This window comes from Ambystoma mexicanum, chromosome 8 (genome assembly GCF_040938575.1).
Source record: "Ambystoma mexicanum isolate Mex_15411 chromosome 8, UKY_AmexF1_1, whole genome shotgun sequence".
NCBI lineage: Eukaryota > Metazoa > Chordata > Amphibia > Caudata > Ambystomatidae > Ambystoma > Ambystoma mexicanum.
The window spans coordinates 134,909,742-135,198,099 of record NC_090929.1 but is presented as its reverse complement, the minus strand read 5'-3'; the positions used below and the strand labels follow the sequence as shown (position 1 = coordinate 135,198,099).

Here is a 288,358-nt window from a genome sequence, read left to right as displayed (position 1 = left end):
CGGTCATGTCCCGTGTCTCCCTTCTGTTGCCCCCCACCCCCGCTCATGCCCCGTGTCTCTCTGCTGTTATCCCCCACCCTCTCTCATGCCCCGTGTCTCCCTGCTGTTGCCCCCCACCCCCTGCTCATGCCCCGTGTCTCCCTGCTGTTGCCCCCCACCCCCCGCTCATGCCCTGTGTCTCCCCTGTTCCACCCCACCCCCCGCTCATGCCGTGTCTCCCTCCTTTTCTCCGCCACCCCCCGCTCATGTCCTGTGTTTTCCCTGTTCCCCCACCCCACGCTCATGCCCCGTGTCTCCCCTGTTCCCCCCCACCCCCCTCTCATGCCCCGTGTCTCCCTGCTGTTGCCCCCCGCTCATGCCCCGTGTCTCTCTCATGTTACCCCCCACCCCCGCTCATGCCTCGTGTCTCTCTCCTGTTGCCCCCCACCACCCGCTCATGCCCCGTGTCTCCTTCGTTTTCCCCCCGCCCCCGCTCATGCACCATGTCTCCCTGCTGTTGACCCCCACCCCCCGCTCATGCCCCATGTCTGTCTCCTGTTACCCCCCGCTCATGCCCCGTGTCTCTCTCCTGTTGGCCCCCACCCCCTGGTCATGTCCCGTGTCTCCCTTCTGTTACCCCCCACCCCCTCTCATGCCCCGTGTCTCCTTCGTTTTCCCCCCACCCCCGCTCATGCCCCGTGTCTCCCTGCTGTTACCCCCCACCCCCCGCTCATGCCCCGTGTCTGTCTCCTGTTACCCCCCACTCTCTGCTCATGCCCCGTGTCTCTCTCCTGTTGCCCCCCACCCCCCGGTCATGTCCCGTGTCTCCCTTCTGTTGCCCCCCACCCCCGCTCATGCCCCGTGTCTCTCTGCTGTTATCCCCCACCCTCTCTCATGCCCCGTGTCTCCCTGCTGTTGCCCCCCACCCCCTGCTCATGCCCCGTGTCTCCCTGCTGTTGCCCCCCACCCCCCGCTCATGCCCTGTGTCTCCCCTGTTCCACCCCACCCCCCGCTCATGCCGTGTCTCCCTCCTTTTCTCCGCCACCCCCCGCTCATGTCCTGTGTTTTCCCTGTTCCCCCACCCCACGCTCATGCCCCGTGTCTCCCCTGTTCCCCCCCACCCCTTGCTCATGCCCCGTGTCTCCCTGCTGTTGCCCTCACCCCCTCTCATGCCCCGTGTCTCTCTCCTGTTACCCCCCACCCCCGGTCATGCCCTGTGTCTCCCTGCTGTTGCCCCCCAGCCCCCACTCATGCCCCGTGTCTCTCTCCTGTTACCCCCACCCCCCAGTCATGCCCCGTGTCTCCCTGCTGTTACCCCCCACCCCCCACTCATGCCCGTGTCTCTCTCCTGTTCCCCCCACCCCCCGCTCATGCCCTGTGTGTCTCTCCTGTTGGCCCCCAGCCCCCGCTCATGCCCCGTGTCTCCCTGCTGTTGCCCCCCGCTCATGCCCTGTGTCTCCCTGCTGTTGCCCCCTACCCCCCGCTCATGCCCCGTGTCTCCCTGCTGTTGCCCCCCTACCCCCTCTCATGCCTCGTGTCTCTCTCCTGTTACCCCCACCCCCTCTCATGCCCCTTGTCTCTCCCCTGTTCTCCCCACCCCCCAGTCATGCCCCGTGTCTCCCTGCTGTTGCCCCCCGCTCATGCCCCTTGTCTCTCCCCTGTTCCCCCCACCCCCCAGTCATGCCCTGTGTCTCCCTGCTGTTGCCCCCCGCTCATGCCCCTTGTCTCTCTCCTGTTACCCCCCACCCCCCGCTCATGCCCTGTGTCTCCCTGCTGTTGCCCCCCACCCCCCGCTCATGCCCCATGTCTCTCTCCTGTTACCCCCACCCCCCTCTCATGCCCCGTGTCTCCCTGCTGTTGCCCCCCAGTCATGCCCTGTGTCTCTCTCCTGTTCCCCCCACCCCCGCTCATTCCCTGTGTCTCTCTCCTGTTGCCCCCCACACCCCGCTCATGCCCCGTGTCTCCCTGCTGTTGCCCCCCGCTCATGCCCCGTTTCTCCCTGCTGTTGCCCCCCACTCCCCTCTCATGCCCCGTGTCTCTCTCCTGTTGCACCCCACCCTCCGGTCATGCCCCGTGTCTCCCTGCTGTTGCCCCCCCACCCCCGCTCATGCCCCGTGTCTCCCTGCTGTTGCCCTCCAGCCCCTGCTCATGCCCCGCGTCTCTCTCTCCTGTCACCCCCCACCCCCCTCTCATGCCCCGTGTCTCTCTCCTGTTACCCCCCACCCCCTCTCATGTCCCGTGTCTCTCTCCTGTTGCCCCCCACCCCCGATCATGCCCAGTGTCTCCCTGCTGTTTCCCCTCACCCCCCGCTCATGCACCGTGTCTCTCTCCTGTTACGCCCACCCCCCCTCTCATGCCCCGTGTCTCTCTCCTGTTACCCCCACCCCCTCTCATGCCCCGTGTCTCCCTTGTGTTCCCCCCACCCCCGCTCATGCCCCGTGTCTCCCTGCTGTTGCCCCCCACCCCCCGCTCATGCCCCGTGTCTCTCTCCTGTTTCCCCCCACCCCCCGCTCATGCCCTGTTGTGTTCTCTTTATACACCCCGCCTTCCCTTTCCATGGTGGCCATCCGCAGGCGTCCCGGTTTGGGAAGAAAAATCTTTTTTTTACCACCTGGGGTTCCCACTTTGAGGACCTAAGATGCTAGTGGTCTTCATCTATTGAAAAGGATGTTATGGTGGCGTTGCACTAATAAAAACCTATGAAATGCAGTAAAAAAAAAATTGTGTTACAGGGACGTTATGGTTAAGTTGCACTAATAAAAACCTATGAAATTCAATGAAAAAACTTTGTTAAAGGGACGTTATGGTTAAGTTGCGCTACTAAAAACCTATGAAATTCAGTGAAAAAACTTTGTTAAAGGGACGTTATGGTTCCAAGTAAAACCGAAAAACCCTTGAAATTCGCCAGTTATGGTAAGCTAAGCAACCATAACTCGCGCCACCACCGTGCACTGCTAAGACTAACACCCACGACATCAAAGATGACATCACAAATGTCATTGATGACATCACTGATGACATCAAATGTCTGGCTCACTCTTTTTTCTTTTGCTGACATGTCTAGGCCACATGGTTTTCTTCAGTAACAGTCAGAAACTAAAACATTTATTTTATTTGTAGACGTATCCTTCAAGTAGGTTCTTACAGTAATTCCCTTAGAGTCCAGTCACATCATATGAAACATATACATAGGGGAAGACACAAGCTTGAAAGACAGCAATCCTTTTTGTGCATAAAGATAATCAATAGACTTATCAGCACTTTCTGATAGTTCTGTTGTTTTTTTATGGCTGTACTTTCCCTGTATATGGTCATATTTGTAAACATTGTACTCACACTACTTTCCTTAGGGTCCAATCACATCAAGTGATACATGTACATAGGGTAAATAGCAGCTTTGAAACAGCAATCATTTATTTGCATGAAAATAATCAGTTAGGTTATGAATTGTTTCTGCTACTACTTGTGCTTTTTTGCTAACTTCACTTTCCCTGTATGTACCCATATTGGTATGTGTTCTTGTCTCTTTGTGTTTTGTCTATAGTAATGCAATTATGTAATACATGGGTTTTATTAGCTGCTTATTACATATTTCACAGTACACAAAAATCTATTAAGAAAACAATTATCATTTCATTATTCAACATATTAACATTATGAATATTATACCTTCATCTTGTACGCTGCACACAATGCTATGTTTCTGCATGAGTAGCTTAGTATACTAGATAGAACCCCATAATAGAATGCTATTTATATCAATGCATTGTTCAATGCACTAATTAGGGTCTGATATTTATTGCAATGATCCTTGACACTTTTTTCGCAACATTATAATAAGAATCCCTTGTACACATATTTCATGAAAAGTACATACACATGTGATGTCATCAGTGATGTCATCAATTACATTTGTAATGTCATCTTTGATGTCGTGGGTGTTAGTCTTAGCAGTGCACGGTGGTGGCGCGTGTTATGGTTGCTTAGCTTACCATAACTGGCAAATTTCAAGGGTTTTTCGGTTTTACTTGGAATCATAACGTCCCTTTAACAAAGTTTTTTCACTGAATTTCATAGGTTTTTAGTAGTGCAACTTAACCATAACGTCCCTTTAACAAAGTTTTTTCACTGAATATATATATATATATATATACATTTTTTTTGGGGGGGTAGCAAGGGAGGCCACAGGGTAGCAAGGTAGAGCTCATGGGTCTGAAGGGGTGACCCCTGGCGACCCCCAAATGACGTCCCTATCCTCTAATACACAATTCGTTACAGGTATAAACACCTTAAAACACGTTCAAATAGCTTGACTGATTTGGGCGTCTTTTGTAGCTCTGAGCTGCATTCCCTCAAAATGTAAAGAAATCCAAATAACTGTGGATTTACCCTGGTTGACATTAACCCATTCATAAAGCTTAATCCCATACTTGTATTTCCTCTTTGGAATTGATTTCCTTGGCAGCACAGCATTTCACCTGTTCTATTAGGTTTTTAAAAAATGATTTTCATTCCATCAACAGAGTCCATCCCCGCCCTGCATGACTATAGCACTCTTTATGAAAAAGGGTAGCACCCAGGGGGCCTACGTGTGTACTTATACTAAAGTGAGTAGAGGGTGCTTTGTGTGTCACTGGAGATCAACATTTACTTTAGACCCACCAACTTCTCACTTCTGTGAGTGCAAAAAGGCAGCCTCTGCCTGTGGAGGTGGAACTGTGATACCAGAATCAACTGTAATAAGTTCTAACAGATGCCTTGAAACATCATTACTGTACATTTATTATATTATAAGAACTAATCGTATGCAAGTGGATTTTTTCAGTAAGTGATAAGGGCTTATCTCTCCATCTAGCAAAAACATTATTATTATGATGATGATGATTAAGAAGGAGAAGAAGAAGAATGTCAGGAATCAGTTCAGACTTTCGTGCAGATTGCGGACTCCACAGGCCTCAGTGCTCATTAGTGTCTGGAGTTCCTCCGCTCGTGCACAGCTCTCATCAAAAGACGCAGCCACCCTGCATAAACCGACATCTCCCAAAGCTGCCTCCCTGCCCACGCCCTTATCCCCATAACGTCATGTGACACTAATGTCTCTACGGCTGCTGTGATCCCAGCGAATGTCCTCATGCGAGGGAGCTCATTCCTCCCGACATGTTGTAACAAGTCCTCACGTTGCCCATCAAGTCTGGCCGGTCCCTCTCTACTGTTCCTCCACCAGTGTCGGCCAGACCACCAAACTTGGTGAGTGTGGTGATCTGCGGGCGAGCCAGAGCAGCCAGGCAGTGGGAGGGCTCTGGCCAAATCTGGACACTGATTCACACCTAACAGTGTTTCACTGTACAGCCATCTGTCCCAGCCATTCCTTCGTCTATGCTGCACACTTGAGGAAAGACACCCACTCCTGTCCAGATAATCCCAGCCTACTCACCTTCTTTATGCACTTTGCTAGTTATATATTTATTTATTCATAGCAGCACGCATAGGCCATAGGCATCTAGGTGCTAGTTACCATACAGAGGTTAAGAGCATGGAGAAAAATCAGTGCAGTCGTTAGTTGAAGAAGTATGTTTTAAGTTTCTTTTAGAACAAGGGGTAGGATGGTTGAGCCTGCAGATGGGGGGGTTGTTCCAGAGGCTAGCCACGCAGACTGGGAAACTGGAGCCTCCTGCTCTTTTGCAGTTGAATCTTGGTATAGTCAGGCAATGTTTGAACGCAGATCACTGATACCTCCTGGGGCTTGCATTTTCAGTTTCTGGGTGAGGTATGGCAGCGCATGGCTGGATAAGCAGCGGTGGGTGATGGAGAGAGTCTTGAATTTGATTCTCTTTGTGACCGGGAGCCAGTGAATGATCTCCTGGCTTCAGAAATGTGGGTGTGTTTACCCAGGTCCATAGCTGCCCGAAGAGCATTGTTCTGTGTAGTTTGTTTACGTTTTTTTCTGAGATGCCACAGAGTAGTGAGTTACAATAGTCCAGCTTCGAACTAATGAGTGCTCGGGCAAGAGTAAGGTGATTTTCCATGGAGAGGAAGGGTTTACTAGCATTGATGAGCTTTGAGGCAAAGGCTGAAGTTGAGGCAATGCGGTTGACCTGCCATGACATGTTAAGGGTGGCATCTAGGCAGACTCCCAGTGTTTTTACTGCGGGGGCAACGTGGATTTTGTGGCCATCAATGATGAAGAATTTCAACGTGTAACCAAGTTTGGCGAGGCAGGCAGGGGAGCCAATGAGCAGTAGCTCTGTCTTTTCGTCATTCAAACAAAGCCCATGCAGAGCCATCCATGAATGAACTTCGTAGATGGTGTTTACCTTGACTGTATCTTGGGTGTAGTCACCGGACAGGGGTATGAGAATTTGTATGGCATCTGCCTAGTTTGTGTATGAAGTGCTAAGGGATCAAGGAGGTCGAATAAGGGCTTTGTATAGATGTTGTAGAGGGTGGGCGAAACAAAGGAGACTTGGGGAATACAACAGGACATAGGTGTAGAGGAGGAGCCAAGTATCCCCTCTCCAACTGCCCCGCCTACATTACCTGAAAAGTATGAACCAAAGTATGTGACGTATACTGAACAATTAAACCAGCAAAGAGAAGAGCGTGGACTCTGTGCAGTACCCATAAGAATACCTATACCTAAGAGAATATGGGAGGTAAAGTACCCATTGAGGAAACCATACCTGCGTGCTGCTACACGTAGGTGGAAAAGTACTGACGGGGGTTGGGAGCGAACCAATTGTAGGGGACCACGTAGATCGAGGTGCTATATCTTGTGTAGCCAATGGGAAGCCGTACATTAAGTGACGTTCATAGTGGCCATTTTAAGGGGAGGGCTTAGTTGCCCCACCTGATGTTAATTATCCTACCACCTTCTTTTGTTACTCCATACAGATATAGAACTTATACTTAGAACTTCACTTAGACCCAATCACACCCTCAGTTAGGTTTGTGTAGTTTGCCACGTAGGATGACGTTGGTAATGACGCAGATCAAAACATCAATGATCACCAATTTTGGGTACAAAATCTTGTTTTTTATGAAGTAAGTAGAGTCAGCGTATCGAGCGATTGCTAATGTTCGTTGTATTCCCTGTTTTAGATACTTGACATTAAAACAGACGAACTTTGCCAAGCTATTTGTGTCGTCTTGATTATTGATGTATGAATAAAATCTGCATCCCCATCCATCTCCATGGTATTGCTACTCATCTTAACGGGCTGTCTGAGAGAACACCCAGCTCACTTAGTAGCAGAGTTGGATGGTTAGATAAGATAACCATTGGCCGTTGACATAAGTACTTTAGAGTCTCAGCAATATCGCACGACCTCTGCCATTCGGCTAACAGGACTTGAAGCTCCCCGTAGAAGTGGATAGAATAGAAAACTCCTTGCAAGGGACGGTTTGACAGGGCCTCTATTTTCAGATAGAAACCCCTCCCACATCTACGAGAAGTGGATCGAAAAGCAGCTTGAAGAGGCGGTAACGAAGGCGGTGATCCTGAGGGTCCGGAGAAGAAAAACATGTGAACGGTGAGTAAATAGACCAAAGAGTGTGGCAAAGGGATGCATGTAGAGTAAATAACGGAGAGTAACGGAGGGAGGTGGGATAAAATATAATGTAAGAGTGTAATATATATGTATATGGGAAACAAGATATTGGGCCTCATTACGAGATGCCCGCTAAAAACGGAGTCATTACTGGCATGGAGGTATTAGCGCGTCCGTGCACCCTTGACGCCGCTAGTAGCGGCCGATTATGAGTGCACAAGCACGCGTGAGCCCCCATGCTGGTAATGGATACACCGCCATGCCGCTAAAGGCCCTCCAACCCCCCGATAGCGCCATCACGGGACCCGCCGACACCGCCTCTGCCAAGGAGCAACCCCTTAATAACGACCCAGTAATAATAACATGCTAATACCGGGCTCGCAATACCGGACCCGGAAGTAACGTCATCGCGTCGGAACGGGAAATGCACCAGTGGCCATCCTTAAAAACACAATGCATTGCAATCCTCTCAATCCAGCAGTGATACAGAGGAGAGAGCAGGGCCATAGCATCCAGCTTGTCGAAGGCTACCTGCAAAACGACCCCCCGCCTGCGCAAGAAGCGCTTCTCCGATGAGGTGCTAAACATGCTGCCGATACCCTTGCAGCCCATGCAGAAGAGGTTTTTGCTAATAACCTCAAAAGGGAGGTCCAGCTGAGAAAGAAAGCAATCTGGGAGCAGGTTGCATGCAAGGTGTCAGCGGTTGGCACCACCCCCCGCACAGTCAAAGACTGTAAAAAAAGATGGGACGACCTCCGTCTCGGGGTCCGGAACATCCTGTCCAGCAATCGCAGGGAGGCCATGGCCACAGGCGGGGCTGCCCACTCACCAGTGAAACTGATGCGCTGGGAAGAAACCTGCAGCATGACCATCCAAATAGAGTCCATAGAGGGCTTTGGCGAAATGGAGACGGGTACCGCGACATAGGGAGATGGAGGTGAGTGACCCTGCAAACCCCTGTAGGCCAAACCATGAGGTAGTACAACTGATGTGAAAGTGAGCCAAGCCAGGCCAATGCATGGCCCATCATACACACATATACAGATCCATGTCCAGATGGAGGCCCAAACCCTGCCACAATGAAATGCATGCTGTGTGCCAATCCCATTACCAACAGACACCCAAAACACAGGGACCATTTGCATATCATACATCACAGAAACCTCAATACAATGACATGCCACCTGGTACGCAACAGAGCCGAATGGAGATGCTACGGCTTATGCCAATATGCCGCCCCCTTGAAACTACCCTGTGTGACACACCTATAAGATTGCAATGCATGAGAAATGAAATACTGTACAGCACCATCTCACGCATCTTGCATGTAACACCATCACTGATGCCCTGCATCTCTTCTTCCCCCACAGGGACTGATGCAGAAGGTGAAAGTCATTCCACCTCCGGGGCAGCACCGCGGCCCACAGTGCAACCCAGGGCACGTGCACAGGCCAGGCAGGGTCATGAGGAAACCACAGCAGCGGACAAGACTGCGACTACTGAGCTGCCAACAACAGCTGAAGGGGAGGCTGATGGCACCCAGTCTGCTGCCACAAGTTCAGTGGGTGAGGCAGCAGCCACAGCCCCACTCAGCAATGTGGAAGGGGAGGAGTACGAGGACCTTGATGGCACAATCAATGTGGAATGTTCCCACACCCCAAGCGCCTCATCCTCCTCCCAACACACCACTCAGGGCACACTGTCCAGCCCCATGATGGATTCTGTGGTTCAACTGCATAGTGCAGATCTCACAACCACCCCAGAGGCCAGCCCTGCAATGGCTCACCCAGCCGCAGCACCCTCTACCTCCACAGCCCTCACGGACATGGAGGCATGCCTGTCAAGGGTAGAGTCCCGGCAGGACTCGATGATCGAGCTGGTGCGCCAATATGTGGCTGAGGGCTGTGGAGGTAGAGGGTGCTGCGGCTGGGTGAGCCATTGCAAGACGAAACTAAGAATGACGAAGGGTTATACCTGTTAAGGGAACTTAAAGCAGCAACAGGATATAGCAATCCGTCATATGAGTCACCTATGCAAAGTAGTGACGAGGGCCCAGAGAAAGATACCAAGAAAAATACAATCTCCAAAGTCCTGAGAGAAAAGGAGAGATGCGATAAGGAGAGAAGTGATCGAGCAATACATCTCCAGATATAAGGAGAGAAATAAAGAGATGGAGAGGCGACAAGGATAAAACTGATGAGATAGCGCACTTACAGAACAAATGGATGGGAGGTCAGATTTTACTTAAACTCAATGGCAAAAGTATTGAAGATGGAAGACAAAGGGGAGATCAAGACGAACAAGAGAGAAAAGACAAAGAAAAGGAGGAACGATTGAAAGATGAGGGAGCGAAAAGAAAGGATAGACAAAGACGAGAACAGTTATATCAAGATAAACAAAAAAAGGGAACAGGAGAAAGCAGATGAGCAAAGAAAAAATGTGACAATAGCCAATGAACAGGAAAGGCTAGGAAGAAAAGGAATAAAAGATGAACAGGAAAATATAAGCAAAAAGAATACAGACGAAGGGATGAGGAGATACGAAGGGCATATGAACAAAGGGATATGAAATAGAAAGAGGAAGACAGAGTCAGACAAGAAGCAAGAACGCACAGAGAAGTCGATGATGACATGGAACGCAAAAGAAGGCAGAGAGCACGCAATCTCGATTATTTGGAAAGGGAAGTAAGAAATCCCAATCCACAGGTAGCATGGGAAGATATAGAGGATTTTTTTCCCGAATCAGAGTCATTACCAAGCCCGTCTAGAGTAAATCTAGAAGACGAGTTTGACTTGCAGAGTATTGGGGAAGCGATCGACAAAGTATACCATGAAATACAAGCCCAGAAAGAATCACAAGGGAAGGGAAAAAATGATCGTCTCGAGAGCACTCAGTTGCATGACAAAGAGGAAGCCTCCTGTAGTGTGGGACACAAGGAGCTGTCTTTAGACAGACTAACATTAAATAGAGATGATGATGAGAGAAGTCGCAAAAGTTGGGCACAAGAAGTATCAGACGAAGAAAGGGAAACCTTCCAAAGGGAAGAGAGAAGTAATGTAAATGGTCCAGAGGGATATTCACTTATGCATAATGGAGTAAGGTGGTCAGATTTAAAAATACCTATGTCTAAGGCACCAGAGCCACTGACACACTTAGACCGACATAAGGGGCAACCCCACGGTCAGAGGGGGGAGTCCCTGCCTTACGTAAGTAGGTTAAGTTACTGCCAGGTAGATGGCGATGTGGGAATATTACCCCAGCAGTAGATAGACAAATGATGAGAGATGAGAATGAGTTTGGGGTGTCACAATTCCCCTTGCTAGGAAAGGGAGGGACCAGGCTGCACTACATACCGTTGCCCTAAATGGACAGAGATAATTTAAAGTGGAAGCTCCTGAGTTTAACTTCCAGCGCTGGAAAATGGATACATCAGTTGGAAAAATGACCAGAGGGAACATATTAGCGGTAGGAGATATTGAAGGTCTTCTGATCGCCATACTTGGTGAGAGAGCTGATGACGAATGGACACGGGCAGGCTACCCTGGTGTGACTATAGTCAACACCGCGCATGATGGAGCACCATTTACTAACTGCAGAGCAGCAATTTGGAAAGCGCTACGAGTACTATATCCGGACACGTCCGATATGGGAGGTATATTGACAAAAAAGATGAAAGAAGGAGATGATCCGTTAGTTTACATTCAAAATTTCCAAGACGCCTGGATGCTCGAGACTAGGGAGGCTTGGGGGAAATCTATACCTGTATTTTATCATATATTATGCCAAAGGCTACCAGAACAAGTACAGAAGCAGCTCAAGAAATTAGTGGCTATAGAAGCCAAACCGTCGTCGGAAATCCAGTTAACCATTGCATATTACTGCAGATTCCTGCAGGAAAAGAATCACAAAAAAGACGATACACGAAAGGTGAGGAAGCAAAGTTGGTACAGTAAAAAACTGTCCAAGTACGCCATTGAAGGGGCAATGTTAACTAGCGTAGACGGATCAAATTAGCAGCAGGCAGTGAACATGCCACAAGTGAATAACCAAAGACAGTTTTATCAGACAAATAGTGGATATGCTCCACGAGGAAGGGGATATCGAGGAAGAAGTTGGCAAACAAGGGAATTGGCAGAATAGTCAAGGAGGTTTTCAGAATATGCAAAACGGTAATCAGAATATGCAATACAGGCAGATGGGGAGACCACCACCTACATGTTGGACATGCGGAATGATAGGGCACATGGCTTGTATGTATAGAAGCCAAGGGATGGTGCAGAATGATCTGTTTTCAAGACAGGGAATGCCAAATCCACCTGCATATTCGCAGCAGAGCAGAAATGGATTTGAGCAAAATCAAACAGTGCAGCAGAAAGCGCCGAGAGTGCAGCAAGGCTTGCAATCACAGCAAATAGCAGGTAACCAACCGCAAGGACAATCGCAGCAATCTCCTATGCAACTTCAGCAGAACACAAACACAGAATAGGAGGTGTCACTGTTGGTGGAAGAAATCCATTCACAAGTGATGGAGTGACACTGTACCCGCAATAGTACAGCTAACTGGGAGACCTGATGTGTTCAGTCCTATCTATAATGCCGAATCCTCATGAGGAACCGAGGATAGACATAAATATAGGCGGCAAAGCTTTTTCGTTCTTAGTGGACACAGGTGCAACGCTCTCATGTATACGGGAGGGCAAATGTTTAATGTCTGGCAATGAATACTCAGGGTTTCTCAGGAGCAATGAGTCAAGTTCCTTTCACAGAAGAATTACCAGTCTCCATAGGAGAATGCAATATGAAGGTGCCACTGCTTTATTCGAGGAAAACACCTCTCAACATATTCGAACGAGATTTGATAACAAAATTAAATATGACCATTTTGTTTCCAGACGAAGGCATAGTATGCTCAACAGCGGGAATGCATTATTCAAACGTGTGCAAAATGATCATGGCATCCGTGGGGCAGATAGCTCCTAGGGCGATACCGCTTGAACCCAAGGTGTTCCATTATGGGATACGTATTCTGTTAACATGGCTACCAGGTCTAGTAGGTAGAACCATGAGGATACCAGATGAGTTTCTATTTAGGCCTCAGATACCCATGGATGAAGAGGAGGGGCGAATATGTCTTTACTTGATGCAACTGATGATAAGGGTAGAAAATGGAGGACACTAATTGCCATCAAAGAAGGCTGGAGAGTGACAGATGTCACAGATGAGGAATTGTTTAGAGATTACCTATCTGAGGATTCTGTGATATTTCAAATGTGCATTACTTATTGGGTAAAGGCGATCAAGAGAGAAGTTCTGCAGAGAATGATGCTAGCACAGAAGCGTCCTGAATATTTTTATGAAGATATGACGAAAGTGCCAGTTTCATTATGGACCACTGGCCCCTATGACGTAGGCTTACTGAAAGGGGCTGAGGAGGTGAACATTTAATTGAAACCAGGAGCAATTTTACCTCAAGCACGTCAATATCCCATGTCTCGAGAGGCAGATGAAGGCATTTTCAAGACGATTTTCGCCATGATGGACCAAGGTATTTTAGTGACGTCAGAATCACCCTGTAATACATCAGTTTATCCTATCAATAAATATAAGGGAGGGCCGTGGCGTTTGATACAAGATTTGAGCCCAATAAACCAAATCGTAGAGGCTGAGTTCCCTCTAGTCCCAACCCTGTCTACAATTCTATGTAATATACTGGTTGACGCCCAATATTTCACAGTGATTGACTTAAGAAATGTGTTTTTCTCAATCCCATTGCACAAATACTCACACGATTTGATATTGTTTACTTTTAGACAAGTGTGATTAAAAAGCACAAGGTGGCCCCAGGGGTACTGTGAGTCTCCATCAATTTTCAACAGAATCCTCCAGATGGACTTGAGCAATATTGCTTTAGAAAGCGTTGTGCTGCAATACCTAGATGACATTTTAATTTGCAGCACCATAGAGGAAGAGTGCAGACGCGATTCTGTTCAGTTGATGATTATACTTGCTGACATAGGATATAATGTTGACAAAGAAAAGTTACAATATTGTCAACAAGAAGTGTTGTACATAGGTGAATTAATTTCACATGAGGGAAAGAAGGTCACCCCTGACAACTGAGGCCATTTTAAAAACAGCTAAACCACACACGATAAAACAGATGCAGAGTTTTCTGTGACTATGTAATTATGTCAGGGCATGGGTCTTTGACTACAGCTCGTATACATGGCCTCTCTTACAGGCCGTGAAGAAAGCGCAGGCAAGGCAAGAAGAAATCGTGTGGACTAAGGCAATGGAAGAAGGGTTTGATGATTGAAAAAAACAAGCCCCAGTTCTAGGGATCCCCAATTATGCAGAGGAATTATTTTTATTCTCGCATACAGATGGTACTTTTATGACAGCGGTATTCACACAGAGAACCACATTAGGGTACATGCCCCTTGCATATTACAGTGGAATCTTCAACCCAGTAAAGAGAGGTCACTTTCCATGCGCACAAAGTTTGGCTGCCGCCGCGTTCACCATAAAAAAGGCGACAAGCATAGTGATGGGATGTTCTATGACGTTATTTGTTGAACACACACTATTTGCCATTTTTGAAAAACCGAAAGACATGTTGACTTCTCAAAGGGCTTCTGCCTATGAGGTAGTCATATCGAATCCAGCGATTAAAATAGTTTGATGTAAAATAGTGAACCCAGCTATGTTTATAGCTGAGCCAATCACAGAAGGAACACGATTGTGCAAACTATGAAGAGTTCTGTGATGAGCTCCCCATATTAAAGGAGAATGCACTAGCAGAGGGAGAGATTGTTTACATTGACGGGTCTTCGAGAATCGATCAAAATGATGGACAATGATAGATAGGTGCTGCTATGGTGAAACATCTGGCAAATTGAGACTTTCGAGTGCTCGTTAGTACTCAATTGCCATCTCATTATTCAGCACAAGCTGCAGAATTAGTGGCGTTGATACTCGCGATCGAGAATCACACAGACCAGGAAGTAACAGTGCACAGCAATTCCGCTTATGTGACGTTGACGGTGCACGCAGGATTAGCGCACTGGAAAAGGAGGGGCTACCTCCGAGCGAACGGCATGCCAGTACAGCACGCAGCCTTATTGGACAGGCTTGTTAAGGCACTACAATTCCCAGTGGGCATAGCAGTCATTAAATGTGCAGCTCCCACGAAATTTTATCTCGCGTGGAAATCAAGGAGCAGACGCTGAAGCCAAGCGCATAGCAAATACAGATATAGAGATGATGAATGTTGAGACCCTTGATGTGAATGAAAGGATGAATGTAACGATGACTGTGGTTGAAGGATATAATCATATGCCTAAAACACAGATAATGGAGCTCCAAGGGGAGGCCCCGCAAGAGGAAAAGAATTTGTGGAAGCGAAGAGGGTGTTCTTTTAACCCCTCTGAAGCATTGTGGCAACAAAACAGCACTGGTAAACCAGTGATGCCTATAGCCATATTAAGGGTGGCGCTGGAACAGCTACACTACCCAGCACATAACTAGGGAGAATCTTGCTGTAACTATTGCTGAGTATTGGTTCGTGCTGAACCTAATGGAACATGTTGCATTTTTTATGGTAAATTGTATTGTTTGCCAACAATTCACGGCTGGGCATAGAGTGTGCATAGTGAGGGGAGTCATTCCAAGACCCAATGGCCCTTTTCAGCACTTGCATATCGACTATGTCGACATGATACAAGTATGCAATGGATATAGATACTTGCTTGTTGTATTGTGTCCTTTCTCAAGATGTATAGAGGCGGTCCATGCACACACCCAGACTCTACCTGTGCATCCAAATTTAGTGCGGGAAGTGTTTCCTAGATGGGGAGTGTGCGAGGTAATGAGATCAGATAATGGACCTCATTTTGTTAATACAGTTTTCAAGCAGATCAGCTTGTTGCTTGGTATAAAGCACAAGTTTTCTTCGGCTTATCACCCACAAGGAAATGGGATCAATGAGAAGCTCAATGAAGCTTACTTTGAAGAAAGGGTGGTTGCATTGCCTACCACTGGCTTTATATGCATTAAGGAACCAACCAGGTTCTGACCACCATCTTACGCCTACCGAAATCGTGACAGGAAGGCGAATGAGAACACCCCCAATGCCTCCACCCCGAGTTAGAAGTAATGCTCAGCAGATATCAAATGTTTTAGGATTGGAATTGCAAAACTATTTGAACTGTATGACTTCCAGTTTTTTCTGTAATTTCAGGACAGTTGCAGAGACAAGGGTGTAGGGAAGATACTTCAACAAGACAACCTCTGGAATTTCATCTTCCCCAACTTTACCCTGGAGATGCAGTCCTAGTTCGCAACCACACAAGGAAAAAGTGGGACAAGCCCCTTTTCAATGGTCCTTTTGTCGTTGAGGACGTAACGCCATCTGCTGTCAAATTGCAGGGTAGGCATACTTGGATCTTCTTGGGAGACAAAGATCTACTCTGGAGAAACCCCTCTGCCTACACCCCTCTGCGAAGAAGCTACAATCATCGGGGAAGAATCACAGCACATGCAGACGAGATCTATTACGAAGAAGAAGGACGCATAACCTGACAAGTGGAAAGTGTAAAGAACCCTTTAGTTGGACTGTGGCTTGATTTTGGGCCCTCCCTTTTGAGCTATAAATAAAAGGGTCAAAGGACATATTCGAACACTCTGTGCATCTTAGTTGCAGAGCTAAGGGAAGATCTGCATTCTTAAAGCCACAGTAGCTTATTGATTTCGGACTGAGGTATACCTAAAGCCTTGATAACAATAAGAGTATGCCAGATTCTGATCGTGAATCAGCAATTTGATCAGGGTACAATACCCCGATTCTTTCCACACTGACTTCTTGTTTGGATCCAGTCATGGTGTTAGCCAGTGATGACCTTTCCAGGAACATACTTACATATTTTGAGTTGGTGTTGCATTCTTTTCCGTCAATGGTGGGGAGAACTTGCAGCATTCCAGCTTTCATTTGAGATCCTGTAACGCTCACCTGATTCCCACGGAGGCGCAGGTCTGGCTTCGAGTGCTGATGCTTCTTCAATGGTGAAGCGCAGGACTCTGAAGATGGACAGGAAGGGCCCTCTTCTCTGGCTTCTCCGGCTCGCAGGAATATTCCCCTGTGCGTGAAAAGGGATTATTACCTACTGACTGAGTTATGATCAAGCCTCCCACTCTCTTCCAACCCTCCACGATACCCTTCCACGATTCCCCGTGAAGTCTCACCTTAGGGTCAGGAAGGATGAGCTCTCCATCCTGCTTCTGATGCAGGGGCGCGTTGAAACCCAGTTACTTCACTGGATTGAGGATTGATGGGAGTTCAGGTAAGCTTGACTATTCAGGTAAGGCTCTGTAAAAGTTCTGTTGCAAGTTCAAAAGTCCAAACTTAATAATAATGTTCATTGTCTTTTTGCAGCAAGCGCTAATGCTTATGTTTTTTTTCCCCTTAGGGGCCGGGGTTCGGAATGCCAGAGATATGGCACCGACCCGAAGTGAAACCTGCAGTTCCAGTTCCAGTAAATGGCAGGTTAGTTCTGGATGAGTGCTCGGGAACTGACTTTGCATACGCTCATTCAATGTCTTTGTCTTTTTTCCCCATAGGGGCCGGGGTCCGGAAAATGCCTGGAAGCGGCAAGACTCGAAATGAAATGAGGTAAGTCTTATTCCCTTCCTTCTCTCACCTCTTATTCTTGTCTTTTTCTCTAGGCTCTGGGAAGTGGCTGTGTATCCGGATGATCGCTGCTGAAGATGGAGGAACCCAGGAAAGGTGAGTGAAATGCAGCGCTGCAGCGATCGTAACGAAATGCTTTTTAAAAATAATGTCTTCCCTTTCAGGATCGTCGGTGATGTCTCCGTGGTGCAGATTAGCTGGTAAGGTCTCTTGTCTCCCTTTGCAGGTGACCCAGGATGCTGACAGGCGTGGCTGAAGTCCAGATGCAGGAGCTGACACGGTGAGCGTCCAGCTGCGAGGAGCAGAACAACGCGAAGCGTGAGTTGCTGATCGGGTGTGGTTTAAATAGCTTTGGAAGAAGTCCCAAGTGTGTATCCTTCCTCCGATCAGGTATGTATCCTTCCCCGACCACACCCGGGTGGAAAGTAGTCCCACAGGTAAAGTAGTTCCATTCAGGCCTCAAGAGGGCCTGGATGTGGCAGCATGGTCTGCATCAGGTAAGTGCACATGAAAACACTTGAACACATGTCTAGTTTTATGAGCCTGGCGCCTAAGGCGCCAGGACAGAGGTCCAACATGAGCCTGGCGCCTAAGGCGCCAGGACTGCGTCCAAAGGGCCCCAGCTTGGGCCCGCTGGCACTCCCCTGGGGGTAATGATGCCTGCCTCTGGGGTCGCTGGGTCGGACCTGGCTCCTTGGAGGTAGGCATCATGACAGATCCTGACAATGAGAAAATCATAAGAAGATTGCTTATAATCATCACTGAAGAATTCTTGAAGTTACCCGAGTACAGTGAAGAAAACACAAATGCCCTTATCAGCCGACGCAGCACACAGACTGGTCATTGTGATGTTCATTTGTCTAATTGAAGAATACCTGCATCTAGTTGGAAGATACACAGATGTGGTAACTTTTCTGAGAGATCCAAGAAACACTGCAAACTTGAATGTAATCTTGGAAGGTATCATCATCCAGGTGAGCATCTATTCTGAAAGAAATCAGAGCGGTGTAGAAACTTTCCTCCGAGGGACAGATCGAGGAAGTGAATAAAAGACAAAACCTTTTGTTCATGCTGACAGGGAAGCAACATGTCATCTGGACTGAAGCAGATTCGAGGCATCGATTGAGAGCTGATATGTGTAGCAGCAACTAGCAGAAATTTGCAGAGGTCATTTTTCTTCACAATAAAGGAACATTTGCATCCCAACTGGTGAAAAAACTGGTTCCAGAGAGAAAGATAAAGTCATTTATTAAATATCCAGAAAGTAGATAGTTGATCAAGGATGAATGCTGAATGAAGAAAACAGCTTTCAGAAAGCAATCTAAAAATGCAGAACTATTAAAATGTATTTTTCCTTCCTTAGCATCAAATGATCGAGATGGGGAATTTCAACAGTAATGTTGTGTTGCTCCATGAGGACAGACACACACATTGTCCAAGAAGCAGATGTTGCATAGTGGCATACCTTTGTGTCATCTACACATGCATTGTATTTATACTCATATTGCTTTCACTGACAGTGAGAACTGCATTTTATATAGGAGCACATGGGGCCAAAACTCCTGTATATGTTTCTGTGTAGAAAGAAAAGGTGAGTGTGGCAACTACAAGGCAGCATAGACCCTACATAGTTATTCCTGTCCCAAGAAAAGAGGGGAAGATACCGGAGCTTGAAATGGATGTTGTTACTAATATATCATACACAGCACTTGTTTCAGAAAATGCTTTTAAACGCCATAGACAGGGTCAGGGGATCAGGCAAAGTAAGGAGTTAATAAAGGTTGGGCCTACACAGATAATGCATGCAGACACATCTGGTCCAGTGACAAGAGATCCAAGCACAAGTCCCAAAGAAAAGTCACGCATAGAGATTATAACAGAATCTTTATGGCTGTCATTAGCTGGTGCTAGAAATGACGGATAGAGAAAGACTTGCTGAACTTTCTTCTACACAGGGAAACTGGATAGATGTTCCTGCAAACAAACCAACCAGAAGGAGCTATGTTGATACATTTAGAGACGTATTCATAGAAAACTACATGAAGAGTTTGAGAACCAAAAGAAGTACCCAAGAAGATAATTATGAACTGAATGATTATCTTGACAGCACAGCACACTTGGGAAACAATATATGGTACCAACACATGAAAGAAGTTGAAAAAAGGATGTCAGATGAAGAATGCTTCGTATGTGCACTCCTGCCATACAGCATGGGGAAGTCGAAGATCTTCATAGCTATTGAAATAGATATCCTAACTGCACACTGCATAGTGCACCTAGCTTTCTGTAGTACAAGAGACCAGTTCATGGGTCAAACAGCCTCTCTCAAAGGGGCAACTGAATGGACAGATCCAAATAAAGATGACTACGTTCAAGATATAAAGACAAGAAACAATGCCAAGACAAAGAATCTTGTGATCAGATACAAGAAACCTGGAGTTAAAGGAACTGGAATAAGAGGAGAATTAAATAAAAACCTGAAAGTTCCAGTACAATCTACAGAAGACAACCGTAGATGGAAAAACAGAGGCCAGATGCAGATTTAGGGAACTGTTCTATCACCAAATGGCTTGGAAGAAGGAGTAGTGATCTGCAGAGACTGTGGGTCAATACCAACCAACAATCAAGCATGCACAAATGTTGTGTAAACCATTATGGCCAAAACTTGCTAAATTACTGACATGGGTCGAAGACAGAGGAGGGCCCCCGCAGATAGTACCATTGGAGAGTTCTAAATTATGCTTCAGGAACAATGGTATAAAAAAAATGGGGGAGAATCAGAACTGTGGGTGAATCTTCGATGCACCAGGAATGAATATCGGAACAGCAGTAATCATGGATCATTATTGGGCTTGTGTATCCAAGGCCTACATCAGACGGCCAAAGATTGGGATGGAATCTGCACTTTGGTGACTGTCCATGTTCCTGCGTTGGTGATTCCTAAAGTTGACCTGAACATTAATAGTTTCCCGAAAGCAGATGCTCATCTGAGGAAGAAGAGATCTGTGGAGCTGATAAATCGAATAAAGAGACAGAACTACTTCTCTGCCAAATCAATAGAAGCCTTTGATGCTATTCCATATGAACACAGACTCTTCAGCCAGACTTCTTCAGTGTTCACTGTGATCTTCAGGCCAAGGATCCAGGTTGGAGCAAATACCAAGTGGCTTCAGATCATCAGATGGGAATTGCTGCAGATGATTAATACTACCATAAAGGGATACAATGCAATCAGAGAAGAGATGAGAGCCATATGACTGATGATTCTCCAGAACAGATGCGTCTTGGACATGATCACAGCTATGAATGGAGATGTTTGTGCCAAAATTGGAGAATCATGTTGCACATTTATACCATCTCATGATGACGAGAATGGAACCTTGACAGAGGCCATAGACATGCTGATGAAACTGCAAGGCAAGATGATAGAAGAGGTAGAAGGCATTGCTGATGACAGCTGGTTTGGATCACTCTTCTCGTGGGTTCCACAATGGATGGCAGATATGTTCAAATTTCTTGGAGCTTTGTTATTATTAGTGATGCTTGGATTCTGTGTGATCAGGATAATAATCTTACAGGGCAAGAAGACAGCAAAGAAAGCCATAGGGATGAAAATGATGATTGTTGTTAAACCAGGTTGGAAGCCTAAAGATCTGACTGATGAATAAATCAGAGACTTTGTAAAAGCCAGTATTCTTGCACCTGAGGGAACAAAGTTCCTGTATCCAAAGGACCATAAGAAGTATGCTGGAAGATGGATCTATCGCAGTCCAAGTGGGCAGTGTATGCTCATGACATGGAACAAGGATGAGCATGTGAAATCAGCTGGATGCTTGAAGGGAGTCATACAAATATGGATCCCTTAGAAGCATTTCTTCAGACCAGGATGTCTAAATGTAAAAGATGATGTGAGAGTGGTTAATAAATCGCCCAGAAGGGGGGAGTGTAGAGGAGGAGCCAAGTACCCCCACTCCAACTGCCCGTCTACATTAGCTGAAAAGTATGAACCAAAGTATGTGACGTATACTGAACAATTAAACTAGCAAAGAGAAGAGTGTGGACTCTGTGCAGTACCCATAAGAATACCTATACCCAGGAGAATATGGGAGGTAAAATACCCATTGAGGAAACCATACCTGCGTGCTGCTAGACATAGGTGGAAAAGTACTGACAGGGATTGGGAGCTAACCAATTGTAGGGGACCACATAGTTCGGGGTCCTATAGCTTGTGTAGCCAATGGGACGTCGTACATTTAGTGACGTTCATAGTGGCCATTTTAAGGGGAGGGCTTAGTTGCCCCACCTGATGTTAATTATCCTACCACCTTCTTGTGTTACTCCATACAGATATAGAGCTCTATACTTAGAACTTCACTTAGACCCAATCACACCCTCCGTTAGGTTTGTGTAGTTTGCCACGTAGGATGACGTTGGTAATGACGCAGGTCAAAACATCAATGATCACCAATTTTGGTTACAAAAGCTTTTTTTTTTATGAAGTAAGTAGAGTCAGTGTATCGAGCAATTGCTGATGTTCGTTGTACTCCCTGTTTTAGATACTTGATATTAAAACAGACAAACTTTGCCAAGCTATTTGTGTCGTCTTGATTATTGATGAATGAATAAAATCTGCATCCCCATCCATCTCCAGGGTATTGCTACTCATCTTAAAGGGCTGTCTGAGAGAACACCCAGCTCATAGGTATGGGGGCGGCTGCCGCATTGCTGGCGAAGACTTTGGCATCATTGGGAGAGAAGTGCACGAATGTCGTGAGGTGAAATCAAAGTGTGTAGTAGTCGACCAGGTGGAAGGCTGCTGAAAGATCAAGGGGAGAAAGATGGAGAGCTTTCCGGCATTAATTGTGTCATCCAACAGTTTTTTTCTCGGTCCAAAAGGCTGACTCAGTTCCATAGTTCCATGTCTGGGATGGAAGCCTGATTGTTAAGTGCCTAGACTGTGGTAGGATTCCAGGAAGTCCCAAATCTGTAATTAGGCCACACTGTCAATATTTTTGGGAGGAAGTGGACAATAGTTATAGGCTGGTAGTTGGTGGGTATCATTTGGTCTATGGAAGGTTTTTTGAGAAGAGTGGAGATCCAAGATTCCTTAAGGGCAGTTGGGACAGATCATGTAGCAAAGGATGAGTTGGCGAAGGTGGTGATTAGTAGAAGCAGGGGTTCAGCATAGTTTTTGACGAGGGATGCTGGGCAAATGTCACCTTTGCATCGGGATGGTTTGAGACCCTTGATTATGGTGGCCAAGTCCGGGACTGAAATGGGTTCGGAATTGGAAGAGGGGGTATTTGTGGACATTCATAGTTGAGGAGGCAGCGGCAAGGCTGCTATCATGCGGGAGCGCTTAGTGATAGTTTTGGCTTGGAGCTGTGTAATTTACCAGTGAGGTGTCTTGAACATTACAACACCAGGTGTTGTCTTTTACCACTAGAGATGGGGGAACGATATGGGTTTTTACCTCACGGAGGATAACAAATAGTTCTTGTGCACTGGACAGGGCGTTTGTGATTCTGTTGTTATAAGTGGTGGCTTTGGCTGTGTGAATACTTTGCTTGTACTTTGTGGCGATGTCTGAGACAGAGGTTTTGTTTGTAGTGGTAGGGTCCTTCTGCCAAGCAGCTTCAGCTGCCCTTTTTTTGTTTGTGTAGGGCACGAGGTCCATGGTGAACCGTGAGTTCCGGTGTCTGGCATGTTTGGCTTTGCAGGGTTTGAGGGGGGCCAGGGAATCAACTATGTTGCCTAAAACTGTGTTATAGTGATCCACCAAGACGGCAGTGTCCTAGACGGTGGGCATAGGATGGATGAGCAAGGGGAGGATGTGAGCAATGGTGAGGTTGCGGGTACTGCACGCAAGGAGAGTGGGGATAGGGGAGGGGACAATGTGTGTGCAGGTTTTGGGCCGGCTGTGAGGGATAGGGATCGTGTACATGATTATATGGTGGCATGACCATAGTCAGGAAACATTTGAGTGGACAGTTATGTTACACCCATGATAAGGCAGCCAGTCAAGAATACATCCTTGGGCATTCGTGGGGTTGAGGATGCATTGGGCACAGCCTAGAGCAGACGTGGATTTGATCAGGGATCAGGCTTCTATGTCGACAGGTCATTAAAGCCAAGGTTTAAGTCCCCCAGGGTAATGAACTGGGGAGCTGGCTTGAAGTTTGTGGGTATGAGTTGGGTGAAGCCATCTTCAAAGATTAGGATTGGGCCTGGCTGCGGTAGATAAGGTGAAAGTTGATAGTTGCGTTGGGCGAGCAGTTCAATTTCACAGAAATTGATTCACAATTTGGGAAATAGATGATGCTGACATGGAAGAGTGGGTGACTATCCTTATAGATGACGGCTACACCTTCACCTTTTTGCTAGTTCTGTCTCCGCATAGGATGATGTAACCTGTAGGGATTGCAATGGAGCGTGCTGGGCCGGCTGTTTACACAGAAGTGACATTCTCATATAGAGATGAGGTTTGGGATTATGTCAAGCCCTTCTCTCTTGCACACCAGTGACATTCTCATATGAAGGTGAGATTAGGCATTGGGCGATGCCCTCCTGCCTTTTACAGAAGGGACATTCTCATATTGAGGGACCATGCCCTTAAGCCTTGCACAGAAGCAACATTCCAATATAGAGGTGAGATGGGAATAGTTTCTTACCTGTAACTCCATTTCTCCAACATTGGTATCTTTCATGGATTCGCATGCTTAGAATATTCCCCGTCGTCAGACTGGGACCCCTCGGTACACATATAGAGCCTTTTCCTATAGGAAAACTTCCGACACTTTTGTGTCCTATCTACGTCCTTTTAGGACCCGCCTACGCATGCTCCGTAAGCCGTCCCAGTATAAGAGGCCCGCCCCCGCGGTTCCCCTTCAGATTTCGGCCCCTCCAAAGTAGGATGGGTTAAACTTATCAACCAAATACATTGCATTCCGGGGAGGTTAGCGGGCGCATGTGAATCCATGAAAGATACCAATGCTGGAGAAATGGAGTTACAGGTAAGAAACTATTCCCTTCTCCAGCATTGGATCTTTCATGGATTCACATGCTTAGAATAGATTGTATAGCAGTAACACTTGAGACGGCGGTGAGAATGTAATGTAATATACCCTCACCATACTACACAATGCATATGTACAGTAGGAATAAGTTAACTCATATAACCTTACCGACAGAAAGTATACTGTCATCAAAAAAGGTAGAAACAGATTCTCCACAGCGTGGAGCTTACCTTACTGAAACAGATGGCGCAGGACTGCTCTTCCCATCTGCACCTCGTCCGCATGCTGCCTGGCAAGGCAGTAGTGGCGGGTAAACGTGTGGGGCACTGACCATGCCGCAGCTTGGCATATGTCCGTCAGCCGAATTCCTGCCCATAAAGCTGCTGAGGAGGACATTGATCTTGTAGAATGGGCTCTAGGATGTCATTGCAGTGGCCTTCCGGCCTTGGAGCGACAAAACACAATCGTCGATGAGACCCATCGAGCCAATCCCTGTTTAGAGATTGCTTTTCCTCTCGTCGACGGACCATATGCGATGAACAGTTGTCGAGTAGACCTGAGTTCCTGTGTACGATGTATGTAAGATTTCAGAGCCCTCTTAACGTCCAGGGTATGAAGAGCTTTTTCTGCTGTCGATGATGGTGTGGCGAAGAAAGTAGAGAGAACAATGGACGAGTGTTTGTGATACACTGTCGGAACTTTTGGGACAAACGTAGGATTAGTTGCCAGGACCACTTTGTCCTTAAAGAATCTTAGGTATGGCGGGTCTACGACCAGCGCTTGCAGTTCCGAGATTCTCCTAACTGATGTGATAGCAATCAAGAATGCCAACTTCCACGAAATGAATTTTATGTCGGACGTGGCCATAGGCTCAAAAGGCGGTTTCATTAAGCCTGCCAACACTGTGTTGAGACTCCAAGTTGGGGGGAAACGTTTTACCGGGGGAAAACTCGAAATAAACCCCTCATGAGGTGTTTCACAAGTCTGTCGCTAAATAGAGGAGACGACTGCCTCTTCCTCGTGAACCTTGAGATGGCCGCCAGGTGCACCTTTATCGATGTGAAGGATAACCCCCTCTCCGCCAAGAGGAGCAGGTAAGGTAGAACTTGTTCCGGCGTCACCAACAACGGTTGTAGGCCTTGTTGTCCTCTACACCATTCACAGAACCTCCGCCACTTATAGGAGTAAGATTTGTTTGTAGAAGGGGCTGGAGCCGCCTGCAGAATTTTTTGACAATCCTCCGAAACGTCTAAAGCACCGAACTCTGAAAAGTCAGGAGCCAGGCTGCAAGGTTGAGACTGTCCGGGTCGTGATGCCACACCGTGCCTTTGTCCCGGGATAGTAGGTTCGGGACTCTCGGAAACGCTATGGGATGTTCCAGCGACAGGTGAAGCAGGTCGGAGAACCACGGTTGCCTTGGCCAGTATGGTGCCACTAGAATTACCCGGCAATTGTATCTGCGTATCCACTGTATCGTCCTCCGTATGAGGGGGAACGGGGGAAAAGCATAAAGGAACATGTCCGTCCATGGGAAGGAGAATGCCTCACCCATGGAACCCTCTTGGGGCCATCTGCTTGCGAATTGCTCGCATTTCTTGTTGTCTTTGGTCGCGAAGGCGTCCAGAGGGGGGTGACCCCATTTCTCGAACACTTTCATCAGGTGAACTGTGTCCGTTTCCCACTCGTGTATCTGGGCCATGTTTCTGCTGAGGCAGTCTGCTTGGGCGTTCCTCACTCCTGGGAGGTGGTGAGCCACGATGGAAATGTCGTGCTTTAATGCCCAATGCCATGTTTTCTGGGCTTCTATGGAAAGAGTTCTTGATCGCGTCCCTCCTTGTTTCCTCAGGTAAAACATGGCCGTTGTATTGTCGGTCAGTACTCGTACTCGCGAACCCTTGATGTGTGGTAGGAATGCCTTCAAGGCCCATCGTACTGCTCTGAGCTCTAACACGTTTATGTGTAGGAGTGACTCTGTTGGAGACCAGCGACCTTGCGTTTGGAGAGCACCCATGTGAGCTCCCCATCCGGTTAGGGACGCATCCGTGACTATGGTTCGCTGAAACTCCGGTTCCTTTAGGGGTACACCGTTGTTCAGATTGTGGAAACTCTGCCACCACTGAAGGGTCCGAAGCAGCTTGTCTTTGTCGATGGTTATCTTGTCTGACCACGATCCTTGAGCCTGCGTCCATCGGTCCGCGAGGAATTCCTGGACTGGCCTCATGAATAGGCAACAGTTTTCCACCAGATGGATGCAGGATGCCATGGCCCCTAGGACCAAAACGTATTTTCTCACCGAGAGCCTGGTGTTTCGCCGTAGTCGGCTCGCTTGCTGATTGAGTCTTGAGGTTCTGTCGAGAGACGGTTTCACTAGCCCTAACTGGGTCTCGAACTGTGCCCCCAGGAATACCAGCGTTCTCGATGGCCGCAGAGAGGATTTTTCGAAGTTTATGGCGAATCCCAGCTGTTGTAGAAGCTGCAGGGTGGCTTGTAAACTTGTGTTGGTCGACGCTGGGGAGGATCCCCTTACCAGCCAGTCGTCGAGGTATGGGTATACGTGGTGGCCTTGCTTCCTTAGATAGACCGCTACTGGAGCCAGGCATTTCGTGAACGTTCTGGGGGAGGTCTTGAGCCCAAAGGGAAGAACCCTGAACTGGTAGTGAGTCCTCCCTATTACAAATCTCAGGAATTTCCTGTGTTTCCGACACATTGGAATATGGAAGTACGCGTCCTGTAAATCCAGGGACGCTAGAAAATCCCCCTCTTGAATGGCGCGGATCACCTCCTGCAGAGTGAGCATCTTGAATTTTAGGCTCTTTAAAGACTTGTTGAGATCGCGTAAGTCTAAAATGGGACGCCATTTGCCGTTCGGCTTTTTTACGACGAAATATCTTGAGTAGACTCCTTGACCTCTCTGTGATGTTGGAACTAATTCTATCACGCCCTTTGCTAACATGAGTGTTACCTCTTGTTGCAGTATCTTCAGATGGGAATGAGCGGTGAACGCAGGTGGAATGTGCGGAGGGCTGTGTTTGAATTGTAGAGAGTGTCTGTTTCTTATAGTGTCCAGCACCCATTGATCTGTCGTTATTCGTTCCCATTCGTCGACATATGCTGACACTCTTCCCCCCAGAACGGTGCGTTGTATGTCACTGCTGATCTTTATTTTGCTTGTCTCTCGACGACGACAGATATGATGGTCTTTTCCTGGACGTCTGGAAGTTACGGCGTCGGTTTGCCATTTGGGAAGCACGTCTGTATCCCTGGGAGGGGTAAGCCGATCTGCCAAAGGATCTGTCTCCAGACGCAGAGAATCTGGAATTACCTGAAGCTCCTCTAAAGGGATGAAAAGACTTGTAGCTTCGGCCACTCTGGAGGGCACCCAATGAACGTGCCGTGTCCGAGTCCTCCTTCATTCCCTTTAGGGCTTCGTCCACCTTCTCACCGAAAAGAAGGTCTCCCTCAAAGGGCATATCTAAAACTTTGTATTGTACCTCTGGCCTGAAGTAGGTACACTTAAACCATGACTGTCGTCATAATACGACCCCATTATTGACTGCTTGAAGCCTGACTGAGCGAGGTCCACCGCGATGTTTATTGCGTGATTTGAGGCTTCCTCACCCTCTCGGACCAGTAACATCGCTGCTTTCCTATGCTCTTCCGGAAGATGATTAAGCAACGGAGCTAGCCTGTGCCACATCTCCCTGTCGTATCTGGCTACAATCGCCAGAGAGTTTGCGGCCTTTACTGTGGTTGCTCCCACGGATAGCACTTTTTTGCCAAAGGCATCCTGGCGTCTCGCTTCGTTTTCAGGTGGAGTCGTGCACTTGTGCTGGGCCTTCGCCTTCCTCGCCGCTGCCGCCGACACCACCGAGTCTGGCGTTGGTTGGGAGGATAAACACTTGGGGGTAGACTCTGGAGCCTTAAACTTTTTCTCGAGGCGTCCTTTCACTGCCGGCTCTGAAAAAGGGTGACGCATTGTCTGCAAACCCTCCCTCCACACGTGGTCTAGTATTGGTATTGAGAACACAGACCTCCTTCTCTTACCCATGTGGTCGAACAAAAAACAGTCCTTTTTCTGTTCTTCCTGGGACAAACCAAATTCTTTGCACGCCTTCTCTATCATAGAATGGAATGATGCAATGTCTTCCGGAGGGGACGGTGAGCTAAGCTTCTAGGGGTTTCCAACTCCACCTCTGACTCCCAGGTTGGATCCCTGGAGGGGGATGATGAGATATCCGACATGGCTCCCCTGTCAAACTCCGAATCTGGCAGCTCACCTTCCTCTTGTGCCAGTGCTGAGATTGGCATGCGTAGGTGCGTCGGTGGACGGGACGGGCCCGGCTCGTCGACAGGTGACTGTGGCGGGTTTGCCTGAGGTAGTCTCTGGTCCAACGACTGTAGCAAGGACTGAAGCGTGGACAGAATTTCCAACGACAAAACAGATTGAGGATTGAGAAGAGGGGTAGATACTGGTATACCGGATCCCCTCGTCGACGACTTGTCAGCCACTCGTAGCCCTAGGTCTGCTGAGCCAGCTATTCTCTCGTTCTCGTCTTCCGAGGACAGCGACACAGCCTGTTCCTGCAGTAAAGTATCCGGGGGGATCGGATCAAAAGCTTCAGGCCTCCAGGCCTCCTGTAGAACCCCCGTCGACGAGGTCATCGTCGCCGCCGTTGTCGGTGAGACAGTGGATGCCACCTGCGTTAGTGGCAGGGTGGAGGCCGATGACTGGACCGCCGTCGACGATGGTGACTTAGCAGGTGGTTTAGGCGGTCCCGCCTTTTCCACACTTGGCCTGCTTTTACTCGACTCTCGACTCGTGGTGGATCTATGATGATCGCCTGAGGAGGATTTCCTTTCCTTTTCATGCTTTTTTGATGAAGATGATTTCTTTGACGAGGAGTCTCTAACTGAGTGACTCCCAGATGACTCTTTTTCCGTCGGTCGAGATTTCTTCGCCGGTGGTTCCGACGAGGTAGCGCGGCGTGATGTTTTCGCCGATTGTGTGGAGCCTACCTCCGAAGGGGGGTATGCCCCCGCTCCATCATTCAGCCATGCCACCAGCCGTCGACTCCGGTCTTTGAGGGTTTTTTGAGAAAACCCTTTGCATATGTCGCAGTTATCCGCCGAATGATGAGGGTGGAGGCAATATATACAATCCATATGTCCGTCCCCCTCGTAAACTTTTTTCAAGCCGCACGTCGCGCATGGACGGAACAGCGCTTTTCCTGACACGGAGGACATTTTCTCCAACTCCAGGTATACAACCTTGTAAGTGCCGGAGTGCTTTTATGGGGCCTGCAGACGGGCCCATGGTCGTACTTTGGAGACGGTTGAAATCTGAAGGGGAACCGCGGGGGCGGGCCTCTTATACTGGGACGTCCTACGGAGCATGCGTAGGCGGGTCCTAAAAGGACGTAGATAGGACACAAAAGTGTCGGAAGTTTTCCTATAGGAAAAGGCTATATATGTGTACCGAGGGGTCCCAGTCTGACGACGGGGAATATTCTAAGCATGTGAATCCATGAAAGATCCAATGCTGGAGAATTAGAATTACATCGCCCTTTCGGCTTTGCACAGTCAGGGTATTCGCATATGAAGGTGAGATTTGAGATTGCACCATGCCCTACAGACTTGCACAGTGAGGACTTTCCTATATTGAGGTGAAATTTTGGATTATGTCAAGCCCTTTTCTCTAGCACAGTCAGAGCATTCCCATATAGAGGTGAAATATGGGATTGGGCAATGCCCTTCTGCTTTGTAGAGAAGCAGTGTTCTCATACTGAGGGACCATGCCTTGACGATTTGCACAGTCACGACATTCTCATATAGAGGTGAGATTTGGAATGACATCACACAATTCTCTGTTGCACAGCAGCAACAGTCTCATATGGAGCTGAGATTTTGGATTGTGCAGTGCCAAAAGTAATATTCTCATATTTAGGGACCATGCCCGTTCAGTCTTGTACAGTCGAGGCATACTCATGAAAAACTGAGATTTGGGATGTCTGCCTCCTTCGGCCTTGCACAGTCAGGACATTCCCATACAGAGGTGTCATGCTCTTCTCTCTTGTACAGCAGCACCATTCTCATATGGAGGTGAGATGTGGGATTGTGCCTTTTAAAGAAGCAACATTCTCATATCGAGGGACCATGCCATTTTGGTCTTGCACAGTCAGGACATTTTCATTTTGAGGTGAGATTTGGGATTATGTCATGCCCTTCTCTCTTGCATAGCAGTGAAATTCCCATATGGTGGTGAGATTTGGGATTTCGTCACGCCTTTCGGCCTTGCACAGTCTGGTAATTCCCATGTATAGGTGAGATTTGCAAATTCATCACACCCTTTGGCATTGCACAGTCAGGACATTCTCATATGGAGGTAATATTTGGGATCATGTCGTGCTCTTCTCTCTTGGACAACAGTGACATACCCATATGGTGGAGAGATTTGGGAATGCATCAAGCCCTTTGACCGTGCACAGTCAGGGTATTCCCAAACAGAGGTGAGATTTGCGATGATGCCATGCCCTTCTCTCTTGCACAGCAGCGCTATTCTCATATGGAGGTGAGCTTTAGGATTGGGCATTGCCCTTCTACCTTGTACAGAAGCGTCATTCTCAAATTGAGGGAGCATGCCCCTTCGGTCTTGCACAGTCGGGAAATTCTCATATAGAGGTAAAATGTGGGATTATGTCATGCCGGAGCTTCACAAGCTGGGTGGTAAAGGACAAAGCAAAGTATGTTGAAGTAACCACTACAGTGGGCTGCAACGCATCTGGATACATGCGATCACTAGGAGGGACGGCAATGTTGGCATCTCTGTGCTACGAAGTTCTGCCATGTTTAAATTTATAAGTGTTTAATAATTTGTGATGAATTCATTTCTTTTCAATGTTTGTATCATTTCAAATACATTTTGATACATCTTTATAAATATTTTTCTCTGGACATTCTTTCCGTTTGTTGGTGCAATATATAAGGGCATGACATTATCGCAAATCGTACCTTTATATGGGAATGTCCTGACTGTGCAAGGCAGATGGGCATGGTCCCGCAATATGAGAATGTCGCTTCCTTACAAGGCACAAGGGCATTGCACAATCCCAAATCTCACCACAATATGAGAATGTTGCTGCTGTGCAAGAGAGATTGGTATGACATAATCCCAAATCTCATTTCTATTTGGGAATGACATAACTGTGGAAGGCTGAATAGCATGGTCCCTCAACATGAGAATGTCGGTCTGTACAAGGCAGAAGGGCATGGCACAATCCCATTTCTCACATCCATATGAGAATGTCACTGCTGTGCAAGAGACAAGGGCATGACATAATTTCAAATCTCACATCTAGATCCCAACTGTGCGAGACTGAAGAGTCATGGTCCGTCAACATGAGAATGTCAGTCAGGGACAATGCCCGTCAGCCTTGCACAGCAGCAATATTCCCTTATAGAGATGAGATTTGGGATTGCATCACACCCTTCGGCCTTACACAGACAGGGCATTCTCATATAGAGGTAAGATTTGTGATAATGTCATACCCTTCTCTCTTTCTCTGCACAGAAGCGACATTCTCATATGGAGGTAAGTTTTGGGGATTGTGCAATGCCCTTCTCTCTTGCATAGCAGCAACATTCTCATATGCAGGTGAGATGTAGGATTGTGTAATGTCCTTCGCTCTTGCACAGCACCGACATTCTTATTTGGAGGTGAGATTTGGGATTGTGCATTGCCCTTCTGCATTATACAGAAGTGACCTTTTCATATTGAGAGGCCGTGTACCTCCAGTCTTGCACAGTCAGGACATTCCCATATAAAGGTACGATTTGCGATTAGGTCATGCCCTTCTCTCTTGCACAGCAGCAACATTCTCATAGCGAGGCGAGATTTTGGCTTGTGCAATGCTCTTCTCTCTTGCAATGTGACATTCTCATATGGAGGTGAGTTGTGAGATTGTGCAATGCCCTTCTCTCTTGCATAGCAGCGACATTCTCATATGAAGGTGATATTTACGATTATGCCATGCCCTTCTCTCCTGTACAGCAGCAACATTCCCATAGCGAGGCGAGATTTTGGCTTGTGAAATGCTCTTCTCTCTTGCAATGTGACATTCTCATATGGAGGTGAGTTGTGAGATTGTGCAATGCCCTTCTCTCTTGCACAGCAGCGACATTCTCATATGGAGGTGATATTTGTGATTATGTCATGCCCTTCTCTCTTGCACAGCAGCAACATTCTCATATGGAGGTGAGATTTGGGATTGTGCAATGCCCTACTGCGTTGTACAGACGCAAGACCCTCATATTGAGGGCCTATGCCCTTCAGCCTTGCACAACAGCGACATTTCCATAGAGAGGTGAGATTCGAGATGATGTCATGCCCTTCTCTCTTGCACAGCAGAAACATTCTCATGTGGAGGTGAGATTTGGGATTGTGCAATACCCTGCTGTATTGTACAGAAGCAAGATCCTCATATCGAGGTACCATGTTCCTCTTTTAGAGGTGATATTTGAGATTATGTTGTGCCTGTCCCATTTGCACAGCAGCAACATTCCCATTAAGAGGTGAGATCTGAGGTTATGCCATGCCCTTTTCTCTTGCACAACAGCACAATTCTCATATTGAGGGGCCACATTCTTCCAGTTTTACACAGTCAGGACATTCTCATATGAAGGTGATATTTACGATTATGTCATGCCCTTCTCTCTTGTACAGCAGCAACATTCTCATATAGAGATTTGGGATTGTGCAATGTCCTTCTTTCTTGCAATGTGGCATTCTCGTATGGAGGTGAGATGGGGATTGTGTAATACATTTCTCTCTTGCAATGTGAAATTCTCAGATGGAGGAGAGATTTGGGATTGTGGAATGCCCCTCTCTTGCAATGTGACATTCTCATATGGAGGAGAGATTTGGGATTGTGCAATGACCTTCTCTCTTGCAATGTTACATTCTCATATGGAGGTGAGATTTGGCATTGTGCAATGCCCTTCGCTCTTGCACAGCAGCAACATTCTCATATGGAGGTGAGATTTGGGATTGTGCAATGCCCTTCTGCCTGTACAGAAGCAGCATTCTCATATTAGGGGACCATACCCTGCAGATTTGCACAGTCAGGACATTCTCATGTGCAGGTGAGATTTGGGATTGTGCAATGCCCTTTTCTCTTGCACAGTCAGGACATTCCCATAGAGAGGTAACATTTGGGACTGTGCAATGCCCTTCTCTCTTGCACAGTCAGGACATTCTCATGTGGAGAGGAGATTTGGAATTGTGCAATACCCTTCTCTCTTACACAGCAGTTACATTGTCATATGGAGGTGAGATTTTGGATTGTGCAATGCCCTTCTCTCTTGCAATGTGACATCGGGAGGATAGATCAGGGGCAACGTGTTGGTCTTGGAAGCAAGACGACGCGGAGCAACACAGGTTCGATCCCAGGGTCTGTGCTTAGAAACCTCTGGGTATTAAGCGCGTTATAAATAAACAATTACAATAACATTCTCATATGGAGGCGAGATTTGGGATTGTGCAATGCCCTTCTGCCTTGTACAGAAGCAGCATTCTCATATTGAGGGAGCATGCCCTGCAGATTTGCACAATCAGGACATTCCCATATAGAGGTGAGATTTGGGATTGTGCAATGCCCTTCGCTCTTGCACAGCAGCAACATTCCCATATGGAGGTGAGATTTGGGATTGCGCAATGCCCTTCTCTCTCACACAGCAGTGACATTGCCATATGGAGGTGACATTTGGGATTGTGCAATGCCCTTCTTTCTTGCAATGTGACATTCTCATACAGAGGTGAGATTTGGGATTGTGCAATGCCCTTCTGTCTTGGATTCCAGGGCAATCTAGTGCACATAGCAACCATTCACTTGGACCATTTATTGCTTGTAAGTGCCGGAGTGCTTTTATGGGGCCTGCAGACGGGCCCATGGTCGCACTATCAGCATTTCCTGGTTCAAGATCGGTGGGGGGAGGTGAAGTTGGCAAGGAACAGAGAGCCCTCCAAAGGGAAGAAAGCGGAAGGAGGAAAGAAGGGGAAATCAGGGGAAAAGGGAAGCATGACAGGGGAAAAGATAAGTGGACACATCCTAAGAAAGGAGCCAATGCGAACAAGTGACAATGAAATGGAAAGAAATCGAGACGCATCCTAAAAAAAGAGCCAAAGCGGAAAGTCACAAGGAAACAGAAATGGAAAGAAATGCACTTAAATAGAAATATGAAAAGAATGAAAAATGAAAAAATGAAAATAAAATAAAATGGCCAAAGGGTAGAGAGGAACGGCTAAGGAGGGACGGGGCCCTCGACGGGTCCTCAAGGATCGGAAGGGGAGGGGGGGTTTGGGTTAGGCTGCTACTGCTCAGCGCAGAATCCTGAGGGAGCAGCAAAACGGAACACCTGTAAGATAACTCCTGACTTCATGTATGTTAATAAAGTTTGCTGTTGCCATTTTTCTCCCACTCACTCAACTGGTCATGCCTCTCATTGGTTGCAGTGGGGGTGGGAGGGGTGGCTCGAAGGAAGGAGGGAAGCGGGTAAGCAATAAGAATAAGAGGGGGTGTGAGCAGCTTAAGTAGACGTGCCCCCATTGAGACTGTCAGTGCTACGGCAGGCTCTGGCGCCATTCGGAGAATGGGCTTCGGCGGGGACCCCCCTTAGTGCCGACACCCCTCATTGGGGCACGGCGGGTGTAGGGGGGGGCGGGGCCATGGGCCAAGCATGGCTCCGCCCAGAGGAGAGGGTGGGTGACCTCATCGCAGGGTGCAGGCGACAGCCGGGGAGCCTATAAAAGAGGCCCTCGCACGTGGGTTTGGTCTCTTGCTTCCTGCCTCCTCTTTTATTGCCCTTCCACCCACCCTTTCATTTGTGTTTTATTCTTATGTTTCTCTTTCAGACACGCCCAGTGGATGTTACATGGTGTTCCCGTTAGAAAGTACTGGCGGATATGACAAGGGAACTGCACAGCCAGCAGTTTGTTATAAACGGTGCCCAGGAGTATTAGACTCCGGGGAGGCCCATGTTAAAGGGGAAGGTTAAGGGGCTTGGAAGACCTTCCAACTCCAAAGTGGGTGGGGGAACATGGGAAGCGCATCGATGGAAAAGAAAAAGGAGAGTAACAACGAATACAACAAGGGGAGGGGAAGGAACAAAATTATTTAGAGTAAACGGGGCTCTGGCAAATAGGAGGGAAAAGTGGGTGGAGGGGAACCTGGGGAAGGGGTCGGCTAGTCGGAGGCAGGAAGAGAACTGGGGCATTTTCAAGTGACAAGTTTAGGGAGAACTCAGGGTAATGCCTGGGAGGTGGGTCCATGGCCTACTGTGGGAAGAGGCCTAAGAGGAACAAGAGTGGGGAGCTGGGGAGGACCTTTTTAGGCTATGGGGAGTAGGATGGGAAAAGAATGCTTGGGCTGCGGGAAAGGTAGCTTTAGATGGGGCTCATGAGAACCGGAGAGCGTGAAGGGGAAGGAGGGGCCTCTGGGGGATGGGACAGCTAAGGCGGTGGGAGCTAGGGCAGCCCAGGGTCTCAACGGAAGTGGGGGGGAATCCATGGCATAACAGGCTAAGGGAAGATCGTTGGGGGGAGGTGAAGTTGGCAAGGAATAGAGATTCCTCCAAAAGGAAGAAAGGGGAAGGGGGGAAGAAGGGGAATTCAGGGGAAAAGGGAAGCATGACGGGGAAAAGATAAGTGGACGCATCCTAAGAAGGGAGCCAATGCGAACAAGTGACAATGAAATGGAAAGAAATCGAGACGCATCCTAAAAAAGTGGCCAAGCGGAAAGTCACAAGGAAACAGAAATGGAAAGAAATGCACTTAAATAGAAATGGGAAAAGAAAATGAAAAGAATGAAAAATGAAAAAATTAAAATAAAATAAAATGGCCAAAGGGTAGAGAGGGACGGCTAAGGAGGGACGGGGCCCTCAACGGATCCTCAAGGACTGGAAGGTGTGGGGGGGAAGGGGGGTTAGGCTGCTACTGCTCAGCGAAGAATCCTGAGGGAGCAGCAAAACGGAACACCTGTAAGATAACTCCTGACTTTATGTATTTGTTTGCTTGTTTTGTTTGTTTTATTCGTATTTATATAGCGCACAACAGCCCAAGGACATCGTGGCACTTGTTACAGTACAAAGCTTAGACAGCTAACATACATTAGTTATGTATGTTAATAAAGTTTGCTGTGGCAATTTTCCTCCCACTCAGTCAATTGGTCATGCCTCTCATTGGTTGCAGGGGGGTGGTGGGGGCGGCTCCAAAGGAGGAGGGTAGCGGGTAAGGAATAAGTATAAGGGGAGTGTGTGTGTGTGAGCAGCTTAAGTAGACGTGTCCCCACTGAGACTGTCGGCGCTTCGGGAGGCTCCCACGCCTTTCGGAGAATGGGCGTCGGCGGGGGCCCCCCTTAGTGCAGACACCCCTCATTGGGGCACGGCAGGTGTAGGGGGGTTGGGGCGATGGCCAAGCATGGCTCTGCTCAGAGGAGAGGGTGGGTGACCTCGTCGCGGGGCGCAGGCGACAGCCGAGAGCCTATAAAAGAGGCCCTCGCACGTGAGTTTGGTCTCTTGCTTCCTGCCTCCTGTTTTATTGCCCTCCCACCCACCATTTAATTTGTGTTTTATTCTTATGATTCTCTTTCAGACATGCCCAGCGGATGTTACATGGTGTTCCCGTTAGAAAGTACTGGCGGATACCACAAGGGAACTGAACAGCCAGCAGTTTATTATGAACGGTGCCCAGGAGTATTAGACTCAGGGGAGGCCCATGTTAAAGGGGAAGGTTAGGGGGCTTGGAAGACCTTCCAACTCCAACGTGGGCGGGGGAAAATGGGAAGCGCATTGATGGAAAAGAAAAAGGAGAGTAACAACAAATACAACAAGGGGAGGGGAAGGAACGAAATGATTAGGAGTAAACGACGCTCTGGCAAATAGGAGGGAAAAGTGGGTGGAGGGAAACTGGGACGAGGGGTCAGCTAGCGGGAGGCAGGTAGAGAAGTGGGGCATTTTCAAGTGACAAGCTTAGGGAGAACTCAGGGTAACACCTGGGAGGGGGGTCCTTGGCATACAATGGGAAGAGGCCTAAGAGAAACAAGGGGAGAGCTGGGGAGGACCTTTTTAGGCTATGGGGAGTAGGATGGAGAAGGAATGCTTGGGCTCCGGGGAAGGTAGCTTTAGATGGGGCTTGTGAGAATGGGAGAGTGTGAAAGGGAAGGAGGGGCCTCTGGGGGATGGGACAGCAAAGGCGGTGGGAGCTAGGGCAGCCCGGGGTCTTGACGGAAGGGGGGCGGAATCCATGGCATGACAGGCTTAGGGAAGATTGTTGGAGGGAGGTGAAGTTGGCAAGGAATAGAGAGTCCTCCAAAGGGAAAAAAGGGGAAGGGGGGAGGAAGGGGAATTCAGGGGAAAAGGGAAGCATGACGGGGAAAAGATAAGTGACGCATCCTAAGAAAGGAGCCAATGCGAACAAGTGACAATGAAATGGAAAGAAATCGAGACGCATCCTAAAAAAGTGGCCAAGCGGAAAGTCACAAGGAAACAGAAATGGAAAGAAATGCACTTAAATAGAAATGGGAAAAGAAAATGAAAAGAATGAAAAATGAAAAAATGAAAATAAACTAAAATGGCCAAAGGGTAGAGAGGGACGGCTAAGGAGGGACGAGGCCCTCGATGGGTCCTAAAGGACCGGAAGGGACGGGGTGGCAGGGGGTTAGGCTGCTGCTGCTCAGTGCAGAATCCTGAGGGAGCAGCAAAACGGAACACCTGTAAGAAAACTCCTGACTTTATGTATGTTAATAAAGTTTGCTGTGGCAATTTTTCTCCCACTCAGTCAACTGGTCATGCCTCTCATTGGTTGCAGGGGGGGGGGTGGCTCCATGGGAGGAGCGTAGTGGGTAAGGAATAAGGCTAAGGGGGGGTGTGTGAGCAGCTTAAGTAGACCTACCCCCACTGAGACTGTTGGCACTTTGACCTGTGCTCACACCCTCCACGTGAAGAAGAAAGCTCATGCCTCTTGCCATCCGCTGAACACAGGCGTGCCGGCAGCACTGCCCGTTCGCTTGTCTGAAACATTTGGCTGTTTTAAACTTCAGACCGATTTGGTTTCCGGACTTTCCAGGTAACTGCATATGATGCTCTTCTCTTTTCCTGGTCGTTAATGTTTGCGTTATTGTGGCTCTGTCCACATGTTGTGTACATTATCATGATTGCTTGCACTCCACTTTGCCATTAACCTGCGCCCCCCTCACGTTCTCTCCTCTTGCGCTTCTCCCTGCGAGCTGTAGATCGCATTAAAAAGCTCACTTTTCGACGCTTGTGTTACCTCCACTAATAACGCAGCCTCTCAGTAAAAAAAGCAGCATTCTCTATGTTGCTTTCATTGAGTGGGGGTCATGTACCACCCTCATCTTTATTGCACATAGGGGACGGGTCCATCATGCTCACTTTTGGGTACAAAGTCACATCCATGCAATGTTCCTCATTTTCACAAGGTGGTGGAAAAGCGAGGAGGAAAACGAATGTGAAATCAGTGATGCAAATGGACATTTACTGATGGATTGTCAGTGGTGTGGGCAGGACTGAGGGACAGAGCTAAGTGGCAAATAATTTGGGTGCCCTGAATATAGGATGCTGGCTGCTTTGCATAAATATAAAGTGCCTTTTGGGAACATAAAAATGGTCACCAATTTATCAAACATGTCTGTGTTAGTAATTGCGTGCATTCCTTCTGAACGTTTGATGCACACTTGGTATGATGCTCATTTAATCTGTCAAAATAGTCACACTGACAGTAAAATGTGTACAAAGCAGGCAGTATTTTTTTTTTATTGTTTAAAAAGAAATAAGATTTTTACAATACATCTGTCTCCTTATGTGTCCATAGCTTGCCTCTCGTACTTTAGTTTGTATCAACTGAGCTTGATGGCTGGACGACGTTCAATTTCTTTGAGTCATTATTTGTCTTTTAGTAGGTTGTTTACGATAAATTCCAGTAGTTTGGCTGTGATTATTTGCCAGCTGGTTTTGTCACCTCCAATAGGTCTGCACCACCATGTTTTTTCTTCCATCAGAGGGGCGTCTTTTGAAACATACGAGAAGTACCTTTTTCTCATTGAGCGTGTCGCAGGGCAGACCATCAGAAGATGTCGAATGGTTTCATGTGTTGGAGGCTCAGTGCTTTGACAGAATCGACAGTTAGCTGTTAGTGATAGGCCTCTAATGTGCAAAATTTCATTTGTTGGTAGATTTAACCGTGCTCTTAAAATCAGATTGCATGCCTGTTTGCTTGGAAATCTCTTTATGAAGTTTTGCAGTTCGTTTAATTTTCTTGTGTTGCCTGGAAGATGAGAGGTGAGCTTTAGGGTTGCGGCTAGTTCAGTCGTCTTTGCCCAGTCTGCTTCCTTCAGTTTTCGCAGGATTCTACATGGATTGTGGATGAGGCCGTCTTCGTTCGAGGCAATGGTGTCCAAAAGCAAGATGTTTTCTTTTTGCCATGTTGTTAGCATCTCGGATTTGCCTCTGTCCATCTCGCGTTTGATCATGCTGTAAATTTCATTGCCATCTACCATTCTGCACTTTCTAAAGAGCATTAATGTGTTGCAGTTTACCGTGCATTGGATGGACTGGAGGCTCAGTTTACGTCTTATCGCCACTCCTGAGGTAGAAGTCGGGAGCTTGAGCACTGCTTTCCAAAAGCAGTCAGTATTTGCAATGGATTTCAATGGAACCTAACAACGTGCACCATGTGGTAATTTCATGCTACCCTGCAAACAAATGCACCAAAATGAGGTCTATCTGTAAAAATATCGGTAATTACGTTTACCACCATTATTTCCGATCCCCTTCACCTGGATTATGACACCCCTCCTACAGTATTTTTTCAATATAAAACCTTGGAAGGCTCGCCAGATTAGGAGTAACACTGCAGATGTTTTGTCACAAACATTGTTGTTAGCTGCTAGTTGCAGTGTTAACATTTGTATTGTTCTTCCCTGTATGCTAACTCCTTTCATACAGATTAAAAAGTAAAGATACAAGGATGTGTACACCATCCTACTGCATCCCTCCCTCCATACCAAATTACTCATTCAATAGAGAAAATAACGGAGTCAGTAATGTCATCACTGATTATCACCAAAGTGTAAAGTTCTACTCCCGACTCTATCCATGCCCTGCAACACGCTGCAAAGATGTAATTGCAGGTGTAATCGCCCGTATGCCTTTGTTTTGTGCTTTGCCTTGCAAATAGGGTAAACGCCGCTTTTCATTTGTGTATTCGTGCATTTATGCATTTAGAATGGACTCCTTTGGAATCCACCTGGTTTTTGCTAGTACAAAAGCAGGCGGTTTTTTGAGGTGGAAGGAAAAGTGAGGCGGCAACCTAGCTCCTGGTCCGTGCACTCCTTCAAAAACTACAAAATACCCTGGAAAATAAATAAAGACATTAACACAGGCACAATACGTCTGCACCCGACTCAACACCTTTCTTTATACTCTGTGCACTGATATCTTTGGTAATATTTTCAGTGCACAAAGTAAAGTGACACTGAACACACACGTCAAAGGCATCAGAGAGTGAGTAGGTGTGTGCATGCCAACATGCTTCATTCCATTTCTGAGCAGTAATGGAGCCAGAGAGTGCTGTGGGTGGATGGCCCCTCCTCCATGCCCTGTTGTGGCCCTGTGACACCTGCTTGAATACTTGCTTTTTTTAAGTAAACATGCCTGACTTTAAGCTACAATCAGAAGGATGTGTGGGAGCTATGCTGTGTCAGAAAAGTGATGCTCACTACTGGACAAAGATTGCCTGGCTACAAAGCTATGTGTCCCACCTGTTTTCCTGAAATCAGTTGCCGCCGGCTATAAACAGACCAGTGCCTTAGCTTAAGCCTCTGTAGCCCCACTAGAGATGAGAGTGGAGGCAAAATCAGATGACCAAATGGAAATGTTTTTTTTTTTAGAAAAAGGGTTTAAAAAATGTTGTGCAGAGTGTGCGTGAAAGGGAGTGAGTCTGCATCTGTGTATGTGTGTGTGTGGCTGAGTGACTGTGTGTGTGTGAACAAGTGCAGTGTGTGTACACGTGCAGCATGCGTGTGTCCGGTGGCAGAGGCAGGACACATGGTCACACAGGCAGCATGAATGGTCCTTTTTCAGTGGCATGCTGGCTTATGTTGTGGCATCATCCTGTAACTGATTTACAGTGGCGATCCTGGCATTTATATGTGCATAGGCAACATGGCCAAGTGTTTTACTGGCATTTAATGCGGACAAAGGCATCATAAATATGTACTTTCCAGTGGCAGTGTTTGCATAGATGATGGGCAACATCATGAAAGTGTTCTACTGTTCACAGGGATCATGAAAGTGTTCTACAATGCTTCTGGGTACGGTTGATGACCAAGCATGGTACATATATATAATGTTTCCTTGTGTTACTCTGCAGAACAGATTACGAATTATAAGGCCTTTCATCCAGTTTGTCTCACAAAAAGTGCTGTAAAATGTAGCACATTAACCCATTTTGTAAAAATGTTCTGGGGGTGGGGGCGGGGCACACCAAACTGTCTTGCATTGCTTTGGGCTCCCTAACTATGCCCAGTTGGTCCCACTAATTGAGGGGAAATATTAAGACATCCCATGGGTAAAACCACCAGTCGCCATTGACTATGAATCCTTTATCTCCCCTGGGCACTACAATCTGCCTAGGTACTGTTTGGGAGGTGATGCTGCAGTCCCACTTCCTTTGTTTGCACTCTGGGGCTTCTTGCCCTGGATTTAGAATGGTTAAATCCAGGACTGCAAGTCCCAGAATGCAAACTAAAAAAACAGTACTGCACTTCCATCATCCAAATGGCATGGGGCGTGTCACCATCTGCATACAGGTACCCAAGCCTGAAGGTAGCGCACTTGTATTATTCTGTTTACATCACTGGAGTTGCAAAGCAGCAACATGAGGGGGTCGGTGGCTGCCTCGTTGCATACACTCACGAGGCCCATTCTTTATGCTAGTAATTGCCAGCATCAGTAAAGCCAGCAGGTGTTCGCTGTTATATGACAGGCATAGTACAGTCGTGAATGCTCCAATGTCGCCGACACATGCTTGTCATAGTAGCCACACGCAGGGGACATTATACGGCGAGGCTAGCACTTCTAATCAGAGATCTATCACACAACGCCTATTGCGACTGTAACTATGATCAAGGGACTTTTTTCCATATTGTGTGTCATTCCTTTGCCATAAATATACACAAGCGAACATTTTGCCGCAAATATATGGGGGGGAGATCCCCGCAGCCCCCGTACATCCCTATATTAATTATTCTCCTAAACCCACCCCCCACATATTTGCGGCAAAATCCGACGAAAATAATTCGACTGGATCTAATTCGACGAATTCTCCTGCGGCAAAACACCTATCCCCAGAATACCATATGCAGCAAGTAGATTCAGTAGAAAGTATTTGCAGCCGATCAGCTGGAAGTTCTACTGGCGGTTACTGGAGCCAGCACTATGGCCATTTCAGTAGGAGACCAGCTTTGATTTCAATGGATTTTCACAGAAGAGTACCCATAGCACCTGGACCCAGAAGACCAGAAATACAATCAGTATAAATTCACACCACATCATATAGCCCACTCCCATCCATAAACACAAGCTTCTGGTTCACCGATTGGCAGGACCTACTTGCCTTAAGGTTTGTGTGCTCGCATGTTTCGTTCAAATCGAGTTCAACCTGTAGTGCACTCTTCCTTCCCGCAGAACCTGTTTGGGAATTCCAGGCTTCATCCGCATTTCACTAGAATGCACAGGTGATTCGGTTGCCACCTCAAATAGCCGCGGGACAATGTGTGCCAGCTCCTTGCAAGTATAGCGATAGATCTGGCCTTTTGCTCAGTGTTTACCAAAGATTCCACAAAACAAAGACTCACCCACTGCACAGACGTAGGAGGAGTAGGAGGAATCGAAAACACCAGCACTTGCCATAAAACAAAAGACCGTTTTTGTGACAGAATAGATATGTATTTACTATATCAATTGTAATTGTTTATTTGTAAAGGGCTTATACACAAGTGAAGTGCTTTAAAGCGCTTTAAGGGGGGGAAGGGAACAAGGGAATACAGTCCTCATTCTTAGGCCTTGAAGTTAACAAAAATAACTACTGTACTAGGCGAGAGGTATTTCTCCTAGTGCAAGTGCATGACAGGAGAGAAAGAGGGAAAGGGGCAGGGGGAGAAGGAAAAGAGCATACAATCAATAAACTACTGTACTATGCCTTGTCAGATAGTGCAAGTGCATGACCGAGAGTGGGGAGAGAATGGTGGGGGAGAGGGAAAAGGACATACAGAACAATGAATTACTGTACTAGGCCTGGCTATGTTCAGCTTAATTGGTGGTTGGTCATCACTAACGCACCTGTGCACAAGTATTTCGGTCACAACCAAGCTAGGGAGGGGCGACAGAGGGAGGGCAGGACAATCTTGCTAGGCCTAGTACATTCAAGGACGTGCAAGTGCACAGACAGGAAGTGCGAGGGAGGAGGAGGGGGACAAGTACGCCCAGTCCAGAAGGGGCCTGGGTTAAGTGCAAAGTGGGTGCCTCTCTCATGGGACGTAGTCCGAGTGCAGTTGTGCCAAGCAGAGTGCAGAGACCCGGAGGCAAGTGCAGGACTGGAGGGGGAGCCTGGGACCTGTGAGGCTCTGGAGGTGCACCAGGCGACCAGTCAGCGAAACTGAGCAGAGTTGGGGATGATAAAATAGGAGGGAAGCAGGAGAAAAGAGAAAGGAGGTTAGCACGGGAGAGGGAGAGAGAAACAGAAGAAGAAGATCTTGAGTTGTTTCCGGAACTTAAGGAGATCCGGCTCAAGACGGAGAGAGGCAGGGAGGTTGTTCCAGAGGGAGGCACCTGCAGATGATAAGGATCTACACCAAAACCTATGCTTGGAAAAATGGCTCATCCGCAGCGAGGCGGAGGAGGCTGAGCGGATGGCTCCAGAAGTAGAGGATTTAGGAAGAACGCATTGTAGATAGTATCGCCCCAGCCCCAGAAAGCCTTGTGGAATATGCAGAGGGACTTGAAGTTGATCCTTGCAACCGCGGGGAGCCAGTGGAGGGATTTCAGCACCAGAGAGATGAGCTCCCTGGGCTTGAGGCCAAGAATAAATCTTGCAGTTCTGTTCTGGATAAATTGAAGAGATTGGAGGGTAGAAGTAGGAAGATTGCGAAATATGCTGTTGCAGTAGTCTTGTCTGGAGAGAACTAGGGCTCTGGAGATGGTGACCCTCTGGCGGAATGTGAGAAAAGGTAGAATACCCCTGAAGAAGTACAGTTGATAGCGGGACTTGGAGAGGTCGGAGATGTGAGAAGAGAAGGAGAGAGTACAGTCGAAGATGACCCCCAGATTTTTTGCCTCACTGGTGGGTGAGGGTGCAGGACCAAGGGAGGCTAGGCAGAGTGAAAGTGGGAAAGCGGGAGTAGGAGTCCCAATGAGGACAATCTCTGTCTTACTGGCATTAAGGCAGAGATCATTAGCCGCACAGCGGGACTGAATTGCGGGCAGTCAGGAATGAACGAGGAGGAGGAAGAGACTGAGGGTAGCCTGAAGGAGAGCTTAGTGTCATCCGCATAACACTGAAAGTTGGAGATGGAGGCAGAGATCTTGTGGTTCAAAGGGCCCATATAGACATTGAAAAACCAGGGGATAGATAGATCTAATAGATGGAGAGCAAGTGGAGGCTACTTGCAATGAGAGCTACCGAGTCAGAGGCGGCCGCTCAAGGAGGCCGCTCTAGGTGGTGCGGCCTGGCGCGGTGAGGTTCTGGAGTAGGGTGCCTTACGCGATGGAGCAGCGAGTCTCAGCAAGAACAGTGAGGTTGGGTGCAAGGCTTGCAGGGTCGTTACAGCCACAGTGCGGAGGGCAGCGTTTCTCACCCCTCCAAGCCCCCTTCAGCCCCCTAGGATTCCCAGCCTTTTGCCCCTCAGCCCTCTGCCTCTTATTCATCTGATGGCGGCTCGGAAAGGTGTTTTCGGTAGTATTCACTGAGTGTGGGTTCAGTGCGTTGCCGGGCGTTGGGCTCATTCCAGGGTAAGCGCCTATTGTTTTTTTCACTTTTCTGCATTTTTTGGCTACTTGAGCTTTGGACCTCGGTAGCTACCGGAAATCCCTTACCATCATGCTCACTCATATGGAGCTAAGATTTTGGATTGTGCAATGTCAAAAGGAATATTCTCATATTTAGGGACCATGCCCCTTCAATCTTGCACAGTCGAGGCATTCTCATGGAAAGCTGAGATTTGGGATGTCAGCCTCCTTCACCCTTGCACAGTCAGGAAATTCCCATATAGAGGTGAGATTTGGAATGGCATCATGCCCTTCGGCCTAACAGAGTCAGGACATTCCCATACAGAAGTGAGACTTGCAATTATGTCATGCCCTTCTCTCTTGTACAGCAGCAACATTCTCATATGGAGGTGATAATTTGCAATGCTCTTCTGCCTTTTAAAGAAGCAACATTCTCATATCGAGGGACCATGCCCTTTCGGTCTTGCACAGTCGGTACATTCTCATATAGAGATGAGATTTGGAATTACATCACACCCTTTGGCCTTGCATAGTCAGGGCATTCTCATTTTGAGGTGAGATTTGGGATTATGTCATGCCCTTCTCTCTTGCACAGAAGTGATATTCCCATATGGTGGTGAGATTTGGGATTTCGTCACGGCTTTCGGCCTTGCAACGTCTGGACATTCCCATGTATAGGTGAAATTTGAGATTTCATCACACCCTTTGGCATTGCACAGTCAGGACATTCTCATATAGAGGTAAAATTTGGCATTATGTCGTACTCTGCTCTCTTGGACAACAGTGACATACCCATATGGTGGAGAGATTTGGGAATGCATCAAGCCCTTCGGCCGTGCACAGTCAGGACATTCCCAAGGAGAGGTGCGATTTACGATGATATCCATGCCCTTCTCTCTTGCACAGCAGCGCTATTCTCATATGGAGGTGAGCTTTGGGATTGTGCAATGCCCTTCTACCTTGTACAGAAGCGTCATTCTCATTTTGAGGGAGAATTCCCCTTCGGTCTTGCACAGTCGTGACATTCTCATATAGAGGCAAAATGTGGGATTATGTCACCAGCAACATTCTTATATAGCGGTGAGATTTGGGATTGTGCTGTGCCCTTCTGCCTTGTACAGAAGCAACATTCTCCTATTGAAGGACCATGTCCTTTCGGTCTTGAGCAGATGGACATTTCACATATAGAGGTGAGATTTAGGATCATGCTGTGCCCTTCGCTCTTACACAGCAGTGACATTCTCATATAAAGGTGAGATTTGGATTACATCACGCCCTTCGGGCTTGTACAGTCAGGGCATTCCCATATAGTGCGGTGATTTGCGATTATGTCATGCCCTTCTCTCCTTCACAGCAGGAACATTCTCATATGGAGGTGATGAGGGAATGTGCAATGCCCTTCTCTCTTGCACTGCAGATACTTTCTCATATGGAGGTGAGATTTGGGATTGAGCAATGTCCTTCCTTGTACAGAAGGGACATTCTCATATTGAGGGACCATGTCCCTTCGGTCTTGCACAGTTAGGACAGTCCCATACAGAGGCGAGATTTGGTATTATTTTGTGCCCTTCTCTCTTGCACAGCATTGACATTCCCATATGGTGGTGAGATTTGGGATTGTATCATGCCCTTCGGTCTTGCACAGTCAGGACATTCCCATATAGAGGTGAGATTTGCGATTATGTCATGCTCTTCTCTCTTGCACAGCAGCAACATTCTCATATTGAGGTGAGATTTGTGATTGTGCAATGCCATTCTGCCTTGTAAAGAATGGACAGTCTCATATTGAGGGACCATGCCCTTTCGGTCTTGCAAAGGGGGACATTTTCACATAGCGGTGAGATTTGGGATACCGTCACATGCTTCTGTCTAGCACAGCAGCAACATTCTCATACAGAAGTGAGGTTTGGGATTACATCATGCCCTTCGGCCTTGCACAGTCAGGATGTTCTCATATGGAGGCGAGATTTGGGAGTACGCCATGCTCTTTTCTCTTGCACAGAAGCAACATTCTGATATTGAGGGAACATGCCCTTCAGCCTTGCAAAGTCAGGCCATTCCCATATAGAGGTGAGAGATGAGATTGTGATGCCTTTCTCTCCTGCACAGCAGCAACATTCTCATTTGTTGGTGAGATTTGGTATTGTGCAATGCCCTTCTGCTTTGTACAAAAGCAACATTCTCATATTGAGGGACAATGCCCTTCAGCCTTGCACAGCAGCACCATTCCCTTATAGAGGTGAGATTTGGGATTGTATCACACCCTTCGGCCTTGCACAGACAGGGCATTCTCATATAGAGGTGAGATTTGTGATTATGTCATACCCTTCTCTCTCACACAGAAGCGACATTCTCATACGGAGGTAAGATTTGGTATTGTGCCATGCCCTTCTGCCTTCTACAGACTGACATTCTCATGTTGACGGACCATGACTCTTCAGTCTTGCACAGTTGGGACATTGGAATCTAGATGTGAGATTTGAAATTATGTCATGCCCTTGTCTCTTGCACAGCAGCGGCATTCTCATTTGGAAGTGAGGAATGGGATTGTGCATTGCCCTTCTGTCTTGCACAGAACAGCATTCTCATGTTGAGGGGCCATGCTCTTCAGCCTTACAGTCGGGACATTCCCATATAGAGGTGAGATTTGGGATTATGTTATACCAATCTCACTTGCACAGCAGCAACATACTCATATTGTGGTGAGATTTGGGATTGTGCAATGCCCTTGTGCCTTGTAAAGAAGCGACATTCTCATATTGCGGGACCACGCCCTTCAGCCTTGCACAGTCAGGACATTCCCATATAGAGGTGGTATTTGGTATTATGTCATTCCCTTTGGCTTTGCACTGTCAGGACATTTCCATATAGAGGTGACATTTTGAATTACGCTCAGCCTTCCACAGTTATGGCATTCCCAAATAGAGGTGAGATTTGGGATTATGTCATACCAATCTCTCTTGCACAGCAGCAACATACTCATATTGTGGTGAGATTTGGGATTGTGCAATGCCCTTGTGCCTTGTAAAGAAGCGGCATTCTCATATTGCGGGACCACGCCCTTCAGCCTTGCACAGTCAGGACATTCCCATATAGAGGTGGTATTTGGTATTATGTCATGCCCTTTGGCTTTGCACTGTCAGGATATTTCCATATAGAGGTGAAATTTTGAATTACAGCATGCCGCTCAGCCTTCCACAGTTATGGCATTCCCAAATAGAGGTGAGATTTGGGATTATGTCATACCAATCTCTCTTGCACAGCAGCAACATTCTCATATTGTGGTGAGATTTGGGATTGTGCAATGCCCTTGGGCCTTGTAAGGAAGCAACATTCTCATATTGCAGGACCACGCCCTTCAGCCTTGCACAGTCAGGACATCCCCATATCATCCCCATATAAAGATACGATTTGCGATTATGTCATGCCCTTCTATATTGCACAGCAGCTAAATTCTGGATTGTGCAATGCCTTTCTCTCTTGCAATGTGAAATTGTCATATAGAGGTAAGATTTGGGATTGTGCAACGCCCTTCTCTCTTGCACAGAAGCGACATTTTCACATGGAGGTAACATTTGGGATTGTGCCATGCCCTCCTGCCTTGTTTAGACCGACATTCTCATGTTGAGGAACCATGACTCTTCTCTTTTGCAATGTGAAATTCTCATATGGAGGTGAGATTTGGGATTGTGCAATGCCCTTCTCTTTTGCACAGCAGCAACAGTCTCATATGGAGGTAAGATTTAGGATTGTGTAATGTCGTTCGCTCTTGCACAGCACCAACATTCTTATTTGGAGGTGAGATTTGGGATTGTGCAATGTCCTTCTGCCTTATACAGAAGTGACATTTTCATATTGAGAGGCCATGTACCTCCAGTCTTCCACAGTCAGGACATTTCCATATAAAGGTACGATTTGCAATTAGTTCATGCCCTTCTCTCTTGCACAAAGTATGTACACATTGGGTGGTCCTGTCCTCCCTGAGTTCTGTATGCTGCGCACAATTTGAGGCAGCAAATGATTCAACCTTCCTAGAAACCCCATGCAGAGGTGCAGGGATCCCGAGCGTGGGATGAGAAAACAACCATTAACAATATCTGGTTTTTTGAAGGTAGCCATCTTTTATTTCTTAAATGGCTTTTTCTTGTAACTTTTTGTAAAAACAAACATTCAATTAGAATCAAAGATATAGAAAAAGAGTAAAGCATGGAAAGCACAGTCAAGCACCAGAGTTTTAACGTCACATAATTTCAATCAAAAACTGGTAAGGAACTGTGTTATAGCAATAAGAAGGGTTTTAACAGTTTTCTGAGACAACTTATCACAAGTCTGCGTAACTAATATGCAGAAACTCCTTATGTTTAGCAAAAGCATGGAATAGAGGTATATGTCATATTACTTCATATTGAAACATAACCTTTTAGTTACAATGCTGTCCAGTATTATATTTTGCAATTCAATTCTTTTGCATATAGTAGCCTGGATGGGTTGTTGTCATTTCTATGTAGAAATAGTTTTAATGATAGTGACCAGTCTCTCTCGGTCTTGGACCACCTTACTCCCAGTCCATAGTCCCCTTTCCTCCATACTTGTGGGACATCTCTCCGTCCTGTGGGACGGGACCAGAGCACTTTGTAAAAAGCATCCACATCTTTTAAAAAAATGTGTCCCTCCTCTCTTTCCTGCGCGGGGCTCGGCACGCGGCCGTAATCCCGCCCACCTTGGCTCCGCCCCACGCATCGCCCATCAGTCCTTTTCTATCGCCGGGTCGAAGACCCATTAGCAATAACAGAGGAACCTTATTAGAGGGGACGCAGGCGGGTGTATGGAGGAAAGGGGACTATGGACTAGGAATAAGGTGGTCTCTACGGTGAGTAACCTGGTAATACTCCTACGTCCCGTCCCAATTCCTCCATACTTGTGAGAGATTCCCAAGCACTCCTTACAGGAACTACGGCTGGATGGAAATACCCCTTTCTGAAACAAGTTCTTCAGCAAAGCCTGACCAAACTGAGCATCAGCTCTAGAGCTTATGTCGAGACAGTAATGCTTACAGAAAGCAGATGGGGAGGCCCAAGTAGCTGCCTTAGCGATGGACTCCCAGGGAACATATTTCTGAAAAGCATCCGCAGCTGCCTTGCCCCGCACCAGGTGTGCATGGATACCTTTAGGAGGTTTCAGCCTTTGGACGGTGAAAGACTCTGTGATGCAGGCGGCAATCCACCTGGAAATAGTTGCCTTAGATGCCGGCTTGCCCTGAGGGTTACCGAAGGTCACAAAAAGTTGAGAAGAACTCCTAAGCTCGGAAGTCCTGTCCAGGTAGAACTTAAGAGCTCTTCGGACATCAAGACAGTGTAGAACTCTTTCAGCCTCTGAGGCAGGGTTCGGAAAAAAGACCAGAAGGGAGATCGACTGATTCAGATGGAATTCGGTCAATACCTTCAGTAGGAAAGCCGGGTTTGTCCGAAGGACTACCTTGTCCTTGTGAAAGACAAAGAAAGGATGCTCCACCGACAATGCCTGGAGCTCACTCACTCTCCTTGCTGACGTAACGGTGACCAGAAAGGACACTTTCCAAGACAAGTACTTGAGGTCTACCGTAGCCATTGGTTCAAAGGGTTTATGACACAGCGCCGTCAGGACTACATTTAGGTCCCATGGCGGGTGCGGATTACGAACCGGAGGGTAGAGGCGTGTCAAGCCAGCAAAATGCCTCTTCACCACTGGGTTAGTTAGAGAATAAGAACACAGGTCTGTAGAAAGGTATGCGCAAACCGCTGAGAGATAATTCCTGCATGACAGAACATGAACCCCTGACTCTGCTAGGGAGGACACGAAGGACAGCACCGTGTCAATCGTGGCCACCCTCGGATCCAACTTCTTCTCCAAACACCAATGACAGAACGTGAGCCATTTACTCCTGTATTGAGATCTGGTCGAGGGTTTCCTGGCTGCCTGGATAATGCGCTTGTTATCCGCAGACAAACTCAGATGCTCTAAAGACTTGAACTCAGGCACCATGCTGCCAAGCTGAGCGATTGTGGGGAGGGGTGCCACATCTGTTGTTCCCCTTGGTGAAGAAGATTGGGAGTTACTAGTAACCTGATCGGCGGATACACCGACAGGTGTTGAAGTTCTGAGAACCAAAATCTGGCCGGCCACCACGGGGCTATCAGTAGAAGAGAACAGTTCACAGAGTTCAGCTTCCAAATTGCACGGTGAACTAGAGGCAGAGGCGGGAAGGCATAAGTGTAGTAAGGCAATGTCCACACTTGTCTTGGATTGCTTCTTAGTAAGTTTACTTCGGGTTCTTAGGTTATATGTTACAGGACATGAAGACATCAAGTATAGGACAATACATCACCGGCACCCATCACCCAGGGAGGGAGGGACCAACTGATACTGTTACAGAACACTCAACACAGCATTCTCACACTCATACATCAACATTCCACTTGACACCGGCATGACATCACTAAGCACATGACTAGCTTCAGCAGACTCAGACAAGCACATCATAACATATCTCCCTCCCTACGAAACACCAACGCAAACAACAAGCACTTTACATTCAGGCAAGTCACACTACCATCCACCATCAAACTTCACACAATACTATCACAGCTATGTAATTCCAAACTTCACCTACATAACCAGGTCACCCTCAACAATAACACAAATCACCTTCTGCCTGTCCCTGCCATGAACAGACTCTAGACTCACACTCTAGACACATACCAGCCCATACACAGGGCTAAGACTACCCTACAAACCAAACCACGACTATAATTACATATATCCTTCCGCCCGCCCCCGCCACAGGGGAGCCTTCAGGCTGCCACCCTGAAGCACAGCTTGCCATCCTGATGCAATACTAGTCATCCAGGATGACAACGGAATCGCCATAACTGTTAAGAGTCCCCATAAACCGCTGAAAACACTGCTACCAAATATCGCCAACTATGCCTGCATCACAAACATATAAACAGATACATATATGGACTAGGCCAATCGAGCCCACCCAACCCCACCAAGGTATAAAGATCCTGCAACAGCTTGGAAATGCTGGCCAGCCATCTCCAAGACCACCAAAAAAAAAAAAACTAAAGGGGTTGGCCTAAACACTCATCTCAATGGCAGTACTAACAAGTCCCAAGATCCTGACCTCAAAATACCATGGCCAGGGTTGACCGATAACACACAAAGAAAACAACTCATTAGACGACTCTTCATGTTGGACAGCATATTTCCCTTTAGCCATTATGTTTACTGGAGGGCGTCCCCAACCAGTACAACAACTTTATCTAACAGAACCACTACCACAACTTCATCAAATAGAACCACGTGTCCACTAAAACAAGATAAGGGTTGACTTCTCCTAACAGTGCACTAGTACCACTCCTAAAATCACCATACATACAACTCCCTTTCTCCTCAGTGCACATCTCAGATACCTCATATACTCCTGGCAAGGGCGCTACCCCCAGGATTTACTTTACTCAACAAAAAAAATATAACCCAAAAGAGGCGCTACCTCCAAATGGGTACATACAAGGAGCTTCTACCTCCATGACCCAGTAGTGCCAACACACTTAAACCTAAAACTACAATAGGAGGCGCTACCACCTAGCAACACTCGTACATCAACACGGAGGCGCTACCTCCTGTTACCTTACACAGAGGCGCTACCTCCTGTTACCTTCAATAGGGAGGCTACCTCCCTAGTCTCTGTAATAGATTCTACACACTAACCCAACATTTCTATAGGATGCGCTATCACTCAGCAACATTCCATTAACTTCACAAACCAAAAGCGGAGGCGCTACCTCCTATCCTTAGCAGTGCCCATCACTCACTGAACACCCGCATACCACACGCAAATGTATTCACTCAACCCATTGAGCCGGAATCCCAAACTCTCTTCATGGGCATACTAGGTTCACACAAAAAGACTTGCGCAATCTCCCGTACCTGTCACAATCATTAGGCTTCTTATTCACTCTCACACTCCTTAACAAAGTGAGTAGTTATGTGACACTTCTACTTCTTCGGCACTTAGCATTTTAGACCAAACTCTCATATCCAGTAGGAACCACATATACGGGAGTTAAAAGTTTCAGTCCATGTTGTTATAAATCAATCCAATACCTAAAAATCTTCAATAGGTTAAGCTAGCTCATACACACTCAAATGAGTTCTATACCAAAGGACTTTCCAAACCACCATATTTCTTCAAATTACTATGCACAGTTCACAATAATGTCCAAAAATTCATAAATACCTGCAAATCCTCAAAATATGTTAAGTTCCTAACAGAATGCATATTTACTAAACAACCACGCCGCATGGTAGACCTGTAACGCAGGTCTAGCACTCACACACTCATTCTGAAATGTGCCATTTCTTCAAAATACATACGCTATGTATATTGGTTCCACATTAGGACTTGATGCACAAGCAAATTTAACATTTTTAAACTATAACGTTGCAGCATTAGTGTGTCATGCATGGCCAGCACCTCATGCATCTCCTTAATAAAGCAATGATGAACCAATACTCTCGGAGGCCCATTACATAACCTCACGTCGTCCTCTGTTGTCCTCGACAGTGCACCCCAACATATTAGGATGCTCCACCACCGTTGGCCGCTACCTAACAGACGGAGCGGCATTTCTGCACCGCGGCTGTTTCAGCGCACCTCGCAGCCTTAAGACGAGGCAAGGCGCCTTCCCTATGTGCGAGTTCCCCTTTTCCTGCTTTCCGTAATGCCTGGCCTCGTCCAAATGTATGCGGCAAAACGGATCTCTGCACATTAGATTCATATCCTGCGCCGGCACAGGCTTCACGCACTCAGTTCCAGATACGTCGACGACGTAGGATTGAGACAAAAGGACGCAAGAGGGTCTGTTTCTCTGGTTGGTCGCACAGTCAAACAGGAAGACATCTGCTACCGGCTAAAGAACATTGGAGTTCAAAGATCCAAAAGTTCGCCGACTCCCTGCGCATTCCGTCTGACATCATCATACCCAACTAAATGCGCTGAAGATTAGAGCTCCTGCCACGACCAAACGTCCAACGGCCACTCAGATGAACCACCCGCGAACACGGTACGGCGTGGAAAACAGCAACTTTTCCATACTTCTGCTTTATTTTAACTTACAGCGGAAAACGCTTTCCACAGCACTTAATGTCCAAACCATGTTTCATGCGAAAACACAGCCCCGCTTAGTACTTAACCTAGCAGTTAAAGTCCGATCAGTGTATCTCACGGAAAAAAAACAGCCCCCGCACCTTAGATGCTCCAAGTTTCTGCTTCCATAGGCAAGGCCCTTACAATACAATACAGCCAGCCATGCTACGCCTCCAGGTTATGGGACACCTCTCTGCTAGCGGGACGCTTCCATCGTGAGGGCTAATGTCACTGCTCTCATGCAGGCCCTGGACGTCCCTTATGCCCGTTGAAACAACACTCCCATTAAGTAACGGGCTGCTGCTCCTGACAGCTATGGAGCCCTCAACCTCCTCCCTTATCCGCCCTGGGTGATTGGTCTCCTTACTTGGGGGGCGGTGATGTCCATTTCTTTCCTTCGCCCTGATGATCCCTGCACCTCCCGCAGCAGTACTCTTCAGTCACCTTCCTTCCCAGCTTCAGTTGCACCAGGGTTCTTCTTTCCAGAGATCCTCGTCACTGGCATGACATCACTAAGCACATGACTAGATTAAGCAGACTCAGACAAGCACATCATAACAGTAAGCTCTCATGTTGTGCTATGGAATCTCGAGAGCTTCCCCCAGAGAGGAGGCTCCCAGCCCCCCTCTGTAGGCATACTGTAGGCATACTGAGGAAGTTTCTTGTTCACCGCCGTGGCAAAGAGGTGCACCTTGGTGTGCCCCAACGCGAGAAAATCCATGAGAGGACCTCCGCCTTCAACTCCCACTCGTAGCTGACCACTGTCTGCCGGCTGAGGGCATCCGCTGTGACATTCAGCTGGCCCGGGATGTGCACTGCAAGCAGCCAGACACCATGAAGCACGGCCCACCCCCAAATCTGGATGGACAGGTCCACGAGGGGGGGAGACTTTGTTCCCCCTTGCTTGTTTATGTAATACATTGATACCACATTGTCCGTTCTTATGCAGACAACCTTGTTGACAATGAGCGGTCTGAACGCCCTGAGCGCTAGGAAGATCGCCAGAAGCTCCAAATGATTTATGTGCAGGAGCTTGTCCTGAGGCGACCAGAGGTCCGAGACCTGAAGAAGACCTAACGCCGCACCCCACCCGAGAAGGGAGGAGTCTGTCGTGATCGTGACCGTGGGGGCCGGGTCCTGAAACCCCGCGCCCCCAGTCAGATTGCTGAGAGATGACCACCAATCCAGGTCCACTCTCATGGAATCCGGAATCATTATCCGCATGGAATCTGGATCCACTGCCTAACGTCATGAATTCCGAAGAGCCATCTGGGTCTGTCTCATTTTGAGACGAGCCAGAGGAAGAGCCAGTACACATGAGGCCATGAGGCCCAGAAGCCTCTGGAACCACCAGGCCGACATGCTCTCCGACTGCGAAAACATCTGACACATGGCCAACAGATCCGCCATTCTGTCCCTGGTCAGATACACTCTGCAGTCGATCATGTTCCAACGAAAACCCAGGAAGATCAGGTCCTGTGAGACCGTCATGGAGGATTTCCGCCAGTTCACCGACAGCCCAAGATGGAACAGGAGCTGAAGGGGAGACTGGAGGTTACCCGCTGCTGCCAACGGACAAGGGCTGCGTAAGAGCCAGTCGTCCAAATAAGGATACACATGGATACCCTGGAGACGAAGATAGGCCGCAATCACTGAAATCATCTTCGTGAAGACACACAGCGCCAAGCTGAGGCCAAAAGGAATCACCCGAAATTGGAAGTGCTCCTCTCCTAAAGAGAAGCGAGGTATCTCCTGTGTGGATTCCAAATCAGGATAGGCATGTACGCATCCTGAAGATCCACAATGCTGAGCCAATCGCCCATCTGCAAAGAGGAGCGTATCTGGCTGGGCGTGATCATCTTAAATTTCTCTTGGGGTAGGAAAAGATTGAACTGGGAAAGGTCTAGGATGGTGCACAGGCCAGCCTGGTTGGGTTTGGGCACCGTAAACAGCCAGGAGTAGAAGCCCTCCCCTCGCTCCCCAAGGGGAACGGGTTCCACAGCTCTGAGGTCCAGAAGTTTCTGAACCTCGGTCTTGAGGGAGGGTGAGCCCGACAGCTGAAAAGGAGAGTTGAGGGGTGGGGTAGGGGGTAAAGGTAAGCGGAAGCCCGCTAGAGCAACTGACAAGACCCATCTGTCTTCTGTGATGGTCTGCCACGCCTCCCAATGAGACGCAATGCGTCCTCCCACCGGGGTCTCGTGCGAGCCTGGAAAACCGTCATTTGGCAGGCTTATCGGTGGCGGTGCCACCTGAACCTGATGAGGAGGCTGAGGAGCGGGAGAAAAACCGCGTGCGCTGTTGTCTACGGCAGTTATTCCCCGCAGGAGTATCCACTCTGCGAGATTTGTGGTCGAGGAAGCCCCTAAAACCAGAGGAAGGTCGACTTTGCAACAACAGTCTCTGGGATTTAAAAGGAGCTTTAACCAGAACAGACAATGATTTAGCCGTCTGAGTGCTATTCTTGGTTTTGGTGAGCTCTACATCAGTAGAATAATGAAAAAGCTCCTTACCATTGAATGGAAGGTCCAACACCTTGTCTTGCACTTTCTTAGAAAATTTAGTGGCATGCAGCCACGCCTGTCAGGTCTCCAGCTTCCAGGCTCAGGAGTGGCACGAACCAAGCAACCCCTCCACGGTCTTGGTGCCTGCAAGTTAAGACTTACACAAGCTTCCGCGACCCCGGCGGGGAAAGAGGGTTAGGGTCTCGTTGGCTGGATGGGTTCCGTAGCAAGGGTAACCTGTGAGAGGACTAGGATAGGGGAGGTGGACAGGGAAGGGGACATAGGAAAACACAATAAAACATTTGCACATTCACAGCATGCACAATTTCCCCCCCCACACCCACAACAAGGGCTAAGAGCCAGAAAGAGACTTATCTCAAGGGGTGAGTTCTGGCCTCCTGCCTGCGCACTCTCAGGTCCAGAATCCAGAGCAGTGTTATTGCTGAAAAGAGAGTGGGAATTACCATCTGCGTGTTACATCACACACCAAACCTTGCATTCATACACTCTCACACAAGTGGCTAATTTCACCCTAGATATGCTCAAGGTGCGCCAAGCTCAAATCGTTAGGCACATGCATCTGCCCAGACTATGCCCTACACGAGCGGATTACAGCCGCGCGTGGCTCCGCAACTGTAATTGTCCCAAGTATTATTTCTACTATGAGGGCCACTGCGTAGCAACAACTCGTGTTGTAATTCACACGAATCGACATGTAACCTTCCAGGAAGCCGCGTAATATCAGGAGCGTTCACTTCCAGAAGGTCACCTCGCAGCAATTAGTGGGTTAATACATGCACAGCTATCGCGCTGCGTAGCTCCTAAAGTCTGCGCATGATTTGGATTGCTGAAACTACTGCACTGGTAGTCAGGACGTTCACACTTAGCTTTTATTGGAGCAGGGGGGCATGAGAACCTCGGGCAGAGCCCCCTGCGCGTGCCCCTGGCCGCAGCTGCTGGTGAAATCTCTTGACTCTCTACGATGCGCTACAGCGCTGCGCGACTTCCCCCAAGTCTGCTTGGCCTGCCTGTGGCTTGCGGTACTTATCTAAATGAGGCGAGGGGCCCGGGTGGAGGATGCGTGGGGCGTGGCCCCTCGTGCGCTTCCCCTTGCTCAGAGCTCCGGAGAACACATCTTCTCTGAGCACAAGCCCTGTGCTCTTGATGGTCTTGTGCACACATGCGTACGTGCCCCGCCCGACATGGGCTGTAATAAGTAGTTCTTGGCCCGGGGGTGCTTGGTAAATGTAGTCTGTAGGCCAATTCTCCTGCAGAAAGGACATAGAAGCCTTTTGTAAGGCAGGATTCTACTTACAAAGGCATGTTTCTTCATGGTGCTGGCTACCATTAGTCTCTGATCCTTTCCCAGCACTGGGACACCATGATAGGTACCTTACCCCATGACAACGCCTGCCGTGAGGTATCAACCCCAAGCATCAGGCCCCGAGCCGAGGTGTCTACGTGATGAGCCGCAGCCTCCAGGAGATCCTGGGCCAAGACCCTGGCATCCTTTGAAGTCTTCCAACTTCTCGACCGGGATGTGCTCCTCAAACTTCGACAGACCTTTCCACATCCGCATGTTAGCTCCCGCCAATATCAATTCGGGGTTGGCCTGCCTGAGCTGCAAGGCAGAGTTGGCGAAGATTTTCCGCCCGAGGGAGTCGAGGAGCTTGTCCTCCTTTCCCAGAACCTGAGTAGCCGTCGTGGAAGAGGATGCTGCAGGCCTGGACTGCAAAGTGGCCTCAGCCACCACTGTGGAGGAGGGAGGCGGACAAGACGACAGGGCCACCTCTTCCAAAGAATGCAGCCTGTACCTCGCGTCAATCTTTTTATTGACAAAAAGTCCCGAGTGTGGCTTTTCCCAGACTCTTCGGACCTCGGCCAGAACGTCCTTCTGCAGGAACAGGCCGGTACGCTCCAAGGGAGACAGGGTGAACGCCCCAGAAAGCATGCCCTCCTGCGGAGGGGGTGCCTCGGGCACCAGAACATCTAAGAAACTCATCATGTCCAGTACCCGGTCATGAAAGGCTCTGATAGAGCGGGGAAGGTCCTCGTTGTCCTGATCGCCTTGAGGGTCATCTGACAGGTCTGGATCCTGCTGAGCCGTGTCAGGCACTGCCTTGTCCACTGGGGACAATGGAGGCAAAGGCGGAAGAGCAGGGGGGGTACAACGGGCAAGGGAGGTGCCGGCGGAACCACCGGCGGAACCACCGGAGGAACGGGTGGAGCCGGAGGCGCAGGTGGACATATCTCCTTGAAAAGCCCTTTGAAATATTCCCTCATGGGGTCGGTGCGCATAATCGGTTGAAATTTACCTAAAAAGGCATCCTCAGGAGATTGTTTCGGGACCTGAGGAGGCCTCTCATGAGGTGGACAAATCCAGGGACGTAACGGGGAAGGGTGCCACACCGGCCCCTCCACCGTATCCACATAAATCAAAGGAGCCACCCCCGCGGGCAACGAAACATTGTGCGGAAGAGGCATCCGGGTGTTCCAATCATAAACTGGCCGGTAAGGATGCGCACAAGGGACCTTAGGTTCACCCAAGAGACCGAGCCCTACACCAGAAGCCGATGGCGTAGTTGTAGGGGTAGCACCTAAAATGGCCGCTGTGGTGGGAACGGGCGCCATTTTGTCCTCAACTGAGGGGAACTTGGCATGTGAGGAAGTGAGGCAGGGGTCCCCGTCGATGGATCAGGGGTCTTAATCTTAGCCTTAACATAAGGAACCTCGGCCGAGCCGGTACTATGAGGCCTGGAATGTTTTTGTGACATACCAACCGCCAACTGAGCCTTCGAAGGAAGGACCTCGGCACTGCCGGTAAAAGAAGAACTTTGCTTCTTTGCCCCCTGAACAGATCTGGTGTCACCACAAGAGCGGGAACGATGAGCAATCGCTTTCACCGACAAATCCTTGTCCGGCCTCTCAGAACTGTTGGTAGCTTTAGCTTCTGTACGAGGGACCTCTGACCCAGGCCCGGTAACAGCCTTATCTGCGCAGGCCTCGAACATCCGTTCGGTAACTACAAGCCCAGCCAAGGCCGCACCCCGGTTTTGCTTTTGCAGGAAGCCGACAGAGAGGCCTCAGAGTGAACTCCGGTACCCCACGACTCAGTAGAACTGGGTCTACAAACAGCCCCCACAGGAGGGGCCTCGGAGCGTACTCCGGTGTTCACAGGCCCCTTACGGAGCCCCTCGGAGAAAACCCCGGGATAATTATTAGGCCCAACGGGCACCTCAGGGCGAACCCCGGTAACAGAGCGATCAACGCCCCTCCCAGACCGAGAGGAACCCGGGAAGGTATCCCCCGGCCGGGGTGCTCTGAAAAGTAAAGAACTTACCAGGCGTTTTTTCTTCTCGTCGATGAACGCCTGAAAATGTGAAGGAGGAGTTCGTCGTAACACCTCCTCCCACCGCTCCAACCGACGTTGAAGTGCCCAGACCGAAAGGGAGTCACAGTAAAAACAGGAGTCACAACGGTGTTCCGGACCCAAACACTCTAAACAAAGAGGATGGGGATCCGTCCTCGCAAAGCGACAGTGACACGATGAACAATCTGGAAAGTCTCATTTGAAAGACATAGACAGACTAGTAAACGAACGCTAGCGAGAGCCAGAGAGGAAAAAAGGGAAGAAAATCTTCCGAGGATGCAAGTGCGTCCGGCCCCGATCGAGCGGAGAAAAGGACTGATGGGCGATGCGTGGGGCGGAGCCAAGGTGGGCGGGGTTACGGCCGCGTGCCGGGCCCCACGCAGGAAAGAGAGGAGGGACACATTTTTAAAAAAATGTGGATGCTTTTTACAAAGTGCTCCGGACCCGTCCCACAGGACCGAGAGATGTCCCACAAGTATGGAGGAAAGGGGACGGGACGTAGGAGTAATGAGATGACCAAATGGAAATGTATTTTCTTTTAGAAAAAGGGTTTAAAAAATGTTGTGCAGAGTAAGGGTGAAAGGGAGTGAGTCTGAGTATGTGTATGTGTGTGTGTGGCTGAGTGACTGTGTGTGTGTACAAGTGCAGTGTGTGTACACGTGCAGTGTGCTTGTGTCCGGTGGAAGAGGCAGAAGACATGGTCACACAGGCAGCATGAATTGTCCTTTTTCAGTGGCATGTTGGCTTATGTTGTGGCATCATCATGTAACTTATTTACAGTGGCAATTTATATGTGCAAAGGCAACATGGCCAAGTGTTTTACTGCCATTTAATATGGACAAAGGCATCATAAATATGTACTTTCCAGTGGCAGTGTTTGCATATATGATGGACAACATCATGAAAGTGTTCTACTGTTCATAGGGATCAGTAGAGTGTTCTACAATGCTTCTGTATACGGTTGTGTACGGTTGATGACCAAGCATGGTACATATATATAATGTTTCCTTGTGTTACTCTGCAGAACAGATTGCACATTATAAGGCCTTTTATCCAGTTTGTCTCACAAAATGTGCTGTAAAAATGTACCATATTAACCCATTTTGTAAAAATGTTCTGGGGGTGGGGGCGGGGCACACCAAACTGTCTTGCATTGCTTTGGGCTCCCTAACTATGCCCAGTTGGTCCCACTAATTGAGGGGAAATATTAAGACATCCCATGGGTAAAACCACCAGTCGCCATTGACTATGAATCCTTTATCTCCCCTGGGCACTACAATCTGCCTAGGTACTGTTTGGGAGACGATGCTGCAGTCCCACTTCCTTTGTTTGCACTCTGGGGCTTCTTGCCCTGGATTTAGAATGGTTAAATCCAGGACTGCAAGTCCCAGAATGCAAACTAAAAAAACAGTACTGCACTTCCATCATCCAAATGGCATGGGGCGTGTCACCATCTGCATACAGGTACCCAAGCCTGAAGGTAGCGCACTTGTATTATTCTGTTTACATCACTGGAGTTGCAAAGCAGCAACATGAGGGGGTCGGTGGCTGCCTCGTTGCATACACTCACGAGGCCCATTCTTTATGCTAGTAATTGCCAGCATCAGTAAAGCCAGCAGGTGTTCGCTGTTATATGACAGGCATAGTACAGTCGTGAATGCTCCAATGTCGCCGACACATGCTTGTCATAGTAGCCACACGCAGGGGACATTATACGGCGAGGCTAGCACTTCTAATCAGAGATCTATCACACAGCGCCTATTGCGACTGTAACTATGATCAAGGGACTTTTTTCCATATTGTGTGTTATTCCTTTGCCATAAATATACACAAGCGAACATTTTGCCGCAAATACATGGAGGGAGATCCCCTCAGCCCCTGTACATCCCTATATTAATTATTCTCCTAAACCCACCCCCCACATATTTGCGGCAAAATCCGACGAAAATAATTCGACTGGATCTAATTCGACGAATTCTCCTGCGGCAAAACACCTATCCCCAGAATACCATATGCAGCAAGTAGATTCAGTAGAAAGTATTTGCAGCCGATCAGCTGGAAGTTCTACTGGCGGTTACTGGAGCCAGCACTATGGCCATTTCAGTAGGAGACCAGCTTTGATTTCAATGGATTTTCACAGAAGAGTACCCATAGCACCTGGACCCAGAAGACCAGAAATACAATCAGTATAAATTCACACCACATCATATAGCCCACTCCCATCCATAAACACAAGCTTCTGGTTCACCGATTGGCAGGACCTACTTGCCTTAAGGTTTGTGTGCTCGCATGTTTCGTTCAAATCGAGTTCAACCTGTAGTGCACTCTTCCTTCCCGCAGAACCTGTTTGGGAATTCCAGGCTTCATCCGCATTTCACTAGAATGCACAGGTGATTCGGTTGCCACCTCAAATAGCCGCGGGACAATGTGTGCCAGCTCCTTGCAAGTATAGCGATAGATCTGGCCTTTTGCTCAGTGTTTACCAAAGATTCCACAAAACAAAGGCTCACCCACTGCACAGACGGGGGACTGGGGAGGAGTGGGAGGAATCGAAAACACCAGCACTTGCCATAAAACAAAAGACCGTTTTTGTGTCAGAAAGAAGAAGAATTGTATTTACTATAGCAATTGTAATTGTTTATTTGTAAAGCGCTTATACACAAGTGAAGTGCTTCAAAGAGCTTCAAGGCGGGAAGGGAACAAGGGAATACAGTCGTCATTCTTAGGCATTGAAGTTTCTGAATGACCTAACAAAAATAACCAGTGTACTAGGCTAGAGGCATTTCTACTAGTGCAAGTGCATGACAGGAGAGAAAGAGGGAAAGAGGCTGAGGGAGAAGGAAAAGAGCATACAATCAATAAACTACTGCACTATGCCTTACGACTTGTCAGATAGTGCAAGTGCATGACCGAGAGTGGGGAGAGAATGGTGGGGGAGAGGGAAAAGGACATACAGAACAATAAATTACTGTACTAGGCCTGGCCATGTTCAGATTAATTGGTGGTTGGTCATCACTAATGCACCTGTGCACAAGTATTTCAGTCACAACCAAGCTAGGGAGGGGCGACAGAGGGAGGGCAGGACAATCTTGCTCGGCCTAGTACTTTCAAGAACGTGCAAGTGCACAGACAGGAAGTGCGAGGGAGGAGGAGGGGGACAAGTGTGCCCAGTCCAGAAGGGGCCTGGGTTAAGTGCAAAGTGGGTGCCTCTCTCATGGGACGTATTTCAAGTGCAGTCGTGCCAAGCAGAGTGCAGAGATCCGGAGGCAAGTGCAGGACAGGCGGGGGAGCCTGGGACCTGTGATGCTCTGGAGGTGCACCAGGCGACCAGTCAGCGAAACTGAGCAGAGTTGGAGATGATAAAATAGGAGGGAAGCAGGAGAAAAGAGAAAGGAGTTTAGCAGGGGAGAGGGAGAGAGTAAGAGAAGAAGAGGAAGATCTTGAGGTGTTTCAAGAACTTAAGGAGATACGGCTCAAGACGAAAAGGAGGCAGGGAGGCTGTTCCAGAGGGAGTCACCTGCAGAGGATAAGGATCTACACCCAAATCTCTGCTTGGAAAAATGGCTCATCCGCAGCGAGGTGGCTGAAGGGCAAAAGGCTGGGAATCCTAGGGGCCAAAGGGGGCTTCGAGGGTTGAGAAATGCTGCACTCCTCACTGTGGCTGTAGCGACCCTGCAAGCCTTGCGCCCAAGCTCACTGTACTCGCTGAGACTTGCTGCTCCGTCACAGCGAGATTCGAGTAAGGCACCCTACTCCAGAGCCTCACCACGCCAGGCTGCACCGCCTAGAGCGGCCGCCTCTGACTCGGTAGCTCTCATTGCAAGTAGCCTCCACTTGCTCTCCATCTATTGGATCTATCTATCCCCCGGTTTTTCAATGTCTATATGGGCCCTTTGGCCCACAAGATCTCTGCCACCATCTCCAATGTTCAGTGTTATGCGGATGACACTAAGCTCCCCTTCAGGCTACCCTCAGCCTCTTCCTCCTCCTCGCTCCTTCCTGACTGCCCGCAATTTAGTCCCGCTGTGCGGCTAATGATCTCTGCCTTAATGCCAGTAAAACAGAGATCGTCCTCATTGGGACCCCTACTCCCGCTTTCCCACTTTCACTCTGGCTGGCTTCCCTTGGTCCTGCGCCCTCACCCACCAGTGAGGCAAATAATCTGGGGGTCATCTTCGACTGTACTCTCTCCTTCTCTTCTCACATCTCCGACCCTTCCAAAAAGTCCCACTATCAACTGTACCTCTTCAGAGGTATTGTACCTTTTCTCACCTTCCCCCAGAGGCTCACCATCTCCAGAGCCCTGGTTCTCTCCAGAGAAGACTACTGCAACAGTCTCTTTCTCAATCTTCCTACTTCTACCCTCCGACCTCTTCAATTTATGCAGAACAGAACTGCAAGACTTATTCTTGGCCTCAAGCCCAGGGAGCTCATCTCTCCGGTGCTGAAATCCCTCCACTGGCTCCCTGTGGCTGCAAGGATCAAGTTCAAGTCCCTCTGCATAGTCCACAAGGCTTTCTGGGGCTGGGGCGTTACTATCTACAATGCTTTCTTCCTAAATCCCCTACTTCTGGAGCCCTCCGCTCAGCCGTGCACAGTCTGGACATTACCATGTATAGGTGAGATTTGAGATTTCATCACACCCTTTGGCATTGCACAGTCAGGACATTCTCATAGAGAGGTAAAATTTGGGATTATGTTGTACTCTTCTCTCTTGGACAACAGTGACATACCCATATGGTGGAGAGATTTGGGAATGCATCAAGCCCTTTGGCCGTGCACAGCCAGGACATTCCCAAGGAGAGGTGAGATTTGTGATGATGTCATGCCCTTCTCTCTTGCACAGGAGCGCTATTCTCATATGTATGGAGGTGAGCTTTAGGATTGTGCAATGCCCTTAAACCTTGTACAGAAGCGTCATTCTCATATTGAGGGAGCATGCCCTTTCGGTCTTGCACAGTCGGGACATTCTCATATAGAGGTAAAATGTGGGATTATGTCATGCCCTTCTCTCTTGCACTGCAGATACTTTCTCATATGGAGGTGAGATTTGGGATTGTGCAATGTCTTGCCTTGTACAGAAGGGACATTCTCATAGTGAGGGACCATGTCCCTTCGGTCTTGCACAGTTAGGACAGTCCCATATAGAGGCGAGATTTGGTATTATGTTGTGCCCTTCTCTCTTGCACAGCAGTGACATTCCCATATGGTGGTGAGATTTGGGATTGCATCATGCCCTTCGGCCTTGCATAATCATGACATTCCCATATAGAGGTGAGATTTGTGATTCTGTCATGCCCTTCTCTCTTGCACAGCAGCAACATTCTCATATTGAGGTGAGATTTGTGATTGTGCAATGTCATTCTGCCTTGTAAAGAAGGGACAGTCTCATATTGAGGGACCATGACCCTTCGGTTTTTCAAAGTGGGACATTTTCACATAGCGGTGAGATTTGGGATACCGTCACACCCTTCTTTCTCGCACAGCAGCAACATTCTCATATAGAGCTGAGGTTTGGGATTACATCATGCCCTTCGGCCTTGCAAAGACAGGATGTTCTCATATGGAGGTGAAATTTGGGATTACGTCATGCCATTTTCTCTTGCACAGAAGCAACATTCTGATATTGAGGGACCATGCCATTCAGCCTTGCACAGTCAGGCCACTCCCATATAGAGGTGAGAGTTGAGATTGTCATGCCTTTCTCTCCTGCATAGCAGCAACATTCTCATTTGATGGTGAGATTTGGTATTGTGCAATGTCCTTCTGCTTTGTACAGAAGCAACATTCTCATATTGAGGGACAATGCCCTTCAGCCTTGCACAGCAGCAACATTCCCTTATAGAGGTGTGATTTGGGATTACATCACACCCTTCGGCTTTGCACAGAAAGGGCATTCACATATAGAGGTGAGATTTGTGATTATGTCATAACCTTCTCTCTGACACAGAAGCGACATTCTCATATGAGGTAAGATTTGGGATTGTGCCATGCCCTTCTGCCTTGTACAGACTGACATTCTCATGTTGACGGACCATGACTCTTCAGTCTTGCACAGTATGGACATTGGAATCTAGATGTGAGATTTGAAATGATGTCATGCCCTTGTCTCTTGCACAGCAGCGACATTCTCATGTGGAGGTGAGAAATGGGATTGTGCCATGGCCTTCTGCCTTGTACAGACCGCCATTCCCATGTTGGAGGACCATGCTATTTAGCCTTGCACAGTCAGGACATTCCCATATAGAGGTGAGATTTGGTATTATGTCATACCAATCTCTCTTGAACACCAGCAACATTCTCATATTGTGGTGAGATTTGGGATTGTGCAATGCCCTTGTGCCTTGTAAGGAAGCAACATTCTCATATTGCGGGACCATGTCCTTCAGCCCTGCACAGTCAGGACATTCCCATATAAAGGTACGATTTGCGATTATGTCATGCCCTTCTACATTGCACAGAAGCGACATTCTCACATGAAGGTGAGATGAGATTTTGGATTGTGCAATGCCTGTCTCTCTTGCAATGTCAAATTCTCATATGGAGGTAAGATTTGGGATTGTGCCATGCCCTTCGGCCTTGTGCAGACGACACTGCGCATGCGTCTGCCATACCTGGCCTGTGCTCACACCCTCCACGCGAAGAAGAAAGCTCATGCCTCTTGCCATCCGCTGAACACAGGCGTGCCGGCAGCACTGCCCGTTCGCTTGTCCGAAACATTTGGCTGTTTTAAACTTCAGACCGCTTTGGTTTCCGGACTTTCGAGGTAACTGCATATGATGGTCTGCTCTTTTCCTGGTCGTTAATGTTTGCGTTATTGTGGCTCTGTCCACATGTTGTGTACATTATCATGATTGCTTGCACTCCACTTTGCCATTAACCTGCGCCCCCCTCACGTTCTCTCCTCTTGCGCTTCTCCCTGCGAGCTGTAGATCGCATTAAAAATCTCACTTTTCGACGCTTGTGTTACCGCCCCTAATTACTCAGCCTCTCAGAAAAAAAGCAGCATTCTCTATGTTGCTTTCATTGGCCCTCATTAGGACCCTGGCGGAAAGGGGTTTACGCCGACGTAAACCATGGCGCCCCTTTCCGCCAGAGTACGAGTTCCCGTAGCGCCATGGTGATTTTTACGCCTGCTTTTTGCAGGCGGAAAAATCCATGGCGCTACGGGACTTGTTGTTAATTACGCCACCGTAATTTACGGTGGAGTAATTAACGCCTTCCCCACTCCCATTATACCCTATGGGGCAAAAATGGGAATGGGGAAGGGTAAATGGGGATTGGGGACTTACCGCCCCGCCAAGGTCGGGATGGGGCGGTAAGTCCGCCAACCACCATGGAGGAGTTGGCAGCTTAGCGCCATGGACCATGGTGCAAATTGCACCATGGTTCTCCGCCAGGGTCGTAATGAGGGCCATTGAGTGGGGGGTCATGTACCACCCTCATCTTTATTGCACAGCGGGGACGGCTCCATCATGCTCACTTTTGTGTACAAAGTCACATCCATTCAATGTTCCTCATTTTCACAACGTGGTGGAAAAGCGAGGAGGAAAATTAATGTGAAATCAGTGATGCAAATGGACAACATTTACTGGGGGAACCCCTCCCCCCTTTCAGAGGGAGGGGTGGATTGTCAGTGGTGCGGGCAGGACTAAGGGACAGAGCGAAGTGGCAAATAATTTGGGTTCCATGGATATAGTATACTGGCTGCTTTGCATAAAAATAAAGTGCCTTTTGGGAAGATGAGAATGGTCACCAATGTATCAAACATGTCTGTGTTAGTAAATGCGTGCATTCCTTCTGAGCGTTTAATGCACACTTAATGTACGATGCTCATTTGATCTGTCAAAATAGTCACCCTGACAGTAAAATGTGTACAAAGCAGGAAGTATTTGCAATGGATTTCAAAGGAACCACCGTGCACCAGGTGGTAATTTAATGCTGCCCTGTTACCCTGCAAACAAATGCACCAAAATGAGGTCTATATGTAATTACATTTACCGCCATTATTTCCGATTCCCTTCACCTAGAATATGAAACCCCTCCCCAGTATTTTTTTAATCTAAAATCTTGGAAGGCTCGCCAGATTAGGAGTAACACTGCAGATGTTTTGTCACAAACATTGTTGTTAGCTGCTAGTTGCAGTGTTAACATTTGTATTGTTCTTCCCTGTATGCTAACTCCTTTCATACAGATTAAAAAGTAAAGATACAAGGATGTGTACACCATCCTACTGCATCCCTCCCTCCATACCAAATTACTCATTCAATAGAGAAAATAACGGAGTCAGTAATGTCATCACTGATTATCACCAAAGTGTAAAGTTCTACTCCCGACTCTATCCATGCCCTGCAACACGCTGCAAAGATGTAATTGCAGGTGTAATCGCCCGTATGCCTTTGTTTTGTGCTTTGCCTTGCAAATAGGGTAAACGCCGCTTTTCATTTGTGTATTCGTGCATTTATGCATTTAGAATGGACTCCTTTGGAATCCACCTGGTTTTTGCTAGTACAAAAAGCAGACGGATGCAATAGGAATCCATAGGTTTTATGCCAGCGGGAAAATATTACCTGGTGTAAAAACCAAATGGTTTTTGGAGGTAGAAGGAAAAGTGAGGCGGAAACCTAGCTCCTGACTCGTGCCCAATTTCAAAAACTGCAAAATGCCCTGGAGAATAAATAAAGACATAATACCTCTGCGCCCGACTCAGCACCTTTCTTTATACTCTGTGCACTGAGATCTTTGGTAATCATTTCAGTGCACAAAGTAAAGTGACACTAGACACCCATGTCAAAGGCATCATAGAGTGAGTAGGTGTGTGCATGCCAACATGCTTCATTCCATTTCTGAGCAGTGATGGAGCCAGAGAGTGCTGGGGGTGGATTGCCCCTCCTCCATGCCCTGTTGTGGCCCTGTGACACCTGCTTGAACACTTGCTTTTTTAAGTAGACATGCCTGACTTAGCTCACCGCATCAAACTGCCTCACCCTTTGTCACCACCCACACTTACACCTAATCTACCACCATCTTCCAACTCCCCTAACTCAAACAATATCAAAGGCGCGCTAATCAACGCCAGATCACTCCCGGCTCACGCCCTAGAAGTAGCTGACTTGATCCTCAACCTTGACCTCGACTTTATAGCAATCACTGAAACCTGGCTCCACCCAGCTTCAGGTCCTCTTCTCTCCCTCGCTATCCCTCCAGGCTACAACATTATCAGACATGACCGTAAATCCCTCCCGTCTAAAGGAGGTGGCATCGCCATCATCCACAAAAACGCTCTGAACTTCCACCTCTCAGCCACACATCACTCCTCCACTCTGGAAGCACTGACAGCTAAACTAGCTGTCACACCTAACCATTCTATCACCTTCCATCTACTCTACCGGCCACCCGGCCCACTATCCACCTTCGCGGAGGACCTCTCTAACATCTTCACACACAACACCAAAGCTAACTCCCAGGTCATGATACTGGGGGATTTCAACTTAGGTCTCCACGACCCCAAGGACACTGCTGCTTCGTCTATTGACAACATCCTCACTAATGCTGGATTCACTCAGTTCCTAAACCAACCCACCCACAACAAGGGCAGAACCCTTGACTGGCTAGCCGCCCTCAACTGTCCCATCAACATCACCTCTAACCAACAGTGCGCCTGGACAGACCACAACTTAATTACATTCAATATTGAGTCCAAACCTATCAGCCTCCCTCACAACATTGCCCCGGCTATGGCCACCCGTAACAAACGCAACATTACCTGTGATAGACTCCTCCCCCTCCTCCTTCCAGCTCTCAATGACCGGGATCCCTCATGCTCTGACCCTACGGCCCTGGTCGACACATTCAACCGGGCCATGCTTATAGCCTTAGACACCATTGCACCCTCGAAACTGAGAAAATCTAAACCTCGAGCCCACCTAAACTCTTGGTTTACACCCCATCTCAGAGCTCTACGCAAAGAAAAACGAATTGCAGAATCCCACTGGAGAAGCAATCACTCTCTAGCTAACAAATCATGCGTACTCCTGGCCACCCTTAACTACAAGGAAGCTATATTCCAGGCAAAAAAAGACACATACAACAAACGCATCGAACAAGCCAAATCTAACACCAAAGAATTGTTTAAAATCCTAAAAGAACTTGAAACTCCTGTTACTCCACCTGACACCTGTACCAAAGATAGCACCTGGTGCTCCAAAATCCAAGAAGCTCTCCTAGGTAAGATTGCCACTCTCCAAATTAAAATCAACAACAAACAATCTAGCCTTCAATCTAACCCTCTACAGATCCCTATACCTACCATAAACCTCTCTATCACAGACTCTCTGACTCCTTTTAGCTTCTCTCCACTCTCCATTCTCGAAGTGGAAAAGATCATCACTAGCCTTAAACCGTCCAATTGTCAGGGTGACCTTTGTCCTGCACCTATTATTAAGGAAGCAGCTCACGACCTAGCACCATTCATCACTACGCTCATCAACTCCTCCTTTAGCTCTGGGATTGTACCGGACAATCTTGAGGATGCGTGGGTCATCCCGCTTCTGAAAAAACCTACCCTGGATCCCAGCATACCCACAAACTACAGACCAATTACCACTGTACCTTTTTTACTAAAAATCCTTGACCGCGCGGCCTACCTACAAATTCAGGAATACCTTGAATCAAATAAACTTCTGGGACTCAGGCAATCAGGGTTCCGGCCTCGCCATGGCACTGAGACCGCCCTTATCGATTTAAAAACGCAGATCGAAGATCTCAAAGACAAAGGCAAACTGGCGTTATTACTTCTCCTGGACCTCTCTGCTGCTTTTGATCTTGTCAATCACAAAATTCTCTGCCATCACCTCAAATCAGCCGCACATTTCTCAGAAAATGCCTCTACTTGGATCAGATCCTTCCTGGATAATAGATCAATGCGCGTGTTTTCCCCACTTGCGGCCGCACCACCCGCTCCGGTCTCTTGTGGTGTGCCTCAAGGGTCTTGTGTCTCGCCCACGTTATATAACGTGTTTACCAAACCCCTTTTTGATATTCTGGACCATTTGGGCGTCACGTATACCAATTACGCTGACGACACCCAGATACTAATCCCCATCACAGGAGACTACACAACTGACTCCCTCGCCATCAACGCCATCTACCAGGTCATCCAAGCGTGGATGGCCCAACACGGCCTCTGCCTAAATGATGAAAAGACAGAGCTCCTCATTCTTGGTTCACCACAAAAACTCACTAAACTTGACCCTGCTTTCAAGTCTTTCACCATTGATGGGAACACCATCCCTATTGCTAAGGACACGAAAACCCTAGGGATTTACATTGACTCAACCCTATCCTTGACTAGACAGTCCAACGCAGTCTCATCTGCAGCAGCGTATACTTGCAAGCTCATCACCGCCTGTCGCCCGTTCCTAACCACAGCCAACTGCGTAACCTTGGCCAGGACCCTCGTACTATCCAAGGTCGACTACTGTAATGCCCTCTATCTAGGTACTAATCTCCGCAATCTAAACAAGCTACAAATTGTCCAAAACAATGCGATCAGAGCGGCCCTTAACATTCCTAGGCGCCAGCATATATCTGACACCAGGCGCAACCTGCACTGGCTCTCTATCCCACATCGCATCTCCTTGAAGTCCCTGGCTCTCACACACAAATGCCTCCACAACCAAGCCCCTCGCTACCTGGCAAACAGATTCTCTTTCCACAATTCCACCAGACCTCGCAGAGCGGCCCAAGCCAACTGCCTTGTCATCCCGCGTTTTAATCTCCAAAGATCAGGTGGAACCAGCTTCCCCATCCTGGCAGCCAAACTTTGGAACTCACTCCCCAATGACCTTAGAGCAGAACCTTCCTTCCTGAAATTCAAACACCTTACCAAAGCTTGGCTATCCGCCCAAGACAGCTAACACCAGTTTACTGCCCTACTTGCACTTTGACCTACTCTGCATCCCTTATTAACTATCCTGTAAATCACTGCCTTATCGATATTCGCTTGAATGTATATTCTGTAAATTCTGTAAATCCTCCTGTAATACTCCTGTAATACTCTGTCACATTGCCTTGTCATGCTTTCATCTTGTTGTAACTAAGTTAAGCGCCCTGTTGCCCCTGGGCCTGGTGCGCTATAGAAATAAATAAAATACTAAATACTGACGTGTGTCCGGTGGAAGAGGCAGGACACATGGTCACACAGGCAGCATGAATGGTCCTTTTTCAGTGGCATGCTGGCTTATGTTGTGGCATCATCCTGTAACTGATTTACAGTGGCAATCCTGGCACTTACATGTGCATAGGCAACATGGCCAAGTGTTTTACTGGCATTTAATGTGGACAAAGGCATCATAAATATGTACTTTCCAGTGGCAGTGCTTGCATATATGATAGACAACATCGTGAAAGTGTTCTACTGTTCACAGGGATCACAAAAGTGTGGTACAATGCTTCTGTGTACGGTTGATGACCAAGCATGGTAGATATATATAATGTTTCCTTGTGTTACTCTGCAGAACAGATTACGAATTATAAGGCCTTTCATCCAGTTTGTCTCACAAAAAGTGCTGTAAAATGTACCATATTAACCCATTTTGTAAAAATGTTCTGGGGGTGGGGGCGGGGCACACCAAACTGTCTTGCATTGCTTTGGGCTCCCTAACTATGCCCATTTGGTCCCACTAATTGAGGGGAAATATTAAGACATCCCATGGGTAAAACCACCAGTCGCCATTGACTATGAATCCTTTATCTCCCCTGGGCACTACAATCTGCCTAGGTACTGTTTGGGAGACGATGCTGCAGTCCCACTTCCTTTGTTTGCACTCTGGGGCTTCTTGCCCTGGATTTAGAATGGTTAAATCCAGGACTGCAAGTCCCAGAATGCAAACTAAAAAAACAGTACTGCACTTCCATCATCCAAATGGCATGGGGCGTGTCACCATCTGCATACAGGTACCCAAGCCTGAAGGTAGCGCACTTGTATTATTCTGTTTACATCACTGGAGTTGCAAAGCAGCAACATGAGGGGGTCGGTGGCTGCCTCGTTGCGTACACTCACGAGGCCCATTCTTTATGCTAGTAATTGCCAGCATCAGTAAAGCCAGCAGGTGTTCACTGTTATATGACAGGCATAGTACAGTCGTGAATGCTCCAATGTCGCCGACACATGCGTGTCATAGTAGCCACACGCAGGGGACATTATACGGCGAGGCTAGCACTTCTAATCAGAGATCTATCACACAGCGCCTATTGTGACTGTAACTGTGATCAAGGGACTTTTTTCCATATTGTGTGTCATTCCTTTGCCATAAATATACACAAGCGAACATTTTGCCGCAAATATATGGGGGGGGAGATCCTCGCAGCCCCCGTACATCCCTATATTAATTATTCTCCTAAACCCACCCCCCACATATATTTGCGGCAAAATCCGACAAAAATAATTCGACTAAATCTAATTCGACGAATTCTCCTGCGGCAAAAAAGTAGCCCCAAAATACCATATACAGCAAGTAGATTCAGTAGAAAGCATTTGCAGCCGATCAGCTGGAAGTTCTACTGGCGGTTACTGGAGCCAGCACTTATTCATGGCCATTTCAGTAGGAGACCAGCTTTGATTTCAATGGATTTTCACAGAAGAGTACCCATAGCACCTGGACCCAGAAGACCAGAAATACTATCAGTATACATTCACACCACATCATATAGCCCACTCCCATCCATAAACACAAGCTTCTGGTTCACCGATTGGCAGGACCTACTTGCCTTAAGGTTTGTGTGCTCGCATGTTTCGTTCAAATCGAGTTCAACCTGTAGTGCATTCTTCCTTCTGCAGAACCTGTTTGGCAATTCCACGCTTCACCCGCATTTCACTAGAATGAGCAGGTGATTCGGTTGCCACCTGAAATAGCCGCGGGACAATATGTGTCAGCTCCTTGCAAGTATAGAAGATAGATCTGGCCTTTTGCTCAGTGTTTACCAAAGATTCCACAAAACAAAGGCTCACCCACTGCACAGACGGGGGACTGGGGAGGAGTGGGAGGAATCGAAAACACCAGCACTTGCCATAAAATAAAAGACCGTTTTTGTGACAGAAAGAGGAAGAATTGTATTTACTATATCAATTGTAATTGTTTATTTGTAAAGCGCTTATACGCAAGTGAAGTGCTTCAAAGCGGGAAGGGAACAAGGGAATACAGTCATCATTCTTAGGCCTTGAAGTTAACAAAAATAACTAGTGTACTAGGCTAGAGGCATTTCTACTAGTGCAAGTGCATGACAGGAGGGAAAGAGGGAAAGGGGCAGCGGGAGAAGGAAAAGAGCATACAAAGAGCATACTTGAGCTTTGGAACTCGCTAGCTACCGGAAATATTTTCCCTTACCATCATGCCCACTCATATGGAGCTGAGATTTTGGATTGTGCAGTGCCAAAAGTAATATTCTCATATTTTGGGACCATGCCCCTTCAGTCTTGCACAGTCGAGGCATTCTCATGAAAAACTGAGATTTGGGATGTCAGCCTCCTTCGGCCTTGCACAGTCAGGAAATTCCCATATAGAGGTGAGATTTGCAATGGCATCATGCCCTTCGGCCTAACAGAGTCAGGACATTCCCATACACAGGTGAGACTTGCAATTATGTCATGCCCTTCTCTCTTGTACAGCAGCAACATTCTCACGTGGAGGTGAGATTTGGGATTGCGCAATGCCCTTCTGCCTTTTAAAGAAACAACATTCTCATATCGAGGGACCATGCCCCTTCCGTCTTGCACAGTCAGGACATTCTCATATAGAGATAAGATTTGGGATTACATCACACCCTTTGGCCTTGCATAGTCAGGACATTCTCATATAGAGGTAAAATTTGGGATTATGTCGTACTCGTCTCCCGGTCAACAGTGACATACCCATATGGTGGAGAGATTTGGGAATGCATCAAGCCCTTCGGCCGTGCACAGTCAGGACATTCCCAAGGAGAGGTGAGATTTACGATGATGTTATGCCCTTCTCTCTTGCACAGGAGTGCTATTCTCACGTGGAGGTGAGCTTTAGGATTGTGCAATGCCCTTCTACCTTGTACGGAAGCGTCATTCCCATATTGAGGGAGCATGCCCCTTTGGTCTTGCACAGTCGGGACATTCTCATATAGAGTTAAAATGTTGATTTATGTCACGTCCTTCTCTCTTGCACACCAGCAACATTCTTATATAGCGATGAGATTTGGGATTGTGCTATGCCCTTCTGCCTTGTACAGAAGCAACATTCTCATATTGAGGGACCATGCCCCTTCGTTCTTGAGCAGATGGACATTTCACATATAGAGGTGAGATTTGGGATCATGTTGTGCCCTTCTCTCTTGCACAGCAGCGACATTCTCATATAGAGGTGAAATATGGGTTTACATCACGCCCTTCGGGCTTGCAGTCAGGGCATTCCCATATAGTGTTGTGATTTGTGATTATGTCATGCCCTTCTCTCTTTCACAGCAGGAACATTCTCATATGGAGGTGAGACGAGGGATTGTGCAATGCCCTTCTCTCTTGCACTGCAGATACTTTCTCATATGGAGGTGAGATTTGGGATTGTGCAATGTTCTGCCTTGTACAGAAGGGACATTCGCATATTGAGGGACAATTGCCTTCGGTCTTGCAAAGTGGGACATTCTCACATAGCAGTGAGATTTGGGATACCGTCACACCCTTCTGTCACGCACAGCAGCGACACTCTCACATAGAGGTGAGGTTTGGGATTATATCATGCCCTTCGGCCTTGCACAGTCATGTTGTTCTCATATGGAGGTGAAATTTGGGATTACGCCATGCTCTTTTCTCTTGCACAGAAGCAACATTTTGATATTGAGGGAAAATGCCCTTCAGTCTTGCACAATCAGGCCATTCCCATATAGAGGTGAGAGTTGAGATTGTCATGCCTTTCTCTCCTGCACATCAGCAACATTCTCATTTGTTGGTGAGATTTGGTATTGTGCAATGCCCTTCTGCTTTGTACAAAAGCAACATTCTCATATTGAGGGACAATGCCCTTCAGCCTTGCACAGCAGCAACATTCCCTTATGAAGGTGAGATTTGGGATTGCATCACACCCTCCGGCCTTGCACAGACAAGGCATTCTCATATAGAAGTGAGATTTGTGATTATGTCATACCCTTCTCTCTCACACAGAAGCGACATTCTCATATGGAGGTACGATTTGGTATTGAGCCATGTCCTTCTGCCTTGTACAGACTGACATTCTCATGTTGACGGACTATGGCTCTTCAGTCTTGCACAGTTGGGACATTGGAATCTAGATGTGAGATTTGAAATTGTGTCATGCCCTTGTCTCTTGCACAGCAGGGACATTCTCATGTGGAGGTGAGAAATGGGACTGTGCCATGGCCTTCTGCCTTGTAAAGAAGTGACATTCTCATATTGCAGGACCATGCCCTTCAGCCTTGCACAGTCAGGACATTCCCATATAGAGGTGGTATTTGGTATTATGCCATGCCCTTTGGCTTTGCACTGTCAGGACAGGGGTGACATTTTGAATTACAGCATACCCCTCAGCCTTTCACAGTGATGGCATTCCCAAATAGAGGTGATATTTGGGATTATGTCATACCAATCTCTCTTGCACAGAAGCAACATTCTCATATTGTGGTGAGATTTGGGATTGTGCAATGCCCTTGTGCCTTGTAAGGAAGCAACATTCTCATATTGCGGGACCATGTCCTTCAGCCTTGCACAGTCAGGACATTCCCATATAAAGGTACGATTTGTGATTATGTCATGCCCTTCTATATTGCACAGCAGCTACATTCTCATATGAAGGTGAAATGAGATTTTGGATTGTGCAATGCCTGTCTCTCTTGCACAGAAGCGACATTCTCATATGGAGGTAAGATTTGGGATTGTTCAAAGCCCTTCTCTCTTGCACAGAAGCGACATTCTCATATGGAGGTAAGATTTGGGATTGTTCAAAGCCCTTCTCTCTTGCACAGAAGCGACATTCTCATATGGAGGTAAGATTTGGGATTGTGCCATGCCCTTCTGCCTTGTGCAGACTGACATTCTCATGTTGAGGGACCATGACTCTTCCATCTTGCAATGCGAAATTCTCATATGGAGGTGAGATTTGGGATTGTGCAATGCCCTTCTCTCTTGCACAGCAGCAACATTCTCATATGGAGGTGAGATTTAGGATTGTGTAATGTCCTTCGCTCTTGCACAGCACCGACATTCTTATTTGGAGGTGAGATTTGGGATTGTGCATTGCCCTTCTGCATTATACAGAAGTGACCTTTTCATATTGAGAGGCCGTGTACCTCCAGTCTTGCACAGTCAGGACATTCCCATATAAAGGTATGATTTGCGATTAGGTCATGCCCTTCTCTCTTGCACAGCAGCCACATTTTCATATGTAGGTGAGATTTTGGCTTGTGCAATGCTCTTCTCTCTTGCAATGTGACATTCCCATACGGCGGTGAGATGTGAGATTGTGCAATGCCCTTCTCTCTTGCACAGCCAGCGACATTCTCATATGGAGGTGATAGTTGTGATTTTGTCAGGCCCTTCTCTCTTGCACAGCAGCAACATTCTCATATGTAGGTGAGATTTGGGATTATGCAATGCCCTGCTGCGTTGTACAGAAGCAAGACCCTCATATTGAGGTCCTATGCCCTTCAGCCTTGCACAACAGCGCCATCTCCAAAGAGAGGTGAGATTTGCACGCCCTCCTCTCTTGCACAGCAGCGACATTCTCATATTGAGGTGAGATTTGGGATTGTGCAATGCCCTGCTGCGTTGTACAGAAGCAAGATCCTCATATTGAGGTACCATGTCCCTCTGGTGTTGCACTTTCAGGACATTCTCTTTTAGAGGTAATATTTGAGATTATGTCGTGCCTGTCCCTCTCGCACAGCAGCAACATTCCCAAATAGAGGTGAGATTTGGGATTGCACCATGTCGGTCAGCCTTGCACAGTTTTAACATTCCCATAAAGAGGTGAGATTTGGGGTTATGTCATGCCCTTTTCCCTTGCACAACAGCAGCATTCTCATATTGAGGGGCCACATCCTTCCAGTTTTACACAGTCAGGACATTCTCTTATAAAGGTGATATTTGCGATTATGTCATGCCCTTCTCTCTTGTACAGCAGCGACATTCTCATATGGAGGTTTGATTGGGGATTGTGCAATGCCCTTCTCTCTTGCAATGTGGCATTCTCATATAGAGGTGAGGTGGGGATTGTGCAATACATTTCTCTCTTGCAATGTGACATTCTCATATGGAGGTGATACTTGGGATTGTGCCATGCCCATCTGTCTTGTACAGACCAACATTCTCATGTTTAGGGACCATGACTCTTCAGTCCTGCACAGTCGGGACATTATCATATAGAGGGCGATATTTGAAATGATGCTATGCCCTTGTCTCTTGCACAGCAGTGAGATTCTCATATGGGAGGTGAGAAATCGGATTGTGCTTTGTAAGAGGATTCAATTCAACACTACAGCTAAGTCAATGCCTAGTCTGGGATACTGAATGGAAACCCTTATTGATATATCTTTATGTCCAGTTCATGCGTTCTGGATGACTACCCCTATATAACACCTCTCTCTTGGAATCCCCCTGACCCCACTGAGCAAAGAAGTAGTTCTGTTTTGCAAGTTAAAAGGTTTATTTGATAATTTAAACAATAGATATATATATCACACTTTATAATAATTAATAATTGGATATCACACTTAATCTGAGCAGTAATCAATAATGGATAGTCTGGCACTAGCACACTTGTGAATAGAAACAGAAGAATAAGGTGGTAGAGAATGCTTTATATAAGTTCAGATGGATGTAATGTTGAATGAAAAATGCAATACAGAAAATACTCAATATGATTTCAACAAAACAATGTAATCACTTTTCTCTGGCAATTCACTCCCCACTTTATGCAATGCAAGGAAATGGAAGGAAAGCACACAGTTCTCAGAAATGCAATCAAATGTAATTCAGTTCACCCCAGCAAGCTCAGACTACAGAAGTTTGAAACACAGGCCCAAAATGCTTTTATATGTGCTGGCAATGAAGTGAAAAATATGCTAAAATGCTTTTAATCCCCTCTAGACGTTCAGGGTGAGTGGTATCAAGTTAATATTAGTCCAGGCTCACTCTAGCAATGATTCAGGGATGGTTCTTAAGAGGCAAACGAATTTTTAGCAAGGAAAGCAAGGAAGCTGCTGTTTTCACACGTGGAGAAATTGCAAATCGCGGTAAAATTCGCAAATGCGTTTTTCGCGATTGCGGCAAAGGTATAGGGGGTAGGAATGCGGTTCTAGGTTCGTTGAAAAGCCAAGATTCCCAGCTTTCAGAGGAAAGTTACTGCAAGTCTCTAAGACAAACGGTCACGGAGATATGAGCGATATGGTAAAGGTCGTTTTTCAGATTTGAAATTTTAAATTTCAAAGTGACAAGTGACAGCTAGCAGCTAGAAATGACAGGTGACAGTTAGGGGGCAGTTCTACTTAGTTTAAAATAGCTTGGATTAGATTATTTTAACTAAGAAATTGGTTCTGCACAGTTCTGCTAGGTACTCACAATATATTTAGAAATAGAATGGGCCTCGCCACGGATCTGGTCAGGTTTTCTTCACTCGCCACGGACGGTCTCTGCGCACAGCGTCTGGGTCAGCTCTACTCTGCTGGTCTGGGTCTCTGGTTCTGATCAGGTCTGTGGGTACGGATACAGCGGTCTCCGGTTCAGCTGGTCTCTCTCTGGATACAACACTGCTCTCTGGCAAATGGCAAGAATTCTTGCAAAGAATTCAAACAGCTCGCCTGGCTGTGATAATGGCAATGATTTGAGGACTGCTAAAGAGGGATTTAGCTTGTAGTTGACCTCTCTGCTACAAATTCTGAAGTAAAGTCTTGGTCTCTGAAGGTGGATAGATTGAAGTCTCTATGTTGGCTCTCTGGAGGTTGATGGAGGTAAAGTATGGATTTTCCCGGCAGAGCGTCCCGCAGCAGATGGAATTGAATGTCCCTATCTGTCCTGTCTGTCTGCTTTTATGTGTTTTGAAAGTGGGTGTGTGAGCAGCATCACTAGCCAGCCCCTCTCCACTTGTCATTGGCCACTTCCTCCTCTTCCCCTTGATTGGGGGAATGAAATGAAGTGTCATCATGATGAGGTCTGTTTATGATACAGAGAACCCCCCCTGTCAACTTTACACACAATCTATATTTGATCAAAAAGACATATTTCATAGCTACACAGTGGTTTGAAATTACATGTACCCATCATGCATATCACATGAGATATACCCTGTTCAAATCTGCTCTTCCTGAGAGCTTGCATTGAGAAATGGCAACATATTTCACTTTTTGGTCAAGTTACCAATATCAGATTCTTACTCAAATTTACCCAAATGTGTGCAAGGCATGCAGGCATTAATTGATGAAGTACCAGACTTTTCACATGCAGACATTTAAAGTAATACCCTCTTAACTGCTAGTTTGCCCCCAGATCATGCCACCGGTTCTAAAAACCTCTTAAAATGTGGGCAGAAAAATCCAAGAATTATGGTATCATTTAAATAATTATGACAAGTCCGTACTATGAGTTATTCATCTTTTTCTAAAACCATATTCTGGCTACAGGGGTGTGTCTTTTCAGGTCACATGATACAGAAACCAGTCTTTCCACTTTCTTCAAGCTCAGCCTCTGTCTCCAGTTTCTCCCCCTCCCAGTTTCTGCCAAGCCAGCTTGCTCTCACATGCAGTGCTCCTCCCCTTTCCTTCCAGGAGGAAGCCACATTTACGACTCCCACCAATAAAACATTTGCCTGAGTCAGGACAGGGCTTTGTTCAATTTCCTGCAGAGCCCAGGTAATTCAATCAGAGAAGTGTCAGATCCCTTTTGGTGGGAGCAGCAAAAGGCAGCTAGGCCTGGGAACACAGCTGTTGTGCAAGTCTCAACTCCTGTCGGGGGTAGCTGGTGGGCAGAATTCAGTTCCTTAAGCCAGGCCCCAGCTAATGTCACTTTTAGTTACCCAGTTTAAGTCAAGACAATTTTTACATGCAGCTAGAATGCTGATTCTAAGTTTAAAACTATGACATTTAAACAATTGCAACCTATGTGACACTCAAAAGTAGGTCACTCATTTCTTTTAAACATTTAGATTTTTAGTGTCTTTCAGTCCAAATTTACTTAAACTGCTGAAATCCACAGCTCAGCCAGTCTTGTTATAAACCTTGAAGTCACTTCAGAATATAACTTTACATTGTATCCACCCCTCAGTAAGTCTTTCTTTGGCCTGCTTTGGGTTCATTTATTCAGTTTTACACAAAAAAAAAAAGTCTGGTGGTTTTAAAACGCCGGCTTTCTGATAGTGGTGAGTACTGGTAATGCACCCATTTTGGGGATTTTTCTTGGATTAATGCATTCCAAACAGGAATGGTTCTTACATGGTAGTACATCCTTGCTTAACATTGTTTTGATGGGGCTCCTTACAGTAAGATGGTTATGTGGAACCCCACAAAAGGGTTGAATCTTTAAAGTGGTCCAATGAGTCACGATTTCAGCAACTTTTTGACATCAGTAACAGTGGATTTTGTTAACAAAGATCTTTCTTTACACTGGTGGGTGGCAAGTTAGGTAACCATTTTGGGTGTGCGCACAAACTGCGTGGTTCTCCTGGATTCTGGCGCACTTGTGGGGTTTTTGGCCATCTTGGATTTTCTAAGCCCACAGCACCAAATGTTGCAGCATGATAGCTCAAACGTGGGTCAGGACACCCAACAGATCCCCCCACGTGACTGCCCTTTGAATTTGAGTCGATGGGGAGTCGGGTGCATAAGGGTTTTGACCCACGCACTGGTCTGTCCGCATAATCTTCTTCCAATTCTGCAAATGGCACAGTTCAGCATCTTTTCCTCCATCCAGTACCGATCGATCGGTTCTCCTCGCCGGTCCTGATGGGAATATTGGGCGGTACCCTGGGCCCCCCGCGTCTCTGCTCCCGGTCTCTGGATCGTCCTCCTTGGCCAGTCTCGAGGTTTTCTTTCTCCTAGGACGACAAAGGAAGAGCGGCAATACCTATTCATGGACATTTCTCCCCCACCATTGATATAGTGGGGTGGCATATATATTTTAGAACTCAGCAGATATGAACATGCACATTTTTTTAAATTAAGAGACAGGAACACATAAACTTGAGGAACACAGAATTTGATAGGCTATATGTAGGATCTTTTAAGTTAGAACTGAATTAATCTGAGACAGTACCCTCTAGGATTCTAGAGGATTCCTCCAGTTGTTGCAGAGTGTGCCTGGGATGGCAACACTTCAACTGGTTAATGTGGACCCACTTGTCTTCCCCCTCTGCCAAACCGCCTTTGGGGATGCGGATCTTGTAGGCCACAGGGGAGATCTTGTCTATAATCTCAAAGGGTCCCTTCCATGTAGGCAAGAATTTTCGCTGTTTTGCCTGGTTTCTTTGGAAGTTGTATAGATAGACCCGGTCCCCCACCTGATATTCCTTCCTGGAAGTTTTCAGGTCATAGTGGGTCTTCATGCTATCAGCTGATCTTTCTAGATTCCGCTGAGCATAAGCAAAAGCATGTTGAAGGTGTTTCCTTAAATTCTCCACATACTCATGAGTTGTGGAGGCATTTATTAGTGTCTGCTCTTGTGTCCTGTAGAGCAAATGCTGTGGAAGCACCATCTTGCGCCCAGTCATCAACTCAAATGGTGACATTTTGGTTGCAGATGAAGGGGTAGATCTGATGGCCATTAGGACCAGAGGTAATCGGATATCCCAACTTGGCCCAGAATCTGCCACAAACTTCTTTAATATGCTCAGAATGGTTCGGTTATATCTCTCTACTGCCCCAGAAGAAGCTGGCCGGTAAGCAATATGCAACTTCCTTTTGACCCCCAGTATCTCCCACATCTTTGTCATCACTTCACTGGTGAAGTGGCTACCCCTGTCTGACTCAATCCTTTGAGGTAGACCGAAACGGGAAAAGATGTGGTTAATCATCAGGGCAGCTGCAGTTTCTGCCTTGCAATTTGGGGCTGGGAGACATTCCACCCACTTGGTAAACAAGCATGTCACAGTCAACATGTACTTATTCCCCCTAGCAGAGCGAATCACGGGGCCTACAAAGTCGATTTGTAAAACTGACCATGGCAGTGTCATCCCCCTCTTTTGGAGAGGCGCGCGGTGTGTGAGGGACGTCGGCTGAAATTGCGCACACACAAGACACCCCTTCAAGTATTGGTCAAGGTCCTGCCCCATGTGTGGCCAGTATGCAACCTCTCTTAAGATTTCCAGTGTTGTGTGAAACCCCCTATGACCGGCGGTGGCCGCATCATGGGCGTGACTTAACATCAGGCTTCGGAATGAGGTAGGAACCACCCACTGATCGTGGCCAGCTTTGGATTTCCTTACCAGCAAACCGTCTTGGATTCGGAACATTTTTGGACATTTCATCAACACTCTTAGGTCCTCTTTCTGAATATAATCGGTATCCGTCAGGGGAAAGTTCTCAGGGTCCTCAAGGTGTTGGTAAAACTTACCAATAATTGGATCCCCCTTCTGAGCTGTAATCAAATCAGCATCAGGGGTCTCCTTACTCCATTGTGCAATTGAAAGATCATTGTGAGCATTTGTCTGGGACCTAGTGATAGCAGTGACCTGGATTTCCCCCAACAGGGACTCAATCTCAATTAGATCCCCTTGGATGGCCCCGGTTTTGGCCAGCTGATCAGCTAAGTCATTTCCAGTTTTGTCTGGTCCCTCTACTTTGGAATGACCCTTGATCTTTTTCCAATAGATGGTCATCTCATTCGAGGTGACCAGATCATCAATGTTTTGGATCAACTTCCCATGTTTCAAGGGTTTGTTGTTAGCACATAACATGCCTCTGGTTTTCCAATTAACCAGGTGCTCCACGAACCCGTTCCGTACATAATCCGAATCTGTGATTATGACCAGTTCGTGGAGTTGATGCTGGACAGCAGTGAGGATGGCCTGATGCACAGCCATCAACTCTGCCACCTGACTACTTCGGGGACCAATTTTGTATCCAGCGGAGGGTTCTGGGGACTCATTCACCCATGCATTCCCTACGCCGGCCACCAGTTCTTTCTCCCCGTCGTTGTCAACATGGTAAGAGCATCCATCCACATATACAGTGGGCATTCCCTCACACTTGTCTTCTTCAAAGACTTTGTGGGGGGAATTAAGGTATGCCTCCATGTTGTCCTTTATTTTTAGACTTTCGTCCTCGAGACAGTTTTCTCTGGCACAATCATGCAAGTCAGCCAGACCTTGCGCGAGGGGACTCTTCTTGTTTTGGCCATATCTGACCTCCACAGGAAAGCCTTGCATTGACAGAATCCAGGAAGTAATTCGGGAATTACTCACATTTCCGGCCCGGATTCTGTCACTTTGGAGATATTGCAGAGGCTGGTGTGGAGTCTCCACTATGATGTGTTCCCCCTGGATAAACGGGCGGTAATTCTTCAATGCCCACACCGTTGCCAGGAGTGCCTTCTCACAATCGTTGAATTTTTCCTCCACAGAGGATAAAGTTTTGCTCGCATAGGAGATTACTTTATTGACCTTGTCATGCTTTTGGTATAATACTGCCGTCAAGCACGTATTAGAGAACCCCGTCTCCAGGAAGAACTCCTTGTTTCTGACAGGGTAAGCTAGGCAGGGCGCTTGTGAGAGGCTTCTTTTGAGTTGTCTTACTACCTCGGCTTGTTCTGGACCCCATTCCCACTTGACCCCCCCTTCAGGAGATGAATCAGGGGTCTGGTGATCTCTGCGTAGCCCTCAATGAACTTTCTGCTGTAATTAGTCAGTCCAAGGAGGCTCCTTAGTTCCCGCAGAGTTGTGGGGTCTTTCAGTTTCTGAAGTGCTTCCACTTTCTTTTCCTGGGGACAGAGACCCTGAGGAGTAATCTCATGCCCCAAGAAATTAACACGGGTTCTACACCACTGTGCTCTCTGAAAGGAAAGTTTTGCTCCGGCGGCCCTCAACTGCGTCAGAACATAACGGATCTCCGCTATGTGTTCCTCCACAGATGAACTTTTGATGAGGACATCATCTACATAAGCCAGGTTACCCCTCGCACCCAGGTCGGGCATGGCCTTATGTAGGAAAATATTGAACTCATTACCGGAGTTAAGGTATCCGAAGGGAGTCCGGGTCCATGTATATTGCTGGCCCCCAAAGGTAAAAGCCAGCTTGTATTGGTCCTCCCTACTGATCGGCACGGTCCAGTATCCATTGGTCAGGTCTATTGCAGTGAATACCTGTGACCCCTGGATCTGGGCCAGCCCTTGGTCAATGTAGGGCAGAGGCCATCGGGAAGTATGGACCCGTTTGTTGAGCTCCCTGAGGTCGGCGCAGAGTCTCCACTGGCCGTTTGGCTTCAATATTCCCAGCACCGGATTATTGAAGGTGCTGTGGACTGGACGGATTATTCCCCGGGACTCAAGGTTCTTAATTATTTCAGTAAGGGACTCCATTGATGTGAGAGGCAAGCGATATTGCTTCACAAACACAGGAGTCATGCCAGGGTTCGTAGGGATTGTTGTTGTGTGGATGTCAGTGCGACCACAGTCATATGAGTCTACCGCAAAGAGATCTTGGAAATCCATGAAAACTTGTTTCAACTTTTGCTTTTGTTCCAGTGTCACACAGGCATCAGCTAGGTTGACTCTCTCTTCCACCATCTGCCTGAAGCCTGGAAAGACTTCTGGTTTGGCTATTTCAGCGGCCTCCTCCAGCTGGGTGGAGAAGTCCCTGGTCAGAGTGCTGATTTGGACTGGGGGCTTCAGGTGGGAAAGGCAGCCCTCATGGACTTGGAAAATCACCTCATCCCTCCTGAAGTCACAAGTCACATCTTCCTTACCATAAGGGCAAGAAGTGTACACCAGGAAGTTCCCCCCATGCCGGGTAAAAATCCTGTCTGGTGTTGTATTGTCATCACTGTCACTGTCAAAGCAGTCCTTGGGGATTGGCCCTAACAGTTCATTACCTAAATCGATGGAAAAATGACAGTCATCAACCGCCATTCCAATAATGGTGCCTGCGGCTAGAGTAATACTCTTTAAGTCGCTGTTATCCACCTCTATTAGAATGGTGTCATGTTCTATGTTGACTAATGGTGTTGGGTTTACCCCTAACCCTTGCTGTTGGAGAGAAGCATTTAGGTGTATATAAGCATCAGGGTTTTTCAAATGTTGTCCTCTTTTAGCTTTCACTTCCAGGGAGAATTGTCGGGTCCTTTCTGGGATGGTGACTTCCTCTTTGATCTGAATTTCAACTGCATAAGGTAGCAATTGAGCTGACCTAAATGCTTTTTCTGGATCATCAAAGCCCATGGGATTATCCGCTAATCGGGACCAAGCTTTGAGGTTTATTAGGTCCAAACAAATGGCAAAGCGATTGAGAATGTCACTGCCTAAGTAAAAAGCGGCAGTGACGTCTCGCACGACCCAACAATTGTGGACTATGCTCTTGTTGCCAATGGAGATTTTGAGCATACACCTGCTTGGCAGGAGATGTTCGGAATTGGGTGCTTCCAGGTCCATTTCCCATTTGTCTATCAGTTTGAAGGTGGGAATGGCTGGATCTTTTGGGAGTTGGCGGAACATGGCTTCGCTGATGAAGCTCTTACCGTTGTTCACACACACTCGAGCGAGAACAGAGTCCTTCCCATCATTTAATTGGACAGGGATGAACAACTGCTCTCCAATTTGCTGAATATCATCCAGGCTCTGAGCTGATTTCACATCTTTCTGGACTATAGGAGTGGGAGTTTCTGATTGTGGATTAGTATAGAATCTCAGAGTGTTTCCTTCCAGTGTGGAATACCACCTTAAACTGGAAGGAAGGTTGATTTTCAGAAATAGAGAGGACCCCCCATCACCAGTCTGTTGTCCTACTGCTATTACTGTCACGTCTGGAATTTGGTTGTTCTGGAAGTGAAATTCTACTTGGTCAGATTTTTGTTCAACCATGTGGCAGGTGCCGTTTAAACTAACATGGTGGACACTCTGTTTTAATTTTATTGGTCGGCTAGTCTGGGTCCAGAGGACCTTGTTTACGCAATCTATTAAGGGTGACAACCTCCTCAGGAGGTCATTCCCCAGTAAACAAGGGGTGCCCTCTGGAGTCACTACTATGACCGGGTGTTTCACCTTGTGTCGCCCGATCTTAATGTCCAAGTCTGCAGTCCCCTCAACGGGAATTTCCTTCCCGTCAAAGTTCTGCAGTTGTCCAGGAAGAGAGGTGAGAAGAATTTGGTAATTCTCTCCCCTTCCTGCATTCAGTTCGTCAAAGGCCCTTCTGGACAGAAGGGTAGCTTGAGATCCAGTGTCCACCAGTGCCAAAATTGTACCCTGCCCCTGTACTTGAACCGGGGCATAGTATCTTCCCTCCTTCTCCTCAAGTGGGCACAGATAATGCACATTTTTGGACAACCGGTGGGCTAACTTTCTGGTTTTGGACATCGCTAGCGAAGAGATTTGGGCAGAATTCTGTGGAGAGCCTTGGGAATCTGAAAGAAAAAGTTGGCAACTGGAGATCAGAGCCATTGTGGGTTCCCCTGGTTCCGGTTCTGGGACGCCCCGCCCTTTTTGGAGGCAGTCATCAGGTGTCAGAATTGTACCAAAGTATCAACTGAAAAGGATACAATACTCAAAAGGATACAGGAGGTAGGGTCTTCCGGATCCCTGTTCACCCGACTTGATAGTCGTGAAGTCAACAAAGACCTTCCAAATGATACAACCCTCTGGCTGATAAAACAGGCAGAGCGATGGATCACTGGAAAGGGCGTGGGTAAGGTATAGTAATCCAGCCTAGGACAAATTAAAGTATCATGAATAACTGCTCCAACCTGAGTATGATGAATTAGATAATGACAGGAATGATCACACTGACCTGTATCTCTGGGTAGAACAATCCAGAAGTCTCTTGATGGATTTGAAATGAAGAACAAAACGACAGGGAAGGGTAAATTAGTAAGGGAGACTTATCCCGAACGGAACGAGGCTCACGCTAGATACGGGTTGAATTCACCACAGGATAGCGTCCAAAGTTCAGTTCAAAGTCACTTCCAATGATCCTTGAAAGGCTTCCTTCCCACTTTAGGGATCAATCCTTCTGTTAATTCCACAGATGCAGGAGTTAGAAGAAAATAGCGTATGAAGACAACGTGCGCGTGTGGATTTACACGCGGGCAGGATTCGCGCAGCCTGGGCCAGCCGCGTGTGAAGACAACGTGCGCGTGTGGAATTACACGCGGGCAGGATTCGCGCAGCCTGGGCCAGCCGCGTGTGAAGACAACGTGCGCGTGTGGATTTACACGCGGGCAGGATTCGCGCAGCCTTGGCCAGCCGCACTTGAAGATGAAGAGCGCGTGTGGATTTTACACGCGGGCAGGATTCACGCAGCCTTGGCCAGCCGCGTGTGAAGACAACGTGCGCGTGTGGATTTACACGCGGGCAGGATTCGCGCAGCCTTGGCCAGCCGCACTTGAAGACGAAGAGCGCGTGTGGATTTTACACGCGGGCAGGATTCGCGCAGCCTGGGCCAGCCGCGTGTGAAGACAATCGTGCGCGTGTGGATTTACACGCGGGCAGGATTCGCGCAGCCTTGGCCAGCCGCACTTGAAGACGAAGAGCGCGTGTGGATTTTACACGCGAGCAGGATTCACGCAGCCTTGGCCAGCCGCGTGTGAAGACAAAGAGCGCGTGTGGAATTACACGCGGGCAGGATTCACGCAGCCTTGGCCAGCCGCAATTGAAGACAGAGAACGCGTGTGCATTATCACGCGAAGGGATAGATCCAGGAATCAGCGTGTGGCGGAACACACGCAATCGAAGGCCCAAAAGTAGCTGTAGGATTATGCCAGGAAGTAGATCAGAGGTTCAGCTACACAACGCCAATAGAGACGATCAGAAGCAGCGAGTGAAGTTTCTACGCTGCTTAAATACGTGATACCGTAGTTCACGTGACGAAGCAAAAGTCACGTGAAGTTAGCGACGTGAAAAGTGTAAACGTCGTTTTCCCGGTAACGTATCGAATAGCCTCCATTTGGAGTAGAACGGTCTCGCTGTCCTACGAGCGTAGCGACCAGCATGCATGACAGTGCCATCCCCCAAAGGGACAACCTCTCCCCTTCTTGTGTGAAAGCGCTTCAATAAAGCAGGAGCATGTATGTTGGAAAGAGGTTCCCAGGACCTATCTTCGGGACCATAGCCCTTCCAGTCTACCAGATAATATGGTCTCCCAGAACGGAGTTTCATATCCAGTATGTCCTGTACCTCGTATTCATCAGACCCCCGCACAGAAATAGCAACAGGCCGTACAGGCAGTCTAGTAGTGTCAGAGAACGGCTTGATGAGCGAGACGTGGAATACAGGATGCACCCGCCATCGTTGTGGCAAAGCCAGACGTACAGCAGCAGGATTAAGAACATGGAGCACTTCATACGGACCGATGTATCTAGGCAACAATTTCTTTTTGCCTGGAATCCTTAAGTTCTTAGTGGATAGCCAGACTTTCATCCCAGCCTTATAGACAGGTGCGGATACCCTATGAGCATCGGCATAGAACTTGTCACGTCGTTTAGCCTGCTCCAATTGCTGCTTCACCTTTCTTTGTAATCTCTTCAGATCACGAAGAGTACGGCCTGCGGCAGGCGTGTCCAGGGATAGACCGGAATCCAGAGGTATTGATCGGGGGTGTTGTCCATAGAGAGCATAGAACGGTGAAGTGCCTATGGCACTATGATAAGAGTTGTTATAGGCAAATTCAGCCGCCGGCAGTACCGTGAGCCAATCCGATTGATATTGCAAACATAGACACCGCAGATATTGTTCCATAGTACAATTGACCCTTTCAGTCTGTCCGTCGGTTTGTGGATGATAAGCGCTGGACATTCTATCATCAATTAGTAATGCAGATGTTAAAGCTCTCCAAAAGCGTGACGCAAACTGCGAGCCCCTGTCAGTAATGATTACTGACGGTAGACCAAAGAAACGAAATATATGTTGGATGAACAGTTCAGCCAGAACAGTAGCAGTTGGTAAACCAATACAAGGAATAAATAGGGCCAATTTAGTGAAATAATCCACTACGACCCATAGGGTATCATATCCCTGATTTGGGGGGAGTTCTACCACAAAGTCCATAGATATCATGTCCCATGGTTTGGTAGGGACAGGCAGGGATTGGAGTAAGCCCACTGGTTTACCAGGTGTATTTTTACATTGGATACATATAGAACAAGAAGATACGTAGTTTATAACGTCTTTTGCCATGGATGGCCACCAGCACCACCTTTTGAGCAGGTCCAGTGTTTTCTTCTGTCCAGGATGGGCTGCAATCAAGGAATCATGATTCCATTTGAGGGCTTCATTCCGCATTGAAGGAGTTGGTAGATAAAGCACTCCTTGTGTGAATGGTAAACCGTTATGCACGTCCAGATTCATATCCTGGACTACTTGTGGATTGTTTTTTACCCACTCTTGTATTTCGGTTTTTAAGGATGGTTGAACCGAACAACTACAAATCACATGATCTGCCAACAGCTGGGTCTGTACTTGTTTTTCTTCCTGCGCCTCTTTACTCATACGGGACAAAGCGTCCGACTTAACATGTTCTCGGGCAGGACGATAGGTGACCTGGAAATCGTATTGGGCAAAAAAGACATGCCATCTGGCCTGACGGGCCGTAAGGCATTTCATGGATTTGAATGCTTGGAGGTTTCTATGGTCAGAGTACACCAACACCTGTTGTTTGGCCCCAAGAAGATGATGACGCCATTCTCGGAAGGCATCTTTGATAGCCAGTAGTTCCCGCTCAGTAACGGTGTAGTTCCGTTCATATGAGGTGAGTTTACGAGAGAAGAAAGCCACTGGGTGTTCCTCCTTGGTTTCCGTGCAAACTTGTGAGAGCACTGCGCCAATAGCGACACTGGATGCATCCGCTTCAACGACAAACTGGCGATCAGGATCCGGATGTTGAAGCATGGGTGCAGTGGTAAATGCTTCCTTCAGCTTTTCGAATGCTGCTTGGGCATGTTGGTTCCAACAGAAAGGTACTTTGGAACTAGTTAAAGCCGTCAAAGGAGTTACTGTTTTGGAAAAGGAATGGATAAATCTGCGATAGAAATTCGCAAAGCCCAAGAAAGACTGTAGTGACTTGACGTTATGTGGAATTGGCCAGTTCAAGACGGCCTTTACCTTGGAACGACTCATTCGAGCACCTAGATTGGTAATGTCGTAACCCAGGAATTCCACTTCCTGTGAATGAAAGACACATTTTTCGGCTTTCACATAAAGATGGTTCTCCCTAAGTCTTTGTAGGACTGTAGAAACATGTCTGACGTGTTCCGATAAAGATGATGAGTAGATCAAAATGTCGTCCAGATAGACAACCACAAATCGGTCCATTATGTCTCTGAATATGTCATTCATGAAGAATTGAAATGTGGCGGGAGCATTGCACAGACCAAAAGGCATTACCAGATATTCGTAAAGACCATACCGTGTCTTAAAAGCGGTCTTCCATTCGTCGCCTTCACGAATGCGAACCAAATTGTATGCACCTCGCAAGTCCAATTTGGTGAAGTAACTGGAAGTGCCTAACTGATCCAACAGAACGTTTATTAGAGGTAAGGGGTATTGGTTTTTGATGGTGATATCATTAAGTGCCCTGTAATCAATGCATGGTCTGAGGTCTCCCTCTTTCTTAGGCACAAAGAATAGAGGAGATGCAGCAGGAGATTGTGAGGGCCGTATAAAGCCCATTGCTAGCGCTTTGTCAATGTATTCTTTTAACACGACATCTTCTTTAGGTGTTAAAGAATAAACACGGCCTGTAGGAATTTTGGCACCAGGAATCAATTCGATAGGACAGTCGTACTGTCGATGAGGAGGTAATCGTTCTGCCTGGCCTTTATCAAAGACATCAGCATAATCAGTGTATTCGCATGGTATTATATTGTCGCATCGATGTACAACGCTGATAGCAGATTCCTCCACCATAGAGGCCAATATGTGTTGTTTATTTGACACCTCCTGACTGGTAAAGCAATGTTCATTGCAATGAGTCGAAGGATATTGGAGCGATCCCGAAACCCAGTCAACAGCAGGATTGTGAAGGGTTAACCATGCAAGACCAAGTATGATCTCGTACTGCGGAGCAGCAATAACATCGAAGATGATTTCTTCTGAATGGTTATTAGATAACGTCATCTGAACCGGTACCGTCTCCTGGGTTACCATACCAGAAACTAAAACAGATCCGTCCACGGTGTTCACCGTTTCAGGTCTTTTTTTGTTTACAAGGGGTAAGGAATGGTTCTTGGCATAGGTGATGTCTATATAATTGCTGGTGGCTCCAGAATCAACCATGGCCTTGGAAACCACTTCTCGCTCATCACAATGTAACGTCACCTGAACTATTACAGGTGCATGTTTAGGAATGGTACTGGAGTCCGATGAAACACTCGACATAGGGACTCCTGCTAATGTCGAGTTTTGGCGTTTCCCGCACGCTTGACGGGTTTTTTAGGACATGTTGCCAATAAATGCTCGGAAGAACCACAGTACATACATAAGTGGTTTTTTCTTCGGTTCTCCCGTTCTGCATTGGACAATCGGCCTCTCACGGCGCCTATTTGCATGGGTTCAGGGTCGTTAGAGACGACTGCTGGTGTCTCTGACCGCCCCGAGACTGGCATGAAGGGCTTTTTCTCTCCCTTTCGAGCATTCCTTCGGGCGTCGATTTGTAGAACCAAATCGAGCAGCTCTGGGAAACCCGTAGGAACCACAGGAACAGTAGATAAGGCGTCTTTCAGTTCTTCAGAAAGACCCTTGTAAAAAACAGCCGTTTTCTTGCTGTCAGGCCATTGGGTTTCCGCCGTCAGTTGATTGAACCGGGCAACGTAAGACATAAGGGGTTGGCTGCCCTGTTGTAGGTTAAGCAACTCTAGATCTGTGGCTTGAGTAGAGTAACGCATGTCAAAGACTTTACTCATAGCAGTCAAGAGATCGTCACAATCGTACAACAAAGGGCTATTAGTTTCCAACAAAGGGTTAGCCCAAGCAGCGGCTGTGCCCCCTAAATGGGAAAGCACGAAGGCTGCTTTTGTGGTTAGATCAGGAAAAGATGCAGGACGGCAAAGAAAATGGAGTCGGCACTGATTTACAAAGGTTCTGTAGGTTTTGGGATCACCCGTGAACCTTTCCGGAGGGGCCAAGGGAAACTGAGTGGGCATAACCACATTAATAGTTTCCTGTGGGGGTGCCGTAGTCCCAGATCCAGATGAAGTAGCCATCGGCGCCTGTGCTCCCTGAGGACTACCATGTAGGGCGTCTTGCATAACGTCCATACGGTGCCGTAACATGTCCTGTGCAGTAACCATTTCGTTTCTCAAATCGTTGATCAACTGTGTCAAAACAGTTAAAGGATCCGTACCCTCCATGGCTTCTGATTCTGTCAGAATTGTACCAAAGTATCAACTGAAAAGGATACAATACTCAAAAGGATACAGGAGGTAGGGTCTTCCGGATCCCTGTTCACCCGACTTGATAGTCGTGAAGTCAACAAAGACCTTCCAAATGATACAACCCTCTGGCTGATAAAACAGGCAGAGCGATGGATCACTGGAAAGGGCGTGGGTAAGGTATAGTAATCCAGCCTAGGACAAATTAAAGTATCATGAATAACTGCTCCAACCTGAGTATGATGAATTAGATAATGACAGGAATGATCACACTGACCTGTATCTCTGGGTAGAACAATCCAGAAGTCTCTTGATGGATTTGAAATGAAGAACAAAACGACAGGGAAGGGTAAATTAGTAAGGGAGACTTATCCCGAACTGAACGAGGCTCACGCTAGATACGGGTTGAATTCACCACAGGATAGCGTCCAAAGTTCAGTTCAAAGTCACTTCCAATGATCCTTGAAAGGCTTCCTTCCCACTTTAGGGATCAATCCTTCTGTTAATTCCACAGATGCAGGAGTTAGAAGAAAATAGCGTATGAAGACAACGTGCGCGTGTGGATTTACACGCGGGCAGGATTCGCGCAGCCTGGGCCAGCCGCGTGTGAAGACAACGTGCGCGTGTGGAATTACACGCGGGCAGGATTCGCGCAGCCTGGGCCAGCCGCGTGTGAAGACAACGTGCGCGTGTGGATTTACACGCGGGCAGGATTCGCGCAGCCTTGGCCAGCCGCACTTGAAGATGAAGAGCGCGTGTGGATTTTACACGCGGGCAGGATTCACGCAGCCTTGGCCAGCCGCGTGTGAAGACAACGTGCGCGTGTGGATTTACACGCGGGCAGGATTCGCGCAGCCTTGGCCAGCCGCACTTGAAGACGAAGAGCGCGTGTGGATTTTACACGCGGGCAGGATTCGCGCAGCCTGGGCCAGCCGCGTGTGAAGACAATCGTGCGCGTGTGGATTTACACGCGGGCAGGATTCGCGCAGCCTTGGCCAGCCGCACTTGAAGACGAAGAGCGCGTGTGGATTTTACACGCGAGCAGGATTCACGCAGCCTTGGCCAGCCGCGTGTGAAGACAAAGAGCGCGTGTGGAATTACACGCGGGCAGGATTCACGCAGCCTTGGCCAGCCGCAATTGAAGACAGAGAACGCGTGTGCATTATCACGCGAAGGGATAGATCCAGGAATCAGCGTGTGGCGGAACACACGCAATCGAAGGCCCAAAAGTAGCTGTAGGATTATGCCAGGAAGTAGATCAGAGGTTCAGCTACACAACGCCAATAGAGACGATCAGAAGCAGCGAGTGAAGTTTCTACGCTGCTTAAATACGTGATACCGTAGTTCACGTGACGAAGCAAAAGTCACGTGAAGTTAGCGACGTGAAAAGTGTAAACGTCGTTTTCCCGGTAACGTATCGAATAGCCTCCATTTGGAGTAGAACGGTCTCGCTGTCCTACGAGCGTAGCGACCAGCATGCATGACATCAGGATGGGTTTGAACCAGGGGATTTTCTTGCTGTTGGTTCTGGGATGAGATGGTGGGCGGCGGTAGCTCAGTCTCCACATCTCCCCAGTCTGGATTTGCATCCCTAGGGACCCATTTTTCTTTGGGAGGAGTTCCCCCCTCTCTGAAGGAGAAGATCCTTTTCCCAGGATCCTCTGAGGATCCCTCTCCCTCAAATTGGAAGATCTGTACCTCCTCCTCAAACTGTGTCTGTTTGGGTCTTTTGTTTCTCCTACCCCCCCTCTGTTCCTTTGGAGGCAGACTTTCAGGGGCAAGAGATTTTGTTTCCGGTTCCTGGTTTTCCAGGGGCTGTTTACAAGTGAGGAAGGAAGCTTCCTCCAAGGCTTTACACCCCCCTTCCCTTTGTGCCTCCTCCCTGGGAACCGGTGAGTTATCGGGGTGCTGCCCCCGTCATTGTTCTGGAGCACCAGGTCCAGAGTTGGTTGCGTTCTGCGCCGGCATGCCGATCTGAGGGTTCTGCTGAGCCCTCAGTATGTGACCCAGATCCCGCGCCATGTTTGAACCTGGCGCTCTAACTGGGAAACCCGCTCAGGCTGATACGGGGCCCTGTTTTCTCCCCTGGGCTGATCCCGGGAAGGGTAGCTATCCCTTCTTTGGTAGTACCCCTGGTTGGGAAGATTTGGATACCCCTCCACCCTTGGCCTCCCCTCTCCCGGATTCGGTTGTCTGGGCTCAGGGAATTGGGGAAGGAAGGGTGGCGGATTTTGGGGCTGGAAATTGGGTGGATACCTGGGGAAAAAGTTCTGCCCAGGATTTGGAGAATTTCTGCCCTCCAGTGGGAAGTTAGGAGGGAAGCTCCCTGGGTTAGGTGCTTGGCTGGATCCCCCCCCTTGGGCTGGAGGAGTCCACACATAACCCAGGATGGGTCGATTTCCCTTGTAACGGGGGCTTACATAATCAGGAGAGCGAGGGACCCCATTTGTGGGGCTGCCTCCCTGGCTCCCTGTCTGTGACTGGCCCGAGGACCTTCTGGGCCTAGCATTATTAGGTGCAGGTAGGTTTTTAGGCCCCCCCATCTCCAAATCTAAAACGGGCGTGACCTTTACCTCTGCCACCTTGGCAGCAGCAGGGGTGTTGTTGGCTTTGGGGTTTTTGGGCGCATTATTTTTATTTTCTATTGGCTTCTGCACCTCATAGATCCGGGTCGCCTGTTCAATGACCCAGTCTAAATATCTTTTCTCGTGAAAATCCCTCACGAGCTGGGTCATTATATATTTGGGCAAGGCATGGAAAAACGTATTAATAAATTCTCTGCTATCCGTGCGCACCCTTCTTGTGGTCTGTGCAAAAGCACGTTTTAACTCCTGCACAAATTCTTGTGGGGCCTGATCCTCCCCACATTGTAAATTGTAGGCTGCCTTGCGAGCCTCTTGAGGATTTCTATGAGTAGAAAAATGTTTCAAGATGGCCGCCTTATAGGTGGACCATCTTAAATGATTTTGGTCCTCCAGCCCCGCAAAGAAACTGGAGTATTCCGGGGAGAAGGTCCACTTTACATATTGAATACAGCTTTGACTGTCTTTCAAATGGAAAGTCTCCATCATTTGCTCAAACAACTCTAAGTGCTCCCAAACAGAATACTTGGCGTTCTTATGATAAGGCGTGATGACGCTCCCGATTGCCTTAATCTGCTTTAAGGGGTCCTTAAGCAAGGCCCTTTTTGTCTTATTGGCCCTTTTGGTCCGGATAACCCTGGTCCATTCATCTTCTGACTCAGAGGCACTGCTCCCAGAGGTTCCCGTCTGTTCTTCCAGGTTTTCCCGGATTCTGCGAGCCTGGGAATGGCTGGCAGAATGTGGGGACCTGGTCTCCTGTGTCCTGTACCGCTCAGAGGATTCTTCAGATCCCTCCTTGCTGCCAGGATTTGATGGGTACCCCCCCCCACTGACCTAACTGGGCAGAGGTTTTCAGGATGCCGTTAATGGGCCTACTCACCTGGGGTTCCCCATCAAATTGCACTGTGCTTGGGTGCCCATACCCGGATGCCCGCCCCTCCATTCCTGGGTGGTACTGGCCTATGAGCCCCATGCTTCTGGCTGGATAGTAATCTGCCATCCCTGTGGCCCTGTGCTCATGTGCGCCACGGGACATGGGGGTGGAAGAGTCCAGGGACTGAGAGAAATAAAGGCCTCTGGTACTAGGGCTCCTGGGGTTATGCTCAGGAGTTTCTCTTTCCCAGCGAACCTCATCTCTATCCGCCCCTGCTCCCTGTTGCAATGCAAGACCCTGCGCCTTCAGTTCCTCAGTTAAGGCCTTACTAGACTCTATCAGTCTCTCCTGCATCGCTACCTGTTGTTGGAGTCTATCATTGTGCTGGCAGAGAGCCTCATTCTCTCTCTGTGCCTCCTGATTGGTCCTGGAGCACTGGGCCAGTCTTTGCTGCAGGAGGGTTACCTCCTGAGCTGTGTCCCTAGTGGCCTGCTCCTTTCTTGCCAGAGCATCCTCCACCCTCCTGGTGTGTTCTAACAAGTTCTGGCGTTCTTTTTGGAGGTCACCCAGCCCCTGGAGGGCCAAGTGATTTTCTTCTGTTTTTCTTTTTAAATGGCAGACTTCCTGGCCTAAGGCGTCTCTTTCCTGACTAAGAGCCTGCATTTGTGCCGCCAGATCATCCCTCTGCCTTTGAAAGGCACCAGCTTTCTGGCGTTCTTCATCAAACTCTGCCTGGGTATCCAGGTCTTTCAAAATCAGCTTGTTGCTCTCTGCCTTCACTCTATCTAGATGACTTTGCAGGGTGGCTACCTGCTCCGTGCATGCCCTGTTAAAGTCTAATTGTTGCTCCAGCTTTTTCTGGCTCTGCAGTAAGGAGTCCAAACTGTCTTGGTGCTCCTTCTGCAGGGCCAGAAGTCTAGTATCCTGGTCAGCCTTTTCCTGTTGCAGGATGTCCATATCCCTCTTTATTTTAATGATGTGCTGTCTACTCTCATTTTCTGACTCCTGGCTCCCCTGCAGCCTCTGCTCAGAAGAGACCAGGTCAGATTGGACCTTCTCTAACGCCATCTGTCGCTTATTCGCCAGATCTTGGCTTTCAGTACATTTATCCTGCATGTCTCCCATATATAGGTACAGGTATGCCGCTATCCTAACCATCTTGTCTTGTTCATCCTTAGCTTTAGGAGCCATGTATAGTTCACTCAGGGCCACATGTAAGGGACCCTGATCTCTCCATATATCTGACCCTGTTTCCGTGACCTGTTGCGTGATGGCCTGCAACCAGACCATGCGGTCCTGGTGAGTCCACTCACCTCTCACAAATAACTTATGTAAGAAGTGCTCTCTGGCTATTTTCATGTCTACTAAGGTCGTCATTCTAGAGATTTGAGTTCCTTCCTGACTTACAGAAGTTTGTATTTTATTTTTGCAAAACAGACCTTTTCCTTAGAGCGTTCCTTTGAGGAGTGCTTTACAGCGTAACACAGCGTGGTGATCCGACCGGATATGTGTATCTGGTCAGCTGGCACGCTGTATTAATCTGCACAAATGGTAGATCTAACCCAAACGTCCCGCTCGAGCCCCCAATTTGTAAGAGGATTCAATTCAACACTACAGCTAAGTCAATGCCTAGTCTGGGATACTGAATGGAAACCCTTATTGATATATCTTTATGTCCAATTCATGCGTTCTGGATGACTACCCCTATATAACACCTCTCTCTTGGAATCCCCCTGACCCCACTGAGCCAAGAAGTAGTTCTGTTTTGCAAGTTAAAAGGTTTATTTGATAATTTACACAATAGATATATATATCACACTTTATAATAATTAATAATTGGATATCACACTTAATCTGAGCAGTAATCAATAATGGATAGTCTGGCACTAGCACACTTGTGAATAGGAACAGAAGAATAAGGTGGTAGAGAATGCTTTATATAAGTTCAGATGGATGTAATGTTGAATGAAAAATGCAATACAGAAAATACTCAATATGATTTCAACAAAACAATGTAATCACTTTTCTCTGGCAATTCACTCCCCCCTTTATGCAATGCAAGGAAATGGAAGGAAAGCACACAGTTCTCAGAAATGCAATCAAATGTAATTCAGTTCACCCCAGCAAGCTCAGACTACAGAAGTTTGAAACACAGGCCCAAAATGCTTTTATATGTGCTGGCAATGAAGTGAAAAATATGCTAAAATGCTTTTAATCCCCTCTAGACGTTCAGGGTGAGTGGTATCAAGTTAATATTAGTCCAGGCTCACTCTAGCAATGATTCAGGGATGGTTCTTAAGAGGCAAACGAATTTTTAGCAAGGAAAGCAAGGAAGCTGCTGTTTTCACAAGTGGAGAAATTGCAAATCGCGGTAAAATTCACGAATGCGTTTTTCGCGATTGCGGCAAAGGTATAGGGGATATGAATGCGGTTCTAGGTTCGTTGAAAAGCCAAGATTCCCAGCTTTCAGACGAAAGTTACTGCAAGTCTCTAAGACAAACGGTCATGGAGATATGAGCGATATGGTAAAGGTCGTTTTTCAGATTTGAAATTTTAAAGTTCAAAGTGACAAGTGACAGCTAGCAGCTAGAAATGACAGGTGACAGTTAGGGGGCAGTTCTACTTAGATTAAAATAGCTTGGATTAGATTATTTTAACTAAGAGATTGGTTCTGCACAGTTCTGCTAGGTACTCACAATATATTTAGAAATAGAATGGGCCTCGCCACGGATCTGGTCAGGTTTTCTTCACTCGCCACGGACGGTCTCTGCGCATAGCGTCTGGGTCAGCTCTACTCTGCTGGTCTGGTCTGGGTCTCTGGTTCTGATCAGGTCTGTGGGTCCGGATACAGCGGTCTCCGGTTCAGCTGGTCTCTCTCTGGATACAACACTGCTCTCTGGCAAATGGCAAGAGTTCTTGCAAAGAATTCAAACAGCTCGCCTGGCTGTGATAATGGCAATGATTTGAGGCCTGCTAAAGAGGGATTTAGCTTGTAGTTGACCTCTCTGCTACAAATTCTGAAGTAAAGTCTTGGTCTCTGAAGGTGGATAGATTGAAGTCTCTATGTTGGCTCTCTGGAGGTTGATGGAGGTAAAGTATGGATTTTCCCGGCAGAGCGTCCCGCAGCAGATGAAATTGAATGTCCCTATCTGTCCTGTCTGTCTGCTTTTATGTGTTTTGAAAGTGGGTGTGTGAGCAGCATCACTAGCCAGCCCCTCTCCACTTGTCATTGGCCACTTCCTCCTCTTCCCCTTGATTGGGGGAATGAAATGAAGTGTCATCATGATGAGGTCTGTTTATGATACAGAGAACCCACCCCTGTCAACTTTACACACAAGCTATATTTGATCAAAAAGACATATGTCATAGCTACACAGTGGTTTGAAATTACATGCACCCATCATGCATATCACATGAGATATACCCTGTTCAAATCTGCTCTTCCTGAGAGCTTGCATTGAGAAATGGCAACATATTTCACTTTTTGGTCAAGTTACCAATATCAGATTCTTACTCAAATTTACCCAAATGTGTGCATGGCATGCAGGCATTAATTGATGAAGTATCAGACTTTTCACATGCAGACATTTTAAGTAATACCCTCTTAACTGCTAGTTTGCCCCCAGATCATGCCACCGGTTCTAAAAACCTCTTAAAATGTGGGCAGAAAAATCACAAGAATTATGGTATCATTTAAATAATTATGACAAGTCCGTACTACGAGTTATTCATCTTTTTCTAAAACCATATTCTGGCTACAGGGGTGTGTCTTTTCAGGTCACATGGTACAGAAACCAGTCTTTCCACTTTCTTCAAGCTCAGCCTCTGTCTCCAGTTCTCCCCCTCCCAGTTTCTGCCAAGCCAGCTTGCTCTCACATGCAGTGCTCCTCCCCTTTCCTTCCAGGAGGAAGCCACATTTACGACTCCCACCAATAAAACATTTGCCTGAGTCAGGACAGGGCTTTGTTCAATTTCCTGCAGAGCCCAGGTAATTCAATCAGAGAAGTGTCAGATCCCTTTTGGTGGGAGCAGCAAAAGGCAGCTAGGCCTGGGAACACAGCTGTTGTGCAAGTCTCAACCGCTGTCAGGGGTAGATGGTGGTCAGAATTCAGTTCCTTAAGTCAGGCCACCGGTAATTTCTCTTTAAGTTACCCAGTTTAAGTCAAGACAATTTTTACATATGCCACTAGAATGCTGATTCTAAGTTTAAAACTATGACATTTAAACAATTGCAACCTATGTGACACTCAAAAGTAGGTCACTCATTTCTTTTAAACATTTAGATTTTTAGTGTCTTTCAGTCCAAATTTACTTAAACTGCTGAAATCCACAGCTCAGCCAGTCTTGTTATAAACCTTCAAGTCACTTCAGAATATAACTTTACATTGTATCCACCCCTCAGTAAGTCTTTCTTTGGCCTGCTTTGGGTTCATTTATTCAGTTTTACACAAAAAAAAAAAAGTCTGGTGGTTTTAAAACGCCGGCTTTCTGATAGTGGTGAGTACTGGTAATGCACCCATTTTGGGGATTTTTCTTGGATTAATGCATTCCAAACAGGAATGGTTCTTACATGGTAGTACATCCTTGCTTAACATTGTTTTGATGGGGCTCCTTACAGTAAGATGGTTATGTGGAACCCCACAAAAGGGTTGAATCTTTAAAGTGGTCCAATGAGTCACGATTTCAGCAACTTTTTGACATCAGTAACAGTGGATTTTGTTAACAAAGATCTTTCTTTACACTGGTGGGTGGCAAGTTAGGTAACCATTTTGGGTGTGCGCACAAACTGCGTGGTTCTCCTGGATTCTGGCGCACTTGTGGGGTTTTTGGCCATCTTGGATTTTCTAAGCCCACAGCACCAAATGTTGCAGCATGATAGCTCAAACGTGGGTCAGGACACCCAACAGATCCCCCCACGTGACTGCCCTTTGAATTTGAGTCGATGGGGAGTCGGGTGCATAAGGGTTTTGACCCACGCACTGGTCTGTCCGCATAATCTTCTTCCAATTCTGCAAATGGCACAGTTCAGCATCTTTTCCTCCATCCAGTACTGATCGATCGGTTCTCCTCGCCGGTCCTGATGGGAATATTGGGCGGTACCCTGGGCCCCCCGCGTCTCTGCTCCCGGTCTCTGGATCGTCCTCCTTGGCCAGTCTCGAGGTTTTCTTTCTCCTAGGACGACAAAGGAAGAGCGGCAATACCTATTCATGGACATTTCTCCCCCACCATTGATATAGTGGGGTGGCATATATATTTTAGAACTCAGCAGATATGAACATGCACATTTTTTTAAATTAAGAGACAGGAACACATAAACTTGAGGAACACAGAATTTGATAGGCTATATGTAGGATCTTTTAAGTTAGAACTGAATTAATCTGAGACAGTACCCTCTAGGATTCTAGAGGATTCCTCCAGTTGTTGCAGAGTGTGCCTGGGATGGCAACACTTCAACTGGTTAATGTGGACCCACTTGTCTTCCCCCTCTGCCAAACCGCCTTTGGGGATGCGGATCTTGTAGGCCACAGGGGAGATCTTGTCTATAATCTCAAAGGGTCCCTTCCATGTAGGCAAGAATTTTCGCTGTTTTGCCTGGTTTCTTTGGAAGTTGTATAGATAGACCCGGTCCCCCACCTGATATTCCTTCCTGGAAGTTTTCAGGTCATAGTGGGTCTTCATGCTATCAGCTGATCTTTCTAGATTCCGCTGAGCATAAGCAAAAGCATGTTGAAGGTGTTTCCTTAAATTCTCCACATACTCATGAGTTGTGGAGGCATTTATTAGTGTCTGCTCTTGTGTCCTGTAGAGCAAATGCTGTGGAAGCACCATCTTGCGCCCAGTCATCAACTCAAATGGTGACATTTTGGTTGCAGATGAAGGGGTAGATCTGATGGCCATTAGGACCAGAGGTAATCGGATATCCCAACTTGGCCCAGAATCTGCCACAAACTTCTTTAATATGCTCAGAATGGTTCGGTTATATCTCTCTACTGCCCCAGAAGAAGCTGGCCGGTAAGCAATATGCAACTTCCTTTTGACCCCCAGTATCTCCCACATCTTTGTCATCACTTCACTGGTGAAGTGGCTACCCCTGTCTGACTCAATCCTTTGAGGTAGACCGAAACGGGAAAAGATGTGGTTAATCATCAGGGCAGCTGCAGTTTCTGCCTTGCAATTTGGGGCTGGGAGACATTCCACCCACTTGGTAAACAAGCATGTCACAGTCAACATGTACTTATTCCCCCTAGCAGAGCGAATCACGGGGCCTACAAAGTCGATTTGTAAAACTGACCATGGCAGTGTCATCCCCCTCTTTTGGAGAGGCGCGCGGTGTGTGAGGGACGTCGGCTGAAATTGCGCACACACAAGACACCCCTTCAAGTATTGGTCAAGGTCCTGCCCCATGTGTGGCCAGTATGCAACCTCTCTTAAGATTTCCAGTGTTGTGTGAAACCCCCTATGACCGGCGGTGGCCGCATCATGGGCGTGACTTAACATCAGGCTTCGGAATGAGGTAGGAACCACCCACTGATCGTGGCCAGCTTTGGATTTCCTTACCAGCAAACCGTCTTGGATTCGGAACATTTTTGGACATTTCATCAACACTCTTAGGTCCTCTTTCCGAATATAATCGGTATCCGTCAGGGGAAAGTTCTCAGGGTCCTCAAGGTGTTGGTAAAACTTACCAATAATTGGATCCCCCTTCTGAGCTGTAATCAAATCAGCATCAGGGGTCTCCTTACTCCATTGTGCAATTGAAAGATCATTGTGAGCATTTGTCTGGGACCTAGTGATAGCAGTGACCTGGATTTCCCCCAACAGGGACTCAATCTCAATTAGATCCCCTTGGATGGCCCCGGTTTTGGCCAGCTGATCAGCTAAGTCATTTCCAGTTTTGTCTGGTCCCTCTACTTTGGAATGACCCTTGATCTTTTTCCAATAGATGGTCATCTCATTCGAGGTGACCAGATCATCAATGTTTTGGATCAACTTCCCATGTTTCAAGGGTTTGTTGTTAGCACATAACATGCCTCTGGTTTTCCAATTAACCAGGTGCTCCACGAACCCGTTCCGTACATAATCCGAATCTATGATTATGACCAGTTCGTGGAGTTGATGCTGGACAGCAGTGAGGATGGCCTGATGCACAGCCATCAACTCTGCCACCTGACTACTTCGGGGACCAATTTTGTATCCAGCGGAGGGTTCTGGGGACTCATTCACCCATGCATTCCCTACGCCGGCCACCAGTTCTTTCTCCCCGTCGTTGTCAACATGGTAAGAGCATCCATCCACATATACAGTGGGCATTCCCTCACACTTGTCTTCTTCAAAGACTTTGTGGGGGGAATTAAGGTATGCCTCCATGTTGTCCTTTATTTTTAGACTTTCGTCCTCGAGACAGTTTTCTCTGGCACAATCATGCAAGTCAGCCAGACCTTGCGCGAGGGGACTCTTCTTGTTTTGGCCATATCTGACCTCCACAGGAAAGCCTTGCATTGACAGAATCCAGGAAGTAATTCGGGAATTACTCACATTTCCGGCCCGGATTCTGTCACTTTGGAGATATTGCAGAGGCTGGTGTGGAGTCTCCACTATGATGTGTTCCCCCTGGATAAACGGGCGGTAATTCTTCAATGCCCACACCGTTGCCAGGAGTGCCTTCTCACAATCGTTGAATTTTTCCTCCACAGAGGATAAAGTTTTGCTCGCATAGGAGATTACTTTATTGACCTTGTCATGCTTTTGGTATAATACTGCCGTCAAGCACGTATTAGAGAACCCCGTCTCCAGGAAGAACTCCTTGTTTCTGACAGGGTAAGCTAGGCAGGGCGCTTGTGAGAGGCTTCTTTTGAGTTGTCTTACTACCTCGGCTTGTTCTGGACCCCATTCCCACTTGACCCCCCCTTCAGGAGATGAATCAGGGGTCTGGTGATCTCTGCGTAGCCCTCAATGAACTTTCTGCTGTAATTAGTCAGTCCAAGGAGGCTCCTTAGTTCCCGCAGAGTTGTGGGGTCTTTCAGTTTCTGAAGTGCTTCCACTTTCTTTTCCTGGGGACAGAGACCCTGAGGAGTAATCTCATGCCCCAAGAAATTAACACGGGTTCTACACCACTGTGCTCTCTGAAAGGAAAGTTTTGCTCCGGCGGCCCTCAACTGCGTCAGAACATAACGGATCTCCGCTATGTGTTCCTCCACAGATGAACTTTTGATGAGGACATCATCTACATAAGCCAGGTTACCCCTCGCACCCAGGTCGGGCATGGCCTTATGTAGGAAAATATTGAACTCATTACCGGAGTTAAGGTATCCGAAGGGAGTCCGGGTCCATGTATATTGCTGGCCCCCAAAGGTAAAAGCCAGCTTGTATTGGTCCTCCCTACTGATCGGCACGGTCCAGTATCCATTGGTCAGGTCTATTGCAGTGAATACCTGTGACCCCTGGATCTGGGCCAGCCCTTGGTCAATGTAGGGCAGAGGCCATCGGGAAGTATGGACCCGTTTGTTGAGCTCCCTGAGGTCGGCGCAGAGTCTCCACTGGCCGTTTGGCTTCAATATTCCCAGCACCGGATTATTGAAGGTGCTGTGGACTGGACGGATTATTCCCCGGGACTCAAGGTTCTTAATTATTTCAGTAAGGGACTCCATTGATGTGAGAGGCAAGCGATATTGCTTCACAAACACAGGAGTCATGCCAGGGTTCGTAGGGATTGTTGTTGTGTGGATGTCAGTGCGACCACAGTCATATGAGTCTACCGCAAAGAGATCTTGGAAATCCAAGAAAACTTGTTTCAACTTTTGCTTTTGTTCCAGTGTCACACAGGCATCAGCTAGGTTGACTCTCTCTTCCACCATCTGCCTGAAGCCTGGAAAGACTTCTGGTTTGGCTATTTCAGCGGCCTCCTCCAGCTGGGTGGAGAAGTCCCTGGTCAGAGTGCTGATTTGGACTGGGGGCTTCAGGTGGGAAAGGCAGCCCTCATGGACTTGGAAAATCACCTCATCCCTCCTGAAGTCACAAGTCACATCTTCCTTACCATAAGGGCAAGAAGTGTACACCAGGAAGTTCCCCCCATGCCGGGTAAAAATCCTGTCTGGTGTTGTATTGTCATCACTGTCACTGTCAAAGCAGTCCTTGGGGATTGGCCCTAACAGTTCATTACCTAAATCGATGGAAAAATGACAGTCATCAACCGCCATTCCAATAATGGTGCCTGCGGCTAGAGTAATACTCTTTAAGTCGCTGTTATCCACCTCTATTAGAATGGTGTCATGTTCTATGTTGACTAATGGTGTTGGGTTTACCCCTAACCCTTGCTGTTGGAGAGAAGCATTTAGGTGTATATAAGCATCAGGGTTTTTCAAATGTTGTCCTCTTTTAGCTTTCACTTCCAGGGAGAATTGTCGGGTCCTTTCTGGGATGGTGACTTCCTCTTTGATCTGAATTTCAACTGCATAAGGTAGCAATTGAGCTGACCTAAATGCTTTTTCTGGATCATCAAAGCCCATGGGATTATCCGCTAATCGGGACCAAGCTTTGAGGTTTATTAGGTCCAAACAAATGGCAAAGCGATTGAGAATGTCACTGCCTAAGTAAAAAGCGGCAGTGACGTCTCGCACGACCCAACAATTGTGGACTATGCTCTTGTTGCCAATGGAGATTTTGAGCATACACCTGCTTGGCAGGAGATGTTCGGAATTGGGTGCTTCCAGGTCCATTTCCCATTTGTCTATCAGTTTGAAGGTGGGAATGGCTGGATCTTTTGGGAGTTGGCGGAACATGGCTTCGCTGATGAAGCTCTTACCGTTGTTCACACACACTCGAGCGAGAACAGAGTCCTTCCCATCATTTAATTGGACAGGGATGAACAACTGCTCTCCAATTTGCTGAATATCAGCCAGGCTCTGAGCTGATTTCACATCTTTCTGGACTATAGGAGTGGGAGTTTCTGATTGTGGATTAGTATAGAATCTCAGAGTGTTTCCTTCCAGTGTGGAATACCACCTTAAACTGGAAGGAAGGTTGATTTTCAGAAATAGAGAGGACCCCCCATCACCAGTCTGTTGTCCTACTGCTATTACTGTCACGTCTGGAATTTGGTTGTTCTGGAAGTGAAATTCTACTTGGTCAGATTTTTGTTCAACCATGTGGCAGGTGCCGTTTAAACTAACATGGTGGACACTCTGTTTTAATTTTATTGGTCGGCTAGTCTGGGTCCAGAGGACCTTGTTTACGCAATCTATTAAGGGTGACAACCTCCTCAGGAGGTCATTCCCCAGTAAACAAGGGGTGCCCTCTGGAGTCACTACTATGACCGGGTGTTTCACCTTGTGTCGCCCGATCTTAATGTCCAAGTCTGCAGTCCCCTCAACGGGAATTTCCTTCCCGTCAAAGTTCTGCAGTTGTCCAGGAAGAGAGGTGAGAAGAATTTGGTAATTCTCTCCCCTTCCTGCATTCAGTTCGTCAAAGGCCCTTCTGGACAGAAGGGTAGCTTGAGATCCAGTGTCCACCAGTGCCAAAATTGTACCCTGCCCCTGTACTTGAACCGGGGCATAGTATCTTCCCTCCTTCTCCTCAAGTGGGCACAGATAATGCACATTTTTGGACAACCGGTGGGCTAACTTTCTGGTTTTGGACATCGCTAGCGAAGAGATTTGGGCAGAATTCTGTGGAGAGCCTTGGGAATCTGAAAGAAAAAGTTGGCAACTGGAGATCAGAGCCATTGTGGGTTCCCCTGGTTCCGGTTCTGGGACGCCCCGCCCTTTTTGGAGGCAGTCATCAGGATGGGTTTGAACCAGGGGATTTTCTTGCTGTTGGTTCTGGGATGAGATGGTGGGCGGCGGTAGCTCAGTCTCCACATCTCCCCAGTCTGGATTTGCATCCCTAGGGACCCATTTTTCTTTGGGAGGAGTTCCCCCCTCTCTGAAGGAGAAGATCCTTTTCCCAGGATCCTCTGAGGATCCCTCTCCCTCAAATTGGAAGATCTGTACCTCCTCCTCAAACTGTGTCTGTTTGGGTCTTTTGTTTCTCCTACCCCCCCTCTGTTCCTTTGGAGGCAGACTTTCAGGGGCAAGAGATTTTGTTTCCGGTTCCTGGTTTTCCAGGGGCTGTTTACAAGTGAGGAAGGAAGCTTCCTCCAAGGCTTTACACCCCCCTTCCCTTTGTGCCTCCTCCCTGGGAACCGGTGAGTTATCGGGGTGCTGCCCCCGTCATTGTTCTGGAGCACCAGGTCCAGAGTTGGTTGCGTTCTGCGCCGGCATGCCGATCTGAGGGTTCTGCTGAGCCCTCAGTATGTGACCCAGATCCCGCGCCATGTTTGAACCTGGCGCTCTAACTGGGAAACCCGCTCAGGCTGATACGGGGCCCTGTTTTCTCCCCTGGGCTGATCCCGGGAAGGGTAGCTATCCCTTCTTTGGTAGTACCCCTGGTTGGGAAGATTTGGATACCCCTCCACCCTTGGCCTCCCCTCTCCCGGATTCGGTTGTCTGGGCTCAGGGAATTGGGGAAGGAAGGGTGGCGGATTTTGGGGCTGGAAATTGGGTGGATACCTGGGGAAAAAGTTCTGCCCAGGATTTGGAGAATTTCTGCCCTCCAGTGGGAAGTTAGGAGGGAAGTTCCCTGGGTTAGGTGCTTGGCTGGATCCCCCCCCTTGGGCTGGAGGAGTCCACACATAACCCAGGATGGGTCGATTTCCCTTGTAACGGGGGCTTACATAATCAGGAGAGCGAGGGACCCCATTTGTGGGGCTGCCTCCCTGGCTCCCTGTCTGTGACTGGCCCGAGGACCTTCTGGGCCTAGCATTATTAGGTGCAGGTAGGTTTTTAGGCCCCCCCATCTCCAAATCTAAAACGGGGGTGACCTTTACCTCTGCCACCTTGGCAGCAGCAGGGGTGTTGTTGGCTTTGGGGTTTTTGGGCGCATTATTTTTATTTTCTATTGGCTTCTGCACCTCATAGATCCGGGTCGCCTGTTCAATGACCCAGTCTAAAGATCTTTTCTCGTGAAAATCCCTCACGAGCTGGGTCATTATATATTTGGGCAAGGCATGGAAAAACGTATTAATAAATTCTCTGCTATCCGTGCGCACCCTTCTTGTGGTCTGTGCAAAAGCACGTTTTAACTCCTGCACAAATTCTTGTGGGGCCTGATCCTCCCCACATTGTAAATTGTAGGCTGCCTTGCGAGCCTCTTGAGGATTTCTATGAGTAGAAAAATGTTTCAAGATGGCCGCCTTATAGGTGGACCATCTTAAATGATTTTGGTCCTCCAGCCCCGCAAAGAAACTGGAGTATTCCGGGGAGAAGGTCCACTTTACATATTGAATACAGCTTTGACTGTCTTTCAAATGGAAAGTCTCCATCATTTGCTCAAACAACTCTAAGTGCTCCCAAACAGAATACTTGGCGTTCTTATGATAAGGCGTGATGACGCTCCCGATTGCCTTAATCTGCTTTAAGGGGTCCTTAAGCAAGGCCCTTTTTGTCTTATTGGCCCTTTTGGTCCGGATAACCCTGGTCCATTCATCTTCTGACTCAGAGGCACTGCTCCCAGAGGTTCCCGTCTGTTCTTCCAGGTTTTCCCGGATTCTGCGAGCCTGGGAATGGCTGGCAGAATGTGGGGACCTGGTCTCCTGTGTCCTGTACCGCTCAGAGGAGTCTTCAGATCCCTCCTTGCTGCCAGGATTTGATGGGTACCCCCCCCCCCACTGACCTAACTGGGCAGAGGTTTTCAGGATGCCGTTAATGGGCCTACTCACCTGGGGTTCCCCATCAAATTGCACTGTGCTTGGGTGCCCATACCCGGATGCCCGCCCCTCCATTCCTGGGTGGTACTGGCCTATGAGCCCCATGCTTCTGGCTGGATAGTAATCTGCCATCCCTGTGGCCCTGTGCTCATGTGCGCCACGGGACATGGGGGTGGAAGAGTCCAGGGACTGAGAGAAATAAAGGCCTCTGGTACTAGGGCTCCTGGGGTTATGCTCAGGAGTTTCTCTTTCCCAGCGAACCTCATCTCTATCCGCCCCTGCTCCCTGTTGCAATGCAAGAGCCTGCGCCTTCAGTTCCTCAGTTAAGGCCTTACTAGACTCTATCAGTCTCTCCTGCATCGCTACCTGTTGTTGGAGTCTATCATTGTGCTGGCAGAGAGCCTCATTCTCTCTCTGTGCCTCCTGATTGGTCCTGGAGCACTGGGCCAGTCTTTGCTGCAGGAGGGTTACCTCCTGAGCTGTGTCCCTAGTGGCCTGCTCCTTTCTTGCCAGAGCATCCTCCACCCTCCTGGTGTGTTCTAACAAGTTCTGGCGTTCTTTTTGGAGGTCACCCAGCCCCTGGAGGGCCAAGTGATTTTCTTCTGTTTTTCTTTTTAAATGGCAGACTTCCTGGCCTAAGGCGTCTCTTTCCTGACTAAGAGCCTGCATTTGTGCCGCCAGATCGTCCCTCTGCCTTTGAAAGGCACCAGCTTTCTGGCGTTCTTCATCAAACTCTGCCTGGGTATCCAGGTCTTTCAAAATCAGCTTGTTGCTCTCTGCCTTCACTCTATCTAGATGACTTTGCAGGGTGGCTACCTGCTCCGTGCATGCCCTGTTAAAGTCTAATTGTTGCTCCAGCTTTTTCTGGCTCTGCAGTAAGGAGTCCAAACTGTCTTGGTGCTCCTTCTGCAGGGCCAGAAGTCTAGTATCCTGGTCAGCCTTTTCCTGTTGCAGGATGTCCATATCCCTCTTTATTTTAATGATGTGCTGTCTACTCTCATTTTCTGACTCCTGGCTCCCCTGCAGCCTCTGCTCAGAAGAGACCAGGTCAGATTGGACCTTCTCTAACGCCATCTGTCGCTTATTCGCCAGATCTTGGCTTTCAGTACATTTATCCTGCATGTCTCCCATATATAGGTACAGGTATGCCGCTATCCTAACCATCTTGTCTTGTTCATCCTTAGCTTTAGGAGCCATGTATAGTTCACTCAGGGCCACATGTAAGGGACCCTGATCTCTCCATATATCTGACCCTGTTTCCGTGACCTGTTGCGTGATGGCCTGCAACCAGACAATGCGGTCCTGGTGAGTCCACTCACCTCTCACAAATAACTTATGTAAGAAGTGCTCTCTGGCTATTTTCATGTCTACTAAGGTCGTCATTCTAGAGATTTGAGTTCCTTCCTGACTTACAGAAGTTTGTATTTTATTTTTGCAAAACAGACCTTTTCCTTAGAGCGTTCCTTTGAGGAGTGCTTTACAGCGTAACACAGCGTGGTGATCCGACCGGATATGTGTATCTGGTCAGCTGGCACGCTGTATTAATCTGCACAAATGGTAGATCTAACCCAAACGTCCCGCTCGAGCCCCCAATTTGTAAGAGGATTCAATTCAACACTACAGCTAAGTCAATGCCTAGTCTGGGATACTGAATGGAAACCCTTATTGATATATCTTTATGTCCAATTCATGCGTTCTGGATGACTACCCCTATATAACACCTCTCTCTTGGAATCCCCCTGACCCCACTGAGCCAAGAAGTAGTTCTGTTTTGCAAGTTAAAAGGTTTATTTGATAATTTACACAATAGATATATATATCACACTTTATAATAATTAATAATTGGATATCACACTTAATCTGAGCAGTAATCAATAATGGATAGTCTGGCACTAGCACACTTGTGAATAGGAACAGAAGAATAAGGTGGTAGAGAATGCTTTATATAAGTTCAGATGGATGTAATGTTGAATGAAAAATGCAATACAGAAAATACTCAATATGATTTCAACAAAACAATGTAATCACTTTTCTCTGGCAATTCACTCCCCCCTTTATGCAATGCAAGGAAATGGAAGGAAAGCACACAGTTCTCAGAAATGCAATCAAATGTAATTCAGTTCACCCCAGCAAGCTCAGACTACAGAAGTTTGAAACACAGGCCCAAAATGCTTTTATATGTGCTGGCAATGAAGTGAAAAATATGCTAAAATGCTTTTAATCCCCTCTAGACGTTCAGGGTGAGTGGTATCAAGTTAATATTAGTCCAGGCTCACTCTAGCAATGATTCAGGGATGGTTCTTAAGAGGCAAACGAATTTTTAGCAAGGAAAGCAAGGAAGCTGCTGTTTTCACAAGTGGAGAAATTGCAAATCGCGGTAAAATTCACGAATGCGTTTTTCGCGATTGCGGCAAAGGTATAGGGGATATGAATGCGGTTCTAGGTTCGTTGAAAAGCCAAGATTCCCAGCTTTCAGACGAAAGTTACTGCAAGTCTCTAAGACAAACGGTCATGGAGATATGAGCGATATGGTAAAGGTCGTTTTTCAGATTTGAAATTTTAAAGTTCAAAGTGACAAGTGACAGCTAGCAGCTAGAAATGACAGGTGACAGTTAGGGGGCAGTTCTACTTAGATTAAAATAGCTTGGATTAGATTATTTTAACTAAGAGATTGGTTCTGCACAGTTCTGCTAGGTACTCACAATATATTTAGAAATAGAATGGGCCTCGCCACGGATCTGGTCAGGTTTTCTTCACTCGCCACGGACGGTCTCTGCGCATAGCGTCTGGGTCAGCTCTACTCTGCTGGTCTGGTCTGGGTCTCTGGTTCTGATCAGGTCTGTGGGTCCGGATACAGCGCTCTCCGGTTCAGCTGGTCTCTCTCTGGATACAACACTGCTCTCTGGCAAATGGCAAGAGTTCTTGCAAAGAATTCAAACAGCTCGCCTGGCTGTGATAATGGCAATGATTTGAGGCCTGCTAAAGAGGGATTTAGCTTGTAGTTGACCTCTCTGCTACAAATTCTGAAGTAAAGTCTTGGTCTCTGAAGGTGGATAGATTGAAGTCTCTATGTTGGCTCTCTGGAGGTTGATGGAGGTAAAGTATGGATTTTCCCGGCAGAGCGTCCCGCAGCAGATGAAATTGAATGTCCCTATCTGTCCTGTCTGTCTGCTTTTATGTGTTTTGAAAGTGGGTGTGTGAGCAGCATCACTAGCCAGCCCCTCTCCACTTGTCATTGGCCACTTCCTCCTCTTCCCCTTGATTGGGGGAATGAAATGAAGTGTCATCATGATGAGGTCTGTTTATGATACAGAGAACCCACCCCTGTCAACTTTACACACAATCTATATTTGATCAAAAAGACATATGTCATAGCTACACAGTGGTTTGAAATTACATGCACCCATCATGCATATCACATGAGATATACCCTGTTCAAATCTGCTCTTCCTGAGAGCTTGCATTGAGAAATGGCAACATATTTCACTTTTTGGTCAAGTTACCAATATCAGATTCTTACTCAAATTTACCCAAATGTGTGCATGGCATGCAGGCATTAATTGATGAAGTATCAGACTTTTCACATGCAGACATTTTAAGTAATACCCTCTTAACTGCTAGTTTGCCCCCAGATCATGCCACCGGTTCTAAAAACCTCTTAAAATGTGGGCAGAAAAATCACAAGAATTATGGTATCATTTAAATAATTATGACAAGTCCGTACTACGAGTTATTCATCTTTTTCTAAAACCATATTCTGGCTACAGGGGTGTGTCTTTTCAGGTCACATGGTACAGAAACCAGTCTTTCCACTTTCTTCAAGCTCAGCCTCTGTCTCCAGTTCTCCCCCTCCCAGTTTCTGCCAAGCCAGCTTGCTCTCACATGCAGTGCTCCTCCCCTTTCCTTCCAGGAGGAAGCCACATTTACGACTCCCACCAATAAAACATTTGCCTGAGTCAGGACAGGGCTTTGTTCAATTTCCTGCAGAGCCCAGGTAATTCAATCAGAGAAGTGTCAGATCCCTTTTGGTGGGAGCAGCAAAAGGCAGCTAGGCCTGGGAACACAGCTGTTGTGCAAGTCTCAACCGCTGTCGGGGGTAGATGGTGGTCAGAATTCAGTTCCTTAAGTCAGGCCACCGGTAATTTCTCTTTAAGTTACCCAGTTTAAGTCAAGACAATTTTTACATATGCCACTAGAATGCTGATTCTAAGTTTAAAACTATGACATTTAAACAATTGCAACCTATGTGACACTCAAAAGTAGGTCACTCATTTCTTTTAAACATTTAGATTTTTAGTGTCTTTCAGTCCAAATTTACTTAAACTGCTGAAATCCACAGCTCAGCCAGTCTTGTTATAAACCTTCAAGTCACTTCAGAATATAACTTTACATTGTATCCACCCCTCAGTAAGTCTTTCTTTGGCCTGCTTTGGGTTCATTTATTCAGTTTTACACACAAAAAAAAAAGTCTGGTGGTTTTAAAACGCCGGCTTTCTGATAGTGGTGAGTACTGGTAATGCACCCATTTTGGGGATTTTTCTTGGATTAATGCATTCCAAACAGGAATGGTTCTTACATGGTAGTACATCCTTGCTTAACATTGTTTTGATGGGGCTCCTTACAGTAAGATGGTTATGTGGAACCCCACAAAAGGGTTGAATCTTTAAAGTGGTCCAATGAGTCACGATTTCAGCAACTTTTTGACATCAGTAACAGTGGATTTTGTTAACAAAGATCTTTCTTTACACTGGTGGGTGGCAAGTTAGGTAACCATTTTGGGTGTGCGCACAAACTGCGTGGTTCTCCTGGATTCTGGCGCACTTGTGGGCTTTTTGGCCATCTTGGATTTTCTAAGCCCACAGCACCAAATGTTGCAGCATGATAGCTCAAACGTGGGTCAGGACACCCAACAGCATTGCCCTTCTGTCTTGCACAGAACCGCATTCTCATGTTGAGGGGCCATGCTCTTCAGCCTTACACAGTCAGGACATTCCCATATAGAGGTGAGATTTGGGATTATGTTATACCAATCTCACTTGCACAGCAGCAACATACTCATATTGTTGTGAGATTTGGGAATGTGTAATGGCCTTGTGCCTTGTAAAGAAGCGACATTCTCATTTTGCGGGACCATGCCCTTCAGCATTGCATAGTCAGAACATTCCCATATAGAGGTGAGATTTGGTATTATGGCTTGCACTTTGGCCTTGCACTGTCAGGACATTTCCATAGAGAGGTGAGATTTGGAATTACAACAAGCCCCCCGGCCTTCCACATTTAGGGCATTCCCAAATAGAGGTGAAATTTGGGATTATGTCATACCAATCTCTCTTGCACAGCAGCAACATTCTCATATTGTGGCGAGATTTGGGATTGTGCAATGCCCTTCTTCCTTGTAAAGAAGCGACATTCTCATATTGATGGACCATGTCCCTCCGCTCTTGCACAGTCAGGACATTCCCATTTATAGGTGAGATTTGGGATTATGTCATGCCCTTCTCTTTTGCACAGCAGCAACAGTCTCATATGGACATGAGATTACAACACACTCTTTAGCCTTGCACAGTCAGGGCATTCCAATATAGAGGTGAGATTTGGGATTATGTCATACCAATCTCTCTTTCACAGCAGCGGAATTCTCATATCGAAGTCAGATTTAGGATTGTGCAATGCCTGCTGCCTTGTACAGAAGGGATATTCTCCTATTGAGGGGCCATGTCCCACTGGTCTTGCACAGTCAGTACATTCCCATATGCAGGTGAGATTTGTGATTATAGCATGCCCTTCTCTATTGCACAGCAGCCACATTCTCATATGATGGTCAGATTTTGGATTATGCAATGTCCTTACCTCTTGCACAGCAGCGACATTCTTATTCAGAGGTGAGATTTGGCATTGTGCATTGCCCTTCTGCCTTACACAGAAATGACATTTTCATATTGAGAGGCCATGTACCTCCAGTCTTGCACAGTCAGGACATTCCCATAAAAGGTATGATTTGCGATTATGTCACGCCCTTCTCTCTTGCACAGGAGCTAGGTTCTCATATGGAGGTGAGATTTAGGATTGTGCAATACCCTTCTCTCTTGCAGTGTGACATTCTCATATGGAGGTGATATGTGAGATTGTGCAATGCCCTTCTCTCTTGCACAGCAGCAACATTCCCGTATAGAGATGAGATTTGGAATTACATCACCCCTTTGGCCTTGCACAGTCAGGACATTCTCATGTAGAGGCGAGATTTGAGATTAAGTCATGCCCTTCGCTATTGCACAGCAGAACATTCTCATATGGAGGTGAGATTTGGGATTGTACAATGCCCTGCTGCGTTGTACAGAAGCAAGATCCTCATATTGAGGTACCATGTCCCTCTGGTCTTGCACATTCAGGACATTCTCATTAGAGGTGAGATTTGGGATAGCGCAATGCCCTTCTGCTTTGTACAGAAGCAACATTCTTATATTGAGGTCCTGTGCCCTTCAGCCTTGCACAGCAGCAACATTCCCATATAGAGGTGATATTTGGGATTACATCACCCCTTCGGCCTTTACAGTCAGGACATTCTCATGTAGAGGTGAGATTTGAGATTAAGTCATGCCCTTCTCTATTGCACAGCATGCACAGGAGCTAGGTTCTCATATGGAGGTGAGATTTAGGATTTTGCAATACCCTTCTCTCTTGCAGTGTGACATTCTCATTTGGTGGTGAGCTGTGAGATTGTGCAATGCCCTTCTCTCTTGCACAGCAGCAATATTCTCATTTGGAAGTGAGATTTGGGATAGCGCAATGCTCTTCTGCCTTGTACAGAAGCAACATTCTTATATTGAGGTCCTGTGCCCTTCAGCCTTGCACAGCAGAAACATTCCCATATAGAGGTGAGATTTGAGATTAAGTCATGCCCTTCTCTATTGCACATCATGCACAGGAGCTAGGTTCTCATATGGAGGTGAGATTTAGGATTGTGCAATACCCTTCTGCCTTACACAGAAGTGACATTTTCATATTGAGAGGCCATGTACTTCCAGTCTTGCACAGTCAGGACATTCCCATAAAAGGTATGATTTGCGATTATGTCACGCCCTTCTCTCTTGCACAGGAGCTAGGTTCTCATATGGAGGTGAGATTTAGGATTGTGCAATACCCTTCTCTCTTGCCGTGAGACATTCTCATATGGAGGTGAGATGTGAGATTGTGCAATGCCCTTCTCTCTTGCACAGCAGCAACATTCCCATATATAGATGAGATTTGGAATTACATCACCACTTCGGCCTTGCACAGTCAGGACATTCTCATGTAGAGGCGAGATTTGAGATTAAGTCATGCCCTTCGCTATTGCACAGCAGCAACATTCTCATATGGAGGTGAGATTTGGGATTGTACAATGCCCTGCTGCGTTGTACAGAAGCAAGATCCTCATATTGAGGTACCATGTCTCTCTGGTCTTGCACATTCAGGACATTCTCATTGGAGGTGAGATTTGGGATAGCGCAATGCCCTTCTGCTTTGTACGGAAGCAACATTCTTATATTGAGGTCCTGTGCCCTTCAGCCTTGCACAGCAGCAACATTCCCATATAGAGGTGATATTTGGGATTACATCACCCCTTTCGGCCTTTCACAGTCAGGACATTCTCATGTAGAGGTGAGATTTGAGATTAAGTCATGCCCTTCCCTATTGCACATCATGCACAGGAGCTAGGTTCTCATATGGAGGTGAGATTTAGGATTGTGCAATACCCTTCTCTCTTGCAGTGTGACATTCTCATATGGAGGTTAAATGTGAGATTGTGCAATGCCCTTCTCTCTTGCACAGCAGCAATATTCTAATTTGGAGGTGAGATTTGGGATAGCGCAATGCTCTTCTGCCTTGTACAGAAGTAACTTTCTTATATTGAGGTCCTGTGCCCTTCAGTCTTGCACAGCAGCGACATTCCCATATAGAGGTGAGATTTGGGATTACATCACCCCTTCGGCTTTCACAGTCAGGACATTCTCATGTAGAGGTGAGATTTGAGATTAAGTCATGCCCTTCTCTATTGCACAGCAGCGACATTCTCATGTGGAGTTGAGATTTGGGATTGTGCAATGCCCTGCTGCGTTGTGCAGAATCAGGATCCTCATATTGAGGTACCATGTTCCTCTGGTCTTGCACATTCAGGACATGAGATTTGAGATGATGTCGTGCCTGTCTCTCTTGCACAGCAGCAACATTCCCACATAGAGATGAGAATTGGGATTGCACCACGTCCGTCAGCCTTGCAGTTTCAACATTCCAGTAACGAGGTGAGATTTGGGATTATGTCATGCCCTTCTCTCTTGCACAGCAGCAGCATTCTCATATTGAGGGGCCACGTCCCTCTGATTTTACACAGTCAGGACATTCTCATATAAAGGTGATATTTACGATTATGTCATGCCCTTCTCTCTTGTACAGCAGCAACATTCTCATATGGAGGTTTTATTTGGGATTGTGAAATGCCCTTCTCTCTTGCAATGTGGCAATCTCATATGGAGGTGAGATAGGGATTGTGCAATACATTTCTCTCTTGCAATGTGACATTCTCATGTGGAGGTGATATTTGGGATTGTGGAATGCCCTTCTCTCTTGCAATGTGACATTCTCATATGGAAGAGAGATTTGGGATTGTGCAATGCCCTTCTCTCTTGCAATGTTACATTCTCATATGGAGGCGAGATTTGGTATTGTGCAATGCCCTTCTGCCTTGTACAGAAGCGGCATTCTCATATTGAGGGAGCATGTCCTGCAGATTTGCACAGTCAGGACATTCCCATATAGAGGTGAGATTTGGGATCGTGCAATGCCCTTCACTCTTGCACAGCAGTGACATTCCCATATGGATGTGAGACTTGGGATTGTGCAATGCCCTTCTGTCTTGGATTTGAGGGCAATCTAATGCACATAGCATCCATTTGTTGCCTGTAAATGCCGGAGTGCTTTTATGGGGCCTGCAGACAGGGGTAGACGGGGAGCCAAAAGAGGCCCTGGAAATAGTTTTCAAAGTGGCCCCATATTACATATTTTCAGCAAGGCCGACCCTTTTCCTATGTGAAAATTTGGAAATAACACACAAAATAGGCCCAGAATGCAGAGGCCTACCGGGAAATCTACAGAGTTCCCTATAGGCCAGTCCACCTCTGCCTGCAGACGGGCCCATGGCCTCATCGTCAGCACTTCCTTGTGATCAGCACTGGCTAGCACCGCATCTGAGATCAGGGGCAGGAGGAGCAGAGACCCACCCACGGCTCTTCTAGTTTAGTTTGGTCACAGTGCGCATGCGTCTGCCATACCTGGCCTGTGCTCACACCCTCCACGCGAAGAAGAAAGCTCGTGCCTCTTGCCATCCGCTGAACACAGGCGTGCCGGCAGCACTGCCCGTTCGCTTGTCCGAAACATTTGGCTGTTTTAAACTTCAGACCGCTTTGGATTCCGGACTTTCCACGTAACTGCATATGATGGTCTGCTCTTTTCCTGGTCGTTAATGTTTGCGTTATTGTGGCTTTGTGCACATGTTGCGTCCATTATCATGATTGCTTGCACTCCACTTTGCCATTACCCTTCGCCCCCCTCACGTTCTCTCTTGCGCTTCTCCCTGCGAGCTGTAGATTCGTTCACCAGGTGGTAATTTCATGCTGCCCTGTTACCCTGCAAACATATGCACCAAAATGAGGTCTATCTGTAAACATATCGGTAATTATATTTACCGACATTATTTCCGATCCCCTTCACCTGGAATATGACACCCCTCCCCCAGTATTTTTTAAATCTAAAACCTGGGAAGGCTCGCCAGATTACGAGTAATACTGCAGATGTTTTGTCACAAACATTGTTGTTAGCTGCTAGTTGCAGTGTGAACATGTGTATTGTTCTTCCCTGTATGTTCACTCCTTTCATACCGATTAAAAAGTAAAAATACAAGGATGTGTACACCATCCTACTGCACCCCTCCCTACTCATTCAATAGAGAGAAAAAAACGGCGGCAGTGATGTCATCAGTGATTATCAACAAAGTGTAATGTTCTACTCCCCAGTCTATTCATGCCCTGCAACACGCTGCAAAGTTGTAAATGCAGGTTTAATCGCCTGTATGCCTTTGTTTTGTACTTTGCCTTGCAAATAAAGTAAACGCTGCCACGCTGCCTTTCGTGTGTGTATTCGTGCATGTATGCATTTAGAATGGACTCCTATGGAATCCACCTGAGTTTTGCTAGTACAAAAAGTAGGCGGATGCGATAGGAATCCATAGATTTTATGCCAGCAGAAAAATATTACGCTGGTGTAAAAACCAAGTGGTTTTTGGAGGTGGAAGGAAAAGTGAGGCGGAGCCCTAGCTCCTGGTCCGTGCACACCTTCAAAAACTACAAAATGCCCTGGAGAATAAATAAAGATATTAAGACAGGCACAATACCTCTGCGCCCGCCTCAGCACCTTTCTTTATACTCCGTGCACTGATATCTTAATCTTTTCAGTGCACAAAGTAAAGTGACACTGAACACACGTCAAAGGCATCAGAGAGTGAGTAGGTGTGTGCATGCCAACATGCTTCATTCCATTTCTGAGCAGTAATGGAGCCAGAGAGTGCTGTGGGTGGATGGCCCCTCCTCCATGCCCTGTTGTGGCCCTGTGACACCTGCTTGAATACTTGCTTTTTTTAAGTAAACATGCCTGACTTTAAGCTACAATCAGATGGATGTGTGGTAGCTATGCTGTGTCAGAAAGGTGATGCTCACTACTGGACAAAGATTGCCTGGCTACAAAGCTATGTGTCCCACCTGTTTTACTGAAATCAGTTGCCGCCGGCTATAAACAGACCAGTGCCTTAGCTTAAGCCTCTGTAGCCCCAATAGAGATGAGTGGAGGCAAAATCAGATGACCAAATGGAAATGTTTTTTATTTTAGAAAAAGGGTTTAAAAAATGTTGTGCAGAGTGTGCGTGAAAGGGAGTGAGTCTGTGGTTGTGTATGTGTGTGTGTGTGGCTTAGTGACTGTGTGTGTGTGAACAAGTGCAGTGTGTGTACACGTGCAGCATGCGTGTGTCCGGTGGAAGAGGCAGGACACATGGTCACACAGGCAGCATGAATGGTCCTTTTTCAGTGGCATGCTGGCTTATGTTGTGGCATCATCCTGTAACTGATTTACAGTGGCGATCCTGGCATTTATATGTGCATAGGCAACATGGCCAAGTGTTTTACTGCCATTTAATGTGGACAAAGGCATCATAAATATGTACTTTCCAGTGGCAGTGTTTGCATAGATGATGGGCAACATCATGAAAGTGTTCTACTGTTCACAGGGATCATGAAAGTGTTCTACAATGCTTCTGTGTACGGTTGATGACCAAGCATGGTACATATATATAATGTTTCCTTGTGTTACTCTGCAGAACAGATTACGAATCATAAGGCCTTTTATCCAGTTCGTCTCACAAAATGTGCTGTAAAATGTACCATATTAACCCATTTTGTAAAAATGTTCTGGGGGTGGGGGCGGGGCACACCAAACTGTCTTGCATTGCTTTGGGCTCCCTAACTATGCCCAGTTGGTCCCACTAATTGAGGGGAAATATTAAGACATCCCATGGGTAAAACCACCAGTCGCCATTGACTATAAATCCTTTATCTCCCCTGGGCACTACAATCTGCTAGGAACTGTTTGGGAGACGATGCTGCAGTCCCACTTCCTTTGTTTGCACTCTGGGGCTTCTTGCCCTGGATTTAGAATGGTTAAATCCAGGACTGCAAGTCCCAGAATGCAAACTAAAAAAACAGTACTGCACTTCCATCATCCAACTGGCCTGGGGCGTGTCACCATCTGCATACAGGTACCCAAGCCTGAAGGTTGCGCACTTGTATTATTCTGTTTACATCACTGGAGTTGCAAAGCAGCAACATGAGGGGGTCGGTGGCTGCCTCGTTGCGTACACTCACGAGGCCCATTCTTTATGCTAGTAATTGCCAGCATCAGTAAAGCCAGCAGGTGTTCGCTGTTATATGACAGGCATAGTACAGTCGTGAATGCTCCAATGTCGCCGACACATGCTTGTCATAGTAGCCACACGCAGGGGACATTTTACGGCGAGGCAAGCACTTCTAATCAGAGATCTATCACACAGCGCCTATTGCGACTGTAACTATGATCAAGGGACTTTTTTTCTCCATATTGTGTGTTATTCCTTTGCCATAAATATACACAAGCGAACATTTTGCCGCAAATATATGGGTCGAGATCCCCGCAGCCCCTGTACATCCCTATACTAATTATTCTCCTAAACCCACCCCCCACATATATTTTCGGCAAAATCCGACGAAAATAATTCGACTAACTCTAATTCGACGAATTCTCCTGTGGCAAGAAAAACCGATCTCCAGCATTCCAAATACAGCAAGCAGATTCAGTAGAAAGTATTTGCAGCCGATCAGCTGGAAGTTCTACTGGCGGTTACTGGAGCCAGCACTTATTCATGGCCATTTCAGTAGGAGCCCAGCTTTGATTTCAATGGATTTTCACAGAAGAGTACCCATAGCACCTGGACCCAGAAGACCAGAAATACAATCAGTATAAATTCAGACCCTACGTTTTTCCCCACATCATATAGCCCACTCCCTTCCATAAACACACGCTTCTGGTTCACCGATTGGCAGGACCTACTTGCCTTAAGGTTTGTGTGCTCGCATGTTTCGTTCAAATCGAGTTCAACCTGTAGTGCACTCTTCCTTCCCGCAGAACCTGTTTGGGAATTCCAGGCTTCATCCGCATTTCACTAGAATGGACAGGTGATTCGGTTGCCACCTCAAATAGCCGCGGGACAATGTGTGCCAGCTCCTTGCAAGTATAGAAGATAGATCTGGCCTTTTGCTCAGTGTTTACCAAAGATTCCACAAAACAAAGGCTCACCCACTGCACAGACGGGGGACTGGGGAGGAGTGGGAGGAATCGAAAACACCAGCACTTGCCATAAAACAAAAGACCGTTTTTGTGACAGAAAGAGGAAGAATTGTATTTACTATATCAATTGTAATTGTTTATTTGTAAAGCGCTTATACGCAAGTGAAGTGCTTCAAAGCGCTTCGAGGCGGGAAGGGAACAAGGGAATACAGTCATCATTCTTAGGCCTTGAAGTTTTTGAATGATCTAACAAAAATAACTAGTGTACTAGGCTAGAGGTATTTCTACTAGTGCAAGTGCATGACAGGAGGTAAAGAGGGAAGGGGGCAGAGGGAGAAGGAAAAGAACATAAATCAATAAACTACTGTACTATGCCTTACGACTTGTCAGATAGTGCAAGTGCATGACCGAGAGTGGGGAGAGAATGGTGGGGGAGAGGGAAAAGGACATACAGAACGATAAATTACTGTACTAGGCATGGCTATGTTCAGATTAATTGGAGGTTGGTCATCACTAACGCACCTGTGCACTAGTATTTCAGTCACAACCAAGCTGGCGAGGGGCGACAGAGGGAGGGCAGGACAATCTTGCTAGGCCTAGTACATTCAAGGACGTGCAAGTGCACAGACAGGAAGTGCGAGGGAGGAGGAGGGGGACAAGTGTGCCCAGTCCAGAAGGGGCCTGGGTTAAGTGCAAAGTGGGTGCCTCTCTCATGGGACGTATTCCGAGTGCGGTAGTGCCAGGCAGAGTGCAGAGGCCCGGAGGCAAGTGCAGGACAGGCGGGGAGCCTGGGACCTGTGAGGCTCTGGAGGTGCACCAGGTGACCAGTCAGCGTAACTGAGCAGAGTTGGGGATGAGAAAATAGGAGGGAAGCATGAGAAAAGAGAAAGGAGGTTAGCACGGTAGAGGGAGAGAGAAAGAGAAGAGGAAGATCTTGAGTTGTTTCCGGAACTTAAGGAGATCCGGCTCAAGACGGAGAGAGGCAGGGAGGCTGTTCCAGAGGGAGGCACCTGCAGAGGATAAGGATCTACACCCAAATCTCTGCTTGGAAAAATGGCCCATCCTCAGCGAGGTGGAGGAGGCTGAGCGGAGGGCTCCAGAAGTAGAGGATTTAGGAAGAAAGCATTGTAGATAGTATGGCCCGGCCCCAGAAAGCCTTGTGGACTATGCAGAGGGACTTGAACTTGATCCTTGCAGCCACAGGGAGCCAGTGGAGGGATTTCAGCACCGGAGAGATGAGCTCCCTGGGCTTGAGGCCAAGAATAAGTCTTGCAGTTCTGTTCTGGATACATTGAAGAGGTCGGAGGGTAGAAGTAGGAAGATTGAGAAAGAGACTGTTGCAGTACTCTTGTCTGGAGAGAACCAGTGTCATGATCTCTGCTTCCAAAAGATCAGGACTTGCCCGACTCCCTTGGAAGCAGACCCATAACCCCGGTTCCGAGTGCCAGCCAGTCCCAATTGGAAGCGCCGGGCTCATAATGCTTGGGTGGACTTACCTGCAGCAGACCATGCTGCTTACTTACCTGCCAGTTGAACCCCGGATCCTCTTCTGTTTGGGACTACTTTTCCTGTTGGGTGGGGCAGGAGCCACTCCCTAGGTTCAGAACACTGGAACTCTTCTGGAAAGCAGGAACTCTTTTCTTACCTAGGCGTGGCTGTGGAAGGAGATACCTAAGCACTACAGGAGGCTATTTAAACCACACCCGATGGATGAATCTTGCTTTGTGTTATTCTGCATTCTCTGCAGCAGAACGCTCATCGTGTCTTCTGCTTCTGATCCTGGGCCTAAGGAAACAAAGGCTTACCATCCTGGAATCCAGTCTCCAGCAGCACCTGTAAAGACAAAGAAAGAACAGGTTAGCACTACGGTCTTCAGTGGCAGCGCATCTCTTACCTGGTCCATCGGCTGTCACCAACGCCTCGCGCTGCATTCCGGCATCTGAAAGACAAAGGCTTACCTACTCTTCGCATGTTCCGGAGGTCTTCGCACTGCATTCCGGCATCTGAAAGACAAAAGCTTACCAGCTCTTCGCACGCTCCGGAGGCCTTCGGCGCTGCATCCCGCATCTGAAAGACAAAAGAAGGTGCGTTTAAAGACATTGGGCAACTTTATTACTCACGTGCCATTACTCCTTCCCACGCCGAATCCAGTGGGTATTCCAGCACCCTTCAGCTTCTCTAAAGCTCCGAACTTGTACCTGCAAGATAAAAGGGACAGTTAGTGCGCATCGTGAAGCAGGCTACAAGCGCTTACCTACGTGCTTCCAGGCGCTTCTATTCCTCACGCGGGTTCGATCCTCAACTCTCATCAGCCCGCCATCCGCCATCGCCGGAACTCTGCAAAACAAGAGATATCATTACAAAAGACTTTTAAGACATTTGAAGCGCCCAGAACTTACCGTTCGTGCAGTTAACGACGGACAGCAGTCCTCTGAGGTCAAGAGGCCTGCACCCTTATCCAGTGAAGGAACTGGTTACGGCACCCTGCCCCGAGGCAGATGGAGAGCTCGGCGTTCACTTACCTAAGACATCTTACTCATCGAGTCAGACATACAGTGCACAGAGGTCTAGCCCAAAGAGCCAACCGTGTGTTACACATCACCTTTGAAGATACGGCATTCACCCAGTCAAGACCGGCGCCTCTGCGGGAATCAGGTGAGCGTTACAGAACACAAAGCCGACGGTAAAATTCCCACCCAGGCGCTATGGAAACCTCGGATACCGACCAACTAGCCCAGTTACTTGGGGAACTAAGAGCAGAAGTGCATGCAGCCCGTCAGGAAACGAATGCTCTAAGAAGGGAACTGATTATTTCCAAGGAGCGAACAGACGATCTTGTAGACAATTGCTACAGTCACAAGACGGACAAACTCCGTTACCCGCATCAGGGGCAAATCTTCCTTCAACATCCTCTACGAACCCAGTGCCGATCAACCTACCTGGGAATGTACCTCTGGCTCCGCCCGAACGATTTTCTGGTGACCCAAAGAGGTTTGCAGTATTCATTAATCAGTGCCGGTTGCACTTCTTATGCCGGCCAGCAGCCTTTCCAACTGATCAAGGTAAGGTAGCTTTCGTGCTTTCGTACCTTAGTGGCAATGCGGCAGACTGGTCGATCCCTCTAGTTAATCAAGATGATCCGGTTCTCCATGATTTTCAAGCTTTTCAGCTCAGTATGGAAAAACTGTTTGCAAGACATTCACAGAGGCAGGCCTTGGACAATAAGCTCCTTTCATTGCGACAGGGTAATCAAGACCTTTTGGCTTATATTGCGTCTTTCAACAGACTGATAGTGGAAACTCGATGGCCTGAGGACAAAAGGATTACGTTGTTTTATAGAGGTCTACGTGGAGAGCTCAAAGATGTGTTAGCCCAAGTAGTGAATCACCCGCAAGACTGTTCGGACTATATTGACTTAGTCGTTCAAATTGACCACAGACTGCAGAACAGGAAGGCCGATCGTTCCAAGTTTGATGCTCGAGTATTTTCCAAACCACCAACTCCTACCAAAGAAGTAGACTCCGGGGAACCCATGCAAATAGGGGGCCTGAAAGGACCACTAACACAAAAGGAGCGGGAAAGGAGAAAACAGCTGCAATTATGCCTCTATTGCGGAAACTCGGGGCACTTTCTTCGAGACTGTCCGGTGAAACCAGCCAAGAAGGCAGTAGGAGCTGCAGTTACCAGGGTCATAAACTCTGAGCAGGGAAACGACCTCGCCCGACAAGAATAGAGGTCCTCTTGCCGAGCGTTAAAACAAGTTCCGTGACCTCGCATTTCGTGATACCTATGGTCCTCATTAGCCCTGAACATCCGGATCGATTACATGCGATTGAAGCTTACGTCGACATCGGTGCCATTGGCAATTATGTGGATCATGAAATGGTTTTGAGGATGAATCTGACTCTTTGTCCAAAGGCTGTAAAGGACGTCATTACTACGGTGGATGGTACGGAGATAGCCTCCGGACCAGTAACGCATACCACCCAAGAAGTGACGCTAGTAAGTCAAGATGGACACCATGAGAAGATCGTGTTCGATGTGATCAAGGCCCCTCAGTTCCAGATTATTCTAGGAATTCCTTGGTTAGAGAAGCACAATCCTCAGATTGATTGGCGAGCAAGAACGGTTCAGTTTCCAGAATGTGTCTCTACTTGTCACCCTCGACCTGGTGTTGCACTGGCAGCAATTTCCTCGGAGGCTCCCCAGTTACCTCCTGAATACCTAGAATTCCAAGATGTTTTCCGGAAGGATCAGGTTAACTCTCTACCTCCTCATAGGTCTTATGACTGCCAGATAGACCTGATACCTGGATGTACTCCTCCTTGTAGTAGAATTTATGCCCTCACCGAGCCTGAGAATCTTCACCTCCGACAATACCTGGATCAATACCTAGCGAATGGGTTTATTCGTCCTTCCAAGTCCCCTGCTTCCTCAGCTTTGTTCTTCGTTCCAAAAAAAGAAGGGGACCTTAGAACTTGTATAGATTATCGCGCCCTGAACCAGATCACCGTTAAGAATAGATACCCGTTACCTTTGATCCCTGAACTCCTGGACCAAGTCAGAAAAGCATGCATATATACAAAGCTGGATCTTAGAGGAGCCTACCACTTGGTACGAGTAAAAGAGGGCGATGAATGGAAGACGGCCTTCCGCACCAAGTATGGGCTATTTGAATATCAGGTCATGCCCTTGGGACTTTGCAATGCCCCGGCCGCCTTTCAATATTTTATGAACGATGTCCTCAGAGAGCTCATAGATGTGTGTGTTGTTGTTTACATTGACGACATCCTCGTTTATTCTTCATCGGAAACTGAACATCGGAAACACGTGAAAATGGTCCTCGAGAGATTGCGTCAACACAAACTTTTCGCTAAGTTGGAAAAATGTGTTTTCAACGTGACTGAAGTTGAATTCTTGGGATTCATATTATCACCTAGAGGAGTGCGTATGGATTCAAAGAAGGTCGATGCAATTCTCAAATGGCCATCGCCATCCTCCGTAAAAGGTGTTCAAAGCATGTTAGGCTTCGCTAACTTTTACCGCAGGTTTATCCCCGAATTCTCTCGAATAGTCCAGCCCATCACCGCCTTGTTAAAGAAAAACAAACGTTTTGAATAGTCTACCGAGGCGGAACAAGCTTTCCAGAATTTGAAGACTAGATTTATCTCTGCACCGATCTTAAAACATCCTCGCCCAGAACTCCCCTACATCGTTGAAACTGATGCTTCGAGCCTTGCCATGGGGGCAGTTCTATCACAAAAGGACCCAGTAACCAATCAGTTGCATCCCGTGGCATTTTGGTCCCACAAATTCTCGCCTCCTGAAATCAATTACACTATTACTGATAAGGAACTTCTAGCTATCAAGTCCGCCTTTAAGGCTTGGCGGCATTATCTTCTGAGGGCCCGACACACCGTTACTGTGATTACAGATCACCGAAACCTGCAATATTTTAAAACCGCAAAAGCTCAATCCTCTAGGCAACTCCGTTGGGCACTATTCTTTGCCGAGTTTGACTTCATAATTACCTATCGACCTGGTACAAAAAACGGTAAAGCTGATGCCCTTTCTTGGATGGGAGTGGAAGAACATTTGATCAATCCTAAACCTGTACCTATCATTCCCGAACAAAGAATTCTAGGTGTAATCGCCACACAATCCATAGAGGAAGTTAAGGATAAAGCCAGGCTACTGGTAACTCCAGCAGACATACAGAATTGGCATCTGCAGGGAAAGGACTTTACGGTGAAGGACAACCTATTATATTTCCAAGAACGGTTATACCTGCCCAGCACAGATTTACAGAAAAAGGTAATCTCTTGTTATCACGATTCTTTAATGGAAGGACATCCCGGTATGACCAAGACCTCGGAAAAGATCAAGGGCTACTTCTGGTGGCCGTCTTGGAAAAAAGATATCAGAGACTTTATAATGTCCTGTGGAGTATGCGCCCAAAACAAGAGTCAAAAGGAAAAACCAGCCGGCCTCTTACGCCCTATTGACATCCCGCCTCGCCCTTGGCATACGCTTTCTATGGACTTCATCACCGATTTACCTCCATGCTCCGGATACAATACGATCCTAGTAATCGTGGACCTATTCTCCAAGATGGCGCATTTCATTCCACTCAAAGGCTTACCAACAGCAGCAACTCTGGCCCGAGAATTTCTCGAAAACATCGTCCGACTGCACGGTTTTCCTTCAGTTCTAATTTCGGATCGAGGTAGTCAATTTATTTCTCATTTTTGGCGAAGTTGCTGTCGGTCGGCTCAAATTGATGTGAGACTTTCGACCAGCCACCACCCTCAAACCGACGGACAAACCGAGAGGACCAATCAAACTCTGGAACAGTATTTGCGCTGCATGCTACAACAAACTGAAAAAACTTGGAAAGATATCCTTTGGATAGCCGAATATGCCTACAATAACTCTGTCCACTCGGGAACTGGGAAGACCCCGTTTTTTCTTTTATACGGTAGTCACCCTCGAACCTCGGAGTTGGATCCACTCCAAGATCTTGGAACACCAGCAGTAGACCACCTGCATTCTACAATCACCCAAGCCTTTAAGGAAGCCGTTTCTCACCTTCAAAGGGCTAAAGAACAATACAAGAAAGGAGCAGACCAACATCGGAAGGAAGCTCCCCAATATCAAGTAGGAGATCAAGTCTGGTTATCCACCAAATATCTACCTCTAAAAGGACCACGCACATTCAACCCAAGATACCTTGGTCCCTATTCCATCACTACCATAGTAAATCCAGTAGCGGTCAAGTTGGACTTGCCCCCTCACATGAAGATACATCCGGTCTTCCACGTCTCTCTATTAAAACCCGTGCAACCTCAAACCCGACTAACTACATCTCCAAAACCTATTCTAGTTGATGGAGAACTCGAGTTTGAAGTCAAGAGCATCCTGGATTCCAAGATCTCCAAATCTAAACTATTTTACCTGATTGACTGGAAAGGCTACGGTCCCCAAGAAAGATCCTGGGAACCTGCAGAATATGTCCACGCGCCTCGTCTAATCAAAAGATTTCATCGAACATTTCCTAACAAGCCCAAACCCCCGGAGAAGCCCGGTTTGGGAGGGGCCTTGAGGGGGGGTGCTGTCATGATCTCTGCTTCCAAAAGATCAGGACTTGCCCGACTCCCTTGGAAGCAGACCCATAACCCCGGTTCCGAGTGCCAGCCAGTCCCAATTGGGACCTTTTGGACCCTGTCCTGGTGCCAGTGGCACCAGGCTTATAAAGATGCCCAGTCCCAGCGCCGGAAGCGCCGGGCTCATAATGCTTGGGTGGACTTACCTGCAGCAGACCATGCTGCTTACTTACCTGCCAGTTGAACCCCGGATCCTCTTCTGTTTGGGACTACTTTTCCTGTTGGGTGGGGCAGGAGCCACTCCCTAGGTTCAGAACACTGGAACTCTTCTGGAAAGCAGGAACTCTTTTCTTACCTAGGCGTGGCTGTGGAAGGAGACACCTAAGCACTACAGGAGGCTATTTAAACCACACCCGATGGATGAATCTTGCTTTGTGTTATTCTGCATTCTCTGCAGCAGAACGCTCATCGTGTCTTCTGCTTCTGATCCTGGGCCTAAGGAAACAAAGGCTTACCATCCTGGAATCCAGTCTTCAGCAGCACCTGTAAAGACAAAGAAAGAACAGGTTAGCACTACGGTCTTCAGTGGCAGCGCATCTCTTACCTGGTCCATCGGCTGTCACCAACGTCTCGCGCTGCATTCCGGCATCTGAAAGACAAAGGCTTACCTACTCTTCGCATGTTCCGGAGGTCTTCGCACTGCATTCCGGCATCTGAAAGACAAAAGCTTACCAGCTCTTCGCACGCTCCGGAGGCCTTCGGCGCTGCATCCCGCATCTGAAAGACAAAAGAAGGTGCGTTTAAAGACATTGGGCAACTTTATTACTCACGTGCCATTACTCCTTCCCACGCCGAATCCAGTGGGTATTCCAGCACCCTTCAGCTTCTCTAAAGCTCCGAACTTGTACCTGCAAGATAAAAGGGACAGTTAGTGCGTATCGTGAAGCAGGCTACAAGCGCTTACCTACGTGCTTCCAGGCGCTTCTATTCCTCACGCGGGTTCGATCCTCAACTCTCATCAGCCCGCCATCCGCCATCGCCGGAACTCTGCAAAACAAGAGATATCATTACAAAAGACTTTTAAGACATTTGAAGCCCCCAGAACTTACGGTTCGTGCAGTTAACGACGGACAGCAGTCCTCTGAGGTCAAGAGGCCTGCACCCTTATCCAGTGAAGGAACTGGTTGCGGCACCCTGCCCCGATGCAGATGGAGAGCTCGGCGTTCACTTACCTAAGACATCTTACTCATCGAGTCAGACATACAGTGCACAGAGGTCCAGCCCAAAGAGCCAACCGTGTGTTACACATCACCTTTGAAGATACGGCATTCACCCAGTCAAGACCGGCGCCTCTGCGGGAATCAGGTGAGCGTTACAACCAGGGCTCTGGGGATGATGAGCCTCTGGGGGAAGGTGAGAAAAGGTAGAATACCTCTGAAGAGGTACAGTGGATAGTGGGACTTTTTAGCGATGTCAGAGATGTGAGAAGAGAAGGAGAGAGTACAGTCAAAGATTGCCCCCAGATTTTTTGCCTTACTGGTAGGTGAGGGCGCAGGACCAAGGGAGGCCAGTAAGAGTGAAATGTGGGAAAGCAGGAGTAGGCGTCCCAATGATGACGATCTCCGTCTTACTGGCATTAAGGCAGAGGTCATTAGCCGCTCAGCGGGACTGAATTGCGGACAGTCAGGAATGAGCGAGGAGGAGGAAGAGGCCGAGGGTAGCCTGAAGGAGAGCTTAGTGTCATCCGCATAACACTGAAAGTTGGAGATGAAGGCAGAGATCTTGTGGGCCAAAGGACCCATATAGACATTGAAAAACCAGGGGATAGATAGATCCAATAGATGGAGAGCAAGTGGAGGCTACTTGCAATGAGAGCTACCGAGTCGGAGGTGGCCGCTCTAGGCGGTGCGGCCTGGCGCAGTGAGGCTCTGGAGTAGGGTGCCTTCCTCAAATCTCGCTGCGACGGAGCAGCGAGTCTCAGCGAGAACAGTGAGCGTGGGCACAAGGCTTGCAGGGTCGTTACAGCCACAGTGAGGAGTGCAGCGTTTCTCACCCCTCGAAGCCCCCTTCAGCCCCCTAGGATTCCCAGCCTTTTGCCCCTCAGCCCTCTGCCTCTTATTCATCTGATGGCGGCTGTTTTCCGTAGTATTCACTGAGCATGCGTTCAGTGCGTTGCCGGGCATTGGGCTCCATGCCAGGGTAAGCGCCTATTGTTTTTTTCACTTTTCTGCATTTTTTGTCTCCTTGAGCTTTGGACCTCGCTAGCTACCGGAAATCTTTTCCCTTACCATCATGCCCTTGACAAGGCTGCAAACCATAATTAGCATGGACAAGTCCTTAGACCAGACCACAGATTTCGAGCTGGCCTCTTTGCCGGTACCATCCAGTCATCTTCCAAATGATGTGGGAAGGGGGATTCTCCTCCACATTCACCTTTACCAGGCTTTCGTGCGAGTGGAAGCCACGTATCTGAGTTTCTGGCCCTTAGCGCAAAAAGGAGACAAAAGCTCCAAAAGGAACAGCTTCTTCTTGATAAACTCCTGTTGAATAATAATCTCAACAGCGATCCTAAGAATGGTGTCAGCATTGTACCACCCTCCTTTTCAACTCCCACAAATCCTTTGGTCAAAAATAGACCCTAATAGTGACTTCAAGGAGGATGTCAGCGCTGCATGCTCCCCCTCAACCATCTGTCTACATGATCAGTCCTTTGCACCTGAGCACTCTGTTGATCATAGATTGGTAGGCCATGTTTATATGTGTGCTGAATCCTTGTCACCTCTGCAAATAATAAAAGATGATTGGCTGGGACTTAAGACACCAGAAAACGAACAAGGGTTTGAGCGTTCCCAAGGCTCCCGACAACTGGTCGTCCTACAAGGACCAGTTGTTGCTGGACCTTGCGGCTTGTTTAAATTTTGAGGAATTCTGGTCCTGGGTGGAGTCTGTTGGCTCAAGATTTGATGCACATTCCTCATTAAACCTGCTGAAAACCACACAGTTAGAAGCAAAAAGTATGGCAAATTTCTCTCAAACCTCCTCCGCCCAGCTTGGACTCCACCAGGGCTCTCAAACAGACATTATTGGGTCTGCGCATGTGGATTTGGTCCTTCTGGAGAAATTATCTGTTTCAGCTCCCTGCCCTGAGGCTGCAGTCCTACCAGAGGTTTTTCCACCCCCCATCAAGTCTGCTTCCTTATCGGCCCCCACACATCATAAGAACCCTCGACTCAAAAAATCCACAATGGCGAACATCAAAGATCCCAATTTAAGGAGCTTTGTCCTGGATACCAGAAACTTCATTACCAATGTGGAGAAACCGAGACAGTTTGAATCGAGGGAGGCTCTCAGGAATAAAATCCTAGCCTGGCTCAATGTAAAAGCGGGGCCCAACTCTGTTAGAACTCAGAACCTGAGGGTCCTTCGTCAAATCCAGATAGATAACTGGTGCAGTACTGTTAACACCGACTGTATTGTGGTGGGTTACCCTGTGTCTGTTCAGAATGTCCGGTCTGAAGCATCTGTCTCCAAGCTAAAAATTGTTCTGAACTGATCAGCGTTATCCATCTGACCTGCCTGTTTTTTTTAGTGGCGATTGTGTTGCGTTCTCATTTAGTGTATTTTGCACCCTTTTTATGTTTTTTGTTGTATACATCTTTATGTTGTATGTCTTGTATGCGCCATCATGCCTACAGGCCCATTGTGCATGATATAAATTAAATACAGTAAAGTAAAGATCCCTGGGGGATACCACAAGTAGAGAGAGTGATAGCAGTGAGAAAAGACCCAAGTTCCACCTGGAAAGGATGGTCAGAGAGAAAGGACGCTACCCACGCTAGAGCCTGATCTGTGATGCCCAGAGTATCACAGAAACTGGAGATCAGGATTTTGTGGTTGACTGTATAGAAAGCAGAGGAGAGGACAAGAGGATTGAGGACAGAGGGAGATTTAGAGTCACGGTTTGAGAGCAGGTCTTCAATGGTGTTCAGAGGAGCAGTTTCTGTGCCTCTTGATCCTCTAAAGCCAGACAGATGGTCATGGAGACAATCAACAGATTCAGTTTGGAGGGTAAGCTGAAAGATAGCCAACCTCTCTAGGATTTTGCCCAGGAAAGGAGTGATAGACATTGGGCAATAGTTTTCCAGAATAGAAGGGTCGGCAGAGGGTGTACAAGAGAATGCTTGAGAGAAGTGGGGAAAACTTCAGTGGCGAAGGATTTGTTGCAGAGGTCTGACAAGGCTGGAGCTAGAAAGTCATTGTTGGCTTTGATGGTTTTGGAGGGGCAAAGGTCCACCAATTTGAATGAGGTCTTCATAGACCAGACTTGTCTAGAAACCTTGTCAGTGAGACAGGGGAGAGGGAGGAGATTGTAGTAGGAGTGTGGGGGACAGAAGAATTAAAACGCTTTGATAACAATTGATGGTGTTTCCTAAAATAGTGGGTCTTGCCTCCTAATATTAACAAGCATTGGCAATGGCAACAGTTTGGGCTGTTGTGTAGGCACGGGAAAGACACTTGCCAGGCATGGCTGCAGTTTTAATAACTGTCTATTGATGGTAGCATGTGCAAAATGGTGCAAGTTTGTGGGCATCTAATAGCAGTCCATGACAAATGGTTATTACTTATACACAAGCCAAACTGTTGGCTTTGCCAATGGTTCTTTTAACAGGACTTGAGTGAAGGATATTGCTTATAAATTGTGTGGCTAAAGGCAGACCTGGTTAAGACATTTTTATTACAGCAGCGGGACATTTACAATTCCAATTAAGTCATTAACTCTCAGAAGACAGCTTTGAGAAAACACTGGCATGCACATTGAGTGCACAGTTTGATGGTAAGGGTTGAATAAAGCGAGCTGAAAGAGATCCCATGAGAAGATGTTTTAAGTGGGAATGGGGAAGAAATGGGTGGGCATTGCCATAGGGATTAGCATGGCAATTGGCAGTCAATCGGTGGTCAAATAACCTAAAAACACGTGTGTCCCTCCTCATATGCCATTTCTCCCTGTCTGTATTCTAATGTAATAGTTTTGTCTTATAGATCGTGCTAAAGCACCACCTAATAGCCCAAACTAAAAATGACCCTATATGATACATGGATAGTGAAAATCATCGACTCAAACCTTGGCTCAACTTGGTAAACAAAATGTTGGCCCAACTTGTTAAACAAATGGTACAAATGAGCTAGAGTCAAACCTCTAGCAAGCTGAATCGTAGAGAATTTCAAAGAGCCTCATTGAACTCTAAAGCGGGTTGAAATGATTTGAATACTGAAAGTAAACAGGGTGTAAGTATGTCACCCAGTGATTTTCCAATTCAAGTGAATAGGCACTAATTGGCCCAAATGTTGTCTAATTGATTCAAGCTATTGACATCACTGGCTGTCCTTTTTCCTTACCAAAGTCTTACACGAGAAATCAGTAATGACATGGAGATTTTCAAATCGATTTGCGTCAACTTTAAGTCAGATTGAGCCAAAAATACTCTCATCTATTTGAGATGCCCCAATCGGGGTCCGATTATTTCAAATAGTTTTGAGCTTCAGCACCAAACGGTTCGAACCGATTCAAACCTCCTGTTTTGAGGTAGATTGAAATTAAATTCAATACAACTCTCCCAGCCTTAAAATGGATACATAGGGCCTCATCACGAGTTGGGCTGTAGCCCTTAAATGCGGTGGTAACGGTATTACAGCCGCATTTAAGGGCTGGCCCTATCACGAGTTTGGCGCTAAATGGGCTGTTTTACCTCCAGCCTTTGGGCCTCATCACGACCTCGGCGGTAATGCTGGCGGTATTAGCGCGGGGGCTATTAGCACGACCGCCATAGCCCCTGTCGCTAATAGCGCGGGATCACGATTTGGGCGGACTTGGTAGTCCCCATTCCCCATTGAGCCCATTCGGGAATGCCCCATTCCCCATTGGGCTCAATGGGGAAAATTTGCGCCGGCGGTATGAGCGTGAATTCTCGGCAGATTTCACACCAGCTTAGAGCTGGGTTGAAATTCGCAGAGGCCCTGATTCGGCGGACCCTTAAATCCGGCGGCAATAGCGCTACCGCCAGATTTAAGGGTTACCGCCGAGGTCGTGATGAGGCCCTTTCTCTGGAGGTGAAAATCCCCTGTTTTCGGCTGTATTACCGCCGGCTGTATTAGCACGCACAATTAGCGCTGAAAATACCCCATTGAATCCAATGGACCCAATTGGGAATGGGGATTTACCGTTAACACCCAACTCGTGATCCGGCGGTAATACAGCTGGACCGGTCAGTGCTAGGGCTATTACAGTCAGCGGTATTACAGCCGGGAATACAGCCCAACTTGTGATAAGGCCCATAGGTGTTAATGGCAACAGAAGACTTCAGAGCATGTATAGTTACAGAGCTATGGCAACACCTTAGACTCAACTTAGTTTTCAAAGCTGTCTTTGCTCTTTCACTATAGTATGCAAAGAGAAGTGCCCACTTGGTTTCAAGGTGGACATGGTTTTCTCATATAACTGGCCACCAAGAAGTGATACTCCTGTCTCTTGCAACTTTGAGATTAAAGAAATACATTATACATGGATACACGGCCCGGACGCCTTGTAAAATGCTATTACACATGGATATAAGGCCTGGGTGCCTTATAAAATGCTTCATGTAAAATACATTGTGTGTGAGTTAAAAGCCATTTCTCACAGAATTGTACATTCAGCTGGGCATTTCTACTGAAATGAAGCTTTAACCTCAAAGACCTTTCCTCTGCTTGTCCCGGAGAGGGAGGTCTGGTTGTCAACAATCAACCGGGTCCATAGCTTAAAAATACAAAGAAATACACTGCCATTGATGGAAACCACAGTGGAAATAGATAAAACCCTGCCTGTTTTTCAGCAGAAGTGACCTTGAGGTCACAACTCCCATAAAATGTGCATTAACGCTATAGCCAGGACCATTGGGAGGCCAAGGAGGAATAGGCTAAGGTAGACAGCATCTGGCTGGTCACATGTTTAAGGGTAAATGAAACAGAGAAAAAAGGTGGGGGCTAGAGTGAGCAAGGCATGTGAGGCTGGGGTTTAATTAGCAGAAAAATACATTTTGTTGTGTAAAAAGGACAGCATATATGCCACAACGCTCATTTCAGACTTTTATTAAAGGTGACAGCAATCCTATTTGAACCATGCCAAAACGTTTGTGTGATAAACATAACAGAAGTTATTAAGGAAAATTTGATTTGGGCCTTCCCATGATTCAGAGAGATTTGAAAGTTGGTGTATGGGTGAAGGACAAAATGAACATGGGAACTATGAAGTGTCCTATCTTTCACTAATGCAGCTCCTGAGTAAATTAAGAAATTCTGTATTTCTGTATAGGGAGACGTGCCGACTTCAGATTAGCACCATCTGATTTGCGTTAAAATGTAGTTTTTAAAAATATATCCATACATATAAAGATTAGAAAAATTAGGGTATTTGCCATGTTGATATATTTTCAGAGTTTAAACATGCCAAACCCACATGTCAGATTGGGATGACAAAGCTTCCCCCTCCCTCAGCTTTCCTAACTCACACCCCTCAACTCCTTGCCCTATTAGCACACAGGTGGGAGGTGGGTGGCGAGAACCAATCAAACCCTTCTGCTGGAATCATGACCATTTCGTGATGTCATTTGCCCTATAAGTAGAATTGGACTTATTTACTTTATTCCGGGAGGTAACCTGCTGCTGAACTCTTGCATCAAACACCCAAGCAGAGAGACCCCAAATCTTGCATTGGAGACGGACCAGGAGACATAGAAGCTGACTAGGACCCTTTGGAGGAGCCAGAGGGGCTCTCCTTGACTGACACCCTTGCTGTCCCAAAGGGGCCCTGCTGTTCCCCGATGCCCCCCACAAGGCCTCTCCTGTAAGTAAAACTATCCCAAAGCCATAGACTGTGTTCAAGTATTGTTCTAGTTATTTCCCCATAGCAAAATACCCTGTTTTTCTGTGTAGATCCGTAACATATTTAATTAAAGTTAATCAATTAATTCCCCTATAGAAATCACAGGATGTGTTTTGTTAGTATTCAACAGTAACAAGCTCCTCCCAGTGTGTTTCTAGCAGGTATAGAAGATTTGATTGACTGTTTGGAAGAAAACCCCTGACTTCAGTACAGAAAGGGGGGTCCTGAATTCAAAAGACTTAATCTCAAAACCCTGTATCCAAGTGAGTGTGCAGGGTGCAAACAAAATTCCCTATTGATCCACTACATTTTAAATCAGAAGTGTGAAGCCTTGTACTTGCTTTGCATGTGTGGTGGGAAAAACGAAATTGCCCCTTTGTTCCCATTGTGCTCTGAGCCAAACAACAAAGCCATGCCTGGCTTTTCAGGTGTGGCAAAATATTTTTTCTGTTTTTTTCCCCCCTCATATTGCATCTGTAGTAATAAGTGCAAAACTATTTTTCACCTTAAATCTCTGCTCCAAATAGTACATTTTTTTATCAGAACCCAAAACTATGTTATTATGTTCCCACTCTCGGCCACTTGTCTACAATTCAGTGGGGTCAGGTCTAATTTATGTTTGGAGGGTGGGGGCTGCTGGGAGAAAAAGTATTATAACCACATCAGCAATCACTGTGTGCCTTGAATTTTTCTTTATCTGTATTGGTAAAGCTGCAGGAAATTGTGACTGCATATCTTAGTATTATTATCTCTGTGTTGGTGCCATTACGGAAGTCATTTTTTTTCTTGTGTTGCCATAGTATTGGTGGCTGATGTTAGTCTGTTTGTCATATTTGGTTGAAATAAATAAATCTATATTCTTACTACACACTGGCCTGGTTCCTATTCCATTGTGTGGCACCGGGTATTTGTTGGTGTTAGGTGCGAGACGTGTTAGAGGCCTTACCAACCTGAATCAAAAATAATAGTGATTTGTTGTTCAGGGGGGAAAGGAACTCCCTGAGTTGAGTGTGACCGCGTAATAAACCGCGATAAAACCTTCCCTGCTGGAAGCCGCCTTCAAAAATTCACCACCACATTGGTGTAAAACTACCTTGGCACTATTTCTTAGGTGTTGCTAACAGTAGCAGCAGTACTTTCATTCCTCTTGTTCTTAATTCCACTGGAATACTACTCCTTGCTCTGAGAATGGCGAAGAAAAAGAGAGCGCATAAAAACACCTCAAGAGGCAATCACCACATGACAGGATTTTGGGAAGTCTTCCCACTACCACCCACCTGCGCTAGAGTTGGCCTTTCCCTTAATTTGGGGTACTGGTTTGTAAATAAGTAACAGAAAGGTTAGGGGTTTCTCTGCAGCATGTCAGGTGCATGCAGACAGAAAGTGCAAGTGACATTTTCTTCTATTCATTTTCACCCGCCAGCATATTGATGGTGGCAATGGATAGTGTGCTGCAGTGCTTGATACCAATCACTGCTGTAGATTCTTCTTATTGCCCATAAGGGTCAATTCTTAACCTTATATGCATTACAAGGCAAAGGTAGTGATATCATCATCACAGACCCTCAATTGTTCACTGCCTTCTGATGTTCCCATTCAAAATGTGCTTTCCTGCTACTCAAGGGGCAGGAAAACAACTTAAAAAAACATAGGGTACTTTTTTCAATGATAACCTCCACCTCTGAAGTGGAGGCAGAATAGGTTTCTTTTCAAAGTGAAATACCACCCTATAAAACAGTTCCATTTACCCATGGTGGCATTGTAGTAGCCATGAGTAAATACCTTCTGCATCTGTAGGTGCCAAACAGTCAGTATTGTACAAATACTGACTGCTGTCGCATTACCTCCAAGGCAACAGTCAATGTTTGTGTGATGAATCAACCTCCCGTGCAACAGTGGTCCAGGGAAGAAGAACAAGTTACTTACCAACTGGTAACGTTCTTTCGACTGGATGTTCCTCCAACGTATTCCTCATCTTAGATGTATTCCATCCAGCTTTTTTTTATCAGCAGAGGGCGCTGATGTCGTTGAGTCGAGGTCCCTCGGAGGCCCCCGTCGAGGGCAATGTCATTGGGTATACAAGTAGCACGCGCAGCGCCCGTTGGCCTCAGTTCAGTTCTTCCTCCTCTTGCTCTGTTGTATGGATAGTGTAGGTAGTCAGGTGTCAGCCTTGCGAGAGTTGAAGTGGCAATAACCCAGAAAATCTAAAGAGGGGTAGACTGGGAGGGATATGAGGAATACGTTGGAAGAACATCCAGTCAAAAGAACGTTACCAGTTGTAAAGTAACTTGTTCTTCGAATGGATTGTGTCCTCCAACATATTCCTCATATTAGATAAACTCCCAAAGCAGTGTAGAAAGCTCTCTGGAGGAGGGAGTAGATTTTTAATACTATTATATGGCCGAATATAGCACTGCTTTACCTGCTCAAAAGAAAGCTCTTTTGACTGGGAAGCATCCAGACTATAGAATTTAGAAAAAGTGTGCAGCGATGACCAAGTAACTGCCTCACAAATAGATTTCATGGGAGCACCTCTTTGAAGGGCTGTCGAAGAGGCTATGCCTCTGGTGGAATAGGCCCTTAAGCCTTCTGGTGGGTCTTTTCCCGCCAATCTGGAGCATTCTGAAATGCAAAGCACAATCCAACGTGATATGGTTTGTTTTGACACAGACTGACCCAATTTCCTTCCGGTGTAGCCAATGAAAAGTTGATTATCCACTCTAAGCTTGGAAAGCCTAGAAATGTAAAAGCTTAGAGCTCTTCTCAGATCCAGCCTGTGCAATCTTTCCTCCTCCTTACTGGGATGAGGTGGAGGGTAGAACGCGGGCAGAATAATTTTATGATTTAAATGGAAATCAGACACAACTTTAGGCAAAAATGAGGGGTTAACCCTCAATACCACTCTGTCCCTGTGGAACACAGTATATGGTGGCCCAGAAGACAGTCACTGCAATCCGCTCACTCTTCTTGCAGATGTTAAAGCAACCAGGAAAGCTATTTTCAATGTTAATAATCTTAATGGACAAGTGTGCAAGGGTACAAAAGGGGCACAAATTAAAAACTTTAAAACCAGATTACGGTCCCAAACTGGGACTTGGAAAGGGTAAGGAGGGAACACATTGGTGAGTCCCTTTTAAGAATTGTATTGGCAAAGGAATTTTAAAGTAGGAACATTCTTCTGAAGGGCACTTGAAAATGGAAAGCGCTGCAATATAACATTTAATGGTCCCAACATTTAGGCCTCTATGTGCCAGGGACAAGAGAAAAGACAACCCTACTGGGATAGAACATAGAAAAGGATGAACATTCTTTTCTCTGCACCAGTTGCAAAACTTTTTCCAACACCAACGGTATAAAGATTTTGTTGCTGGCCTTCACCTCCATGATGTCATCTGGAAGGTCCCAATCCTTGTATCTCCGCCTTTCAGATACCAAGCATGAAGGGTGAGAGTCTTGACCTCTGGATGAAGAACCTGGCCCTCCATTTGTGAGAGAAGGTCCGCTCTCTCAGGAAGACGTAACGGAGGGCAGATGGATCTTTCTAGAAGGTCCGGGTACCACGTTCTCCTGGCCCAATCCGGGGCAATTAGGATCATGTGTTTTCCGAACCGTCTCAATCTCCTGATGACCTGAGGGATGACAGGAATCGGATAGAACGCGTATAGTAGCGGGAAGTTCCACTCTACCGGAAACGCGTCCCCTAGGGCTCCTTTCAGGGGAAATTTCCTTGAACAATACCTTTCGCACGTACGGTTGATTCCGGTCACAAACAAGTCTACTTGAGGGGTTCCCCAAAGGGTGAAGATCCCCTGAAGGACTTCTGAGCCAGTTCCCACTTGTGGGACACCGTGCTCTGCCTGCTCAGAGCGTCCGCCATCATATTCTCCTCCCCGGCTAGATGAACTGCCGTTAAGGAGATTCCTTCTTGAATTGCCCAATACTAGAGCCGCATTGCCTCTCTGCACAGAAGTAGTGACCCTACACCTCCTCTTTTGTTTAGATAATGCATGGCCACTGTGTTGTCCGTCATTATCAGGAAGTTTTTTCCCCTGATAGATGGCAGAAAAGCCTTCAGCGCTAGTCTGATTGCTCTCAGCTCTAAAAGGTTGATGTGTAGTTTGGACTCCGATGGAGACCAACGACCACTGATCATCAGATCGTTGGCATGAGCTCCCCATCCCATGAGTGAAGCGTCCATCACTACTGTTATCTACGGCCATGGTTGCCAAAAATGTTCTCCTTTTAGGATGTTCTCTGTGCAAGTCCACCACAGAAGATCCTGCCGAACCTTCTTCGGAATCTGGAGAAGATCCGTCATTTGACCTGAGAACTGGGACCATTGAGTCTTTAGAGCCCACTGAGGGGATCTCATCCTCAGGTGTGCCTCTGGCACTAGGAAAATGCAGGATGCCATGAGTCCGAGCAACCTTAAAAAGTCATAGGCTTGGAGATTTTGGGCATTTTGGAATTTGGAAACCATCTGAAGAATGTCTTGAGCCCTCGACTTTCCCAAGGATGTGTCTAATACAGCCCCTATGTACTGGAGATGTTGGGAAGGTGCCATTTGTGACTTCTTGAAATTGAGGGAGAAGCCCAGTCTGTGGAGGAAGTGGCAGGTGACTTTCAGATGATCCAGGGCTTGTTCGGCAGAACATGCCCTGGTCAACCAATCGTCCAGGTAGGGGTAGATGTGAATCCCCCCTCCCCTGAGGTGCGCTGCCACCACTACCATTAACTTGGTGAAGACCCTCGGGGCGGAGGTCAACCCGAATGACAGGAGTCGAAACTGATAGTGTGTGTCGCCAACTACGAACTTCAGGTATTTTCTGTGCTTGAGATGGATTGGCACATGAAAATAAGCATCTTGGCGATCCAATGACACCAACCAATCACGAAGCTGAAGGGCCTGAAGGATCTGAGAAAGAGTGACCATCTTGAACTTGTCCTTCCTGAGGAACTTGTTCAAGCTTCTTAAGTCCAAGGTGGGTCTCAGGCCTCCATCCTTTTTGGGAATAAAAAAATACAGGGAGTACCATCCCTTGTTCCTTTCCGCTACAGGTACTGGTTCTATAGCACCTTTCTCCAGCAGAGTTAAGACTTCCTGCTGTAGGAGCGGATATGGAAACTTCAAAGAGTGTTGCCCTGGTGGATTGCTTTGAGGTTGCGTTAGAAAAGGAAGTCAGTAACCTTAGGCTATTATTTCTAGAGCCAAAACATCTGAATTAATGGCTCGCCATTCTTGCAGATGCTGTGAGAGCCTGCCTCCCACAGGTGTCTTGTGTTGCAAGTCCTCAAAATGATTTTGTGGCGGTTGCTGCGGCTGCTGATGGTAAAGAGGCTGCAGCTGGGGCTGGCTTTGCACGTTTTCCTCGTCCACCACGAGTGGCTTTTTTCTGGCCTCTTTGACTGGCCATTCCTCTCGCCTTTCCATATGAGGATTAATAACAATAGGATCATTGTCACGACCCTCGCCCAAAACCCCCTCTGGCAAACCCATTGGCCAGGTGGAGTCAGGACTCGGACCTCTAGAGCCTGGCATCCTCTTCAAAAGCCCTCATGGGGCCAGTCCTGGCGCCTATGGCGCCAGGCTCATACACCAAGAACAAAAAGGTGCTTGGGAACTACTTTATTGTATTGTCAGCCAACATGGAGGCATCCACATAGCTTGGTGAAGCAATGCAAATAAATGGTAAGGAAGAATGGTGACATCACACAGAGTTGAACTGACATACTTAGAAGAGATGCAGAGCTGAGAGCTTGCATATATATATATTTTTTAAATTTGTTTTGGCTACGCAGTAACCTTTACAAAATATAGAAATCTGATAATAAAAGATCATAAAATTCCATTACATAAAATCCAGTACATACAATATGACAAATCCTAAATTATACATAAAATAACTAACAGAAATTACACACAAGAAAAAAAAGCGCTATTGCTTATCTAATAAAATCTCCTTTAAATCAAGATTCACCTATATTACGCCTTCACCCGTTCAAAAACCAACATTTCTATCTAGACTTCCTCCCTATATTTCACATTTGACTTTTAAAAAGCGTACTACCGCCAATTGCAGTTTAACCCTCGAGCCATGCAACATATCTTTTCAGAGGGCTTCCAAATCAACACACTCTGGGTTGGGCACATACCTAATAAAATATTCAATGCGTGCTGGTCTTAGTCCTATAAATTGTGTCAACAAATGTTGGAGAGTTACTTCCCCGATGTCTAGATCACAAAATAAACATTTAGCCATTGGCATAGACAAGCATTGCCTTATACTCATAATTTGACCCGTTGTGAGTACATTAAAATGGAAGTGCATGAATTTCTGTCTGTGCCCTTTGCTGGGAAATCTTCTGAGATAAGGTTCTGTTGTAGCAATTATTTTTATAATTCCCGACCAGATGCGCATATAATTTTTTACTTTGTATTGAATTGACAGTCAGATTCCAATCTGCATATTGCAGAAGTATCTTCACCTTATTCGGATTGCTAATAAGCAGTTCTTTGGAGACACCTACTTCTGCCAGAATTTCCTGAACCCCCTTTTCCAAATCCTGCAATACCACAGAAGATTCCTTACCAGCAACCAGGCACCGACCCAGGATTCCATACAGGGTAGAGTCCTTTCCCAGAAGCAGTTTCCTAAAGAGCAATACTCTACGCCAAAGAATTACACTAGAAAGAGAGTATAGACCAAGTTCGTAGCGTATGGCCGCGAGTGGGACACACTTCGGGAGATACCAAATCAAGGACCTTAGCAAACGTGCCTCATATTTCGGAAATTCGCTACCTAAACCAGGACGGGACCAGTTCCATCCCATAGCAAAACTGGGCAATGGTTTTGCTGCAGTACATTTTTAGAGATGGAAACATCGAGAATTTCCCGTATTTATTATCGATTTTAAGTAGTCGGGAAATCAGTGGAGTTAATTTTTTATCCAGATAATTGCACAAATTAGTCCTAGTTACAGTCTCAAAAATAGGGTAGCCAAGGTACCTGAAAGCATGACATATAGTAAGTTTAGCATAATCCAAGAACCATGCGAACTTAATTACCCTCTTTCTGTAGCTTAATTGCATGATAAAAGTTTTTGATTGATTTATGGCTAGTGCATTTTCCACTGTGTATTTCTTAAAAGAAGACAGGACTCGTTGCAAGCTCAAAGGTGTTAAGTCAAGCAGTAATACGTCATCCGCATAGGCAGTCCACACAATCTTAGTACCCTCCACTTTTGGGGCGGCAAAAGATGCCTCTTCCAGATTCGGACCAACATCTGACAAATGCAAATTAAAGACGGTAGGTGCAAATATGCACCCCTGTCTAAGACCGTTTCCTGTGATGATTTCTCCGAAAGAGTTCCCTCAATATTAAGACGTACCCTTATCTTAGATTCTGCGTGGAGATGGTATAGAATAGCTAGGAGCTGTACCGGCATATCCAGGGCAAGCAGTTTACTCCACAGCGTAGATCTATCAACTAAGTCGAAAGCGGAGCGAAGGTCAATTGATGCCAAGTATATTGGTTGGCTACCTCTGTGCCTGGTCTGTTGCTGCATGATGGTTAATAAGAGACCACCCACATTGGTTCCCACCGCTTTCCTGAAGCCAAACTGCTGCGGTGAAAGAACAGCCTCTTCCTCCATCCAAACATGGATGTGTTCAAGGACAAAAAGCGCAAAAAGTTTAGAGTCAGCGTCAAGCAGGGCGATAGATATTTGCCAACTAGTTACAGACCTATCGCCCTTTTTATAAATTGGGACAACATAACATATGTGCCAAGTAGTAGGGAAGACCCTAGATATAACAATATCCTTAAACAGTAAAAACACAATTTTGGCCCACACATTCATATTACCTTTGAAAACAACATTGGCAAGCATATTTGGACCTGGTGCACGAGAAGACAAGCATCTAGAGATGTTCAGTCTTTGTACATCCTGTAAACAAAATGGGAAATTCCACTGACATGATGAAATCTCGTCCGGAACCACCCAATTAGAAGCCGAGGGTCTATATAGAGAGCCAAAGTGCCCCTCCCAAACAGCTGAGGATATACATACTCCTTGCTCTTTTGCTTGAGTATCTCCTCTTCTGTTTACGAGGGACCAAAATTGTCTTGTATTGGTTTTTGACAAGGCCTCCAATATATTTTCTGCATCCCTCTGCACCCAGTTTGCCTTCAATGCCCGTACCCTGGATCTCCATTTGTGTTTTACTCTTCTGATTGTTTCTCCCAAGAGTCGAGTGAATGGAAGCTTCACTAAACTCTGTATCTCACGATTCCTCTCCCTTTTCAGCTGACGTAAAGTGGGGTCGAAAATATGTGTATGGATAATACCCATTTTCTTGGGTCTCCCAATCCCTTTCCGCCCGTGGATGACGTCCATGATATAGCCGTTGAATTCCCCATGTGCATACATCAAGATCTTTTTTTCACAGCCATATTTATTGTAGTCCTCAAAAAAGACCTTGTTCACTCTCTCAACATTGTCCCCGTGGCAGTTAATTCTATTCCCCCGAACAATTAAGCTCCATCATCAGTGGAAATACTTCGTAGGACACAGGGGTAGTTTGCATCTGTAGGGTCAATTTAAGGATACTGGGATCACTGACCAAAGATGGAATAATTTTAAAATCGAGTAAGAAATTGCATAAAGGCATGCTTACAAAAATACAGTCTATAGGCAAATTAGGCCCCAATTCCTCAGAAAAACATTCCACTGGTGACCCTGTACTTGTTTCCTTGATGAGCCAAGATTGTTAAAGCATGCGCCCGCATCGGCATTGAAATCACCCATGACCATGACATTCAGAGTTTGACATGCTATTTGACACTTCTGAATAATTACATCCACCATGTTAGCAAATTCCTTTAGATCTAACTCGGGACTCCAATAGACATTAACTATCAGCAGATATCCGAGGGGAACAGGAGAAAAAAAGTGTAGTAACATAGCGATGCAACCCTTGTGAGGGGAAAATACCTTTAGGCACTTAAAGGGCACAGTGTTTAGTACCGCAATAAGCATACCCCCTGAGGGCCTTCCCCTTGACTTTTTTAACGCTGTAACTTGATGTAGGCTATACCCATCTAGCACCACTGGGGAGAGTGCCCAAGTTTCCTGAAGACAGATAATACTAGCCTCCATAAGGGAGCGTAAACAATCAGACTCCATCCTTAAAGTTTTATTACCTCGAGAATTACAGGATATCACTGATAATGACGGCGCAGTCTATAGTTTCTCATTTAGCGCTTGAATCTTCGCTAATGAATCGCTCAGTGTTTGAGCCAGCCATTTTAGGTCAGTTTCTGAGGTTTGCTTTTTTGTCTAGTTACACCCTCCACCCCCTCAGAGTAGGGGTGAGGGGTGACGTCCCCCTGATTAATTTCCTCTACCTCAACCCCTCGGCTAATAAGCTGATTATTAAATGGTTCTATGTCAAAGCCAAAGGGGTGGATAGAATCTATTTCTGAGGCGACTAGATCCATAATAGCCTGGGAAAAAAATACCGGTCTAACACAATCAAGTCTGAGGGGATGAATAAAATCAACCAGTTTGATATCACCAGAAGAGATCATGCAGAGCCTTGGGATTTCGTTAAATAGAGTTAAGATTCTATGGCGATTCAGTGAGGTGGGGCCCCCCCCGCGGGAACATAGAGTAGAGCATGATGCTGGGGTAGTCAGTGAAGGTGGGAGGTCCCCAGTCCATTCTATTAGGGCACTTATGATTTGTAGCTTGTTTAGTGGACTTATGTGGATTGTAATTCCCCCCCCTGACAAGTATTCAGAGCTAGTTCTATTCTCCACCTCTTTCTGCAATTCTTTACTGGCTGCCTGTGCCTCAGCAAAATGAGTCTTACTGTTTTCCCCCTCATAATAGTGGGCCGCTTGTACCAGATTCACCCACGCTTTAGGTGGCTGATCATACATATTTCTTTCAGAGCTGTGTCTCATTTCCTGCTGCTCACACCTCTGGTTTTGCCGCACTTTGGAGGATTCCTGGCCAGATTGCGATACAAATGCATGTTGAGCACGCTGAGCCTTCGCCTCCTCCCCATGCCCTGTAGTACCTCCAGAGCTCTGAGTCAAGTTGTTTTTATCTCTGCCCCACCCAGTATCAATTGCTGGCTTAGATGGGTATATGCCTTTAGTGTCACTATCATAAATAGGTCCATTTGCAATATTGTCCCCAATCACTCCTTCTGTATTATCCTTTGTTCCACTACTTAGAAGCCTTGCTTCCAGCCAATTATGTGAAGCTGGAGCTGTAGCACCTGCCCTCCTAGAGTCTTCTAACAAGTTCTGTAAGGCCTGTTTTACCAGGATTTTGATATCCTCACTTGGGACCAGGATAGATGTGAACGGCTGCAACGATTCCCCCACAGCAATCCTTCCCTTCATATTTACTGATGCGTGGGCTTCCCCTCCCAATATTCCCACCCCAGTATCAATGGAGGGCCCCGCTCCCCTTAACACTTCCATGGTTACATCCCCGATCTTATCCTTCTCTTGCGCTACGGGGGGAGGATTTTTGATTGCTTGCTTTAAAGGCATGATTTTGGGGGCTGGTAAAGAACTCTTAATCTCCTCAATGCTAAAAGAGCTGTTTTTAGTTTTTGGAGTGAAAAAGAGCTTAATGTCCATCTTATCGTTCGCAGCCATTATTTTTTTTATGACAGTTTGTTTTCTTTGTGGCCTTTTTTTATAGTGGACGACACATTATGGCCATTTGTGGAGCCCAGGGAGAATCTCCCCCCAGCTTGTTTCTGATCAAGTACTTGTTCATTTTTATTTACTACTTTTTTTTTAATTATTTGTTTACGTGCCTGTGTCTTTCCCTTGTGGGTCATAGCATCATTCAAAATATCGGATTCTTCCCCATAATCGCCTTCTTCGGCTTCTAATGAACTCGGAGGACTCTGAGTTAGAGTAGCAGGCTCTCCCTGATTAGCTTTTTTTGGGGTCCCCAATTCTTTCAGGTCTAGGGCTTTTTTACTTTCATCGTCAAGTCGAGACAGGTCAATACAACCTTCAACGGCCAGTCCACATATATCTTTCAAATTGGCGTTGGTATTGGACATTTTTAGTGCCGTTAAATTCTTACTTTTTTTCACCGTTTTTAGCACAGTTGTTTGTTCTAGCCGTCCTGCGCCTGATGGCCTTGGCCCTCATTTTTTTCTCTCTTCGTGATAGATGTGGGTTGTGGTTAGTTGGGCATTCTGATGAGGAATCCCTATCTCTTGCTCCCCCCTCCTCACCATCCGGCTCTCCTCCCTCCTCTAGTGCCCTTAGTAGTGCAGATGGACTATCCGTTTCGAGAGCAGTCAGCGGAACCTCAGAGGTGCTTACGCATGTTGTTAGCTTCTCATCCAATCTTATAAAATTTGCGTGGACAAGTTCAATGTTCTCCCTTAGACTTATAATCTGGGCACCGTTAATGGACACCAAAACTTTAAGTTCTGCCAGACCACTCAGCAAGGCAGCCAAATAACCCTTGTTTCCTTGAGTGATGGCTTCTGCATAGCATTTAGGACATACCTCAGTCTCACAATCTGTTTGCACTATCTGATCATGGGTGACTATGCATATTTGAGGTTTAGCTGCCCCCCATCAATGCACATCTTTCCATTGCCAAAAGATAGCCCTCTACTTTACATATCTTTTCTGTATTAACCAGTAATATGGTTCTGAGTTCCTGTATATCTAGGTGGGTTCGTTCATGACCCTTATCCAGAAGATTCAGAATCCTAGTCAATACAGGAAACGTGGCATATGTCGTGGCCGTATCCTCTTGATTGATACCATCAAATAGCAGTCCTATGAGGGGATCAATGGTTCCAAAAGACTGATTCAATATGGAGGACTTATGGGAAGTCGGGCTGGAGGATTTTATCTGATTGGCCACCAAACCACCCTGCCCCACATAATCCCCCATTTGTGACTCTTTCTCCTTAGCCACAAGACCAATTTCAAGTTTTTTTTTACCTGAGATGGGGAAAGGCGGTGGAGAGAAAGGAGCCTCCTCATTGAGTTTGTGGAGATGGACATTATCAAAATCCCCTGCTCTAGGCCTAATAGGTGTGGATGGCTCATTCGACAGCCTGACCCTTCTGTCCAGTTCTGCCCAAACTACCGGCGCCAGCAGGGATATGTCAGCCCCCCCCTTTTGGGTTTTACTCCTTCTTCTATTTGCCCCAATGAGTATCTACGAGGAATCTCATATGTATTTAGCAAGCTCTTCTGAGCTATCAAGCCTGTATTTGAATACTTGTCCTCCAGAATTTCTTCCACCTGAGATGAAGAGACGTCACCCATACAGTTCACCATCCCCTTTACATGAGACAGTTCTTCATTTAGTTCATTATCACTATTTAGAACATTTTTTGGGGAAGGATCAGACTGTTGGCCTTCTGCCGACAGGCTATCCATGGCCTTCTGCGAACAGGCTATCCATTTTAAACACAAAGACTGGCTTTGCCAAGGAGTATTTTCTTTTAATTACTTGGATAGGTCTGACCAATTTTCCGTTTCGGAGTGTATGAACCATGCTCCAGCAAATATACACTGAAACTGATCTTGCTCAGTAAAAAGGAATGGCGGCACTTTCAAATACCTGTTATGTTCATGAGTTGTCCACCTCAATTCTCTCAAACATTCAGAGTGTGGAAAAAACAAAAAAGAGAACAAAGAAAAAAAGAGAGCAGGGAGCGAATCAAGTATGTGCTAATATGCACACAAAATGACACTAAACTTGTTGCCTTTGATGCGGTACTTACCCCTGAAAAACTTTTATTTTCTTCAATATAGGGGCAAGCTTCAATGACTACCCCAAAAACCTCTCAATCAAAACTTGCCCTATAACATTATTGCCCTTGAAGTTTCCTCTATATAGGTGGCCCCAGCGACCCGCGCGCCGCACACCGTAAACAGTAAACAGTACTTCAGAGTACTTCCACGGTGCGTGCGTGGGTGCGCTGGATCCACGAAATTTAAGCCGCCCAGTTAGGCGTCACCACGCCAGGGGGCGGGATAGCGTGCAACAGACACACCTTCAAAGAGAAAGAGAAAAAAAAAATTATGGCTTAGTGCACGTTGTGTTGTGTGTTTTACACTATTCAATGCGTGCAGTTAAACGGGCCGTAGCATATGCAGCCCAGGTGAGGTGAGCACAACGTAAGCACAACCTCTCAAAGGCACAACGTAAGCAACAACGCAAATGTTCCAACTGGGGCAACGAACGATTCGTAAACACCCGTGTGTAGGTGGTCACAGTCACCTTTGTTTTTTTTTTTTTTTTTCAAGGCCAGGCAACTGGTACTACAAATAAAGACGTTCTGCCGGCTCTGGCCTCTCGAAGGAAGCTGTGCAGACCACGATGTTCTCCAGACAGTTCAACGGCGGGAGATGAATTCCAAAACAATTTCCAGCAGCACTCGCCCGCAGTAAACAGTACTTCAGAGTACTTCCACGGTGTGCGCGCGGGTGCGCTAGATCCACGAAATTTAAGCCGCCCAGTTAAGCGTCACCACGCCAGGGGGGGTGGGATAGCGTGCAACAGACACACCTTTTTTTTTTTCAAGGATAGGCAACTGGTGCTACAAATAAAGACGTCCTGCCGGCTCTGGCCTCTCGAAGGGAGCTGTGCAGACCACGATGTTCTCCAGACAGTTCAATGGCGGGAGATGAATTCCAAAACAATTTCCAGCAGCACTCGCCCGCAGTAAACAGTACTTCAGAGTAATTCCACGGTGCGCGCGCGGGTGCGCTAGATCCACGAACTTTAAGCCGCCCAGTTAAGCGTCACCACGCCAGGGGGGTGGGATAGCGTGCAACAGACACACCTTTTTTTTTTTTCAAGGATAGGCAACTGGTGCTACAAATAAAGACGTCCTGCCGGCTCTGGCCTCTCGAAGGGAGCTGTGCAGACCACGATGTTCTCCAGACAGTTCAACGGCGGGAGATGAATTCCAAAACAATTTCCAGCAGCACTCGCCCGCAGTAAACAGTACTTCAGAGTACTTCCACGGTGCACACGCGGGTGCGCTAGATCCACGAAATTTAAGCCGCCCAGTTAGGCGTCACCACACCAGGGGGGTGGGATAGCGTGCTACAGACACACCTTTTTTTTTCAAGGATAGGCAACTGGTGCTACAAATAAAGACGTCCTGCCGGCTCTGGCCTCTCGAAGGGAGCTGTGCAGACCACGATGTTCTCCAGACAGTTCAACAGCGGGAGATGAATTCCAAAACAATTTCCAGCACCACCCGCCCGCAGTAAACAGTACTTCAGAGTACTTCCACGGTGCGAGTCATGAAAGTATCGAGGACAAGGACATGGACAAGTAAAAGATGGATGTTTCCACTACGCATTATAGCAGTGCTGGACTTTAGCAAAAAGACAGAGAAAGCCTCATTTACAGAGTGTCGCAGTTAAAAAGCAAATTGAATTACAAAGTTAATCTCAGCAGACAATGCTGGATGAGACTGACATAAGATACAAATCGTGTGAAAGAACACAACTCCTGTTCAGAAGGCATGAACAAAATTAGGAAGACGTCAGAGGTCTATTAAAAAATAGTATTAAAATGCACTAGAAACTTCCTGAATTTCTCAGAGATAAGAACACTCTCAAGGCTGAGCTTCAAAGCCCAAATGACAGTAGACCACTGAGGTGATGATGGATTGATATGCTAATTGGTGAGAGGCGATGGTTAAAGCGAGCCCACCAGCACCTGGATGGCCAGCCTGCATGCTGCTAGACGTAGATGGAAAAGTACTGGCAGAGGTTAAAGTGCCAACCAATTGAAGAGGACTGCGTAATTAAGGGTCCTATAGTTGTGTAAACCAATGGGATGTTGTGTATTTAGTGATGTTCATAGTGGTCATTTTTAGGGGAGGGCTTAGTTGCCCCACCTGATGTTAAGTAACCAATAGCATATTCACACTTTTTTAGACTATTATGGATCGTATACTTAGATGGTCACTCAGAGCCAATCACCCATACTCATAGGTTTTTATAGTTTTCCTCTTAGATGAGGAGCGCATTTCTCCCCAGCCCTTCTACGTGTAATAGACGTCACTGTAAAGCCTAATTTGTGGGTGTGCAAATGCACTGCAGTGAGTGGCTTCCATATCAGGATGGTGGCCTATGAGGCGCGCTGCAGTCGGAATGGTACTAAAGTAGAGCAGCAACACAGTGGTATCAGTGAAAAAGAGACCTTTGGTCCACAGTCACAGGCTGCCTACCAACAGAACTCAGACTCTGACCACTAAAATGTGATACCAAAGAGATGGGGAGCTAGACCTTGGAGGTATCGGCAATACTGGGGAACCGAGAGTATCAATGGAGTATAAGCAACATGCAGGGCAAACTCAGATTTTGGCTAGAAAGTTGGGGACCAAACCAACTACTGGCCAAGTTGGACGATGTAGACTGACAAAGCACTGAACATGAAGCAACTGGCAAGGCGGAGGCATGAAATGGACTAAGTGGACCAACTATTACTGTGGTGTCCGTGGGCTATGCGGACAAAGTCAATTTACCAAGCCCAGTCATATTTAAATGGTGCAAAGTAAATAGCACCTTCATCTTTGCAATGTCCCCATCCAACTCAGGAGAGGCTAGATCTGAGAACATCAAAGCCATGAGCCAAGAACAGGTAACTAATGCTGAGAGCAGAAGAAGAGACCAGCACCCATCACAGGAAACTGTTTACTGCACTACAGGAGTGAATGCGGTGACTAAGGGTGATCTCAGTGCAGTGTTGTTTGGAATTAAGAATGATATTTAATCAAGCAAAGTGGGGCTATCCAAATCATCATCATCCTCAATAAGTATTAGTGGATGAGATGGGAGTGGATAACCTGGAGAGCAATTTCTCAAGATGTTGCTGACGAGGATCTTGGCATTTACTTACAGGACTCTTAAAAGATTCTATACTGTACTGATGACTGAGTTTCTTTAAAATAAGTGAGATGGTTAGTATTTGGATGGTCAAAGAAGTTAATATATTATTTATTTATAATTATAGGGACGCAGTCCTGTTTCACCTGACGAAGGATACCATTTCTGAAACGCGTTGAGATAACGGGACAAAGAGCATAGTGTTTTCAATGATCGCTGACCTTCATAATAAGGACTGTTATTTGACAACACTAGAGATTTCTTTTGTGAAAGTTTGAACGTTTTGGCGATAATTCAGTGGAAAATGTCCTCTGTGTGATACATACATATTGAAAGGGGACAAAACAGGGCAGGCCAGCAAAAAAGGAGGAGAGGTAAGTGGGGAGCAAAGAGGGATGGGCTAGATAGGGGCCCCTGGACTGGGAATGGAGGAAGTGGTATGGGAAGTTGAGAGGGGCAGGGAGAGTGGGAATTGATATATGATATGGCATTTATATCGCACCTATACACAAGTGCTTCAAGGCACGACAAGGGAAGGAAGGGGGAACAGAGGGAAGACATAGACAACAATCTTACGAGGCCAGGTAACAATGAGACCGCGCAAGTGCAGGGAGGGGGGAAAGGGAAAGTGCGGGGGCAGGTGGGAGGGGGAGGTGCAGTACATAGGATCAACAGTAAAAAATAAATAGAATAAATAAAAACAATACGTAAAAAGTGTGGCCACCTTGTGGCAAGTGCAGGAGTGTGTGCAGACATCAAGTGTCAGGAGCTGGTGGGGACTGTGGGGGATACAGATACAGCCCCCAAGTGCAGGGCTTGCCTGGAGGTAAAGCAGGTGTGCAGCTGACAGGGGAGGGAACTGGGCCCGAGGTCAGAGGGTAGCCAGGTGACCAGTTCAGTTTCAGTCAGGAGTTCAGCAGGGGAGAGGAGGTGAGAAAGCAGAAGCAAAGAGGAAGGTCTTGAGGTGCTTCCGGAACCGTCGATGGTTCTCAAATTTCAGGGAGGCCCCAGCTGAAGAAAGAGATCTACCACCAACTTGTTGCTTGGAGAAGCGACTCACCCTGAGGGAGTTGGAGGCGGATGAGCGAAGAGCTCGAGAAGGAAGATATTTAGGAAGAGAGAGTTGAAGGTATTGAGATACGATCCCTGGGCTTGAAGCCAAGGACAAGTCTCGAATTCCTGTTCTAGATGAGTTGCAGAGGGCGGAGAGTAGAAACAGGCAGATTTAGAAAGAGGCTGATGCAGTAGTCCAGCTTAGAGAGGACCAGGGCTCTGGAGACAGAGAGCTTCTGGGAGAAGGAGAGGAAAGGAAGAATACCTCTGAGGAGGTGCAGCTGGTAGTGTGACTTCTTAGAGACGTCAGAGATGTGAGGAGAGACGGAGAGTGTGGAGTTGAAGATGACCCCGAGTTTTTTAGCCTCACAGGTGGGAGAAGGAAGAGGGCCAAGGGAGGCCACCGAGAGAGCAATAGGAAAGGAGGGAGCAGGTGTGCTGATGAAGAGAATCTCAGTCTTACTGCATTAAGGCAGAGATCACTGGTGGCACACCACTCTTAGATAGCAGACAGACAGACAGAGATGAGAGAAGGCAAAGAGGTGGTGGAAGGGAGCCTGAAAATGAGCTGAGTGTCATCCGCATAGCACTGAAGGTTTGGGCAGAGAGTGGCAATGCGGTGGGCAAGAAGTGCCAGGTATTAACTGAACAGCCAGGGAGAGAGGTTAGACCCTGGGGAACACCACAGGTAGAGATAGAGATGGAGGAAAGGAAGGACCAAAGTTGGATCAGACAAGAAAGAGGTCAGCCAAGCCAGGGCCTGATCTGTTATACCCAGGTTATCACAGAGACGGTTGAATAGGATCTTATGGTTGATTGTGTCAAAGGCAGAAGAGAGATCAAGTAAGATGAGGACACAGGAGTTATTGGAGTCAAGGTTTGAGAGCAGGTCTTCACAGATGTTCAGAAGAGCAGTTTCTGTGATTCTGGCAGCTCTGAAGCCAGACTTATGGTCATGGAGACAGCCAACTGATTCAGTGTGAAGATTAAGAGAGTCGGTATTGCCTTCGGAGTAGGCAGCAGGCCAGTTTGTCAGAGGGTGTAGAGGAAGCACACCATTTCTTCTCAGCCACCAAGCACTTGCGTTTAAGGGTGATGAGGTCTGAGTCGCACCCAGAGTTGCACTTGGCTTTGTGCTTCAAGCGGATCTTCATGACAGGGGCATGAACATCAAGAGTGTCATATATAGCCAAGTGGAGAATAGAAAGGGCTGAGGGAGGAGTGAGAAAGTGGCGGCGAAATCCTCAACTAACACACGCTTCACGGGTCGGATAACTGAGAAGGTAGGTGGCAGTGCAGGAGTTGGCTTGGCCTGAGTGGCGGAGAGAGTGAGCTGGGAGGAAAGGAGAAAGTGATCCATACAGAAGACAGGAGTGGTGAGGGGGATAGAGAGGAGAAGGTCTGAAGAGAACAGAACATCCAGAGTGTGCCCTGCAGAGTAAGAGAGGGGAAAATAGAAAGAGAGAGAGAGAGTCACAGAAGTCGAGAAAGAGTCCAGAGGAAGGACAGGAAGCATCCAGGTGGATGTTATAGTCTCCAAGAAGAAGGAGTTGAGTGGTCAAGACCAGGAGGGAAGAGGAGAGTTCCGCCCAATCAGCGAGGAAGGAGGAGATCTGACCAGGCGGCCGATAGATGGCAGTCATAGTAAGGGAATATCTAGGAGAGAGAGAGAGCCTGCAGACGAGGCATTTGAAAGAGGAGTAGGCCTGCTGCGTGGGAATGACAGAGGCAGAAATCCACTCAGGGAAGATCAGGGCTACACCCCCTCCGGAACGATAGGACCTGGGCGCAGACAGAATCTTGTAGCCATCAGGAAGGAGAATGTCAAAGCTTGTGACAGAGCTGCCCATCAACCATGTTTCAGTGAGACAGAGGACATCGAGGTCAAGGTCTTCAAGGAGGCAGCAGATGTCAGAGGAGTGTTTGACAGCTGAGAGAGAGTTTAGAGTGGCAATATGGAGAAAGTTGCCATCCTTGAAAGACTTCCAGGGAGGGATACAAATCAGAGGTATACCCTGCGGAGGTGTAGAAGAAGCCTGAGGGGGGGCAGAAGAAGGAGGAGAGGGCAAGGTAGCCAAGGGGATACAGCAGGGGGAGGCAAAGAAGCTTTCGTGGGGTACCTTTTGGGTACCGGTTTGATAATGTCAAGCGGGGAAGAGGGAATATGGGCAGGCGTACTGGGGCTGTCCCCCTGAGAGGTGTGAACAGTGGAGACTAGAAGGATCTCAGACAGTAACCAGGAGATCATCAGTACCCTCTAATGTGACTCCGTATGGGCAACATTGTTAACCAGCCATGCTTCTGAGGTTCCTTGATCTGATTACCCGGGCCCACCCAAATGCGATAAAACAGACTCCTTCAACATTAGAGCATCCAACTGTGAGGTGCTTTGCCTTTGTGAGATTTGGGAATATCGGCAACACTTTTTTACAGCATCCTACCACCAGAACCAATGGATATCATTCATTTTGTACCAGTCAAGCAGCCAAATGTTGGGTGACCTGAACCAGAATTTTGGCTGGATTCCGATGATCCACAAAAGAGGTGTATGTTGGTCCAGGGTAAAGATGAGGGTAAATATTACTTGCCCATGGAGATGGATGGATCGTCTGTCGTAGCCCTTCTGGACTCGGGAAGCTGACAGATGACCGTGCGGATAGACGCTGTCTTTCCAGAGCATTTCATGTTAAAGATGTTGATGGTTGATGCTGGTGACATGTGTGTATGGTGATCACAGTGTCTATCCCAGAGCTCTGTTCCATTTCCACAGTGGCATGCAGCAGTTTAAAGCTCAGGTAGTTGTCATGGCAGGTCTTCCAGAAGACTTTACCAATTTTATGAATGATTTGGACAGCAACGAGAGGGAATGTCAGCCCAGTAAGAAATAAAACCTGATCCAAAAAACGAAAGGACACGATGGACTGTTGGCCTGTCTGATTGTCCGTGGGATTGGAGGGGTTTTCCCCTCCCATCCCGTGCACAATCAGAGGTAGGGGTTGGGAATGAGGCTGCAATGTCATGTCCTGTCGCACAACCCACTGTCACTGTCAGGGTGTGGGGGGCATCCCAGGACATGAAATGTTTTAATGGGAACCAAAAGTAAAGCAAACATGATTCATGTTTTCTTTTCCCATGATGCCCCTTTTATTATTAAATGGCAAGACTGGCCATTGCCAGTTGCGGGGTGGCAGATGCTTACTGGGACATTCAAAATGATGGCAGCAACTCATTGTCCCTGTGCCCCCAGTCTTTATTTGCTCCTCTCATGCCCTGCCTCCTCATGAACATACTTCAATTGGGTTTACCTAAAATGCACTAATGCCACTGTAAACAGGCATGTCCATGCCAGCTGTAAAAATATATGTCACAGTGGCAAAGTAAGAACATTAATTCAAAACCTTTCAGCCATCACCTCTTTTGTTTTGCTTTATAGGTTATTAGTCACCATGGATGGTGCGTTTGTTTTTCAAAATGTAATGTGCACCCTTTGAAGCTTCTTGAATAAATAACCCTGTATAGAGTCAACATACAGGTTCTTTGAAATAGATTACACAATTTTTCATTTAATCGCTCTGAGAACCCGCTTTTCCTAAAGATATGTTGCTTTTATTGCTGATTATATCTGAACTTCACGTCCCACCCTGTGTGATCATGAACATTCTTCAGGGCTGCCAGGTTACCAAAGAACTCATTTGATTTGTCCTGCACATCCTCAATAAGGATAACCACCATCATTTTAGAAATTAATAGCCAGTTCCAAAATGCTTGTTTGCTTTTGGCCTCATTACAAGTATGGCTGATTGGTAAAAAAAAAACAGTAGTAGTAATGCAGGGGTAACACAGTTACCACGGCATTACCGCCGCATTATCACACTGCAGAACTAGAGCTTTACAGGTAAAGCAGTGGAAACAACTCCAGCAGAATGCTGGAGGTGACGCCTCTGCCTTACCGCCCCAAACTGGCGGATTTATCGCTGTTGGTAATACCACCAGTGGTAATAACATTGAAATTCCAATGGAGTCCTAGAGACTCCTAATAATGGGGACTACCACCACCTACCACCACTTCTAACCTGGTGGTAATGCCACCGGGCAAAGTGGTGGTCTGTAGATTGTAGATTTAAATCAATACATTTCATTAACACTTGCAGCAATGAGTGGACCGTCCTTATTAATGTGTCAGAATTTATTGGGTAAGCGCATCAGATGCAGTAATGGGGCATGGTAGTGCCCAGTGTGGGGGGCCTCAGAAGAAGTAGTCTATGAATAATATGCCCATTCCAGGCATCCATGTGCACGTGTCTTTGCCTGGCTGGTGCTGCCTCACCATCATCATCATCATCTCCGCCCTCTGATGGTGGCATGTCCAGGTCTAGGGGCAGGGGTATGTTGCAGCTGAAGCAGATTTTATGCAACATTGCACAGGCCAGGACTATCTGCCCCACCTTCTCTGGCCTGTACATAAGTGTACCGCAAGACCGGTATAGGCTTCTGAAATGTGCCTTCAATAGTCCAAAGGTCTGGTCAATGGTTGACCTGGTTCACACATGTGCACGATTGTATGCCATCCCCTCTGGCATCTGAGGATCTCTCAGAGGGGTCATCAGCCATGGCAGCAGCGGATATACGGAATCACCTGCAAGTGGGAGAACACAAGTTGAGACATAATTAAAATGATAATTGTTATCTTATAACGTGCTTAATACCAGCGAGTGGTTTCTGAGCACGAATTGTTATCTTATAACGTGCTTAATACCAGCGAGTGGTTTCTGAGCACGGGATCAGGATTCAAACCTGTGTTGTGCTGCATTGTCTTGCCACATTTGTGAAGCTGGCAACAGCACTACGTGGTCGTCTTGGCCATCTCCCTTTCAATCCCACTGACTTACAACCCCTACGCAAATCACATTGCAGTCTCACTTGAGCTCTGAACGTCTATGCAAGTGGCAATAGTGCACTACATGAGGCCCTTTGATGGTCACAGTGACAATTGAAGGTGGTGCACAGCAGTGGTGTTGCCTGTGACTGCGGGTTCTACACAGTCAATGTATGCATGCATGCACCTCGCAAGGACATGCCTCCCATTGCCCTTGGTGGAACAGTCTGCTTGTTCACTTGATTTGGTGGCGTGGCAGTGTTGCATTCTGGTACCTGTAGCGTGTTGCCTGTTTTTGTCCTGATGGTTTGGGTAAGGATTTGTCATTGTCTGATACTACTCCAGTATCGTGATACTCCGGTGAGTTGTGGCCTCTCAATTGGGCATGCACTGGTTGTCCTGCTAATGCATGCTGATTGGAGGACATGCATTGTTGACATCACCCCCCTTTGGCCTGTGACCCATGCAGCACTGTATGTGTACTTGACATGTACTCACTCAACATCCAGGTCCTTTGTCCTCCGTGACGGGCCATGTATGTCAGCAGGGTGATGTTACACAGGACCATGGAGTCGTGGTTTGATCCTGGGAAGAAGGCACAGCTTTGCATGATGGTCAGGTCAGTGTCACTGGTCACCTGGTCATTGAGGGAATGGTACTACCTCCGGTTCCTGTGCACCTCCTCCGAGGTGTGGGGGGCCACCAGCTCTACATGTGTGCAGTCCAATGCTCCCAGCACATTTGGCATGCCAGCAGGTGGGTGGAAGTGGGCCTTGGTGGCAATTACCTATGCCTGGGTGGTTGGGAGGGCGATGTGCTGGTCCAAATGGCGCAGAAGGGCCTCCAGTACCTCCACCAGTGCTCGGGAGGAGGCAGGCTGCGGTTTGCTACGCAGCTGGCTCACTGAGTGCTGGAAGGTGCCTGTGACGAGGAAGTGCAGGACCGACACCAGCTTCAACAGCGATGGTATGGCTGTCCTGATGCCGATCCTGCTCCCAGTGTCATCCTGGATTAGGTTTACAAGTTCATGTATTGTGTTCCTGTTTAGGCGGTAAAGCGTGTGTATCTGGCCATCCGTCAGAGCCCAGGGTGTGGGAATCACAGCACGCCTCTGCCTTTGCACTTGCATCCCAGCCATCATCATCCTCCTCCTCTGCCTGGCCCTCTGTTGCCACATGTGCTGCTCCAGCTCAATCAGCTGGACTGCAGCGTGCAGCGCCTCCATGTCCATTGCAACTACTATAAGTGGCAGCATGGTTGTTTTGGGGGAGTGTTCTGGGTGTGGGCCTTTTGTTCTGTTCCTGGATGTATTGGGTGCACCTGTGAGGATTTGGTACACCTGTAGCCTAATTTACCCCAGATTAGCCCATTTACCGGCTGGTCCACAGTGCCATTGTTTCTGGCATGGAATTCCCGTTGCTACCTGCATTATGGTGTGGTGTTATCAGTGCCAGTGTTTCTGGCAATGCTGGTTTTACATTTTCTCTTGTATTTTATCAGTGGATATGGAGATAAAGACAAGAAACGCTCATGCTTTGCATGTGCCTTTCTATATTGGGTGCTGTGCTACCTCCTGCGCCGGGTTTGTGACGGGTTAGGTCAGACTTAGAGGAAAGAGTCTCAGACGGAGCATATCCCATTGCACACCCCTTTGTGAATTTGGGGTGCACTGCAGGGTGTGCATGTCCCTTCCGAAGCATGCAGTGAACATGCAAGCTTTTCATGTGCGTATGCATGCAGGTTTGTAGTTTCCTTTTTGTGAATCTGTCCATATGCAAAATGTGTGTTTTTCCAGCTTGCGTGTGCATGCAACACTGGAACGTTTCCCTAAAGAAAATAATCCATTCGTGACAAAAAAAATAACTTTTTCTGTTGCAAACAATAAGTATTTTTAACTCATTTTTTTCAATTTCGCCCGTTTTGAGATTTGACTGCTGAATATTTACAGGGTAATTCATAGAATTTCGCAGAAAAGTGTCGCAAGCGGCTGGCGCAGAGTGTCCGCGTGCGATTGACTGCGCCAGGCACGTGCGATAAAACCGATTTCCGCGCACAGCGTATTCATGGATTTCATGCTCCCAAACCAGCCGTGGCGCAGAGTATCGCAGCGACCCTGCAGCAGCGCCAAGAACGCCCTCGCGCAAGGAAAAGCCAGCAAAATCGCTAAATCATCGCAAAGGGCTGCGCTAACCCTGGACCAGTTTACAGGGCAGCCAAACAAGGAACGCAAAGCGGGTAACGTGCATATCAGGGGTACACGTGAAGTCATACACGCGATTAGCCAGGGTACGTGTATTACAGGGGTACGCGGGAAGTTTAACACGCGATTGGCCAGGGTACGTGTATTACAGGGGTACGCGGGAAGTTTAACACGCGATTAGCCAGGGTAAGTGTATTACAGGGGTACACGTGAAGTCATACACGCGATTAGCCAGGGTACGTGTATTACAGGGGTACGCGGGAAGTTTAACACGCGATTGGCCAGGGTACGTGTATTACAGGGGTACGCGGGAAATTTAACACGCGATTAGCCAGGGTAAGTGTATTACAGGGGTACGCGGGAAGTTCAACACGCGATTAGCCAGGGTACATGTATTACAGGGGTACGCGGGAAGTTTAACACGCGATTGGCCAGGGTACGTGTATTACAGGGGTACGCGGGAAGTTTAACACGCGATTGGCCAGGGTACGTGTATTACAGGGGTACGCGTGAAGTTATACACGCGATTAGCCAGGGTACGTGTATTACAGGGGTACGCGGGAAGTTTAACACGCGATTGGCCAGGGTACGTGTATTACAGGGGTACGCGGGAAGTTCAACACGCGATTGGCCAGGGTACGTGTATTACAGGGGTACGCGGGAAGTTTAACACGCGATTAGCCAGGGTAAGTGTATTACAGGGGTACGCGGGAAGTTTAACACGCGATTAGCCAGGGTAAGTGTATTACAGGGGTACGCGGGAAGTTTAACACGCGATTAGCCAGGGTAAGTGTATTACAGGGGTACACGTGAAGTCATACACGCGATTAGCCAGGGTACGTGTATTACAGGGGTACGCGGGAAGTTTAACACGCGATTGGCCAGGGTACGTGTATTACAGGGGTACGCGGGAAGTTTAACACGCGATTAGCCAGGGTAAGTGTATTACAGGGGTACACGTGAAGTCATACACGCGATTAGCCAGGGTACGTGTATTACAGGGGTACGCGGGAAGTTTAACACGTGATTGGCCAGGGTACGTGTATTACAGGGGTACGCGGGAAGTTTAACACGCGATTAGCCAGGGTAAGTGTATTACAGGGGTACGCGGGAAGTTAAACACGCGATTAGCCAGGGTACGTGTATTACAGGGGTACGCGGGAAGTTTAACACGCGATTGGCCAGGGTACGTGTATTACAGGGGTACGCGGGAAGTTTAACACGCGATTGGCCAGGGTACGTGTATTACAGGGGTACGCGTGAAGTTATACACGCGATTAGCCAGGGTACGTGTATTACAGGGGTGCGTGGGAATCATCACACGCGATTAGGCTGGGTGGGTCCTCACAGGTGTTCCCTGTACACCCTCCACGGCCCCTGCAGGCAGCCTACAAAACAGGGGACTACCCTGCACACCTGCTCATGTCCCCCTGCACCCCCACCCCCCCAGCAGTGCAGGGGCAGCCTCCACCAGGCCCCCACTCATGTCTCCCACCACCCCCACCCTCCCGCCACCAGGGGCAGCCTCCACCAGGCCCCCACCCATGTCTCCCACCACCCCCACCCCCCGCCACCAGGGGCACTCTCCACCAAGCCCCCACCCATGTCTCCCACCACCCCCACCAGTGCAGGGGCACCCTCCACCAGGCCCCCACCCATGTCTCCCAACACCCCCACCCACCAGCACTGTGGGGCACGTGGCCAGCAGGCAGTCAGGCAGCAGCAGATGGCAGGTGGGAGCGTGCTCAGGGCTCTGGGGGGCAGTAATTTCGCCTCCTGGCCAGGAGCGTGGTCTCTCGTGTGTGAACGCGTGGACAGCCTGATAGGTAGTGAAATCCCACACGTCAGCAAAGGCCCTTAGCGCGTAAACCCGTCAACAGCATATGCGCGCCTATAGTCACCTGCACGTGCAGGAAATTGTTGCGTGACACGTCCCAGTGTCAAAGCGTGTGATTGGTGAAAATGGATGTAAACGTAGAAGTGACAAAGCGTGTGATTGGTGAAAATGGATCTACACGCAGGAGTGACAAAGCGTGTGATTGGTGAACGTACACGCCGCGTAAGTGACGCTGTACGTGTGGGCCTGTATATAAGGTACATGTAGAACACCATTTCCTTGTACGTGCTTTTCGTGGAGAGCGAGTGGGTGAAATCTGTACTTCTTGTCGTTTCACACGCGATTTACTTCACGGCGTTTCCAGTTCGTATTCCCTGTTACCTCTGACAGCTTTTTCTCTTTTTTCTCTTTTACTGGTTTACCTGGGCCTGTTCCCTCAAACAGTGTCCCCTTCTACTGTTGTCCTGTCTTCTCAGACAGCGTACACATCTTCTTTTGGCGGGGGTTTAGCCAGCCAAACGCGCTCATTCTTCACGCTCTTTTACCTGGCAGACGGTGAGTCACGCACGTATCCAACTTCTGTGCTTGCCCCGTGTGTTGCCTACCCCTTCAGAGGTCATTCTAGGCTGCGTGTGACACGCATACGTTCATTCTTGTGTTACTGGGTGCCACAGCGTAGTGCAGGTTTTTCTTTCTGCACACGTGGTCTAGGAGGGGTTGCGTGCACGTCATCTCCCTTTTTTGGGCCTCCTGTGCGTTGCGTGACCCGTCATCTTTCCCCAGGGGTTACAATCAGCCGTGCTAGAGCACTAGGGTACAATTACCATCTGGTACCCAACCCCTTTGACCCCCAATTGCCCAGGACAATTGTCTACAGCCACTCCCATACGCACATTAATATCAGTGCCATGGCTGGGAGGCGAGGATTCCGTAAGGGTGGCAAAGGTGGAAGAGCCACAAGTGGTGGCCGTGGTGGATCCGGTAGGGGACGTGGTCGTAACTTGCAGGGTGAGCCTGTCCCCCCATGTGTGGAGGACCAGTCAAGGGCACCCATCATCCCCCTCCTCCCCCCCCCTCCCGTTGAGGCTGAAGTGGCTGACACCATCCATGCTCAGCCCTTGTTGGACCAGGCCATTGTGGCACCAGACCTGGCTGACTCCATGGCTGACTTCCAGGTCAGCAGGGCTACGACACGTGCGCTGGTGCACGTTGATGCCATCATGCCACGTGGATCTGGGGCAGCAAGGTCATCTGCTGCACCAAGGAGGCAGGGCGGAGTGGCTGCAGGGGCAGCTGCGGCTCCATCCACCCCAGCCCTCACACACCCAGCCAGGACAGTGTCGGTCCTAGTCCATGCTGCTGACATTCCCCCTGACACCATCACACTAGAGCCAATGCCTGCACCAACTCCCATGCTGAGTGTGCAATCCCACACTCCTGATACAGAGTCCACCAGGGCTCCTGCCCCTAGTGTCCAGAGCGGCGCAGGACACTCAGGATCACCACCACCTTCCAAGCGGAAGAGGAAGAGTGCTCGTCCGGCACAGGCTGATGCCCCAGACACGGCTACACAGTCCGGCCCGTCCAGGAAGCCCAGCTTCACGGATGACGAACTGAATGCACTTGTCGAGTATGTGTCCGGACATGACAACGAGATGGTCATTGTTGCAGGATCCAAGACCACACCTGCACAACGCCAGGCACACTGGCAGACCGTTGCGGACATCGTAAGTGCCCTTGGAATCGTGAGGCGCACAGCCAATGATTGCTATAAGCGCTGGAATGACCTAAAGCGCAGGGCAAAGAGTAAGCTGGCCTCAAGTCATGCCGCAACTCTAGTGACTGGAGGTGGGTCTCCAGTAGTAGACATGGAACTCACTCCACATGAGTCAGTCGCTGGGACCTACGTCACGGAGGAACAGATCCAAGGCGTGGGAGATCTGGCTGATTACGAGGCATTGTCCGGTGAGTGCACATGCATGTGTGTGTCATACATGTGCATGGTGTGTGTGTGAGGGCTTCTGTTTGGGTGCCAGGTGAGAGTGTGTGCGCCTCAGTCGTATGGGTCAGCCATGTGCTTCATGCAATACTTCCTGCGCAGCTGCATTTGGCCATAGCAGTATCCCTTCTGCCAACAGTAGACATCTAGCACAACTGCACGCCAGTTGCCCTTGAAGTGTCACCTTGACACAACAGATTTGCTTATTTTTCACTGTTCATTCAGTCAGTTTGTTTGCATTCCACCACTTTCACTAGGCATGTCGCTGTCCACTAGTCACATGTCTGACATGGGTATGGTAAAGGGGAGTGACTTTGTTACCTGGATATCATTTGTACACACATGTCCCTGTGCAATTTGACCATTACAGACTGGCAGCTCCAGGTGAAAAATCTGACCTGTTAGAATCAGAAAAGCTATTACATGCGGGAACTGGACTGAATGAATAGGTGCTGCCCTCCTCTCCATCTTCACTCAATAGCAATGGTACATTCCATCTGTGTGATGGCATGTGTGTTTCACCTGCCAATCACAGGCCAATGTGTGATGCCACTGCCAGGCAGCATGCAGAAAAAATTTGTTCATCTTCCATCTTGGTGTCATCAGTGTGTGCCGTTTGCCTGCACTTCATACGCAGTGAGGGTGCATGCATGGGAGGGTTTTAGTCATGTGGGACATGTCAATCAAGTACTGGTTCTCTTGCTTCTCAGCCCTCAATGTGTGCCATGGTGCTAATGCCTGTTTCCATTACTTTGTTTTCATGTCTTTGCAGGGGAAGACGCACCTGATACTGCTGGGGTTGTGGAGATGGTGCAGACCCAGGAGGTGTCCCAGGGCCGACCAACCACCAGTGAGGGACGTGGTGTGGTGGTGGGGGAGAACCCACAAGTGCTGCAGGTCGTGCTCTCAAGGGGTGTCTCTGGCTGCACCTCCCCCGAGCTGTACTCAGGTGTTGATTCGGATGAGACCTACGTGCCGTCGCTGGTGAGTGTTCCAGGGAGGGATTCTGTTCTGTCTCACCCACCTGCACCAGGGTCAGTACCCTCCATGGGGATGTCAGTGTTGGCAGCTACGCCTTCGGTGGTTACGGATGCAGGGTCACACTCCGCGACATCTGATCCTGTTCCTGGGCCAGCAGATCAGAGGGGGAATGCAGTCCTGCAGCCTCAGGCAGTGCCGGCACAGCAAGGCGCAGTTCGCCTTGCCCCAGACAGGTGTGGTGCCCGCCGACGTGGTGGCCGTACGCCACCTGGCAATACCGCATGGGAGCAATCCATTTACGGTATGGCTACCCAACAGGCTGCATCATCCGAGATGATGGCTCAGGCCATGGATAGGGTGGCCACTTCCATTGTCCCCCCAGAAAGGCTGATGGAGCGACTAGAGCAGGCAACTGACTCCATCTGCCAGTCACACAGGGAGGACATGTTGGGGTCCAACAGGGACAGGCGGGCGGCACTGGCGACTCTGCAGGAGGCCATCTCCATTGAGTCCCAGGGCCACAGGGAAGCCCTGAGGCAGGAGCTCCTACACCTCAGGACGACTCTTGTTGAGCTTGAGGCTTCAACACACCAAAGGACAGAACAGCAGCTGGAGCGTCTCACCCGTACGCTCTCAGCTGAGATGCAGGCAACGAGGGCGGAGGTCCGGGCATACCGTGAGTTGTTGCATGGGGACCTCCGCACACTCATCCTCCAGAACCAGACCTACCACACCCGCATGCTTGCAGCCATGGAGGAGCAGACTAGGGCCTTGCGTGGGCTGCCTCCCATAGTGCAACCACCTCCGGATGCAGCTGCACAGGGTGATAATAGCGACAGCAGTGACACTCCCACAATAGGGTAGCCGTGTGGGCCATGAGCCCATGGAGGTGTTTTATTTTCCCAGGATCCACGCAGGTGGGTTCTGGTGTGCATCCTGTCCTCGGACCTCCTGGGTGGCCTCCCCAACCCCCCCGGGCCCATCAATGGCCATTTTTGATTGTTTCTTATTTTTATTTTTATTTTGATTTCTTTTATTCCCAATTTTTTTGGGAGGATCTGTTGGCTCCGATCTGTTGGCTCCGATCTGTTGGCTCCGATCTGTTGGCTCCGATCTGTTGGCTCCGATCTGTTGGCTTCCGTGGTTCCTGTGGGCATACGCTGCATTGTGGCTGGGCACATGCAGGCTTGTAATGTATTTGGTTCAGATGCTTGGGTTTGAGTCACACACACCCCTCCTGCTTCCCGTTTCCATGGGCTTGCAAAGGGTGTGCCCAAGTGACAGTGAATTACACAGTGACGTTGGACTCCCATGAGCTGTGTGGCCAGTCTGTAGTCAATACTGTGTATACATTCATAGTGCATATTGCTGTTGTGTTGTACACTGCATGTTGCATTGATGTGTAACTCTTCTTCTGTGTCTACCTCCCAATTTGCAGGTCCCTTCCTCAAGTCCACACAAGGACCTCTAGTCTGGCGATGGGGACCATGTTGGCAGCAGTGCACCTACAACTCTACATGGCGCCAACACTGCACAGTTGGTAGTGGTGGGAGTGCAGGCATTTCCAGGTGGTGAGACTACTAATATGTAACATTTTTGATGTCATGTTAATGGTACTACGTGCTCAAGTATGTTGTTGGTCCGGCATTGCTGTGAGCATTTCAGGTGTTGCAGGTTTCTAATAGTGCCACTGTACATAGTGAGAGTGATGTCATGTTGTGGGGATTACTTTGTTTACCTGCAATTAGCATGACATGGCACGGTGTGTCGTGTGGCAGTGCTGGGGTTGGGTTGGCTGACATGGCACTGTCCTCTTGTTGCATTTTGCAAGTGGGTATTCATTTTAGCTGCTTCAATGTGTAACTTCACAAAACTGCATTGGTGGTGTCTGTGTGGGTAGGCATGCACACATTGTGACACTTCCAGGTGAACAATCTCAGGCTGACATGGAATTCCCGGTTCATTCTCCACACATTCAGGATCAGTGTCAGGTTGAGTCATCATTGATTGTCAGATGGAATGTGCCAGGGCAGTGTGCACTCCACAGGGGTGTGATTTCTATGTGAAGTAATTAGCCACTAGCTGTGTACGGGCTGCCTCCCCCCGTGCCCTTTCCCCTCCCATGCGCAGCGGCTGTGCATGTGGTTGGGGATGTGGGGCCACCACCATGTCCACGGCCAGGCCCCGGCGTGTTGCAACGTTGTGCAGGACACATGCTGCCACTATGATCCTGCACACTACTGGGGGAGCGTATAACAGCTGCCCGCCAGAACGGTCAAGGGAGCGAAAGCGTGACTTCAGCACTCCGAATGTGCGCTCCACTATGCCCCTGGTTGTAATGTGGGCTGTGTTAAATCTTACCTGGGGTGGCGTGGTGGGGTTCCGAATTGGCGTCATCATGTGGGGGCTGAGAGGGTAGGCACTGTCCCCTGTGGAGGTGGGGATTGGTATCATTGGTGAGGTTGTGACCTTGCTCAGTATCCAACATGCATGCATGTGCAGTGGCATACATACTCACCAAGCAGCCATGTATCGCCATGCCGCCCAGCTTCTAGGTCCCGGCTTAGGGTGGACATTCGGTAAATGAAGCTGTCGTGGGTGGAGCCGGGATAGTTGGCATATACTGAGGTGATGATTCCCTTGGCATTACATGCTACCTGCACGTTGATGGAATGCCAGTGCTTGCGGTTCCTATAGATGTGCTCAGATGCCCTGGGGGGACGTAGAGCCACATGGGTGCAGTCGATGGCACCTAGCACTTTGGGGAATCGTGCCACTGCGTAAAAATCCAGGGCGGCAGCATGCCTTTCTGCAGGTGTTCTGGGCAGGTATATGTGCCTGCGGACTGATGGGCGTGCAGTCATGATGTTCAAGACCTGGTGTAGGCAGCGTGACTGGGTGGCCTGTGACACCCCACCCACTATGGCACTTGTCCGCTGAAATGATCCAGTGGCTAAGAAGTGCAGTACATTGAGGACCTTCTCCAGGGGGCTGAGTGCTTGGGAGCACAGGGTGGGTGATGTGAGGTCATCCTCCCACTCACTCACCAGGTCCAGTATGATGTGTGGTGGAAACCTGTACCTCCCATACACCTGGTCATCAGGCATCCCGAAAAGGCTGGTTCTGGGTGTGAATATTCTGGCCCTGACTATCCTCCTCCTCCTCCTTTGGTAGCCCACTGCCACTGCTGCTAGGAACGGTATGTTCATCCTGGCGTCTGAGCTTGTTATTGTTAAAGTCCGCAATTTATGCTTAGCGCGTGTTCTAGGCGAGCGTGTGACCCGCGCAGCCCTGGAATCCTGTTGCCAGTCCAATAGCGTGTGGAAATTCACACGCACCACGGGATACAGCGTGTGACCCGCGCAGCCCTGGAATCCTGTTCCCAGTCCAATAGCGTGTGGAAATTCACACGCACCACGGGATACAGCGTGTGACCCGCGCAGCCCTGGAATCCTGTTCCCAGTCCAATAGCGTGTGGAAATTCACACGCACCACGGGATACAGCGTGTGACCCGCGCAGCCCTGGAATCCTGTTCCCAGTCCAATAGCGTGTGGAAATTCACACGCACCACGGGATACAGGTTCGCTGACGTACTTGCGTGTGTAAGTGGCCGCGCACCCATTAAATACACGTACATAGGCCAATCGCGTGTACGCGCACTTTTGTCCAATTACACGCGATGACACTCTGACGTGCAGTATCTCCACGTGTGCCCCGTCATCACGTCCTGAGTGGGGAACACCCGTGCGGGTCACGTCACAGACGCGCTTACGAGCTGAGGGACTCTGGTCCAATAGAATCGCGTATGCGTGCTGACGCGCTTACGCGCTAAGGGCCTTTCCTCGGATTTCACGCTGACGTGCAGGATTTTCACGTGCCAAATCACTCCGTATCAAGCTGGCCACGCGAAAACACACGGAAGCCCACGCTCCTGCCCAGAAGGCCGAGTTACTGCCCCCCAGTGCCCCGAGCAGCCTCCCACGTGCCATCTGCTGCTGCCTGCCTGCCTGCCTGCTGCCACCGTGCCCTGCCATTTGGTGCCTGCACATCAGCCATCTGCAGGGGTCCAGTTGCTGTGTCCACCCCTGCTGGAACTGAAGACTCCCGACTGGTATTACATCGCTCCACAGCCCAGCCCCAGGACCCAGTTGCCCACCCACACCTGCCTCTGGGGTTGCCATGTCGGGCACTTCCACATCTGGCACCAGTGGCAACCCCAGGCCAGAGGGGCAGAGGGGCACCAGCTTCACTGTCACCGAAGTTGGTGTCCTGGTGGAGCATGTCCTGGGGCAGTATGATGCCCTCTTTGGATCGTCCCGCGCCAGCAAGGAAGGACGGCAGAGGATCTGGGCCGACTGTGTGGTTGCCATCAACGCGGAGGGGGTGGCAACCCGCGACGTCCTGAAGATCAAGAAGCGCTGGGAGGACTTGAGGTCCAGGACCCTTGTGAAGGCCCGGCGCCTCGTGGAGGGGGGCCGGGGCCGCATGAGTACCATCCAGATGAGGGTCCTGGAACGCGTACGCCCAGCGCTCCACGCCCAGATCCTTGAGAGGGAGGCCCGTCTGGAGTTGAGCGGTAAGTGTCCATGCATTACTGTGTGAGACAGGGCATGTTGCGGTGTGCTGGTTCTATGATACTTGCCTGTATGTGTGCCATAGCCCATGTATGCATGTATGTGTGCAGGGACATCATGGTAATGCATGTGCGACCAGTGATGTGTGATGCACATGGTTGTTGCATGTGTTGAAATGCCGCATGGGGAGCCCTAATCAGATTATGAACATGAGAGCATGCCAGTCTCTGTACCTGAACATGGGTGGGGGTGAGGGATGGGTGCTGATGCCAGGTACATATATGGTAGCCATGTCTGTGTGCCTGACCTGCGTGTCTGTGACTTGTGCATGCCATGGATGCATGACACATGTGTGTGACAATGCAGAGATTCAGTAAAGCAGCAAAATTACCCTTGTATCCGCTGTGTTTGGTGTGTTTGGGGCCAGATGGATGTGACTGAGGTGAAGTGTGTGCATGTGATGGGCATGAGGCATGATGCATGTGAGTTACATATCATTGAATGTTTCAAGAGTCCATTGGACATGCATGGAAATGTCCATGGCATGCACCATGCCTGTTACTGTGTGTGTTTTGCCTGGACTGGCCCATGTGTTGTGGAGGGACATGATGGAAGTGTACTTTGACAGTGGTGCTCATCTGCTATTGCTTCCTGTCTAGGGGACCATTGTACAGTGCCCTGATGCTTGTGTTCTTTGTCTCCCTCTACGCAGCGGCTAGTGAAGAAGAGGGCGGAGACGGCGCTGTGGAGCAAGGCGGCGGGGATGCCCCCACGGCTGCAGCGGAAGGGGTGGGTGAGCCCCCACAGGGGCCTGCTACGGTGGGAGACGGTGAGGAGCCATCCAGGTTGGTGGTTTGCACAGAGGAGGAGGAGGCCGCCACTGGGGCACACATGGGGCCTGGTGGGGGCATCCCTGCTGGTGCAAGTGGTGCAGTCCAGGGCCAGGGGCAGGAGGCAGCACAGGTCACCGTGGAGGGGCCTGTGCATGTCGCTGTCCCTGACCCTGTGAGTGCACCACCATGCACCAGCAGGGATGCCCCGTCCCAGGCCTGTCCGCAGGTAGAGGGGATGTCCATGTCACCTGACTCCCCTCCACCTGCGGACGTGGGAACCCCTGGCCGTGCGGAGAAGGTCCTGATTGGGGTCGCGTTGCGCACGGCTGTGATTCGTGATGCCGTGCGTGCTTCCCGGGAGGAGCACGCACGTCATCACGAAGTGCACCGTGCCGACGTGGCCCAATTGGGATCGGCCATGTTCGGGGGTTTCCTGCATGTGTTGGCCAATGTGGCGGCCCTCTCCTCCTCTGTGCAGGCTATCCACCAGTCGTTCTCCTTGCCGTCTTCCAGCCCAGATGCCACCAGGGCCCCCTGTGGACCTGCCCCGACCAATGCAGCCAGCTCGGTGGGGATCCCATCCCTGCCACAGTCGGGAGTCAGAGATCCAGCAGGGGTGGACACCAGAGCAACTGGACCCCAGCAGATGGAGGATGTGACGGCATCATCGGGCAGGGCACGTGCACGACGGCGTCGGTGGTTTCCATCAGCCTGGATGCCGTCGTGCTGGCACAGGCAGTTGCGTCGGAGGCAGCAGCAGGCTCAACGTGGGAGGCATCATGGCTCGGGGCCATCAACATCAGGGGTGCAGGCATCGGCCGGAGGGCAGGAGAACCCTGGAATGGGAGTGGCTTCCGTGTGGGAGAGGTTGTGCCAGCGGATAGGTGCGGAGCGGCAGCGGGCAGAGGAGGAACGGCTCACGATGGTCAGGGCGGAGGACTCCATGCGGAGGGCGCTGAGGCGGGCTGAGTGCCTCGAGGGTCTTCGCAGGGAGTTTGAGCTTGACACTGCGTTATCCCTGCGGGACCTCGGGGCCAGGGAACATGCCCTCCTCCAAGCCATTGACCAGGAGTTCGAGGATGCCCTGGCCCATGACAACAACCAGTGAGCCGTCCGAATAGCCCGCTGCCTTTGTATATAGTTGTATAGTTAGGGTTAGGTTTCCTTTGTTTTTTTGAATTTTTTTTTGGTTGCGATTGGACAATGCACCACTTTTTTGTATATAGTTCCCTTTTTAGTTAGTAGTCAGTTAGGTTTAATTTGGTAGGGCTCATGGACCCAGGATGATCTTCTTGATTGGCTTATTTTAATTTTTCATAATTTTTTCTTGGACATTCATCTTGTTTTGTTTGATTTGCTTTGTGTTTTTTCTTATTTGCTGTTCAATACATATTATTTTTTTAATCTTCAATGTGTCGTATCATCTCATTGCTTTCAGGCATGTCATGTTGGGTGTTTTGTCATTCACTTGCAGCCATTGTGTGTGACAGACATGTGTTAAATTGCATTATTTACATTGGGGGTGTAACATGTAATTGCCTTTGATATGTGGGTGGGTGTGATAGTTGGTTGGGCCTTTTGGCAGGGGAGGATGGGCATTACGGACATGATTGGGGAATGTTGGGACCCAGGTGCAGGGGGGCATGGATTGGACATGGGTGGGGGCCTGCTGGCAGGTGCCCCACAGTGCTGGGGGGTGGGGGTGGTGGGAGACATGAGTTGGACATGGGTGGGACATGGGTGGGGGCCTGCTGGCAGGTGCCCCACAGTGCTGGGGGGTGGGGGTGGTGGGAGACATGAGTGGGGCACTGGTGGAGGGTGACCCTGCACTGCTGGGGTGTGGGGGTGGTGGGTGACATGAGTGGGGGCCTGGTGGAGGGTGACCCTGGTGGCTGGGGGGTGGGGGTGGTGGTAGACATGAGTGGGGGCCTGGTGGAGGGTGACCCTGCACTGCTGGGGTGTGGGGGTGGTGGGAGACATGAGTGGGGCCCTGGTGGAGGGTGACCCTGCACTGCTGGGGTGTGGGGGTGGTGGGTGACATGAGTGGGGGCCTGGTGGAGGGTGCCCCTGGTGGCTGGGGTTTGGGGGTGGTGGGAGACATGAGTTGGACATGGGTGGGGGCCTGCTGGCAGGTGCCCCACAGTGCTGGGGGGTGGGGGTGGTGGGAGACATGAGTGGGGCCCTGGTGGAGGGTGCCCCACAGTGCTGGGGGGTGGGGGTGGTGGGAGACATGAGTTGGACATGGGTGGGGGCCTGCTGGCAGGTGCCCCACAGTGCTGGGGGGTGGGGGTGGTGGGAGACATGAGTTGGACATGGGTGGGGGCCTGCTGGCAGGTGCCCCACAGTGCTGGGGGGTGGGGGTGGTGGGAGACATGAGTGGGGCCCTGGTGGAGGGTGACCCTGGTGGCTGGGGTTTGGGGGTGGTGGGAGACATGAGTTGGACATGGGTGGGGGCCTGCTGGCAGGTGCCCCACAGTGCTGGGGGGTGGGGGTGGTGGGAGACATGAGTGGGGCCCTGGTGGAGGGTGACCCTGGTGGCTGGGGTTTGGGGGTGGTGGGAGACATGAGTTGGACATGGGTGGGGGCCTGCTGGCAGGTGCCCCACAGTGCTGGGGGGTGGGGGTGGTGGGAGACATGAGTGGGGCCCTGGTGGAGGGTGACCCTGGTGGCTGGGGTTTGGGGGTGGTGGGAGACATGAGTTGGACATGGGTGGGGGCCTGCTGGCAGGTGCCCCACAGTGCTGGGGGGTGGGGGTGCAAGGGGACATGTGTTGGTGTTCATTAGTTCAAGGAGACATGTGCCTTTGCTGGGGGGCATGCCCATGTTGGGTGGGCTGCCTGCGGGACATGACCAGGGATGCAGGGTAGTCCCCTGTGGTGTGGGCTGCCTGCAGGGGCCGTGGAGGGTGTACAGGGTACACCTGGGAGGAGCCACACTGTCAAATCACATGTGGAACTTCCCGCGCACCCCTGAAATACACGCGCCCAGGCTATTCGCGTGTGGAACTTCCCGCGAACCCCTGAAATACACGCGCCCAGGCTATTCGCGTGTGGAACTTCCCGCGCACCCCTGAAATACACGCGCCCAGGCTATTCGCGTGTGGAACTTCCCGCGCACCCCTGAAATACACGCGCCCAGGCTATTCGCGTGTGGAACTTCCCGCGAACCCCTGAAATACACGCGCCCAGGCTATTCGCGTGTGGAACTTCCCGCGAACCCCTGAAATACACACGCCCAGGCTATTCGCGTGTGGAACTTCCCGCGCACCCCTCAAATTCACGCGCCCAGGCTATTCGCGTGTGGAACTTCCCGCGCACCCCTGAAATACACGCGCCCAGGCTATTCGCGTGTGGAACTTCCCGCGCACCCCTGAAATACACGCGCCCAGGCTATTCGCGTGTGGAACTTCCCGCGCACCCCTGAAATACACGCGCCCAGGCTATTCGCGTGTGGAACTTCCCGCGCACCCCTGAAATACACGCGCCCAGGCTATTCGCGTGTGGAACTTCCCGCGAACCCCTGTAATACACGCGCCCAGGCTATTCGCGTGTGGAACTTCCCGCGCACCCCTGAAATACACGCGCCCAGGCTATTCGCGTGTGGAACTTCCCGCGCACCCCTGAAATACACGCGCCCAGGCTATTCGCGTGTGGAACTTCCCGCGAACCCCTGTAATACACGTAGCCCGCTCCCCCAGGCACGATCGCGTGAGGAACTTCCCGCGCACCCCTCAAATTCACGCGCCCAGGCTATTCGCGTGTGAAACTTCACGCGAACCCCTGAAATATACGTAGCACGCTCCCCCAGGCCCGATCGCGTGTGGAACTTCACGCGAACCCCTGTAATACACGTAGCCCGCTCCCCCAGGCCCGATCGCGTGAGGAACTTCACGCGAACCCCTGTAATACACGTAGCCCGCTCCCCCAGGCCCGATCGCGTGAGGAACTTCACGCGAACCCCTGTTATACACGTAGCCCGCTCCCCCAGGCCCGATCGCGTGAGGAACTTCACGCGAACCCCTGTAATACACGAAGCCCGCTCCCCCAGGCCCGATCGCGTGAGGAACTTCACGCGAACCCCTGTAATACACGTAGCCCGCTCCCCCAGGCCCGATCGCGTGAATAACTTCACGCGAACCCCTGTGATGCACGTACCCTGCAAATCGCGTGTGACACTTCCCGCGCACCCCGGTATACATGCACACGTATTTTTTGTCAGCGGGTGTCCGTGTTTGTGGGTACCCCTTTGCACGTCATTTTTCCTGGAGGGCCACAGTATGGGACATTCATCATGGCAGTATATAGGTGCTATTTGTTGGCGCACCTTTTGGCGCACATTTCTTACAGCCGCAGAGACGCTACCGCCTCCTTTCTTGTGGCGGTCGTGTTTGTGCCTGTGCGCTGGTTTGAGCGTGCGCTTTTTTCCCCTATTCTATTCCATGAATACGTGTTGTAGGCGAGCGTGTGGGCGTTCCGCGCACTTGTGCCCTGTACTTCCCCCGTGACGCCCACGTTTTGGCAAGTTGTTCCCCATTCCGAGTGTTACGCCTGTGTTACGCCTACTTTTATTGCGTGCGCCGCGCTATGTGCGAATTTCGCTGTGGCCTGTGCGATTTTCGCTGTGAGCTGGCGCACGCTGTTAGATGGCCTGTGCGCTAACGTGCGCCGCGCACTTTTTATCGCACATCCGCTGGTTTTCTCGCGCACGGCCTTCCATGAATCGACGTGCGCTGCTTTTCGTGCGATTTTCGCTCGTTCACTGCGATTTTCGCTATTCCACTGCGATTCGCACGTTTTTGCCCACTTGCGCCGCGCTAATTATTCCATGAATCGGCCTCATAATCACACCTGCCTGGCTTCCCACGTTCAAGCAAATACTTGTAACCTTATCAGCAGCTTGTTTGGTTTTCCTTTGCAGAACCAATAGGGGCGGTTGCCCTCCTCTAGAGCAAATCATGAGCCCCTGGCAATATTGTGTTAGTGCAAGAACGGGCATATTGTGCATAGAGAAAAGAGAGCTATCACTCTGTTGCGCAAAATGCAAACTTTGGCAGCGCTAGGGTTGACCGCAGAGTTTCATTCCCCAGGAAGACATTCCACTCTTTCCATCTCTGGAATTCATCTGTAGCCGCAAGGGTGATGCAAAAACGTAGGTTGATCTAGGGTAAATGCCATTTTGGTGTCACCCACCCCATTTGCAACAGTGCCAGATTGATGTTTCAATGGCCAAAACTGCACCCCCTGGCACCTCTCAGTTTCTGACGTCTGCGTCAGCTGCCTTTGCATTGTTGCCCTGGACAAAGGTACACAGCACTGCACCTTTGTATAAGATGTTTGCTCTCTATACTAACTTTTTTCTCAAAAACGACAACGCATTGATTGGAATGCTTCTCACTTTGATCTACCCCAAGTTCCTATTCAGGTCCCAATTTCATTCTCTCACCTTGAGATAACCCTGGAGACTGCAGGTTGTAGAAATGCGCTTATATCTGGGGTACATTTCTGAAGTATCCTGTTGCTATCTCCTCTGCTTGGAGCAGACTATCTTTGCATTGCAGGGGAACAGAAATGTGGTAGGGTCTAGGCTCCATCCATTATTTTAGAACCAGATGCTTTGCTAGAGTGTTAAAGTCAAACAGACAATTAGGTGCTGTGTTAATTAATGTCTTATGAACATACATCAGACTTTTGTTGGTATGGACCCTCGCAGTATCTCATGAAAACATACTTAACCTATAAAGGCATCTAGACCAACATTCCTTGAACGTTTTAAACTGCTTTGATAGAGTTTATAGTGATCTTGGATTCCATATCTGTCAGTGGGCCAACAACTTGACTGCTCATAAAGTTCAAAATGGTTTGATGCATGAACGAGTGCAAGATCAATCTTCTATGAGACCCAGTCTTTTGCTATCAGCCAAAGATGTAAAGCCCTGTCTTCTTTGATTTTCATAAACTAATAAAATGATGCAGGTATTTCCATCTCTAAATGTCTAATCTCCTGATCAGATTCCCCTTTCATAAGCTTCATGCAAAAATCATAGTGTGTACCTTTGCCCTGCTGCATCAGTATCCTCATCTGCAGCGTCTGCTCTACAAGTGACAGAGAGCAGGTTCAGAGGTCACAGGTGCCCCTTTGACAGCTGCAGTGACAGACAAGTCTCTGCAGCCCATGGGCTGCATTTAAGATATGCACCTATTAGGTAGAATCACCTGCAGTACACTTTGGGAACACTACAGGCAATTAGGACTACGAGTGTAAGCACAATTTTCCCTTTGGTACAAGCCTGTACTACACAGTAAAGTGGTAGTGTTGGCTGAGCAGCCAGACCTATCTCAAGAGTTTAAGTGAGCAGTAGAACAAGTTACACAAGGGACCAACAAATACAGTGATTCAAATATACACTTAGTCAAGGTTTCTTGGTAAAAGAATAAACATTTATTTACTCAGTCAGTTAGAAAACATTACACTAGCATAAGCAGCTCAATATCGCACACTAATAAACCTCAATTACACAACCGGTAAGTAAACCAACAAGTTTAGCTCCCCTTAAGTGGGAGCAAAATGGCACTTTAGATACTTAATAAAGGGGTAAAAAGACAAGGTTATGGGAATAGACAGCACAAATAAATTCATAGGCAGGGCAAAGGGTTTCCGTTAAATACAACCAGCAATTCTTCTCAATAGGCCTGGGCCAAAGTCAATGGTTCAGAGTCTTTTGTATAGGATAGAACAGCTCTGTTAGATAACGGCTAAGTCTTTGCCACAGAGATTAGAAGAATTTGGCTAGGCGAAAAGTTTGACGAACGTTAAGGGTAGGACAAGCCTTCGTAGTTGACGAAAGTTTCACGCACTTTCTCGATGGCCAAAAAGATTTCCGGACCGCGTTTGCACAGTACCTTGTTAATGAAGAAGAGCTGTAGCTGAGGCAGTTGTTCGTAGCAGTTCGAGCAGATCTCGCTGTTCCTGAGCTTCAGTCGTGGGGACAAGGAGGACGTCGGGAGGTTCCTGCACTGCCGAGGGATGAGGCCAAAAGCTTTAGCAAGATGTCGGTTTAAGGTGTGAGTTCCTTAAAGTCCATGGGCTGGTTTCCTTCCCTCTAGCTATCCGATTTTCAACAGCACTCTGATGAAAATTCGACCAGATGCGGACGTGTCCAGGTGGCTTGCGAGTTGATTGTTCCCACCAAACTCAATGGAAGAAGTTAACCTTGAAGGGTTTCTCTGTCGATGGAATTTCAGGCAATTCAGACCTGCAGCAGGGCTTCACCGGTCGTCCAGGAGTTGCAGCAGTCCTCTTCCTTCAGCCCGTCTTCGGTTCTTTCGTTCCAGTGGTCGACTCTGCTTTCCAAGTCCCAAAGACCTGCTTTTAAACAGTTTTCCCACATTCATTCCAGCCTGGCTGTCACTCACTCACACAGCAGGGTGGCTGTCCTTGCCGGAGAGCTAGCTGGCCAATCACACCAGAGTGCATTCAGGTCTCCTAGGAGACTAAGCACAGAGAGTTTCGGGCACCTCCCTCATATCCTGTCCACCCCAGACACCCTGGCGCCAGAGGAGGGCTTCAGCACTGAAGCCCGCCAAAGGCCAGCGAACAAAGGGAACAAACCTGATTTGGCACACAGAGACAAACACAAGAAGGACCTTTCCTAAAAGAAATGGCGAAAAAAGATGACCGGAGTCTGTTTTTACAGATAGGTCTTGGGCGCCATATTGAAAAACATGACTGACACGATTTATAGCTACCGTTGTTAGGGGTCGGGAAAAATCATGGTAGTTTGATCTAAACCACTGCCACCAGCCATTTAAAGTAGGAAAGGGTAACATTTGACTGTTACATGAGTGTTTTGACTCAGGGGAAGCTAAGCAACCCCTCCAGCACTCTATGGGAAGATAGTGTGTGTTGGGTCAGTAAATTTAAAGAGACTAGTAAAGTCAATTTAACTTTACATAGTCAATTTAACTTGACATGCTCAGGGAGAGGGTTATCAGTCCCAGAGAAGGTATTTAAACCTTGGGAAGTCTAGCACTGCACTGAAGGTGCTGTGTGACACACAGAAAAAGATGATCCCTATGGAGTTGTTTTAAGACTCCATAACCAAAGAACACAAAAGTAAAAGTCAAAATACATGAAAGAGTGGGAAAAAAGGCCCACACTCTTTCCAGGTAAAAAAATCAAATCCTAAAATCCTAGAAATCCAGCAAAGTTGCTGGGGGTCTCAAAAGGTAAGGGAGGTTAGCACATTTTGAGAATTCTCCCTAACAGCACCCCTGAAGCAAAACTATGATTATAAGTAGCCTATGCTGGTGGAAGGGTAAACTCTAAATATAAGCTATGACTGAGGTAGGTTTTTAATGATTGCATCTTAAAACTCGTACCTTGACTGACTTAGCCTACCTCATTCTCCACAGTCATGTATGCTATCTCTGACATCTTTGTAAGATTACTGTCCTAAACGTTAACACATCGGTTCCCGCTGCTGTCATCTTGCCATTAGAGTCCCAGATCTCACCTGCTAAGTCACAGACTCCAATCAATACCTGCCAACCTACCATGACCACCCATACTAACTTTCCTGTATGGATAAAGCCTACTAAATTCCTTCCACCCTTGAAGTCTATGCCCACAACGTCAACCATCAGAGCCACCAAAGTCTTGCCACTGCTCAATGCAGGAACCAGTCACCTCAACCTTGTTGCATCCCAGCCAGTTGAAGCATACCGTACATCACCCACCATCCAAGTGAATCAGAGTAACCTCTCCTCTCATATATCTTACCGCCCTTGTACCACTTTAGCAAGAAATGACAGGATTGGCTCAAGATTCAACAAAACCTTCAAACCACCTAATAGCCAGCCTCTCAAACCCAGTAAACCTTCCTGCCAGAAGAAAGCCACATCTAAAGCCAACAAAGCCAATAATAGGGTTGGTAAGAAGTACCCTTCACCAGACCCTAACTATCCAAGCATTAGACCCACGCAAATGGTTTGATCAACGCAAGATCAATGGTAGTATACGCAGCTGACATAGCCGCCCTGATTACTGCTAATCAACTTAACTTCCTAGCGATAACAGAGACCTGGCTTCATGCAGCTGCTGGTCCCTCCCTTTCACTTGGCATCTCAGATAATGATACTATCCTTAGATCAGATAGAGAATCTTCTAGAGGCAGTGGCATTCATTGCCAAGTTTAGTCTGGGACTCAGTCGCTACACACACCCCTGTCGCGTCATGTGAAATGTTGACAGTGAAACTCCCTCTCTCTAATTCTCGCACTATAACCACGCACCTGGTTTATAGACTCCTGGTCCTATCAGATCCTTTGAGGAGGATATAACTACTAATCTATCTGCCAATACTAAACCCTCCTCACAGATCATAATCCTAGGAGATGTCAATCTGGGTTTTAACGACCCCAACGATCAACATGCCCTGGCTTTGACTAACGCCCTTGTTGAACTAGGCCTCACGCAAAGAGTTCACCACCCTACTCATGTAAAAGGTAGAACCCTAGACTGGGTAGCCGACCTTAATTGTGAGACAGCCATTACCTCTATAGAACCTTATGCTTGGACTGACCATTATCTATTGACCCTTATCATCCATGACTGCTCACTGATAACCATCCAGCTCCTCCACTCCCTACTAGGGACAAACAGAATATTACATTGGACAAACTTAGGCTGCTCCTTCGCCCTATACTAACTCCTTTGCCTGCATCCTCCGACCCAGCACTGCTAGTATACAACTCTACTATTACCCAAGCCCTAGACAAATTAGCACCCCTGAAAATGCGTAAATGCAAACCTAGAGCCCACCTGATTGCCTGGTTTACACCCAAACTCAAAGCCCTGCAGACTGAAAAAGGAAGTGTGAAGCCTTATGGAAAAACCAACCCACAAGGGGCAACAAAGATGAACTACTGGAAATTACAGCCAATTCCAAATCTGAAATACTACAAACTAAACGTGACACCTACAATGATAGGATCAACAAAGCCAATTCTATCCCAAAAGAACTCTTTGTGATACTAAGAGAATTGGAATCTCCCATCCCTCCAACGGACCTCTGTATCAAGAATAAAACCTGGTGCACTGATATCCAAAACGCCTAGGCCAACTAGATTTCTCTCCTCCAAAATAAAATAGTAACAAAAAAACCTCAACCTTCCCATCAAAGCAACTGGTCAGGTAACCCAATCCAACTCCTCGAAACCTTTCCAGAGTTTCAAATTCGCCCAAGTTTCCACCTTAGAAGTGGGAAATATTACAGCCTCACTCAAACCCTCACGATGCCAAGGAGATACTAGCCCGACCTCTATAATCAAGGAGACGGCCAGTGACTTGGCTCCCTTCATCATCACCGTAATTAACTTGTCATTTCAAACATGCACCGTCCCTACTAATCTGAAGGATTCCTGGGTGTTACCCCTGTTAAAGAAACCTTCTTTGGACCCAAGCATCCCAACCAATTATAGACCCATTACAACAGTCCCCTTTCTATTAAAGATCATTGACAAAGCAGCCTACATCCAGATACAATCGTACCTGGAAACCAACAATCTGCTAGGGCTCCAAAAATCTGGCTTCACACCCCAACATGGCACAGGAACAGCCTTGATTGACCTGAAGAACCAGATTGACGACCTGAAATATAAAGTGAAACATTCCCTCCTACTCTTTAGACCTGTCAACCGCATTTGATCTGGTGGATTATAAAACGCTCTGTAATCATTTGTCTACAGCAGCACACTTTTCCCCAGAAGCAACATCATGGATCCAATCGTTCCTGAATAATAGGTCCATGAGAGGGTTCTCACCATCGGCTTCAGCTGACCCCACACCTATAACATGCGGAGTACCGGAGGGTCCCTGTGTATCGCTCATGATGTACACTATGTTCACCAAACCACTATTTGATGACCTAGACCGTCTGCAAATCACACCCAGATCCTTATACCGTTGACTGGCGATTTATGATAAAGACCTGGCACTAGTTAATAAAATGTATCTCATCATTCAGGCCAGGATGGCCTCACATGGCCTATGTCTAAATGATGAGAAGACTGAGCTCTTGCTTCTAGGTGCACAGGCTAATCTTAACAAACTTAGTAATCATTACCTCTCATTCAACATTGACGGCATTGTCATCAAAGTGGCTAAGGAGGTGAACGTGCTTAAGCAAGTTAATGCCACGGCATCAGTGACAGCATACACTTGCAAGTTGATCCATGCCTGTAAACCCTTTCTATCTACAGAGAGTTGCATTACACTCGCTAGAGCCTTAATCCTCTCTAAACTTGACTATTGTAACGCACTTTACCTAGGTGCTAGCAAATATATTGTCAACAAACTTCAATTATTACAGAACAACGCACTTAGAACGGCGCTGATTATCCCCAGAAGACAACATATCTCAGAGGCCAGAAGGAAGAATAACTGGCTCTCAGTTAAGAACAGAATACAGTTTAAAACTGTATACCTTACATACAAATGTCTAAATAACTCAGCACTGCAATACCTAATGGAGTGATTTGCCAAAAATACATCAACACGACCTACGAGGACTTCCAATATATTTTGCCTAAGAGTCCCCAGATTTAAAATGAAAAAAGCAGGGGGCAGCCGTGTTCCTGTTAGGGTTGCCCAACTCTGGAACTCCTTAACTACAACTTTAAGATCAGAACAATCCTTCTTCAGCTTTAAGAAAAACACGAAAAGTTGGCTCTCCACTAATGACTTATGACACACCCAGCACTCCCAGCCTAAAACTTTGTATTTCATCATTTTGTTGTATTTGCATTTTGTTTTTAGCATGTGTTTTATTCTTCTTTGCTATTTCAATGTGTAAATACTGTAACAATGGGCTGTATAATTGCTTCTATTTGTAACGTATAATTTGAAAATCTCATGAAATGTGCCCAGATACCTCTGGGTTTAGAGCGCTATATAAATAAATAAACAAACAAACATCAACTTGATATCATACAGATGTCAGTCCTGCAGGCCCAATTCAGCTGTGGAAGGGTTATGTGCATTCTCCCTAGACAGGCTGGATCTTGCCCCACTGACACGAATGGCCCTGTGTATTGTTCATCGTGCTCTTCATAACCAGGGAGCGGAATATCTCCAAGCGAAATTTTCTCGCTATTTTCCTACTCGCAATCTTCGTTCCGCCGCTGCCGAAATGCTTCTGGTACCCCGATCCAAGCGTGAATGTGTAGGCGGGCGGGCCTTCCCAATTGCCGCAACATCCCTGTGGAATAAACTAGCAATGGCCATCAAACAAATCTCTAACTACCTTCATTTCAGAAAGAGGATCAAAACCCACTTTTTCTAACTCTCCTAGTTGCCTGCTCTCTCTCTCTCCTTAAGCGCCATGATGCCTTTGGGCGACCGTACGCTATATAAGTAGTGATAACATAACATAACATAACAATGTACCCTGTGGGGCTTGCCACTATTTGTTCCTTTGTAAGGGCATGCAACAATCTTTCCCATGGAGTCAATCCACAGGAGGCTGGTCTGGGAACAGGAATCAAAGGGCACACATATTCACAAAAGGCTTGGCCGCACACCAGGATGCTGCAGATCCTATTGAAAATGGAAGGGTCAGAGTTAGAGTAGACAGGGAGAGATCTGTACAGTTGAGGGAGGTTTCCACCATTTTCTTTTTCTCTGAATCTACCTTTCCTACCTGTCCGCCCAACATTTCCTCTAGCACAAAGCATTTTTGGTGTGATGCCAGAAGGGCAGAGTCCACGTCTTTCAAGAACAGGGATTGAATTCCTAAAGCAGGCTAGCTTTAGCCCAATAACCTGTGGACTTTTACCTTTAAAAGAAGGGGTTCTCACACCTCTTCTTTCATTCACTCTGGAAGTACACCTGAAAAGGATCCATTGGACCTCTTTTGAGAGAGTTGCACTTTCAAAGCCCTCAACCAATGAGGTGAGGAAGTAGCAGTCAAGGCAGATGAAAGTTCTGCTCCATGTCACTCCTAGGGCAGATTGGAGTGACTCTTAATGTGGAGAAGGATCTGCCCCTGTGCACCAGAATCCATGGAAGCTGGGAGAGAAGACCATGAATGGACTCATCCTATCCTCGAGCCCCCAAAGTGGGTCTGACAGCATCTGCAGGGCCAGATCAGTTAAGACACACCGTTCTAATGCATCACAGCCGGTCGAACTGCATATGAAGCCAAGCTCGATGCCATCGATGCCTAGGGATCCCTGCCAATGCTACTTTCTGGCACTCCTCTGAAACTTCAAACTACAGTGTCTGCATCTCGAGCCCACTCGACTTACATCATGCTCTTGCTGAGCCGGTCACCTGCTAGGCTAAAATCAACCGATCAATGCCTGGACCCGACTCAAACCTCTGGAAAGTCACACCTTATGGCTTTCCTTTCAGGTGGATTCCTAGGTTGATTCCAAAACCATTGTGGCTGGCATGTTTTACATTCCTGTCAGGTGATTCCAGAGTAGAAAAAAGGCCACCAGCAGCAAAGGAGACTTATTTGTGCGCATCCTGTGCTACACCTTCATGTTTTTACAGTGATGGACTTCGCATTTGCAGGCTCAAAATCAAATCAAATGATTGCCTGTCCATGGCCAGTGAGCTGCCCCAGATTCGGTCTTGAACCCATTGATCTGCCTGTTGGACCACAAACAGGTCCACTAGTCTGTGGCTAAAACAGCCATTTTGTTTTCTTTTTGAGACTATAGACTAGCCCCCTTCTCCCATATGTCTTAGGGTGTAGGAACAATTATGTTTTTTCATAGGACTCACAGATAAGGTCTGGGCACCTGCAGCCTGACCGTTGGCCCCATGAAAAAAGCATCAAGTTTTTCATTTTGTTTGCCATAATCCTCTCCTCTGGCTCTTCTACCTCATTCCCATTAGGGTTGGGGGCCCCAAGACAGCTATGATGTGCACCTTTTTCACATTTCTGCAGCATACAGTCTGCAGGATCACACATTAAATAAGCCGGCAAACATGGAGGATGTTTGGAAAACATTTCTGAGCACCAAACGCATCGGATTTAATGTTTTTCAGTTATCCAATCCTGGTGCCCCTTAATTAAAATCAAAGACTTTTGGTGGGTCCACAAACACCAATTTTCCAATCAGGGCACTGAAATTTCAAGCAATTTCAGCAAACAAAGATATGATTTAAAGAATTGTTCTCACTTTTGACCAGATTTACAAAAAACCTCTGGATTGATTTACACAAAACAAGTAAAAGCAAATCTTTGGGAACAGATGTCCGCGCCTTGTAAAAGATTGGTACATTTTGGTACAAATCCTGCATCTTTTTTTAGAATATGAAAACAATTGGCAAAAAATGGATTAGCTGCATTTGAGCCACTCAGTTAAATCGTGGGCACACATATCACTTTTTGGCCACTTTATCTGCTAATTTGGGCTCTAGTCCTCCGGGCCCGTGTCTTTGGACTGGACGCAGTGAAGGGCAGCATGATTGACTGACAGCCATTCTGGTTGGTACGAAGGTGGAACATTTTTTGAGTGGGACGCCATTGTCACCTGCTGGCTTATTGCGACATGTAGCTCGACCCAGCATTGAAAATAAGTTTGAAGATCGCATATTATAGCCTCTTGGGGTCTCTCCCGATCCTAAGGAAGGCTGGAGGTGGCCATAGGGGTACAATGAAGCCCACACACCTTTAAAAAGGTTGTTTGGCGGGAAAGCCTGCAGGCTACCTGCAGATACACAGGCAGCATACAGCTCTTCCACCCGGAATGCGACCCAGAGACCTGAGTGATGTCCAAGCGACCCGCTGATACGCTTGGTAAGTAAATATACAAAATCCAGGGACACTTGAGCAATTACCTGGCTCACCCCTATATATACTTATTCAGACAAAGGCTGGCCAAAACCAGTCATCCAATTACACGAAAGGCAGGCACATAAAGGTTTTGGTGGTCAGCCAATCATACTGGCCCTACAAAACATCAAACACGATCAGCCCACCTAGGTTGTGTATTGGCCTGTCCAAACCACTAGAGTATGCATGGCTGGGCTCAAATTGATCCATGTTTACATAACTGCCATTTTAAGCCTACCTCAGGGTTTCCACCAAACAAAGGGATGGCCTAAAACAGAATGCCTGAGAGTAGGACTTATAAAATACTTCAGTACACTAATGGTACCATGAAGGTGCATTTGGCAATGTGACAAGACTAATACTATGGCCTTGCCATGGAGGAATAAGAGCTCCTCTCTGCTGGAGGTCTGGGGTGCAGGGAGAAATCCAGAATCTACTCCTACAATTAGGGCAGGATCTATGGAAAGGGCCACAATTCATGCACCCTCACCCCACCACCTTGTGCAAGCATATTTCAAAATCACATACACACAAGTGTCTTTTTGTTGCTTTTTAGAGACCCAGATCGCGAGCCAAACAGCAAGAAACCCAGAGAAGAGAACTACATTTTCACCAGACTGCAACAGTGATTAGCCATAGAGAAGGAGGGAAGCTGAGACATCAAGGCAGAGGTGCACCACAGGCTGCAGTGCTTAACGATGAAGAGAAAAGAAACTCACAGAGAGGCCACCTCCATTTGTGGCAGACAAGAGGCCCTTGCATATCTGCCAAGACCGTGCAACAACCCTTAAGCCCGGGGACGCAAAGGGGGAAACCATACACTGGTGAGACCTGGCACATGGTCCAGCAAAACTAACAGAAACACTTGCCTTAAAGCAACACCATCTCCATTATGCTGTGGGCCTATGTGGGAAAAGTGACAGGGCTTAGCCCACCACTTATGACCTTTTGCTTTACACCAACTCCTGGGAGATAAAAACAGGGGCAGCTTGGCCAGGCAGAGTGATCCAATCCTTGCAGAGAGAGAGGGCTAAAAGCAGGGAACAGGAAGAAGGAAGTGTGGTTTATTCTGGTGACGTCAGAGCTAGTGCTGGAGGAAGATGGAGAGACCAACAGGAGGAAGGAAGGAGCATTGGACTATGGAGGTGAGTTCTGGAGCAGGCGAGGTATTGGATAGAGAGTTGACGTGCTACTGCTGTGCGAGCCCGTGTGTTAGTATGGCTAGTGGGTTTCGAAAGTTAAGTGTAGAGAGTAAATATGACGTGTATGGTACTCAGTGAAAGGAGAGTTTTGGGGAGACTGGAGGAAGGAGTGGTATTGTGGAGGTGGAAGTATTGGGATGGAGGAGAGAGTAGTACTGTGGATGGGGGTAGTAGTGTAGACGAGGGAGTAGTAGCATGGATAAGTGAGTAGTGGTGTGCAGGAGGGGGTAGTTATGTGCAGGGGGATTAGGAGTGTGGAGAAGGGAGCAGTATAGTAGTGAAAGGAGAAATAACATCAAAGGGTGAAGGCAAGACCTAGGAGTGAGAATACCGAAGGCACAGGAGATTGGTGGGAAGGGTGAGGCGAAGGGGACAAGAGGAAAGCATAGGAAAAGGAAAGTTGAGAGTGAGCATGCTAGACAGGGCTTGAATCCAACAGGATATTTGTAAAGCTTAATTCCCAAATCCCACTAGGACACTAACTGTTGGATAGTGTAGGGAAAGTTATGACGTCCCTAAGGGAGTTTAGTGAGGTAAGGCATTCTGCCTTCAGTTCCTCACCACTATCAGAAGATAGAAATAGAAGTAGGGGGTCATTGTGGAGGGTCAGTAGGCGGCAGACAATCTGAGAACATGTTGCAAATGTTTTTATTGAAGAATAAGAATAAGGCTTAACTTTCCCTATTGCAATGGGATATTTCCTACATATATATCTAACCAGGGTGCTCATCAGTCATCCATTAATGTCCAGATGAATAGATCCTCTGTCCAAAACAAATCTAACTGGCCCTACCAGTATTCTAAATAAACTAAGGTCAGGAGAATATCTCCCTTCTCCTGAGGATACTTCTTGTATGAGTCTTTGGATTTCTAGTTAATAGGTAATCCTATATAGTCTCTAGATACTGGTCTATCCATTCATGCGGTTGTTTCATGAGGTTGTTAGCTTTTCCCTCCGCCTAAAGAATATCTTTCCTTGAACTTTAATACCTTCTTTGATCTTTTTTGGAGGACTCAGAACAGTTGTTCAATTTCTTCTGTAGTTCTGGCTTTCTAGACAATTGTGAACTCATAACTTCAATTTATAAGACTCGCTTTCTGTTTGGCTCCTCTCTTCCTGTTTTGAATAGCCTTAACAGGGTATGGATATCCAACTTCTCGTGTTCTCCCCCTGAGGGATTTATATGAGCTTCTTACTGACATTAATATAATTCAGAAAGGTTTCTATTTATTTCCATTCCTAATATTTTCTCTCTCGTGTTCCCTTGGTTCTGTGTGGAAGGTTTGGGTGCCTTACCCTTTTCCAAGGGTAGTTATATGCAACGTGGCTTTCCCTCCCTCTCAGGGAGTTCAATGATTCTCTTTCTTACATAAAAGCGCTTTAGTTCATCCGTTTTGTTTTCAAGAAACTGGTCCCAGTACAAGTAATAGTACAAAAAAATGTGAACTGTATATCAATTCCCTTTCAGTCTCACGGTCTTCCCGTTCTCCACATTACCATCAACAATGTGCGGGAACATTTCCGGGCTCCGTGCCTGTCGGGGAGCTTCTCTCTCGCTCCTCATTGCTGTTGGCTCACTGTTGCCTCGTCCGCTTTCTGAGATTCTCTCTAACTCCTGTGGTGTCCCAGTGTTCTCTCAAGTAACCTAACGGGTTGCTGCTTCGTTCTCGTGTTGGTATCAGCTTTTATTTGTGGGCTGCCTGCACACCATGTATCCTTTATGGTCATGCCACCACCTCGTTTTGGTCTCCAGCCTGCTCTGCTTCTTGCATCTGGGATATGTTGCGTCTCTGGCTTCTCCCCTTTCAATTCAGAGCAAGCTTAAAAGTTGCAGCTTTCTGCTCCGCCTCCTTCAGGTGTTACGCAGGAAGGGGGCATCCCTTGCCTATGTATGTGTTCCTCTCTTCCCCCGTTGTTCAGCATGTACTCGCTATTCAACGTACTCGTCTCAGTTGATCAGAGACTTGTATTTAAAAAGAGACATGTTCTCTTTCTTCTAGATAATGGTATAGATTGACTTTCTTCACCCAAGTCTCGGGACTCATAAGTCCTTGGTTTTTTAGAGAGTCCCATGTATGCCATTATAAGAAATGGTTTCGGGAGTTCCTCACGGGAACCGGAGTGCTTGTCCAGTAAGGGGGAGTCTCTCCAGGTAGGTCTGACTAGCCTCGCAGGTGGGGCCCACCTTTGGATGAATGGACGAATTCCCTTGATTCGTCAAAAAATGAAAGCACACCTCCACAATAGATATATCCATATCCACATGGGCCCGGCCCACTCAACTGCATACCTATCAAACTCTACTTGATTACACACACCCAAAACACGTATCATCTCATCCTATAGACTACAGCTGAGACCCACATAAAATTCGGATCAGCCATTCACATAATCCAACCCTTCTGACTATACCACCCCCCTGACATTTTGTCACTGCACCCATTCTCTCACCGTATAACTACGGGCTGCTGCCAGGGAGCTAGCCACCCCTACCCACCTTTGTGACTGCTAAAAATGCACACATACATTTTTGAATTCCTTTCCTCTCCTCTTACATCTCAGACTATGGTCTTCCAAAGGGGGGTCAACCCCACAGCACTTCAAGACCATACCAATGGCAGTAGGCACTATACAAGTGACACATGGCATACTGTTAGGTTCGCATTGCATATCTCAGTTAAGAGAAGACTATGGGCATGGGACAAGTGTTGTGGCTCAAGGTAGATGTAAGTTCATAGTTATATTTCCTTTGGGGTTGTGTTGGCAGTAGTCTGTTATGTTCCTTAACAATACTGTCGACCAGCAGGATTTGTCCCAATACAAGATGGTGATTCTAGTGAACTGGTCCAGTGACTATTGTGAGATAGTTTGGAACCCCTGGAAAGGTTCTAAACTGCCTTTCATTCAATTCAAGCCCAAGGAAGGTCACAGATGATGGCAGAAGTCAGTAACTGGTTTCAAGAAATCAACTGTCAGAGAGATCCAGTGAGAGAATCCCTCAATAACTCAGAAAACCTCAGATAACTGACTGTAGAGATAGGAAAGAAAATGTAATTTTTGGAATTATACGTAATACTAAAAGAAAAGCACTGTTTCTCTTGTGGAACTGCCTAACAGTAATTGAACTTAAGAATCTTTAAACAGTTAAATGTTTAAGTTAATATATTGTAGTTGAACTTGTATTGAAAAACATCATTTGCATAAGGAAACGCAAGACTGAACAAGCGCGCATCGAGCAGCGGTTGAAAGATGCGTTTATGTTGTGAAAGCCATGTGCATGCCATCGGCTGGCTAATGTAAATAAATACTTTTTGACAAATATATTTTTCCATGCGCGCAGATTTTGTTGATCGTGCATTTGAGGAAAGGCCCTAAAGACGTCTCAAAGATTTGAGAGAAAAGCCACATCATAGGTTCTGCTTAACCATTGCAAGCTGCGCAGCAGGGAATACTGAGGTGGGCGAAGATGCGTCTGGGAATTTTCAAGTGTGAAAGTATATTCACGATTGCTGCCTAACGCGCGGCGAGATAACAAAGCAGCACCATTAAGGGTTTGTTTCCATGTTCTCTCACGAATGCGAGGAATACAACGAAAATGATCTGAGGAACTAAACATTTAAATTAAGAGACTAAAGGAGAATGAGTTAATGTAAAAGACCTTTACCAACTCTAAGGAGAACAGTGAGAGTAATAGTCAATTGAATAAGGATACATGTTTAAAGTAAAGTGACCAAGGTGTTTTCAGAAACACAAGTAAGGAAACAAAGAAGAAGAACTGTAGCAGCAAGCAGAGTCAAAATAATGTACATTCATCGTCCATGAAGTGCCTCCAGGCCTGGGGTGGAGGTAGTTAGGTAATCCTGGGGAGAAGGAATTCAATTAAGGGAAGTATTACTGTATTTGAAGATGTTTAACCATTAGATGTATCTATTGCAGGTTTCCTGAAAACGAGAGTTCTGGAGTAGAAGGCGACCTGAACTTTTATTATTTTATCCACTTCCCCTTTCTCCCCAGCCTGGTCTGCTCAGTAGTTGTAGAAAATAGACTGCTGGGTGGCCCGGACTAAGGGTTTTGTATTGCATATGGTATGTTCCTGATTGCATCGCATCTGGATAGAAATGTGAATGTTAGCATGTGCCACATTTGGAATTCTCAACCTAGCCTGCATCGCATCTAGATAGAATTGTAAATGTTAGCATGTGCCGCACATAGATGGAATTACTAAGTTTAGCCTGCGTTGCATCTAGATTGTAATGTGATTCAATGATTGACATACGATTCGCCAGCCAAGCCTGGACCAAGCGTGAAATCATGAATCAATAACCTACACCCCTCTGCATACACCTCTCAAACTCTAAACAAACACAACCACAACTCTGTAACACAACAAACCGCACAAACTTCACTACACTGCAACAACAAAACAAACACACATCGACTCACACAACAGTACACGACGGCTACCGGACTGAAAGCACCCCAAGCCCAGCCAACGGACCCACCGGGCTAAGGCCGCCAACAGCACATAACTGCTCTCTTGCACTTTTCCAGCTTCCCACTGACTCACCCCCCTCCTTTCCTTTTTCAGAGCCGCCAGAGCGCCAGGAGACCACTCCGGTGGTGATAGTGCGCGGTCTAAATATCCTTTAACATTAACATTAACATTCTTCTGTATCTACCAACCACCTGGTGCCAGGGACACCTGGGTTAGGGTGGAGGTGCAATACAAGATGAGAGATAGAGGGGAGGCCATAGTGCCTACACTAACTTCAATTAAAACCCTTGAACTGGCTCTGAGACTGGGAATCAATTCTGTGCCATCTGTGGCAGCTATTAATGTGGTCAAAGAAGCTGCACCCACAGTAAAGCCAAATCGGAATTCTGTGGGAGAAGGTGTGTGTGTAGTTTAGTGGAGAGGGGAGAGTAGTAGAGTGTGGAAGAGAGAGTAACAGAGTGGGGAAGAGAGTAGTTGACAGGAGAGTAGTAGGAGAGGAGGAAGCAATAGAGTAGAATTGGAGAGTAGTGGATAGTTGAGAGTAGTAGAGAGTGGAAGGTAGAAGTAAGGAATAGGAAGGATAGAGAACATTGGAGGGACAGAAGAGGGAGACAGAGAAAGTAGAGATTGGGAGGATAGTAGGAAGAAGGGAAAGAGTTAGAGAGAAGATCAGCGTGAAGAATACAAAGGCATGAGAGGAAAGGACAAAAGGTACCTGCGCAATAAGGAGGCACTTAGTTCAACTGTGACGTTCATTGTTACATTTGTGGGATCCCTGGATAGGAGCCACCTTGGAATTCCCAGAGGGCGGCAGGTAGAGAAGTTGTTTGCCTATAGGCCATCGCAACCAGCTAGTCAGCTGTTAGATAGTGGGGGTTGCCGATCTCTAGTGACCATGTTGGGGTTTAGGGATGTCTGGGCTAGGCAGGGAAAATTCCACAGGAGATGAGAGAGAGAGAGCGGGAGAGAGAGAGGAAGGCCGGTTCTGCAAAATGTCATTAAGAGCCCTTGCACTGTCTTCAAGAGTTGGTGTGTTCTTGAGGCTAGCTGAGACAACACAAAGTTTGTTTCTTCACTTACATTTTTTTGCATATGGTCTTTCCCCTTTTGTAATGGCTTGGCAGGCGTAGAACGATGGTCTGGAGGGTTGCCCAGAGCAATGCCAGAGGTTAAGATTAATTCAAAACCTTTCAGCCATCACCTCTTTTGTTTTGCTTTATAGGCTATTAGTCACCATGGAGGGTGTGTTTGTTTTTCAAAATGTAATGTGCACCCTTTGAAGCTTCTTGAATAAATAACCCTGTATAGAGTCAACATACAGGTTCTTTTAAATATATTAGACCATTTGTCATTTAATCACTAAGGGAACCCACATTTCCTAAAGGTATGTTGTGTTTGTTCCTGATTATATCTGAACTTCACATCCCACCCTGTGTGGTCATGAACATTCTTCATGGCTGCCAGGTTACCAAAGAACTCATTTGGTTTGTCCTGCACATCCTCAATCAGGATAACCACCATCATTTTAGAAATTAATAGCCAGCTCCAAAATGCTTGTTTGCTTTGGGCCTCATTACGAGTGTGGCTGATTGGTTAAAAAAAAAGTGGTACTGCAGTGGTAACAGAGTTACCACTGCATTACTGCCGCATTATCACACTGCTGAACTACAGCTTTGGAGGTAAAGCAGAGGAAACACCGCCAGCAGAATGCTGGAGGTAACTCCTCTGCCTTACTGCCCCAAACTGGCCAAATCGGCAGAATTAGCACTGTTGGTAATACCACCGGTGGTAATAATGTTGAAATCCCAATGTAGTTCTATAGACTCCAATTAATGGGGACTACCACCACTTGTAATCTGGTGGTAATACCACCAGACCAAGTGGTGGTAACAGTAATACCGTTTGGTGGTATAACGGTGGCATTACTGCCGAGATACCACCAAACTAGTAATGAGGCTACAGCTCTTCCCCGGCGGGTTGCCGGAAACCCCGTATTTCCTTTAGGACTCCATGGGGATGGGAACTCTGAAGCACTGGCACTGTTATTAACGGTGCTGGTGCTTCAGTGAAAAACCAGCCGGTAGGGGCCTGAACATCCGGCATGTCGGGCTTGGGGATAGTTCAGTGCCGCTACCCGCAGACTCGCATTGAGCCGGTCCAGACCGGCTCTCTTCTGAGACCCATTTGTCTGCCAGTTTGCTCAGTGTGAATGTCACGTGACGGAGCAAAGACGTGCAGGTCATTGAGGCCAATACACTTAGATTGCTGGTTGCAGAGTGCAAATAAGAAATGTCCTGTTGCATCCTGCTCCTATCATGGTGTGCTCACAGGTCACCATGGGTAATATTAAATTATATTAAATTGCACAACAGGAAGTGCATTTTACGCACACACAAACACATTTTGCACATTCGCAAAGGTATTAGCACTAATTTATATACATGTGCACTGTATTTGTATAGTGGCAATTACCATTTGCGAACAGGCAAAATACATTTGCACATGTGCAAAATGTAACTGCGGTTAGCAAGTTATCATGATACTGCCAATATATTCACAAGGGGCGGGGTATACAAATCCGTTTTGGAGAGAGTTAACATTTTGCGTCCTATACGTAATGACAACGACAGAGCCATTCAAATCGAAAAAAGAAAATTACGCCACAATATCAAGGTACTGATTCACTCCAAGCGAGGAGGGTCTGAAGAGTCGCCGATAGTGGATCAAATTCGTGACCTAAAAAAATGCCATAATCGGTGGCTAAAATCTCATAAAAAACAGCTTGAAGTAAAACTTTGGCACAAGCTAGCCAGACTTTCCCTATTGGGTGATGGTAATGCGATATGGCATCTTTTAGCGAAAAACAAAAAAAGAGACTTGACAATAAATTGCATTAATGAAGAGACATGGGCTAACCGTATAGCTTCCACCATAGGCAGTAATGATTCTGTCGCTATGACTATGCCCATCCCAGATACACTGTGGGAATGTAAAGCTTCTATACTAGATATAATTGCAATTATTGAACATTTAAAATCATCTCGTGCTGCGGGCCCCGATGGTATATCCAATCTTGTTTTAAAAAGTGATCCTCCACTATGGGGCGCTGCTCTACACATATTATTTGGTCATTTCGGTATACACAGTATTCTAACATCTTCTTGGAAACACAGCAACATTTTGACCGTGCACAAAAAGGGAGCTTGGGATGTTCCATCTAATTTTAGAATACTGGCCATGTTAGATTCAACCTCTAAAGTCTTTACCAAAGTTCTACTTTATGAATTAAATGCTTGGATTGACTCACAAAAGATTCTTCCCCTGAATCAAATTGGCTTCAGACCAAAATCCAGCACCTTACATAACTTACTTATTCTAACTTCAGTGATCGAACATTCCTGGGCGCAGCGGAACTTAGCTGTATATTGTGCCTTTATTGATTTTTCTGCTGCGTTCGACACTGTTTGTAGGAATCTCCTAAGGCACAAATTGGTCGATTTGGGTATTCCAAGCAGTCTGCTTCGTATGTTGATGCTTCTTCATGCAGACACATCAGTTAGTGTACGTCTCAACGCCCTGGGGAAACTATCCAAAGCTATGCCAACCAAACGCGGTGTTAAACAAGGCTGTATGATAGCCGAGACTCTCTTCAACTTTTATTTAGCGGATATGATCGTGTCATTTCACATTTATGCTGCTAATCCGATCAAAATTAAGAATGTAGCTTTGGGATGGCTTGCCTATGCTGATGACCTTTTACTTCTTGATTATACTCCAGCGGGTTTATAACTTATGTTGAATTCCTTAGCCACCTGTGCATCTAACAATGGCCTGATAATCAACAACTCTAAAAGTAAAATCATGGTCTTCACACAAAATTGAGGCCCAAGCGCCTACAGTGGTTTTTAAGTGACGTTCTTTTGGAGAAAGTTTCCACATACAAATATCTAGGCGTAATTATCAATGATACGCTTAATTGGGCCCCCCATTGGGCAGAAACTAAACTGAAATGTGAGGCTTCGGTTAGCTTACTAAGTGCATTTATTGGTCGAAATAACAGATACAGCGCTTCGGCAGTGTTAACTATCTACAACTCGAAAATAGTTGCCATGCTGTCATACGCAATAGCCGTTTGGGGACACAAATTCCATAAAGTTCTTGTTAAATTTGAAGCCAAACATTTGAGGCGACTATTGCGTCTTCCTAAATGTATAAGCATTGAATATCTGTATCTCGATTTTAACATAAAAGGCATATGGAATGTATATCTTTCTCAAAGTGTAATGTTCTACCAACATTTGATTACGGTGTTAACTGATACAATAATTGTCCAATACATGCAGGCTTTTTTAAGTCTGGATGTTACCTCAGCATTAGGTACAATTGTCACTTTGAAATGCATCCACTGTCAGTGGCTATATGAAGGAAGTAATTTGTATGTCACAGGCAATCTCAAATATTGGCTCAAGAGAAAACTCACAGTATCTGCCTTTTGTTAAAACATCCTTCATTTAGAGACCTTGTCATCGGCCACTGAATATTGTCGGTATAGAAGAGCCCGTAAATCTATTCCAAAATATCTTTTTGCATACCCAAACCCAAACATATTCAGGGTTTACCTCCATCTAAAATGTAACGTATCAGTTGCGCTATCTCCAACAAGCTGGATGAACAAGCTGGTTTACAATCATACATTTTGCAGACTTTGTGGAATTCTCTTAGAAGAAACATTGGTCCACCTAATTATTGAATGTGAAAGTCTGCATTATCTTTGTATGAAATATCTTAAGTCTTACAATAATACTACGACGGAAATAGATATTCCTTGTTTATGGTTGACATTTTTACAGGGTGATGATACTAATCTTATTTATTTCATTGTCAAATTTTATATGCATCTCCTTGAGATTTTTAAATGTTTAACACAACTGCACTAGTGTAAAATGATTTAAATGTTGTTAATGAGATGAAATTGAGATGTTTTTATTAATATAGTTTTATCATCTATGTTTTAAATGTGTGTTTCAAATGGTATACAAAGCTTTTGCTAAATGTATATTCAATAAACCTACCTTACCTTACAAGTAAGAGGAGGGCTGGGTTGTGAGTGTAGGTGTCTCACAGTACAGCTTCCTTGCATAGATCTGCTTGTCAGATTCACCCAACAGCGAGGTAGACAGTGGACACCTCCACCCATGTGAGTGCAGAGTGCACATTGCAAGTGATTGACATTAAAGTGAATATGGCACTCATTACGAGTTAGCTGGAATGATGCCAGTGATTCCGTCATGCCGGTAGCACTGATTCCAGCTACCCCAGAGATGAAATCACTGACATCTTCCAACTGCGCGGGTGCACGCACCCTTCATTGCTGGAAACGTTGTTACCGGTGTGACGGAAACACAGGCAAAAATGTGAAAAGCCAGTGTTGCCACGAATAAACATGCCGGCGAAAGCGATTCCGGGTGGGGGATTTGTGACGGAAACACCAGCAGCGTTGCATCCGATGCCGGAAACACTGGCAAAGATTCTACCGGAACAGTAAACGGCGTCATCGCAGGAACTGGAAGTTTGCGGCCAGCCATTTTGGAAATTTCAATCCATTTAAAATCGTGCACTTCCTGTTGCCATCCATTGACACAAACACCAGCAAGATGTTTGGAAGCACAAAGTCACGGCTGCCTGAGGTCTGGCTACGCAAGCCCCACTTCACCAAAGCTGAACTAACAGCCCTAATGGACAACATAGTGGCCAAAGCCGATGCGCTGCTTGGGAGGGACGACCGGTGAACAAATCAGCTGCGCAATACAGCCATATGGGAGGAGGTGGCCTGCAAGGTCACAGCAGTGGGAGCCATCCCGTGTACACTCAAAGGCTGCCACAAACATTTTGGTGGCACACCGCAGGGAATCCCTGGTCACTGGATGCATGATGGCTCTCTCAAACTGATGACGTGGGAAGACACCTGCAGTTCCATCTTGCATCTAGAAGGGATTGAGGGTGTCAGATCTGGAGAGGCTGAAGTAGGGACCCAAGGAGATGGCAGTGAGTACAACAAGCCACATCTGAATGCCTAGCATGACAATTTGTAAATCCACCTAACAGATCAGAGAAATGTATCCAAGGATAGGGGTACAACATTTGACAACATCAAAATATTCTGTGCACACATAGATGCCAGGTGTCGGGGTCAGAGTAAGCCATGCACATGCATCGTCCACCAAATGCATCAATGCAAATGAGAACTGGCCATGTGCACAACGGCAGAACAAGACAATTAGCACATCCTTAAAGCACAGACAACAATAAGCCACTGTGCCTCAACAACAACCGAAGTGGACTCACACCACACAGGTATGCATGCCCGCATCAGAGCATATTTGACCACCAGACATCATGTCCAGGCCAGGGCACATAACATGTGGTATTTGTGTAATGTAAGTGTGTCGATGTGACACACAGGTGTCTAACTGCTTGCTCATCTCACCCTAACAGGTACATCCACTGACAGCGACACCGCTGGACCCTCCACAGCCAGTGCAAAATTTGGCAGGATGGCTCAACCCCCACACCCCACTACATCCCCTGGCAACGCCTGATGCACCAATTCTGCCAGTGGCTCCAGCCGCACAGCCTGCTCCACCAACTATGCCAGTGGCCACAGGCGCACAGCCTGCTCCACCAACTCTGCCAGTGACCCCAGCCGCACAGCCGCTGCACCAACTTTACCAGCAGCCCAGCCAAGGCGCACTCTTAATGCACTAATTCCACACCAGCCTTCACCCTATCAAAACACCTCCTCTGATGAGGCTGAGACAGTGGATGGACGGGAAGGCACTGATGCAACAACAGATTGCACCCCATATCCTACGCCCACCTTCAGTCCATCTACCCTGCACAGCCCTCCACACCCACCTATGCCCAACGTTCTGGAAATGGACGCACGTATCTGTTGTATGGAGGCTCGTCCCACAGAAATGGCGGACATGGTCTGGCAGCAACTTACCGAATCCAGGCTGATGCACGAGTGTGTCAAGGCTAGCATCCGGCACTGTCCATGTGCCCTGGGCCTCACAACATCTGCACTCCTACTTCTTGCACAGAGGATCCGGGAGGGGAACAGGGGGTGTCTGCACTTTCAGAGTCCATAGAGCATGGGGGCCAAGGGATCCGACCGCTGCTCCAGTGCGAACACCCCAGGAAGCACACTCCAGGGCAACCCAAAGCGCTGCTCCCAGCGGCTTACAGGCACATTCACCCATGGCAAGGGCCGTGCCATCAAAAGGCACAGCAGTGACAATGTTGACATGCACATCGGACACTTTATTTTTGGGGGTGTGTGGGAAGAGGGTGTGTGAGGGAGGTGAGTGGTGCGGAGGGGGAAGTGGGTTTGTGGGAAGGGGTGGCAGGCGCAGGGTGTTTGCTGTAGATTGTAGATTCAAATTTCATTCAACACTTGCAGCAATGAGTGGACAGTCCTTATTAATGTGTCGGAATGTATTGAGTGAGCGCATCAGATGCAGTAATGGGGCACGGTAGTCAGCAGTGTGGGGGCCTCAGAAGAAGTTGTCTATGACTAATATGCCCATCCCTAGCATCCATTTGCATGTGTCTTTGCCAGGCTGGTGCTGCCTCACCACCATCATCCTCATTTCCGCCCTCTGGTGGTGGCATGTCCAGGTCTAGGGGCAGGGATATGTTGCATCTGAAGCAGATTTTATGCAACATTGCACGGGCCAGGTCTATCTGCCCCACCTTCTCTGGCCTGAACATAAGTGTACCCCCTGACCGGTGAAGGCATCTGAAATGTGCCTTCAATAGTCCAAAGGTCTGGTCAATGGTTGCCCTGGTTCACACATGCGCACGATTGTTTGCCATCTCCTCTGGCATCTGAGGATCTCTCAGAGGGGTCACCAGCCATGGCAGCAGCGGATATCCGGAATCACCTGCAAGGGGGAGAAAACAAGGCGAGACATAATTAAAATTATAATTGTTCTTTTATAATGTGCTTAATACCTACGAGTGGTTTCTAAGCACTGGATCAGGATTCGAACCTGTGTTGTGCTGCGTTGTCTTGCTCACATTTGAGAAGCTGGCAACTGCACTACATGGTTGTCCTGGCCCGTTATTGTACGAAATTACTGACTATAAAATTCTGACCCCACCAAAAGACCTAAAACACACACCATGAAAAGTTCTAACTACCACAAGTTTGAACTTTTCGTGATATGTGTTTTTAGGTGTTTAGGTGGGGTCGGACTTGGGGCTTGGGGGGTGTCCCCCGCAACACCCCCTCACTACAGTGAGCGGGGGTTGCAAGGGACACCCCTCCAGCCCTTCGCCAAATGAAAAAAAATAAATAAAAAAGCCAGAGGCTGCGGGGGTGTCCCCCGCCGTTGTATACTAATTGACCTTTTCACAATTGACCTCGGGAGAGTTGACCTTGGGAAAATTCACCTAATTTCAAAGGTCTAGTAGGACATAAATGAGGGGGAAACCCCCCGCAGCCCACCACCCAATCCAAAACCCCCCACAACCCTCCACCCAATCCCCTTATATTATTTATAATCCAAAACCAACCCAAATAAAATAACTAAAATAATATAAAGGTCAATTGTGCAGAAGGTCAATTAGGACATTAGAATTAGGTAAATTGTGCAAAAGGTCAATTGTAAAAGGTCAATTTGGGTAATACCGTCCCCCGCAACACCCCGCTCGCTATACTTTACAGTATAGTGAGCGGAGGTTGCGGGGGAAACCCCTGCAGCTGCCTGGAAAAAAAAAGAAGAAAAAAGAAAAAGGATCCTGCGGCGCCGGTTCCTGATCACAGAAGTGAAAGGGAACTGGCGCAGCAGGGACTCAGCGCGTCTTCAAAGGTAAGTAGGGTGGGGGTATGTTGGGGGTGTGGGTGGGGGTGTGTTGTAGGTGTGGGTGTGGGTTTGTAGGGGTTTTTAATGTATATTCGCATGAGAAATGTACAAACCTTTTGTGGTCCGTACATTTCTCAGCAAACCTTTCCGTCGCTGACTTTTCCCTGACAGAAAATTCACACAGATCCGTCTTGGCCATCTCCTTTTCAATCCCACTGACTTACAACCCCTACGCTAATCACATTGCAGTCCCACTTGAGCTCTGAGCATCTATGCATGTGGCAATAGTGCACCACATGAGGCCCTTTGATGGTCACATTGAAAAATGACATGCATGGAAGGTGGTACACGGCAGTGGTGTTGCCCGTGACTGCGGGTTCTACACAGTCAATGTATGCATGTATGCACCTCACAAGGACACGCCTCCCATGGCCCTGGGTGGAACAGTCTACTGGTTTACTTGATTTGGTGGAGTGGCAGTGTTGCATTCTGGTACCTGTAGTGCGTTGCCTGTTTTTGTCCTTATGAGTTGAGTAAGGATTTGTCATTGACTGATACTACTCCAGTCTCGTGATACTCCGGTTAGTTGTGGCCTGACATTTGGGCATGCACTGATTGATCCCGCTAATGCATGGTGATTGGTGACATGCATTGATGACATCGCCCCCCTTTAGCCTGTGACCCATGCAGCACTGTATGTGTACTTGTACATGTACTCACTCAACATCCAGGTCCTTTGTCCTCCGTGATGGGCCATGTATGCCAGCAGGGTGCTGTTATGCAGGACCATGGAGTCGTGGGTTGATCCTGGGAAGCAGATACAGCTCAGTGTCACTGGTCACCTGGTCATTGAGGAAATGGTGCTACTTCCGGTTCCTGTGCACCTCCTCTGAGACACGGGAGCCCACCAGCTTATGTGTATAGTCCAATGTTCCCAACACATTTGGCATGGCAGCAGGTGGGTGGAAGTGGGCCTTGGTGGCATTTACCTGTGAGTGGGTGGTTGGGAGGGCGAAGTGCTGGCCCACATGGCGCAGTAGGCCCTCCAGTACCTGCACCAGCACTCTGGAGAAGGCAAGCTGTGGTTTGCCATGCAGCTGGCTCACTGAGTGCTGGAACGTGCCTGTGACGAGGAAGTGCAGGACCGACACCAGCTTCAACCTCGATGGTATGGCTGTCCTGATGCCGATCCTGCTCCCAATGTCATCCTGGATTGGGTTTACAAGTTCATGTATTGTCTTCCTGTTTAGTTAGTACAGCATGTGTATCTGGCCATCTGTCAGGGCCCAGGGTGTGGCTCTTGTGCAGAGAATCACAGCACGCCTCTGCCTTGCCACTTGCATCCCGGCCACCATCATCATCTTCCTTCTCCCCTCCCTGGGCTCATGTGCCACTGGTGCTGCTCCAGCTCAATCAGCTGCACTGCAGCGTGCAGCGCCTCCATGTCCATTGCAACTACTATAAGTGGCAGGATGGTTGTGTTGGGGGAGTGTTCTGGGTGTGGGCCTTTTGTTCTGTTCCTGGGTGTATTGGGTGCACCTGTGAGGATTTGGTGGACCAACCAGTGGCCTCATTTACCCCACATGGGCCCATTTATCGGCTGGTCCACAGTGCCAGAGTTTCCGGTTCTGGTGCAACCTGCATTATTCTACCAGTAGTACCGGCAGATCCATACTTGTAATGTGAATAAGTTTCCGGGATGCCAGTGTTGCCGGCGGGTGGCAGGGGTTTTGTCGTTGCTCATATTGCCTGTATTAACGGTGCTGATTGCACAGGGTGTGGTGTTACCGGTGCCAGTGTTTTCGGCAGTGAGGCTCTGAATGTGGCGGCCCGATATTAGTGCCGGTATGCAGTATTACCAGCAATTTATTATCAGACCGCCGCACTCGTAATGCGCCCCTATAACTTGAAATGCTGGTTTTACATTTTCTCTTGTACTTTATCAGTGGATATGGAGAAAAAGACAAGAAACGCTCATGCTGAGCGCTGCACTACCTCCTGCGCCGGGTCTGTGATGGGTTAGGTCAGATGTAAAAGAAATAGCCTCAGACAGAGCATATCCCATTGCACACCCCTTTGTGAATTTGTGGTGCACTGCAGGATGTGCATCTCCCTTCCGAAGCATGCAGTGAACATGCAAGCATTTCATGAGCCTATGCATGCAGATTTGTAGTTTCCTTTTTGTGAATCTGTCCAAATGCAAAATGTGTTTTTCCAGCTTGCGTGTGCATGCAACACTGGAATGTTTCCCTAAAGAAAAGAATCCATTTGTGACAAAAAAAAACATTCCTTTTTCTGTTGCAAACAATAACGAAATAGATAAAAATGTTCTTTTCAAAAATCTACTCACAAAAATTGTGCACAGTTTACTCCATGAGGCAAAAGCAAGTTTTCCGGATTTTTAACTCATTTCTTTCAATTTCGACGGTTTTCAGAGATGACTGCTAGATATATTATCACACCTACCTGGCATCCCACGTTCAAGCAAATATTGGTAACCTTATCAGCAGCTTGTTTGGTTTTCCTTTGCAGCACCTCTCAGTTTCTGACGTCCACGTCAGCTTCCTGTGCATTCCTTATTGTTGCCCTGGACAAAGGTACACAACACTGCACCTTTGTCTAACGTGTTTGCTCAGAAACTGCAACGCATTGATTGGCATGCTACTCACTTTCATCTGCCCGAAGTTCCTATTCAGGTCCCAATTTTCATTCTCTCACCTTGAGATAACCCTGGAGACTGCAGGTTGTAGAAATGTGCTTATATTTTGGGTGCATTTCTGAAGTATCCTGTTGCTATCTCCTCTTCTCCGAGCAGACTATCTTTACATTCCGGGGGCACAGAAATTTGGTTGGGTCTAGGCTCCATCCCTAATTTGAGAACCAGATGCTTTGCTAAAGTGTGAAAGTCGAACTGCGACAATTAGGTGCTGTATTAATGTCTTTTGAAAATACATCAGACTTATGTTGGTATGGACCCTTTGCAGTAAGCCATGAAAACATACATAACTTATAACCTGCAGCTAGACCAACATTCCTTGAAAGTTTTAAATTGCTTTGATAGAGTTTAGAGTGATCATGGATTCCATACCTGGCAGTTGGCCAACAACTTGACTTCTCATAGAGTTGCAAGTGGTTTGATGCATGACCGAGTGCAAGATCAATCTTCCATGAGACCCGGTCTTGTGAGGAATTGCCATCAGCCAAAGACGTAAAGCCCTGTCTTCTTTGATTTTCATAAACTAATAAAATGATGCAGGTATTTCCATCTTTGAATGTCTAATCTCCTGATCAGATTCCCCTTTCATAAGCTCCATGCCAAAATCATAGTGTGTGCCTTTGCCCTGCTGCATCAGTATCCTCATCTGCAGCGCCTGCTCTACAAGTGGCAAAGAGCAGGTTCAGAGGTCACAGGTGCCCCTTTGACAGCTGCAGTGACAGACAAGTGTCTGCTGCACAGGGGCTACATTCAAGATATGATGTAGCACAACTATGATTATAAGTAGCCTATGATGGTGGAAGGGTAAACTCTAAATATAAGCCATGCCTGAGGTAGAGCATGGAGCATAACACTGCTCATAATCATTGCAGCCACATCAAATTGATATCACACAGATGTCAGCCCTATAGGCCCAATTCAGCTGTAGAAGGGTTATGTGTCTTCTCCCCAGACAGGCTGGACCTTGCCCCACTGACAGGAAAGTAGCCTGTGGGGTTTGCCTCTCGTTGTTCCTTTGTAAGGGCATGCAACAACTTTTCCCATGGGCAGTCACTCCACAGGAGACTGGTCTGGGAACAGGAATCAAAGGGCACACTTATTCACAAAAGGCTTGGTCTCACACCAGGATTCTGCAGATCCTATTGAAAATGGAAGGGTCAGAGTTAGAGTAGACAGGATGAGATCTGTACAGTTGAGGGAGGTTTCCACCATTTTGTTTTTCTCTGACTCTACCTCTCCTTCGTGTCCCCTGGACTTCTTCTAGCACAAAGCACTTTTGGTGTGATGCCAGAAGTGCAAAGGCCACGTCTTTCAAGAACAGGGATTGAATTCCTAAAGCAGGCTAGCATTAGCCCAATAACCTGTGGAATTTTACCTTTAAAACAAGGGGTCTCACACCACTTCTTTGATTCATCCTGAAAGTACACCTGAGAAGGATTCATTGGACCTCTTTGGAGAGAGTTGCACTTTTCAAAGCCCTCAACCAATGAGGTGAGGAAGTAGCATTCAAGGCAGATGAAAGTCCTCCCCCCTGCCACTCCTAGGGCAGATTGGAGTAACTCTTAATGTTGCCAAGGATCTGGTCCTCTACATGCACCAGAATCTTTGGAAACTGGGAGAGAAGCCCATGAATGCACTTGTCCTGTTCCTGATCCCCCAAAGTGGGTCTGACAGCTTCTGCAGGACCGGATCAGCTAAAACACACTGTTCTACTGGATCAAAGCTGGTCGAACTGCCTATGAAGCCAAGCTCGATGCCATCGATGCCTAGGGATCCCTGCCAGGGCTACTTTCTGGCACTCCTCCGAAACTTCAAACTACAGTGCCTGCAATTTGAGCCCACTCAATGCTTGCATCATGCTCTTGCTGAGCCTGTCAGCACACTTTATGGCTTTGCTTTCCTGTCAGGTGGATTCCTAGGTTGATTCCAAAGCCATCTTGGCTGACATGCGTTAGATTCCTGGCAGGTGACTCCAGAGTAGAAAAAGAGTGACCAGCAGCAAAGGAGACGTATTGCTGCTCATCCTGTGTAACACCTTCATGATTTTACGGTTTTGGACTTTGCATTTGGAGGCTCAAAATCAAATCAAATGCTTGCCTGGCCATGGACAGTGAGCTGCCCCAGATTCTATCTTGAACCCATTTGCCTGGTGGACCACAATCAAGTCTAGGGGTGTCATGGTATTAGTTTTATGACGGTACGATAACCTTCTTGCCAAATGACAGTATTTCATGGTTATCGCGGTATAGTAGGTGGAGTTAACTAATCTTAAATATTTTCTAAAAGGTCATAAACTGTCAGATTTATCATCACAAACCAAACCAGGCACCCAGGACCAGAATTGGGCTTTTCAAACTTACTTTGCACTGAAATGTCACCCCTTGCTTCCACCAAACACAAACACATGTGTGGAGAGGAGGGGAGAGCCCTGCTGCGACTGGCAAAGCAAACTTAATAGCTTTTCTTACGTGGTCATTTAGGCTTTTGGCTCCCCCACTGGCTACTGGTGAAGATGAACATGTTGCCATCTTGATAACCTGCACGCCACAGATCAATCGAGGCTGATGGTAGTATACGGGTGTGCGCATGAACACACACACGCACTCTCTCTTTATGTGACAGCCTTTAGTTTACTTGCAGGCCAAAAGGTGTTCAGTAAGTTCGGATATGTCACCTTTGGTATGGCAGCAGTGAATACCCACAGAGATGAGTGAATTTTGCAGTGTGACTTATTATATGTAAATTCAATGATAGAACCAGGGAAATCCCCCATTGTCATATGTTTAGCAAACATTATCCATTATAAATATATAAACCCCAAAGCCGCCATCCCAAAGTAAACCCTTTTCCTTCTTGGCACTGTATTTATTCTTCCTATTGCTAACATATTGATTGTGTCAGGCACGTGTGGTTTATGGAATGGCATTAAAAACTGCTCCAACTGAAACTACTTGGCAGACGGCACATCCAACAGTGCAAGACCAAGACTGCGCAGCACTTGCTTTCTGCAGCCTTTCCAAATCAGACTGAAAAGCACACTTAACGGTATAAACGGTATACCGGTATAAACAATGTGACGTTATTATTGGTCAATTAAGTGGTTCACAGTATCTTTAACGGTATACCGTTATACCGTTACATCCCTAATCAAGTCCACTAGTCTGTGGCTAAAACAGCCATTTTGGTTTATTTTTGAGGATATATACTAGCCCCTTATCCCATATGCCTTAGGGCTTAGGTACAATTATGTTTTTTCACAGGACTCACAGATAAGGTCTGGGCACCAGCAGGATGACTGTTGGCCCTATGAAAAAAAGCATCAAGTTTTTCATTTTGTTTGCCATATTCCTCTCCTCTGGCTCTTCCACCTCACTCCCTTTAGGGTTGGGGGCTCCAAGACAGCTATAATATGCACCTTTTTCACATTTGTGCAGCATATAGTCCGCAGGATCCCACATAAAATAAGCCATCAAACAGGGAGGCTGTTTGTAAAACATTTCTGAGCACCAAACGCATGGCTGTTTTTCAGTTAGCCAATCCTGCTGCCCCTTAATTAAATTCACAGACTTTTGGTGGGTCCACAAACACCGATTTTCTAATCAGGGCCCTGAAATTTCAAGCAATTTGAGCAAACAGATATGACTTAAAGAATTGTACTCACTTTTGGCCAGATTTACAAGAAACTTCTGGATTGATTTACACAAAACAAGTAAAAGCACATCTTTGGGACCATATGTCCGCTCCTTGTAAAAGATTGGTACATTTTCATACAAATCCTGCACCTTTTTTTAGAATATGCAAACAATTGGCAAAAAATAGATTAGCTACATTTGGGTCACCCAGTTCAATCGTGGGCACACATCACTTTTTGGCCACTTTATTTGCTAATTTGGGCTGAAGTCCTCCGTCCGGGGGGCACCGGGCCGTGTCTTTGGACCCAGTCAAGGGCAGCATAATTGACTGACAGAGCCAGTCTGGTTGGTACGAAGGTGGACATTATCTTGAGGGGGACGCCATGAACACCTGCTGGCTTATTACGACATGTAGCTCGACCCAGCATTGAACAAAAGTTTGAAGATAGCATATCATGGCCTCTTGGCGTCTGTGCCGATCCTAAGGAAGGCTGGAGGTGCCCACATGGGTACAATAAACCCCACACATCTTTAAAAAGGTTGTCTGGCGGGAAAGCCTGCAGGCTACCTGCAGATACACAGGCAGCATACATCTCTTCCACCCGGAATGCGACCCAGAGACCTGAGTGATGTCCAAGTGACCAGCTGATAGGCTTGGTAAGTAAATATACAAAATCCAGGGACACTTGAAGAATTACCTGGCTCACCCCTATATATACTTATTCAGACAAAGGCTGGTCTAAACCAGTCGTCCAATTACACAAAAGGCAGGCACATAAAGCTTTTGGTAGCCATCCAATCATACTGGCCCTACAAAACATCACACACTCTCATCAGCCCACCTAGGTTGTGTATTGGCCTGTCCAAACCACTAGAGTATGCATGGCTGGGCTCAAATTGATCCATGTTTACATAACTGCCATTTTAGGCCTACCTCAGGGTTTCCACCAAACAAAGGAATGGCCTAAAACAGAATGCCCGAGAGTAGGACTTAAAAAATACTTTAGTACACTAAGGGTACCATAAAGGTGCATTTGGCAATGTGACAAGACTAATTCTCTGGCCTTGCCATGGAGGAATAAGAGCACCCTCTCTGCTGGAGGTCGGTGGTGCAGGGAGAAACCCAGAATCTACTCCTACCATTAGGACAGGATCTGTGGAGCGGGCCACAATTCTTGCCCCCTCACCCCACCACCCTGTGCCAACATTTTTCAAAATCACATACACAGCAGTGTCTTTTTGTTGCTTTTTAGAGACCCAGATCCTGAGCCAAACAGCAAGAAAAACCATGAAGGTGTAAACCCAGAGAAGAGAACCGAATTCTCACCAGAATGTAACAGTGATTGGCCACAGAGAAGGAGGGAAGCTGAAACATCAAGACAGAGATGCACCAGAGGCTGCAGTGCTTCACGATGAAGAGAGAAAAAAACACTCAGAGAGGCCACCTCCATAGGTGGCAGACAAGAGGCCCTTGCATATCTGCCGAGACCGTGCAACAACCCTTAAGCCCGAGGACAAAAAGGGGAAACCGTACACTGGTGAGACCCGGCACATGGTCCAGCAAAATGAACAGGAACAATTGCCTTAAAGCAACACCGTCTCCAGTATACTGTGGACCCGTGTGGGAAAAGTGACAGGGCTTATCCCACCACTTATGACCTTTTTGTTTTACACCCAACTTCCGGGAGACAAAAACAGTGCCAGCTTGGCCAGGCAGAGATCCAATCCTGGCAGAGAGAGAGGGATAAAAGCAGGGAACAGCAAGAAAGAAGTGGGGTTTATTCTGGTGAGGTTAGAGGTAGAGCTGAAGGAAGACGAAGAGACCAGCAGGAAGAAGTAAGGAGCAGTGGACTATGGAGGCGAGTTCTGGAGCAGGCGAGGTATTGGATATAGAGTAGAAGTGCTACTGCTGTGCGAGCCCGCCTGTTAGTATGGCTAGTGGGTTTCGAAAGTTAAGTGTAGAGAGTAACTATGACATGTATGGTACTCAGTGAAAGGAGAGTTTTTGGGAGACTGGGGGTAGAAGTGTGGAGGTGGAAGTAGTGGGGTGGAGGAGAGAGTAGTATTGTGGATGGGGTAGTAGTGTGGATGAGGGAGTAGTAGCATGGACGAGTGAGTAGTGGTGTGCAGGAGGGGGTAGTAATGTGCAGGAGTGGAGTAGGAGTGTGGAGAAGGGAGCAGTATAGTAGTGAAAGGAGAAGTAACATCAAAGGGTGAAGGCGAGACCTAGGAGGAGTGAGAATAACGAAGGCCCAGGAGATTGGTGGGAATGGAGAGGCGAAGTGGACAAGAGGGAAGCATAGGAATAGGAGAGATAAGAGTGAGCATGCTAGACGGGGCTTGAATCCAACAGGATATTTGTAAGGCACAATTCCCAAATCCCACTAGGACACTAACTGTTGGATAGTGTAGGGAAAGTTATGACATCCCTAAGGGAGTTTAGTGAGGTAAGGCATTCTGCCTTCAGTTCCTCACCACTGGCAGAAGATAGAAATAGAAGCAGGGGCTCATTCTTCTGTATCTACTAACCTGGAGTCAGGGACACCTGGGTTAGGGTGGAGGTGCAATACAAGATGAGAGATAGAGGGAAGGCCCTAGTGCCCACAATAACATCAATAAAAACCCTTGAACTGGCTCTGAGACTGGTAGTAACTTCTGTGGCAGCTATCAGTGTGGTCAAGTAAGCTGCACCCACAGTGAAGCCAAAACTGAATTACTGCTGCCACCATCCTACTCCACAGCACTATTCTAGCGCGATATCATTAAAAAAAATACATTTGATTACATTTTACACAACATTCAATAAATTGAACAACACTGGAGTGCACAGAAGAACAGTAACAAAAAATTATTTGCACAGTTATAATTGTTAGCAATCCACTATAGACATATACATATAGACCTTATCAATGGTCAACAGCCGATACCGTACTAGGTTTAGATAACAAATATTGCATATATGGGCCCCATACATCTGAAAGACAAGCATGTAAAGTCATGGTGCAAAAAAACACAACATCTAAATCATAGCAATATTCTATATCTTCCAGCCACGCAGCTATCTTCTGCACTGGTCCCTTCTACCAGACAAGAGCCACCTTCCTACGGACCAGTACCAAGAGGAGCCCCGCCAGCCTGCATATATGTCTCGGAAGAGCTCCAGCAACTACAGCATTGAGTCTTTCAAGATGAAGGATAATGTCTCAAAACTATCCCCAAAACATGCTTATTGGTGGACAAGTCCATGCCAGTTGGACAAAATCTGCAGTGTCAGCTCTACATCTCATACCTTCTTGTGAGGTTTCTGGGTAATATCTATGTAACTTGGCCAGAGTGTGATACGTCTGATCCATAAAGTTAAAATGAATCATTCTGTATCTGGGATTCAATGAGACTCCCTTGGTCTGACCCATTATGTAAAACCAACCCTCCTCCCAAATCTCTGCTCCCAGACTGTTCTCCCACCTTTGTCGGGAAGCATCTCCCAGCTGTGGGATCTCAGACATTAGTCTACCATATATGTGTGAGAGCAATCAACCCTCTCCCTGAGCTTTAATTACATCATGTAAAGGGGAAAAGGTGGGCAGTTGACAAGTAAAGGAGGAAAAATGTGCCCTGAACTCATTTATAATCCGGAAATACATACAGACATCTAACAGGGTAGTCCCACTATTTTCCTTAGATGCCTCTAGCAATAGAAATGTTCTCTCCACATAGTAGTCCCCAAACGTAGCAATGTCAACCTTAGTTATAAGATGTATGTAATCTTTTTCCTGTGTAATCCTCATCCCACAAATGTATCTAGCCGGAATTAATGGAGAGTACAACCTTTCAACTCCAAGTTTATCACCTGTCTTATGTCAAGCTGCGCAAGTGCAAGAGACCACACTCGTCACCAGTGGTTGGTATTTTATATGCTCAATTATCACCGGCTGAAGTAAGGCAGGAGTGGCCAATGCCCATTTAATCTGAACATGTGGCCGAGATGGCCGTGTTGCATGCCGCTCTACAATACCTCTCAAAATCCAGAAGTGCCAGACTGTCCTTTGCATAGGCTTGTAACAGAATATTCCACTTTACCCTAAGTTGTTTCCCCACTCAGAGGAAGTGCAATAGGATTACACAAAGCATGGGAAAAGAATTGCCAAGAAACATATGGAAAGCTTCAGAAGTAAATATAGGAATATTGTTAATATAACAATTTTAATAACTGCAACATGACCACACCATATCTGCACTCGATCTTGGAGGGCACCCACCACTCTACCGTAATTGTCCATAAAAAGTATATCTGGATCATGAGGGATTTCAATTCCCAGATATCCGGTGTTATCCCACTTAAACCCAAAGTCATCAGCGAAGGTCTTGGTGACCCTAGTTAGGGGAAGATCATCGATTTACTGGAATTTTCTAATCAGAAAATTCCCCATATGTAGTCACATGTCTCAATACGGAGTTTAAGATCTCAAGAGGCTCTTTTAAAAACAGTACTATATCATCAGCATATAATGAAATAATCAATTTATATGACTACAATTGAATCCCTCTATGCAAGTGTTGATCTTGTAACAAGAGCTGCTAAAGGATCCAGAGCAAACAGCAGTGGGGAGAGGAGGCACCCCTGTCTGTACCCCCTTCCCATCATCAATTAATCTGCTAGCCGTCCGTTCACAGCTATTTTTTCTGAAGAGGAATTGTACAAGAGAGCCATCAGGGCAATACATTTTGAACATAAGCACAGTTTATTAAGCGTCAAGAACAAATATGGCCTTCTCGTCATCCAGAAGCACTGACACTGCTGGAACCCCCTGATCGAGAACATCAAGCAGCCCAAAGAATCTACGTAAACCATACGTAGAGTTCCTCCGGGGGGAGCAAATCCTGACTGAACAGCAAGAACCAGGCCCTGCATAAGTCGAAGAAGTCTATTTAGCATAGATTTTGTAATCGACAATAATAAGGGATATTAAAACACTTGTGTATAGGAGCGTTATACATGCCATATCATATTATATCATTGGTCGATACGATGCGCAATCACCGGCGGCTTCTCCTCCTTATGCAGTAAGATTGTTGTTGCCTCGCTGAAGGTTGGAGTAAGGATCCCCTGCTCAATAGATTCTGTATACATCTGCAATAAGTGAGGAGCTAGAATGTTTGCATTGGTCTTATAAAACTCTGTCGAGGTACCATCTGGCCCGGGAGCCTTGGACCCTAGTAGATTCTTAATAACCCCTAATATCTCTTCCACAGTTTTGATTAAGGGCTTTCCGCTGTCTTTGGGTCAACCAGAATAGCTCAATCTCTTCTAAATATTGTTGTGTAAGTGCCTCCGAGTGATTCTCTCTTGAGTCATATAGGGCACTATAAAATACACAGAAAATGTCTGTAATACCTGATGTCTCATATTTATACTTATTTATACATAATTATAATTAAACTCCCCATATTGGTCTTTAATCAGGTCTAATTGTTTGGGTTTCTTCTCTGAAACAAATATCCATGTAAGCAACACCCCCAGCTTTTGGCCTTCCCCATATTGCCGTATCAGATGAGCCTGATTCAAATATTTGACTTCCCTCAACGCATTAACACGAAAACCATCTAACTCTCGCCGAATGTCTGCCAGTATGCACTCGTCCCTCGTTAATTGGAAGTCATCATCCAGTTCTTTAAACCTGGATTCATTAGATTCACGTTCTTTCCTGATACATTTCAAAACTCCTGCTTCTTTGGCTATGCACACCGCAGAAATATAACATTGGAAAAGTAAAAAAGCAGATTATCTCATCATTGTTACCGCTGAAAAACTGTTTCTTTTAAAGGCTTCAGCTTTGAAGTTCCAATCAGCCCTTCCATCGAACCCTCAGGAATATAAGACTCCAAGCTGACTGGAGAGTGATCGGAAAGGGTCCTCGGTAGAATCTCACAATCTTCAAATTGTAGAGATGTCGCTCTTGAGACTAGTATAAAATCTGTTCATTCATGTGTTGTGAACACATGAATGAAAGGTGTAACCTCTCTGCCCAATATGTTTCAGCCTCCAAATACTGACCACGTCATATATTGACCATATGTCCTCTATTTTCTGGCTAGCCTTAGATCGCTGATTCAGGTCAGTGTTGGACCGATCTGTTACAGTATCTAAACTAGTATTAAAGTCTCCACCCCACAGCACTATTGAGTCCCCTTTTGAGGCTAGGTTCAAGGGCACCCAATCATAAAACCCTGGATCATCCACGTTTGGCGCGTAAGTGATATCAACGTGACCAAAATGCCCTCCAGATGCCCAGCCCAGTAACCGTTAATGCCCTGCCCTCATGATCCTTCCAATCCTGATCATTCCAATCATCCTGTAAACAAAACCTGACCAAATTGTGAATGAGTATTGCAACTCCCCAGGAGTTTGTGGAATAATGTGAGTCACATCTGTGATATCCCCACTGTGAAGCCCATCTGTTTTCCATCAACGGCATAAAGTGTATTTCCTGAATGAAGGGGATGTTTATGCTGTGGTGTTTCATATACAGGATGATTTTCCTAGTTTTACCTAAGTGGGTACCCCCACGTATGCTCCAGGTGGCCATCTTAATTTTCATCTAGAATGAATTAGGGTCTCACCCTCCTCAGGGGCCACAACTTTAAGGAACACTGCTTGCTTGTCCATATATGATGCAATAGCTGATATAGCCCTCCTGCCAAATTGTATTGGTGCGGAGCATCTTACTGGGACACTCAAAACAACAACCATGATGAATTAACCCTATGTTACACCCTCCTGGCCTACCCACCCACCCACACAACCCCAACTGACCCGAATCGTAGACACCCTCCCCTCACCCAACCATAACTAAGTGATTAACGCATGAGGTACACACATAATTGCCAGCTCCAGCTTAGTTATGGATTCATCGGATACAACCACTGTACTAGCAAGATTCACCAGAGACTAAAAACAAATGGACCGATTTTACTAACCCATCTCTCCCTTCCTGCTCCTCTTACATAACTGACCTGAATACACCAAACCTGGACTAGCCACACTCCATATAAACACAAAGTATCACTATGTCCACACCTAGAGTGAACCAGCCAACTAGTCCAAACCCATCAACAATGCAACTACACACCAAGATGCCAGATTATCTTACAGCTATGACCACCTGTGACTCTGAATCCCTTATGGACACTATCTAACCAGTGCACATGACCCCCCCCTTCATAACCCACACAACACACTAACACCAACACAAAACACTACCACACACCCGAGGCACAGAATCTTACCCATACAGTCACAATGCACAAGGCCTCTCACGATACTACCACATGCAAAACACTCACAGATGCCATTTTCTCCTGGCTATGACTCTATCCTCACACCCTATCTTCACTAATCCCCACCCACATCTCTTGCAGAGCCACGCAAGCGCCTGGAGTCTGCCCCTGGATGGTAGCAGTGCGTGATACAAATCAACATAACACAAAATAACAATATTCCCTGAGGGATCACTCCAACCCCCTGCTATTTCCATATTCACACTTACTTATCAGGAAGCACAATTGCTCCATCAAAATGTTAGAACTAAGAGACCGTCCTATGCATTGTCACCATGTCCTTTCTCACCATCCCGTGATCTCGGCCCCTATTGGGCAGCAACCTCATAATCTTTTCCACAATGGAACTAGCGGCTTCGGACGATGTGAAGAACTGAACCCTTCCTTCATGTTGAATCTGTAACTTAGCTGAAAATAGCATAATATTCCTATCACAAAGCTTGCATTTCACTGCCACAAAGGTTCTCCTGGAAGCTTGTACTGTAGAAGAAAAATGTGGAATGATTTGAATCTGATCTCCATCATAAGTCAGTCCCCCCTTTTAATCGCCACAATTTCAAAATAGTGGCCCAGTCACAGTAATTGAGAATGCGTGAAATAATTGGTCTTGCTGGGGCGCCAGGTATAGGTCTGACTGCAGGGACCCTGTGTGCCTGCTCCACACTGGAAAGCTCACGCTGGTCAAACACTGTTGTACTTATTCGTTTAACAAATTCCTCCATCCAGCCAGGCACCTATGCTTCTCTTAATCCAACCAGACGCAAATTGTTTCGCCGTGCACGCTCCTCAATGTCTTTGTTCTTGGCCATACCATCTTAAGAGCCACCTCCATTGCTTTTAGTTTGGTGGAAATCATCTTTGATGAGTCCTCCAAGTCTGATATGCGGTTCTCGGCCACATCAAGCCTGATGCCGTGCTTATCAAGACGCAGCTGAAATAAATCCACGTTGGTTGTGAGAGCATCGAATTTAGACTCTAGTTTATATATGCCCGCTTTAAGATGAAGCAGGAGCTCCTTAATACCCCTCTCAGATTCTTCTGAAGTGTCCATTGGAGTCCCAGTTTCTGCTGATGCCAAAGGAAGCAGAACTGGGTTCTTAGGTCTTTTCACTGTTGCTTCCCAACTGAATGAGAGCTTCCACTCGCTCGTGCCCCACTTACCCATGGCAGGACCTTGCACTAGATTCCACAAACCGATAAGACAACGGCACAGTGAGAGAGCCACCGAATAGTACTGCAAGCACCAGACTTATAAATCACCCTCCTTATGAAACTTGGGTTAATCACTGTCCACCCGCACTGGTCATCACTGTTCATCAAGCAGATCTGGACTGTGGCCTCTGTTTTTCAAAGCTTGCCCAAGCTCTTACTTCCAGGCTCCAGAGCAACCGTGCTGCGTTATGGTTGCAGGCGCACACGGGACCGTGGGAGATCTCTAGGAAGTACCCGGCGCCTCAGAGCCCCTGCCCCAGCTGCAGCTGAATCTGCGGCTGCCTCACGGGGCTACAGGCGCACGGGTCACAGCCCTTATGGCGTATCCACCTTCACTACGAGGCCTGCCTCAGCTCATTCCCTCAAGCAGCGCAACTCCGAAGCAACGTTATTACGCTAGTACTGCTAACAGACAAGGCTGTGTGAGATCACCAAGAAGCGCAGACACTTCAATATGCCCTCCAGTTGTGACCGACTCAGGGCCATCACTTCGGGCTCCTGGCAGAGACGTCACACTGCTGGCAGGCCCTATGGATATATGCCATGGCAACAGATAGTCACCTCCTTCCCCTGTAGCACAACAGGGCTCCCAGACCGCAGGCTCTCAGCTCATGGGGTGGGGAGGGATCAGTGAACTGCTCTCCTTCGCACTCCCACGGCCTCCGTTGGCACGTATTTTACTTGAGTCTTTAGGATACAAATGGACTCCTTCATAGGTCATGTTTGCAACATTTTTAAAGGATTATAGAGTTGGTGAGCAGAGCTCACGCAGGAGTCTGCAAGCTGGATCGGCAAGCCCTAAAGTCTAGTACAGTGATATAACCTTAGGGCCAAAATTGGGTCCGTAAAACATTCCCCTGCCCTGGGACTAGTATGGGCTAAGATAGGACAGCATCGAAGGAAAAGGGTTGCAGTGGCAGGGGGATGTCTGAGGATGTCGCTCTGACCACAAAATAAAGTCAAAGATCCTAGAAAACCAAGGAAGAAAAACAAAAGTTTAGGGTGCCCATACAAATGGACAGGAAAACCTCAAAAATGTGATTTTTTTAAAAAAATTATTATGGCTGTTACAGTTTAATGCAAACTTTTCACACAATTACTATAAAACTAAAAGTTCGTCCCTGGCTCCTGAAAACACTTTCTGCTGTATAGACGCCATACAAATGTTCAATGAAAAAATACATAAGTCCCATGATACCCCATAAAACATCATGAAAAAGTTCAGTGTACATCATCATGTCATTTCTACAAATTATATCACAAATATATTTCTCATTCATAAACACCATCACAGAATTAATATAATTAGAATCAGAAATAATTAATGAGTTCCTCTTAAAATCCTCCACCAAAAAGTCTAAGATTTGAGTATTTGTTCATAGAGTGCCATATATTTCACACAAAGTCTCAGTTGTCCCCTTTTGATTGCACAACCTACAATTCAATGGACCATGCTTAATTTTTTGTTGATGACCTGTCATTTCATTAGTGCTATATCAATTTAATCTAACACACATAAAACATTTAGGTGTGTTTTAGTGTATGGCTGAAAGGGTATTTCCGCCACATATCCACTGAAAAACATCATGTTTATGCTGAACAGATGTACAGTGAAACTGGCGTAATGTACGCTAGCGCGTAAAATAACAATAACAACAATAACAACAACAAATGTCAATTCGCCATTTGCGCAGCCACAACGCTGACAAAATAGTGGTGGTCTGCCATCGGAAAGTCACCCCGCTGACGTACATGCATCTGCCTTGGCCGATTTTAGCAGGTACAGGGCACTTCTCTGCCATTGCAGTCACCTGCTGATCATTTTATTCATTTCTTTTGTTTGCTTTCTTTTGGTTCAGTTTTGCTCAGTTCCTTTCACAGCAACATGCTCCGTGCAGCGACGGGTGACTGGACACTGTGATTATATTTCTTTTTACTTATACTTGGTTTATCTTTTTATGTTAGTTATTTTTGTTTCATTTTATGCCATCTTTTTGATTTGGTTCCTTGTACACCAGATAAGCGGCAGGGGGGTTCCTGGCCTCCTAACGCCCGGGGTCTCGTTCCAGTTTGCCTTGTTTAGTTTATTTCTTACCGGCACACCGTTTTTCTTCCCTGTCTAATCCATAGAGCAAACCGAATTGGCTCCTGCCAGTGCTGGTCATTGGGCCCGCTCTCGCCGGATCCAAGATCTGGCACCAGATGTGTAGCCGGATCTCGGGATCCGGCCAGAGTCAGCCACCAGAAACCCCAAACCCATGCTCTGCGCTGGGTTAGAAGGAAACACAAATTTGCAAAAAAAAAAAATGCACGCGACGGCAGAGCGCTCATGGTGGCAATGAGCTGCTGATCTGCTCCGCCCCGCTACAGGACTTTGATTCAGGTCACAGCTGCAGGACAAGCACACTGTAACTGCCTCTGATGATCCTGTGTGAGGGGTCACCAGTGGAAGTTACAGTCCTCGGCCACGACCTGGTTTATTTATTTATTTAATGTTTGACGGATCCACAAACATTGCATGAATAAATAAATAGCCCAATTAACATTGAAACAATTACATACCATGCAGCCTCCCAACTGTTTTCAAAGGGGAGCTACAGGAGCTGTGTCGATGCAGTTCAAGTAAAATAAAATGTTGCTTCAGGCAAACAGAAAACACCCAGTTTGAATAGTCCCCAAAGGGGAGTTTTTTAAAAAATAAAATGGGATGCAAATTGTGTATTTTAAATAGTGAGCTGCTGAGTGACTGCAGACTTTGGCAGACCCAGACCCAGAGTCTCTCTACAGTGGCCTTCGTTTTCCCAGCTCACCCAAGACTTCAAAAACAGCATTCAGCCGCGGAGCGGCTGCGGAGTGAGCTGCTGAGTGACTGCAGACTTTGGCAGACCGCGGCAGGGAGTGGAGGAGTGGAGGGGCCTGCCTGTCAGCTTGTGCGGTGAGCCCTTTTTTTGTGTGACTTGTGACCCTGCTCGACCACTCTGGCTGCCGTGACGGGACGGTGGTCATTTCTGAGCAAACCTCTATTGCAAGGACTAGGGACGAGGGACCCAGGACTTAGCAAACTACGCTAAATACAGTATAATACTGTATCAGGAATCGGACAGGCATGACACCCCCCCCCCCGCACCCTCCCCTCCCCTGGAGGTGGAATCCTTCCCTGTCTCTTCCCTGTCTGGTCCCCCGTTTCCCGTGCTAGCCTCCCCGCCAGCCCCTGTAGTTCCTAGTCTTACCTGTCCACCCGCTCCTGAAATGGAGGTCACCCGTCCCGTCTTGCGGCCACCGAAGGAAGCACCAAAGGAAGCCAGTGCTCTGAAACCGAACTCGAAGAGGAGGGGCGAGAAGTCTTCGGTGCCGAAGCGGGTACCGAAGCGGACAATCTCGTCAGACCCGCCTGACTCCTCGCCAGACTTTTCGGTGAAGACTGCGAAGACACTGAGGATGAATCTGTCGAGATGTGATGAGTCTCTTCCGGTCAGCCCGTCTGAGGCGCCACCCGGCTCACAGCCACCTCGAGTGACTTATCAAAATCAGCCGGAGCTCACGCCCTCGAAACCAGCTTCTTCAGATCAGGCTGAGCAAAACTCGCAAGCCCTGTTTACCTCCCTTGTGGAGGAGGAGGCGGGCCTTTCGAGTAATTCATTAGCTCCGGAGAGACGAACCACAAACGAAACATCTAGTCTGGAAAATAACATCTCCAGTAACCAAGTAACTGAAACTTATACTGCTATGAGTCTGAGCGGGGTCAGCAACCTGGAGTGCCGCACGCAGCAAACTACGACTCCAACAATTCCCAAAAAAGGTGAAAAAGTCAGACTGACAAAAGCAACGCATATTTCAACTGAAACTTTATGCACTGCTATAGTCCACAACGTGCAAGTGAGTGAGGTCCTGGAGAGTCCAACTGAAGCCCAGACCACTGCAGAGGACGCCCAATTAATAGACACCACCAACAGACCCAGTGGAATCATTCTAGTGTTGAAAAACCTCAAGACTGTCAATCCTTTGCACGCTCCTGTCTTTTGCAATCCACAGGACGGAGTTGACCACTGCTGTGAGCCAGGTACTTCTAGTGTATCTGGTTCACATGCAGTGGCCGACCAAACGATGCTAAAAAAGCATGATGGGGCGGCAATTCAAGTAAAGAAAAAAAAAGATAAACAAGGACCTCAAACGGAGGGTGTGTCTAAACAACTTACCCCCGCACTAATCAAAATATATCGACATAATCCTAACAGGATGAGAAGAAGAGCGACCCTAAAACCAAAAGTACCTTCAAGTAAAAAAATGGGCCCAAAGAACAGACCTGGCATGCCTTTTACTGTTGCAGCAATGAATGACTTCTTTAAAAAGAAATTAGAGACTCGACTGAATCTGCAGCAGGAGTTGTCGGACAGTGAAATCTTGGAAAGTTGCTCGCAAACAGAAACAGAAATGACATCATTAAAAAGCTGCGCAGAAGAAGCTATCACACCTTCAAAACTTCCTGACTCTGCTTCTACAAAGACGCTGACAAAGAGTTTGCCGGCACTGAGATGGCACTACACCAACAAAACTGTAACAGTGAGAAAAGAACAATGTTTGAATGGGGAGGGGAGTGACTGCCCATCCCCTGCGAAACTTGAAGCCAAAAGTACAAGTTCAGTCGAAAGACAAACAATTCTCCAGCGACTGCAGAGTTCTGCGAACACTTCACCAATCCAGCATCTGACACCATCTGAGCGAGGAAACGAGACGATCACAAGCCCACAGAGGTCGGACTCCCAAACGACACTATGCTCATCATCGAGGTCAGGAAACATAATGCCATCAGCTGAGCCTAAGCATGATGAGCGTGTGCGGGCCAGTGCTAAAAAGTCAGCAAAAACTCCAACGCTGTCGTACACTCCTATACGCATGCGTAGACTGAGCGAAACACAACAACCATCGTTACAAGACCCTTTCCAACAAAAGGCTTACATAATGACCATTATGTCTACTGTAACAATTGCGATGGCACCTTTCAGTAAGCTATATGAGAGCATAAATGATACTCTCCGTGATCAGATGTCAATGCTGGCCTCTATGCAGTCGAAATTAAACTATCTGGAAGGGTACATTGTCGGGACAGGAGGCATCCTGATACCCAGGGCAGATGGACCGCCCATCAGGAATGATCCCAAAATAATGCAGCCCCCTCTGGAGCTCCTTACACCGGATGGAGAAAACGCCAAGGGAGGGCCAGACTGTAATGAAAGAAATCCGACACTAATGTCGACTGCCAATTCTGAGACAGATTTAACAGCTGCTCAACAAAAAACAAGAAAAGGTGCATCAGCAATGGTACAAATGAAGGATCCTCTAGACGAGATAATTGCAATAATAGAGGAAGAGGATGAAGTGTCCCAGGCTGATCGCTCAAACGAGGTAACAGAAGGACTCACTAAACACGCACCAAATCCCTTCTCCTATACAAAGTCAGGTGAAGGGATGAGCAGGCCTGCCAAAGGCTTCCGGGATAACCCTAAGGTTTTTTCCTACGGTATATTCTCTCAGCAAAAGTCGATTGTCCATCTTACTTCCAAGAAAGACAAGAACATGCCAGCTGTGGTTTCTGGCCTACAAGCCCCGCGGCGGCGAACAAAGATGGCTGCAAGAAGAGTAACCCCTATGCTTCAACCAAAGGAGGGTACCCCTGCATGCCAGAAGTAGATAACAGTCAGGCAAAGAAAACACACCCAGTTCTCACGGTGGATGACAAGTCAGACTGGAGTACGATAACCATCGATGAGATTGGGTACGAAAACAATACCAGGAAAACCCCGAAGAGAAAAGTGGGGGAAGTGGAAACAGATACCCCTAACAAGGAACCTCCGATCAAAGTCCAAATACATGACCACCCGGCATCATCGCCGAAGTACTCAGAGAAAATTCAAAAAAGCCAAAAATTGCGATTTGGAGATGTATCGAAACCAAGGTCGAACTCAACGTGCACAAAAAGAATGGAACCAGTGCATAGAACAAGTCCGAGCATTTGGAGAAACGCCCGACCCTCACCCGAGCCAGCCCATCGCCGGTGAAACGAGTTGATGACTGACACAAAACCTTCAAACTCGAAGGTGGAAATGGGTCGCAGAAACGTAATCGCACATGTGCAACACTCCCCTCGGGTGCAATCGAATTCTAAAAGCACTAGAAGATCGGAACCTGAAAGACCCCCAAAAATGGAATCTAAGAAAATAGTAAGCGACTGTATTCTAAGATTGAAAAGCACAAACCCAAATCTGGGCAGAGTGACTATGCAAAACTAACATCCTAAAAATCCTAATGCAAATTCCAAGCTTAAGACATATTCGAAATCAGGACCTCTGGATGGTGGAACCAAGCACTTCAGGAAGACTCGATTATTCCTATATACGTCTCAATTCCAAGAATATCGAATCTCAATTATTGAAGGAAACTGAAACCCTCCTGCGGCTGGGTTATGAACTAGCGGAAATAAAATGTTTGAATAAACAAACGGATTCCTCACCAGAAGTCGGTAGGGCAATACCCAACCCCAACACTTCTAAACCACCGAAAAGAGACACGCGTGTTCACTATATCAGCAGGATGGAACATATCTGTCCGGTTTATAAGGAGCAAAAAACAGACACGCACAGAACTCAAAAATCCAACCAAGGGGCAAGAAAAAAATCTAACAGCGCCCCCGAAAGCGAAGGACGGATGGAACAGCATCAAACACGAAATGAAAGACATCTCTGTTCCCCAAGGAATGCACAAGCACCAAACAAGCATGGTGTAACAGGGGCAAATCAATCAATGCCCTGGTCCTGGTCCAACTCTAAGAGGACCCCGCGAGGTAACCAGTAGCCACGATCACTGGTTGACGCGACCTATCATCCGTCCATCCATGAAGAACCAACTGATGGGAAAACACCACCAAAGAAGCTTCTAAAACTTGGCTGTTGGAACACGAGGGGCTTTTGGCATTTAAGTAAAGCAACCGATGTGAACCTAGGGCATTTCGACTTTATGTGTCTCCAAGAAACATGGCTGACATCCAAATCGCAGCTGGATGGATATGAAATCATCTATATGGCTGCAAAGAAAGGGGCAGCAGGACGCCCGTACGCAGGACTCTTAACCATGGTCGGAGCGGGCTCCGGAGTTGATGTTGTGGAAACTCTCCCGTCACCGTACTGGATCCAAGCATCAATCTTAAAATGTAAGAAACTTTCCGCTGCTTCAAAAGTGGGTACAATCCTCTTGATAAACGTTTACTGGAACCCTGAGTCGACAACAAGTGATGAATTCACCTCAGTCCTCCAGAACCTGATGGGAGAGGCATGCGGAAAAAACCCGGATCACAGCACAATCATAAATGGCGATTTTAACGCGAAGTGTGATGGGATTGGAAATTATCAAAAGCCTATAGACCATAACTCCCTGGCGAGAAAAAGAGGAAAACTCCTTGATGAGTTAATGGAAGCCAGAGACATGTATAACCTTCACTGGTATCGTAAAGAGACTAATCTCGGGATCCCATCATGGCAAAGAGGGGAGCAACAAGGGACGAACGACCATACATTCGTCTAAAGAGATCTCCTTCCTGAAATTCACTCTTTCAAGATTGTGCAAACAGCTTTCAGTGACCACAACCTTTTAGTCACAGAAGGTCTAGTGTCCATTGATCAATCTTCAAACTGCTCCTTACCAATAGAGACGTCGGAGAAGGGAAAACAAGTAAAAATCTCTGAAAAAGGCCTCTGTGAGATTGAAGCACGCTATACTCGAATCGATCACAAGAACCTTCTATCTGCTAAAAGGAACAGGGAGGGGCTAGACTACACTGCTTTACTAACCAAGTTCCAGATGTCATCAGCCAAATTAACCAAACCACAGATTGGTCATCCACATTCATATAACAAAGATCTGGTAGAAAAAAGACATCTGAAAAAATGTTATCAAAAGTCCCCTGCCAACGAAACTTTGTCGAACTGGACAAATGCTGTCAATAACTATAAGAGCTGGCTCATACACCATCGGCATAAACTATACCAGAACGACTCCGAACAGATGTTGCTCGCCATCTGTGGAAATAAGCCGAAGGACTTTTGGAACTTAATCAAAGGTTCCGTAAACAAGACCAACGCTGAATGGTGGATAGGTGCACATCATCCAATTGGATGGGGAAGCGCCTGCGTGGGTCCGTCCACGCCTACTCTAATTTAAAGAAAGAAAGAAAGAAAGACCAACGACAACATGCAAAATAATGTAGGAGAGGGCCGTTGGATAAACCACTTCTCGGTATTGTTTGCCCCGATTCCACCATCGAATATAAATCAAGTGGAAAACAGGCCGAGACCCAAAGCCAAAACTCCCTGGGAAATTCCAGACGACAAGGAATCAATCCTCATTAAATTGAGGAAATTGAACAATTCCAGAGCACCTGGGCCAGATTGCATAAGCAATCTAGAACTAAAAAAACATCCGGAGTTGTGGGCCAGCATAATGAGTAAAATGTTCTCAAATTGCAACCTTTCCAATGAAGTTCCATCGTCCTGGAAGAAAGCTAACATCGTTCCAATATTCAAGAGAGGTGCTACTGATGACCCTAATCAGTATAGACCAATTGCCCTCCTAGACGTGATGGGGAAGGTCTATGCATCCCTTGTATTAGACTTACTCCAAACTTGGATTTGCGTTAACAATCTTGCGGATCCTTTTCAGAATGGCTTCATAAGGAACTCAGGAACCACTACTAACATCTTGCTACTGAGCGCTCTGAAAGCCAAAGTCTTTCAAGGTGGCTTTCCCATCTCTGCTGTCTTTATCGACCTGGTCCAAGCTTTTGACCAGGTCAATAGACAACGTCTCCGGACAAAACTTGAAGCCAAAGATTGCCCGGATTCAATTCTTGAACCAATAAAAGCACTACATCAAGGAACCTCCATCCGAGTACGTCTCAGCGCCGAGGGGCGCCTATCAGAAGAAATTGAGACTTCAAGAGGCGTAAAGCAGGGCTGTCCTCTGGCGCCTACGCTGTACAATTCTTATATCGCAGACTTCGGTGAATCAAATGCAGCGATCCGACACTTTCCTCCATCATTAGGAGGCTCTAAGATAGAGCGATTACTCTACGCCGATGACATTATTCTGATGGATCTGACGCCTATTGGCTTACAGCGCCAAATAGACAACCTGGTGGCATTCATGGCAAAGAACAACTTAAGGCTAAACAAATACAAAACGAAAATCCTCATTCTTGGACAGTCTGCAAAGAAAAAACAAAAATTCACGTTGATAATCATCCCTGTGCACTACACTGTCGTCTGAATCCCAGCTACAGTGTTTCCTGCTGAATGCTCTCTCACTTATCGCACACTCGGCTCACTGGCAAAAATTGCTATTCGATAACCGTCCAAATGGTGCATTCTTTTTTTTTAATAACACATTTAATTGTGATTTTAGAACATACACTAAACAAACCAAAACAGCACCACATTTTGAGATATGAGAGATTCCAGGTGTAAATAGGAAAGGAGGTTAAAGAGTAGGCCAAAGCATAAACGTGGACAAGTCGAATCACACAACCCACCTCTCAGCGAACACCATCACCCAGCCTCCTCCCACTTGTGCCATATTCTCTGGAATTTAGCGGGCATCCCCGTGCATTATAAATCCTTCTTTCGGAGGACATACAAACGTCCATATCCGATACCCATTTGCTATACCTGGGCACATCCGGATTACCCCACAACATAGCTATGTTCCTCTTAGCTAGGATGGCCGCAGTAGATATCAAGCAGCCGTAGAAGTGAGCCCCCCAGATTCCCAGCAACAACATCTTAAGTTCAATGGGCACCGGATCACCCACCAACCTTGACAACGTTTCCAGAACCCTTTCCCAAAAGCGATGTATCGTCAGACATTCCCAGAAAAGTGCCATCTGATCTGTCGCATCACAGGCACTGCTTATGGGCCGCCCGGCCACATTTAAATAGGAGTGTACGTGAGTGATATGTTCTATGTAATATTTTGAGTTGAATCAAGTGAAATCGGGAGGAAATCGCCACCTCCCTCAGGGCCTCTGTCTATCATGACACCCACCTCTGCCTCCCACCTATGCGGTAGTCTAGTCAAGTCTCATGACAAAAAGGAGGATATGCATTGATACATGGTCAAAGTGCTGTTCCTGTTTATTCGCTGTGCCACGATATTGGCTTCCAGGGGTGAACAAGCGGGGATGGCCTGCGTACCCAGAAGCTGGGCCTGTAGTGTGTGGGTAAATTGCATATAATTGTATCTTTCCACTGCCGGTAGCCCATAGATGTGGTGTAAGTCGGAGAAGGAAACAACACCCCTCTCGTCCATTACATGGAGGGTGTCGTCCATTAAGAGGTAGCGTGAGAATACCACAACGAGTCCAAACCCTGAACACTCCAATCTTGTTGATTTTGGGCAGGAGCAAGTTTCAACATAGAGGCTGGGCAAGCGTTTGTGCAGCCTCCAGATCCTAACAACGTGACGAGTAACTCCTGGTAGATCCCTGTTGCTACCACCCCCATACAACACCTGGAGTGGCGTGACCTCCCCCATCCAAGCCCACTCCGACTTAATGTGTGGTAGGTGTGGGTCCCTGTGTAACCAATCGTTGACCACTGCCACTTGAGAGGCCCAATAATAGTGCACTGTATTTGGTAACCCTATGACCCTCTCCCATACTGAGCACTGCAGTGTAGACAAAGCAATCCTAGGCTGCTTCCACTCCACAGCAGGTCCCTGAGGGCAATGTCCACTCTAGCGAACTCTGTCCGGGGCACCAGCAGGTTGAAGGACATATAGGTACCTAGGTAACATGAGCATCTTGAACAGTGCCGCCTTCCCTAGCAGTGTTATTGGGAAGGTTAGGTTTTCCAGTGTCTTACATCCTGAAGATACCGTTCCGTCACGGGGTATACGTTTCTAGAAAGTTGAGTGGATCCAGACCTATGTGAACCCCTAAGTATTTGAAACCCACCCATTAGACCTGATAAAGGCAATTAGGAGGAACCGCCAGGTCACCTCACTTCACCGGGAACAGGACTGATTTGTGCCAATTGACCCTGAGCCCTGTGACTGCCTTGCCGTCTCAGAGACATGCCATTACAGGACAGGAGACCCTTTGATTACCTAAAAATATTAACTGGTCGTCTTCGTAGAGGGAGGTCCAGCGAAACCCCCCATGCCGGAACCGTGCAGAGCTGTAAGGCCAGGGGTTTGACGGCAATTGTAAACAAGAGGGGATGAGCGGGCAGCTCTGCAAGGTGCCCCTTTCCAAAGGGAAGGTCCATGATGTTACCGCATTTACCCTAACCCCGGCCACAGGAGATAATTATAAAAACTTGACCCAGCGAATGAACTGCTCCCCAAAACCCATCCTTGCCAACACGTCCCACAGTTGTTCCCACAATATGGAGTCAAATAATTATTCGAAATCTGTGGCAAGAAGTGCCAGGGGTTCTGGAAGAGTCGAAGCATGGTCTATCACCAGGTGTAGGCGCCTGGGATTCATATGAGTGGATTTAACAGGCAGGAAGCCCCACTGGTCTGGAGCTATCAGTGTCTTAATCACCCGCAACACGAGCACCTTAGCCAGTACCTTGGCCTCCCCATTTATAAGAGATATAGGGTGATAGGAGGAACACCAATTGAGGGGGTTTGTCCTTTTTTCAGAATGCCCACTATAGTGGCCTGCTGCAGATCCAACAGCATGGTGTCCACCTCTCTGCTGTGCAGAAAAACAAATAGAGCAAGTGTGGGATAATCCTGTTGCCCACTCTTTTCCACACTTCCACTGGGAACCCGCTGGGGCCTGGAGCTTTTCCCAGATTGAAGTTGAGAGATGGTCTCCGTAATCTCCTCCTCAGTAATTTCCCCCTCTAGGCCTCATAACTGTTCTTCAGAGAGGTGAGGTAGCACAACGTCCCAGAGAGGCCCGTGTTCAATATGTCCATCTCGCACATGAGAGCGATATAATGTTTCATAATATTGAGCGAAGCATTCTCCAATTTCAGAGTCCTTCGTATGGACTTCCACAGGCTCATCCAGAATTTCCCTAACGTGTCTGCTCTCCTCGTCGCTATGCTCCATCCAGGCCAGAATTTTCCCAGCCTTGTCCCCAGCATCGTAAATTCTACTCACCTTATCCGCGTGAGCTTGCCTGACATTATTCATTTGGATATTCTGCAGCGTTTCTCTAGCCGTCATGAGTAACCTATGGGTTGCGGGGGAGTCTGTTTGGAGAAAATCTACCTCATGGTGCTCAGCAGTAATTTTGGCCTCCTGTACCTGTCGTGGCTGGGCTTTTCATTTAGCCGAGACCAGGGAGATCATCTCTCCCCTTAGCACTGCCTTATATCCCTCCCAGAGTGTAGTCAGACTATCCACTGACCCAGTGTTAAGAGAAAAGTATTCTTCAGTTTTGGACATGATCCCATCTATGGTTTCTTGGAAGCTATGGTAGTAGATGTTGAAGACCAATCCCATCTGGCACCTGGGTCTGCCACTGTCCAGTTCTATAAGGTCTGAGATCCCTTATAGAACCTGGCCGACTTGATCATAAGTGCCTTCAGTTGGGGTAGGAAAAAGTAGTCTATTCTAGACATGGAGGCGTGCGCCTCCGAGTGGAAAGAGTAACCCCTGGCCTGTCTGTTGATTGTCCTCCGGCTGCACATAAGTTGAGCGCAGTTGCAAAAGTATGCAACTTAGTGGGCATAGCGTGGTCCCTGCCCTGACAAGCACTCCTCGGGAGCCCCGAAAGAAGCCTGCGTGAGTTGCGGCTCGATAGTTAGTGCGCCTAAAGAAAGTGTAGACAGAGCCCACCAGCTGCGTTTCAAAGAGAAGAGCTACTTCCGGGGAGTACCTATTCAGAAATTGGAGAACTAAGCCTTGTTAAATCCGAGAGCACAAGCCGTTCACATTCCGGGATATCAGCTTAAGCTTCCTGTTCATGTCATCAGTCCCTGTCAAATCAGCGAAATAGAGATATGCTTGGAGGAAATCCCATGCCCCAAATACACCCGGGACACCTCTTCCGTCATCGTGTCATTACATCAAAGGTGTGTGCTGTGTGAAAAACATTTTGACTCCCAACGTCCCAACCACCCATCTCCCCATAATTCTCCCCAACTCGAAGTACCAGTCGCCCAAACATGTGACTAGTCACCACGCTAACAATAAGAAAAGTAATGCAATCTCCCAAAAATCCCCCGCCCCCACCCCAGAACTAAAGAGATAACAAAGAACTGGTGAGAGGAAGAAGGAAAAGAGAGAGAAAGAACAGAAGGGGGTCGTCCGCTCTGTCAAGGCCCATGTGACCATCTCTCTTCCAAGCCAGCGGACTACAGCCGTGAGCTGCTCCCCTTCTCGTCCCTGGGGGGAATGAAGCTCTGTGGGTCAAATAGTCTCAGTCAGCATCCCACAATGATTGCAGGGCATCCGCCGGGTGGAGAGCCACGGCCAGTGGGGAGTACGGCACATCGGACCGACGCAGCCAGTCGGGCACATCTATCAGAGCTCCCCCTCATCCCCAGACACAGAGTCTCTCTGCAAGCGAGTCTCTGCCCATGTGCATGCAGCCGGGGTACCCAAGAAGGTTTAAACCATTCCATTAAGATGTATTTTAAGAAGTGCCGGAAATAAGGGAGCGAATTTGACCCCGTGGGTATGGAGGCATTCACTGACTGCATCAAAAGACTGTCGGGCCCTTTGGACCGCCCTAGTGTAGTCAGATAAGGAGATTTTGGCACTATTGTATGTTATGTGTTATGGGACCCTTCGAACGGGCCATCCGGAGCAGGGCACCCCGGTCCCAGTAGTTAAGGAATCTGGCAATCACTGTGCAGGATGGAGCCCCAGGAGTCGGCGGGCCCTTCAGAACTCAGTGTGCCTTTCAGTGGAAAAGAAGTTTGAGAGGGTCTTTGGTTTCATAAAGTCCATTAGCCAAGTCTCCAGGAAAAGTTCCATGCTGGGACCCTCTCACTTTTCAGGAAGGCCCACGATATGAAGGTTGTTTTTGTGTGAGCGCCCCTCGCCCTCCTCGACTCTGTCATCGAGGGCCTTCATTTTCTGGGTAACTGTGGAAAGCCAGCGCTCCACTGCCCTGAGCACATCTTCAGAGTCCAAAATACGCTGCTCTGCCTAACCCATTCTGGAAGCAAGCTTGTGCAGATTGTGGTGCAGGAACGAAGACATCCGAGCTGAGCCTGTCTGCAATAGCTCCCATAGCATCCGCCAGGGACAAGATAACGAGGGAGTATCCGAGTACAGTAGCCCAGCGTCCACAGGGACAGGCGTAGGGGCCGCCGGGATAGACACTGCATACTAGTCCATTTTGCTCTGTTTACCTGCCATCTTGGTTTTATCCTTGACCATGGTATGGGCCTTGGCATGCGAAGGATGTCCAGCAACCTCAGGATGCCATCCCAACCGGGGGCTCCCAGGAGTATGCAACTCTGACTGTGAACAGGTGGATCAGTGGCCACTGTTTATAGTTCAGGCCCAAGATGGATTTGTGTGGGCCGACTTGGACTGCCCAGCAGGCCACCGGCCCAAGCGCCACAGGATAGTGTTGTGTCAGGCCAAGAATCAGAGACAGCAGAAGGTCCCCCCTCACCAGGGTGCAGCAGGATCACAGTTGTGGGCCCAGGTGTGGTAATCAGCCCCAGTGATCTGTGCGTGGACCACTACAGACAGGGGGCCAAGGGTAGCACAGCCAGTAGGGCACCCTTGCCACAACATGTACAGCCCGCCCCACGAGCACCAAGCTGCCGGCACCCAGGGTGGCTGAAGATCAATTCCAGAGGGGTCAGGGGGCAGATAAGGGAATCAGAGCCATTCGTCGGCCTGGTCATCTGAATATTCTTGCATTCCTCCATGAAGATCTTCATCCTCTCCCTCCTGCATGAGAGCCTGTCCCACAAGGTCAGCAGGCGGTACCTCTTCCACCTGCTCAACTATTCCCTCTGGTTGGACAAAGTTATCCAGGAATACCTAATCTGAACTTCTCCTGCAAGTGTACTTGATACCCGCTGCCACATGCTCCACAGGTCCACTCGTCCCTGAATGCCCCCACTCTCACAAAGGATCAGTTCCTGGGCACTGTCCACTGCCACCATGCCACTCCATGTCCTTAAAAATACCTCACCCGAAGTGCACCAGTATCAAAATGTCGCCATTGCCACACCCAATGGCAGCCCCTACTTTTCCATCAGGCCCCTGTCTACCCCATACATGCCAACCCTCCCCATTTCTAGGCGGGAGACTCTCGATTTTTAGGTGAAAAATATTGTTATTTTTCACGGTCTCCCGCCTGAAATAACTGTAGCCCCAATGCATTCCTATGGGGAAATATGCATCCCCCGATTTCCCTGTGGAAATCTCCCTCCCAAATGCATGTGAATGCTGGCATGTATGTACCACCCCCTTACCCCCGCCCCCAACGTTATCAACCTGTACACTCAAACACACCATGCTCATACAAAAATCACATTGGTACTGCAATGAGGGTTGGAAAAAAGTTAGTTATTCTTGGTGACTGGCCATTTGCCGTCAGTTTATTTGTACCCACCGTTGCTTGAATTATCTTGGGTGGGTTTACACGAGGATTCCTAAATCAGGGAGGACAGCCGTATCCGCCATTATCGCTGAGTCCTGACTTTTCGGGCATAATTCTGTGTACCTCAATCGCGTCACCGGCTGTCAGCCTTCCTCCGCCACCATCCACCATTACGCCTGACGGCGTGATGGCGGCGCGCGGTGCGTGCAGCGCGCGCAACGCTCCAGCGTCCTGCGCGGATTATGTAGAGCCAGCATTTTCCAAGCGCCACCAGCAGCCCCACAATCGCCGCGCTGTTTGGGGGCGGCACAATTGAGCTACCAGTTCTCTTCACAATAGAAAAAGGTTATGTGAAACGATAAGCAAAACGTTGCTCTGTCTCAATATTTCCCAATATTCTCATTATTCAGGCCTTTTCATATGTCCCATGGCTTTGGAATTCGTTTCCACCATGTTTGTGATTTACCCCTTTTCTTTGGTTTCCTGTAAAGAAAATTTAAAACATTTATTTTTCGTAAAAAGTAAGGTATAACATTTTTTTGATTGTCTTTTTATTCTGTACATTTTACTGTTTTTCTATTTATCGCGGATTGCTATTTAATATTGTGGTGTTGTATTTATGTGCAGTGCCCCGTTTGACTTTGGGCAAGGTTACGAGTTTTTAAAAATGATTATTTAATGAAAAAATATCTACTCAAGCGAGCCAGCGCTAGTATTCCAGCTTGAGATGAAGTCTGCGGTTCTTACCTGTCAATGGCAGGACATGGTCGGGGCTCTTTTAGGTGGGCACTGATGTGGTCTACCCTTTGCCTCTTCCTCCTTGACTGCCTTAGAACAAATACAAGAGTGTTCTGATAGCAACAGGAATCAAATAAAAGTGAGCAAATCATACAAACTTAAAAAAATCTCTCTGAAGAAGGTGGAATCCATGGGCCAGTGCTGCATGGTCGGGAGACAGAACCAGAGGCGCAGGTGACTAGAGTAAGGAAGAAGGAAATGGTCCCCAAAGCTGGACATAGAAAGGGCTGATGGGGGAAATGCATGATGGTGACATGTCACTCTTTTATACCTCCACGGTGCCTGGAATGCCTCAGTGGCCAAACAGAAAGTGGAGACAGGTATGCGAGTTACTTGGATTGGACTGCACTGGTTGACAGTGAGAAATATATGTTAGGGCCACAATCTTAGACTGAGTTTTAATTACGGTGGTGGCATCAGAAGCATAAGTAACTATGGAGGACTTGGTTCTAAAGTTGTTTAGAATATTTTGTTGTGCCATCATACCTGCTAAAGATGTTGGCAGGCAAGAACCCTGGGGTATAGCCCGAGCTCTTCTGCGTCTTGCATTGGTGCTATTAACGAGGGATTCTCCTTGGGGTCCACACTTCAGGGTTGCGGAGCAGAATGCATTGAACCATCTTATTTACACAAAAAAGGGTCCTTGCAGTGTAGGACCCCATGTCTGCAGTAAATACCAATATCCTTTATTATAGCGCAATGCTTGATCATGGCATGGAGAACAATGGTTTATTGTATGGTACTTCTCATCTCAACAGGGAGATTGAATTTCACGAGGGCTCCCAGTTAGTGAAGGCTGGTCCATTACATTAAGCCATGGTATAAGCTTTAAAGTTGGTGGTGGGAGACCACCAAAACAGAACGGAGCGTGTGAAGAGGCAAGATCTGGGCGCAGTTTTGTGTCACTACCATGGGCAGATCCTCACTTAAGATGGCAGCCGTTCATTCTTCGTTACTATGTGTGGTAGATCAGCCATCCCCCCAACCCCTTTTTTGAACAAACATCTAAATACACTTTGTGAGGTTAGCAACAGAGGTGAGAGGCTGGTGCCAAATCAATGTATATACATTCGCCCTCATGTAATTTGATTTGGCACCAGCCTGTAACCTGTTTTACTAACCTCACAATGATTGTTTCAATGGGAAATAAGAAACGGATGACATTTTGAGTCCATGTTTGAAACAGCAGGTAGACATGGTCTGTTGGATACAATGATTCTTGTGTGTATTTTTTACTTTCCTTTGCAAAAAATCGTTTTTATGATGTATTACAATTAAAATATGTGTATGTTTTCACTGACCTATTGTACTACTGTTTAATTTAGTTAATACAGATGTGTACATTTTGAACTGGGGCGACTCCCACGACCTGAGTGTGTAAAAGCAGGGTAGCAATCTGTATGTTAGTTGAACTGTCCTTGTCCTCAACCACATAGCCCCCTTTACAAAAAAGAGGACTTTTTTTTGCTCATCTGTTTTAATCCCCATTCAGGGTTTACTACAAGCGGTAACACCTGCACCCTTACATGAAGAGAGGGCGGGATTCCACAGAACAGATAAATAATGCATTGGTGATTAGCAAAGCTGTTTAGAAGCATGACTACTGTACCACAGGAGACTTTTGATGCAGTACAAAATATTTCAGTATTGGGGTGTCTGTGTGAAAAAAAGAGATGCTCTCCTTTCTTATTTAAGTAAACGACCATTGTGGACTCTCTGTAAGAAGTTCATTTAGAGTATGGTGTGAAAACCGCCCAAATCCTGCCAACATAGACTTCTGCCAGCCACTGACGTGGATTGACTGTGTGCCACCGTATCATGAACGTCATGCCGGCACCGTGGTAACATATCGTAAACAATGACGGCGGACACACTGATGCAAACGATGTAAATTTGCCACCACTGCCGGCAGAAGTGACAACAAACCCATTCCGTCAGCAGTCAGACCATTGGTGGAAATGATGTCAAACCCTTTCCGGCTATGGTCAGCCCATCGGAAGAAACTACACTGGCACAACCACAGCACCAGGTCCCCAGCAAAGTCCCTGAAGAAGAAGAGAAAACAGTACAATAGGCCACCGAAACACATTCCACCACATCAGTTATGGCAGGTGCAAGCGCCCCACGTTTCACTAACACAGAATTGCAGGTGCTGGTGGACAACATGATGCCAGAAGAGGCATGACTCCTCTATGCAGTGATGCACATCTCAAGTAGTAGTAAGAAGAGGGACATGTCGATGGCACCGGTAAATGCAGTCAATGATGTGTCCATTGTACCAGGAGAGAAAGAGGACCTACGTAAGAGGTGGAGTAACCTCAAGCGTGCCACGTGGAAGAAAATATCTAAGGCCCAGCATTCCAAGGACAGCATTGGTGAGGCGGGACACGAGACAATATCATGGACTGCCTGGAAGTACGAGGTACTCCCACTGATTGAAGTGGAGCATGTGACAGGACTAGAGGGACATGATACAGGTGATTGGAGAACAACAAATCCTGGCACACACATATATGCACATGGACAAACATGCATACATACAGGTGCAACATGTAAATTACCTCAACAAATATTTCCCCCATGCCAAGTGCTCCATCACTCACCTTCCTGAAACACCCAGAAAGCATGCCTCTACAATGCAACAGACGGAGACATACAGACATAGCACCTGAGCACAAGCTGATGGCATGTACGTATACTTTGCCCCATGCAGGCAACACATGACAGCAGTCTAGTGGACATGAAGCTGAACATGGCAAACGGCAGGTTATGAGTGGCAAGAAGCAGTATGCTGCCACATCAAGACAGATTGCCAGCACCTCTGGAGACACCACACATGCCAGCGACAGTAGTGCAGACCCAGTAGCCACTGGCACAGCCACAATGGATCGTGGTAGCAGTACTGCTACCACCAATCTGTGAGGATAGTGGGAATATGTACATAAACCTGTTGAAAATGCACTATCAGAGAGGCTTGCAGGTGTAATAGGTGCAAGGTGCAAGCTCAGCCTGTATAGGTAGAAGCCCGTTAATTAGACCAAACTCTCCTCAAGAGGCGATACCAATGCATCCTCAAGACACCTTAACAGATACCTATGCCAGCGAAAAAGATCCTGCGACAATGCCTTCTTTCGTGGGGTGGGACAAGCCTAAATCAGCAAGCAAACAAGTCTTAGGAAGCAACTGGAGCAACAAGTTACCTTCAACGTCCAAACCTAACCCACAGTTTGAGAGAACCCTGGATTCCCTTTACTCAAACCTAAATAACTATAATAACCAAAGAAGCCATTCATTAGACCACCTCTCTAGAATGTCCATCACGGGGCATACCCCAACTCGCTTATCGTCCCCCCCACGAAACAGACTTTCTTCTCAAAGCTCAACAACCCCAAAAGTCCCTTTACCAAAAAAACTAGACATGTGCACCCTGATGTCAGCTTTAACGATCGCCCTTGCTCCATTCACCAAACTTTATGAAACAATCGGGGACACCCTGAAAGACCAGATCTCAATTCAAGCATCCATGTCAACCAAATTGACCTTCCTAGAAGGATACATAATGGCTCTTGATACTAAACAAAAACACACTGAATGTCGTCGGCTTCAGCAACCTGTTTCAACTGGCACAACTGTAAATTGTCCCGAGAGCGTGGATTCCTCGTGGCAAGCAGAGAAACCACGCGAATCCAAGGGGACCCAAACAACATCATTTACTGACTTAACAACATCGGTTCCTGCATTACCAGCAACAGAAAAGAACGTAAAAGAGCCATTAGAGGCCATCTCAAAACCCAGAATAAACACAACCGTCGCATCAATATTTCAACATCAAGCCGCCCCAAAGGGCAAACTCCCGCCGCTTCTAAAAATCCCAGCAACCCAGTCTATCCAATTGTCTGCAGCAAAAGAAAAGCAAAGAGTAATATCGGAAGAAAGTGACCCTATTAACCTTTCACCAAGAGGGGTCGAGGCCTTCCTAAATAACGAGGACTTGATGAACATTTCACAACATCTAACGGACTCGACAACACCTCAGTCATTGAACGACAAATTCACGCCAGAAACAGTCAAATCATTAGCTCAACTACAAACAGGATCCAACGCCGAAGAGTCAGGGCCGGAGTCTCCATTTCTCACCCTTGAAAATCGTAGAAGGAGAGCCACCAGGAACCACGAGGACTTGCGGAAACCTGAAGCTCACCGACCGGACCATAATTCAAAGAAAAGACCAACTCACCAAACACATGGAGTAAGAACGCGAGAAAACCGCTCTCACTACTTGAAAGGACGCAACGAAGAAACTCAGCGCCCCAGATCCGACGTCTGACGATCAAGCGACCGCTTGCAAAGAACTACTAATAGATCCACTGCAACCCGAAAAACCCTCTTAGACCACCTCCGCAAAAGACCTCAAATTAGATGGATCCTAAAACTAGAGCAAATTTCAGGCAACCGGGATAATGTAACTCTAAACAGAGGAACAGTTCTTGACCTGTTTAGTTACATCCCGAAACTGTGTGCGGTGAAGTAAGCTGATCTCCAGACAGTGGACCCAAGCCATATCAATCTTAAGGCGATTTCTCACCTTTACATCTCATCCTCAACTACAAACAAAACACTAAGATCAGCCGCAGAAGATTTGTTAACGATGGGCTATAACCTAACTGAATCTTCAAGAAAAATAAAAATACTCAAACCCTCAGATTCAGAAGAGCGCTCTAACCCTTCAAAGGGAAATACGGATAGGAAACAAGCCTCTCAAAAACAACACTGCTCCACAAAGAGATCCCGAGTTATTCAAACGCGGAAAGAGCCCGAAAACTCGACTTGCAAGAAAGACCTGACGTCATCTATAAAACCATCTGATCAACACTTATTATCTCGTGATCAACCCCAAAATTCTCCACCCTCTTCAGCACCTCAAAGAGACAAGCGGGAACAACACCAAATGAAAGGCCCACAGAAAATACAAAGGATGGTTCAAAACGAGACTTACTCCAAGGTGGTAAAATCTCTTCCAGCGTCCACACTTGAGACAATGTGGTCATGGCTGCCAAAGGCTCTGAAGCCTAAACGCCAAAAATAGCCACTCAAGTACAAGACCTACTGCGACACGAACGAAGATCAACAAACTCCGAAGCATGACCAAATAAAGGTTTGCTCATGGAACACCAGAGGCTTCTGCCACCTAACCTCCTCGGGTTCAATAAATTGGAACATATACGACATTATTTGTCTCCAAGAGACCTGGCTTCTTCAACCCCCGATTATCGATGGCTACGAGACAAACATAGTCGCAGACAAAAAAGGCTCAACAGGAAGGCCGACTGCCGGCCTACTCGTGGCAATCCGAAGTGGCCGTGGCCTAACAAACATCAAAAAATTAAAAGAGACCCACTACATGTTTATGGTGAAGCTAAACTGGTCACCTCCTACGGAGTCAAACACACTCCAGACAAAGTCAATGATTATCATCACCATCTACTGGAACCCGGCCACAATAAATACCCAAAAATTCATCAAGGAACTGGAACGAGAAATTGACTGGATTTATCTAAACCAGCAAGTAGACCACATACTCATATGCGGGGATCTCAACATCAGTTGTCAAAACCTTGATGACCCTCCTACTTCAAAATCCAAAGGTCCACCAACAGACGAAAGAGTAGCCAAATGGTTGAACTTAATGGACTCCAGAGCATTCTTCAACCTTGATCACGTCTTCTACGACCCAAAAAGATGTCCAACCTGGGAGAGAGCAAACTCTAAATCAACAATTGACCACATCTTCGTCTCTCGGCCACTATTAAACCTAGTAACATCATTCAACGTCATAAGAACAGAAGAGAGTGACCACAACCTCTTAGAAACCACCTGGTCTTCGGCCCCGCTTAAAAACATCTGGATGCCAACCAACATAGAACCAACAACACAAGGCACAAGACTGAGAATGAATGAAAGAGCAATAAGCACCTTGACGGTAACCTATAAAGAGCTAACTACACGCAATCAGCCTTCGCTGGTCGACTATACTCCATTGTTGACTATATTCAGATTCCCAAGTGGAAAGAATAACCACACTAGACCCCAACACAAGCACACGTTCGATAAACTAATCTCAGAAAAGAAGAGGGAGCTAAGAAGAGCAAAAAGACAAGCTTGGAAAATTAATCCCCAATCAGCACAAACTATCATTACAACAGCAGTCAAAGCCTACAAACATTGGCTGAAAGGCCATCGTCATAACCTCTATCAACAGGATGCAGAAAACATTCTCACAGCGATAAACAGCAACCACGCGAGAGACTTCTGGACTCTTATCCATTCAGCTACACCTGGAGCCCTCCCTTGCCAACTTAATGGAATCGCCGCTGCAGTTTGGGAGACCTATTTCGAAACCCTATTCCAACAACCAGCTACCACTCAGGATTTAGCGTGCCCCTGGACCGGACGGCATAACAAACTTTGATTTGAAATCACATCCGGAAGCGTGGTCCTCACTCCTGAGCATAATCTTCAGCCGCTGCTCGACTTCTAAATCTATTCCACCATCATGGACCTGCGCGAACATTGTCCCGATTTATAAAAAAGGAAATAGGGCTGATCCAGCAAACTTTCGTCCCATAGCCCTTTTGGATCCAATAGGCAAACTCTTTGGTTCCCTTCTCTTGCAACACTTCACCAGGTGGGCAAACAACGCCCCTTGTCAAGACAACCTTCAAACTGGCTTCAAGAAGAACTTAGGCACGAACGCCAACATCCTAATATTGAATACACTGAAAAATAAGATCCTGGAAGGCAAACCCAACTTATACATCACGTTCGTGGACCTAACCCAGGCGTTCGACAAAGTGGATCGTGCAAGACTATGGCAGAAATTAACTCAATGGGAATGCCCTCCCGAGCTCCTGAATCCAATCAAGGCTCTATACTCCAATACGTCAATGAGAGTCCGGTTAAACCAACAAGGGACCCTATCTGGGGTGATAAAAACAGCCAGAGGGGTAAAACAAGGCTGCCCGCTGGCACCTGCCCTATTTTGGACCTACCTAGGTGATTTTCAAGACTCAGAAAAACTAATCCATTCATTTCCACCTAAGTTAGGAGGAGCGCAGATCAGTCGCCTGCTGTATGCAGACGATCTGATCCTATTGGATCACACCCCAATAGGTCTCCAACGTCAACTGAATAACCTGCAAAGATACATGGCCGAAAACAACTTGGAGATAAACGAGTCAAAAACAAAAACGATGGTGCTCCAAAAAACATCTAAATCGAAGGAAAAGATTCGCCTCCACTTGGGTCCGACCCAAATCGAAATCGTGACTAACTTTAAATACCTGGGTGTCACGTTAGACAGCTCCTTAAAAGAAAAAGCTATGCAAGAAGTTCTCATCGCGAAAGCTAAGAAACTATCCATACAGGGGAAGGCTATAGACATCAAATTCGGACGTTATTCGCTAATCCCAGTGAGAGACTTTTATAAAAAAAAGGTAATACCATCGCTAACCTACGGGACGGACGCTATGCCAAACCTCCCACCAGAGCTTTGGCCTAAATTGGAAGCCTCTTTTTGGAGAAGAATTCTTGGCCTCCCAAAATCAACCCCGATCGCCTCGATCAGGAGAGAACTAGGCCTTCTATCCTTGGGAACCACAGTAGCGTTAAACAGTATCCTATTATATAGGAAATGTATCATGCCAGAATCCCTGTATGCCTACCGCCTGATAAATCAAGAACTGGAATTGAAATCATGCAAAACACTCCAGAACTGGGAATCCAAGATGCTCAACCTTTTATACTCAGTGAATAGCTGCAAGGATGAACTGATAACCAATCCAGTCAAAACCTCCAAAAAAATCAAAGAGTGGGATTGGATAAAAACCCTAGAAACAGCAAATAAATACAAATTGACCAGCCACCTCCCACCATTTTTTAACAAACTGGACACTTTGCAAACATACCTCAAACTTTTCCCAAGTAGATCAGCTCGACTCTACTTTTTGAAAATTCGACTGAACCTCTTGAGAACAAACGAAATTCTGGCTATTAGAGGCTTAACACCAACAAACACATGCCGCTGTTGCAAATCCACCACAGAAAGAGAAACAATCCGCCACCTCCTCCTGAACTGCCCAGAGACACGCGACATCCGCTTCACCTACTTGAAGAACAACATCTCTGACTTTTCTTCACTAGACGAGGAAAATTGCTGGAATAAACTGATCGCTGGAGACAAACCAGGCTGGGCCCTGGCGACTGTAAACATTATGCAATACATCATCAATGTGAAGCTTCCACTCTACATTCCGATCACTCTCCCCATCACGACCAACTAATCTAAAAGGAACTCATGAGATATACATAACCTGATCCTTCACGGAAGAAAACTTGTTAATCTGCTATCTTCCTTGTTTGGCCTTCGGTCTAGAAGAAAGAATTCAATTCAATCGACTGCTTTGTTAAAAAATCCGTAGCGATTAAATAAACAAAAAAAAAAAAAATAGGTGCAATATTGATGAAAAGTGAGTATTCTAATAATGCAGTATGAACAAAGCGACAGCTAGCGTATCTTGTAATAATGCCACTGAAGGGGACTATCCTACTTGTAAACTGTTGATTAATATGGAATCTGATAAGGAGGGCGGGATGACTAATGTGCCACCGGCCATTGTAATCCAAGCAAATTGTGGTGGCCTTGGAGTAGTTACTCAATATGATTTAGGCAACTTGCCAAACATGAGTAGCCATGTGGACATGCCTGCCGCATGTGATGTGCTAAATCAAAATGAGCTGGCTGAACCAGCGTGCAGGAATGGATAGAATGCTCTGCTGGATAGCACCCTCTATGCCACCCCATTATTGCTGCAAAATGATTAAATAAACATAGAGAGTGCTGCAGTTGCGATTGAGGGTTCTGAGGGGCTACATCATGGTGGGTGTGAAAGTGTGAGTCAACTTTAGAGCATCTCATCCGGTATAATGTTGTACTCAGCACTCAAACAAATGTTGTCGGTATTAATGAGTAAATGCGATGCAAAAGAGGCTACATTGGGCGTACATGGTGTTATGTTGGACAAAATCCTACGTCAAGGTATTAGTAAGGAACTTCAATCTAATGTAGCTGTGGACGCGGCTATAACCATTGCACTGGAAGCCATGACGGGTGACTGTATTATATCTGCGGTATTAGCTGCTAAACAGCCTGATTGTAGCACTATTGTTGTCCAGGATACCGAGGGCCCAAGTGTTGGGGTTCCTCATCTATGGTAGGGCAGGAAAACTAAGAGAATAAAAAGTAAGAAAAAGCAAGTGGCACAGGCAGCATGTATAGTAGACCAAAAGGACCTAAAATACTCCCCTTAGTTCCGGACTCTGCTAATGTAGTCTTCATAGTTGATGACGACAGTCATTTTGACCTTGCCAAATAATAATGTGAGTTGTGAATACAGTTGCCAGAAGGAAACGTCCGAATAAAAACACATGAAACTCTGGTGTACCATCTGCTAGGTCTGATGACGCTAAGAAGAAACGGGCTGAGAGGGAAGCTAGGGACATTCGGTCATTCATGTCTCTGTCTGATATACAATCGGTGGATAACCCTATATATGTGAGTGTACCTCGAAAATTGGTAAACAGATGTAGAATTGAAAGTGTGGGACTAGAAGGGCTTGATGGGCTTGAAAATCTGTTTTATAAGGATCTGGTGCAGCCAGATAAAACGGATACATCAGCCTCTACTAAAATGAAGGGGAAAACTATCTGCCAATACCAGAGGCTCGCAATCAAGCACAGTAGCGGAATACAGTGTGCTGAGACTAACATATGCACCTGCAATCGGCAGTCATCCTCTGATAAACAGCGAAAACGCACTCACTATATTACACTGCATTGTCCCACTGCATGTCGTGACTAGTAACAACGTGATGCTGGTGGATTTGCTTGAAGCGTCTGGTAGGATTGGCGCAGATGTAGTGTTCAACGATGAATTGTTGGAATATGTCTATGGCTACGAAACAGCGCTGTTTAAAAAAGGATATTCGTGCAAGACTGTGAACATCCCAAAGGCTAATTATTATCTAGCCAAGCCACATGTTACTAGTCTTGTGGACTGTAGAAATAGCAGGGCTGTTAAGAAAGACTGTGCAATGGGCAGTGGAGATATTAAAGTGGCCGGGGAAGTGTAAATTGATGGGTCCTGGCAGTGGCTACCAAAGGCCTTCCAAGTGCATTTTGAACAAAATCGCTAGTAATAAACTCCTGTTATGCTCTTGGAACTCTTGGGGTCATTTACATTTGGCACATGAGGGTGGGCTTTTGGACTATATCGAGGCCTTTGGATTAGTAATGCTCCAGGAAACATGGTCAACTGATCCATTTGCATTTGATGGGTTTGTGTCCATATCTGAATTAGCCCTTAAAGGTCCAATAGGTCAGCTATGAGGCGGCCTTCTCACTGCAGTAATCAATAAGTGGGATATTGAAAAAATGTACTCTGGCTGTGAAAATATCTTGGTGGGTAAGATCTTTAATATACCTCTTCTGGACAATGATTTGTGGGTCTTTAATGTATATTATCCCCCTACCAGAGGTATGCATGCTGTCGTCATACGTATGGTAGAGGAGTCACTAGCTACTATTTGACAAAGAAAAATCGATTTCTACGACTCTACTAACTGTGTAGGATATAGTAGATAATAGGCCGGCCTCTCTTGGCCCTCCTCCCACTCCCACCTGCAAGGCTAAAAACCTCGGGGTCATCTTCGACTCTGCACTCTCCTTCTGCCCTCACATCTCTGACGTCTCTAAGAAGTCACACTACCAGCTGCACCTCCTTAGAGGTATTCTTCCTTTCCTCTCCTTCTCCCAGAAGCTCTCTGTCTCCAGAGCCCTGGTCCTCTCTAAGCTGGTCTACTGTAACAGCCTCTATCTAAATCTGCCTGCCCCCACTCTCCGCCATCTACAACTTATCCAGAACAGGACTGCGAGACTTGTCCCTGGCCTCAAACCCTGCGATCGTATCTCTCCAGGACTGAAATCTGTGCACTGGTTCCCAGTGGCTGCAAGGATTAAGTTCAAAACCCTCTGCATTGTACACAAGACCTTCTGGGGTCTGGGGCCGCAATACCTTCAACTCTCTCTCCCTAAATATCTTCCTTCTCAAGCTCTTCGCTCATCCGCCTCCAACTCCCTCAGGGTCAGTCGCTTCTCCAAGCAACAAGTTGGTGGCAGATCACTCTCTTTGGCAGGGGCCTCTCTCTGGAACAGCCTTCATGCCTCCCTGAAACTCGAGGAGAACCATCTCCAGTTCCGGAAACACCTCAAAACCTTCCTCTTTGCTTCTGCTTTCTCTCCTACCCTCCCCTGCTGAATTCCTGACTGAAACTGCACTGGTTACCTGGCCACCCTTTCTGATCTCTGGCCCAGGCCCCGTCAATTGCCCACCTGCACTGCCTCCCTGGCAACCCCTGCACTTGGGGACCGTTTTTCTGTATCCCTTCATTCCTGCTACCAGCACTTATGTCTGCAATTCCTTACACTTGCCACTAGCTGGCTGTTTTATTGTCTTATTTATCGTATTTATTCAACATCCCATGTACTGCACTTTTCCCTCTCCCTTCCCCCGCGCACTTTTCCTTTCCCCCCTTCCCATGCACTTGTGCAATCTGAATGACACCTGGCCTAGTAGTATCGTTGTCTGTCCTCCCTCTGTTCCCCCCCTTGCCTCGTCGCGCCTTGAAACACTTGTGTATAGGCGCGGTATAAACGCCATATCATACCATATCATATCATAATGTTGTGCTGTAATTATCTCTAAATACTGCATCTCGTGATTGACATGAATATTGTCAATCATGAGAAAAGTGATCACTTCCCTTTATGTAAACTATGTGGCATAAAAAACACAATCGGTAATTACGATAACAATGGTGTGGTGTCAATTAACGCTGGGAATCGCATCAGATGGAGTTTTCCCAATTTAGTTAGGCCAGTGATATAGCCAGTTATGAACTTTGCTTGACGAGAATATGAGATTAGGAATCAGCAACAGGGACTGTATCGGTAGATTTGAAAACATAATGCCTTGTGTAAATGAGCAGATAGATATAACACGGAAAAGGGAGCATAGAGGGATTACATGTAACATTCATTCTATTCGTACCCATCACTACATGCCAAGATACAAGCAGAAAAGAAGGCATTAAGACATGACATCGAGCATATGGCTAACATTCATAAGCGTGAGAGGAGGAATCTAGGGAATGAGTCTCTCTCTAGAGGGATTAAAAACGCACTTGGGTGCGCAGGCACCTTAAATATAAACAGCGTGCAATGGGGGACTAGTTCACAGAAACAGTGCCAGTAATACCACTGGATTTTGGAAAATCATAAGGGACACCAACATCTCGCACTCTATAATAGCTGGTGCCTCTAGTAAAGAGTGGGAAGATCATTTTGGTAACGCACTGGATAAATCAGCTGTGCGTATTACCTATTCTATGCTCTGAACTAATCACGACATGAGGTGGACCGGCGTCACTACCACTCTTGTTCTATTGGGCATTATTAATAGTCTGAATTGTTCGCTGGCAGCAGGACCGGATGGTTCATGCAATGCCTTGGTTAGAACAAATACTGTGGCATGGGCGGAGACACCGCATGGCCTGATGATCTGCATTAGCAACACCGGCCTGTTGCCTAGCTCAACGACAGACAACAACATTGTGCCAGTGTATAAAAAAGGGTGTAGAAGTACCCTCAGTAATTATCGCACACTTTTAATGCTGGATATAGTGTCTAAGATTTTCGCCAGAGTCCCGCTTAATGAACTTAACGAATGGGTGAGTGGAAATAACATTATCCCTCCAAATCAGACTGGATTTAGAAAAGGGTCCTCGGTGGTCTATAACCTGATTACAGTGATATCTCTGATAGAGCATAGCTGGTGTGGACGACAAGGAACGGTTTATGCCACATTTATTGAGAACCGCTGTGGTACAAGTTGAATGCCCAAGGAATCTTAAAAGGATTGCTATTTCTGATAATCAGGCTGCATGCCAACACGAGAGTCCACATCAGACTAGATGATGAAGGGAGGTTATCTAGATGATGTGGCACCTGTCGTGGGGTAAAGCAGGGTTGCATACTTGCACCGACCCTGTTTAACCTATATCTGACTGATCGTCAACATGCCCTAGACTCAAACAGCGCCGGCCCTTACCGCCTGAGTACGAGGTCCCTTAGCGCCATGGCGGATTTAACACCTGCTTTTAGCAGGTGTTAAAATCCATGGCGCTAAGGGACCATGGAGTTAATTACGCCACCGTAATTTACGGTGGCGTAATTAACGCCTTCCCCACTCCCATTATGCCCTATGGGGCAAAAATGGGAATGGGGAAGGGTAAATGGGGATTGGGGACTTACCGCCCCGCCGACCTCGGAATGGGGCGGTAAGTCCGCCTACCACCATGGCGTAAACGTAGTTTACGCCATGGTGGTAAAGTCACGGCCCAGGCGGTAACTTACCGCCTGGGTCGTAATGAGGCCCATTGTAGGCTCCAGTGTGGTCAGGTATGGGTTGCATTGCGTATCATGGCAGCAATGTAACTTTGTCTGGCCTCTAAATGATAGTCGGGTTGAGGTGGTTGCTAAATATAAATATCTGGGCATCATTATTGATGAACATCTGACATGGCGAGCACATTGGGACTATATGCATGATAGGGTCCAAAAACTACTTGATGAACTGAGCAAGCTTATTGGGATGAATGGGGGCCCTACTGTTAATGCAGTCCTCACCATTTATCAGGCAAATATAACATCTCTCATGACATATGGAGTGGAGGCACGGGGAAACAAATACAGTAGAGAATTAAAGATACTGGATGGGAAATCATTAAAAACAAGTCCTAAGGCTACCTTCTGCAATGCCTTGTGAGTATATAATGCTTAATTGTGGTCTGACCGGTAATGGCACTGTGATCTCTGTAAAATTATTTTTGTTAATCAGAGGGATAAGCGAAATGGAACCCAGTGCTCTTGTTCATATGATTTACATGTTCTATACCACATGGGATACGCCTATGCGTAATAGCTGTCTGGAATGGGCAAAGAGGAGTACCTGAGGCCTGCTGGACCCATCCAATCGGCTGTAGCACAATGGGAATGGCATTCTCAAAATATAAGTATAGAGCAAAGTGTCTATTGAAAAATACTGATAAAGAGCAGATGTGGGTGCAACTGGCCGCAAAGAAGAATAGCACAGAATATATAGGCTATATTGTGGAAAAACAAACTAAACGTAAATGTTTAAGGTCTATCCACAGGCCTTGATTATTAGTATATATATGCTGATCAATTTCAATTGCATGCCGACTTTTGAAATTACGGGTGCTCGCAATAGCATCTCCCGTGAACAGAGGTCCTGTAAGGGAGACAATAATGGCAACTATGAGACATCTATTTTCTGATTGCACAAGTCTGAATGTTACGAGGGACCAACATTTTATTAAATATAGGAATGATGGTAAACGATTTTATAATCAGAAGCTTTGGAGCTGTATTATGGGTAGATGATCTTAATATTATGTATTATGGTGTCAAATATTGTGTATATATGTATAATTCTGTCTGAATTCGTTTTATGAAATGGATTGCTCCTTTTTATATTTGAATGCTTGGTTTTAAGGAATGTAATGTTCTTGAATATGGAATTTGTATGAAGTCATTATTTGACTACATGTACAATAAATATATATTTTTTAAAACATCCTCAGGCTGCAATTGTGCAACCAGGTCAACAAGTAGACAAAGAAAAATCGATTCCTACTACTCTACTAACATGGTAATATTAACTGCTATCATTTTTCACCCATATGAGTGTTAATTAAAAAACTAAACAAAAACGTGTATAAAAGTCAGTGCAGGGGCACTGGCATTGCCACACTTTTTACTTTGATCCCTTGAACATATTTGGGGAGTCTGTATATCAATAAACGCAACACCTCCGAAAAAAATGAATCCTTTATAAAATGCTTAATATTGGAGACTAGTCTCGAAGTGTGGAATAGTGATTAGAATTTGCATTGGTGTGCGTAGTCTTGCTTTACAGAAAACTGTGTGGCCACTGAGCTGTCCCCCAAGCCCAAATAAGTAACAGAGCTATCAGTGTGTAGGAAATAGTAGATAATGTGCTGTGAATCTCACATAACGACTGTAATTATCTCAAAATACTGCACCAAATTTCTGTCGTTTACCAGTGCTGTCTGGGGCCCATGACCCTATTTCAATCCATGTAGTACAGCTTGACTTCATCCTGCCTAAGTTTCACCTGCTATGCACCCTGTCTCTGGAACAAGTTACCAACAACGAGAAGGCTATCCCCATCGATACTACATTCCAGCAAGGCCATGAAGACCCTACTCTCAACCTTACTGATCTCTCTCCACAGCCCATCGTGTTCCCCCTACCGCTCCCAGTTCCTCTGCTACCCCTTTACTCTACTTATAGGGTGTGTCCCTTTTTATAGCACTCTGTTGCTTTCCAGCTAGGTGTGTACTTTATAAATCCCAACCATAGTTTGTTCCTAGATAAAGCACCCTGGAAAGGGACTCCTACAGAGTTTCTTAAATTGACATGTACAGCATTTCTGTTAGTTTTGTTCACAATTTGGCCACGCTGTTTCCAGAGCAATCTACTTAGCATGGATGCATCACATTTTCAAATCGGTTAGTAACACAACTATGTTAGTGGAAAGAGGAGGTGAGGTAGATCGAGGCATATAGCAAGAGACTTTTTGGGGTGAATTTTGTGCAATAACTTTTAAGGCTATGATAACTGTGATGTCTTGATGTTTAATGTTTCCCACATGATCTTCATCAAAATCAGTTTCATTTTGATGTCGAAGATAAAAGGGAGTGAGTGTGTTTGCTATTGATGCAGCAGTGTTTGGGTTCTCGGTTGGAAAATAAGAAGTGAATATTGTGTAAATCTTGAGTACTGAACCTCAATAATTTGACTGATTGTCAACATTGTGAACTAATTATCAAGAATGTGATCTGATCATCAACAATATGCCACTTTCAATTCTGGACGGCACCTGCATAATCACTCTTCATGTCTGCTCATTTTATAGGCCTCCCAATTGGAACCTTGGTTTGGATGATTACAGATGTTGGGAAAGGAGCCTCTTCAGAAATGACTCCACCACTGAGAAAATGGTTCATTTTACTCACTGCCATGGTGCTAACTTTGTTGCTAATCGGCTATGTTACTAAACTTCACCATTTGGTGAAGGTGGTACCAAGTTTTGAGCCAAGATCTTGTTTTCAGAAGGGTAAGGTAGCCAAAGGCATTATCACAAAATTGAATGGCATAAGGACATTTATTACAGCTGCATACTATGACAACAGACACGCAAATCTTATACGTGCCATTGGAATCATTCCCCATGAAGAACAAAAGGACCTCTATTGCTGGTTTCACTGCAGGTCAGATGATGGCCGTCTAGAGACAAGTAAGGCACTTGTAGACATTCATTCAGACTGGTTTGGATTTCCTTATGGTACAGCAGATCTTATTTGTCATGAGCCCGAGGACTGTGATCCGAAATATGTGTCATTCCATTGGTCCGAAGACGGCGACTGTACACAAATATCTATGTTTGAGATAAGGAACCGTCACCCAGAGGCACTTTCCGCAGAATTCACTGTCTGCCTTTCTACCATGTTTGGCCAATATAACAATGTTCTTCTGTTCATCCAGTCTGTTGAGATGTATAAATTGCTCGGAGTAAAGAGAGTGATGATATACAAGAGTGATGTCAGTCAATATATGGAAAGAGTCTTGCAGCATTATATCTCGGAAGGCACCATTGAGATTATACCATGGAAGATAACTTCCTTCCTCAAGGTTTCAAAGCGATGGCATTATAACATGTCTCATGCAGACATTGGTTATTATGGACAGTTGACAGCCCTTAATGACTGTATCTACAGGAATATGTACAGAACCAAGTATTTGATGCTCCATGATATTGATGAAATAGTTCTGCCCATTAGGCACCCAAATTGGTCTACCATGATGGCTGATCTTAGTAAGCAACGCCCCGACATCGGTGTCTTTATGTTTGAAAACTATGTCTTCCGATTTGATGTTTTTGATACTACATTCAACATGTCAATCTGGAAGACCATCCCAGGAACAAACATCCTGCAACATATCCACCGAGAGCCACATATTGGTGAAATGAAATACAAGGGCAGAAAAATGGTCATTAATCCAAGAAAGGCCATACAGACATCGGTTCACAAGGTGTTGAAGACCAGCGGTCCTACCTTTAGTGTTCCTCCCCACATTGGTATTCTTTACCATTGTAGAAAGCAATACCAGGCAAACCTGTCAATTCAGTCTTTAATTAGAGATACAACTATCTGGAAATACAGCGCACCATTAATTCAGAGGGTTAACACAGTTCTAAAGGAATTATAAGGATGTGGCAAACCAAAGACATACTGAAGCCATGCACTTTTGTCTCTATTTGGTGGTACAACATTTTAACATGAATTTTAAAACCAACCAGGTGGATTATTTGCTGAGAAAAGAAGTTCAAAATCAATACTTATGAACTGTTAAATTCATGAGTGCCTTACTTTCTATGTCACAGGAATGTATTTTTCTAATGCAATTTCATTGCTTTCCTTCCAACAAAACATATGCACATTTTGTCAGTGTTTGAAAAGTGATATTTAGGGGAAAGAGGGCTGCTGTTCTGTAGGAGTTGTGGTCCAGTGTAAGACATGTGGTTAATGAAAGAGTGGTTAATGTACATAGTCCATTTTAGGATGTCCACATTTCTCCTTCTTAGTAATTTGTTGTCTTCCTGGCTTCTCATTCATCATCCTCTCTCATCAGTCCTCACTCCTGAACCTGCTTCCTCACACTTCACTCCTCATCCTTATGTCTCCTCCCTGCTTGTAAAACATTGTACATTGTATGAGATTATCATCCATCCTCTTCACTCGTTAGACTTCTTCATCCTATACTCCTCATTCTTCATTCGTTTCTCTCACTTATAAGTTTTCTCCCTCACTCCTCAAACGTCGCTCCTTACTCCTTCTTCTCACTACAAATACATACTGCTTTTTCCTCCTCCTCATTTTTCAGTGGAATTCCTAAATTGGTGTAGCTTACTCATCGACTTTACTCCTCATATCTCAGTCAGTACTCCTTATGATGCCATTTTCCACTCTCCTCAGTTACCAGCCTTCATCCTCAATCCTCCTCACTCCTCATTCCTCTTCTTTCATGGTTATCAGTCATACTCCTCACTGCTCATGCCTCCGTCCCCATTTTCACTCTTCATACCTCATTTCTCCACTCATTATTTCTCTTCCTTAGTCATCACTCATCCTCATTACTCCACATACCTCACATTTCCTCCTAACATCTTATTACTTATTAGCAGTCACCCTCCTCAAATATCATCTTACTCTTCATCCCTCAGTGCTCTTCCTACCTGATGGCCTGTCCTTACTGATTATCAATGTTCTACCTACATAAACTCTTTAGTCTTCATCCATAACTCCTCTATCTCCCCATCCACTCTCATTTCTCCCTCCTCCTCATTGATTGACAGTGTTCTACCCAAACCCTTCCCCCTAGCTGAACAAAATTATCCAAGAATCCCTATTTTGAACTCCCCTTTTCAAACGTTCTTCCCCAGGTCTACCTGGTACGCGCTGCTGCATGCTCTCCAGTTCTTCCACTCATCTATGTATAACCCACACTCTCATAAAGGATACATTCCTGCACACTTTCCACTGCCACCATGTCACTCTACCCCCTCGGAAATACTTTGTCTGAAGTGCACCACTACCGAGACACAGCCAGGGCCACACCCGATGGCAACCCCCACTTTCCCGCCAGACCCTCCACACTCCTCCCCCACAAACCCTCTCAACCTGTACGCTTAGGCAGACTATACTCATACTAACTAATTCACTTGCACATGGCAACTGAATAACCTTGCCAACAGACATCAAACACAGAATGCTACACCTCTACAATCAACTTACTCATCACAGTCCTGGCAACTGCACCACAGCACCAAGGGCAAGCAATGTTTGCCACTGAACACAAACACCTCTCAGCTCTTGAAAAAAGACACATACAAAAGGGCCTGCAGGAAGAGATCAGGGCACTTCCGGTCTGCCTGCATCAACACAACTGCAAATCTATCTTGCTATTTCTCTATCCCCCAGTAACTTGCCACAAGCCCCTATCTTTCAGATCCACCAGAGCACTTCGGGACCATACAAATGGCAGAAGTGCATGGTATGAATCGCAATAACTTGAATTAACAGTAAGCAGGCATGTTTTCCCATCTGTTCCCAAATGTGAGAGGGAACAGATCCTGCAGCACATGACTTAGTACTGGACTCTTCGGCTAGCCTATCTGGCCAAGTTCTTTGCTATCTGGACAAGTTCTGGACTGGTTTGCGGCCTTCCTGGCTGACCGCTCTCAATCTGTTTCCATCCATCCTTGTCATTCAGCGCCCGTCTCTCTTGTGCGTGGGGTCCCTCAGGGATCAGCTTTGTCCCCCATTGTATTCAATGTCTATATTAGTCTTCTGCTGATCCTTCTTCAGTCTCATGGTTTCTGCTTTTATTCTTACGCGGACGATACCCAGACTCTGGTTCGTTTGGACCTAGCTCAATCTGACACAGCAGCCCGTTTGAGGAAGTGTCTAGAAGAGCTGGGGCGATGGATGACCTCCAACTGGCTTAAGTTAAATGCAAGCAAAACCGAGGTCCGGGTTGTAGGTACCTCCTCCCCTCTTCTGTTCTGGACTAAGGATTTTTGGCCTTCTTCCCTCGGTCCTCTTCCTATGCCTGTCTCATCAGTCAGAAACCTGGGGATCAAAATCACAGCTTCCCTGACCATTGATGAGCAGGTGGCAGCAGTCTGTCAAACCGGTAATTTCAAACTATGGGTCTTGAGGAAGGTCCTTCCTTTTATTCCTATGGCCTCTCGGGCACCTGTGGTAGCTGCCTTGGTTCTTAGTGGAGTTGATTACTGCAACTCACTTTATCTAGGACAACCCCTATACCTGCTCAGGCGGCTTCAACTTCTCCAGAATGCAGTGGCAAGACCTATTCTTCACCCTCCAGTCGGTACCCTCATGTCTCCTCTATTGAGACAACTCCACTGGCTTACGGTGGCGGCTCGGATTATGTTTAAATCCATGTGCTTGGTACATCGGGCCTTCTGTCGGATTGGAGCGGAGTATCTACAAGCTAAACCTTTGCGCTACACTCCCACCCGCACCCTCCGTTCCCACTCTGCCCTCTTGCTAGTCGTCCCTTGGTTTGGCTGTACCCGCATTGGTGGTCGTGCTTGGAATAAACTTCTGCTCGACCTAAGTAGGATTGTTGGTCATCTTGCCTTCTGGAGGAAATTGAAAACATTGTTGTTCTAGAGCGCACTCTGTCTCTAAATTATTGTACTTCTCGGATTTTCGGCTAGCGCCATGATGCCTTTTGGCGTACATGAGGTCTACAAATTCTAGTAACATAACATAACATAACCCTGAAGTCTCAACTGTGACACGATGCAAGCCAAACTTCGATACCGGTAAGTGTTTAGCTGGCACCCTTCCTCAAGTGTAATTCTACCTCTGCTGAGGTGGGTGCAGATAACAGTGGGATTGCTATGCAGGCAGGAGACAAAAAATGCAAACATATTGCCTTTGCTTCACTTTGCTTTAATGTCTAAACATGTGCACTGGCGCTAAAAATGTGATTAGTTGAGAATCACTCCACTGAGGCAAATTCTCAAAGTAACCTATTTGAGGAGTTAGAAGAATCCTTAACGTGTTCACTAGGAAATCAGGTACAGTTTCCTACTGTCAGAGAAAGCACGTGAGGTACCCTGATTGACGGAAGAGGCCCATTAACGTTCTATGTGCATGCTGGTCTGGCCTAATGCAGGATAAGCTAATACCAAAAATAACTTTTAAAACTTTTTGCCCACTCTCTTTCACTAACTCCTAAATATGTTCACATCACACCTCTCTTCCTACTACCCACGCGGCACACAATCACACACATTTTCATTTAGGCTCACATCTCTCATGCAATGCTTACACTGAGAAGGTCAGGGTGCAGCTTGGGTGTGCTCCCACAAATGTCTAAGAAAACTTTTAACTTTTGTGAATATATGTAAACTACAAGGCACGGCCCTGGGAATGACTTAATTTGCTTGTCAATTAGTGTTTTCCTGTACACAAGGCTGTGCAGGACCTTCCAACAAAAATACATGTGTGAGCCAGTGTAAGCACTATGTGTACCAGTTATATGATATCAAAAGCTCTCTCCTCTCTCATTTCTCTCCCCCTCTCTCGCGCGTTCTCCCTTTGTGTCTTTCTCCCTTCTCTCTGTCTCAACCTTTGTCTCTTTCTCTATCTCTGTGGACTTGGGATGCTTTCTCAAGTGCGTGTTTACAAGAGAAACTCCAGCTGTTGCTGACAGCAGAGGAAAAAACATAGATATTTTGAAGGAAGAGGGTGGGTGCTGTGTATGGTATGGTTACAAGTAGAATGAAATCAGCAACAATAAAGGAATCCCCATGAGGTAGGGCCTGGCCTGGTGTTAGGAGACAAGCATTGTCATTGCATGTGTTTTGCAGGAATGTGGCCATCACAGTGAAGTAGCATTGGCTGTGTGGTGGGTGGGGGATATGGATAGGCTCTGCAGAGCTGTTGGGGTTCAGACATACTTTGAAAGGTGCAAGAGCCCCTAGATGCAAGGGTCTACAACTGTATTTTTATGGTGCTATATTTTGTTAGTTATATATGTTTGTGCATACTGTAACAAATGTGATATCAACCAATCAGTGGCCAGCATGCAGAATTAAACATGTCATTGGTGCTCATAGAAGAAAGAGAGCATTGGTTTTAATCAAAATCTGACACTCTCCAAAAAGGAGGGACATTAAGAGAAACAAAATGGTGCGTCTTCTGGGAAAAGCAGCTATTAAAATAAAATGTACTTATTTTACCGGACTAACATAGTAAATGATCTCTTTCTAAAAATGTACCATGTTCATTTCTAATGATCACTTTCAGCATGCCTGACAATCATAATAAGAATGTTTTACTTGTCTAACATTATTTTGTGGTATAAGGCTATCATTCCAAGATAGACAGTCATGTGCAATCCTATTGTACTCTTTAGAAATACCCCTAGGTAATGGGGGACAAATCCCCCGATGGTCGGTCTCTGTCTGCTTTGCATAAAATCAAAGAGCATTTTGGGAACATGAAAAGATATTTAAATTAGACAAATGTGCCTGTGAAGGCTATCATTCCAAGATCGACAGTCATGTGCAATCCTATTGTACTCTTTAGAAATACCCCTAGGTAATGGGGGACAAATCCCCCGATGGTCGGTCCCTGTCTGCTTTGCATAAAATCAAAGAGCATTTTGGGAATGTGAAAAGATATTTAAATTAGACAAATGTGCCTGTGATATAAGGGTAGTATACTTGAATAACTAAATATATAAAGCACGCTGCATTTAGTGCTTTTTTCATTTTTCTTAATACTCACTCAAACATTAAAGTGCTTTTGACCATGAACCATATACACTTAATCAAACTGTCCCAGTGTTTGGATGTGAGTTGAAAATGGCTGTGACATCCTGCATTTTGTTTCTGGAGACTGGTTTGGGGAACCTTAACTTTTGAAGAGGAAGAGCTGAGATGGGTAGCCAGGTATCAAAGTACAAGATCCGCAGTTTATGGAATCCGTTCAATTGTTCCAACAAGAATTCTTCGCTGTAAACCATGACACTTCCATTGTGAATAATTGGGATGCATTTAAGGCGGCGCTGAGAGGCCATATCATGGCATATTCTGGCAAAAAAATTAAGTTACATAAAATGCATCTTGACGATCTTTATATCCAACTGACCAATGCTGAAAAACGTCATTATCAGGACTCTAATACTGTGAACCTTCGTCAAGTCTTAGCTTTATGCTTTCAAATTAACAATGAGCTTACTGATCTTGCTGCTGGGACTATTCTAAAATGTAAGACCAAAATGTACCAAACTTCTAACAAAGCCGGTAAATCACTTGCCTCTTCTCTCAAAACCCGGAAAGAAAGATCATAAATATCTCATATTAAAGACGCACATGGCTCCTCTCTCAATCACCCTGTGGACACCTTAAACTGGTTTAAAATAATTTATTCGGATTTACACACTCCCGACTCTGTTATCCCCTCAGAGAATATTGACTCTTTTTAAATATTATCAATAGACATTTGTATCCCCAAATTGATTTATCTCATTTAGATGGAGATATTTCACTTTCAGAAATCACCTATGCCATCAACGTATTAGGCAGAGGCAAGGCCCCTGGGCCTGATGGTCTTTCTACTGAATTCTGTGGAAGTCTGGCCCACTCCTTTACCCCTAAACTTAAATCGCTATTCTCCCACTTCATATCCCAAAATCCTCCTCTGGCTCTTTTTCTGAAGCTCTTCTTATACTATTCCCCAAGGCTGAGAAAGATCCCACTCTTCATAGCAACTATTGACCCATCTCCCTCATTAATGTTGAAAGAAAAATCTTTGCTAAAATCCTTGCCAATAGAATCGAATTATCAATGCCTGCCCTGATTAAACCCCACCAAGTAGGATATGTAAAAGGACGGAATATTTCTGCAATTGCTAGATTATTACTTGATACCCTTCATTTCGTTTCCAAGGACAAAAAAGATAGACAAGGATATGCTGCCACCAGCTGAGTCAGCTGGGATTTTATGTTTCGATCCCTCAGATGGCATAGTTGCGGTGAACTGTTTATTTCCCTTGTTAAACTCCTTTACTCAAGTTCCACATTTTCGATTACTATTAATGGTCAATCATCATCCTTTTTTCCCTTACAAAGAGGCACACAACAAGGTTGTCCTCTTTCCCCCATTCTGTATAGTCTCTCTCTTGAAACCCAGTTGGAATTTATTAGATCGGATAGAAACATACCTGGGATCCCCTGTGGGGGATCCCACATTGCAGCATATGCTGATGATATTCTCATTCTCATTAAAAACCCTAAACTCCACCTCCCTCATTTGCTCAACAGAATCCATGGCTTTAAGTGGGCCGGGGCCGAGCCCCGGCAGGCTCAGAAATCTCGTTCTGAGGCAGGGCCCTGCCAGGGCTCACTAATCTCCCCTGGTAGCCCCGGCCGCTAGAAGACAGGGCATTTTTTCTAAAGCCTGAAGCTCTCGTTCATGTGCGAGAGCTTCAGACTTAAGAAAAAAAAAGCCTTTCATCCATAATGGTGGTGCCTGCACCTGCGAGGCATCCTTTCAAGCAAGAGAGGCCCATGGGCCGGTGCCACCATTATGGAGAGAAACGTGAGGCCGCTGGAAGCAGAGGCCGTTTTTTTCAAAATATCACCGCTCCGGCGAATGAGCGGGAGCTTCAGGATTTTGAAAAAAAGGCCTCTGCTTCCAGTGGCCTCACCTTTTCAGCCTTAATGGTGATGGTGCCCCTCCCCAGCTGGCGAGGGGCAGCGCCACATTAAGGCTGAAAAGGCGAGGCACTGTCCCCTGCCAGGCAAGCCTTTAGAAAACAAATGCAGAGATGGGAGAGGGTGCTGATCGCTACAAAAGGCTGCCTGGCACCGTAACCCATTTAGCCAGCGGCGTCAAGGGAGCGTGGCATGATGAGCCTGCATGCGACCCCCCACCATTAGGCCACGCCCCCTGGATGAGCCCCGGCTCATTTTTCAGTCCCACTTAAGGCACTGATAGAATCCATCAATTTGCTCAAGTGTCTGGCTACAAACTCAACAAAGATAAATCTGAGATATTACCCATTAATTCTTTTTGTCTCAAACACGATTTAGATGTCTTTGGTTTTAAATGGTATCAGGACTCTATTAAATATCTCGATATTCGTTTTGCCCCCTCCTTATGTGATAATATCAAAATCAACACACAAATATTATTGGGTAGACTCAGAGAGCTTACATCAATGTGGTCTCCCCTGTATTCATCCTGGTGGGGTTGGCTTGACACTATTAAGATGATGTTGTCCCCCATTGTTCTATATTATTTGCAACTTCTCATGGTCCCACTATCTCCGTAATTTTTCAAATCCATCCGTTCCATCCTACTTAATTTCTTAAGAGGCCTGGGTAAGAGCAAAAGGATTGCTGTTGCCAAGCTAACAGCCCTGTCTGATAGGGGAGGAGTTAGGTTCCCTGACTTCAAATCTTATCACTCAGCGTTTCTCCTCAAACAATCCTGCTGCTGGTTTACTCCCACTGATTCCCCTAATATTCCTTTCTGGTGCTTGTTGGAAGTACACTTGGCTTACCCTTATGACCTAACCAACCTCATCTATGTTTTCAAATACTCTTCTACGGCTCTATCTGACCATATTAAGGCCTCCATATCTGCACTTAGAATGTTTCTTTTTCCCCATATTAAAACCCCCCTCAATTAACCTTTCCCCATTGCTCTGGCACAACAAAAATATTACCATTAACAACAGAACTTTACATTGCAAAACTTGGTTAAAAAAGGGTATCAAATGTGTTCACCAAATTGTTAATTGCCCCGCTATTCTCCCCTTTCAACAACTGCAACAAATATTCCCCATACCTACCTCAGATTTCAACTTTTATAACAAGTTGGTTAATTCTTGCTGGGATGCACTTCATCATTTCTCGAATATCATTCTTTCAGCCAATGCCTTCAGACTATTTCAGCTTAGCATGGTTTCTGATGTTAAAGCCTCAAAATGATATTATGTCCTGACTTCGGACACGGTTGTCTGGCCTGTGCGATTGTTTTTGGGATATTGATTTGGGCTGTGCTCTTGATGATCACACGTGGTCTCTATTATATTCTAGGATCAGGAGCATATCCGCTTCTGCCAGTATTACACAACATTTATTGTTCTTTATTCACAGAGCATTTGTTACCCCCCTGAAGCTATTCAACTCCAAAAAAGATGTTGATAATAAATGCTGGTGGTGCAGTGGTGCTTCTGCCTCCTATAAACACATGTTTTTTAGTTGTCCATATGTGTTTAAGTTTTGGCAAGCTGTTTGGAAGTTCCTCAAACTGATTTTTTCTGTCGATGTCCCACTTTCCTTTTTGACTATTGTCCTGGGTATCCTGGCAGTTAAGAACATTGAATTGAATACCTCTGCCAAGCATTATAATTTGTTCATTGACATTGCTCTGAAGATTATTACGTCCAACTGGAAGAACTTGTGTGACCTTTCAACCAAAGGCTGGTGGAACAACATTTGTCACCTACAGAGGATGGAGCTATGTATGGCCAACTACCTTGACACTATTCCTAAGTATAATGCCAAATGGCCGTTTTTCATTTGTTACTTAGATTGTTTTAATGCATCTGTACACGGCTCCTGAATTGTTATACTGGTGTTCCTCTATGTTCTATATTAATCTCTTTACTGCAATGTTTGATACCTTTCTATTTACTCACATATATTTATTGCTTGTTACCAGAATTATCTTTTATTGTATTGCTGTACACACCTGCCCCCCTTCCTTCCCTTTCTTCTCGTGTTGGTTTCCAGTCTTTGTATGGGATCCTCAATCCCATTGCAAAATTCACTTGACTTATACTCCCTATGTATCATTTGTATCGTCGTACTCTTCCAATTACTAGTTCCAAGCCCTCATTTTTATATTCCCCTGGACCACTTTATGATTAGTGCCTTCTTTATTTTTAACTTTCTTTCCTATTGTGAATTTCTGCAATGTTATTAATATGTATTGTTATTATTCCTTACGCTTTCAATAAATATTATTAAAATTAAAAAAGAATCACCGAGCGCATGCTCAGTGCCCAATGCACAGACATACTTAAAGAATTATTCATATGTAGGATAAGTTGCTACTTTTTTCCAGTGTAAACATCACTTTCTTTCCCAAAAAAAAAAAAAAAGACGCACCAGAATACCCGGCGGGGGACGATGGTAGCCTCCAGCCGTGTGGAGGCACGGAGCGGGCAGATGGCCCCGCTTCAACCCCCCACACGGCTGGAGGCTGCCACGCGGCCCACCGTGGACAAAGAAGGTAAATGGGGTGGGGAGGACAGGGAGGTGGAAGGAAAGGGGAAGAAAAAAAAAACCTTATCTGAGTCCCTGGTGGGGGGCGAAGGTAGCTTCTCAACCGTGGGGATGCTCGGAGCGGGGATGGCCCTGCTTCGAGCCTCCTCATTGGCTGAGGGGCTCCCACAGCCCCCACCGTGGACAAGGCGGCTGGAATCCTGGCCGACAATCTAGGGCTTCTCGGCCGGGTAATGACCCGGCGAGAGCCAATCAGAATGCGTGTTGCATTCTGCTTGACTTTTGCCGGGTACTAATGTGTAGTACATCCTGCACTTTGCACAAAAAACTGTACTAATGGTTTCGGCAATTTTGTGGCACAAGTGCCACAACAATTCGCCAAAACCAAAAATCTCATGAGTCAGAGGGTGCGGGAGCTGGCAGAACAGTTGTCCTCTTCCCATGAGGCCATGGCCAGAGCCATTCACCTCACCATGGACCATCTCCGGGGGAAGCATGCAGGGTAGTTCGCAGTACGCTACCCCTACTGGGGGTCATTAACCAGCACCTCATCCAGGTACTCACAGCACTGTGCATCACATGCTGCAAAGGGGAAAAGGGAAAGCGCTAGTGGGAGTTGGTTTCTGCTGTTGTCTAGTCTTACGGTTTTGGGCCCCATATTGATCCTCGGAGTGGGCCACAACCTGCTGTGCTACTACAGTCAGCTCCTGCTCTGAACGTTTTGGCTTATGCAGCCCTATGTTGGGCTCCCTGGCTTTGCCCTTTCCTCCTGAAATTCTTTGAATTGTCTGGGTGTTTGGATGGCACTCCTCTGTCCAGATATTTGTCGGATTGCGATTTCCAAAATAGCACCCGCTGTGCTTTTATCGCAAAAGTATTTTGCCAATCAAATTTCCACTGGTTGAAATTCAGCTGACTGGCATGGCGGTAACAGAAATTCCACTGACATTTGGTGAAAATTTCACCATGTATTCGGTTTTTAGCGGTAACTCAGCTGAGCAGAATTACTGTTACCACTGTTGTTGGGTGCGCACGCCCGACAGGTTGGAATACGGTGGTAATTACGCTGTTGCACACGGCGATAACACTAAACAGCGGAGTTACTGCCGATTTTGGCCCAGACTTGTAATGAGGCCCCATAACCTTTATGTTTGTTGAAGGTCATTCCCATACTGGTAATATTCTTTGACAACTAAATAGGAACGTGAATAGAAACTAGAAAAATGCTCTTTAAGAGTTCAATAAAAAAGATGGGATGAATTACGGAATTCATTCCCTCTAGAGAAAATGTAATGTACGGGGATAATGGCATTCACGTATGAAAAGCTGTGCTCTCTGTTGGGATTTGAACCAGGGTCAATTGCCAAGAGAGCACGTGTCTAGATGTTAATGATGTTTCCTATACATTGCTGGAGTTTAGAACTATAGGCAAATAATAATTACCCTGGTCAGGCAGAAGAGATTCGCCTGCAACAATCATGGTGGGCAAGTTAGCTAGCAACGTATTCATATTGATCACTTATGCAACTCATTAAAAGCTCAGTTAACTCGCTACCGGATCCACATTGATAGTATACATACCTTGTCAAATGGTTACGGCTTTCTGGGTTCATAAGGCATCTAACTTCACAGATCAATGTCTGGACAACACTTTTGTGGAAGGCTGCCCAGTTAAGGCCCCCTGCAAGACTGCTCTTTCACTTCCTCCTTCCATTGTTCATTTCAGGAGGGTACCTCTGCACCCCAACAACCACTGCGCATCCTCGCAGCCTGCTCCCCCACCCCTCTCCCTCTGGTTTCCCCCACTACTCCTACTCAGCTCACAGGGCCCCCTCCATTTTTGGTTTTGGCTAATTGTTGTGGCACTTGTGCCACACAATTGCACAAACCATGGTTACAGAGGGAATGGGGAAATGAGAATATCAGGTTGGCATAGCAACCAGCAATGCCATGGAATGAAATGGACAACTCACTAAAATCTTTTCCCGAACTGCTCTGCTGTGCTACTCAATGAAGAGCCCCCTAACAAGATGTACTCCAATCAGCAGCTTTCTAAAAAGCAAGTCGGCTGAGCTTTCCATTTCCCAGCTGTGTAGTGATTTGACTTGTTGGGCTATTTTGGGCTATATCGTGTACATGTGGAGTATTTTGGGGCTACTTTCGGCTGCAATCTTTTTTCTGTTCTTCACTAACAAAGTTGTGTTTTAATACATAGGTTGTTAACCTCAGTACATTTTAGGTACTTTCCTTTTTATTGTAAAAACTGAAGACTTAATGTAGTGAAAAACGCGGTTGGCGACCCTCTCATATTACATATTTCAGTCAGTTCGTTATGGACATTTCTTTTAAATTATTGACTTCATTACATGCATGGTGCTCTGAGGTGTCTGTCTTCTACATCTATGGTTCTCTTAGTTAAGTCACACTCCATGTAATCTAGATCACGTGATCACAGCATTACGTTTCTCACAGAGGGACATGACATCCTTTATTTATGGGTAAGTACGTCTAAGCTCCGAATTTCCGGGTTGTGCTTATTTCACAGTGTTCGGCTATACTGGTATAACTTTGTCTTTAGCATAACGTTTCAACAGTGGGTGTTCACACACGCGCATTTTATTTTTGAGGTATTAGATTCATTTTTTTACAATGCATCTTTTTACTCCTTATAGATCTTGATTTTCATTTATAGAGTTTCGCACCATACAAGGCTCTCCTGGTGTTTGGGGCATTACACCTGATCTTTCTAGGTACCATGTGTTATAAGGTCTATTTGTGGTCATTCAAGCTAGCACTCACACACAGACCTGCTGTGGAGTCTCAGGGTGGTCCAGGAAAGCTTTATTGTACAGTATGTACAGTATATACACAATCCAGTTACTCTTGAGGTATATACAATGACGTGTAGGACAAGACAGGAATAGAGATAGGTATTGGACACTACATACAGAGGAGAAAACCCACCGGCCTTCCAAACATCCCAGCTCAGGCCCCCAACTGACACCCTCAGAACATTCACTCCAGATCCACTCAACGTTCTCTTGAGCTGCATTAATGCATCAACATTCTGACAGCAAGCACTCCTGGCCAGTGACATCACATAACAAGACTACATTACAACATCTTCCTTTCATACCCAGACACAAACCACACTACATCAGAACACCATGCCAGATAATTACTTTTGCTGAGTCTGCAAATGAATGTTTTCTAACCTAGAAACCAATTCACACTTTACCCTATACTTGCACACATACGTTTTTACTTTATTGGTTACAAAGTTTTACCCTTGCCCACCGCATGCCGCTCTCTGTCCCAACTTTCAGTGCTATGCGGATGATACCCAGCTCATTTTCAGGCTACCCTCGGCCTCCTCCTCCTCTCCTTCCCTCATCTCTGACTGTCTGTCTGCCATCCAGGATTGGTGTGCCGCCAACAACCTCTGCCTTAATGCCAGTAAGACTGAGATTCTACTCATCGGCACACCCACTCCCTCCTTCCCTGCAGCTCTCTGGCCGGCCTCTCTTGGCCCTCCTCCCTCTCCCACCTGCAAGGCAAAAAACCTTGGGGTCATCTTCGACTCTGCACTCTCCTTCTCCCCTCACATCTCTGACGTCTCTAAGAGGTCACACTACCAGCTGCACCTCCTTAGAGGTATTCTTCCTTTCCTATCCTTCCCCCAGAAGCTCACTGTCTCCAGAGACCTGGTCCGCCCCAAGCTGGGCTACTGTAACAGCCTCTATCTAAATCTTCCTGCCTCCACTCTCCGCCCTCTGCAACTTATCCAGAACAGGACTGCGAGACCTGTCCTTGGCCTCAAGCCCAGGGATCGTATCTCTCCAGGACTGAAATCTCTGCACTGGCTCCCAGTGGCTGTGAGGATTAAATTCAAAACCCTCTGCATTGTACACAAGGCCTTCTGGGGTCTGGGGCCGCAATACCTTCAACTCTCTCTTCCTAAATATCTTCCTTCTCGAGCTCTTCGCTCATCTGCCTCCAACTCCCTCAGGGTCAGTCGCTTCTCCAAGCAACGAGTTGGTGGCAGATCACTCTCTTCGGCAGGGGCCTCTCTCTGGAACAGCCTTCCTGCCTCCCTGAAACTCGAGGAGAACAACCTCTGGTTCCAGAAACACCTCAAAACCTTCCTCTTTGCTTCTGCTTTCTCTCCTCCCGTGCTGAATTCCTGACTGAAATTGCACTGGTTACCTGGCCACCCTTTCTGATCTCTGGCCCAGGCCCTGTCAACTGCCCACCTGGAGTGCCTCCCTGGCAACCTCTGCTCTTGGGGACTGTTTTCTGTATCCCTTCAGTCCCCTTTCCAGCATTTTGTCCACACTTCTTTGCACTTGCCTGTTTTATGTGTTTTATTTATCTTATTTATTCCACTTTCCATGTACTGCACTTTCCCCTCTCCCTTTTCCTTTCCCCCCTTCCCAAGCTCTTGTGCGATCTGAATGACACCTGGCCTAGTAGGATTGTTGTCTGTCCTCCCTTTGTTCCCCCCCCTGGCCTCGTCGCGCCTTGAAACACTTGTGTATAGGCGCGTTATAAATGCCATATCATATCATATCATACCCTCATTACCAGATCATTAAATGGCTGGAGACTCTTTTTAATTACTTGATCTTCCCAGATATTTTTATTGATTACCCCTCGGGGTGAATTATATACGTATCCTCTCTAGTTTAGATGCTGGTTTGTATAAAGATTTTCATAAATGTTTTCGTTTTGGCACATTCTTGTTTGACAAATGTAAGGTTCAAACAGGCTATAGGGGGTGGCACGAGCCATGGGCATGTTTAAGGCTAAACCAGTGGAGCTGCTGCTCATGGTTTATGATGGGAAAGCTATTTCTGTTGCAAGGTATGGCATGGAGCTGTGGAGAGCACTTTTTTTAAACAAATATTGGGGCTTCAACTTTTGGCACCTAATTTTGCAGTCCACCAGAAATTGGGCTAGAGGTTCATTAGTGACTCCATTGCAGCTCAGCCTGTAAATTATTGGCTTGGAGTCTGGGGGAACTGCAAAGCCATTCTATCTCAGGAGGTAATCAAACAATCGGTTCCTAGGGACCCTTACCTAGATACCCTGGCTCAGGTATGTAAAGGCAATGTTGTCAGAAGGTGACATGGCGCAATATTTTCTTATGCGAGATGTTATGCCGCACAAGGTTTTACGAGCGATAAAAGTAAGGGTGTTCCAGTGTATTCTGGATAAAGGGCAGTTATTCTAGATCCAGAGACCCGCTAATAGGAAACATGCAATCGTTGCAAGCCCAGGTTTGCAGAAATATTTGCGATGGGCACAGAACCCTTCCCAGCACATTGTCATTACCAGGGCACGCTTTAACTGTATCAATTTAAGAGAAGGTGGCGGCCTGGACTAATGGTAATGAAAATCAATCGTGCATTTTTTTGTGACGCGCCCAAGGAAGATTCGGCCCATTTTTTATTATTTTTGCTGGCTTTCTCCTTAATCAGAGATTGCACACTCAAACGACTCCTGCAGGGCCTACTTGGGATTGTGATAGGTCTATGGGGAACATCTTTGTATACTTTCTGTAGGGGATTGGTTTGTGAATGGGTCTCTATAGTCAGGTTGACAACTTATGCCCACCCCTTGTGCGTCATCTTCAATATTTGTTAGATACACGACACACCATTGGCTCTTAAACTATAGGGTTCTTCAATACATTGCCCTCTGTAATTGGTTGGCACACTTGTACCCTTCTGGAATATTCGACCCGCTAGCAGCATGCAAGCTGGTACTCCAGGTGCTGGTGGGTAGACTTGACCATGCCTCCCCACCCAATTAGCCCACCATCCATCATCACTCATGCCGACTGCCATTCGAATTGTCTTTGAACTTGGCCTTGCAAAGTATCACTGTGGATGACAATAGAAGGGAGTGCGAGCACGTTCTTATCTTCAAGTCTCGATGCAGCTTGGCCATTTTCTATTTCTATCCATCCCACGTGACAGGAGACCACGTTTGAGCTCCTTTCTTCAAATTTAATGATATTAAATTAATAAAACTTGGCACTCATAGTGTCTTTCCATCGCACCTTGACAGGAGCTCACCTCACTTCTCACATTAATTGTATCGCCTTGAATAGATAAGCAGTTCTTAGCTGCCCCAATCCTTGAAACTGAGCCAGACAGCCTTCTCGATCATTCCATGATTTTCAGCTGTTTTTCTCTTCTACACCACCCTTTCAGCGCTTCTTTTTCACGGATCCTAGCTTACTAAAGTTGCGACATCAAATATCCAGACTCCATACATATATATATATATTGGTGGCACCGTCTGCAGTGTACTTACTACGTATAGCCACCCTTCATGATTACTTAATCTACTTGCATTGCTGCATCTGTACAATTATAAAGTGACTTATAATTTTTTCAATGTTGTTCGCATGTGCAATCTTCACTTCACACATGAAAGGTTACTCCATTCTTTATCTCATCATCAGTTTCCATAAGGTCTTTGCATTCTCTTCTCCGATCATCCTTCTCAGTGCGTCACTCTCATTTCTTGTGACGTCACCAACCTCTTGCATTCACCGCTTCGCACTTCTTCAGAGATCTCCCCTAAGAGACTGCCATCTCTCCGCAGGTACATCATGCATGGCTTTCTCAATGGATACCTTGTTTAGAAGATCTTTCGCGGTATTGCGTTCATTACTGGCGTTGTGCATGTCATAATTTCCGGTTTCCAACATACAGGCAAAATAAATAAGGGTAGGAGTTCTGGTAGAAGAATTTGGCTCCTCCTCTACACTCCCCCCTCTGGTTGATTCATCGCCCACACTCCCATCAGTCTTCACATCTAGACATCTTCTTTTGAAAAAGTGCTTCTTTGGAGTCCATATCTTCCTTAATCCTTTCAGAGATCCTGCTGATTTTACATGGTCATCAACACTCCAGGTCATGTGGCTACATTGTGCATTCGACCTGCAGTAGATCCATCGTCTCACATACCTCTTGTGGTTCCTCGGATACAGGAACTTCATTCCCTCAGGTGCTAGAATGCTTCCTTCTATATATTTTCAGATTTCTTCATCTGTCAGCTCCTTGGGTCCATACCCAGACTCAACATTGATCATGATCTTCATTCCTACTGCTTTCTTTGCTGTCTTCTTACAATGTGTGATTATTATCCTGATCACACAGAATCCAAACATGATCATCAACAGTAGTGCTCCAACAAACTTGAAAATATTTGCCATCCATTGTGGAACCCATGAGAAGATCGATGCAAACCTGCCGTCATCTGCAATATCTTCTGTCTCATCTTCCATCTTGATGTGCAAGTTCGTTAGCAACGTTATGGCCTCTGTCAAGGTCCCATTCTCGCCATTGTGAGAAGGTGTGAATGTGCAACATGATTCCCCGATTTTGGCACAAACACCTCCATCCATTGCCGTAGACATGTCCAGGACATAACTATTCTGGAGAGTCATCAGTCGTATGGCTCTCAGTTCTTCCTTGATTGCGTTGAATCCCTTTATGGTAGTGTTGATCATCTGCAGGAGCTCCCAGCGAGTAATTTGCAATCACTTCGAATTCGCCATCTTCTGGATCCCTGGCAAAGATAGTCATGAATACTGCAGCAGTCTGACTGTACAACCTGTGTTCATATGGAATAGAATCAAAGGCTTCTATTGACTTAGCTGAAAAGTAATCCTCCCTTCTTGTTCGATAGAGAAATCCAAATGATCTCCTCTTCCTGATGTGAGCATTTGCTTTAGGAAACTCTCCAATGTTCTCCAGAACATTCTCTATTTCTCTATCGGACAAGAAGGGAGGATTACTCAATCTTTGGAATCACCAATGCTGGAACATGAATAAGTACTGTGAAACACAGCCCTCCTCAGTCTTTGGGCAACTTCATATAAACTCTGGATCCACAGGCCCAGTAGTGGTACATTAACACTACTGTTCCGTCCTTCATTACTGGTACATCGAAGAATCGACCACACTGCTGATTCATTCCAACCTTTCTCGTGCCATTGTTTCTGAAACACAGGGATGCATTCACTAGAGGTACTATCTGCAAAGGTCCTCCTTTATCATCGACCCATGTCAGCAATTTCACAATAGTCGGCCAATGATGCTTGCATTCATTCTCTGCAGTATCTATGACTGGTTCATAATATCCTGTAGGTGCTAATGCATTACATATAACCAGGCCTTGCGCCCATCCTTCTGGAGTCAGTACTGTTCCCTTGATTTGCAGCTGACCTCTCTCCTTGCATCTTCGTATTTCTTCGGGATTCTTTCCTTGACACTTGAGCATTTTGTTTTCTTCTCTTCTGATTCCTGTTCCATTTATTCCTGGCTGTTCATATCTTATCACTTGATTCCTTATCTCTGATTTCTCTTTCGTCTTTAAATCTTGCATATAGTCATCTTCTCTTGGAGACGTCTTCTCAGTCACCCATACCAAGATGCCGTTCGACCCTGGAACTGAACTTTCGTCTGGTAGAGTGCAAGGTGCGTCAGGCATTGAGCTTTCTGGAATGCTACTTCTATAGCTATAAATATCTTGGAATTCCCCATGGCATAAGGCATGAGAGCACAAACATAGCAACTCTCTTTGGATGTTCTCTCTCATACCTTTTCCATGTGTTGATACTACATGGTATTATACAAGTGTGCTGTGCAGTCTGGATAATTGTTTAATTCATTATCATCTTCCCTTGTGCTTCTCTTGTGTCTCCCTCTGGCAAAGTGAGTGCTTGCATAATACTCAAGAAGCATATCAGTAATTGTTCTTCCTATAGGGGAAACCATAGAAACATTTGTTTTAGCAATAGGTAACCGTACACGAGCCACTGATGTGGGGAAAATCACACATGGTCTTGGTCTTCCAGTCATAGAAAATTCTGCATGAGTCACTGGAGTGGGAAAAATCAAAGGGACTTCTACTTTGCTTGGACCAATGAAATAAACTGTATGGATCAATAGAACCAGGAAAACAAGGATGAATGCTGAGCATGCATATATTATACACCAGTACATTAATCCCCACCATTTGCGATTCTCTGAACGTCATTGGACTTGCTCACTTTCCAAAACTGTAACATTCTCAATGTTCCTCATTATGCCTGTGTATTACTTTAAGGAAGGAAAAAACCCTTTTTAATCAGGCAATTTTGGTAATTCAGGTAGCTGCAGGATCTGTTCAACTATTGCCAAAAGTAGCCTCCTTATTTCAGGGCCATTTTTAAAACCATGCAGAAAAGTAGGTATGTTGACACTACGCCCAGCAAGAGCAGGTTAAGTTCTAAGAATAAATATGAAAACAGCAATAAGGATCCTATGGGCATCGTCGTTAGTCAGAAACTGTAATGCTTACCTCTGGTGCCCTGCAGGAGTGCATGGTCCGGGTCCTTGGGAGCATGTCTCGCTAGATGATGTGGCCTCAGGACAGGTTGCGAGCCCAACACACTCCTTCCCCACATTTCCCACAGAAGGTTATTGCCCAGTGTACAATGTGGTTGGGAGTGGATTGGTTGGAATCTTCAGTGTTGTTAGGAAGAGTGATGGGTGAGCCTGTGGGCAAACAAATTAATGTGTTAATGCCTGTTCTCCTACTCTCCCCCCTCACCTCCCTCCTATTCCCCAAGGATGGCTGGCTGGGTGAGCAATGCCCTGACTCACCTAAGCACTGAAGTTGAGCACTCGAGGTATCAGGTTTGTATCTGGTCCTGTTCCGTCACTGGAGAGTGGCCCAGTCCTGCTGCGATGCATGTGATGCTTTCTGCAGGTACGTCTCAATTGTGCTACAATGTCTCTGCAGTTCTGCAGGTAAGTCTTTAGTTGCACTGCAGTGTCCCTTGTTCTTCTGCAGCTATGCATGTCTTTATGAGGGATGAGGGTGGCACGCAATCTTCTTCTCTGTCTTGTTGCTTTCGTTTCAGGTGCCACAGGCTGTGCTCTGCTGTCAACGGGTTTGTGGATTGCCAAAACTCAGGTAAGCAGTATTTCAGGGGGTGCCCAGGGTATAGGATGCCAAACGTTCAAAAGCTTACTGTTTTGTGTTGTTTTCAGGTGCAGAGTCCCTCAATGCGAGTGCAGGTAAAACTGGAGAGCCGCCGGAAGAACCTGTGATTGGAACGAGGTAATCCGGGTGAGAATGAAAGCCGGCAGAGCTCCAGAGAAGCTGATAGGTTCCTGAAGATCCGGAGCAGGTGCGTAGGACAAGCGGCAAGAGCCGAAATTGCAAGAATCCTCTTGCACATGGAACTGGATACATGACAAGTGTTAAACCACTTGCGTTTAGAAGAGAAAAAAATGCTAAGCACTGGTGTGGCCCAGGGCGGGGTTTTTATAGCACTGGGCTACACCCTTCCACTATACCACCAAGGATCCTAGAAGTATGAGCTACTTGGGGGCCATCTTGGTTCCTGTGTTGAGTCCTGACTTGGCGGACATCTGGGCGGGGGCTCTTATCAGGTGCAAACAGGTGCCACCTCCAGCCAGCAACCCTCATTGTCCATTGCTTGCCAGAATCACTACAGCTACCTCTGCAGTTGTGTGAGTGCGTGCTAGGGGTCATGAGAGCACACCCCTCCAAAGTCCCCCAAGGAAATCTATCATTGATCCTGGGCGGTCCGGGTAGTTATGGTGGTAACAAGTTAAAAGGCGTGGTGCATGTATGTTGGCTGCTGGTTCCCAAGTCCTGTCTAGAATGCCATGCCCCTTCCAGTCAACAAGATAATAAAGTTTCCTTCGCATAATCTTTGAGTCTAAGAAATCTATGACTTCATACTCAGCTTCCACTCCTTGTGTTTCTATGGGAGGGGGTCTGGATGTAGAGTCCCAAGTACCAGGTTGCATCCTTTTTAATAAAGACACATTGAAAACTGGGTGTATCTGTAAGGTGGTGGGTAACTCCAGTTTTACTGCCACAGGGTTGATGAAGGAAATGATGGAATTTCGGCCAATGTATTTTGTATGGAATCTCTTTGGACCTTTTAACTGGATATGTTTTGTAGCAAGCCAAACCGTATCTCCTATCTGGTAAGTAGGTGCGTCTATCCTGTGTTTATCTGCAAAATGCTTATGAACTGCCTTTGAGTCCTGAAGGGTTTTAGTAGCCTTTGCCAGGGTTTCTCTAATACTTGTGTGCAGAGAAGTTATAGCTGGCATTTCTAATGGTGCAGGTGGGTCAAAGGCGGTGGTTCGTGGATCCCTCCCATGTAAGAAAAAGAAAGGTGAAAATCCAGTGGAATTATGGACGGAATTATTATAAGCAGATTCTGCGGCCCACAAGAGGTCAACCCAACTTTTGTCTGCTTGGATGAACATGCAACGCAGGTATTGTTCAAGGGTTTGATTGGTCCTCTCAGTCTGGCTGTCGGTTTGTGGGTGATGACTGGTGGATAATCAAATTTCAATTTGGGCGTTAGTGCAGGAACTCTTCCAGAACTTGGAAACAAACTGGCTTCCTAGATCGGATACTACCACTGATGGAAAACCGTGCAACTTGACTGTTCTCTAGAAATAACTGTGCCAGCGTTCCTGCATTTGGTAGTCCTTTCAGGTCTATGCACTGCGCCATTTTGGTCAAAAGATCAACTACCACTAGGATAGTGTTGTAATGGAGCGAAATATGTGATAAAGTCTAAAGAGATTGTATGCCATGGGGCCGGCGGTACAGAGTAAGCCGAAGTAAGCCCTGGGGCTTGATTTTTGATGGCTTGTTTCTTGCACAGGTGTCACAAGTCTTAACATACTGTACGGTTTCTTTTCGCCAGGTAGGCCACCAGAAATATGTCGGATCTTGGCCATGGTTTTTGTGATCCCGGGATGGCCTGCTGTGAGTGTATCATGGTAGGCATGGATAACTTTGTTTTGCATAACGAGATCTGGTAGGTTAAGCGCTTCTGGTAATATGGGAGCCCATTATCTTCTGTCCACAAGGGGTCTTGAGATACCCAAATGCGTAGTTGGTCAGGTTTCATGACATTCCTGATTTCCTCCTTCAGTGACTTTTCAGAAGACAGGTTAGTATTCACAGCCTCAAACCACTTGTCTTCGGGAATTATTGCAATCAGCGTGGGAACTGCATACACATCTTCTGCTTCTGCATCCCATCCTATGTGGGAGAGGGCATCGGCCTTCTCGTTTCGTACTCCAGGACGGTGTGTTACTGTGAAGTTGTATTCTGTGAAAAACTCTGCCCATCTTAGTTGACGAGGTGATTGCGCTTTGGCTGTTCACAGATATTGTAAGTTGCGATGGTCGGTAAGTACGGTGATAGTGTGATGTGTTCCAATCAGGTGGTGACACCATTCCTTGAAGGCTGCTTTAATGGCAAGTAATTCTTTTTCCATCACTGTATAATTTAATTCAGCTGATATACTTCTTGGATCAAAATGCCACACAATGTAACTGATTGGTTTCTGGATTCTGTTGGGACAGTACTGCCCCCATTGCAACGCTACACGCGTCGGTCTCCACCAAGTAGTCCGGGTGTCTGAGTATTGGTATAGTAATAAACTGATGTTTGAGCCGAGTGAAAGCCTGTTCAGCTTCGATTGTCCAGGTAAAGGTCTTGTTTTTGTGGAGCAGTGAAGTGCTGGGTGTCATGGTCATGAAGCCTGGGGCACTGACATGCAGGGGTCGCATGCACAGGAGACCTGGGTGGACACTGTCCTGGTGCCTTTGGCGCCAGGCTCATGAACAAAGGTAAACAAGAACATCAATTTGACATCAAAAGCCTTTATTATGGACATAACACTACAGATGCATTAACCTTGAACATTCCATCCATTAAGCAGAATGCATTAACCTGAACATTCTATTCATTAAGCAGCCCCAAGTGTATTCTTTAGTGTGGCTGCTAATGGATTGCCTTCGGGTGTGGCAGGCAGGCTGAACCTGGTGGGCGTGGCTTCAGAAGCTCAGCTATATAAGCTGCTCATCCTTAAGGCCAGTGCTTCGCGTTATTCTGCACTTGCAAGCAGCTTAACGCTCACCGTCGCCTGAGGTCAGACTTGTCCTTTGAAGATCCTGCTTCCTGGACGTCCTGCTTCCTGCCAGAATACTTACCAACTGGGGGAAGCTGTTCTTACCGGTACATCTCCTTGGTGAGCCAAGTATTCATCTTTACACTTCCAGGAACGCCGAAATCTTTATCTTGGCACTGCAGCACGACACGCTCCATTGTCGACAGCAGCGCCTGCAAGGAAAAACAGAAGACAAGGTTAGACTTTGAAAAAACAGTCAGTGTAAGGTTGCGCTTCACCATACCTCATGCTTTGCCTTAAACCTTCGCTTACCTGCTGTTGAACATTGCGGTAGCCTCCATCTTCCCTCTGGCCGCGTCTGACGTCTCACAGCTGCATCTAGGCCCCGTTTCCATCCAAGGGAAGAAAACAGAAGAGAGACCTTACTGCGGGCATAATTAGGAGCAACATATAACAACATTAAACAGAACGAACAGCATCACAAGAGCTCAAGAAAGACTTACCAATCTTAAGGAGAAACATAGTCACAGCTGGACTGGACTAATCCTTATCAGGGATCAGTGAAGGAACTAGATCCCATTCGACGAGCCCCTGCCAGAAGAAGCAGGACGGAGAGCTTATCTTGCATAATTCACAGGTGAGCTTTATGGGCCGGCGTATGCTCCCAGAAACTGTACTTCGGGGTGAAGGGTTCGGGAGAAACAACAATCATAGATTGGCACACTCACACACTCTTATCTCCATGCAGAAGCAGTCGCACCACGTACCACCACTCACAGCTTTTCTACTGAGAGAGAGGCCTGAGGGAGGTGATTCAAGTCCAGGGAGGGCTGCAACCGTGCCCCAACGCCTCTGCAGAGACCAGGTGAGCGTAACAGAACGCGAAGACTCTAATATCTCTGCCTGGGTGTTAAGGAAACTTCAGAAACAGATCAGTTAGCCCTCTTACTAGGGGAATTACGGGCTGAAGTACATGCTTCAAGACAGGAAATCAATGCATTACGGAGGGATCTTATTGAAACTCGAGAAAGAACTGACGAATTGGCTAGACAAATGCTACAAGAACAAGCAGGACATTCTCCAATTCCTGGAATGAACCAATCTTCTCATTCTTCCGCACCACAACAATCTACACCGGTTCAGGTGGTTCTTCCAGGATCAGTGCCTCTAGCCCCTCCTGAACGCTTCATCAGCGACCCAAACAAGTTAGCTGTATTTATGAACCAATGTCGTCTTCATTTCTTGTGCAGACCAGGAGCCTTTCCTAATGACCAAGCCAAAGTGGCGCTTGTACTCTCGTACTTAGGAGGTAGTGCGGCGGACTGGTCTATACCTCTGGTAAATCAAGATGACCCTTTACTCCGGACCTTTCGGAATTTCCAACATGAGATGGAGAAATTGTTTGCCCACCATACACAAGAACAAGCTCTGGACAACGAGTTGTTGTCACTCAGACAAGGGAATCAAGATCTTTTAACCTATATTGCAACCTTCAATCGTCTCATAGCCCAGACCAACTGGCCAGAAGAGAAGAGGACTAAACTCTTTTACCAAAGGTTACATGGAGAACTTAAGGATGTATTGGCGCAAGTGGTGAATCCTCCTGAGAGGTGTGCGGACTACATAGACCTGACGGTGCAACTCAATCATAGGTTGCAGAATCGGAAAATGGATCGAGCTAGATCAGAGGAACGGTCAGTTTATGTACGACCTCGTGAGAATCAGACTAAACCACATGAACAGTCTGAGCCAATGCAACTTGGTGGATTATGAAGTCCCCTTACCAAAGCAGAAAGGGAAAAAAGAAGACAACAACAGCTTTGCTTATACTGTGGACAAGCAGGTCACTTCCTCTGTGACTGTCCAGTAAAACCACCCAAGAAAACGGTTGGGGCAACAGACAAAACCGAGGAATAAGAACAGAACTCGGGGAAAGGCCAATGCCCGGCAAGTGTAGGGGTCCGCTTGTCGAGCATGAAAAAGTAATCCATACAGACCTCACATCTAGTCCTTCCAATGCTTTTGGTGAATCACAAGCAACCATCAAAAATACATGCCTTGGAGGCATATATTGATTGTGGAGCTGTGGGTACTACATTGACCAAGATTTGGCTCTCCGAATAGGTCTTCCTCTCCGACAGAAGCAGAAATCGGAAAACGTCACTGCTGTGGATTGTTCTCAGCTATCATCTGGCCCGATGACACAATACACAGAGAAAGTCAAGCTTTTATGTCAGAACGGGCATCAAGAGGAAATTACTTTCAATCTCATTGGTGCTCCTCAGTTCCAGATGATATTGGGAATAACCTGGTTGGAGACCCACAATCCTAGGATCGACTGGCAAAAACGAGTTCTGACATTTCCTCATGATTATGCCGACACATGTTACGAAAAAGATAACACCAATCTGAAACCGAAGAAAGGAATCGTGTTGGGCCTCACCAGCTCCTAACCGCTTGAATACCAAGATTACCAGGATGTTTTAAAAAAAAGAGCAAGCCAACATTCTGCCCCCGCACAGACCCTACGATTGTCAAATAGATCTTGTACCCAGAGCCCAGATCCCTTGCAGCCGAATTTACGCTCTGATAGAACAGGAAAATCAGCATCTTAGAACTTACCTGGATCAGTACCTGGCGAACGGTTTAATTCGGCCGTCCAAGTCACCTGCCTCCTCGCCCTTATTCTTCGTGCCTAAAAAGGAGGGGGATTTAAGAACTTGCATCGACTATAGAGCCATCAATCAGATCACAGGAAAAAATCGATATCCTTTACCACTTATACCAGAGCTCTTGTTTGTTTATTCATTTGTTAAGCGCACCAGACTCGTAAGTAAAAGGGCGCAATGACAAGGAAATGCAAGGCTTACATGATTACACAGGTTACAGACAGGATATATACAATATGAACAATAGGACTGTGGCTAGTTTGCATGAATACGGGAAATATACAATATGAACAGTAGGGCTGTGGCAGTATAGTATGATTACAGGATATATACAATATGAACAATAGGGCTGGATCAAAGGTGCGTGCACTAGGATATAAAACTTATATGAGTACACATGCATGGGCAGCAGTATTTACATAAAGAGAGAGTATAGCAAGGTATGCTGTTTCTTGATTGCAGGATAGTGTCCTCAGGGAAGGGTGAAGGGTAACTAAGGATTGGTGGCAGTGATATGCTTTATTAAGTTTTTCCTGAAGAGTGGATATGGTTGGTCAGCTCTTAACTCCTGGGGCAGTGAGTTCCAGCTTCTGGCTGCCTTAACAGTGAAGCTGTTGCCCCCGATGGTAGTCAGTTTGTATTTGGGGATATTTAGGCAGTTAGTGTTCCCCATTCTAGTGGGTCTGAGAGAAGTTCTTCTCTGAAGTTTGTCTATGAGGTAACTGGGGGCCGCGTTGTTCAAAGCTTTGTGTGTCAGAGAGAGTGTTTTTAGAAGTATTTTATTGGATGTGGAGAGCCATTTGTGTTGATGTCTCAAGGCAGAGATGTGGGTTTTCTTATTTATGCCAAGGGCTGCTCTTAAGGCATTATTCTGTAGCGTTTGGAGTTTATTAGTGGTGGATTTGTTAGCCCCAATGTAAAGGGCATTGCAATAGTCGATTCTAGAGAGTATAAGAGCTCTAGCCAGGATCAGACAGCTATAGTCTGAGAGGAATGGTTTACCAGCTCTAAGAAGTTTGCATGTGTAAGCCGTAGACGAGGTAAGGGATTTGACCTGTTTGTCAAAGGATAGTGTGGAGTCCAAGTAGAATCCCAGGGTTTTTACTTCCTTGGAGACTTTAATGGTGTTGCCGTCAATATTGAAGGAAGAGTAATCTTGACCTAGTTTTTTAATATTGGCCTGTGAACCCAATATTATTAGTTCAGTCTTATCATCGTTCAAGCATAGGCCGTGTGTGGCCATCCATGCTTGGATGATAAGGTAAATTTTGTTCACTAGGCCCGTGTCCGCACTGTAATCCCCAGAAAGTGGTAGGAGAATCTGAGTATCATCTGCATAGTTAGTGTAGGTGACACCCAGCTGGTCCAGATCGTCGAACAATGGCTTAGTGAAGATGTTATATAGGGTGGGCGAGACGCAGGATCCTTGCGGAACGCCGCATAGGATGGTTGTAGGCTCGGCAGATGCTGAGGAGGAGAAGACTCTCATGGTCCTCTCACTCAGGAAGGACTCGATCCACTTGATAGCGTCCGTGGAGAAGTGAGCTGCAGAGTCAAGGTGCCGACATAAGACCTTGTGGTTGACCAGGTCGAAAGCAGCGGAAAGGTCGAGTAGGAGCAGGAGTACCGTCCTTCCTTTGTCTCTTAGTTCGTCTATCTGGGACTTAAGGTCGATTAAGGCAGTCTCAGTTCCGTGCATTGGACGGAAGCCGGATTGTCTGTTGCCCAGGAGTTTGTGCAGTTCTAAATGCTTCTGTATTTGAGTGTAGGCGGCTTTATCCAGTATTTTTAGTAAAAATGGGACCGTGGTAATAGGTCGATAGTTAGTGGGAATGAGGGGATCAAGTGTCTGTTTCTTGAGGAGTGGTAGCACCCAGGATTGCTTGAGGTTGGCAGGTATAGTACCTGTAGCAAAAGAGGCATTTATCAGTTTGGTTATAAATGGGGAGAGTTCTCTAGCAGCGTCTTTTATTAGCTGTGCAGGGCAGATGTCCCCTTTACAGTTTGAGGGTTTTAAAGATAGGATGATTTTTTCTACCTCTAGGATGGACATTTTTGAGAAGTGGAATGTGGCATTGTGTGCCGGTGGTGGCTCATTGGGCTGGAGAATGTTAGGCAGGTGCTGTAAGTTTAGAGCCTTCTTTTTTAATTGGATTTTGTTCTGAAGTGTATCGATTTTATGCTCTAAGGCTTGTTGTATGTCAGTACACCAGGATTTGTCCTTGGTGCAGACGTCCGGGGTAGCAATAGGGGACTCTAGTTCTTTGAGTATGCAGAAGAGTTCCTTCATGCTTGAGTTTGAGCAAGCAATGCGTTGGTCATATGAGTTACGTTTTGCTTGGCAGATTTCCTTTTTGTAGAGTGAGGAGAGTACAGTTAATTTGGCTTTATTCTCGCTAGATGGGCATCGTCTCCAGTTTGTTTCACTTTTGTTCTTTAGGGTGCGAAGGTCTTTGAGTTGTGGGGTGAACCATTTGTTTAGGTGGGCTATGGGTTTGCTCGGTCTGAGTTTGATAGGAGCAATTTTATCCAGAGTGGTAAGCATAATATTGTTGAATTCCTGAACTAGGCCGCTGGGGTCGAGATTATCAGACAGTGTATTGAGAGTAGGCAGTATGGCGGGGATGATTTTTTCTACCGTAATACTTTTATTACTTCTGGTTAGGCATGGTGGCGCTCGTGGTCGGACCAGTGGAGTGGGTCTGACAGTGGATAAGAGAAAGGAGATCAAAGAATGATCTGTCCATGCTAAAGGCAGGATGGATGTGATAGTGGCAGAGCAGTTGAGGTCGGCTACCCAGTCCAGTATTCTCCCTTTTATGTGGGTGGGTGTAGAGACTTTTTGAGTAAGTCCTAGTGCTTTGATCGTATTGGCTATTTCTGTGGCATTTTTGTCTGTTTGGTCGTTGAATCCTAAGTTGAAATCGCCTAATATAAGTAGTTGGGTGGAGGGTTTCAGGTTGTTCATGATTATATTATGCAAGTCTTCCTCGAAGGTACCAAGAGGGCCAGGTGGTCTGTATATGAGGTGTATGTTAATGGATTGTGACTCATTAATCTGCATTTTGGCGGTGAGGGATTCGCATGATTGTAGAGATTGGGTGGGGGCTAGTCTGAGACCAAGAGCCGTTTTAGAGATGATAGCGATGCCGCCTCCTCGTGTATTATCACGGTCTTGTCTGAGAATGGTGTAGTCGTCTGGGACAGCTAACATGAGGGTAGGTCCTGCTGCAGTATGGAGCCACGTTTCCGTGATTGCGAGAAAATCCAGGTTCCCTTCTGTGATTAAGTCGGCAATATCCGTAGCGTGAGCGACTAGTGATCTAGCATTAAGGAGCGCTCCCTTGAGAGGGGGGTCCTCGGGAGTTTTGTTGACTCGGATGGGTTTGTCAGTGGTAGTGCAAGCTTTGGGATGGAGGTTATTAAGCTGGAGGGTGTTCTCATTCGAGGTAAATGTTTGAGTAGGCCGTTTGGGATGGCTAGGCATTCGTGAGCTAGGTTTGTAATTGGTTTTGAGGTTGGAGGCCGGAAGGGTTCTTCTCAATGGTTCATGTAATTTGGTTAGTCTTGCGCGGAGTCTGTTGTTTCTATTAGGAGTGGTACAAGGAAGGGAGGCATATAGTATTGTTTCTTGGGCCTTGCAGAATGTGGGGGGCTTAAGTTGCATATCGTTAGTAGTGAGTTGGCTTAAGTTTGAAGTAGGTATTGGTGACTGAGTAATGTGGATGTGACTGCTGAGGACCGATTGTGTGAATGTAGCCATGATGCAGAGGGCTAATGCTAGGTGTGGCATCCTTCCAGTTCTAGGAGAGAGTTGTCTAATGGCGACCATAGGGCACAACACAGGGTTCAGCATAGGTTAAATGTGGTCTATTGGCGACCATAAGGCACAACACAGGGTTCAGCATAGGTTAAATGTGGTCTAATGGCAACCATAGGGCACAACACAGGGCACAATATAGGTTAAATGTGGTCTATTGGCGACCATAGGCACAACACAGGGTTCAGCATAGGTTAAATGTGGTCTAATGGCGACCATAGGGCACAATATAGGTTAAATGTGGTCTAATGGCGACCATAGGGCACAATATAGGTTAAATGTGGTCTAATGGCGACCATAGGCCCAACACAGGGTTCAGCTTAGGTTAAATGTGGTCTAATGGCGACCATAGGGCACAATATAGGTTAAATGTGGTCTATTGGCGACCATAGGGCACAACACAGGGTTCAGCATAGGTTAAATGTGGTCTATTGGCGACCATAAGGCACAACACAGGAAGTATCACGATAACAGAAATGCATAGGTTAAATGTGGTCTAATGGCGACCATAGGCCCAACACAGGGTTCAGCATAGGTTAAATGTGGTCTATTGGCGACCATAAGGCACAACACAGGAAGTATCACGATAACAGAAATGCAGTTCGCATGCCCACGAGTGGTGGCGTGCTAGCGAGATTGTGAAGTCAGTTTCAAACGAGGGCGCTTGGGCAAGTAGGCAGCTCATGCAAGGACACCATGGATCTTACAAAGAAGCTGAGTGAACACAGGTGTCAGATATGGTGTCAGCTAGATTCGAGATCTGTCAGGGTAGCAGGAAAGGCACTACTGCAACTAGCATAGCATAGCAAATGAGCAGCCAGTGATTGTACTCACGTGGTTTGCGGTCCAGTATACTGTTGATCATCCACGTACAGAGCATGCAATTGAAAAAGAAGAAGAGTTCCCCATATGAGGCAATTGTACAGCGCGACCTTTATGATGGTAATCGGGGTCCAACAGTATGCTTCCATGGCGAACAGGGGCAAACAGGGCAAGCAGCCTTATGGTGGCCTTGAGGTGGCCGCCGGCTTCCGCCTGCCGGCGGATGTTTAGGCTTAAGAGCAGCCTACGCAGGGTTGCTCAGCAACGTGGGACGCTCAGCCTCGCTTTCAGGCCGCGTCGCGCCCGACATTTTGTTTTTCAAAAAGTCGGCGCGAGCGGACCTGGGGGATGTAGAGGCTGCGGGGGCTCCTTTGATGAGGTGGGGTGCCCTGGGGGGGCAGATTGGCTAGATGCAGGGGCAACAGGGATCTGCTTTGGATCCTATGAATGGATCACCGCTGCCGTGTGATCCAATGCTTTCGGCCCAGTCGAGTCGTCTGTATCGATGTCCAGGACGGTGGTGGGGGGCTCCTGCCCACTCCACGGCGAAGGGGGTCTGTGGGGGCAAACAGGGCAAGCAGCCTTATGGTGGCCTTGAGGTGGCCGCCGGCTTCCGCCTGCCGGCGGATGTTTAGGCTTAAGAGCAGCCTACGCAGGGTTGCTCAGCAACGTGGGACGCTCAGCCTCGCTTTCAGGCCGCGTCGCGCCCGACATTTTGTTTTTCAAAAAGTCGGCGCGAGCGGACCTGGGGGATGTAGAGGCTGCGGGGGCTCCTTTGATGAGGTGGGGTGCCCTGGGGGGGCAGATTGGCTAGATGCAGGGGCAACAGGGATCTGCTTTGGATCCTATGAATGGATCACCGCTGCCGTGTGATCCGATGCTTTCGGCCCAGTCGAGTCGTCTGTATCGATGTCCAGGACGGTGGTGGGGGGCTCCTGCCCACTCCACGGCGAAGGGGGTCTGTGGGGGCAAACAGGGCAAGCAGCCTTATGGTGGCCTTGAGGTGGCCGCCGGCTTCCGCCTGCCGGCGGATGTTGTAAAGAGGGAGATGAGTGGAAAACGGCCTTCTGCACGAAGTACGTCCTCTTTGAATACCAGGTCATGCCCTTCGGGCTATGCAATGCCCCTGCGGCGTTCCAATTCTTTATGAATGATGTACTTCGTGAACTACTGGACGTTTGTGCTCTTGTTTACATTAACAACATTCTTATCTACTCCAGCTTCATTGAAGAACATGTAGGCCATGTCCGGGAAGTCTTAGAGAAGCTTCGACAACACCAATTGTATGCCAAGTTGGAAAAATGTTTTTTCCATGTAACCGATTTCGAGTTTCTCGGTTTCATGCTCACACCACAAGGCGTACATATGGTTACACGAAAGGTGGACGCAATCGTACAATGGCCCTCACCAACTTCCACAAAAGGAGTGCAAAGCGTGCTCGGGTCCGCCAACTTTTATCGTCGGTTTATACCTGGGTTTTCACAAATTGTACATCCAATTACCTCCTTTTTGAAGAAAAATCAAAAGTTCCATTGGTCAAAAGAAGCTGAAGAAGACTTCCAGAAGTTGAAACTAGCATTCACTACAGCACCAGTCCTTCGACATCCACGACCAGACCTACCTTACATAGTTGAGACAGATGCTTCAACAATCTCCATGGGAGCAGTATTGTCACAACGAGACCTCGAGACAGGACAACTACACCCAGTCGCATTCTGGTCCCGCAAATTCTCAGCTCCCGAGTTGAACTATGCAAACTGTCATCACGGACCATCATAACTTGCAATACTTGAAAACCGCCAAAGCACAATCCTCAAGTCAACTGCGTTGGGCTCTCTTCTTCGCAGAATACGATTTTATTATCACTTATAGACCTCGAGTACGCAATGGGAAAGCAGACGCTCTATCAAGCATGAGTGAAGAGAAAGAGGCTTCTACAACATCCGACCCCATGGCCATAATTCCTGAGGAAAGGATTCAAACCACAATAGCTGCCACCACACATGTGGATGACCAAAGAACCAGGTTGCAATCACTGATGGATCAATCAACACAACAGGAATGGCTGTGAAAAGGTGACCAGTACAACATCAAAGACAATCTACCGTATTTCCAAGGACGATTATATGCCCAAGACCAAGAACTGCAAAAGCAAATCATCACAAATTACTACAATTCATTAGTGAAAGGACACCCAGGAATAGCCAAAACTCAGGCTAAGGTAAAACAAAACTACTGGTGGCCAACCTGGCGAAAGGACATTGCTCAATTTATTGAAACCTGCGGAGTCTGTGCACAACACAAGTCTCAGAAACAGAACCCCACTGGCTTACTCCATCCCCTAACAGTACCGCCAGCATCTTGGCATACCCTGATGATGCGCTTCATCACAGATCTTCCACCCTGAAAGCGATACAACACCATATTAGTTGTTGTGGATTTATTCTCCAAAAAGGCCCATTTCATCCCTCTGAAGGGACTCCCAACTGCGTCAACTCTCGCTTCTGTGTTCCTAGAGCAAATTGTTCGATTGCAGGGATTTCCTCAATATTATTGGCTGATCGCGGAACTCAATTTGTTTCTGCCTTTTGGAGAAAGTGTTGTACGATTGCCAAGATCGATCTCCGGTTGTCCACAAGCCATCACCCTCAAACTGATGGGCAATCTGAACGAACCAACCAAACTTTAGAGCAATATCTCAGGTGTATGTTGCAAAAGTCCGAGGACTCTTGGAAAAATATACTCTGGATAGCTGAGTATGCATACAGCAACTCAGTTCACACAAGCACAGGGCAAACTCCATTCTACACTGTGCACGGAAGACATCCGTGGACATCAGTATTTGATCCACCCGATACCCTGGAAATGCCAGCCATAGAAAACTTGCATAAAACCATCACTCCAGTTTTTAAGTAGGCGACAGAACATCTGATCAAGGCTAAAGAAAGACAAAAACTGTTTGCTGATCGACATCGGAAGGAAGCTCCCGCCTACCAGATTGGCGAGCATCCAAATATATTCCTCTGAAGGGGCCAAGAGCTTTCCGCCCAAGATACCTGGGCCTCTGTACTATAAAGTCCATAATCAATCCTGTCGCCATGACATTGGAGTTACCAACTCACATGAACATTCACCCCGTATTTCATGTCTCCCTCCTCAAACCAATGAAACCCAATGCACGGCTTAGTTCTCCGCCAGAGCCCAAAGTAATAGATGGAGAACCAGAATATGAAGTCAAATCCATCCTGGATTCCAAGGTGGTTCGATCAAAATTGTATTACCTAATTGACTGGAAAGGTTACGGACCTCAAGACCGAACTTGGGAACCCAGTGAACAATTCTATGCTCCACGTTTAATCAGACAGTTCCATCGCAATAATCCCACCAAACCAAGACCGGGAGGAGAACCACCCTTGAGAGGGGCCTTGAGGGGGTGTGCTGTCATGATCATGAAGTCAGGGGCACAGGCATGCAGGGGTCGCATGCACAGGAGACCTGGGTGGACACTGTCTTGGTGCCTTTGATGCCAGGCTCATGAACAAAGGTAAACAAGAACATCAATTTGACATCACAAGCCTTTATTATGGACATAACACTACAGATGCATTAACCGTGAACATTCCATCCATTAAGCAGATGCATTAACCTTGAACATTCCATCCATTAAGCAGAATGCATTAACCTGAACATTCTATTCATTAAGCAGCCCCAAGTTTATTCTTGGGTGTGGGTGCTAATGGATTGCCTTCGGGTATGGCAGGCAAGCTGAACCTTGTGGGCGTGGCTTCAGAAGCTCAGCTATATAAGCTGCTCATCCTTAAGGCCAGTGCTTTGCGTTATTCTGCACTTGCAAGCAGCTTAACGCTCACCGTCGCCTGAGGTCAGACTTACCTTTGAAGATCCTGCTTTCTGGACATCCTGCTTCCTGCCAGCATACTTACCAACTGGGGGAAGCTGCTCTTACTGGTACATCTCTTCAGCGAGCCAAGTATTCATCTTTACACTTCCCGGAACGCCTAAATCTTCATCTTGGCACCGCAGCACGACACGCTCCATTGTCGACAGCAGCGCCTGCAAGGAGAAACAGAAGACAAGGTTAGACATTGAAAAAACATTGAAAAAACAGTCAGTTTAAGGTTGCGCTTCGCCATACCTTGCGCTTTACCTTAAACCTTTGCTTACCTTCTGTCGAACTTTGCGGTAGCCTCCATCTTCCGTCTGGCCGCGTCTGACGTCTCACAGCTGCATCTAGGCCTTTTTTTCATCTAAGGGAAGAAAACAGAAGAGAGACATTATTGCGGGCATAATTAGGAGCAACATATAATGACATTAAACAGAACGAACAGCATCACAAGAGCTCAAGAAGTATAAGCGCAGCTGGACTGGACTAATCCTTATCAGGGATCAGTGAAGGAACTAGATCCCATTCGACGAGCCCCTGCCAGAAGCAGCAGGACGGCGAGCTTATCTTCCACAATTCACAGTTGAGCTTTATGGGCCGGCGTATGTCCCAGAAACTGTACTTCGGGGTGAAGGGTTCGAGAGGAACAACAATCATAGATCGGCGCACTCACACACTCTTATCTCAAGCAGGAGCAATCTCACCACGTACCACCACTCACAGATTTTCTACTGAGGGAGAGGCCTGAGAGAGGTGATTCAAGTCCAGGGAGGGCTGCAACTGTGCCCCAACGCCTCCGCAGAGACCAGGTGAGCGGAACACAGGGATGAATCGCCGGTAAAAATTGTCGAACCCCTGGAAACTTTGGACTGCCTTTACCGAAGTGGTGAAGGCCACTGGAGTATTGCATCTACCTTACGGTTGTCCATTTGGATCCCTTACGGGGTCAGGATAAACCCTAGGAACTCCACTTCAGTTACATGAAAGGTGTATTTCTCTAGTATGGCAAATAACCAGTATTGTCGCAGTTTCTCTAAGACCGCCTTGACATGTTGTACGTGCTCTTCCAAAGTCTAGGAATAGATCAGGATGTCCTCTATTTATACTATGGCACAAACCTCAAGCAGTTCCATCAGGACATCATTCATAAAGAATTGAAAGGCGGACGGCGTGTTGCACAAACCGAAGGGCATAGCAGTGTATTCAAATAGCCTAAACTTGGTACGGAAGGCTGTCTTCCATTCATCGCCTTCTTTAACGCAAAACAAGTGGTATGCCCCCTAAGACTGAGTTTGGTACAGATGTTGGCCCCTTTTACTTGGTCCAGCAGTACCGGGATCAGTGGCAGAGGGTACCAGTTCTTTATTGTTATCTTGCTGAGCCCTCTGTATTCTATGCAGGTTCTAAGGTCCCCCTCTTCCTTAGGGACGAAGAAGAGAGCCGAGGAGGTGGGGACTTAGAAGGCTGAATCAATCCGCCTTGAAACACTTGTCGATAGACGTGCTATAAATGCCATACCATATCATATCCGTTAGCCAAATACTGATCGAGATAACTGCGTAAGTGCTGGTTCTCCTTTTCTGTAAGCACATATGTGCGACTGCATGGTATCTGGGAGCCCGGGATCAAATCTATTTGACAGTCATAGGGCTGATGTGGCAGCAAGGTATTGGCCTGTTCCTTCCGGAAGACGGCTTGTTGGGTTTTGTATTCAGGAGGCGGCTGTCCGATGATACCAATTCTTATTCTGTAGTTGTTGCCTTGTGTTTCAGCAGTTGGATGAGCGGTACCGGATGTGGGTGAATAGCAGGTCTGCAGACATTCAGTGGAGAAGATCAACGTATGTGTTTGCTAGTCAATGACCAGATCGTGACACTCCATCTAGGGCATGCCTAGTATGAGCTGGGACTGGGGTGCCTTATTAAGTCAAACACTACGCGTTCCCGATGGCCATCATAACACAAGAGTACCACTTCACCTGTACACTGGGTCACTGGTCCAGATGATAGTTGCGCTCCATCCACTGAGACTAGGTTGTCAACCTTTTCCCTCCGCTGCATGGGGACACCTATCCGCTGGGCTGCTGTGATGTCCATGTAATTTCCTACTGCTCCTCAGTCTACATATGCCTCTAGGGTGTGCATATGCTGCAGCTGATCTGGGGTGAGGAGGATTACTGGTGTCGTGAGATGTGAGATCGATGACGCCTTCTCCTTTTTCGACAAGCTGATCTCTAGTCTTGCCGACCCGTGGAGTTTTCCGAAAGCTTACTTGCATCCCCCATTATGGTATCAATTGCTCCTAAAGGTTTCCTAGGTAGTTTACTTGGGCAATCTTTCAAGAAATGTCCTGCCTTGTCACAGTATAAGCAGAGTTGTTGCCTGTGCCTTTTCCTTTCCTCCTTGGTCAGAGGCTCTCTGACACTGCCCAGTTGCATAGGTTCCGGCAGAGCTTCCGTAGGACAGGATGTAGCCTCCCATGGACGTACATATAAAGGGCGCCCTTCAGTACGAGACCGATCGGACCTTCTTTCCTGCAACCGATGGTCTAGCTGCACCTCTAGATCTGTGTACTCAAAAGACCTCTCCGGTGGAATAACCACTTGCACCAATACGTCTTTGAGTTCACCACTGAGATCTCGATAGAACAAGGTAGTCCATTTTTTTCTTCTGGCCAATTCGTCTGTGCTACTAGCCAGTTGAAAGTAGTAATATACAGTAATAGGTCCTGAGATCCTTGTCGAAGAGTCAGTAATTCCCCATCCAAGGTCTGCCCGTGTGTTCTGCGACCAAAGAGCTTGTCTAATTCCTGCTGGAAACTGGAAAAATTATACAAAATTGGGGCATCCCGATTCACAAAGGGCACTGACCTACTGGCCGCATGTCCTCCTAGGTATGATAAAACGAAGGCAATCTTGGTTTGGTCTGTTGAGAATGCTCTTGGCCGACACAAGAAATGTAGCCGGCATTGGTTCATAAATATGGCATATTTCTGTGGATCCCCCAGGAACTGTTCAGGAGGTGCTAAGGGAACAGTGACAGGAGTGGTTACTTGAATCTGGGCAGGTGCTGCTGTAGCAGCACCGTCTAACGGGCCTGGCAAGGGGACATGACCCGCTTGGGTCCTAGTCAAGCATTTAGCTAGCTCATCTGTTCTTTCCGGATTCACTACCAACTCCTTTCTCATAGCATTAGTTTCTGATCGAGCTGCGTGGGCCTCTGCCCTCAATTCGCCTAATACAGCTGCTAACTGATCGTCTTCCGACTCCATGACACGCGGGCAGAGTTGTTGTACATGGGTTTAGCGTTCTGTAACGCTTACCTCTGGTGCCCTGCAGGAGTGCCTGGTCTGTGTCGTTGGGAGTGTATCTCTCTAGAGGACAGGTTGCGAGCTCAAGCCACTCCTTCCCCACTGTTCCCACTGGAGGCTATTGCCCAGTGTACAATGTGGATGGGAGTGGATTGGTTGGAATCTTCAGTGTTGTTAGGAAGAGTGATGGCCGTCTTAGTGAGCCTGCAGGCAAACAAATTAATGTGCTAATGCCTGTTCTCCTACTCCCCCCTCACGTCCTTCCTATTCCCCAAGGTTGGCTGGCTGGGTGGGCAAGGCCCCGGCTCACCTTAGCACTACAGTTGAGCACTGCAGGTAAGTCTTTAGTTGCGCTGCAGTGTCCCTTGTTCTTCTGCAGCTACGCAAGACTTTATGAGGGATGAGGGTGGCACGCGATGCGCATATTGCTTATTGCTGACTTCTTCTCTGTCTTGTTGCTTTCGTTTCAGGTGCTGCTGTCTGTGCTCCGCTGTCAACGGGTTCCTGGATTACCAAAACTCAGGTAAGAGGTATTTCAGGGGGTGCCCAGGGTGTAGGATAGCAAGCATTCAAAAGCTTACTGTTTTGTATTTCCTTTCAGGTGCAGAGTCCCTCAACGCAAGTGCGGATAAAACTGGAGAGCCGCCTGTGATTGGAACAAGGTGATCCAGGTTAGTATGGAAGTCATCCGAGCTCCGGAGAAGCTGACAGGTTACTGAAGATCTGGAGCAGGTGCATAGGACAAGTGGCAAGAGCCGAAATT

At 47.0% G+C, this 288,358-nt stretch overlaps 1 protein-coding gene across 2 annotated transcripts; it reads left to right on the top strand.

Moving 5' to 3' along the window:
• The first annotated feature begins 67,007 nt into the window (after positions 1 to 67,007).
• LOC138471708 (uncharacterized) lies at positions 67,008 to 255,036 on the top strand. 2 transcript variants are annotated; one of them, XM_069609477.1, is made up of 3 exons: positions 67,008 to 67,129; positions 247,750 to 247,817; positions 249,108 to 255,036. In XM_069609477.1, the coding sequence occupies exon 3, from the start codon at positions 249,134 to 249,136 to the stop codon at positions 250,460 to 250,462; it is 1,329 nt and encodes a 442-aa protein (XP_069465578.1). In that variant the 5' UTR covers positions 67,008 to 67,129; positions 247,750 to 247,817; positions 249,108 to 249,133; the 3' UTR covers positions 250,463 to 255,036. The 2 variants fall into 2 exon arrangements, with proteins under 2 accessions (XP_069465578.1, XP_069465577.1); XM_069609476.1 differs by lacking the exon at positions 247,750 to 247,817.
• The last annotated feature ends 33,322 nt before the right edge of the window (positions 255,037 to 288,358 follow it).

What these genes read in the sequence shown, in the direction of transcription:
- LOC138471708 (XM_069609476.1), top strand. Translation starts at nt 249,134, where the DNA reads ATGATTACAGATGTTGGGAAAGGAGCCTCTTCAGAAATGACTCCACCA.